Below are 252763 nucleotides of genomic sequence, written 5' to 3'. Positions count from 1 at the left end.
GCATGTGTTTGCAGGGAGAACCTTGTTTTGGTAGCAAGATGGCGGATCTGCACAAAGGGTGAATTGTTTAGCTATTCAATTTAATATAATGTAATGTAATACAGAGAAATAATCAAACATACCATATTTACTTCATTAAACGCCCGGGGCATTGCAGTTGTGAAAAGGGGGCGTTTATTAGAAGTGAATTATCAAGGAAAAAACTTGCAAAATATGACTTACGAAATTTGCGAAATACGACTTCCTGGTTGAAATGCAACATGGCGACGGCCATACAGGAACTGTACTATTATTCTCACAGTCGGGGTTGTTCCATCTATTGCACTTACCCATTTCTCATGTCTGTGAATGGGAACACCCTCGCAAAATCCCCAGTTGGTTTGCATCAGGCCTTTCAGTTCCAACCAATGACTTGGAATAATTTGAAGTGACCTCAACTTGAGATGAGTATTTATTCCTAGCAATTATTTAAAAACAGACACATGTAGCAGCTGACAAGTGCATCATTTTGATATGGATGTACACAATTGTGAAGAACTCCTGCCATAAAAGCCTATCCCACATTTAGAATAAAAACCATTGATAATTGAATGGATATATTAACTGGATAATAGCACCACATAGGGGTTAGCAAGCCAGTAGTGTTGATGATATCTCAAGTAATCTCGGTATAGATCATTCTGATAACTACCTCTCCTTTTTGGCAGGACATAGTGATAATCAGATATAAAGAAACCAATAACACTTGATCACAGCAGCTGAACGGAGTATCCCATTATGCATTGCAGTGTATCTGTTTGTTCAATAGCAAATACATTTGTACATACAAAAATAAGTAAGAGCTGCTAAATACTGAGTGCGATAGACAGTTTCACAATACTTTAAAGGTCATATGTGACCCAATGTGAGTAAATGAGGCACATTGCAGCAAACACCATTTTGAAATACATGTATAATTTTACTATAAACACTAATGTTAAACAAGGTAAAAATTGATGAAACATTGGCAGCAAAATGAAGTTTTTTAAAATGTTAAAATAATTCATTTTGATAGGAATTCTGTGTAGTATGTTGATTTTGGTATCAAGATGTTCATTAATTTAAAATGTAGATTACAAAAAATATGAATATCTTAATTTTCATATTTCCCACAGTGCACCTCATTTACTCAAGTTGGGTCACATATTTTCTCAGAAAAAAGCACCCCTGATTTAAGCGAGCAATTGAAAGTTGAAGGGATTGATTGTGTACACTTTTTATGGTGCAGACAGTTCTATAATGGTACTGCAAAGCATAATGGGATAGAGTTATCAGCTGCTGTGACTTTGATATGGTTATTGAGGTGATTTATGAGATGTTTAGAACTAAATGATTAGGTACTGGGTGTAGGTTTAGGTACTGTAGCTTTAATGTTTAAAACTACCTGCTGCTGGTTAGGGAATAAACCAAAAGATCGCTGATGACCTATAAACGTGATTAGGTTTGTTTTAGCGAAGCTGACCCGCCTCAAATCGAGTGTTATAAAACCGTAAGAGTCAAAATAGCTTAAACTTTTTTTAAAGAGCATACACGAAGATGAAACGTAATATCATTTATAAAACTTCATTGATAATTTGGTTTGTTCCCTCAAATGGGCTATTCCAGTTGAAATCCATACACCCCCTATAGAAGACATGACCTTAATCTCTGACACAGTGGGTGTAAATTTCAGATGAAGCCACCCAAAATGTAACACCATTTGAAATTCACACTCCCTGTGTGGGATATTAAGGTCATGTCTTCCATAGGGAGGGAGGGATTTCAAGTGGAATAGCCCAATGCTTCAGTGAGTCCGTCAGTCTGTAAAGCGCAATGTTCATATGTAATTGCGCTATATAAAAATGTGGTTTTTATATGCATCAAATGCTGGGATACAAAGATACAAATATTACGAAAACGTAGGCATATCTTCCAGCAAATACTTTTGAAACAACAGACAACAAAAGAATCTTTTATCTTGGATTTAAGACATCATTCGTTGAAATGGGTCAAGAAATAAAGACACAATGATCCACAATCCCAAGGAAGATGCAAATTCAAAAGTTCCCGATTGTGCTATTGCTAGAGGTCAAAATGCGTTTTCCGTTAAAGGTCAAATTATTAACGTACGCGACCTTTGCAAAAATGACCGTCGCACTCTTGGGTATGCTTTTTTTTTTTTTTTTCGGAAAATTTCGATTCGAAATGTACCGTATTATGTGAAGCCAATCATCTTGGGCAATTTACCAATAACTTGTATAAAAATATCTTCACAATTCTCTACTTGATTTCCATTTTGTCTATTTTTGTCGTTAGAATTCGTGATTTGTGCGTTTGCTTTACCTTCAAATTTATTTTCGTTGCTTAGGACTTCTAACCCGGATATTTTCTGTCTTAACGCTTTAATCATTCTAAATTTTAGACAGACAAGTAATTTCTACCTTTATCTATCGATTAGTCTTTGTTACAAATTTTGAACTTAAAATTCAAAGTTGTTATAATGGTTTAAATTGGTTACCCAGGTTAGGCCAATCGACGAAAATTAAGTAAACAACTTCATAACAATACCGCGTGACTTGACAGCATGAACGAGTACAGCAGCGACTTTTGTTATCGCCTAAGCGCGCCATTCATCTCATCTGCGTTCAGTGAAATACGCGCGCAGTTTAACACTGCTCGCATGAGCCTTCTCAATGTTGTTGTCGCATGGCCTACTGAATACTGGTATTTTTCCGTCTTGTAAAATACCCTTTTCATCCCGGCAGGTTTTTGTCTTAACCAACCAAAAATCTTGATTTTTTAATATGAGGATAATAAGCCATGTTTCTAATCATATGCAAATTCCTGATTTATGAACTCGCACCATTTTTAAAATAAAGTAGTTTTTGTAACTCTTTTATCTCAATTCATGACAAAAATTTGTGTTTATGTGCCCATATCATATTCCTTGCAAAGTTACGGTATTTTTTGTGAACATATATGGAATGTTGAAAGCCTTTCTTGTAGTTATATATAAAATATATAGCTATTAGGAGTTGTAGTGAGAATTTTGGAAGCTTTTAAAACTGCAACCCAAACCAAGCGAATTTAAATTTTCGCTGTGTGCGTATTCATAGCGTACAGTTTAATAATAGCGCGTCAAAGTTGAATGGCCCTCCAACTGTATAGCGTTGTGCTTTCCATATGATTAGCACATCAAAATGCAACTATTGATTTTGTTCCTTCCTTGGGTTTTTGATCACTGTTTCGTTAATTCTCATCCAATTTCAACAAATGATGTCTTAAATCAGAGCAAAAGGGTACATATTGACTGCTGGTTCTAATTGTGACATATTTGGGATACAGCTGGGTGAACATAACTGGTACCTTAATTCTTTTGCTGTCGGTATATCCATACACTCACATGCATAAAAAGGAAAGTCAACAGAAAAATCTTTTTAGGTTTTTTTTTTTAAATTGTTCTGCAAATTTCATTTATGTGCATGGGTTAAAAATATTTTGTGGGCTTTTAAAATTCACGGTTTTGAATTAACCACGACAAGCACAAAAATGGACACTTCATGAAAATTTCTTGGTATACAGTAATATGTAGAAAAATGCAGTGAAATTTGCATACCATTGCAGAGCTACACTATAAGATTCCTATTGGAGCCGCCTGCACAGGTACACCGTCGCCAAGGTACTTGGCTGGTACTGTGTAACACCAGGGGAGTATGAATGTTGTACCAATGCAGTACCACTGCTGGTGGGGCCTGTGCAGTAGCAGCACTGGTACTGTGTAGGTACTCTGTGTGTACCAGTGAGGTACCTTGGCGATGGGGTACCTGTGCAGGTGCAGGTGTAGTGTATTTATGTTTATTTTGATACAGCAAATTCTCTCTTTGATGAAACTTGTTTTGCATGTAGTAGCGTGTGCTAATGTGTATTGAGACACTTTTGAAATATTGGTTACAAGTTTAAAATGAACCTACAGAAAAAGGTTACCAAATGAACTAGTATAGAGATAGACTTTTTAGGAGAACCTTGACGGGAAACACCGATCATGCGCAACCATCAAAGCAAATTTTGGCATTTGAAGTTTCAAACCTGAGCAAATATGGTTCAAAATTACTACTGTTACTAATTTTGAATTCTCGGACAACAATGTATGTGCGAAGCGTCACGGTCATGTCAAATGCGTGTGCGTACTTCGCAGAGGCTGCCCTACTAACAACGTTGCGTAGCATGATTGGTTAAATTATTTTCAGAGCTATGCATAGTATACAATGTCATGTGGGTGCGAACTGCTTGTGGACGCACCTTTTTGCTTTCAAATTGTTCATGTCCTGTCCAAGAATTAAAGACAGCAACAGTAGGGGTGTTTTAAGTTTTCTTGGATGCAAAAATAGCCTTTGGATGCAATAGTGTTATGCATATTAAAAAATAAGAAAAATATTTTACTGGTCATTTCAAGATTCCCTGGGAACTGCATTCCCACATTCCTGCCCTATTTTGATATGCCCTGTGTACTATTATACTTGGTGGAGGCATCCCAATCGACGCCTTGCATCGAAAACCACAATGTTTCTTGTTTCTTTTTAAATACTTTCTCAATGGTAATTTTTATTAATTTTTGTCCAAGAATTGATTATCTATTTTCTTGGTATACAGGTTTATAATTATATACTGCGCCAAGAAAGTATCCTTACACTTGGAAAAATAATCACAATTTCAAAACTGACCCATATTGGGGTAAATTTGTTTTTGTAATAGATGCACTATATAATCCTGCACATTATGACACCATATTGAATCCAATGTGACCTCAAGAAGTAAAATTACAAGCAATTGAATAGACAAAGAGACTGCACAGTTTCTTCAATGAAACTTTATTTAAAGCAGTATTTATTTCAGTTTTTACTTCTCTGTACTTTTCATAACTTGCATTTTATTTGTCAGCTCTTTTGTTTCAGTTTTCTTTTGTTCCTTTTGTTTTAAATGAAAGGCACACACAAATTAACCATTTACCACTCTCAAACCAAATGTCTAGTCTGTGGAGTTTTGAATAGGCCAGCATGTCACTTTTAAAACTGGACCTTCGTCTAATCAAATGCTTGTAACTTTGCTTCTTGAAGTCACATTGGATTCAATGGGGTGTCAAAATGTGCCGGATTAGTGCATCTATTAAAAAAACAAAATGTACCCCAATATGGTTCAGTTTTGAAATTGTAATTATTTTTCCAAGTGTAAGGATACTTTCTTGGAGCAGTATATTAATAGATGGGAATACTGATTTGAATGAAATAATGTTCAAATGTAAATTGCATCTTGCCAAACATGTTTTGATTTCACCTGTGATATATTGGTTTTTTATTTGTTATTTTCTGGTTTTTTGTGAAAATTCATTTATTGAATTTGTCATTTATGTATTAGGAGAAGTTTTTAGGCATGAAAGTGTAAGAGTGTATTGTCTGCAATATATTGCAATATATTGGGATGATGGTGTTGAAGTCAAAGGATTAGATTTGAGCGATGGGTCCACCATATTTCCGCCAGGTTTCTGATGTATGGATGTATTATGTGCATAAATAGTGTACCTCCAGATATTTTTCGGCCATATTCTGGAAAACTGGTTTATTGTGAGTGTTTATTTTGGTATTTTACCATTAGTATGCCAATTGCTGTAAACAACAAAATATAAACATTGCTGTCACCTCATCTGTATATCTAGTCTCCTCACAAGCCATTTTGGTTCCGCTACCTTCACCCAAACAGCCTGCCATTGATAATGAATGAGTTCTTTTTTATTGGCCAAAACTTATCCCTTGATGTCATCCAGCACGACTTCAAACAAGGCTTTCATTTCAATTGGTTAATTAAATCAGCTGCTGCATATTCATGAGCAATTCTAACCCGGATTTAGCTTTCCTTTATAACTTTCATGGCTACATGTATCATCCAAATTTGCCAGACCCAATTTCTCATAAATACCGCTTGTGCGTGGTAAAAATATTCACATTGTGAAAATTGTTGTGCTGTACAACAACAACGATAAATGCTATACCGGTTGGTTTTCAGCGATTGATCATGCTAAGATGATGGTGCTCGTACAGCTGATTGAGGCTGGAAGTTCAACCAAGAGGTCAATCAAGTTCCTGGACGCAACTTTTTAATCTTTGTTCGATAGACTTTGTAAGCTGCCTTCATGGTGTATCCTTGGTGTAAGATATTCATGAGTTAGAGCAGCTTACAGAATAAAGCTGTATAATCCTTCAATGGAAGATTTGTGCGAGGGCTAATTCCATGCATTCTTACACGAAGGATAAACCACCTTCTTGCCAATCAGAAATGGTGTTATAAGTTGTCATTGACAGACTGTTTGTGTGAAGGGAGCCCAACTAAACTGGCTGCTGAAGAGACTACTATAATATATCCACCAGTTCTACTTAAGTGAGATGGGTGTTGCTCATGATATGTGTTAGCCAAACTCAACATCCCTTCATACAAGTGGAACTGGTGGGCGGCCATGTCAAATAAATAGATAATAATGACAACTCAAAATAGTCGATTTCAATAGGATAGATGCATGGGACTGCCTTCCTCTACTTAAATTCTTTGATTGCATCTTCCTACCACAGACCCTAGAAAGTCGGATAGGACAGAGGCTGTGAGCCTTTAAAGTGTGCTGAGGCTTGTAGATCAACGTCTAGGCATAGTGCCTGTGCGTAGCACACTATAAATCACTGCACTTTTTTTTTGCTCCTACGGTCTGTTCATGAAATTCATGTAATGATACATGTATACAAAATCATACCATACAAAAGCCCTACATGGGGACCATAATAGTGCCCATTAAGGCATCAGAAAGAGGCATTTTGTAAATAGCATATTTTGACAATAAAACTGAATATTTTTTATGCAAAACAATGTTTTAGATTGAGAAAATGGAAATAATAGGCAACAAATGTCTCCGCTATTGTAACTGTAACTGTATTTGTGACATGGTGATATGATTTTGTTGTGATTCAGTTCAGATTTTAAAAAACCCTTTTCATGCGAAAAGTGCATTGAAAGGGTTAAAAATGTTCACATTGGGCGCTAATTGGGGGAGGGCGCTAATTAATTCAAATGCAGTACTTGCTTCCCATCCCAGTGCTTCAGGACATTGGGTCCACTCATCCATAACATTAAACAAATTTCCAATTGAGTTGTGCCAATGGGCTAATCCACCCCCTATATAATTATACACATCCCCTATAGAAGACATGACCTTAATCTTACGCACAGAGGGTGTAGATTTCAAGTGAAGTCGCCCATGTAATTTCCATTTGAATTTTACACTCCGGTAGGGGGTGTATGAATTTCAACTGGAACAGCCCTATGTGAGTTTCCTACAGTATTTTTGCCTGCCACCTGCTGATTTGATGTATTGCATCGTTGGGGAGGAAAACCTCTTGTGTCATTGGCCCCTGAACATGTTTAAAGCAAAATCTCATAAGTAACTGGTTGGCAGTTTTGTTTTAAACATGTTCAGGGGCCACAAACACATAATATGTTTTACCTGCTTGATGATGTATCGTTTTTTAAACCAAAGATGTGTGTGCCATGTGAATATGGAGATATCATTAAATTGCTGCAAAATATGATCAGTAAGAAATTAGTGTTTGGTGTATCTTTGTTTGTCTATTTTATTTTACGAAAAAATTAATCGAACCTACTCGACGCAAACGTGTGCAAATCACTGCACGTAGTACACGGAGTGCATATTATACACAATCAATACACTCCGCATATTTTTCTAACCACTTAGAAAAGTGGCTGCATTGATATATGAGTGTATGAAGACACAATATTGGATTGGAAAAAGACAAAATCATATCTTTTATTCTCTAATTAATGACATTACTTTCAAGCCTGGTCTTGGTCTCGGATTACCTGGTCCCAAATAGGCTGGTCTTGAATACACCACAGGTTAATATACCATTTTTCACTTTGAGGTGGCAGTGCACATTTCATAGGGGGGAGCCTTGCCTCAAATCGCTAGCATTCATTCTAAGCATTGGGACGTTGAAAAGATGCGGAAGCATAACAGCTGCTTCAACGTATTGACGTCACTGCCACATCGGGGTGAATAATAGTATAGTATGTTTACGTAGATCAGCTGGTGGAAGCTGAATCTATTTTTGTTGCATTACATAGAATTGACCAATCAATTGGCACCATTAGCTCATGAATATGTAAGAGGTGAATAATCCCATCTGCTCCCTTGTAACAGACCACAGTTTAAATTTCAACAGTTCATCACTACCAAATTAAGCCACAAACACAACACAAGTTGATTCAAAATGACCAGAATTTATTTCTGTTCCTCCAATCTGAAACTGCATCATATATTTACAGACATGCATTGTCATGATTTGTATAATCACATATATATCTTCATTTTATACAAAAAAAAACAAGTATAGTTGTGACGTGCTATGTAAAACGGAGACACTGTTGGGCTGGTTATCAATTTTGAGGTTTTTACATATCTTAAATATAGAGATATTTTGCTCCACAACACTGTTTTCTCTAATGAAATCGGACATTCCTAAGTGATGATATTGAGTTTGTAAGTTATGGTATTATAAAATTGGAAATGTGAGATATCGGCCTTTAAAAATATTATTGACAATGTTGAGAGTAGGAATTACTTTGAAAATGTCTAAAAAAATACAAGATGCCAGTTATATTCCGATCTGAAACTATCAGACAATATTTTAAACATTAATAACATCACAAATTCAAGAAACAAACCCAAATTGTGAAAAAAATCGTCCCCAGGCAGATTTTTGGCTATTTCTCCTGCCCAAAAGTGTCTCCTTTTGACATGGGACGTCACAGTTTCGTTTTTTCCCTTCAAATTTTTACATCATCATAAAACAAATGGTCTACTTCAGTTGAAATCCATATACCCTGTATGAAACACATAACCTTAATCTCCCACACAGGAGGGTGAATTTCAAATGGGGCTACCTGAAAGAGCGACTCCATTTGAAATTCATACTCCCTGTGTGGGAGATTAAGGTCATGTTTTCCATAGGGCTGTATAGATTAAAACTGGATATATGTATGGGTTTGTTGTGAAATAGCTGAGTTGTACCTCATAAGATTCAAGTCAAATGGAGTAAAATGGGGGTAAATCCAATTGTGAACGAACTTTAATGATCAGATCAAACTTGACCGTTATCACAGTTGATCAACTCCATCACCTTTAAGAAAAAGTCTAACAGCTATCTACGGCGACCCCCTTCGTTCACCAGGTCACTTGTGCCTGACCAAAGTTACGTCAGCATTATCTCCTAAATTTCAGCTGTTAATACCTAAAAAACAGTCATTAAAAACAGGTCTTCAAATAATCTTTAGGGCTAAAAATTAGGGCATTTTAAAATAAAAGAGAAGGACAAGTATGGAGCTGACAAGGCAAGACAGGAAAATAGGAACATTCACAAGGCCATAAAAATTTCTTTTTGTCCACACCCGATGGACCCAAAATCAGGAACAAAGTTTTTACTGCACAAAATTTTAGAAATTGCAGTTCTGTTTCATTTAGAATTTCGATATCCTGAATTCCAACTCAAAAAAGGTTTTTTTAAACGGTCAAACCTGTGTAATCTTCCTTTTTTGAAGAAAAATTATTTTATAGAGCTCTTTTACCAAAATGCTGGAGCAATACAACTCAAAATTTGGAACCATAATGTCTTTGTACGCTTCTATATGCTGTAAACAGTTATAATAGTGGCATGTATCAGAACTGAAAAGTTAGAGATGGCCTTTATTTTCATCAAGACAAAATTAGACACCAATATCAGTATACACAATAAGGGACCAACTTATTCTTCTGGGCTAAAATCAAATTTAGTCCAATATTTATTTTATCATTGATATTCCACAAAATAACATATGAAATGGTGTTAAATCCAGTAATCTTAGTATGATAGTTTAACCTTTCCATACTCTTACCATTTCATGTAAGCCGAAAAAAAAGTAATTGGCTTAACTTAAATTTACAAGTGTACAGTGCTTTTGGTCAAATGCCATCAGTAATGTCAATGCATCCCGGGTTCTGGTGTGATAAAATGAGCTATTTGAAATCCATACACCCTATGGACAACCTGACCATAATCTTGCACACAGGGAGTATGACTTTCAAATGGAGTCGCCCTTTTAGGGTCGTCTACTCCAAAATGGGCTATTCCAGTTGAAAACCATACACCCCATATGGAAGACATAACCTTAAGATGTTCCACTGTCTTCCCCCTGCTCTCATCCACACCTCCCGACTGTGCCACTGGACGTCACTGACTGCCATTGGCCACAAGCACTCATATTACACCAGATCAACTCATATTCATCTAGGACTTAGTCACCTTTGATGCATACCAAACATTACCTTACCCCTGGGCTATACCATTGAACATCACCAACTGCCATTGGCCAAAAGCACCCATATTACACCAGTAGACAGTGCACAATCTGAGGTTACTGTTCCGAACCCAGCCTACTTTTTGTACATTACAATGCATACAGCACATAGTAAGGCCCTCTATAACATGTACTTTACAGAATAAAGTGTAGTATCAACATTTCCATCAATAGCCTCAGATTGAGCATGTGCACCAGATACCTTTAAGTTTTAAGAATACCAAACATTTACATTTTCAGATTTCTGCTATAACAGCTCATTTATAAACAGCAGATTCCAGTCAACACAAGTCATTTTATTAAGCATATAAAAATCACTCCCCATCCAACATTTGATGACTATACATAAGTCAAGCACACTTATAACAAACAAAACATTTCCAATCTGTATTTCATTTCATGTGTAACCTTCCACCTTTGCCTGGTACATTTATTTCTTACTTCAAAATATATATTGAGTATGAGATCTATTTTGAAAGTTTATTTTGGCACAAATATGGAAGTATTTACTAAAAACTGAAAACCTATCTTAAGAATTAGTTTTTAGTGGGTTTGCCGTCTGACAAGTATAGAACGATCAAGCTCTCGCCAGGAGGACATAGTTCTTGACTTCTTGAAAGTCCAGTAATTTCAAATAAAATGAAAAAATACCTGGCCAAATTAAAAAATATCCAATTTCTTTAAAGTTTACCAATGAGTTACACTTTGGTCAAGGGCAACCATGATTATAATAATTTTGGCATTTGTGGCTGGTTACCATGGCAACGACCAAATATGTTATTTTTAATGAATATGGCCAAATTCTTTTAAAAAAGTTGGTTGAAAAAGGCAAAAAGTCAAATGCATGGGTACAAAATTCCATACAACACCCAAACCCTATCTTTTGCCAGAGTGGAAGGCAAGGTTAGATCTATCATTTAAGTGTATCATCATTGTAATTGAAGCTCCCATTGTGGCAGATACCATTATTGCAAATAGGGGTGTTTTACTAAAATAAATTTATCTGAAAAGGGGCATACTATTAAGTTACCATTTACAATAAAGTAACACATCTTCAAAACTCATACCTGCTCCATGGATGCACTAAGCCTTTGGAAAGTCATATAGGACCAAATTACTTTGGGACCTTGGATACTTTTTACACAGTGTTAAAAAAAAAAAAACGTATTTTTTAAAACTAATTTTTGTGTGTGAACGCATTTTTTCTGAATTTTTAAAGCTATGTTTGATCCTTTCACTGAAGGCATACCTATTTTGAGCCTAAAGATTAATATTGAAATTTGGAAACACTAAAAAAGGTTTTTTTTAATCAAGTGTTTCTATATTATAGATAATTATATTTAAAAGTAGGCCTTGCCATAACCTCAATGTATACAATATGAAAAATCTAGATTTGTTCCTTGTGCATAAAATAGAAATATAAGCTTTGATTGTGTGCCTTAAGTCATGCTTTTTCCATACTTATAGTTTTTCTACCAGTGAAGTTATACTTAAAATTTCTGATAAATTTATGGTAAAATAATAATTTGTTATTGTAGCCTATTGTCATCACATTCATAGCTATTCCACAATTATGAATTCATTCTGTACACTGTAATACAAATGGTATGCAATATCCAAAGCATTCCATTTTTTAAATGTTCAAAACAAACACACAAGCAAACAGATGCATCTTGAATGATGGAAGCCCCACTATATCATGTAATCAGGTGATAAATTTATGCATGTGTTGGCCATCCATACTTCATAATGGCTATGGCTTTCTATAGCTCAATGAACACAGTCTTGGATCTGGTTTAGCGACTTTGGCTACAGGAACGTAACCCCGGGAATGTAACAAGAGGCTTCATTGGTCACAGTGATTGTGATATTGACGGAGGTCATCTCATTAAATAACATCACATGTATACATTTTGGGTTTATTCTATTTCGATCATTTGATAAGTTGTATTGAATTGAAATAGGCCTACTTTTACACACATTGCTGTCAGCCTAATGCGGGTTTGGATGATGTTATTATTGAAATCAGGAGCGCAGTTGAGACATGTAATATATCACGTGATGATAAATCTGAGATGGAATACGTCATTGCCAAGGCATTAGAATATATTCATCTGTGGAAGGCACATCAGCTACGAAGTGTGAACCAAGAAAAATGCAGGATGGATATTTTGAATGTATTAGATGAAACAAGCTTGTTGATAACACAGGACTGGGCAATGAAGTTTTTTCCTAGGAAATACCGGAAAAGCCAGTCAGATTGGTTTGGAAAGAGGGGGCTATCTTAGCACATTTCAGTGGCAATATGGCGTCGCTGCAATTAGCAGTTGGAGGGACTTACAGTAGTTCACATTGTGGAAAACTCTCAACAGGATAGTAATACTGACAGTCAATGCAATAATAAATGGTGTTGTTGAAAAAGCAAAAAAAAATACCTGGATTGGAATCCATCTATTAGAGGCAAGATAATGCCGGTTGTTATCATTATGCTGAAACAATTCTTGGCATGCAGAAGGTGGCAGAATCAGCGGGTGTACAAATAAGAAGGATGGACTTCTCCGATCCTCAAGGAGGCAAATGCCCCTGTGATCGCAGGGCAGCTTCCCTGAAAGCTCAATAAGGATTCACATAAATGAAGGCAACAATGTGGAAGCTTTAGAAATGAAGTCGGCGATTGAAGCAAGAGGTTACCGGAGTATGTAAGACAAACAAGATGAACCTAAGCCAAAGCTTCCCAATGAGAAGATAAGTCTTCTCAACAATTTTGCCTTCTGAAGTAGGGTTAAGAGTGTAGAGGGCTTACAACATCGGTCCAGGAAGGTTAATTCCATGGGAACAGAACACACCGAGCATAGGGAAACTTAAAATGTTTCAAATCCAGAAAACACTCCAGAATTCACCCCAAGGAAGGAACCAGCAAAATAAGCATCTGTAGGACAACAGGACAGTGATGAAGACCTATTTTGCTACCCTGAAGATGCTTGTATTAAGAGTTATTCAACTCGTCAGCAACTAGATACTCACCTGAAGATAGGCAAACATAGATATACAGCTGAGAATGAAACCTTAATGGACAAAGCATGTACAATGTATGCAACAAAGCTTACGTTACCACAAGAGTTGATACAGCAGAAAACCAGAAATCATTTCCACAGCTGAGCATAGAGTAACACTACCCATGGGTTGGGTATTGAAAGTTGTGAAAACATCAGGTTTACAGTTGGACAGACAAACTACTTGAGAGAAAAGTTTCAAACAGGGAGGAAACTGACAAAAGCTAGAAACAAAGGAAGTTGCTACGAGCATGAGAAAGGCACGGTGTGCAGCTGGTCAGAACCTTTTTTCTGTCCAAGAATACCTGACATGTCAACAGGTTAGCAGTTTCTACTCAAGAGAAGCCAGGAGAAGAGCGAAGTGTACAAGTGAAGCATCAGAGCTTATCAGACAATGATATAAACGCTGCAGAGGAAGAATTTCATATTGGTTCCCTTCAAAGTATGGTCACAACAACATTATGCCTGCAACACCCAGTGATGTTTCAAAACATAGACATTTGCCATTTTGCTAATGAGGGCACATTATCAAACCTATCTTTGCCAATATCTGCCAATCATTTCAAATTGATACCCCTGATGTTAAGACAAAGAGGAGACAGGCTCCATATATTGAGAAGGTTACCATTATTTTCAAAGCAGTGCCCATGCTTTAAATAAGGAAGAGTATGTCAATCTGTTTATGCTTCAGGAACATCTGTATAAATACTAACAACACATTATGAGAAGTAGACAGTGGTTTAACCAAAACTGATCATTCCCTCAAACATATTGATGCTAATACTATCTCCTTTGTTTAGACTTATGTAGAATGGAAATCCCTGAATGAAAGAATCTGAATTGGGTAATGGCAACACGTTTAACTGACATGTAACTTCAGTAGAACAGACAAAGGCATGTATTAGATCCAAATTGTGCCACAGAACTGCTGCATTGCCGGGTTATTTAGTCTGTATTATTTTCAATGCAAAAATCCAGGTGGTAAAATCAGGGGAACTGGCAACACTTGATCCCACAGATGAGATTTTTGTGTATGATTTGTTGCATTCTGACAATATTTACATAAAGATGTGTTGTTATTATGTTCAATTGTGATGATCGGTAAAAGTATTGTATCTTAATAGTGTATCTTATATATCATGAATTTTCAAAAAATATCAAAGTATCTGGCAACACCCTGTCAAAGAGGATGCAGGTCCCAAGCTGATTTCTTATTTCATTTAACTATCAAGGTCCCTTTTACCTGAATCTATAATTTTAGATCAATCAAAGCGTTACTTTATATATAATGAGCTGCTCAAGTTGGCACTTAATTCACAATCATGATAAATTGAAAAACACCCCTTTCTAAAATTAATGGTACATCCCAACTCTAGACACCTGGTTATTGTTTTTGATACTATCATGAAGCTGAGACATAATGCTAATACCCCCATGTAAAGATAAATATTCTAAAAATTTCGTTCATGTGCTGCAGATGTCTCAAAATCTTGATATTTTGACCTTTAAAATCTTGAAATGTGCCTAAAAGGGCCTAAATATTGAAATTTGGCTGTTGCCATGGAAACCAAGTGTGAATCAGAAAATTTTTATCACCTACTTTGTTGCTGGTCCATTGACTACTGTTGGGCAAAATATAAGAAAAAGTCATTTTCCACCGTTGGCCATTGTGTGTTTTATATTTACTGACTTTTGCTCTTAAGGACAAAGTACCTAAGAATAACACATGTAGGCCGCCCCTTGTTCACTGATGGCTCTGAAAAGAGCCGTTCACTGAAGACTGAACAGCTCTTTACATAAAGTGTCCCCCCCCCCCATTTTTGTACTTCTATTTCCTATCAATTGGATCATAAAATTGCATATAGCTCTACTTCTCCACTGCAAATGCTGAATCTCAACAATTATGATAAAAAATATACACATACATTTATGCTTATCATGTTAATGAAATACACAACAGACAAGATATTTCCATAGCGACATGTTTCATCAATGAAAAAATACATAATGTAATGATATAATTCATATTGGCAGTTTGTATCCGAATTTGCATTTAATTTGGACAATTTCTTACAGTTAGCAAAACAAGAACACCAATTTTACTAGCAACGGGGCTTTGATTTTCCCTGCACCAACTAGGAAGAATGATTCTACGTATCAAAATAATCAAAGGCACCACACCATTTTTGTCTCTGGTACCTCATGGCTTTAACTTGGAACCCTGCAGACTTATTGGTCCGATTTCTCGAAGCTTGGCTAGTGGTCGGGCTTCCTAAGCCAGCAGGCTAGCCCTACCAATGTGGATCCATTTTATTGATATATGTTTCTAGATGATTCGATGTGAAATTGTAAGCACTGATATATAAGGACTAATTGGGCTTAAGCATGATGGCTTAGGAAGGAAGCCCGACTACTAGCCATGCTCTGAGAAACCGGCCCATTAAGTCTTTGCCATATTGGTTCACAGCCTTCATTTAGGCTATAACACAAGAAAAATAAGAAACATTGAAAAGTCTGAATAGTTAGTCCTTGTCTGTACAGAAATGTTTAAAAAAACCTCCAAATCACCTAAAAGTTAAAAGAAAGTGGTAGTTAAGATATAATGCAACACGTAAATTGGCCTGTCATCCCTTAACCTCATCAAGTAATATACAGAATTAAACAGATCGCACAGGATTTATAGGAGCATCATAAAGCCAATGGGCTATTCCAGTTGAAATCCATATACCCCCTATGGAAGACACGACCTTGATCTTCTACACAAGGAGTGTGAACTTCTAATGGGATTACCTGAATGGGAGACTCTATTTGAAATCTACACCCCATGTGTGGGAGATTTAAGGTTATGTTTTCAATGAGGGTGTATGGATTTCAACTGGAATAGCCCAATGCATGGTCATTCACTAATGAATCATTCCATCAGTCCAACCTCCCTTATCAGGACCTCTTATCCAGATTTCACCGTTATTCAGCTGTCAAACCTGATTTTAATGCTCTGACACCTTGATTTAATGTTTAGAAGCATTCAGAAGGACATATCTATGTTGCATACAGTAATCAAATACCATATCTCAGTGTTATTATCCCACACTGAGTAATTGTGTGCTGTCCCAATTTTAGCACTTTGGGCATGCAATGTAGAAATACACATAATTCACTTAGCCGGCTAGTGCTTGGTCCCATCATGGTCGTATAAAAGAGGTTGGACTGTATACTGCATTTTACATAGTGCAATCAAGTAAAGTCAAGGCAGCAATTTCTGCCACACATCTACTGAACTGCACTATTGCCCCTTTGCATGGATACACCATCTTGCTCCCAAAACCAGCATTTATCATATTTTCTTGCAATGCGCCAGACGGCATTTGCAAAGCGTGCACTGTAATTAAGCATGTGTTATGAAAGCGTAACACATACAAGACACACTTTAAGGGTAGAACATCGTTTTGAGGCGACTATGCAAATGGCATGCAGTCTGTATTATTGATTCCATTTTTGTAAGATATTAAATTTTACTAGCGGGCTTTAGATTAGAACTGGAATGTTTGCCTGATTTCTGATTTTGAAGAAAGTTTCGATCAAAGCAATATACCTGCATAGCCACAGATGAAATCTACATATAATATCACTTGAGTGAAAAAACCAAGTACCTGTACAGTTTCAGCAATAATAAGCACACTAAAAGAAGAAAACTTTTACCATATGCATATGATCATGAATTCTTTTGTGTCCGCGTAATAGAACACAAGGTTTCATCAGCATCGGTAGTTTGAGTCCAACAAAAATCACAAAAACAGTGAAATAGTGGAAGAAACCAACACGGACGCATCACCTCAAAACCAAAGCGTCTCTTTGCAAGCCAACTGTTTGTTTTGTCCTATATCATTTTTATTCATTTTTCGTTTTTGGCACAGTACACATAGCATCATCGTAAACACAATCAGTCATATTGCCAGGTAAGTAAATAAATGGGATATTCCAGTTGAAATCCTTACACCCCCTATGGAAGACATGACCTCTTCCACACAGGAGTGTGAATTTCAAATGGGTTTACCTGAATGGTTTGACTCCATTTGAAATCTATACCTCCTGTGTGGAAGATTAAGGTAATGTCTACTGGGGTGTATGAATTTCAATCGGGATAGCCCAACATCCGTCCCCAACAGCCACCTTGGACTTCAACACTTTCATAGTCACTTAAAACCACTACTGAAAACACCAGATGAGAAAACTGTTAGATACACTGTTACTTGGATATGGAGCTCCACGCTAACACTTGTTGCAGTCACTCCATCTCCATGGGAAATGAAAATGTTCAAGAAGCGGCTCTAAATTCAGGAAAGTTTAAATTACACAGGTGACATTATCGTTATTCATATCTGATCAAAACTGCTTGTTATATGCACCATGGCTCCTGCGTTGGATAAGGACTATTATCCACATCATAACTTCCCAATTTTCTAATCAGCATCATCTTATACAACTGCACATGGTATTAGCACCCTATCAAAGTTGGACACAAAAGCTGGCTTGCACATGCAACATGAAATAAATATATAATATAATGAAATAAAACAAAATGATACAGAATATACGCTTGCCATATGAAATGGTTTACAAGTTTTAAAGCAAGACAACCCTTATTAAGCAGACAATCTATAGTCCTCTTAACCCCATAAGAACTACCTGCCTATTGGCCAAAAAGAAGTTTTCTTAATCAATTGGCCCAATCAGCAACATTGTTATAATAATTTCATCACACAAAGCAAAAAATTGGGGTGAATTATTTGCAAAGCTCCATTCTGATTGGTGATTCAAGTGAAAATATCATGTAATTGACCAATCACAGGCAATGTTAGATCGCCAGGTAGTGCTCAGGGGTCGCATTTTACACAATTATTGATTACGTTAATAGAAATGTACCAGCGAGTGTTGGTACTATTTGGTTTTAAAATGGGTTTGATGCAACTTCTTAAAAAATCAACATATCATCATACATTCTGCATACAACAAAGTGTGAATTCCAACTGTTTGTGAAAAATATGCTAGCAGTGATAAATTTGCTTCAGTGTATCCCAGAGGAGTACCATGGGGGAGGGGTGCAAAATGCCCCCTCTGGCTCAAAATACCAGGACAAAACTGACCAAAAGTTGCAATGTGCATCTTCCTTTGGCCTGGTTTTAGGCCGTAATTGTTATAATTTTGACCCATTTTAACTTTAAAAATTTATAGTTGGTCTGCGGAACATTTTGTCCCCTTTGGTTCAGAGACCCACTTAGAGAATAAGCGATAGGAATTTTTATTTTGCCTATCCTCTACCGTGTGATAGACGACAGGCAGGTCCAATATTTTGAGTAGTGGATGCCGGCGCAGCGGTATCCACTACGATAAAAATATTGGCCCTGCCTGTCGTCTATCATAGGTAGAGGATAGGCAAAATAAAAAATTCCTATCGTTATTCTCATTCTTAGTCAGTTAAATATTATTTTAATAACTGTAAACAATTTTTTAAAGCAAAACTAAGTTACCTTCATAAAAACTCCCTCATTATAAAATGAACGAAACTTGTTTACAACTTCACGGATTCTGTTGCGCGTTCTGCTAGCGCGTTCGCGTATTCCGCACTAGTCTACGCATCCAGCGCGATACATACGAGCACCTCTACACGCGTGTTACGCATTATCAAGACGCATGATGACGTGGGGTCCTCTACGGCCTGATAGACGGCACCCAAAATCATGCGATTGTCCAATCAGAAATGTGTCTACGAACTAGACCACTCCCACTGACTAAGAATTGAATTTGAACTACTTCAACACCTTTGAACCTGGTTAAAGGCAGATTTATTTTTGGACACCTAAGTTGAGCAAAAATGAAAAACCTCTTCAATATCAATAAATGCCATATACTGTCCTCAAGATGGACACAGGTAGTAAATTACACTACGGTTCTCAGCAAGATAGGTCCATACGCACATGCCAATGCACATCATCACATGCCCTGTGTATCATGTACAAATAACCATGTCATGCCAGCATCATGCGATGCTATGTAACTTGTTCAATGCATGAGGTGGCAATATTTTATGACATGTTTCAATTAGATTACGCAGAACTTCAATTCCGCATTTACAGTGTGCACACTACACCGCTGACCATCTTTCACAGACAACAGAATTCCATGTGTCCGTATGCAGAGCATGTTACTGCCTATACTGCCAAATGTCTCACACACATTACAATATATATTTATAACAAGCAGAAATTAATGATGTCAGAAGACTCTAAAAGCTACGAGCTGTTTCACTCCTTTGGTACTCCACCTGCTTCAGCTTGAACGGGCCATTACATTTAATAATCACACTCCTCTGTGGAAGATTTAGCTAAAGTGTCACAGAGGGAGAAGGCATTTTAAATAGAATAGACAACTAGGTATCTTCCATTTGAAACACTAAAGTTGTGGAAAATATAGGTAAAGCCAATTACAGGAGGATTATGGGTTCCAAACTAATTAACCACAGCCAATTCCATTTGCAAAACATACTCCCTCGGTGGAAGGCATTTCTTAAATCTTCCACAGAAGTATAACATATTTTAAATGGAACAGCCCAATCAAGGCATTGTACATCTTTATTCCATAAGCTCTACAATCTCTTAATGCATATTTTTAAATACTGGGTCAATTCTGTGCAGAATTAAATGAAAGATATCCAAGCAATTCACCCAAAATAAGAGCAGTGTGACTGTACTCAAACTGCAATTGAATGCGAGTATATAGTCAAGTCTCTCATATCTGTATATTTTATGTACATATATCACAGCTGTCGTAACACACAATATTTGTGCCCATCCACCACAAACTGGTCGTAAAGTTGGCATTTTCCATTTTGAGATACAATCAAAACAATATATGGATTTCTATGTAAAATATATTAGGAATTTGACCTTTGATGAACCATAACTTCACTTCCAGATGTCTGATGAAGCTGGTTGAGGTGTCATTTTGAAGTTGAAAGTACATTCTTTCAAAATCTGCAATAAACAGAAAATGATCTAGAGCCGACTTTACTACCACTTTGTGGTGGATAGTCACATTTAAGCTGGCATCAAAATGAACCAACCATGTCTTCAATATATATTTACGTATTAAGGCTTTGATAAGTATCTCATGAAGGCTGGGGTATCTGTATGAAAGCTTATAGGATATGTTGGCTTCGATGTGGTTATTTTTGTCAAACTTGAAGCAATGCGTATTTATGATGTGAGCAAAAACTGAAAGTGTGCGGAATTCAACAAAACTAAAATTTGATGACAAATACATTGTTATTTATTAACATAATGCTGTCAATGTTGTAAGAAAAGAGCAAATTGACATTGGATTGAATCACCGATGGGAATTTCTGTTATCAAAAGCAATAAAATCATAATGGAGACATATTTTTGGATTATAGCGTAGTGCCTTTCGGAAGATAACAGAAGAATAACCATAAATTAGGCAATGGACTTATCATTTTTTGGTTTTGTACATAACTGTATAAATAACTTTGGAGAGTCTTGATTTTGGATTGGATAGGGACATGCGGCTCGGAAGCATGCCCCAAAAATATACCAAATAAGAAGAAAAACAGACCCTACAATATACTAATTTTCAATTATTTCTGTTCAAATTGCAGTAAATTTGCCAGATCTAGACAAATTTGCTGCAAATTGTGCAAAATATGATACAGAATCAGCACTTTTTGAGCTTTTTGGAGAAGATTTAGCCACAGAAAAATCTGCCGCACATCCCTATACCAATCGTTCAATTAAGACCCCATATACTATGGTACGTTGATTTGTTGATATATTCTGCTGAGTAAATTTTGAAATTGGATTCCGATCGATATTTAGAGGAAGAAATAAAAATCTGAAGGAAAAAACACAAACTTATACAACTCAATAACCCCTCATGATGATCAAGGTAAAAATTAATATGATCACATTATCTAGAGCCCATTTATTTGCATGAAATATGTCAGAAATATCATTTTCACCATTTTTGCAAGACACCTACTGTATTCAACAAAATGAGTATTAATACGCGATATCAGCGTTACAAATTCCTATTGCATTGCGAGACAATTTTGGCGACTACTTTTTATGTGTGCTTACAAAATACTGTTTTAAATGATTTACAAATAATTATGAAAAAATATTGTTATCTCAATATTTAATTAAAATTGTTTTTTTAATGATAACAATTAACATTACTATAATTATATGTTAATGCATATCAGTTGTTGGGAGTGAAATTGTACAAAATAATGCACACATACTGAGATAAAAATTCCAGATTTTGATATTTTTACAACAAAATTGTCACTAAAAATGTTGGAAAATACAAGCAAATACAAATGCATCAACCTGCATGAAAATGAATGTGTCCGAAATTACTGAGCAAAATACACGCCTGTGCATTATACATAATCAATGCTTGGTTCTCATTTTTCAAACGTTTGCACTGATTGGTTCTCACTATCTAAGAGTGTATGAATAAATGAATAATTAATTGCTGAAGCAATTTCCGATAGGTCAAAGTTCAATTCTACCAAAACTGTCCCACAATGCATTGCCAATTTATAATGCTGATATATCGCTATTAGTTCAATCAATATTTACAATTGTACAAATCATCATATATTTTTTTTGCAAATAAAATACGCAAAAAAACAAAAGTCATAACATTTTTTTTTAAGGAATGCAAAATATAAATACCTCTGATACAAGGTATTCTTAAAAAATAGTTTTTGATTACAATTTTTTTTCTAACAATCAATCAGCTGACTGTTTATATCTTCTTATATCAAATAATTCATATTCTCAAAAACATTCAATATCATTGTGTTGCACACAGGGAGGGGTGAGTGCAAGATGCAACTGTCGCATATAAATACACAAATTAGGGGTTCATCCATCCAATCGATTTTTTTAAAATCCTGTGATCGTCACCCTAAGCAGCCAGGCATTGCCATTTATGACTGGCTCTCGACCAATCACAGGCACCGTTAGAAAACGAGTATCTATAAATTATTCTTGCATTCATCTATAGCCACTGCAGCATGACATCAGATAACAAAATATGGCCACATGCAAAAAATTGCAGTAATGTACTAGCATCAAAGATGTTATGTTTCATCTCACCGCAGTCAAATGCTGTCCATTTTAAAAGTACTAAAACATTGACAATTTTACAAAAAAAACTATGCATTCCTCCATTTTGAAGGACTCGCATAACTTGTGTATTGGAGTTGTTTGTTTGTTGCACTCACCCCCACATTGGTATATTCACATATCTACCTATCTATCTATTGTATGGCTATAAAATGTACTACATAAAGTACATCATTCAACACATTATACGTCGTTTCACCTCGATTTTGATAGCCACATTGATATATTTCGCTGGTCATAGTATCAAATTTCGCAGGGTCAACCTAATTCCGCAGTACATTTCTGCGCATGCTTGCGGCGCTAACTGTGTAAAAGCAGTGTAAAAGCACTGACATCACTACCAAACTCGCAGTGAAACTAAGTAAAGTTCCCCTAAGTGAAGTTCCCATGATCATGCCAAATGACAGACTCCCCATCCTGACCTCTGACCTCTATAGTTTGATACAAACTAAAATACCAGACAGGCATATTTTTTCGCTGCCAGGAGGCAGATATATGATATACTACTTGATGCAAGATAATTGGTATATACTTCATCTTAAAATATGTGATTATAATTTGATAAGACAAGTATGCTGCATAATTCTTCACACTAGTGTTCTGATCCTGGTGATGGGGTTGGAGAGACACTGCAACTATGGACTTTGAGCTCTAACGACACTTTGAAATTCATCATACCATTGGGCTACGCCATGTAAAATCCACACTACCCCTGTGGAAGATTTTGGAAATATCTTTCACAGGGGGGATTATGAATTTCAAATGGATTTAAACATTAGGCAGCTCCATTTGAAACTCACCCTCCCTCTTCAGGTTGAATCTTTCTCAGAAGGTGAATGAAATTCTAATGGAGCTGCCTAATGTGTTCATTCCATTTAAAATTCATACTCCCCCTGTGGAAGATATTTCCAAAATCATCCGCAGGGGTAGTGTGGATTTTAAATGGAATAGCCCATGAGCCCATATCCTCAATACAATTAAGTGAAGGCAACTTGCCACTGCTCAAAGTCTTCACCAGTGAATCCTGTACACAATTCAGCAGAATGCTCATCCTACAAAACTATCAACAAAATATCCCTTCATGTTTGGCCTTGCCACCGATTTGTTACAAGAATGAAATTAGTAAAAAGATCCTGTTTTGTAGATTTGAACTTGAAAATCTGGTATGCCTTCAACTTGACCTGTTGTTCAAAGGCACATGCGCATGTACCTGAAATATCTATCCTGCTCTTATCCTACAAAAGGTCACTAGTTCAAATCTGCCTCCAGAAGACAAGATGTGTGCATAAAGCACAAAAGAAATCCCCAGTTGAAGTGATATTGATTGACTCATTTGCTTTGTACTCGTTCCATGCATCATGTCTTTTGGAGGCAGATTTGAACGAATGACCTTTCGTGAAATCACCCTATACCTGGTATACATGTGGAAGCTTCCTAAATTACTTGTTGGTTGTGTGATGATGATGAATGATGGTACATGCCTTGCCATACAAAATATAAAACTTTCCAAATAGTTCATATGTAAAAATGACCTTATATCATCATAATGATCAGTGTATCAAGAGCCACTCGTTAAGTTGATAACACATTGCAATCTCATGTTGTACTTTTGCATCTCTCCTTTTAGCGAATTGTTGATGATGGCTATAATCACAAGTCTCACTGGGATCAACCACATTGCTCACTTCTGCTGCCAGAAAATACGAAGATGGTGCGGTACGGAATAACGTCAAGGAGATCCACAGCTTTGTAATGATTACGAGGCTGTAAGCTGCTGTCATACATTTCATTGATTGTATGAATGACGTCTGTCATGTGTTTAACACCAACCACCAAAATCGAAAGTAATCCATGTGTGGACAATAACCGAGTAGTCGAAAGTCTTCTTGCATGAAAACATAACCGAGTATTAATTTTACAGTTGTGTTATTTATCTGGAAAACCGATATCCTGTATCATTACTGTTGAAACACCCCGACACTACAAACATCCATCAAAAATAACATCATAGTCAAGACTCAATTCAATGACCCCTGAATGGAAGTGTACTGCAACAACTTGACCTATGCAAATATAGGTATGATAATGCGTAACAACAAAACCAAATTGGGTCAAAGAATGGGGACTCCGGCATTGTAATGCGGCATGTTTGCAGTGCGTTTGTTTTGTGTCTGTCTTTTCAATGCATAATGCAAGGGAAGACATAAGGGGGCGCTGTTCATCAGTCACCTATAATCGTGAGTTTCTTTTCAGAATATGTCCGGACAATCGGACCAGTCTTGATTATCTTTAGCAGTCCAATATTTGTTATTGAAGATGTACACCATAGTCTTTGTGAGAGGGTCCATTTTCCTCTCAAACCACATTGGCTTGTAGGGATCTACTGTTTTACCTGTAAAGAAATAGAAAAGGCAAACAAATGTAAATATGAAGTTGAATTTTTAACTTTTCAACATGTCAAAAAAATATTAACAAAATTATTAATAAATTATTTTTAAGTTTCATAATTTATGTCTTATGCTGGTTACATACTTTCTGCCGCTTGCTGCTGATGCTTCATCATGCCGCTTGTTTTTCTGCAAGCGGAGTGGCGTTGTGCAGCAGTATGACTATGAAAACCAATATTGCTGCTCAGCACCACCAAAAATGGTGTCCTGTTCTCATACGTCAGATTGGTGACGCTCCCGAGTTGACTTGAATTCACCTCCTAGCAATCTGCCGTTTTGGACAAAGCGGTGGACTAATCGATATATCGGCTTGCCGCTGGTCACAGCTAGCGTTTCTGGTGCAACTGCACAGTGAAGCAAATTGTCGTCAGAGCAGGAAGCGGCAAGAAAGTATGAAACCAGCTTAGTGTCTTGCTATTGCAAATCAATGATAATGCCTTCAGTTAGGATAAAAGCTTAAAGGGGGATCCAGTTGACCAGGCAAACTTTCAAGGACAACCCAATTAAGTAGGCTTAAAATATAATCAAGTCAATGTTCACCTCTATACCACCAAACTTTGTACAGCTCCCAACTTAATGTGTTTTCCAGATATTTATAGCGGCCTTTAAGTTTGATTTTACAACCAGCCTCTCTTCAGTCTCCTACATCCATTATCAACAACTCAACACCTAATCTCCATTCCAGCACTTATTTTTGAGATTATAAAATATTACCAACTTTTGCCAAATGAAAAAACTCAATCCTAATTATTCATTTAGTACTAACTGGCAATAACAGTTTAATTTCACTATTGGGACAAATTTATTTAGTACTAACTGGCAATAAAAAAGGTTTAATTTCACTATTGGGACAAATTTATGAATTCAAGGCCAAAAACATGCATTTTTAGGGTGTTTTTCACATCTAATTTCAACTTATGCATTGGAAAAAAACATGTTTCAGTCTTATAACCAATCATTTAATTCAAGTAACACAAAAAAGTGCAAATTAGAGCAAAATCTTGACCTATAATCAAGATTTTGAATGCATAGACTTATTCCAAATCTTTGATTTTTACAACTCGATTGTCAAAAACGTGTCGAAAAATGCATGTTTTCGGCTCTTTTTTCAAGAAATTAGTAAAATAGTGAACTTGTTCTTTTATCTCCAGTTAGTATTAACTGATTGATTAGGATTGAGGTAGTTTCATTCACAGACCTTAATAATATTTTAGGAGAAATCTTAAAACATGTGTATTACTTGGGATGTAGGTTGTTTGGGTGACCCAGCATTTCATTTCGAAGAAAAATTTCTCAATGCAAATTTAGCAACTGCATTTTGGACAAATCACAAGTTATGTAATCAGTATATGTGACACAATCTGGTCCATGGGGGCCAAAGGAGGCATTTTTGACAATTGAGTTACTGTAATTATTGCATTACACATACAATAGGCTATCATTTACTGAAACACCAAAGGTCTAGATATAACTTGGTTTTAAAGTTATGAAGTTTTTTGATATCTATTTTCTTATGTATTTTATTGTTTTTTACTCCATATTTTTACCTTTATCTCAGTTTCATATTTGCCGCCTTTGGTCCCCATGGACCAGATCGTGTCACATATTATAGTTGTTTTAGTAAATTAACAACACTATAATTCATGATACAGTTTACAGAAGAGCCCAATGGCTATTCTATTTAAAATCCACACTACCCCTGTGGAATATTTTGGAAATATCTTCCACAGGGGGAGTATGAATTTCAAATGGAATGAACACATTAAGCATCTTCATTTGAATTTCATACACCCTCTGAGTAAGACACAACCTGAATCTTCATCAGATGGAGGGCGAGTTTCAAATGAATCTGCCTAATGTGTAAATTCCATTTAAAATTCATACTCCCCCTGTGGAAGATATTTCCAACATCTTCCACAGGGGTAGTGTTGATTTCACCTGGAAGAGCCCAATCTTCTCACCTGTTTCAGCTGCAGTAGCAGCTTCAGCTTCCTTTTTCCTTCTCTTGGCTCTTTGTTTCTCCTCTAGTCTTAGCTTCTCTTGGTTAGCTTCATCCCAACTGCCCTCCTCCATCAACCTCTGGTCGGGTCGATTTCTGCTATCGGTTGGCGCTACTGCCTCGTCGGGCTCGTTCAGCGTTATGGCTAGCTCGGACAGATTGTACATCAGTTCAGCACCAGGTCTGCAATGTTTAAGTTTAAACAGTTACTACATGAAAAGGTTTTAAACTTGATTATGCTTATTACAGGGTTTCAACAGAACACAATTAAAAATTAAAAATTCATATTTGAAATTGGCCTCAAACCTGCCCTTATCGAGCCAACCTTGCTTTTAACTATTACATAAAAACAAAACATATATGCCTCCATCACTAATTTTTAATACTAATTTTCACAAGTTTGCATTCTCATCTTTTTGAAAAAAAATTCCAGTGGCAAGACACAGGCCGAAAGATCAAAGTGTGAGGGTGCACTGATTTTCACAGTGAACTGTGGACACACTCATCAATTAAAGCTCAGTACAGAGTACACACAAAAAATGGAGGATATCCTTGATTTTTAGACCCTGATCAAAAGAGGGCAACTAAGGGACCGTTCACAAACACTTGTAAGGGGGCCTGATGCAAAAGGGGGGCCTGAAATTTTTGACCCTCCTAAGGGGGGGGCCTGAAAAAATAACCACAAATTTTCCTGGGAAAATTAAGTTTATATGCTTTTCTATGGGGTTGACCCATAATTTTCATGTCAAAAAGGGGGCCCTGAAATGTTTGAGGTCTGTAAAGGGGGGGCCCCGAAATTTTTGTGATGAAATTTGTTTGCATCAGGCCCCCCCTTACAAATGTTTGTGAACGGTCCCTAATGTAAACATGCATATAAGAGCATGTTCTAAAAGAGCCGTGTTATGTGGATGTAATACCCGTCCTTGGTCTCTTGATAAATATCAAATCAGTGTAAAATTGGTGCAAAAAAGTTCATTTTGTCCTTGGTACATCATTTAAAAACCAATTCAGACATCCTTGTTTGGATAGCAATACACAAGGTTCACAACTGCGCTGCACAAAGGATGTGTGTGGGTGTGCAGATACTTGTGTACATACAAATGATCAATATGTACATACACATGTAGGTCAATTGTTAACTTACGGAAGAGGTTTCTGATGCCATAATAACTTTGGTGTTCCTGTTTGGTAGACTGGTTTGCCTTTGCCTGACTTATCATTGCTTATATGCTGTACCCTAGCGCACTCCATTTTCTTGTCCCACGTCCCTGATAAGATGAATCTGGCTTGGCCGGCTTTGTCTAAGATCACACCTGTAACCTATAGAGAAAAAAAAGACCAATTCAAGGAGTTAGTGACACAAAGACGTAACTCCATTTTCTTGTCCCACGTCCCTGATAAGATGAATCTGGCTTGGCCGGCTTTGTCTAAGATCACACCTGTAACCTATAGAGAGAAAAAACCAATTCAAGGAGTTAGTGACACAAAGGCGTAACTCCATTTTCTTATCCCACGTCCCTGATAAGATGAATCTGGCTTGGCCGGCTTTGTCTAAGATCACACCTGTAACCTATAGAGAGAAAAAAGACCAATTCAAGGAGTTAGTGACACAAAGGCGTAACTCCATTTTCTTGTCCCACGTCCCTGATAAGATGAATCTGGCTTGGCCGGCTTTGTCTAAGATCACACCTGTAACCTATAGAGAGAAAAAAAGACCAATTCAAGGAGTTAGTGACACAAAGACGTAACTCCATTTTCTTGTCCCATGTCCCTGATAAGATGAATCTGGCTTGGCCGGCTTTGTCTAAGATCACACCTGTAACCTATAGAGAGAAAAAAAAGACCAATTCAAGGAGTTAGTGACACAAAGGCGTAACTCCATTTTCTTATCCCATGTCCCTGATAAGATGAATCTGGCTTGGCCGGCTTTGTCTAAGATCACACCTGTAACCTATAGAGAGAAAAAAAGACCAATTCAAGGAGTTAGTGACACAAAGGCGTAACTCCATTTTCTTGTCCCACGTCCCTGATAAGATGAATCTAGCTTGGCCGGCTTTGTCTAAGATCACACCTGTAACCTATAGAGAAAAAACCAATTCAAGGAGTTAGTGACACAAAGACGTAACTCCATTTTCTTGTCCCACGTCCCTGATAAGATGAATCTGGCTTGGCCGGCTTTGTCCAAGATCACACCTGTAACCTATAGAGAGAAAAAAAAGACCAATTCAAGGAGTTAGTGACACAAAGACGTAACTCCATTTTCTTGTCCCACGTCCCTGATAAGATGAATCTGGCTTGGCCGGCTTTGTCTAAGATCACACCTGTAACCTATAGAGAGAAAAAAAAACAATTCAAGGAGTTAGTGACACAAAGACGTAACTCCATTTTCTTGTCCCACGTCCCTGATAAGATGAATCTAGCTTGGCTGGCTTTGTCTAAGATCACACCTGTAACCTTTAGAGAGAACAAAAGACCAATCTCATGTGTTCTTCTAGTGATATAGATGATCTACTGCTTAAAACAATTTTGATCCAGGAGTAAGAGTGCATTTTTTGGATTTTGAGAAAAAAAATTGGATTTGTCATGCGAAAATTTGAAATATTATTTAGTGATTTTTTAGCTCAAATTTAGTCAAATTCAAGTTTATTCAACTGTATGTAAACAAAGCCCCATCCTCTCTTGTCAAACTTTAAACAGCTCTTTAACATTTTCATGCAATTATAAAATAAAAAAAGCGCAGTGACTTATACTGCGCAAATGCACAGGCATAATGCCTAGACGTTGATCCACAAGCCTCAGCACACTTTACAGATTTTCGCTGACCACTACAGGCCCACATTATTCCATAAACCATTTAACAAAGGACTTTGCAGCTTCAAGAGCGCACACCCTAGACATTCCACAATTGACCTTTGCAACCAGGATCGGCTCCCCGAGGTTCGTACGGGTTACAACGAGACAATTAGCAGTAAGTTCCTTGTCCAGGGGAATTTTAAGCTATTTCAATTTTTCCATGAGAACATACTAAACCACCGCCGGGGTTCGAACCCGCAACCTCTCGCACCATAGTCAAATGCCTTATTGATTGAGCTAACTTGTCTGTTATAAATAACTTGAACCCATCAAAATTGCTCTGGTTTGTCTTTCCAAGTACTTCATGACTTTGGCTATTTTACACTACACTGAATGAATTACAACCTTTTAACATTATGCAGGCCTGTGAGTGGGGGAAAATTTACCTACCAAATTACAGTACAAATTCAATGCTATGTGAGCATCGCTCGACAAAATTACATTTTATGGTAGCCATGATGTATCTTCTCTTAATTCCATATGATTTTTATGAAATCAAATGTCAAACTTCCGATGGATGGTTAGGATAGAAAATCACTTACGGACAATCACGTATTTCCCCACAGGGACCACGGCACCATTTAACATCATTCCGATGGGCGCTGTTCTAAACAAGCGCATTATACAATGAGTACGGACGAGGAATCAAAGAATATTGCGATGATGTTATGACCTGCGTTTCTTGACCTTTCAAGCATCGTTAATCTCATTTCTCAGTTGTTTTATTGTGACATGTAATGCTATCTGAAGTACACAGACACTATTTTGAGTTTTGATGTTATAATTGTTTTTAAAAAAAAGGCGGAAATTGAAATCTGTAAGAAAAATGAAAAAAATCAGAATTGGCTTGATTGATTATGTTTGACTCTTCCCATTTCAAATGGTGCGTCCCACTTCACATGGTTTGGATATCACAATGGCAAATCTTTTAGAAAAATAACAATAAGTTACAAGACACTTACTTTTCTAGGCGTGTCCCCTGAGAAATAACTATATGGCTTGAAATTCATTCTACACTTCTCTCCCGTCGTGTGATTATAGATTTCACATTCTCCCGACTGAAATAGGAAATAATTGGTAGTGTATGATAAGTAAATAATGTTATAGAGTCCCTCTAGAACATTTGGCTATGCGAATGCCAACTTTTTGCTTTTGCTGTGTGCTTTCACGATATTCATATAATGCATCGTATGTGATGACACATGCTTGCGGGTCAGGGGTACATCGGCTTTGCCTTAAAATATTCAGATTGAGTCGGGTTCGGGGATAGATGGGACAGGAAACCTTGGGATCAGGGTGAAGAAGATCATATAATGCATTGTACTGACAACACATGTTTGCGGGTCGGGGTACATCGGCTTTGCCTTAAAATATTCTGATTGAGTCATGTTTGGGGATAGATGGGACAGGGAACTTCGGGATCAGGGTGAAGAAGATCTTGCACTGCAGGGCGTTCATTGAGATAATGAAATTGATTACATCTTACGAGAAGTCTTCAAATCTTTAAGCCAACTAAAAAACTGAAAATTTCAAGTTTGACAACGACAAAAAATGCTGATCACTCACCGTATCCACCCAAAGTTTGCCCACAATGATGTTGTGTACTGTTGACGTAACCTTGCGATATGTATAGTGACTACCAGACTTCTTGAATTGTATATGCGTGATTCCTTGCGGGAACACCTGGAGATACTTGCCGCGGAATTTACTGGTGATGGTGATGTCGCTCCATAGTGTCCAATCTTTGCTCTCCACATGGATGGCTGCAGCGGGTGGATGGTGACTCACCTGTGGTACGGATACAGATAGAGGACATTATAATGGGACATTCTATTTAAAATCCACACTACCCCTGTGGAAGATGTTAGAAATATCCTCCACAGGGGGAGTATGAATTTTAAATGGAATGAACGCATTTGGCTGCAGCAGGTGGATGGTGACTCACCTGTGGAATGGATACAGATAGAGGACATTATAACAGGCTATTCTATTTAAAATCCACACTACCCCTGTGGAAGATGTTAGAAATATATTCTACAGGGGGAGTATGAATTTCAAATGGAATGAACACATTTGGCAGCTTGCATACACCCTCTGAGATGATTCAACCTTAATCTGTTACAGAGAGAGGGCAAATTTCAGTTAAGAGGAATTAGTGTGCTAATTCCATTTGAAATTCATACTCCCTCTGTAGAAGATATTTTCCAAATCTTCCGCTTAGGGAATATGGACTTTAGAATGATAACCCCAATGGTAATAGGTTCAAATCTCTCTAATTCAGACCTGTGATTTGAACCAGTGACCTCAACCACTGATGAGTCTGCATATGGTATTCTAGGTTGTTTTACTGTAAATTAATATAATAAGACACACTGGGTATATCTGGTGATGTGATAACAAAGTATTAAAGGACTTAGTTGTACTTGCGTGATAATGAATGGTAATGTAGATTATAAAGGTTACAAACTTACAAACACTTAAAAAAACTTACAAGAATCAAAACCACCTGCAAATGAATGGCCAGTAAAATAATGTTGAACATGAAATGCTAAACATTGTCAGGAAACAAACCAAAGGTCGATAAAGTCCTATGAAAGAGGGAGGGTGAAAATGGCGATAACATTTCTTAACAAACGCTTGTGTTATTTTGATCCACATCCGGTATTCTATGAAACTAAACTTGTTATGTTTATAGGACTTTATTGATCTTTTGGTTTGTTCCTTAACCCCATGAGAACTACCTGCCGATTGGCCAAAAAGTATTTATAATTATCAATTGGACCAATCAGCAACATTGTTAGAATAATTTCACCACACAAAAAAATTCGGGTGAATTATTTGCAACGCTCCATTCTGATTGGTGATTAAAGTGAAGATATCATGTAATTGACCAATCAGAGGCAATGTTACATCGGCAGGTAGTGCTCAAGGATTTAAACAAAATGCATAATATCAACGAACAACTCTGTAACCATAATGATCTTCTACAAACACACTACATGAAATTACAATAAATGTCACCAATGGTGAATGATGTCTGTGCTTTTCCAAGGCAAAATGTAACTTTTCTAAGCTTTGTTGTTGACATTGTGCCTTCAAGGCCTAACTTTTGAGTTGGTTTGTATGTTTGAAAATCCAAAACTAACGATAGTGCACAATGTTATATCGCTGCATTCAGAAATTTCAATCATCACAGCAAATCATAAAGACTATTTCAGAATTTGATTGACAGGCGATGTCATGTGCAATATAGCATCTTTATCTCTAGGTCCGATTATATTTTGTAATTGGAACTTTCACAGCTTAATGTATCAAACGATAAAACCTCAACACTCACTAAATCTCATGTACTAATCAACACGCTTCAGGTGTGGCACCGGATGTAACTTTGCTTTAATCAATGAAAACGCTATAAATATTTCATGATTTGTTTCCGTCACCAATCTGCAGGATTTCATTTCCATATTCACACACTTGCATGGAAAATTAGCAACATGGTGTGAAACAGCAATTATACATTTCAATTCGCTCTTTTAAATCGTTTCATTAATATGTAAATGACTTGATTGCCAATGTTTCCTTAAGCTGAACAATTATGCAAACATGATGTATATGATCGAATACACTTGCTACTTGAATCTTACAGTGCTATCAAACCATGAAGTCACACTTACATTTTCACACAAAGTGTGTAAGTGTGAAATAATATGGTGAGGATCTTCTTTATGGGTTGATCAATTCAGTCAAATCACCTTTTTGGTAGATCCCATTTAGCATATGCATTTATACCTATGGTGTCATCACAGTGATGCGCACATCGCTACTGCGCACTTCACAGCTTTAAAATGTTCGCTAACGATGTGCACATCGGTGTGACGTTATATGATGCCATCAGGGGTCTACAAGCATATGCTTATGGGATTTACCAAAAAGGTGAAATGAACAAAAGGTATTTGCTATAGGGCTATTCCAGTTGAAATCCCTACACCCCTCTGGAAGACATGGCCTTAATGGCCCGGCCCACGCAGGGGGTGTAGATTACAAATGGTATCACCCATTCAAGTAACCCCATTTGAAACTCACACTCCCTATGGTTATGTCTTCCATAAGGGGTGTATGAATTTTAACTGGAATACCCCATATCACAGGTGCATTTCACTAACACTTACAAAGAATCTTAAACATCAAACTTGACTAAATATGGTACACAAATGTGCAGTTTGTCTGCATATCCCCTCTGCCCACCTGACTGTGTGCATCTGAAATTGCCCTGATGTCTGTCCACTAGCATTCCTTACTGGAGTTGGCACTGCCACATTTGACTTACATACACATCAATATGGCGTCTTCTGTAGTACACTGATATAACCAACTCAAGGATTGTTCCGACCAAAGTATGAAGTATGTCATCCATGTGAAATGCACCACAGAGCACAAATACCTGCCTTTGCTGTAAGGCCAAGGAGATTAAACTCAAAGAGTCCCGACTCAGAATACCACCATATACATACCACTATGGTTCATCCAGTATGTTAACATGTCACACATAGAGACCAATACAGTGTACCTCTGGCATTTATTGCCAAAAGCCCTATCGAATGCTTGCCTGTCACAAAGTTTTACACATGTAGTGTTGCAGCTTGTTATTGGCACAATGCAATACATGCAGAATGCAAAAAGCAAACTTTGCCAAACCCATAGCAAATAATCCAGAGGTACAATTTTTTGCCCTTCATGAGCGACACACAAACATGGCAGAGTTGGGACTCTTTCATTCTAATCTCTATGAGTAAGGCAGAACAACAATAAACTGCAAAATGGGCTATTCCAGTTGAAATCCACACTACCCCTGCCACAGGGGGAATATGGTTTTCATATGTAATTGGTCAGAGTTATTCATTTTGAAACCCATACTCCCCCCGTATTATGGCTTTACCTATATCTTCCACAACTGGAGTGAGTATTTCAAATGGAAGCTACCCAATTGTCTATTCTATTAAAACTTGTACTCCTTCTGGGGAAGACTTTAGCTAAATCTTCCACAGGGGTAGTGTGGATTTTAAATGGAATAGCCCAATAGGCCATTAAAAATAGTGATGCCTAAAAGCTGTTGACTCATTTTGCACTTTGTGTATAACATATGCTTATGTGTATTACATGTGCTTAAGTGTGTGATATAACACTTACAAGTGTTTAACAAATTATCACAAAATTCTACAAATGAATAATAACAAGAAGCAAACTAAAAATTGAAGACTTTAGCGGAAGAAGTACTGAAATTGTTGTGTATTAATCTAATGAAAATAAGAACAGATCTAATGAAAAATGGTTCAATCTTTTGGAAACTTTTGAAAGTGATTGAACACTGGTGTTTTCAAACAATTCAGGTTATATATAAATAAAAGAAAATGGCACATGAACCTGTATCATCTATGGTTTTGATCTGCGAGTTTTGTTTTAAAGAATGTTTCTTTTAATCTACAAATGTACACTTCAGTACCTTTTCCACTTACATGTACATCTTCAACTTATGTTTCGCTTCATGATTCTACAAAGATGTCTTTAATAATTAGGCTAAGGTTAATTCTAAGTGACTGCTGAAAGACTTTGTGCTAACTAAAGAGAGTTTTAGTAATCTGCTACCTTGGGTTAACATAGCCATTAAATTATTTTTTTGATGTTGATCAATCAGCTGCATTATCTGAATTAATCAATACTTCAAATACGCATAATCATAAGAATCTAATAATGCAGAGTCTGTGACACTAACCGAAGAGGGTAGACTAGGAATGTTTGGACTTTGCCATGGTTAGGTGACACTCATCTTGAAGAACAAAATAGTGTATCTCTGGATTGTTTCTCCACAAACTGGGCAAAATTAATTTTCTACACCTATTTGTAAAGACCTTTCCCAGTGCCCGATTTGTATGCCGTAACTATGAAGTCGGGTTCTGAATGGCTAATTGAACCATGGCATCATCACATCATTCGCCAATCAATCTGCATGACACAGACGCGACCTAGTTCTTTTTATGTGATCGGTCAGCAGCAGTGCGAAGGGTCTTTGCAAAAGCCTGTAGTGTGTGCATATTGCAATCTACATACAATGTAATGCGTTAACCACATGTGCTGCGTGCTGCACACACAAACATTTGTAACATTTAAGATTCCATGTCTCATTTGATTTCAGGCCTTCAAACAATTTCCAGTGATACACTATTTTTATGCATGACAGTCCAACGTATGTGTATATCCCACAGTACAACTCAAATCTAAACCACTTTGCATGCAGTATTAATCCCTAGAGTATTAGTGTATAAAACCTATTTGGATCATATTTTGCATCAAATCTAAACAAGATTCCCAATCAATTGAAATTGCATCAAAGTGCATTACTTTCATCAGTCACTTGGAATGTTACCTTATCCAGTTCATGAGATCTTTGTTTATAATGCAACACATCAAACAGAAGTGATTCAATAAAAACAGGGATGTACTTTAACACCTGCCTGGCAACCAATGATTGGCAACTTTTCTGCTGGGATGGTTAAAATTTGTTTTGATTTTCCATTACGTCAGACGCAGCGCTCATATTCTGCAGAGTTTTCAGCAGCGACATATGTTGCTGCATAAATACGTCCGGAAAAATATCGGATTGTTTACTTGTCAAAGGAGAAACTGTTGGGCTGGTAACTTTTGTGTGTTATTTGCTAGATTGGCTACTGAAAACCAAAGTTAATGCACATCCCAGAACAAGAACAAGAGATCAATGTTGAATATTGTGGGTACCCATACTGTCTTGGCATATATGATTGTAACATTTTCCTTATGCAACCCTCTTCGTGTGCTTCCTTGTGGAATGTTGGAGAATATTTCAGAAGAGGAGTGACTAAGAACTGGGTATTGCAGATATTCAACACTTTAGCTCAAGAAAAAAGTTAAACTAAGAGAAGACAATGTGATGATAGAATATTAGTTGTAACTGGTAATGGATGGCGCCTCTATAACAATAATAACTACTGAGCGAAAGAGTGGTGGGTGATCTTGATGTCTTGAACGCACCTACCTCCGCATGATTGATTTAAAACATACCTGCTCTGCAAAAGAGCGCCATCCTAGATCGTCGGTACGATCACATTCAAAGGTTTCCCCTAGCAGAGGGTTGAAAGGTTTAGTCGTTCGAAACGCAGTAGGGGTGTACGAGGTAACGGAAAATGCGGCAACGTGACACAATTCCTCCAGGGTGTCGCTGCAGTGGGCAGCATTGTCTAGCACGTGGCAATTGCCGCTAGTCTCCGTGAATCGTTGTATATATGAAAGCGGTTCGTTGAAGTTGACCTGTGAATAGTACGACAAAACACAGCAGACCATATTTATACATACCTGTTCAACAAAAGAGCGCCACCCCAGGTCATCAGACCTATCCAATTCAAAAGTTTCCCCGAGAAGCGGGTTGAAGGGTTTTGTGGTCCGCACCGCGGTGGCGGTGTACGCCGTCATGGAGAACGCCGCCACGTACGCCATCTCCTCGCTTGTGTCCTCGCACATGGCGGCGTTATCTAACAGATCGGAGAAACCGCTCTCTTCGGCGAACCTTTGGAGCATTGATAAAGGCTCGTTGAAATTCACCTGTAATGGGGAAGAGTGCAACACAGAACAGACACATGATGGCAAATGGTGGATGGAAATAAAAAGCGAGCGGTGGATCTCGATCATGGACAAACGCCGCATGTGTGAAATGTTGTTGTCCGTCGGGTCCTCTCACCATTTTGAACAATGACTACTGAGCATTGGCTAATCTTCATGGCCACATAGATAGTGCTGGGAAGATTGTGGGTCATGTGAAATCAATTTCTTGGGTAGATTTAAAATTAAACGCAACTTAAAAAAGCAACTTCTATCAAAATAAGTACTACACACCACGGTTAATATTGCAAGCAAAATAATCATTTCAAGCAGCACTGTGCTCTAATGAACAATTTCTTAATCTTAAAACAATCCAAAAAAGAGCAAAACACAGTTAACGATAAAAAGTAAAAAAACTTGCTCAAATTTAAACTTCCACATAATGGCATAGATTTAGAAAAGATTTAGATTTAGGATTTAGAAAAGAAGCACAAAGCAAAATATAAATTCACAATAACCAAATTATTAGAGTGGTGAGATAAAATGAAAGCTTTCAAGATTTCATATTTTTATAGACATACGGCACTCTCCATACATTTGCATAGGTCCAAAACTTTGTATCAACATATTGATATATTTCAATGACTTACAAATAAAGATATCATATAAAGTAACTCAGCTGTTGCAAATAGGCCTATAGCTTCAGAACTATTAATCATATTAACAATATTTTAACAAAGAAACCAATTTTGTTCAATATTAACAACACAGCAGTATTTTCTTTTTTAAAAACCAAAATTTAAAAGTTACCCTTCCAGCTATCATGAACTTTCAAATTCAGGATTTTTTTCAAAATACTGCTGTGTTGTTTATATTGAACAGAATTGGGGCGACTAGGGTATCACAATGCATATACATACATGTGTAAACCACCTTTCTTTCTATGTTAAAATATTGTGAATACAATTAATAGTACTGAAGCTATAGGCATATTTGTAATTGCCGAGTTTCATTATGTGAGGTCTGTATGCTGATAAAAAATAGTGTCGGTTCAGTCAGACCGAGAAATCTAAATAATCAAATAAAAAAATCATTGAATGTGATAAAAGTTGCAGTAAATTTCATAGTTGTGGACCTTCATTTTCTTCCCAGCACTATAATTAATAATTCTACATAAATGAATATGAAAACTAAAGCAGAGCAACAACAAAACTGCATGTTGCTAGGCCTGACTATGTTAATGTATGTTGGCGCATATGAATATGAAATACCAACTAAAGTATATCTGAATTCAAATCTACAACAACATCAATTTGAATATTGATGGTTATGTTAGTTGAAATCCTTACACCCCCTATGAAAGACATGATCTTAATCTCCCCCATAGAGGGTGTGGATTATAAATAGAGTCTCCCATTCCATTTGAAATTTACATTCCCATGTGTGGAAGATTAAGGCAATTCCTTCCATTGGGGTGTATGGATTTCAACTGGAATAGCCCCATGTTTAAAGGTTTACAGTCATTTTTATAGCCCCATGTTTAAAGGTGCACATTCAAATTTGGTGTCCTATCTTACAATGAGGCCTACCTTTAACCCCCTGGACACTACTGGTCATCTAACAGCATTTCTGATTGGTTGATAATTTGAAATGCTCATTTCAATTGCCAATTATGACTAGGCTTTAAACCATTATGGTCAAACTTGCATTTGAAGATGATCTTATTAATACCCTCCTTGATTGGTTCAAAATTGGACACAATATTCATTTTGGCCAATCAGCAGGTAGTTCTCATGGGGTTAAAACAATCTGCTTCCAAATTTTGATTTATATTGCTCCAGCGGTTTTGATAAGACAAACAAAAACATATACTAGTATAACAATGCCATGTAGGATTGTGTATGCTTCCCACATGGTTACCACTTATTACCCCTTTTTTGTTCACACCCTTATAAACAAAACATACATTGGATGTTAAATTGTACTGGGGTAATTACAAAAAATGAGATTTTTTCTGAAACCAAAATCTCAGTTTTGATTATACGTAATACTAAAAGTTCTTTAAATAAAACGGCATTGTTAATAATAATAGGTAAACAGCCTTGAACTAACTGATGTAATCATGTACATAATACCACCTGCAGAACTCGGGCATTTCTGACGCTCACTGACAAGCGAATCTAGTGTATTCTCAGTTGCCTAGCAATAGAGTCTGGGTTGCTTGACCTCTTATGGCTAGTTTATAATGTCATATTGCATACGGTCCATGATTACTTTATAAACACATCCGTGGTGATAATGTTTCCCGTCACCCATGCCTAAATCATAATCTACTGTAACATTTGATTTTATGTCTAATACAATACTACAATATGTGCAAATGAGTTGTTTCTAAAACATGGTAAAAAAGACCGTCAACTGCATGACCTATATTTGCTAGTCCTATAGTTACCCATTCCTGAAAGTCGCTGGTCCAAAAGGTCGCTAGTACCCTGCCCCTAATCCTTACCGTAAGCCCTGCTTTTGGGTTAGTAGACCTTAAGACTAACAAACCTTAGGTCTATAGCATCAGTCGCAAATTGCATATTTTGTTCAAACTGCAGACTTCAGAATAAATATTGCATGAGACTCTAAATACATGCACCTTTTTAATGTCACCTTTACCATGAATCTCATGCAAGAAAGGAAAGAAAAAAGAATTAAAAATAAGAGATAAAAGAAATAAAGAGAGGAAAGGTACAGAATGGGGAGTTAGTAAAAGGAAAATATAAAAAAAATCAGTACAAAGAAAAAAAGAAAGAACAAAAGGAAGAGAAGAGAAGAGAAGAGAAGAGAAGAGAAGAGAAGAGAAGAGAAGAGAAGAGAAGAGAAGAGAAGAGAAGGGAAGAGAAGAGAGGAGAGGAAAAAGAGGGAAAAATAACAAGAAAGAAAGAAGAAAAATAGAAAGAAAGAAAGAAAGAAAGAAAGAAAGAAAGAAACAAAAAAAGAAAGAAAGAAAGAAAGAAAGAAAGAAAGAAAGAAAGAAAGAAAGAAAGAAAGAAAGAAAGAAAAGAAAAGAAAGAAAGAAAAGAAAAGAAAAGAAAAGAAAAGAAAAGAAAAGAAAAGAAAAGAAAAGAAAAGAAAAGAAAAGAAAAGAAAAAGAAAAGAAAGAAGAAAGAAAGAAAGAAGAGAAAAGAGAAGAGAAGAAAGAGAAGAAAGAAAGAGAAGAGAAGAGAAGAAAGAAGAAGAGAAGAGAAGAAGAGAAGAGAAGAGAAGAGAAGAGAAGAGAAGAGAAGAGAAAAGAAGAGAGGAGAGAAGAGAAGAGAAGAGAAGAGAGAAAGGAAATGAGAGAAAGGAAAAGACAAAAAAGGAAAAGTAAGAAGAAACAAACAAAAAAGGATGAACATTAATGAAAATTAATGAAGAAATGAAACTATGCAAGCTGAATTTATATGAAAATGAAGCAGGCAATGCATACTTAGCTATACATGATACCATATAATGAAGCCCTGTACCATGCATACGAGTTGACATAATGAATTCTTCACAAGACACTGATGCCAAACATATGAGACACATAAACAAGCAAGTCAACAAACACAAAAATAGCAACTGGCTTGCAAGCAAGCAACGATACTAGCAGTGTGAAATGACCTGAAAATAGAAAACGTCATTATTATTCTCTGAAAATTAAAAAATGATGAAGCAGGTTATTACTGGGGCACTCCATTGGCCTGTTCCAGTTGATATCCACACTACGCCTGTGGACGATTTTGATAATACCTTCCACAGGGGGAGTAAGTTTTTCAAATGTAATCGGTCATAGTTAATCATTTTGAAACCCATACTCCCCCTGTATTATGGTTTACTTATATCTTCCACAACTGGAGTGAGTATTTCTAATGGAAGTTTATACCCAATTGTCTATTCTATTTGAAACTCATACTCCCTCTGTGGAAGACTTTAGCTAAATCTTCCACAGGGGTAGTGTGGATTTTAAATGGAATACCCCCATTACTGCAGGTAGTGATTATGATTACATATAGCATGCTCCCCATCATACATCCAAGCCTTTGTGTCATGCCAATGTTACTGAATAAAATGCAGGAAGCTGTGAAGATCAGGAACGCAATCACACAGTACATGTACATGATGTATTATAATGTGCAAATAAAATCCTGCAAATGATGTGTGCTTTGTTTGAAATCGTGGATGGCAGATTTTGCAAATATGTCGCTTTATTTACATCAGGTAGCTCAATTTGGTATGACATTGACCTTTGGGGAGGAGGAGGAGAAGAGAAAGAGATCTTAAGGAGGAAGGGAGGAGAAGGGAGAGGTGGATGTGGGCAAAATGAATGTGGCCATAGCGGAGGAGGACGAAGAGAAGAGACAGAAAACCTGGAGGAAGGGAGGAGGAGGAAGAGGAGGAGGAGGAGGAGGGGGTGGATGTGAGCAAAATGAATGTGGGCATAGGGGAGAGGACAAAGAGAAGAGACAGAAAACCTGGAGAAGGGGAAGGAGGTGACAGTGGATGTGGGCAAAACGGAAATGAATGTGTGCATAGGGGAGGAACAGGAAGAGAAGAGACAGAAAATCCGAAGAAGGGAGGAGGAGGAGGAGGAGGAGGCAGCAGATGTGGAGGAAATGAATGTGGGCATAAAGACAAAGAGAAGAGACAGAAAACCTGAAGGAAGAAGGCAGAAGAAGGAGAAGGAGCAGAAGGAAGACGTGGATATGGAGGAAATGAATGTGGGCATAAAGAAGACGACGTAAACAAGACTTGGGAATCAAAAATGATACAGAGATTATCAGTTCAATAATGGGATAGGTGAAGAAAGAGTTCATTTTGAATAAATGAACTGCTGCAAACAAGCAGCGAAATAAAGGTTCCATGTACAGTGTACATAATGGGTATAGATTTTCTTCTACAAAACACTCGATACATAAACAGAATAAGGATTTTGGTTATACAACACCATCAGCTGAGCACCAAAGAAGAATTCTAAGGAGGAATTACGGAATAATTCTCTAAGCCCCTATTCCCAAGACTATCCCAACTTACTACAGTCTTTGTACTAGTCTCATTATCAGATTAGGCATGCTTATCAAGTTCAAATGAGGTTACTACACAGATTTGCTACTAATCATCAGTCATAATGCTAAGAATGAGACTCAAGAGAATACACTAACTGTTGATACTACTATATTGGACTATTCCAGTTGAAATCAATACAACCCCTGATGGAAGACATGACCAACAATGCTCCACAAAGGGAGTGTAGACTTCAAATGGAATCACCCATTCAGGCATCCCCACTTGAAATTCACACTCCCTGTGTTGGAGATTAAGGTTATGTCTTCCACATGGGGGTGTATGGATTTCAGCTGGAATAGCTCATTTCCTACAGGAGTAGATGACCCATTTTAAGAATGGGCTATTCCAGTTGAAACACATACACCCCCTCTGGAAGACATTACCTTCATCTTCCACACCCCCTGTGTGGGAGATTTAGGGTATGTCTTCCATAGAGGGTGTACGGATTTCAACTGGAACAGGGGGTGTACGGATTTCAACTGGAACAGCCCAATGAATATGTGTAGGGTGGAATTAGCACCCAGAAGGATTATGATTATGATGGGATCAATGTCCCCTCCATACCCCTTTTCTGGGATTCCATCGTGGGTAACTTAATTTGACAAATTCGATGCGAATAAGAGAAGCTCATCGGTCTGCGGATCAAACAGCTGCCTCAAGAAATCTAGCTAGAAATACCATTAAAACGCCTTGCTCAAAGCCACAACACACACAGCTGTGCCTGGGCTCGAACCCACCATCTCATGATTTAAAGTCAATGCTCTACTGCTGGACAATGCCCTCAAACAAACAAAGGAGGATCTAAAAATATTAGTCAGAAGTATCACAAAGAAAATAATAACATAGTGAATAAAATCAGGTGAGCAGTTTATATGCCAAAAAGAGGGACGGAAATGACAGCAATAACTGGAACAGAAGATACAGGGAAAGACAGAATCTTAAGGGAATGCATGGGAAAAAATCAAAGCAGTGAAAATAGTGAGTTTTTAATATGCAAAACGCTAAAGATGTCTCTCTTCACTAAATTCAAGATGATTTTTTTGTAGCAGTAGGATGAGCCATTTTTACATGGTGATGTACGTATGAGACAAGAAAATAAAATAAAGTTAACAAATAGTAGGTAGTTGCGGGGGTAAGACATAAAATAATATCACACCAATTATATCATACTGTTTGGGTTAGTACACATTTATGATATGACGGAAGACAAACAAGTTATCATTATTTACAGCATATCATTGTGAATTACGATTAGTTCATTTCAGGCATTCAATCAGTCAGACACAAGCATCATACCTACATGCATTTCAAACCTGTGTATGCTACTGACAGTGGCTGCCCAAACCTTGAGTTTCCCACCCACTTGAACTCCCTAGTCATGACCATAATCAAAGAAAATCCTATTTGTGACAAAACATGCCAACTCTTCAGATTTTTTCCCCATTTAACTTACTACTCCACTTCCCCCTTCCCCGCTGGAAATCTATTCCATATGTCACCCACATGTTTGACCACCCTGTTGCAATTTACCCTCCACCATTCTCCCTCTGTTGCTACACATTCCCTTTTTAAAGGGATTTTTTTAATAACTTACTGGCATAGGTATCTTTGATAGTTCCTTGCCGATACAATTCTTGATTATACTCCATAAGTTGAGACTATGATTAGGCCTATGCTTGATATTGTTTTCCTTCTCTCTCTGCCTTGTTTCTTTGGACGTCTTTGGAGGGGTTTGGCGACCTGGATTTGACAATTAAGAACATAAACGGTTAAAGTGTTTGTAATTATACAGTGTGCATCAAAATATGAAATGTCACTAGATGATGTGTTTGGTCAAAATGTTCTAGTTGATAGCTGAATCAACATCTTATCCTCATACAACTGTAAAATCACTAGCATGTGACCATTAATAAGGGCTCAGTGGCTATTTCTGTGAGTCGAGTAAAAATGTAGTTGCGCAAAGTCAATTAAAACAACATGAAAATCACATGTTTCACAACTTTCTTTTCAGTAATTGACAGAACGTCTTGCTGAATTATTTGGCAATCAAGTGATTGTTTTAAATCACCAAGTGGAATGGCCCCAAGATCTCCTGATACACTGGATTTCTTCTTGTGGGGATATCTGAAATCAAAGGATTTCACAAGTTCTTTTTCAGACCTTGAGGAACTCAAATGATGCATAACTGCACAAGTTGACATCCTCAGAAAGGACACACCTCTCATTAGAGAGCTGAAATCTGCATACAGAGGAATGGTGGCTATGTGGAAAACTAAGACTTGTCAATTACTGTAAAAGAAAGTGGCGAATCATTGTATTTTCATGTTGTTTTGATTTTAATTTGCGAATATTTACGGACAAACACAATTTTTTTCAAAACCTGGCTTTTCAAATGAGAAACCTTGTTTATTAAATTTAAAATGCAACCCTGGTTTACTGAATTTGAAATGATACAAAGTTAGAAAAAAACCTGGAACCAAGTTCAACCAACCAACCTGACCGAGAAACCAAAGTTAGCAAAAACATATTTCTCAATTACAAAAAAATGTGTTGTTTCTTTCACTCAATTTGAAAACCATGTTTCTCAATAATGAAACATGGGTTGTTTTTTTCAGAGAAAACCAGGCATATTTTAACCATAAAGGCCTATATATTAAAAGAAATCTGATGTTTCTCATTGCAATTCATGCTTTGCCCGTACATCCCTTTTAAAGGGATTTTTTTCAACCTACCAACCAATAATACTTACATCTTCAGTTGATCCGTCGCCTTTGTTGACCAAAACTACTGCTTCCCGTTGTTCAGGCATCATCTCATCATCACTACTTAAATATTCTTGGTCTCGATCTGTCCCCTCGCTACTGGCCGCACTAGCCCCACTATCGTTACGTCTGCCAAATAAAAAACACACAAGTAAAATATATGTTTATTGATTTCATTCATTTGGAGTTTATTACAAGCAGTCAAGTTAGCACAGTTGGTAGGGCATCATACTTCAGTGCAAGAGGTCTCAAGTTCAAGCCCCTGTGTGTTTGGAAAATGTTCTCGTGAACAAAATTGCACTTACTTGAAATTCTCTTGGACAAGGAACTAGCTGCTTTATTGTTTCGGTTTATCCAAATGAAGACCACAACCCAATGTTAATCATATCTACTGAAGTGACTTGTGTTGTGTATACTAAAACCACTCTACCATATCAGTCACAAACTTTGCTAACAAAAGTTTAATGAAGCCATTAATCAATAATTGTCAAAACTTTTCATTTTGTTTGGTCAAAAAATGACCTTGCCATTTTAATAGATCTAGTTTAATAGATCCAAACATTATTGATATTTTCTCGGTTTCTTAGAAGTGCACATTGATTGCTTGAGATAATTTTTTTATGCAGGTCATCATCTTCAATCTTTTGTTGCATGCGCTAATTGTTTACATCAAAAATGGCTTGCATGTAAAAATAAGAGCAAGGATAGGAAATTACTCAAGGTTTCCAATGAATGGGCTGTTCTACCGTATTTGAAATTTCCCATACCCCTATAGAAGGTTTAAGAAAACCCTTCCACATATGTTTTTTAAATGGACTTGGCAAGGGTTTGTTAATTTTGAGGCCCACACTCCCCCTGCATTATACGTTTACCTACATCTAACACAACTGGATTGGAGTGAGTATTTCAAATGGAAGGTGCCCAGTTGTTTATTCTATTTGTAATCCATACTCCCTCTGTGGAAAACAATACCGCATAGGCCTAATCATAGTCTCAACTTATGGAGTATAATCAAGAATTGTATCGGCAAGGAACTCTCAAATCTTCCAGGGAGGGTGTAGATTTCAATGGAATAGCCCAATCTTAGCAATGGGAAGGAAAAATAAGTTCTCTTTGATTTAGATAATACAGCCTGTGTTAAAAGATCAACAAACACATGTTATCACACTTCCAGCAAACATCAATTTGAAGTGCATGTTTACAACTTGCATGTAATGTGAAGTGGCAATATATTTGTCTTGTCATGTTTTAGTATGCTGATCATTGTTCCCCTCTGAACCTTGGACAAAAACACCAGAGGTACATGTACATTATTTTGGTCCCCATGGTGACAATCCAATATGTGGGGATTTCCCATGGCATTACACACAGGGCTAACAACTTTACTGGTCTAACCTCTCTGCAATTTACATCGCCTCACTGTGATATATGCACATAAAATGATGTCAGGAACAAAGCAATGAAACAAAACTTCCAGTTGAAATCCATACATCCCCTATGGAAGACGTGACTTTGATATCTTCTACACAAGGAGTTTGAATTTCAAATGGGGTTACCTGAATGTGTGACTCCATTTGACATCTACACCCCCTGTGTGGGGCACTAATGCCATGTCTTCCACAGGGGATGCATGTAATTCAACTGGAATAGCATAACAAATTCATACAGCATCATCAGAGATTTCAGCTAATGCTGCTGATTAATTTCCCCTTGGTTTACTTAAATTTGCTTTACTCATCACCTAACAAGTGTGTGTGTATCCTGGGATGTCCCTGTCGGCAACTTTTGTGCTATAAAAGAGGTAATTTTCAAGTGAATAATTCTTCGCTCTTTTCCAATTTGATCTGGTTAAGTTGTTTTTAAATCCTTAAATTCTAAATTCTAAACTTCCTTCACTGAACTATACACAAAAGGAACGTATTCACACATTGTTGTTTTAATAGTTGAAACTTGGAATGCGAACAGCATGAAAATAAACGTAGCCGAAATTTACACTTTTACGGTATGATATGGGTCAATGTTTGAACTACATTCATGTCAGTTGATCAGGGTGGCCAAACCTGCGATTTGGTAGCCCAATTGGACAATTTCATGTCCCATAGAAACCAATGGTTAGGACAAAAATTGGGTGACTTTTCAACATTGGCTCCCGCGACTTCTGACAGTTTTCTGTGACAGAACCCAATGATGAAGAGAAAAATTGGGACTACTTTTTGATTATTTGACACATGATTTGGGCTGTAATTTGTTGGCAACCCTGCAATTGATGCACTGAGTGATTAAAGAAACACCTGAGGAGCGAGAGAGTGTGTGTCAATGTAACCATTTACATTTTCAATTTAATTGTGATTTCAGCAGTGAGCCTAGCGAGTGATAAATGACAATGTAATGCATACAACATGTCACAGGTTGGAGGATGTGGATGCAGAAAATGAAAACTTACTTTCTTCCTAAATTAGTCTGATTTTGTTACAAAATCTAGACATATTTTCCATGCAAGTATCTTCACATTGCTGCTTTAACATACTTTCTTTTCAACTTCATTTCAACTGCCCCATAACAAGAATTTAGCACGGTTTCGCAACACATTTTACCCCCAAACAAGATTGTGTCTGACAGGTACCGTATTCATTCCAATAAGTGCCCAGGGAGCTCAACAAAGTCATTTTGGGTGGGCGCTTATTTTTTACATAGTTTACCTAATTTTTTCGGAAGGGGCATTTATTAGAGATAAATATATGTACGTTATAAAAGGGTCCTGAGACGTTCTAGTAGCTTTTCTGATGCAGAAAATGTCACTGCATCGACGTTTATCCATCACTTCAACATTAATGGCACCCTTAAGCAAATTGAAAATACCCTGGATGGGCGCTTGTTGGGGCATGGGCGCTTATTGGAACGAATACGGTACATCTTTAAAAGCAGGATTTATCTGCAAGATGCCACCTTTATAGGTTTTGATCAAATACACCCCTCATTAGTCCTATGTTTTTTATTTTCTAATATTTATGTTTGGGTAATGCCTTTGATGCAGAGAACCCCACCCCCCCCCAACCCTTTTTCTAGAAAAAAGGCATTTTTGACCACCTTAATTCTCTGAAAAACTTGAGTAGCCCCCTGGGCCAAAACCATACCTCTACCTATCCTTTACCCTAAACCTCAATCTAACTGTAACTTTAACCTTTGAGGGGTACTACACCCTCGATAAATTTATTGCCTATTTTTGCGTTTTCTCAAAACTAATAACACAGTGGTAACAAAAGTTATGTATATTATAGGGGCAAGGAATCCAATTACTACACTGAAATTTCAGTGACCCAAGACAAGTGGTTTGTTATTTATGATAAGAAATAAGGTACAGCTAGCATGTACCTCGTTTCCTATCATATATACTAAACCGCTTGTCTTGAGTCACTGAAATTTCAGTGTAGTAATTGGATTCCTTGCCCCAATAATATACATAATTTTGATTACCAGTGTGTCATTATTTTTTGAGAAAAATGCAAAAATAGTCACAACTTTTACCACAGGGGTGTAGTACCCCCTTAATAAATCCACCTTTTAAAATATTTTATGTCATGAATTGGGACAGTGCAATTGTACTGCATATTCGTCATCCCTGGAATAAATAAATTGCTGCTGATATTGCAGCATCCTTTTAGTGTGCACGGATCCTCATTACGTAACGACAAACACACATCACCCAAGTGCTAGTAACCTAATCCTACTACTATTAAACAAAGTAAAAAATTTCACGCTATAAAATTTTCATTCCTGTACCGCGCACTTTCACGCTTACACGACACGCACAATTTAAAGCTCACTGTGTATGTCTACGGTGAAGATCTGAAATTTGTGAAATTAACAACAAGTGAAAAAATACTTGAAGCGGTTGAAGCACAAAATAATCGCCGGTGTGAAAATAAACAATTTGATTTGGTATATTTGGCGTACGTCTTTCCACTTACGTCATAGGCATGTGAGTGCAGGTATTACCATCATCTATTTGTATGGACCCCTGAGGGACACAGGCTTTCTCTAAACATCCCATCAATAACTATAACTACTTGTGGGACTCGGGTTATCTTGATGGTTATGTCCCATTCAAAGGCACAGTTTGGACAAATTTGCTTCGGTAAATCGCAATATTGTCGTAAGAAAGCGAAAAGGTCTTGCGACCAAGCTACCTCAGCTTCTTTTTTTCAAATATTTAACTATAATTGCTTGCGGGACTTGGCAATCTTGATCGTTATGTACAACTCACTGGCACAGTTTTGCTAAATTTACTTCAATAAACCACAATATTATCATAAACAGATAAAAAGGTCTTAAAGCTGTTTTTCCCCCAGAAATTTTGCTTCATTTTCATTTTCTACTTTTTATTGATTCGTTGGATGGACACTATATTCTTTAAACAAGAGCATGGACCTGGAATTGGGTCTGACATTTTGTTTCTCCATTTCAAATACCGTATTCATTCCAATGGCGCTTAACACCGTCATTTTGGGTGGGCGCTTATTTCTTACCTGGTTTACCTAATTTTTTCTTAAGGGGCATTTATTAGAGACAAATTTACGTACGTTATAAAAGGGTCCTGCAAGACGTTTTGTAGCTTTTATGCAGAAAAATGTATTGCTAGTTTACACAGCACTTCTACATGTACTCCTCCAGCTATTTCACTGTATCGACGCTGTCACTTCAACGTACCCTTCTTTAGCAAATTGAAAATACCCTGGATGGGTGCTTCTTGGGGCATGGGCGCTTATTGGAATGAATACGGTACTGACTTTGTATAAAATCTACTGACTTTTGACACCTGTAGACCAAAGTAAATTTATGCTGATATATTTCCTGTTAAGATCGGGATTGCAATTAAATATTGACTTCACACAAAACTGGGTCATTTTGGTAACCGCAAGTAAATTTAGACTACTTGCTAGTATATTTGCAGTTAAAGCCATAATGTATGATTTCCAGCAAATTTTAATTTTGCTATTCTTTACCAAAATGATAAAATAATATTAGTAACAGGACCTAACTGTCAGGAAGGTTTCTATCCATTTTTAGCGAAATAATGAGGTAAAAATGAAAGAAACCCCACTTGATATCTTGGCCATTTAACATGGAGCTGTATGGGGGATTTAATGTCATAATTATGATATTCAAACTAAATGCAAGCTTTATAAATAAAAATAGATTTATGCAAATGAGCTACCAAATTAGCATATTATATTTTGCAAACAAAAATATAGTGAAATTTGAAGACCATCAATTGCCACCCCTGCACCACATCGCATCACTATACAGTTATTGATATTGCTATCATTCAAGCAAAATTAGTCAAAATCCACTTTTCTGTTATCTTGGTCATTTAATAGGCTAAAACATGCACAATCCAATGTAAATGAGACCCAAGTTTCCTCAGACAGGAGTATTTCTTATCCAAAATTGAGAAATTGAGAAAATCTTATCAGAAATTGAACACTTCTTCAACCATTTTCTCAAAATCAATGTCACATATCACCTTTGCATCACACATATTGCGTACTGCAAATCACAAAATTCAGCTGCATTCCTTCAAATTTAAGCATGGATAGTTCATCACATTTCACACCACAGAAACCAATAATAGCTTGCGCTGAAATTGAATAGCGCAATAAATCCCATCAAACCAAGCAAGGCAGGAAATGCATCAGCTCAAATTCTTGACATTGATGGTGTTCCATTTCTCAGATTTCCCTCACTTTCTTGATTTTGACAAGTGATTCCTGCATTGAATAATGCACAGTGTCATCCCCTATGTTAGAGAAGGCCATCAAGGGCACGCAATTTGCATGGTTAAAAAGGGGGCGTATTGTGAGAGGAATATGAATCAGCTTTGTGGTATCGTTTGTAAAAATAGGATAACAAATTACGAAATCCTTATCCTATCATTCAAGTTTATTGAAAAAAGTTACATGTTGCGGATAAAATGGCATTGCAATTTAAAATTGTACATGAGATTTTAAAGACTGCATCCCTAACTTGAAATGATCAATTTACATTAATGCTGACAAAGGTCAACAAAGGTCAGGGACGTAGCTGGGGAGAGCCGGGGGTGGGGGAGGGGGCAAGTTGCTCCCCACAAATATGTTTCGGGGGTAAAATGGGGATGGCAAAGAGTAAAGTGTCCTTAAAATGACAAAATATGAGACAAAAGACTGACAAATGGGACAAAAATTTGGCTTTTCCCCCCTCACTAAAATTTTGCCTACGCGTCTGACAAAGGTCAAGTCATGCCAGAGCAATGCTTAAACGTTCAAAGTGCCTGTCTCTCTTTTCTTAGTGTTTGAGTAACACTCCCCCGAAATAACTTGTTGGGGTAACCACTCCTCCCACACAGCAAGTCTCCTTTACCTTCTTAGCACCATATTATGCCTGACAAAAGAAGTTAAGGGCCTTGTTTAATGCAAGCATCACTCTGCATCCTGGACCCACCCTCCTCAGAGATCACCAAATATAGACGTCTATTAGACGCCTAAGCCTGACCCTGACCTATTTGTTGTTGTAGTGAAGTCCTGACGTTTTTTGTTCTTCATTGGGTGAAGCTTTACCTATTACAAATCATGAAAGGTGTGAAGCTTTAACTAGTAATTTGTGTTTTCTGGTGATGTGACATCGAATCCACTACCTGTCGCCATGCTTCCTATAAATCCCCAATGATAGTTGTGGTTTTAAAGCTCAAAGTTTGCCGACTTTTAGTTACATTTATTTCCTTCCCCTTCTCCTTTGTGCCTGAGTTTCCAATGTACTTGCTTACTGTTTACATTTATTATTTTCTTTTGAAAAATTGCCTTGTTGCCCTTCTCAAATTTAAAACAGTTGCTGTGATGCCCTTTTGAAATATTACATATTGCTGTGCCGCCTTTTTCAATGGAAATCCAAAGCAATTATCAACTTGCCCTAAAAAAGTGCCCCCTGAGATCCTTAATTCGAGGGCTTGTCAGTACACACAGTAATAACCACCTATAGAGCATTTGTAGAGCATTTGCAACACTCCCGACTTCCGTTGCTTTATTTTGTCAATTGGTGTCAATTGTAAACATTGGTGAAGCTTGATTCTAAAATGTACAGCTTGAAATATAAAAATGGCCAATTTGAACTATGCAAATGGCCAGTATGGTGAAACAGTGGTGAAGCTTCAGACCTGCGGAGAACTGACAAAAGTGAAGCCTCACCTATGGAAATATTTCAAAGGGTGAAGCCTGGACTAACACATTTGCTCATAAGAGTGATGCTTTGACTTTGCTTTTTGTAAAGTATGTGAAGTGATGGTGAAATCCTGACGTTACAAATAATTGGCTCAGGTGAAGAAAGGTGATGACCTGAGGAGGGTGGGTCCAGGCTGCAGAGTGACGCCTGCATAAGGTAAACAGACTCGCTGTAGAGGAGGTGTAGCGATCCCCTATAGCAACATTACATGGAGGAGTCTGGCCCAATCGCCAATGAAAGAGAGATGGGCACTCCGATCACTGTTTATACAGGATCGTCTCCTTTACCTTTACTTTAAGGGCACAACACGATAGCATCACTAAGGGTGGCCCCCATGGCACGTTCCCCACCTGCCCCGTCGGTACGCCACTGAAGTTTAATAGTATACCTAAGGTAATTCCAGACTTATATCACTCTTTCCCATTCTCAATATATTTTTTTCTTCTCTTTCCCCTATTTTTGCATGCATAAAGACTTAACATGCATTGCAAATCACTGCTCAAAAACTCTAAACATATTTTCCCCATGCAATTCTTCCCTACTGAGGTTCTAAATATAGACGCGACCTGACAGGAATATTGCGCTATTCCAATTGAAATCCATACACCCCCTATGGAAGACATGGCCCTAATCTTTCACACAGGGGGTGTAGACTTCAAATGGAGTCACCCATTCAGATAACCCCATTTGAAATTCACATGTGGAATGTTAAGATCATATCTTCCATAGGGGGTGTAGATATTTCAAATGGAACAGCCCATTTCACAAATGGAATCTCCAAGCTTTCTGTGATGTACATCTTCGCTATGCCAAAACCAACCAAATAGTCCACATATGGAAATATTTACAATTTTCAAAAGTATTCAAAATTTTATTTTCTAATAGGCATACACATTTATATTTGAAATCTATGCGAGAAGCGCATTCAAATTAGTACAAATATGCCTAGTTTCGTTCAGTGGTTCTCGAGACACATATGATGAAAAATGTTCAGAACTGATTATCATGGATAGAAAACACACATAGCTGTGCAAAAGTACGTGCCCATTCAAAGATGGGAAGATGATGAGGGGGCACCCTTTGACTGTCAAGCATTTGGTCTTTGTGGATGATGAAACTGTCATCTTCATTTATTTCACACAGGTCTCCTTCAGAAAGTAGAGAGTCGTATGACATTGAAATCAGTTGAAAATTACATAGCTTCCCATAATGCATTGCCAAAATCATAGCTTCCCACAATGCATTGGTAAAATTGTGCTAAATCCACAGAATTAGAGAAGGAGAACCGGGACTCCCTATACCGCCACGTACTATCGCGCCGTCAGCTATGGGGAGAAAATTGGGGTATTCGGGTCCTTGCCGACGGTCTTGCCGGACACTGAACGAAAACAATTCTGCGTCTCATCTGTAGCGTCTTGGTACTCGCGTGCAGGTCGCATCAAGTGCATCTCTCAAGTGCGCCCATCATCTATGTCGCGCTTGCATGACAACGAATGCCTCGGCGAATTCGAGGAAACCGAATACCCCAATTTTTTGCTCCATGCCTGTATCAAGATGGCGGTCGAGTCCTGGTTCTCTGGTTTTAATTCTGTGGCTAAATCACACCCAACCTTGCTATACTTTGCTAACTAGGGTGGTAGTAACATTAACAAAAGTCAATTATGCAAATCAGTTCAGAAAATTGAAATGGAAGCAATGCATTATGGGAAGTGTAAGATATCTTCTATGCTCGTTTATTGCGGCTCTAGAATGATGCATGATGGGAAGGATTTGCCATGCCTTGAAATCAAAAGAGCATGTGATTTGCCTACAGGGAAAAATAGATGAAATCTTACATGCTAACTATAATATGAACTGTATGGGATTTAGAGGCAATTTGTGCTAATGAAAGATAGTGATAGTGATTTACACATCACAAATACTTCTGTAATTGTTTTCTTTCATTCCCTTTGTCTTAAATGTAAACATTGATGCAGCAACATTTATATTTAACAGCCCTCCGGGGCACCAATAAACCAACATGCTGAAAATGCATCCCACATACATCCCTGCACCCTCATTTCCAAAAAGACCCCCCCATGCAGCCCATCAAAAACAGGTGCACCATAATCATGATGAATAGAAATTATTAGCCTATCTATTATTCAGAGATCCACATCAAAAGATTGATAAAGCCCTACAACTGTAACAAAGCTGACCCCCTACACTCAAATCAGAAGTGAGCAAAAATAGCATCAATGTTTGGTATACCAGAAAAGTAATGGGCTATTCCAGTTGAAATCCATACACCCCACATATGGAAGACACGACCTTTATCTTCTACATGAGGAGTGTGAATTTCAAATGAGGCTACCTGAATAATGGGTGACTCCATTTGAAATCTACACCCCCTGTGTGGGAGATTAAGGTCATGTCTTCCATAGGGAGTGTATGGATTACTGTAATAGCCAAATTTAACCTTATCTTCCTTATGAAACTCATTCATAATTTTGTTGGCTCATTCCAAACAACTTTGTAACATACTTGCATCAGTTATTTGTTCCAACGATGGCAGCAAAGTTACAGCATATCAGCTGAATCCCCTTGAATCCAACACCTTGACATTTCAAAGGGGTCTTACATGAATAAACACTTAACTGTCTGCATCATTTTGTATGCATCCCTCAGCCATTAAAAGGCCACCTGCTGCAAATAGCATCCCTCTTATAACATAGGGTGAAATGGGCTATTCCAATTGAAATCCATACACCCCCTATGGAAGATTAAGGTCATGTCTTCCACAGGAGGTATATGGATTGCAACTGGAAGAGTCCAATACCACAGTTCTTACAGTATTTCAACAGTCAACATTAATGGGTATATTTTCACGGGAAAATTTTCTGGACATGTGACCACATGCGTATCAATGTGAGTGTGACCTAGAGCCTGATCTCTGACCCCCGGCAGTGACCTCGCTATTCAAGTCTTAGTAATTTTGAATTGGAATAGTATTCTTGGTGGCAATTTCGATAGAAATTCGTGTATTGCAAATTTATTGAATATCATGCAATCTTAATTTCTTCACAATATCATCAAAAAAAAAAAAAAAAAATATCTACCTACGGAAAAAAATATTTATCTACGGAAACTCTTACCATAATATTATTAACTTGCGACAAGTTACTTATTTTGCATCAAAGGAGGAATTCTTCCTATTCAAATACATTGGTAGACCACCCGCTGTGCTCGGGGTCACATTCCATAATGCTAATATGACTGCGCCCATGGGTGTCACATGTCCAGAAAATTTTCACGTGAAAATTTACCTATTAATTCTGACTGTTCAATGTGTTGTATCTCACTGCTGTCTACTGTCTATAGCAATGTGTATCACATAGACCTTTTCAGTTTTTCACAAAGATTGTTTGGAAAAGGATGGCAAATATTGAAAGTCTACTCTTCCCATGTAATATGCAATTTGCTCTGTAACTTTCTAGGTACTTTTGGGGATCCCACAATTTGTGTTTTTTAGTAGGAGCGGATGTACGGCACTTCCGCATATAAATTCTGTCCAGTCAGAAATTGTCCCGACCTCCTCACTATAACCAGCCGTATCGGGAATGTAAAGTTCCTTATGAACAGATGGATATTGGCACACTACTAAAGAGTCCAGGATAAATTCAGTATGGTATTGCCAGAAGTGGTACACATAACACAGAGCTTTTCACTCAGTTATGACCCTGGTACCCGACGTAGGTCATTCAACACTGGAGGGCATATCATGTGCGGTAAATTTGATTCACTATAAACAGCACCAGTTGAGGTATATATCCAAGAACTAATAAATGATGTGCTCAAAACTTGGTACCTTATACATAACCTTACTGATTCAAATATATGACTCCCAAATGAATACAGTATTATGTTATTTTCTTGTGGATGCTGTATTTTTACTACTAAGAAAAGTTTAAAATACACAAGCTTTCCAAGTCAAAACACAATGAGTGACTCCACATGGGCGGCAAGATTTGCATCAATGCACATGTGCGCATCAATGAGAACTTCTCTAGCATGTGGAGACAGCATTGCGACATGAGCAACTTACATGCAAACAACATCGCAGTACGCAGGCGGAATCAAAACTCGACCGGCGGTTCCGTCCGAACTGTCAGTTGCTATTGTTCTAATCAATGGTACCCGGATGGAACCGGTGGTCAACCGCCGGCCGAGTTTTGATTTCATCCATTACAAGAAACACAATCGCTATGCGATCATTTCCCAGATGCAGATCCGAGTGCCATGCAGATTTGCTGCTAACGATGCAGATCCCGGTAGTGCACATTGAATCACATTGACGTGGATCTCGCTCGCACATAGAGTTGCCCAGCTTCTGCAACCTCATTTGTTTCACTATGGACCACAATGGCCTCATCCCAATGGCATAGTTCAATAACCTCAATTAAACACTCATAGTGCAAAATTTGACCTCAAGTTGCAGAGTATGAGTTTTTGTACCCAAATTTTCTAAGGTCATTCAATGAATGTACAAATGTATTGGGGTTAAAGAACTGTGCCCTGATAGATGAACATGTTGTGAATCCTAGTGTTTACAGATATTGCCTTATTACTTGGGAGGTAAGAGATAGTCAAAGAGGTCGAGGGATTTCAAGGGAAATCCGCCATTGTACACACACAAAATCCTCCCTGATTGTCTCATGCACCAAAAATACCCCAAAAAGCTTGATCAAATAAGCATAAATCTTACAATCTTACCCTGCATTTTCCCCTGTGTTTTTACTTTCATCAAAGGTCTATAAATTTGAACTTTATTTTCACGTTCATATTTGGAACTCTGCACCATAAAAGCCTGTTCAAATAAGTATCAATCTTACAATTATCTAGCAGTCTTCCCAGATGATTTTACTTTCAAAGTTATATGAATATTACTTCCGCATAGATATTTATCTTAAAATGGCAAAAAATATTTGATGTTTTTAGAAACCTTCGTCTTGATGCATTTGTTCACCTACATATTCCTATATCTGTGCTAATTGGCTTAGCCATATAGATTTGTATGTTGATTTGTATGTATGCATGTGAGTGATGCCAATGCATTTCCACACAACTACAGAACGCTTTTGCGGTTTGAAAATTTCCCACCTTCAAATTTTACTTTCTCCCTGTCCCATAATCTTAGTGAAGGTCATTTCCACACACTCTGCCCAAACACTCTTAACACTATGGACCACAATGGCCTCATCCCAATGGCATAGTTCAATAACCTCAATTAAACACTCATAGTGCAAAATTTGACCTCAAGTTGCAGAGTATGAGTTTTTGTACCAAAATTTTCTAAGGTCATTCAATGAATGTACAAATGTATTGGGATTAAAGAACTGTGCCCTGATAGATGAACATGTTGTGGACCCTAGTGTAACTGTGGACCTTGAATGACATCAACGATGGTCGTCACAAGCAAAACAAGATATTTCGCTACTTCTTCTGCCGTAGCAGCTCAAGTTGTTTTCTAATTAGATTACACAGTGCTTTAATGCAGGGACGTAGAAACAGAATCAATGGGCTATTCCCACTTAAATCCACCCCCTATGGAAGACATGACCTTAATCTCCCACACAGAGGGAGTATAGATTTCAAATAGAATACCCCATTCAAGGTTGCCCCATTTACGATTCACACGCCCTGTGTGAGAGATTCAGGTCATATTTTCCACACAGGGTGTATGGATTTCAACAGGAATCGCCAAATTTGGACCGTGTCCTAAGTAAGCTAGTCAGCTCTGCACATACACAGCTACAAGGCCATATCTAATGCACTATCCACAGCAAATGAGCAAACATGTATCAACATGCACAACATTTCCAGCTCTTTTACGAGTACTTCCTTGCACCAAGAAATAAATGTTGGGTAATGTTAGGTGTTTCATTGGAATTTTACAGGGGGTATGTTTTAAGCCTGGTTGGGGTACTTTATGGGAATGTTACTGGGTGGCAAGTTTAGCTTACTTGGGGTGTTTTTCTGAAGGATGAAAGCTGTGTTGCCGGAGCTTTTTTGAAATTTTTTTGGTGACAGAGTCAGCAGAATTGGGATGTTTCTTGAATATTTAGGGATGGTATAATCAAATTATCAATTAGGTGATTCTCTATTTATATTTGTTTTACTTTCTATTTTACTGCTTCAGCTTTAGCTGATGGGTTTCCTGTGAACAGGCAACAGGGACGTATTTAAGACAGGCTGGGGTAAACACCCTACTCTTTACTGAACTGACTGCAATTACACGTACAAGTATCTCTCTCTGTACATAGTATCAATAGCTTAAAATTCCCCGTTAAAGAAGTCTCTTACCTTCCCAGCATTGAATAAAGCCGGTACCCATTTGTACACCTGGGTGGGGGTAGGCGATAGGGGAGAAGAGCTTTGCATAAGTGCACAACATGTTGATACTGCCGGGGCTTGAACCCAGGACCTCAAGCTAACTTGTGATTAAAAGTCAAGTCTTAGACACTGCACCACCATGGCCCTAAAGGACAGAGTACCAAAAAGGTACACCGTGGGGGAGTGCAGAAGTGTTTGTGCCTTTTTAAGTATGTTGGTAAACTGGTTTTGTTTGTTTAATTGTTTGTTTGTTTACCTGTGCGTCTTGATGGCTGGTAGTAATAGAGTTTGAGTAAAAGCGGATTCGTCTATAGCATCAAAGAATTCATTATCCTCATCCTCACTATGGTCTTGTGTAGTTGTGTCTGTTCCTATAATATACAAAAAACACACACAAAAAGAAAGAATTAGCAAATTGGCATATAACGTAAATGCACATACAAAATGATTTAAACGAAATGAACTATAGTGGATTTTGCACACAGACATATGTAGCCAGGTCTGCGGCAGTTTAAAAATCTCAACTTTAAAAAAAAAGTGGGAAGAGGCTAAGGGTCAATGTCAGGAAATTCCCCTTTAACCTCCATTTATAGATAGGATGGGCTATTCCAGTTGAAAACCAGACTACCCCTGTGGAAAATTTTGAAAATATCTTCCACAGGGGGAGTACGTTTTCCAAATGGAATTAGTCAGGGTTAATCAATTTGAAACCCATACTCCCTCTGTACTATTATGACTTTACCTATATCTTCCACAACTGGAGTGAGTATTTTAAATGGAAGTTATCCAATTGTCTATTCTATTCGAAACGCATACTCCCTCTGTTTAAGACTTTAGCTCAATCTTCCACAGGGGGAGGGTGGATTTTAAATGGAATAGCCATGCTGATCAGTAGAACCAACTTGTGGCAGACACAACACCTGTCTGATGGCAGTCAATTGACTACTGATTGAAAATGGATTAAGGCAACCAGTTTGAATCAGTTAATGTACTACTTATGTCAGGTCTAATACAGGCCACATTACTAGACATGTTAATGTACACACCCAAACAACCAGACATCTGTTTTTGTATGCAGTGTTCAAAATAAGCACTTATCCTCTTGTCCAAAAATCACTGGGGACAGCCATATTAAGCTATGTACTTGTCCCCTGGACAACCACTATATTTTACCTCCAAAATCATGATTTATAAATAAATAAAACTTGACATTAAGTTTTGACTTGTCATGTTTGATTGCAATTTGTATCATTGAGCATGTTAAGAGAGATCTATGGACCACTGCTAGCACACAGTATTATGCTGTGCTGTCCACTTGTTCAGCATGTCCACAAAGTTTCTGAATATTGTTAATCAACCATTTTACTGAATTAACCAATGGTGCCAGTGTTCAAGAACCGCATGAACAGAATGGTGAATTTTGAAGCTTGCACAGGTTTACCAATTTGTAGCTACAAATTTCCGAAGTAAAAAACAATAAACAAATTTGATTTTTTTGCACTTATAAATATGACACATTTTTAGGACAACTGAAATGTTTTGAGGACAAGCAAAGTTTATGCTTCAGGACAACTTCAATTTTTTCCTTATTTCGGGCACTGTTTGTATGAGTTTCTACGGACAAGCTTACATATCCATGTTTACTCAAGTTAGCTTAATTGTTGGGTATAATAGTTCTTGAGTTATTAGTCAAATTGAAATAATATCAAAATATCTTGATATTAAAATGAAATCCATTATATTGCAACTCGGAGGGGGTAAATTAGATTATGCAGAGAAAATCCTTGGCTTGGTGACCCATTTGCTCCGTACGCTGAAACCAGAGATAAAATAATTAGCATCTATGCAATCACCCACCCCGTGTAGTAATATACTTGTAATTACAGATCACTGTAAGTTCAGAGTAAAATGCAATAATACAGGGAAATGGGATGCTTTTAAATCATGGTTTACTATCGACCTATAAATAAGTTACTAGGTAAAATAGCTCAATTTACTATACAAGCAGGATGGGAAATTGCAATTGCAAATGTAAATCCACTCCTAATGGTTCTGAAATGTATATGCATTACTAATTTGTTTATCACATGCTAATCTCACAACTGTCTACTGATGATAGTAATATATTTCACATTCTAATCTTACTGCTGTCTACTGAAGATAGCAATGTGCGTCACATTCTAATCTTGCTGCTGTTTACTGAAGATAGCAATGTGTATCACATTCTAATCTCACTGCTGTCTACTGAAGATAGCAATGTGCGTCACATTCTAATCTTGCTGCTGTTTACTGAAGATAGCAATGTGCGTCACATTCTAATCTCACTGCTGTCTGCTGAAGATAGCAATGTGCGTCATTCTAATCTCACTGCTGTCTACTGAAGACAGCAATGTGCATCACATTTTTATCTCGCTGCTGTCTACTGAAGATAGCAATGTGCATCACATTTTAATCTCACTGCTGTCTACTGAAGAATGAAGATAGCAATGTGCATCACATTCTACTCTCACTGCTGTCTACTGAAGATAGCAATGTGCATCACATTCTAATCTCACTGCTGTCTACTGAAGAAAGAAGATAGCAATGTGCATCACATTCTACTCTCACTGCTGTCTACTGAAGATAGCAATGTGCATCACATTCTAATCTCACTGCTGTCTACTGAAGACAGCAATGTGCATCACATTCTAATCTCACTGCTGTCTACTGAAGATAGCAATGTGCATCACATTTTTATCTCGCTGCTGTCTACTGAAGATAGCAATGTGCATCACATTTTATCTCGCTGCTGTCTACTGAAGATAGCAATGTGCATCACATTCTAATCTCACTGCTGTCTACTGAAGATAGCAATGTGCATCACATTCTAATCTCACTGCTGTCTACTGAAGATAGCAATGTGCATCACATTTTATCTCGCTGCTGTCTACTGAAGATAGCAATGTGCATCACATTTTATCTCGCTGCTGTCTACTGAAGATAGCAATGTGCATCACATTCTAATCTCACTGCTGTCTACTGAAGATAGCAATGTGCATCACATTCTAATCTTACTGCTGTCTACTGAAGATAGCAATGTGCATCACATTCTAATCTCACTGCTGTCTACTGAAGATAGTAATGTGCATCACATTCTAATCTCACTGCTGTCTACTGAAGATAGTAATGTGCGTCACATTCTAATCTCAGAAGATAATGGCATGTATCATATAATGCAAAAAGCAGTATATAGACCACATCTGATATGGCATGTGCAGTTTTAAAATTAATCATTAATTTTTCATAATTCTTGAAATGAGCATTTATAGACCCGGGAACTATATGTCATCATTAATTTCTAATAAGTGGGAATCAAACTATAGCATGTACCAGGATGTTTGTAGCAGATATTAATCTTCAATTCTATCGTGTTTCCATGCCAAAGTACTGTATGTTAATTATCTTCCTCATGAACTTAAATCCAGAATATTCATGTATTAAACATTGATTACAATAGAATAATTTATTTTCCTATTTCACTTAGAATACAATTAGCAATGTGCTTCATAGACAATATAAGTTGTTTACTACAATCAACCGTTACCTGACATTTTCCCTTCTGAAAATGCCAATACCAATGAATATTGATTTGTTTGTTAGATTTCACCATAACAAAACGATGAGAAATGCAAAGGGCACCGACATCAAATGTCCAGCTTATATACCATTTCAAGAAAATTAATTGATGAACCAGTCAAGGTTGCCACCCCCATGATTTGGCAGCCCAATTGGGAGAATTTTAAAGATTTTCCCTGCAACTTTTGATGATTTCCTGTCCTATAGAAACCAATAGTTAAGAAAAAAATTGGTCTACTTTTCAACATTGGCTCCCGCGACTTCGAATAGTGTCCTGCTCCATAGAAACCAATGATTACGAGAAAAATTGGCCAACTTTTCGATTATTTGACCTGCGATTTGGGCTGAAATTTTTTGGCAATCCTGTGAAATTTCAATAGCCATGACACGTGTTGTAAGTACTGAATACTTGCTATATACCAAGTATATTTAATTACACTGGGTGAAAAACAAACAAACAAACAAGCAAGCAAGCAAACATGCTAAAACTTGCCTTCCTTTTCTACTGGAAAGGTGGTAATTTTCACATGTGTAATTTTTCATAATTTTCTGATGTGAACTAGCTTGCTTGTTCTTTCATTTGTGATTTTGTGTTTTCGTAACAGCCCAATGCATAGAAGAATATTGTGTGTATTTATTTTTGCTGTGTCAAACCAATGCAGAAATGTCGCCCAACTTTTTTCTTAACCATTGGTTTCTACGGGACATAAAATCGTCAAAGTCGCACAGAAAATCTTCAATAATTGTACAATTGGGTTACCAATTGCAGGTTTGGCAACCCTGACTGTTAGAAGTCAAACATAAGGATTTGTAACAATAAAAATCTCTGTATCGACGACTACATGTCTCTTGCCAAAATGTATGAAGATAATTAATACTGCAAAAACAGCTCCACCTAATTTGACTCGGTAAAATGAATACATTGCCTGGTAACCAATAAATCCAGTTCAAACTTGGAGGATGGATTGCCGCATAACCAGTTTAAGACCATCATATATCTTATATGATTGGAAGCATACAAACAAATCAATTAATGGAAGTCAACCTATAGTGTGTCTTGTCTCAAATTGAAAGTAACGCCATGTTGGATTTCGCAATGGGATTCAAATCAGTGCGTTTATGCATTTGCATCACCAGCATACACACAAATTGTCCTTTTAACGTGTGTATACGCCCTGCGGGATTAGGTTAACACACGCAATTCGATCCTTCCACTGTGAAATCCAACGTTAATACTCTCAACTTGGGACAAGACACACTATATACCAATGTCAACCTGTATAAGTCCAGCAGGGATGGTACATGCTCATCTATCAGGACACAGTTCTTAACCCCAATACATTTGTACATTCATTGAATGACCTTTTGAAGATTTGGGTACAAAAACTCATACTCTGCAACTTAAGGTCAAATTTTGCACTATGATTGTGTAATTGAGGTTATTGGACTATGTCATTGGGATGAGGCTATTGGGGTCCATAGTGATAAGGTCTCAATTCCAATCCTGTCACTTTGGATATCAATTCAAAAATCAAATACGACGGAGTGATATTACTGACCTGGCAGACCAGGGTACTAAGTTGTGCCCATCCAACAAAAAACATATGGTTGAGATCTGTTACAAATATTTGTAATCACAAATCTTAAATTGTTATCCACCTGCCATGGCCTCAGCATACTTTCCACATCCTCTCTGATTTTGGCTTTATTTTGGGAAGCTGTATTCGCTGTCAAAGTGACGTAATAATTGGATTAACTACCATAGCAATAGATGAATACAATTTTTGACTATATCGCCTTGAACTACAACGTTCACACGGTACCTATGCATTGAACCATATCATGCTGATCACTCGCACCTGTAAGATAAGTATCTTTGAAAATAGCGGTATTGCATTCAATCTATGATTGCAGACATACACAGGTGAATGGGTGTAACCTGCTTGCAGTGAAGGGGGATATAGTCAAAATTGTCACTTTGACAGCGAATAAAGATACAACTCTAGCATAATCAGGCTACAAAATATTTCATCCAAAGCAGAATCTCGACCCACTTTGCCTCTGGATGGAATATTGAGAATGAACATCCAAGATCAATACATTACTAAGCCAAGAAATTACTAAGTCAAGAAATTACTACATGGTGAATACAATTAAGGCATAATACCAATATATAAAGGAGATCATCAATTTCTACTCTTCTTCTAAGAGCTCTTCAAAAGGTATATGTAGCCATGTACATACCCATATATGGAGTGCAATTAAAGGAAAGTGCTGTACTCCATGCCTTTTACACAGGTGCGAATAGCATTTCAAATAGTACTCCATCATACATGCAGATAACGCAGCATGGCACAGGCGGCGGATGACATGATCGAGCCGGCAACTCGTGAAACCGCCCGGCCGTATGGCATTTTCCATATACTCGGTTAGTTTTGTGGGGTTCATTATCGAACCCCAACAGTTTTGGCATGTATTTATATTATTTATCAACATAGGCCTATTTGTTTGTGATATTTCAAGTGTCTTAAAATTTCAAAATAATCCCATTCAATTACACGGTTAACGATGAAAATTTACTGAATTTAGGGACTGCACGTCATACACCACCTGGCATGGCATTGGCTAATTGGCTTACTTTATGTTGGCCCATATGTAGTCAGCAAACAAGTAGGTGCATGCCTTTGTGATAGCCAACATCCTGACATCATTTGAAAGAATTCAGATGTAATATTTAAAAGCTGCCTTCTGTAGATTTTGGTAATTTTTATGTAATGACATATCTTTATAATTGATTATTTATAAGGGGCGCATTAAAAATACCACATGGCAGCATTACATGTGACATGTCAGTTTTTGATTTTGAACTCTTATTTATTTGTGGGAAAAGAATTGAACCTGCACAGCAAAGGAATTTAGCATTGCTTACTCAGCAACAAGGTAACAGTATTAATTGTCTTCACAAAAGAACTAATTGGGCTATTCTATTTAAAATCCACACTACCCCTGTGGAAGATTTGGAAACTATCTTCCACTTTGGGGAGTATGAATTTCAAATGGAATGAATGCATTAGGCAGCTCCATTTAAGAAATAAAGGATAATGCATGATCCTTTACGAAAATAATGTGTCCGAGGCAGTAAAAGCGTAAATAATGGGTGAGGCGGCCGAACCCATTATTTAAACGCTTTTACTGCCGAGGACACATTATTTGCTTGTAAAGGATAATGCTGCACCCTTTATTTCTATTCTATTACCACAAAATAGTGTGATTTAAAGAGAAAATATAAAAATTTTTGCCCAAATATTTCAAGTTGTTTACCTCAAGGTGGAGCGCATACGCGTAGCCAAAGCGTATGCACATTCCAATAACACAACCTAACATTCCATTCTCCCCTATAAGCAGGTATGCACATACAATAACACACCCCTGACATTCCATTCTCCCCTACATAAGCAGATGTGCTGTGCGCTCTGCTGTGCGCTGTGATGATAGAAGAACATAAAGTTTGTTGCCCTTGACACTTTATCGCTAATTAATGGTCTGTCACGTGACGCGTTTCAACAAATCACAGTGCGCGATTTTGAATAATGGGTCGTGGGGGTAATAGAATTGAATTTCATACACCCTCTTAGAAAGATTCAACCTGAATCTTCCACAGAGGAAGGATGAGTTTTAAATGGAGGTACCTAACATGTTCATTCCATTTGAAATCCATACTCCCCCTGTGGAAGACATTTTCCAAATCTTCCACATAGGTAGTGTTGATTTTAAATGGAATAGCCTATTTTCAGAAGTCATCAGCAATTACAGCATTTGACACACCCTGCACCACACCTACATTTGATCAATTTATATCAGGTCACAGTTATTTTAGTTGATGACAAGATATAAATGGTTAATACAACATTCAGGTCCTGTCTTACACTACAGCTGATATTCACTCAATAATTATCAAATAATCATGCACTTAATCATTGAATAAGTACCGGTATACAAGAAAAAACATTCCACCTGTTTTTCCAACTTACAATTTAGGAAAATAATATTAGCACACTCTGGCATACTAAATGTAAATCACCACTCCTCTCCCCCAATAATAATGCTGATGAAGCACTTTTAACATTGGGCTCTCCAGGTACTCCAACATTGATTGAGGAGGAATTGGGGAGAGTAGGGAGAAGGGGAAGGTCTGTACCTTTCATACATGGTAATACTAATCTCACTCAACTAGCAGAGCGGCAATTGATGAAGAGTTTCAATATATTGTAACAGTGTGCCAACTATTTTTCCCTTGACTGTAGGGCATGCACAATAACAAGATCTGGCTTGAACCTTTAAAGAAAATGCCAAACTTCATCTTGCATTATGATATAATTGATTCATATACTAGGACCGAGTCGGACGTAATCCACCCGATAAATTATTTATTGTGGGATTTTTGTTGCTATTATTCAGTTCACAGCATCATATAGAGAGTACTGATGTTTTGCAGTGAGCATTATAGACATCTTGAATGGAAGATTAAACTCTCATTTCAAATTTTCAAATAAAAAGGATACACCTGAATTTAGTACAGTCCATACCACCAATTCTTGGTCATGCACATAACTCATTTGAACGTGGTGGGTGTGAATCACTTAAAATTGTAGTAAGAGTGCACTTTCTCTCCCAAAAAGCATCCTGTGATGAGGTCATCTTGATTTCCTTTCCCAAGCAGTTAATCAGAAATGTTCATCACAAGCACACTAATTAGTGCTCAGGTTGACCTAAATTCATCTCGAGCACAATAACTATTGTCCTAAAATTCTAGCTCAGGAGTCAATTATGGAATAAATTCCCATTTGTACTCCCATAGTGAATCGAGCCTTGTTGTTGTAACTACAGATAAACAACTGGAAGCCCTTGTTCTATTGTGTACAACACATACAAGAAAACACCACAGACACACGCAATTGCTGATAACCATTTCAAGAAAACAAATTACGACATTTTGTAATCACACATTTTTGCTTCTTCTCTGCATATATATCTCATTCAACAGCCTTAAGGGCTGGGGTATGAACGTTTGGACAGTATTTATTTTGGGACATCTGAGCACATCAGACATATCGAATTGCATTCTGAATACGAAGAATGTCATTCTGATATCAAATAATTTTGATTTTTTTGAAATTCGCAATTTAATTACACATTTTACGGCAAATCATTAAAATTGATATTTTTGATATTTAACAGTACTTGAAGTAAACTTTATAAATCTGATGATTTATACTTAAAGTGTATGTAGGTGGGATGAAAAGCCGACGATCAATTGAAAATTTTGACCTTTCGTATTGAAGATATGGTTTTTTTTTTCCCAAAACACCCAAAAAATAGGTCTTTTGGGAAAAAAATCCATATCTTCAATATGAAAGGTCAAAATTTTCAATTGACTGTCGGCTTTTCCTCCCTGCTACATACACTTTAAGAATATATCATTAGATTTATATAATTTACTTGAGGACTGTTATATATCAAAATTTGAAAAATATCAAATTTTTATAATTTGTCATAAAATTTGTATTATATTGTGATTTTCAAAAATGAAAATTATTTGATATCAGAAAGACATGCTTCAGATTCAGAATGCAATTCGATAGGTCTGAGGTGCTCTCATGTCCTACAAAAATACTGTCGAAAGCATAATAAACACTCATTTTAGATCCCTTAACGGGCTATTCCATTTGAAATTCACACTCCCCCTGTGGAAGATTTAGCTAAAGTCTTCCACAGAGGGAGTATACGTTTGACTAGAATAGACAATTGGGTAACTTCCATTTGAAATACTCACTCCAGTTGTGGAAGATATAGGTAAAGCCATAATAAAAGGGGAATATGGGTTTCAAAATGATTAACTCTGACCAATTACAATTGAAAAACATACACCCCCTGTGGAAGATATTTCCAAAATCTTCCACAGGGGTAGTGTGGATTTCAACTAGAATAGCCCAATTGAGATCAATCTATCCAACAACAGCCATTTTATACACATATGTACGTACACAAATACCCTAGTTACCAGTGTTTGACCCAGAATATTGATTTCTCTTGCAAGGAAATTACTGCCTGAGCAGATTTGTCAAGAATTATTACAAGGTTTCCTACCAACTTATGGTACCTTTATAATAAATTGAGAAAAATGGCCTGAGAGGAGAGGAGAGGAGAGAGAGACATACAGACACAAAAGGAGACAGAATAGAGGACAATAAAAGAGAAAGAGGGAGGATAAAGAGAGGTAAGATAACGAGAGAGAGAGAGAGAGAAGCAGATGGAGATAAGAGGAAAAGACCAATTTAGGGGTACATTGTGCTATTCTATTCAAAATCCATACCCTTGTGGAAAAATTTAAATGGATTAGTACATTAACCAACTCTAATTGAAACTAAGGTTGAATCTTTCTCAGATGGTGTATGAAATTCAAATGGAGCTGCCAAATATGTTCATTCCATTTGAAATTCATATTCCACCTGTGGAAAATATTTCTAACATCTTCCACTGGGTTTTATGGAATAGCCTGTTGCTGTATCATTTTTAAACAAACTTTCTGATGATGATGTAGGATGAGAAGAGATGGAAGAGAGAGAGTTAGAGGAATGAGAGAAAAGAGCAGTTTAGGGCTACATTGCTGTCATTCTTTATTTTTGATAGAGAAATAGTACGAGAGAGAGACAGACAGACACCCCGACATCCAGACAAAGAGAACAGAGCAAGTGAGAGGTAAGAGAAAAGCGAGTAGTTTTCAGAGGGCAAGAGAAATAACTGCAATAAAAAAAATCAGAGCGACAACAGAGATTGCTTAACCAGATAGTGACGTCAATTCAGCGAGTACCTCCTATCTAAAAATAGCATTTTCTAGATGCAATTTACAAACTGGAGAACTAGGTATCCCTCAATTGAATTGTATTATCATTTCTATGATGATTTCGTAGCTCCGGGTTTTTCCACAGTAGAAAATTATTATACCTTCCTATGATGCATTGCATCGTTGGGCAGGAAAAACCTCCTTTGTCATTGGCCCCTGAACATGTGTAAAGCAAAACCTCCTATGTAACCTGTTGGCAGTTTTGTTTTAAAAATGTTCAGGGGCCACAAACACATAGTAGGTTTTTCCTGCCCAACGATGATTGGGGAAAGTGACCTAAACCACATATGGAACTTTGCTAAATTTGCATAGTGCAGAATGGTAACTACTCATGGAACATCAGCAAAGTAAGATATACATATAATACATGTATACTGCAACTGTTCATCTCAAACCTCAGTTCAGTGACCTGTATACTCTCAGAAATGCAATCTAGGCAAGTTTTCCATATTTTTTTCAATACTGGCTTTATGTTTTGAATTGTTGACTAAATTAAGGTCAAAAATATGACTTTTTACTATTTTTGCCTCAATTTTTTAGTCAAAAATTTGACCTAGGCCTATTTGGTAAATAATTCAAAAAATAAGGCCAACATCCAAATAATTTTTAAGAAATGTTATTTTCTCCCAAAATGTATTTGTACCAAATCTGTGCTTCTATAATTCAGATTGCTTGACTAATTTCCATTCCAAAAATATAATTATAATTTTATACATTTTGCATGAATAATTCTGAAGTACAGCACCTTGATTAATACCTTTCTGAAAGTGCACAGCCAGTTTAAAGCAATTGTCTTTAAAATTTTGAATCACATGATATGCATTGGGTATGGTTTATAGAGATTCAAGAATAGGGCATTCTGGGAAGACACATTTACTCTGCTGTATGATTTTGCATTGGCAAGAAGAGATAAATCCCCTGCTTGTGTAACACAGACTAATAAAAATATTGTACAAGTTCTTGTTAACCATCTAGATCAATTGAAACACTAGGTTTTATAACAATGTCATCAACATACTTTCATTTGTCAAGTTGTCAATTTCAGCAAGCATAGATATTGTCAACAAAAATGCTGACATGTTTAGTTTAATTATTGTAATGGGCTTACGGTATCCGAACAATCAATAACATGATGCGAGAAGGAAAAGATGAAAACATTTTAACTGTCAAGAGAATGAACAGGGAGTTGATTTTGCTGCATGTTTCGTTTTTGAAAAAAATGCTCGAAAGAAAAATAAATTATTTTTGTCAAAACAATCACCATAGTGTACCCAGAACATACATGGCATTTTTTACCAAGCAATAAGCTATTTAACTTTCAAGATTCATAATTATTACATGATTATTACATCAGACAGCAGCATGGTATATTATTCCATTCCCCGTGAAAATCCTTTAAATGAACTGTTAAATATTTCCAACAGACTGGTCAAAATTTCATCATTCTTAGTCAACAGCACATCCTCAAGTTATGAAAAAGCTATACTGGAAGACATGTCAACTCTGCAAATATCTTAACTTTGTGAACTTCTAAATATGTTGCAACAGTTAAGGCCTAAAACAAAATTTGAATGCACCAAGTTTTCTTTGTTTATTTGTAGTGTTTTTCAAAATTATGTTATGTCCGCCGTCCTACTGAATCCAGCAGACAGCGTGGAATCAAATATTCTTAGCCATTGGAAACATCCTTAAGTGCAACGGTATAAATAAGAAAACCTTAGGCAGTCACGGCTAGTTACGTTGACAGCCTACGTGCTCAATACTAGGGCAGTCATGGCAGCCAGTCTCAAGAGTGTATATGATAGCACCATATTTGGTCTGAAAAGTGCAAGGATGTTCTCAGAACTCAAAATAGCTGCCTTAAGTTTCAACTGTATTTTAACCCCTTAAGCACTACCTGCTGATCTAACATTGCCTCTGATTGGTCAATTACATGATATCTTCACTTTAATCACCAATCAGAATGGAGCTTTGCAAATAATTCACCCCAATATTTTTTGTGTGGTGAAATTATTCTAACAATGTTGCTGATTGGTCCAATTGATAACAAAAACTTCTCTTTGACCAATCGGCAGGTAGTTCTCATGGGGTTAAAATTATAGATTGTTGCTGTGTACGAAACACTTCATACATACATTCTACTTAATAATTACACACCAATGTTCATTCCAAATTCAAATCGATTTCAACCAAGCCATGGATTTTGTAGAGACTTTACTGAAGCCGGTACCCCTTCAGAATATCTAGCATGGATTGCTATTTCTAATTCAAGAGAGTTTTGATGCTAAATAAAATTTTGCCCATTAGACTGGTTTTGAAATTGGGCCAATTTTCACATCTGGGTTGGATTTCAAAGGTCACATGCAAATAGGAAGTTTTTCCTTCCTAGCAAAACCTGTTTATCATCCAATCCATACATCCGAATTGCTGCAGCCAACTGAGGAGACAGTTCAAAATTTACCAAGTCACAGTAAGTCATTTTGGAATCTTCATTTTATGTAGTTTGTAAATTCAGCACCCTAACGCAATACATTTGCTTTTTGGTGAGAAGGAAGAAAGAATGAAGAAGAGAAAATTTGTACTGACTTTCTTCAAGTATTGCAATAATCATACACAGCGCAGCTATAGTTGATCTATAACAAATGTCAGATGCCAGAACATATTTCTACAATACTACACTTCCCAGATATTCTGCAAAACTGTGAAAATGGGTTATTACAGTTGAAATCCAAACAACCACATAATTGGAAGACATGCCCTTAATCTTCCAAACAGGGAGTGTGAATTTCAAATGGGGTTACCTGAATGGGTGATTCCATTTGAAATCTACACCCCTTGTGTGTGAGATTAATGTCATGTCTTCCATAGGGGCAGGGGGTGTATGGATTTCAACTGGAATAACCCAATACATCTATTTCAAGAAACTTGTACCCTACACGTCACATTATGTATGTTACATAATATGCATACAGAAACCTCACAAATACAGTAGCGATAGAATTCACAGTTCCTTTGATTACATCATATCTTATACCCATAGTTATACATAGGTGCGCAAATCTCCCACAATGCAATATTTGTAATTGCTCGTCTCAATCTTGACAGAGCATATGAAAATGATAAATATTTGCATTAGCAGGCTGTATTGTTGGGCGAGCAGCTAACTCAATTTGAATAAATTCCCCCAGTGTATTACCCATCAGATATTTGATTATAACGCCTCGTCGTAGGCTCGCTATATGAGCACAGACTATTGTGATGTGTCGTTAAGTCGTACGTACAACCCATGGAATGTGCATTGATCATAACGGAAATTGAATATTGGCTCATTCAATTTTGAGGTCAAGTAGAGTCAAGTACTAAGAGAGAATTTAATAATTTTTGCATTTCATTCGTAATATTCTTGAACACATAGGTTTACGTAACTCAACGGATATCACTGTAGCGGAAATTAGTTAATTTTGCTAATTTGAAGAAATGTCAAACATAATACATTTGAAGAGACATCACTATGTGTTAAATTAACTTTGACATGAAGTGATTGTGTCTTTGAAAATGTGATCATGTTTAGAAGATACAGGCTGTATCAAAATGATCGGTACGCATCAGTTTTCAATAAATTACTAGAACATTGTGTTGAACATTTTGTCTATTAGTTATGTGAAGGCAGACTTAGAAATCCAACACCAATCCGTGAATCGATTCGCGCAAAGATTCTCCTAAAACATCAACCGGGCGAATCCATATGGATTCGCGTAGTGCATTGGCAGTTTACAGAAAGAAAAAAAATATGTACCAAGTTTGACTTCCGGTTTGACTATTTATACTTCATTTTTTAAGCAACCGAACCCCCAAAATGGCGAATTATGGTAAAAAAAATCTCACTCAAATAATTAATAATTTGTACAATAATAATAATATTGATTTGAGAGGGCATTTTAAAAGCAAAAACAGTCATCGGTTGTGGGCCATCTTTTGTTCACCAGAGTCGCCATCTTGGATGACTAAATCAGACTGTATGAGGGCAGTATTTTTTTCAATCATTGTGCTTTGCATTGGAGCTTTGCACAAATCAAGACTGCATGTGTAGATTTACACGTGTAGATTTGCAAGAATCAAGGATTCTCGCAAAATTCTCTTACGAGAATCCACATGGATTTGCTCGCACTGCCACAGATTTCTAGGCCTGGAAGTGAGGGCCTAAACATGTTTAATGCCAACAAAATCTTCTACTGAATAAATTGAAATATCATACTGTAAAAGTGGACATTTTTGTGTGCTTAAGGGATCTGGAATGAGCGTTTTGAGCGTTTCGACAGCATTTTTTGTGGGACATGAGAGCACATCAGACCTATTGAATTGCATTCTGAATACGAAGAAAGTCTTTCTGATATCAAATAATTTTCATTTTATGAAACTCACGATATAATACAAATTTTATGACAAATTATTAAAATTTGATATTTTTCACATTTTGGAGATATAACAGTCCCGATGTAAATTTTATAAATTTAATGATATAGTCTTAAAGTGTATGTAGCTGGGATGAAAAGTCGACGATCAATTGAAAATTTTGACCTTTCATATTGAAGATATGGATTTTTTTCCCCAAAAGACCTAATTACAAGCCGGCGTCAAACGTCGGCTTGTGCTATCTCTTCTCAATTCTTTCTTCTTACAAGCCCGATGACCTTAATGTCGGCTTGTTCTGTCTCTTCTCAATTCTTCTTTCTTTCTTACAAGCCGACTGACGAGCGCCGGCTTGTTCTGTCTCTTCCCAATTCTTCTTCTTCTGGCAACTCGTGACATTTTGCGTGACTTGCCACGTTTAGCCCCTAGCTCTCTTATGCTTTGACAGATTTCAACCATACTTGAGCCACATGACCACTGGGCTAGACCAAACCATCCATTTGAATTTGACCTGGCTTTGACCTTTGAACTTGACCTTATGGCCAAAAATGTTGATTTCACAAAAAATGCTACTCCTTCCACAAATTTCATGCGATGAGGACATGGTTATATCATGTGATTCGACTTAATTGTCCATGCCAGAGAGATCCAGGTGATATGACAAAATCTGGGAACATGAAGGTTGGCCAAATCGGTTCATACTTTGTAAGATTGATGTACTGGATGACATATTTTCACATGCCAGACTAGACCCACCTGACCCCCTGGGTAGGGAGATATGGGTACCCCTAATTTGGGGCTTTTGACACACGAAAATTGCTGTGACAACAGTTGAAAAATGGCAAAGTTTATGAAGTTATTTTTCTATCAGCAACTTCTCGATTGGATTTTATTTTGAAATATTTGTCAAGAGCATAGTTTATTTGTAATATAGAACTTGAAATTGCAATGATTGGGGTCTTGGGTTTTCAGGAGGGGGTCATCAATGTTACCCCTCTTTAGCATTTTTAAAAATGTAAAAAAGGGCAATTTTAAAGCCCTTTTATAAAAATATACATCTTAAATATTGATTTTTTTAATGTCAACATTTTGAGGCTATTTTGGTCTACTCCAAACAATAAATGGTAGATTTGGCCGGTGTAACAAATTTGCATAAAATTGGTGTTTCTAGACAGTATTTTCGCCTAATAAATTTCTTGAAAATGATATTGTGAGTATAAACATTGGAGGAAACTGAATGTGACAATTCTATTTTTAGTCTTAAAATGCCTAAAATGTTTTCATATGGTGACATTGTTTTAGAATTTTCTATACAGAATCAGGTCAAGTCTGCAGAAGTGTTTCTAAACACAAAATAATTCATATTTAGCTATCCGAGTAAAACGCAAAACAGAAATACTGAATACAAGACTACCTTGTAAAAGTGTGACACACCATGATGAACAAAATATCAATATAAATGTAGGTCCATTATGTAGGCCTATTGTGTCTGCATTTTTTAAATTATATCATATATATTGTTTTTATATATTAATAAAAATTATGCCTAAAAGCCCTCAATGTTATGAGTAAGAAATTGCACATTGAAAATGGAGGGGGAGGTTGTTCAGTTCCCCCGAATGAATTAGGAGTGTAAGGTGCGGTGAAATCAGTCATTTCGGGAAATGACTGATTTCCCCGAATGACCAACAAAAGTGGGAGACCGTGGCCCCTGCCCCACCCCCTTACGCACGCCACTGGAACTAGGATATTAGTTGGCTACTAGCTAATAACTAACATAAATCACAAGGAGTTTTATAAAGGAGTAAGTTAATCAGTACAAATAAATTGGATCACAGTTTACATTCACAAATAATTATTCTAGAAACACTATGCTGCAAGTGCCCAAGAATCTTAGCCATAAGATGTGGCTCCAGTATGCCTAGCTAAATTATGATCTTCAATTTCATGCTATACTGCATGCTTGAACTGCAACTGCCTTATAAATACTGAAGTATTCACTAAATCAAACCAGGATTTTTATTCAATTGTTGTTATTTTTAATTGATACCAATGAATGCGGACCCGGGAAGAAACATGGTACATCTCTTGTTAGTAAGCCCGTTATTCTCTGCATTTCTGCTAGCGCCTATCATACTATTGCCGGTACTTTTACATAGTCGGGTTCATTAAGGCCAAGTAAAATAAAAAACATGTTTCACGTCCGAATTTTTGAAAAAGTGACAGATTTCCATTTGAGATACCCAAATATTGCGAGTATCCTGCTTTATCCTGCTATATTATCTATAGGCTGATTGTGATATTTTAAAACAAAGTAAATAAGTGCACATCCAATCTACGTTGTGACAATTTGTAGATGGCTTAGAGGAATGTAACTTTACACTTTCAACTCCAAACAAGATCTTCAGATGTCAAGTCAACTTGAAAATAATGTTGACACTTGTTGCTGAAGCAAATGAACCTCACAATCTACATAAGAATATTTTTCTTATGATACTATTCTTGCATACATGCTCATTTGATTTTAGTATACGTGCAACATGGCATTATGCATGAAAGACACACGATATATTTCAGCTTTTTGATGGTTTAATCAAATGTTCTTTAATAGTCTTCAGTATTTGAATAGCTATAATACGATAATTTTGTTTTACTCATTTTGGAGGGAATAAGATATAGAAATATCTCCATTTTAAAGTTTAGTATTTTTCCATTTATTATCAGCTAGGTAAGTTTAGTCAACTTTATAATGAAGAAATGCCTTAAAAGACACATGCTTCTTTAACGGAGATTTTCAGTTTCGTGTATAGAAACACTGAATTAAACCAAGCAACACTGTCCAAAGATAATCTGCTTTGTTTCCCACAGTCTAGGCTTACAGCGTAAGGTTGGTTCATTTGGAGGAAGATGAAAACAAAACAAAATTTGGATGCATATTCTATATGCTTGTGAATTAAGGGCTGGGGTATGAGCGTTTGGACAGTATTTATTGTGGGACATTAGAGCACATCAGACATATCAATTGCATTCTGAATACTGAAGAATGTCATTCTGATATCAAATAATTTTGATTTTTGAAATTAGCAATTTAATACACATTTTATGGCAAATGATTAAAATTGATATTTTGATATTTAACAGTACTTGAAGTAAACTTTATAAATCTGATGATTTATACTTAAAGTGTATGTAGGTGGGATGAAAAGCCGACGATCAATTGAAAATTTTGACCTTTTCATTATTGAAGATATGGATTTTTTTCCCAAAACACCAAAAAAAATTAGGTCTTTTTGGAAAAAAATCCATATCTTCAATATGAAAGGTCAAAATTTTCAATTGACCGTCGGCTTTTCCTCCATGCTACATACACTTTCAGAATATGTCATTAGATTTATATAATTTACTTCGAGGACTGTTATATATCAAAAATTTGAAAAATATCAAATTTTTATAATTTGTCATAAAAATTTTATTATATTGTGATTTTCAAAAAATGAAAATTATTTGATATCAGAAAGACATGCTTCAGTATTCAGAATGCAATTCGATAGGTCTGAGGTGCTCTCATGTCCCACAAAAAATACTGTCGAAACGCAATAAACGCTCATTTTAGATCCCTTAATTTAATGAAAATTTTAAAGAAGTTCTGAGGAGGACAAATGATAGGGGTTGCTTGAACTATTATTTGTTAACTATAATGTTCACTAGAATGAGGTATAATGAGGTAATACTTTTTGTATTACAATTATATTGTATATTACAATCGTTCAAAACAAAGCAAATAAGGGCATGGTATACGTTGTGACAATTTGAGAAGGCTCTGATCGTTATGAAAATTTCCAAAAGCAGTGTGAAAAAAACATGGATCTTATTGTAGTGATTCCTCAAAGCAATGTAAACATTGCACTTTCAGTTCCATACAATTTCTTATGTGTAAGCTTGAATATCATTTTGACACTTGCCTGTCCTCAGCTGTAGTACAATTAGGCGTCGAAAAGAACGGTAAGATGCAAAGTGTTATCATGATTATGCACTAATAAACAACTGAATTGCTAGGTCTATAATAACTCATATTTATATGTTAATGCTAAATAATGTTGTATGATCATGATTTAAATCCCAAGGAGTGCTGCTTACCAAATAATTGTTGATTTATTACTTTTGTTTGAATCTGTTCATAAACGGTTTGTTCAATCAAACTGTTCTTTAAAACCTTAAAATTCCTGAGTGTTTGACCAAGTATTTTAGGTTTTTCTCATTTTAGGTCGAATAAAATCTAGAAACACTTAAATCTTAGTAACATTTTGCTTTTGTTATCTATGTTATTAAAGTTTAAAACCTTACTCAACTTAATAACCAGCTCTAAATAAAGTATGTAGTTGAAATAATCACGTATTGCATTAATATTACAATATTTTCAGCTTTGTAATATTGGTTAAATACCATATAGAAACACTGTATTTTCTGAAAAATGCAACACCGCCCCAAGATATTCTAATTTGTTTCCCACAGCCACATGTTGGGTCACTCTAATGACACAAAAAAAAATCCAAAATTTTGATGTATATTTTTTATATTTGCATTTGAATTCATCGACTAAAATTTCAATTTTTAAGACATTTTGAGGGGGGTATGTTTAGACACCCCCCAGAGCCAAATGATAGGGGTTGGTTGAATGTAAATTGTTCCCTGTAATGCCCGGGGTAGCTGTTTCCTACACATACTTAATTTACCTAAATAACTTCAACCACTTGTGAAAAAATGAGAATACAAAATTGTCCTCAATTCAGGAAAAATTCATCCATTTTTAAGGGGATAGATTGTATCAAAACAAATAAGGGCTATAAACCCTTAACAAGAGGGGTCAGAATCCTGAAAAAGTTTCAGTGAGAATGTTTCATCAAACACCCCTACTACACCAAATATGGGCAATTTCGGCCAACCTGGATGTTCCTGCCACTGCCTGCTTTTCTCCGGCACGATCAATTAAGTCGGTGTCTATAGGGTGTGCTCAGATAAGGGTCAAAGGTCATTAAGGGTCATTTCCGGTCAAAGTCTAAAAATATTCAAAAATCACTGTCTTTACAAATTACATAGCAGGGAGTCGCCATTAGCACACATGCATCTCTACTAGCCAGGGTCTTTAGGATGCCTACAGTTTTGGGGTCAAAGGTCATTAAGGGGTTACTTCGGTCAAAAACCAAAATGTTCAAAAGATTTTTATCTCAAAATGTAAACAGACCAGAGTAATATAACCATCATACATGAATCAGTGTTACTTGATGTATACATGGTATTTTTATTTTGGGGGTCAAAGGTCATTAAGGGGTCACTTCCTGTTTTTAGCTGAATAACTTCAAGAATTTTTATCTCAAGCACTGAACATGTTAGAATTTTTTTATTAAAATTGGAACAATGCATTTTGTCGGTGTACATCAGGTTTTTTTTTCATTGAGGTCAAAGGTCATTAAGGGGTCAAAAGGTCAATCAAAAATTTAAAAAATCAAAATCCATGTATAAGTTCGATTAAGCTGAAATTGACCAGGAATATTTCTTATGACATCCTAAGCACAATGCAAGAGCAGTTGACCCCATCCGTGACCCGGGGTCAAGTTATAGGGGTCAAATTGCGGCTTGTACTCAGCGTCTGTTGACTCTAGTTTTTACAAGCCGACGACGAACGTCGGCTTGTTCTGTCTCTTCCCAATTCTTCTTCTTCTGGCAACTCGTGACATTTTGCGTGACTTGCCACGTTTCGCCCTAGCTCTCTTATGCTTTGACAGATTTCAACCATACTTGAGCCACATGACCACTGGGCTAGACCAAACCATCCATTTGACTTTGACCTGGCTTTGACCTTTGAACTTGACCTTATGGCCAAAAATGTTGATTTCACAAAAAATGCTACTCCTTCCACAAATTTCATGCGATGAGGACATGGTTATATCATGTGATTTGACTTAAGTCGGTGTCTATAGGGTGTGCTCAGATAAGGGGTCAAAGGTCATTAAGGGGTCATTTCCGGTCAAAGTCTAAAAAATATTCAAAAAATCACTGTCTTTACAAATTACATAGCAGGGAGTCGCCATTAGCACACATGCATCTCTACTAGCCAGGGTCTTTAGGATGCCTACAGTTTTGGGGTCAAAGGTCATTAAGGGGTTACTTCCGGTCAAAAACCAAAATGTTCAAAAGATTTTTATCTCAAAATGTAAACAGACCAGAGTAATATAACCATCATACATGAATCAGTGTTACTTGATGTATACAGGGTATTTTTATTTTGGGGGTCAAAGGTCATTAAGGGGTCACTTCCTGTTTTTAGCTGAATAACTTCAAGAATTTTTATCTCAAGCACTGAACATGTTAGAATTTTTTAATTAAAATTGGAACAATGCATTTTGTCGGTGTACATCAGGGTTTTTTTTTTCATTGAGGTCAAAGGTCATTAAAATCAAAAGGTCAATCAAAATTTAAAAAATCAAAATCCATGTATAAGTTCGATTAAGCTGAAATTGACCAGGAATATTTCTTATGACATCCTAAGCACAATGCAAGAGCAGTTGACCCCATCCGTGACCCAGGGGTCAAGTTATAGGGGTCAAATTGCGGCTTGTACTCAGCGTCTGTTGACTCTAGTTACAAGCCGATGTCAAACGTCGGCTTGTGCTGTCTCTTCCCAATTCTTCTTCTTCTTCTTAAGTTAGGCGTGCAGCCTAACTTATTTTTTTCTTGCTGTTTATGTCAGGCGGATTTATCCGCCTGATATACTGTGAAGCTCCTAAATCTTCTTCTTTCTTTCTTCTTTAGTAGAACCAAAAAAATTGCTACTAGTGCCAGACGCTTGGACCAATGTTGACCAAACTTGGCCACAAGAAGCACTGACCCAAGCTTAATATAACTTCTACACAGATAGGGGCCAAAGGTCATGTAAGGGTTATTAGGGGTCATTTTGTGAAAATCTTAAAAATGCTACTGCTCCTTTAAATGACATGCTATGACCACCAAACATGGTCAGCAAGAACCGCTGGCCCAAGCTTCAAATAAGTTGTACCACAGATTGGGGTCAAAGTTCATGTAAGGCTTAATAGGGTCATTTTGTGAAAATATTTATGCGTGAAATGTAATGAAGCAGCTATCATTAGAGGCAGCAACCTTGTGCAGGGAAACAGCTATTTGATAACAAGAGATAAGCATATAGTTTCGTTGCATGCTTGGGCATGTCTACTGGTGTGGTTTTAAGTTTCCAGGAAAATTAACAGTAAATATTGTGCTGCTATTTTGATAATAAGAGGTAAGAGTTGTTAGGTTTGGAAATTATGCTATCCCATGATGCATTTATGAAAATACACACTAAAGGTTTGGAAATGATGCTATCCCATGATGCATTTATGAAAATACACACTAAAGGAATGTGATAAATGCTATATAGTTGCTTGTGCGGTGGGGATGGTGGTCAAATTATATTCCTTCCCATGATGCATTTATGAAAATCAATACATACACACTAAGGCTATATGGTAAATGCTATATAGCAATAATGGTGAATACCAGTACTCGGGTTTGTGGGGGGGCAAATTTTGAAATTTGTCCGATTGGGCTAAAACTTATATTTAATAATCATAAGTGGATCATGAAACATCAGCTATGGTCATCCAAGGTCAAATGTTACAGCTGCTCCGATGGGGCAGTAACTCTGGGGAAATGATCCCTGACACTTGGGGAGTATGTAACCGCAAAGGTCATGTGAGGTCAAAGGTCAGGTCAAATTTAAAGTTGCTCCAATAGTGCTGTAACTTCGGGAAAATGATCCCTGACAATTGGGGAGTATGAAACCACAAAGGTCATGCGAGGTCAAAGGTCAGGTCAAATTTAAAGTTGCTCGATCGGGCTGTAACTTGGAAAAAATGATCCCTGGCAATTGGGGAGTATGAAACCGCAAAGGTCATGTGAGGTCAAAGGTCAGGTCAAATTTAAAGTTGCTCTGATAGGGCTGTAACTTCGGGAAAATGATCCCTGACAATTGGGGAGTATGAAACCACAAAGGTCATGCGAGGTCAAAGGTCAGGTCAAATTTAAAGTTGCTCCGATCGGGCTGTAACTTAGAAAAAATGATCCCTGACACTTGGGGAGTATAAAACCGCAAAGGTCGTGTGAGGTCAAAGGTCAGGTCAAATTTTAAGTTGCTTCGATTGGGCTGTAACTCGAGGTACATGATCCCTGACACTTGAGGAGTATAAAACCGCAAAGGTCAACTGAGGTCAAAGGTCAGGTCAAATTTAAAGTTGCTCCGATAGTGCTGTAACTTCGGGAAAATGATCCCTGACAATTGGGGAGTATGAAACCATAAAGGTCATCTGAGGTCAAAGGTCAGGTCAAAATAAATATTGCTCCGATCAGGCTGTAACAACTTGCGGAAAGGATCCCTGACACTTGGGGAGTATAAAACCGTAAAGGTCATCCAAGGTTACAGGACAGGAAAGGTCAAATGAGGTCAAATGTTAAAATAGGCCCGATTGGGCTTAAATGTGATGCAAATTATCCTTGATTTGAGCATGAGTAGTCAACTCATGTTTACCCGAGGTCAAAGGTCAAATGAGGTCAATCAGAAGTCATCGCCTGACATTCGTGGCTCGTGAGCCACAGTAGCTCTAGTTGTTTCTTTCTTTCTTTCTTTCTTTCTCACAATTGACTACTAGTGCTACATCCGTGATCGATGTGGACCAAACGCATAGCCAAGCCGTATTGGGTAAGTGGCTACAAAAGTCTTAAAATGTTTTAATATCGGAGGTCATCCAGGGGTCACAGGGGTCAAAAAGGTCATTTTTGCCTCATATGTGCCGCACCCCCCATTATAATTAGGGGCAAAACATGGAGACATCTAGTCTAGTGTTTTGATAAACAAGAGATAACCACAGGCAATGGTTCTGCTGTCTGTGCTTCAAAACGTGTAAAATTTCGCCTGGATTCGCTCTATTGCCAGGTGGTGAGTGCCGTGCATTCTCTAAATTCAGTAAATTGCCATCGTCAACCGTGTGGAAAATGTCATACGGCCGGGCGGTTTCACAAGTTGCCGGCTCTATCATACCAGTCGCTGCCTGGCTATTGCAGCTGCAATCCATAGGGCCTACATCAAAACGTGTAAATTTTGGCTATTCCAACTGCAATCCATACACCCTTCATGCAAGACATGACTGGAATCATCCACACAGGGAGTGAATATTACAAACGGAGTCACCCATTGAGGTAGGCCCATTCGAAATCCACACGCCCTGTGTGGGAGATTAAGATAATGTCTTCCGGAGAGGTTGTATGAATTTCAACTGGAACAGCCCAGTTGGGGTGTATGAAACCCCAAGTGGGGGATTCACACGAAACAAACTGAGGTATGTTCAGATGCCAATTTTGTTACGTATCTTGAGTGTAACTTGTGATGTGATGCTAGATATAAACAGCTACATCATTTCCACTGATGGCTATAGGGTGTGGGGGGGTGTGTGTGTGTGTGTGTGGGGGGGGGGGGGGGGATATCTTGGCTAAAACTGCATCACGCCTTCCCATGATGCATTTATGAAAATCAATAATCCCACTATATAGTTTCTACAGATGACGAATAATGGTGAATAAGGGGTGAGGGGTAAGTAAAATGTTGAAATATGACCGCATTAAACCACAAAGGTCATGTGAGGTCAAAGGTCAGGTCAAATTTAAAGTTGCTCGATTGGGCTGTAACTCGGGAAAATGATCCCTGACACTTGGGGAGTATGAAACCGCAAAAGGTCATGTGAGGTCAAAGGTCAGGTCAAATTACAAGTTGCTCCGATTGGGCTGTAACTCGGGAAAATGATCCCTGACACTTAGGGAGTATAAAACAGCAAAGGTCAAGTGAGGTCAAAGGTCAGGTCAAATTTGAAGTTGCTCCAATTAGGCTGTAAGTCGGGGAAATGATCCCTGACACTTTGGGAGTATAAAACCACAAAGGTCATGTGAGGTCAAAGGTCAGGTCAAATTTGAAGTTGCTCCAATTGGGCTGTAAGTCGGGGAAATGATCCCTGACACCTGGGGAGTATAAAACCACAAAGGTCAAGTGAGGTCAAAGGTCAGGTCAAATTTGAAGTTGCTCCAATTAGGCTGTAAGTCGGGGAAAATGATCCCTGACACTTTGGGAGTACAAGGCGGTTCTCGAACCACGAGTCTCGCCTGCTTTTGTGACCGCCTGCTTTTGCGATAACTGTTGGTAGAGAGGTAAATGAATTTGGCGGTTATCGGCTGGGCACGATTATCTGGCCGATGGTAACTGTACCCACCAAGTTTCATGACCATACGACAGTTCTTACTAATTTGACCTCAGATGACCCCTGGTGACCCTGAAATGACCTTCCAAAATTTGGCTTTAAATGTTGACTGTACCCACCAAGTTTCATGTCCATCCAACAGTTTTTACTAATTTGACCTCAGATGACCCCGAAATGACCTTCCAAAAATTTGGCTTTAAATGATGTCTGTACCCACCAAGTTTCATGCCCATACGACAGTTTTACTAATTTGACCTCAGATGACCCCTGGTGACCCCAAAATGAACTTCCAAAATTTGCCTTGAAATGTTGACTGTACCCATCAAGTTTCATGCCCATACGAGTTTTTAATAACTTGACCTCAGATGACCCCTGAGTGACCTCGGATGACCCGTAATGACCTTCCAAAATTTGGCAAAACCAAAGAACTATTTCATCAAAGTAATAAATCAAAACAGAAAGATGCTTCCTTTACGAGTTATCACTCATTGAAAGTGCTACTTTGCTATACTTTACATGGAAAGCGACTATCTTAAAGTCGTCATATTTCCTTAATTACATGACCGATCAAGCTGTTATTGGGATATGTGATGCACAGTTGAAAATTAATTATTAAAAGATTTGGTGACCTCAGTTGACCTTTGACCTTGTATGTGACCTTTGACCTCACGAAATTGGATAAAGTATGTTGCGCTGAAAAATCAAATTTGGCAATACCAAAGAACTATTTCATCAAATAAATCAAAACAGAAAGATGCTTCCTTTACGAGTTATCACTCATTGAAAGTGCTACTTTGCTATACTTTACAAAGAAAGCGACTATCTTAAAGTCGTCATATTTCCTTAATTACATGACCGATCAAGCTGTTATTGGGATATGTGATGCACAGTTGAAAATTAATTATTAAAAGATTTGGTGACCTCAGTTGACCTTTGACCTTGTATGTGACCTTTGACCTCATGAAAATCTAATCAGGTCGAGTACCTCTGGCCACGCAACTCCCCACCAAGTTACGTCACTGTACCCCATACGGATCTCCAGATAATCTGTTCACAAGGTATTTTGCTTATTACGCATATATTATGCAAATTAGGTACTTAATTACCATATTTTACGCTCAAAATCTAATCAGGTCGAGAACCTCTGGCCCCGCTTCTCCTCACCAAGTTACGTCACTGTACCCCATACGGATCTCCAGATAAGCTGTTCACAAGGGTTTTTTGCTTGATACGCATCAAATACGCATAAATTATGCAAATTAGGTACTTAATTAGCATATTTTGCGCTGAAAATCTAATCAGGTAGAGAACATCTGGCCACGCTTACTCCCCACCAAGTTACGTCACTGTACCCCATACGGATCTCCAGATAAGCTGTTCACAAGGGTTTTTTTGCTTGATACGCATCAAATACGCATAAATTATGCAAATTAGGTACTTAATTAGCATATTTTGCGCTGAAAATCTAATCAGGTCGAGAACATCTGGCCACGCTACTCCCCACCAAGTTACGTCACTGTACCCCATACGGATCTCCAGATAATCTGTTCACAAGGTATTTTGCTTATTACGCATAAATTATGCAAATTAGGTACTTAATTACCATATTTTGCGCTCAAAATCTAATCAGGTCGACACCCTTTGGTCATGCTACCCCCTATAAAGTTTCATCATCATAGCACTTACGGTTCTCAAGATAACGCGTTCACAAGCTTTTTCCGAACACACACACGCACACACGCACACTCGCACACACACCCCCACACACACACACACACACGGACACACACACACCATAGTGATTACTAAGTCTCTCCCTGAACATTCAGGCGAGACAATAAAACCACAAAGGTCAAGTGAGGTCAAAGGTCAGGTCAATTTTGAAGTTGCTCCAATTAGGCTGTAAGTCGGGAAAATGATCCCTGACACTTTGGGAGTATAAAACCACAAAGGTCAAGTGAGGTCAAAGGTCAGGTCAAATTTGAAGTTGCTCCAATTAGGCTGTAAGTCGGGAAAATGATCCCTGACACTTTGGGAGTATAAAACCACAAAGGTCATGTGAGGTCAAAGGTCAGGTCAAATTACAAGTTGCTCCGATTGGGCTGTAACTCGGGGAAAATGATCCCCGACGCTTGGGGAGTATAAAACCACAAAGGTCAAGTGAGGTCAAAGGTCAGGTCAAATTTGAAGTTGCTCCAAATAGGCTGTAAGTCGGGGAAAATGATCCCTGACACTTGGGGAGTATAAAACCACAAAGGTCATGTGAGGTCAAAGGTCAGGTCAAATTTAAAGTTGCTCCAATTGGGCTGTAAGTCGGGGGAAATGATCCCCGACACTTGGGGAGCATAAAACCACAACGGTCATGTGAGGTCAAAGGTCAGGGCAAATTTGAAGTTGCTCCAATTGGGCTGTAAGTCGGGGAAATGATCCCTGGGAAGTATTAAACCGCAAAGGTCATTCGAGGTCAAAGGTCAGGTCAAATTTAAAGTTGCTCTGATTGGGCTGCAATTCAGGAAAATGATCCCTGACACTTGGGGAGTATGAAACCGCAAAGGTCATGTGAGGTCAAAGGTCAGGTCAAATTTGAAGTTGGTCCAATTGGGCTGTAAGTCGGGGAAATGATCCCTGACACTTGGGAAGTATTAAACCGCAAAGGTCATCCGAGGTCAAAGGTCAGGTAAAATTTAAAGTTGCTCTGATTGGGCTGCAATTCGGAGAAAATAATCCCTGACACTTGGGGAGTGTAAAACCGAAAAGGTCATCCGAGGTCAAATTTAACGTTGCTCAGAATATGAAACCGAAAAGGTCAACCAAGACAAAGGTCGGGTCAAATTTAACGTTGCACAGTATTGCTGCGTGATGATGTCATCACAGTCATACGCCTAACTTACCTCGTGCCCTTGCAAAGGGCACAGTTGCTCTAGTTCTTCTTTCTTTCCTCTGGCAACCGCAATCAACTGCATGTAGCTTCGCAAGGGATTGACAGATTTCAACCAAAGTTGACCCAAATGACCATTGGGCTAGGCCAAACCTTCCATTTGACTTTGACCTCGCTGTGACCTTTGACCTAGCTATAATGGTCAAAAATGTGATTTCACAAAAATGCTACTCCTTCCACAAATTTCATGCGATGAGGACATGGTTATATCATGTGACTCGACTTTAGTCGGTGTCTATAGGGTGTGCTCAGATAAGGGGTCAAGGTCATTAAGGGGTCATTTCTGGTCAAAGTCTAAAAATATTCAAAAATTCACTGTCTTTACAAATTACATAGCAGAGAGTCGCCATTAGCACACATGCATTGCTACTAGCCAGGGTCTTTAGGATGCCTACAGTTTCGGGGTCAAAGGTCATTAAGGGGTTACTTCGGTCAAAAACCAAAATTATCAAAATGTTCAAAACATTTTTATCTCAAAATGTAAACAGACCAGAATAATATAACCAACATACATGAATTAGTGTTCCCTGATGTATGCATGGTATTTTTATTTTGGGGGTCAAAGGTCATTAAGGGTCACTTCCTGTTTTTAGCTGAATAACTTCAAGAATTTTTATCTCAAGAACTGAACATGTTAGAATTTTTTAATTAAAATTGGAACAATGCATTTTGTCGGTGTACATAAGGGTTTTTTTTCATTGAGGTCAAAGGTCATTAAGGGGTCAAAGGTCAATCAAAATTTAAAAAATCAAAATCCATGTATAAGTTCCGATTAAGCTGAAATTGACCAGGAATATTTCTTATGACATCCTAAGCACAATGCAAGAGCAGTTGACCCCATCCGTGACCCAGGGGTCAAGTTATAGGGTCAAATTGCGGCTTGTATTCAGCGTCTGTTGACTCTAGTTTTTTTTTGTGTTTTGGGAAAAAAAATCCATATCTTCAATACGAAAGGTCAAAATTTTCAATTGATCGTCGGCTTTTCATCCCACCTACATACACTTTAGGTAGAAATCATCATATTTATAAAGTTTACCTCGAGTACTGTTAAATATCAAAAATATCAATTTTAATGATTTGCCATAAAATGTGTATTACATTGCAATTTCAAAAATCAAAATTATTTGATATCAGAATGACATTCTTCGTATTCAGAATGCAATTCGATATGTCTGATGTGCTCTAATGTCCCACAATAAATACTGTCCAAACGTTCATACCCCTTCCCTTAATTTTTTGTGCTTTGCCAATTTTGAACCGTTTCCATTTTTTTTTTTTTTTTTAAAGGAATATATTCACGCCTTGTTATTTTCACGATAGCAGCTTGGAACACGAAAAGCACAAAATAAATGTAACACGTAAAATGTCCACTTTTACAGTAGTTTACACAAATCATTAATGAATAAGCACTGGTACCTTTAAACTAAAACAGATCTCTTGTGCTGCATACTATACTATAACTATCAAGGTCTGATCAAGATGTAAGGCAGACACCTGTCTACCTGACTTGTATATGGAGAATTGTGAAAATGGATTGGACCCAAAGGATGCACTGTCTGTCCATAATGCTGATTGTCAATGAAGATGTTTTAGCCAATTTAAACAGGTGTACAAGGAAACAAAATTTACATAAATGTCCATGTAAAAAAACATTCTCGCAGTCAGTTATGAAAAAATGCTTGTTTAATGGGAAGACTATAACACACAAATATCAACTTCCTAAAATTACCACACATATTTGGAATTTAAAAATCCCAATAATCAACAAAAAAAACAGTCATATCATCTGTATCTGTAAGACATGACAAGATTTACTAGAAATTTATTATATTGCACCCATTATTCTTAACAAGTTGGTCAAACTTAGAATGGCACGACTAAGTCGACTTTATTTGTAGTATTAGCAAACACGACCTGGTGAAAGGCGACATCTAATGTGTCTTTACTACAAGTAAATAGGGAATATATAAAAAACAAAATCAGCTGAATTTACATTTAATTGTTGTACATCCATGTAAATGTTATTGCTTTATGTTGCTATGTACATTCAGGAGTAGAATGTAGTTTTTGCTCAATAATATTTGTTTTTTTGAATGTGATACTCACTTGCACCATCTGTTCTTTTTGACCAAACCTTATTTACAGTAGATAGCACTTTAAGTGCGCAACTGTCTTCAGTAGATAACACTTGCAGTATGGCTATCTTCAGAAGATAGCATTTGAAGAGTACTGCTGTCTTCGGTAGATAGCACTAGAAGTGTGCAATTGTCTTCTGCAGATAACACTTGCAGTACGGCTATCTTCAGAAGATAGCATTTGAAGAGTACTCCTGTCTTCAGTAGATAGCACTAGAAGTGTGCACCTGTCTTTGGTAAATAACATTTGCAGTATGGCCATTGTCAGTAGATAGTATTTGCAGTACTATCTTCAGTAGATAGCAGTGTAGCTATCTTCAGTAGATAGCATTTGAAGAGTCCTATCGTCTTCACTTACAGATAGAACTAGAAGTGTGCACCTGTCTTTGATAAATAACATTTGCACTATGGCCATTGTAGATATCACTTACAGTGCTATCTTCAGTAGATAGCAGAGCAGCTATCTTCAGTAGATAGTATTTGAATAGTCCTGTCATCTTCAGTAGACAGCACTATAAGTGCGCACCTGTCTTTGGTAAATAACATTTGCAGTATGGCCATCATCAGTAGATATAACTTGCAGTGTTATCTTCAGTAGACAGCAGTGCAGCTATCTTCAGTAGATAGCATTTGAAAATTGCTAATGTCTTCAATAGACAGTATTGATTGGAATCCACTACTCAAAATGAACACTGGACCTACTTTCTATGCCGATTACATTTGTTTGTTGCTTATACTATCCCTTAATGGGTTTCTTTGCGCATTTTGGACACTATGTTGCCATGAACTTTTTTGTTGACCTACAAATACTGGTCAGTGAATGTCCACTACAAAGAAAACTAAAGCTGTGCAACCCTAGTCAAAATCATCACTAGAAAAGTAGTTCATACCATACCACCCATGTAAATAACACCACATTGTGAGCTAATATAAAACCATATTTGGAGTGTAACATAACATCTAGGGTAATAAATATTTGTAAACCTCATCTCTGGAGCATCTAAGTTTACTACTCCTCCTTTCTCATCCACTTTACTGCATCTGTTAGCATGTAACCGATCATATAAAACTCTGAAATGACCAATTAAGTTTGTTGAGTGCACAGCGTTAAAAGTATACCATAATTTGTAGTACGATCCTGTTTGTGTTGCTATGCACTGCATGTATTATCTTACCATGCTGGTTATATAATTTTCGACGCAAATTGCAAGGATGCCGTTTGTTTGCCTCCGTCCATCAGGCTCTGGCCTGGCGATGTTGAAATGACCGGTCAATACTGGAGCACTATATAAAAATTCACATGCTATCCATGCTAGTTTATTCCTATCAAATAAAATGTTATTTCAGAACTTAATTTATGTGATCTCTTATTCTCAATTACTAGTGAAAGTTAAGGTTTAAATTAATATTAATTACTAACATTCCAACACTCTGTCGTAAACAGATCCGTATGATAATTCAATCCGATCATGTTAATCTAAACTGAGGGTGTTGAGATACGAATGGGATAACACGAGTACGATTTCTGTCGCGATGTAGCTGCAGGCTCCTCACCGTCAAACTCGTATGCATGTAGCCTAGCTAGCAAAGCCAAGCTACAGAGGTCTTACACAGGGTATATGCACTATTGGGAGGCCTGTGTGGGAAGTAAACAAGGTGCATGTACTATTCCGTTGTGGGATGTGCGGCTTGATTTGAACTTGTTGTTCAAACCGTCTCTGATGTAATGATTTCCCTTATGTAATAACGGGCTATTCCATTTAAAATCCACACTACCCCTGTGGAAGATTTAGCTAAAGTCTTAAACATAGGGAGTATTAGTTTTGAATAGAATATACAATTGGGTAACTTCCATTTGAAATACTCACTTCAGTTGTGGAAGATATTGGTAAAGCTATTATTACTGGATTGTAAGTGAAATGCATTAACCCCCTGAGCACTACCTGTCGATCTAACATTGCCTCTGATTAGTCAATCACATGATATCTTCATTTTAATCACCAATCAGAATGGAGCTTACAAATAATTCACTTCAATTTTTTGTGTGGTGAAATTATTCTAACTATGTTGCTGATTGGTGCAATTGATAATGAAAACTTCTTTTTGCCCAATTGGCGGGTAGTTCTCACGGGGTTAAGACTATTTATTATGGATTGCAAGTAAAAATACAATAAGAATGCTTCAAAAACATTACTGCACTGATCAGCTTTACCTATACAGATGCACACACAGGTCAGCTCTTGCAATAGAAATACTAAACAACAGAGCCGAGATGTCTGCATTTAATAAAACAAAATAATCAAATTTATGACAGTTTATAATACTGATGCCTAGAAGTGATACAAATAATCTATATCTGCCCATGCGCTTCCGATAAGTCGATGTACAATGGTTGGTGGAAGTTATGCAATATTCTTGATGGAAAAACAATTGTCCGCATACATTGCGTCCATCCTCTAGGGATAACCTAGTTAACAGTGGGGCCTATTCACATAGTGCTCTAGATCCAGTTTCATCCGCATTGCCTATGTGTAGATCTGTAAAGTGTACCGAGGCCTGGGGGTTGGAATCGTACACTATAAATCACCAAATTTATAATGATTTTTTATTATCTGGATCAAGTATGCACAAACACATATGTGATGTGATCAAGCAAAATCAGTCGGAACTCGCAGATATTGATTTTGAGATATAGCCAAACAAAGGTAATATTTCCTTTTCTTTCCTATTGTTTTGGAAACTCTGTAATTGCTCATATCTTTGGAACTGGTTCTTCAAATTCAAATGGAGTTTCCTGCAAAATGTAGCTTTGTAAATGCTTTTTACTATTTTGTAAGAAACTGAAAATTTAATATTTCCGAGTTCCGACTGATTTTGCTTGATCGCATCACATATTTTAAAATTTGACGCATGCATATGACCCATAAAATTTTGATCAGTTCTCATAATTCCCAGTGAATACATTGGGCATTTTCAAGTTCATGGTTTTCCACCCTGATTAAATCTATTATCCTGGTTGTACATCACAATTCTAATTCGTACTGATTTTGGTGTCCATGCATTGCACCGCAACTAACCAATCATATCAAAGAATTTGCCTTACGACCACCAACAAAAAAATATAGCTATTTTAGTTTCTCATCAACACAACAGGGGTTTTCATGCCTTTTCCAGCCCATTAATTAAAAATGGCAATCAACTCTGGGACTTGACAATAGATAAACTACAAGACACCAAAAGCACTGTTATGCAGAACGAAAAACTTGAAAGGGCCCATTGCACAGCAACATAAATCCAGACTCATCTGCCCCATGCAGATCCCATCAATAGTTAATCCAAGCAGCAGAAAAACTAACCGAGTGTGCACTTGATCAAAATTTAAATTTAACACTTTAAATTTTGTGCAAATGATTTTTCACATAACTTGGTTAAAAGTTAAACATGGTTAAAATGATTTCACTCACTCAGAATTTTGTGTTCACTGTTCAAGTTTTGCGAACTACACGACACCTTGTTAAATTCCAGCTTGATAGGAAGTGTATGTGTGGGAAACACAAAAATTATCCCAACACAAAAATATGTCCTTTTATAGCAATGGCAAGGATGACTTTGTTTATCCCACATATTCCACTCATACACAAGAGATCTGCTTGTGCTCCCCTAACAAGCTCACTAAGATTGATTATTACTCTTGAAACTTGATCAGGTTTGTGCAAATATTTTCACTTCAAGTACTACATAATTAATAACGCTTGGACTAGCGCAAGGAATGTAGTTTACCTTCACCTTCCAAAGGCTTGCATAAGGACTTAGAAATAATGCTCGCACAACGACATGCAAGGCAAAACGCTTACACAGTGACATAGCATTAAAGCTCATAATGCTAAACACTGCATGGGTAGAACTAAGGTTTCACAGCAAAAAGACTATTAAATAACTGGTATTAATTATGCAAGTCTGTTGCAGTGTGTGTGTGTATGGGAGCTTAAGCAGCTCATCTTCAGTAGATACCACATGAACAGTGCAATGTTTTTTGTAGATAGTACTTGCAGCCATCTTCAGTAGAGAGCATCTACAGTGTATAGTATTAAAAGAGTACTGTTGTCTTCAGTAACACTTGGAATAGCAGAATGCAGCTTATCTTCAACAGATTGCGCTAAAAGAGTACTGCTGTAGATAGCACTTATAGTGAAGCTATAGCAATCTACAGCATTAAAGAGTACTGCTGTCTTTAGTAGATAGCACTTATAGTGAATCTATAGCAATCTTCAGTAGATAGCATTAAAGAGTACTGCTGTCTTCAGTAGATAGTACTTGTAGGGAAGCTATAGCAATATTCAGTAGATATCATTAAAGAGTGCTGCTGTCTTCAGTAGACATCACTTATAGTGAAGCTATAGCAATCTTCAGTAGATAGCATTAAAGAGTAAGTACTACTGTCTTCAGAAAATAGCACTAGAATAGCAATTGTAATGCAGCTAATTGTCCAGCTGGCTTCAGTAGATAGTACTGGACTGGAATCTACTTCTCAAAAATACTTAACCTGCATATCATTTACGACATGATGGTACATACTAAAAACCCACACAATTCCCATCTTTAGTTTTATCTGTAATTAATAATTGAGGGAAATTACATATCTGATCAAACATTATTGTAAATAAGTACAAGACGTTTCAGTCGACAACCACTGCTAAAGTATTCAATATTACATACCAGAGCCGATGAGCATTCACATCAGCGAACACAAATCAGCCAAAACCGCAAATATGTTAGCCGATAAAATGCTACCGGCACCGTAGCACGGAAGCTTTCAAATGACTCTGTAATGAGGACATTTACCTAGAATGCGAACACACAATGACTAGTACTGTGCATAGAGATGACAACAATGATCAATAATTGGCGCTCGTTGCTATGTTTTCTCTGCGTGAAAAGTAGGTGAATTCTACGATTTGAGCTCCGCAAGAACTACTACATGTAAGCTAATAGTAGGCATGATTGTACTCAATATTGGAGTTAGTGTTCAACATCAGTTGTTATATCAATTCTGTAGAGTTCTTGACATCATCACAGAATTCTGCGTTCGCTTACTACCCCCAACCTGTACAAGAAAAGGTTTTAAAAGTGCTCTAATTACTTAAACGATGTGAATTGAGACAGATGGTGCGTGGCATCACAATACAGATAGTTTAAGTTTTCAATTGATTCTGTTCATCAGCATCAGCAGGTCATGAACTCAATAAGCGCTGTTGATGAGATGGGCTATTCCAGTTGAAATCCATACACCCCCTGTGGAAGACTTGACCTTAATCTTCTACACACGGGAGTATGAATTTCAAATGAGGTTACCTGAATGGGTGACTCCATTTGAAATCTACACTCCCTGTATGGGAGGCTCAGATCATAGGGGATGTATGGGAGGCTAAGATCATAGGGGATGTATGGATTTCAACTGGAATAGCCCTATTGTTAATAACTGAATGAAGATGAGGGTAAAGCATGTATCTTACATTTGCACTCTTTGGTATTGTTAGCTCCTCCTTTATTAGGCGGTTTGAAAAAAATGCGAAATGCGATTTTTTTTTTTTTTTTTTTAATTCCGACTAGGTATTTTCATGGTATTTTGAGAAAAAAATCTGATTTTTGCCGAATTTTTTCGAAAAAAACTAATAAAAAAAATTTCCGCATTTCTTTTTCTTCAAATTGCGCGATTTTACAAACGCGCGCGTGAGCTTTGAGACAAACCTTTTTTTTTTGGCCTTACCTGACGTCTTTTAAAGACTGTACCATGAAATTCAAGAAAATACCATCGCATTATGTTGCCTCTTTTAAAAATAAATCCTCTGCAAATATTAACCCACATCTAGCAAAGAGGAATTGGTATAAAACCTGTAAGGATTTTTGAGCCGGTGTATACAAATGCTCAATTAAACTACCAAATTACTTGGATTAAATGCTGGACCATTTTTGGACTTAGTATAGAAAGAAACTCAGAGGGGAGAGTTGTAGAACCCTTCCTAAATCAAAATGTATCACAAAACAATTCCTATATAAAGCTAACAATATCCTATGCAACAACTATCAGAAGTTATGCAATCTCATGACATAATCTAGAACTAAGAAACAGTGATGGAGTACCTAGAAGTATCAACTTTCAAATAAACGACACTCAACAGTCCATTGATTCATGTTCATTGCTCACCTCTTCTAACATAAATAGTTGATGAAGTATAATATTTGTCACTCGCATGATGAGACCAAACTCCTCATTTCTGTCACAATACTGTTGACCCAATAGATGCATTCAGTGCACATTCAGTTGATTCAAATAAGAGTATTATATAAATAAATAGACAAGTAAAAGTACATTTTGTATTTTGCCAATGAATTACCTGGACTTCGAATCTATTAGTCCCACTGTCCGTCACTGTAGTGTTAAGTCAAGTTACAGTTGAATGAATCTAGAATCACTAACGCAAACTTTTCGTCAAAATATTTGCTAATGTACCTGTCCATATTACCAGCCCAAAGGTCACTTGGGTCAAACTTTGACTTGGTGTGCAAATTTACATATCTGCCAATCAGTTGTTCATCTAACCTGATTCAATCACTTCGTTATCACACACCATTAGCAAAAAATTTCTACGAAAAAAAATATGCTAGTCCTCTTTAAATTATTCAAATTATGTTTCGCAAGAAGTTTAGTCTAAATATATTTCTTCACGTTTATAAATAATGACAGAAAAAACAGCAAAAACACACCCCAAGACAAGGAATTGAGTTGAGTGAACTATATACAGCACATAGAAGGAGTTTTTTGTCCGCACTTATGCCTATCTCCAGAGTCATTGACTCAACCACTAGTGCCGATTGCTGGATCAAGTATCTCTATATTGCCAACAATAACTTTGAATATTTTATCACGGCAAATCCGATTCTCTCGCTATTTTATGGTAAACGTATTCGCTAGCATATCGAACAAGCTACTTAGTCAACCTACATGTATCACATGGTGAATTATCAGCTTAACATACAATGATTTAAAACCAAGAATGTCACATCCTGACAGGTATCGTTCTGACAACTTAGTGCCTTTCAAAATACAAAATGTCTGACTTCATGTAATTCTCAGAAAGGTAGACAATGTTCACACCAATGATGACACTATAATAGCCAAAAGAATCGTGTCTTTTCCTTGACACTTGCAATATTTCCAACCAGAGGCTTCAGGCATAGATTGTGAATAAAGACTACACAACAAGATTCCTATTGCTGCCGACCATAGCGGTACACTGCTGCCCAGCTACAATGTACTTAGTGGTTACTCTAGAGAGCCAATGCAGTGCCAATCCAGTACACATATGATTCATCTTCTTCTTCTTCCATATTAGTGCCTCCCTCATATGTATGAGTATTGTTGCACTGCGTACAGACAAGCTGTACTTATTTTTACTCTGGAACCTCGAGTAGATGAGTGTATTTTTGAAGTACAGTCAACAGTACCGGGATGATCCCCTGCTCTTTTCGAATAGCCTGCGAAGTTCTTTAATGTGCACACTGCATTAATGTGAAAAAATACATGTACATGGGACCGACGGCTTAAAGTGCCCTCCGAAGCAAGTAGAGTAAAGTGCCTTGCTCAAGGGCACAAAGAGACAGTCGAGCTCAAGTGGACCCACTCAGATTCGAACCCGGGACCCTTGGATTCACAGTCCAACGCCTTAACCGCTCGGCCAGGCTCCCCTCTTCTGATTCTGATGTGTGTACTCTATAGAGTACCCACACAGGTACCCTAGAGTACCAATGTAGTAGCTGGGCAGCATTGAACCTCTAGGGGCAGCAACAATAGGAATATGGTAGTGTAGTAATGCTGGATGCTTCAAACATGAGGACCAGACAGTGTTTAGCAGATAGAATGACTGTGAACAATTCTTTCCCATAATTCGCCCTTATTGTCCTTTCATAAGTACTTAAAGTTTAAGAACTCAACAAATTTGGCCATCCAATTCACATATCAAACTGAAATAGTCTACCGTCGCCTTGTCTTTCGGTGTTATCAACCTCATTATATAACGTAAAAATGAGCTCATAGTCAACTCTCCTGTGTTACAACTATGGATGTGTTACCAGGTAAATCCCATTGGTGTGTGAGGAATAATTAAGATGCTTTTATGTCCATAGTGTCACTGACCTAATCATCGTCCATTGTGGTTTTATCACTGATCATTTAGTTATAGGGACTGGGGCAGGAGGGGGAAACATTGTGTCAACAGGAGCATAATGGGATGATTTTATTACATAATGAGCCACTATGGTCCAATACTAAGTGAGACAGTTCATTGACTGCCATTCAACAATTCTAGCTCAAAAAGTGTCCTGATGTTTTGGAAGTATGAGGTTATTGTACCCATGTACACTCAAAGGTCATTCTATGAATGTATACAAGATTGACCGTTTCGGTAAATCCCATAAGCCTTTGCGAGTACACCTGAGAACTCGTCTTTTGACATCACACCGACATGCAATGCGCAGTAACGATATTCGATAACCGATATGCGCATTGGCGCAGATTGCATGGCATGATGTCAAATAACAAGTTTTCAGGTGTAGGCTACTCGCAAAGGCTTATGGGATTTACCGAAAAGGTCAATTGGGGTTAAAGAACTGTGTCTTGACAGATGAGTTTGTATGATATCCTAGTACTATAGTTTGTTCGGTTTATAATTGGCGAAAATGATTCGGTTTTTGTTACTGTGTGAGTCAATGAAGTCCCAACTAGCGTAAAATTCACATCAGATGTGTGCCAGTCACGCATTATGCAACCAAAACTAGCAGTATATAGTGGTCTAAGTGCTGCGCCCAACTGCGTGCACGCAATTCTACATCAATACACAATGTTATAAGTCTCATTTATTTCGCCAAATATAACCCGAACAAACTTTAGACCCTCTATCGTATGACCTGTAATAAAAGTCCCCCAAGTAAGTACAAGGGTGATCAAATTTTATGTACCTTTACTACCCCTACCTAGATCCCACTTCCAGCTCTACTCTATATTGTTCCACCAGGGTTTAGCTGTATACTCATTTTCCAAGAACCAACTTTGTTATTCATCACCATCTCGGAATTGTTACCCCACCAGCTATCTTTCTATTGCACACACGACACTGAAGCATGAGCTGGCATAGATCCTTACGGGATGAAATGACATCCATACGAATACAACGCCACGCAATGGGCAATTTAATTTGACAATAAAATACACCTTCAGGTAAAAATAGCATCTTATTTCCATTCCCAAGCATCTTACAGGGTATGCAATGTATCTGGCTACCAAAGTCACATACAATGTGCTATATTGTATGTGCTGAACCCCACGAGAACTACCTGCCTATTGGTCAAAAAGGAGTTTTCATTATCAATTGGACCAATCAGCAACATTGTTAGAATAATTTCACCATGCAAAAATATTGGGGTGAATTATTTGCAAAAACTCCATTCTAATTGGTGATTAAAATGAAGATATCACGTAATTGACCAATCAGAGGCAATTTTAGATCAGCAGGTAGTGCTTAGGGGTTAATCATCCTATGAGGATGCAGAGTTCAAATGATACATTTGCTGACCTATAATAAGTTTAGCTTTACATGGACGTGTCAAAGTTCAAAGAACTGAGCTTCTGGAGATTGCAATAAGAAATCTATCTTGCCTATCAGTTAGTGTTCGTTCAACATACAATGTGAAATTCAAAACTCATCCCTCCAGGATTCAGAGTTCAGATCGTGTTTACTGCTTGTCAACTAGTTTTCGCTGACTGGTGAATGAACTGATTCTTGGAAATTAAACTAATGAAATTGTTTTGCCTGCTCAATATATGCAATTTATTAAGATTGTTCCCGGGTCCAACTGCCTGAATAGAAATCACACAACAAACGAAGCTGGAAATTTATTTAAAAAGCATATTAATTTAAAGTACAATGAACTTCTCTTTGGAGATTGAAAGGGTACAATGTTTTGATGGTTGAAAATGGATGCATTGTTTTGCTGGGTATCAATCCTACGTGTAGTAATTCAACAAAATAAACAAACAAACACATCCTAGTACTCTACTTCAAGTTCAATTTGGTTTGAGCTTCCATGTAAATTGTGTGTCAACTGAGTTCATTGGACTTTGTCTTACGGATTCGTAATTGACAATTATAAGGACCGTAATTGTAGGTACTGTAATTGAAATGTATTACACTTCTCCCTGTTGGTCATGACAACAGTTACATCTAAATTAAATTCTGTCACATTATTGATTAATTCCCTTTGAAAAGATATTAAACTGCAGTGAAGCATTAAAAGGAGAAATAACCCTAGTGAGTTGTGTTCATCGTATGAAATAGACCAATCTATTTAAAGACCGCACTCCCCATGTGGAAGATTTTGGAAATATCATCCACAGGGGGAGTATGAATTTCAAATGGAATTGGCACATTAAACAAACTATTTGAAACTCATCCTCCCTATATGGAAGATTTGAGTTGACTCTTTCTCAGAGGGTGTATGAAATTCATATGGAGCAACTTTTATGTGTTCATTTCATTCGAAATTCAAACTCCCCTATGGAGTCTAACATCTTCCACTAGGTGTAACAGTGTACATCATTAGAGGGTCAATATTAATAATGATAATTGTATTAATTAGTGTCCCTTCATTTAATTAATTGAAATAATGATTTCACACAATTTGTACTGTAATTCTTTGCACTGTGAGCAACTTGTCAACTTTGGCAAAATGCATGGTTGGGAAGGAATGCTGTCACGTTCATTCTCTTAATTATGCCGCACTGTACTATATATTATTCGGCCACAAGGAATGATTCTGAATGACTCCGTAATACACATTGGCTGAACACTATCAGATTCGCAATATCATACCAATAATGCATCTTCTGCAGAGTCAATTCCCACAACATTTTATATTTTCTAAACCTGCATCTCGCCAATGTAGCTCTAAACATACTATACACTCCACATGTCAAAGCTACTGTAGCATTCCCACAGCATTTTGAAAATAAATTAATTTTGTATTTATGTGTAAGATGCCATTTTTCTCAAGTTTCTAAAACTGCATCTTGCCAATGTAGCTCTAGACATACTATACACTCCACCTGACAAAGCTAATGTAGCATCCCACAGCATTTTGAAAATAAATCCATTTTGTGTAAAATGTTATATTTCTCAAGTTTCTAAAACTGCATCTTGCCAATGTTGCTCTAGACATACTATACAATCCACCTGTCAAAACTACGATCTATATAAGTCCCATGACAATAAATTCAATCAAGTCTTGATGAGTTCGTTTTAAGTCATTATAGTAACTAACTAAGTTGTCTATAGTTTGGTTTAGCATCTTACAAATTGTCAGCTGCCATCTTATCTCGCTTTTTTTTACAGAATCACAAAATGCTAAATGGGTCAACTTCTACTTTTTTACAGCCTTATGTTTTCCTTCACTTTGTTCCTTCAATGCATCAATCACAAGGCAAGGATATTACAAGTGTAAGACATACAATGGGTGGGTTCAAATCTCTCTTTTTGGATAACAAATAGAATAGTTTTTTGCCACATATTTTGTAACTCATATTGTTACGGCAGCTACAGACTTTTTAGTGAATGTAGAATATTCGATGCAACATGTCTTTGTTATTCTCATTCTATTTCCAGTAATGTTTAACTTCTAACGAATGTTCGACGTAAAATCGATAATATATTTCCACCAGACATTCAACATGACATATAATTTTCAAAAGCTTCGTTATTTTGAATAAGCAATCAAAACAATTTACACTCGACCAATGTACCAGGTTTCATTTGTTCTTTTCACTGAATCAAGTGACGAAACAAGCTGAAGCAGTGTGCATGATATAATGATATCGAGGGTTTAGAGCCAGAAAGCCTAAACTCACAATCACCTGCTCCCACAAAATGAGCATAAAGTCACCAGGGTGCTATAGAAGATACAGTCCATTAATCATGATAAAATTCAATAGAAATCAGAAGACATTGTGGAGGAAATATTGATTTTTGAAGACCAAAGCAAGGAGCCAACTTAATGCTCATTTTGTGAGAGCTGGTCATAGTGAGTTACAGCTTTCTGGTTCTGAACCCTCGATATTTATGTCAATACATGACACCCCCGAACAGTCCATGCTGAACTCATCAAATATAGCCCTGCTTACACTTTCACCACCCAAACTGTCATAAATGAGCATTTCCAATTCTATAGGTGTATTTTATTCAACTGCGAATTAAGCATGGTGTCAATGACCGTATGTCTACAGTCAGCCCGTAACTAAAATGGCGATAGTTTCCTCGTTCAGTTATCTGTAATCGAGAGATGGTTGAAGAGCATTTATACGATCATCTGCAAACATTTGAAATATTTTACCTGTTACTAAATTGGAAGAGGAATACATTTAGTCAGTAACTAAAATAGCCGACATTTTCCTTGTTCAGTTATCTGTTATCAGAGATGGTTGAAGAGCATTTATACGATCATCTGCAAACATTTGAATTATATTTTACCCGTTACTAAATTGGAAGAGGAATACATTTAGTCAGTAACTAAAATAGCCGACATTTTCCTTGTTCAGTTATCTGTTTTCAGAGATGGTTGAAGAGCATTTATACGATCATCTGCAAACATTTGAATTATATTTCACCCACTATATAAAATGGAAGAGGTATACAGTTAGCCCGTAACTAAAATAGCGATAGTTTCCTCGTTCAATTATCTGTTATCAGAAATGGTTGAAGAGCATTTATACGATCATCTGCAAACATTTGAATTATATTTTACCCGTTACTAAATTGGAAGAGGTATACTTTTTCAGTTATATGTAATCAGAGACACTTGTATTCATCTGCAAATATTTGAGCTTTCTACATCCTCATTGTATCTAGTGTTATTTTGAGAACTATATTTGATACAGTGTCAATGACCGCATCATGTCTATAGTATTTTCAGTGATGCGATGGAAAGATCAAAATTATGCAATACTGTAAAAGAGAAATTTTTCGCGGAACATTCATTTTCGCTGTTTCGCTCTCAACACAGCTCTCGAGAAAATAAAAAACGCACAAATGTGTTCTTTTACCTACATGTATACATCAAATTTAAAATTGCCACATTAGAGATGAGCAAAGTAGTCTAAAATCGACTAAGCTCAAAAAAATTACACTCGCGAAAATTATCACTTCTTCGATCAGTAACCTGGATCTGTATATTTCCTCTATAATTCATCATTTAGTCCATATTGATTATCTTAGAGTATGTAAGGGGAGCAGCAACGATTCAAGCTGCTACATGTACATATGCACATTTTTGTAATATGGAAATTTACTCATTGCAAGAAATTTGCAATTCACTGAAAGTACTGTAAAACTAAAAGTTCTCTGTTTCATATGTGTAATTATTTGAGCATTGCCGATTGTTAGCTATTTTTTTTTAATTCACAATTTTGGGTTATCTATACCTAGAAGTACATAAAAGAACACAATCACACATTTCTATTTTGCCGTAAAGCGTTGAGGCCGTTGAAAATTAATGTTCCACAACAATTTCCACTTTTACAGTAGTTGTGTTCAAATATTTTTTAACACATATTTTGTCGTTGGGCTGTGTTTGTGGCCCCTGAACATGTTTAAAACAAAACTGCCAACTGGTTAAGGTTTTGCTTGAAACATGTTCAGGGGCCAATGACACATAAAGGTTTTTCCTACCCAACGATGATTTGTTCTGTAAATCAAAAATTAAGTCTCAAATTTGAACCACACTTTTAATGTAATAAAACATCAATTTGTTCAATTTCTTTTCATGTTTACTGTTTACAGATTTTCAACCTTTGAAATACAGGCTGAAAGACATGAGAGTTCTCAGTTTTCTTTGCATGATGGTTTCACTAAAGTTCTTTCCAGCCACCTAGAAATCAGGACAAGCTAAGGGCTGAAAAGTGGGAGGAGTGGGACTGAAATCTCAAAGTCCATATTTTTGTTTGCAAATGAAATACTGGTATCCAATGACTACTCATATTCATCCTTGATGTATAACTCTTTATTACAACAAGTTTCATCATTAATCAAAAACCATCTCAATGAATAGATTCATCCACCACACCCATGCGAACATCAATCAAAATATATGATGCGATCCACCAAAATCAGTCTCATGTCGCAGAAAAATCAGGTGTTAAAAAAATTTTTGTTTGTTTTTTAATATGCTGAAAATCCCATCAAAGTTGCAAAAATTGCATTATTTGATAGCATTAAAAATTTACATAGAAATTGTACACATCTTTCAACCTTATCAATCAAAATCCTTTTTACCTACAGCCACTTAGGACAACAATGGCCTCATCCCAATGCCATAGTTAATAACCTCAATTGAACAATCATAAAGCAAAATTTGACCTCAAGTTGCGGAGTGTGAGTTTATGTACCCAAATTTTCAAAGGTCATTCAATGAATGTACAACTGTATTGGGGTTAAAGAAATGTGCCCTGATAGATGAGCATGTTGTGGATCCTAGTGTGTCAGCTCCATCTACGGGATCAAAACACATAATTAGATACTCCTGTTGCTAGGAGTACGCTAACAGGGCAATTCACATTAATTATATACACGTTATAAAGTCCAATTTTGCAGCGAGTATCTGCACAGGTCAACACAAAAAGCTTTTGGCCATTTCCTAAAACACAAAATGGACACAGTTTCTCAAAGTGAACTTAGGTGCGCTGGTTGCAGTATCAAATTGAGCAGAACGTATACATTGTACCTACAAGTAGGGATGACCATCATAATTTCATGTTGCCCCTTTTGCTACAAAAGATTGTTTTCTGGAAAGAACTCATCAACAGAAGTATTTTGGTGGTTAAATGGTCAAATCGGTCAAAAACTTTTCAATTATGAATTTTCAAAGTTTCCCATTCTGACCGGTCATTGAACGAAATAAATTGACAAAGTCTAAATATAGCAATGTGAGCAAAATTGGTATAAGCATATATTTACCTTTTTATATTTCTTTATTTTAATATATATGCAAACATGAAACAAGCATATTGTGAAAGTATCAAAGGGTTTCTTATGAAATGGCACTTTACTAGTCAATAGCATTAAGTATTTCTTCAAACCGAGGCACTGAAATCATGCTTTTAGAAAACATTTGCCAAAAATCATCCATAATGGCCAAAGTGGCACAAAATCAAAAGTCCAGGTGAACTTTTTTTCCACAACAATATACACTACACATAAGAAAATACTAATGTACTACAAGGGATTTTCAACATAGGAATCCAAACAATCAAGTACCAACATGCACAGCTTTGTCCTGATATCACTTCTGGGGTTTTAACAAAATGTTTAACCTCTATTGTGATTGGCAGCAGCATAAGGTATCTCTTTGATAGCTGATAATGCCCAGCCATTCAGCAAGTGGCTAATAACAGACCTTGATAGGCTTGAATGAATACTGTCATGTGCTACAAAACCATCACACTCCAGGGACTGGTCACTCCATATGCTACAGGGAGCACAGTACTTTAACAATGGAGTGAAAGACTCATTATTGATTAGGCGCGATTTTAAAAGTACAGCTCCTGTGCGTATAGCAGCAAGTCAGTGCAGATGGTATAAATATAAGAAAATGTTTAGGGTTGAGATCAGGTGAATAATACAACAAATGAGCATGAAACTTCACATTTATGTTCAGAAAGGTGTCTATTTAACATGATTCGAAAGGTGTTTGGAAATTCCAAAGGGAAGCTGGTGATTTAATTTTTAACTCGAGATCTACTTGTCCGGTTTTTTTTCCTTTTTACAGAGGGTATTATAGAGGTAGTAACAACAACTCTGCCAAATTACAGCTCAGTAGGTCAAGGTGTTCACCTGATCTTTTTCATCTGAATATTTTGTGCCATTCTGAGCAGTGCTGCACTGGGCCACTGGCAATTAAGCGCACTGTGGCGATGGACCAATTTTGACTCACACTTACAGAAAAACCAAATAAGTTATGATGCTGTAATTTGCAGGATAGTTACAAAACATAATTGGCATCAACATCTCCAATTTTTACAGAAAAATTATGAAAAATAAAAGAATGAGCTCAATTTAGAAATGTCTGTGCAAGCAGTGCACAGTTGAGCTCCCTGCATGTCTATGGGAGTGTTCTAATCAAGTTGATGGTTCATTGGTCATCCCTACTACAAGTGTGGTTTGTCAGCATGTTTGTGATACAATCATTTCAAAGCAACATAATCACTACCAAACTTGATGTGAAACAAAGTATAAAATAAAATGAGTAAAGTGTACAATACATTTTTAAAGGTATGGCAGTTTTAAAAGCAGGCGGAAAGATATCATAGCATCCTAATTATTTTTATCCTAACACAGTGACACATGAAAATTGGATTCACATGTGTAATGCCTACAAAAGTATCTCACGAAATTACAAAAATATTGCACAAAAGGTTTTTAATACTTGTTACCTACTTCCATGGCTAAGAGATGGGGCATGTTAATTGTAATTATTCAAGAATTCTTCTTGTCAACACCAGTTTTGGCCATCTTGGTCAAAGACTATCATTGAAGTGATATGGTACTTGATCCTTCCTTATAGTTGAATGGTCACCAACATAGGCTGCACTAGCACCCACAAGAGGATCATATGCGTGACTGAGAAAATGTGCCCCTCATCTCTGTTCATGGTGTTCAAGGTCAGTAAATATTTTTGGTTTTGACAAGAAGAACTCTCAAGTATTTGTATCATACTGATTCACACAAACAAACCTAATGAATTTCTTCACGAATATGTTAATCGTACTACTTCATGAAATTAATGTCCTTAAAATGTTTTAACATTCTCTAATCTACCGGTTGCATAGATCTTCTCTCTATATATAAAGCCCTGAAGCTGATAATGTCATGCTATTATCATATCGTAAGATTCTATATCTGTAGCAACTTATACTGCCTGGAGTCAGCAGATGTACAGGGCACAGCTCGGCAAGTCGCTACATTTTGTACTTGACATATAAACAAGGGGCACACACCAGGTTCAGGACTTGTTGATGATGAGTGTGTTTGTGACTTGTTTGCATGTACATGAGCCCAGACATTAGCTACATCGTTGTAGTAAAGATTTCAAATGGAAGGGCCCAATGTCTTGGAATATTACTTTCTCAATAAATGCTAAACACTCCTGACTTGATCAAAGTATCTGGGAAATTAAGTCTCACAACATTTAAAATTTCGACGAAAAGAAGCTCCATCAGTTCATCACACTAATAACTATCTTTGTAAATTATGCTTAGCAGACTACAATTTTAATTATGCAAGAACAGACTCCCACCCTTTCTCAGAGCTCTCTACTTGGGGAGCAACACACAGCAGAGCACCCCCACAAGCACAAAACGTGTTCAAAACAAACTGGCAACATGCTCATTTTTCGCAGAATTAATTTTTCGGGCTACACGTGTACAACATTTTCAACTAGTTTTGCTCATTTTAAATTTGGCTTTCAACTAGTTTTGCTCATTTTAAATTTGTTTTTAAATTGGGCTTGTTTCAAGTTTTCTGCACAGATCTTTAACAATAAAAAAAATAGTTGTAACATTCTATTTCATGCAAGCTGAGAAGAGCTAAGAAAGAGTGCTATGTGTGAAATTAACATAGTTACATAGCACATAAATTTCCATTATACAGTACATCTCTGCTGTGTTTTTCTCCTGATATTTTGAAAGCAACTTCCTTTTTTGGAATAACAGGATGCCAAGTCTCTAAATAAATATTTATTGTTTACATCAATCAATTCCTTTAAATTTGTCACTAAGTGCTGAATGAAAGTAATACAGATAGATTTTTGACACAATAGTTTTCAACCCTATGAGAACTACCTGCCTATTGGTCAAAAAGAAGTGTTCATTATCAATTGGACCAATCACCAACATTGTTAGAATAATTTCATCACCCCAAAAAATTGTGGTGAGGTATTTGCAAAGCTCCATTCTGATTGGTGATTAAAGTGAAGATATCACATAATTGACCAATCAGAGGCAATGTTAGATCGGCAGGCAGTGCTCAGGAGGTTAAAAAACAACAGTGTGATATAAAATCAGCAAGGGAGGGGCTTGAAGTTGAAAACAATCATTGTATTTTAATAAAAATATATTCTAACATATAAATACTAATTCTTTGGAATTTGCTTGTTTTATGATCAGAATACAAAGAAAAACAAAAATGAATTGGAAACTAAAACTTTTTCATGATGATATTTGTCAGCAATATTTTCCGCACTTATAAGCGCGAGTGATATTACTGCCCGCAGCATATAATTAATTCTTCCCAACCGTATCGATTTTGAGAGTTGATTATGGAACAATAGTTCTGTTTTTAATCAATTATAATCATTTTTGTAAACTCAACTGCAATCTTGGCCACACTGCGATGTCTAACGGCAGCATAATTAATTCTATCCACCCGTGGCAATGACATTCCCGAGTGGTGGTAAATCTAGTTATATAACAAACAAAATGAATTAGACTGTAGATTTGATCATAGTTGATTATATAACAATAGTTTGTTTATTTCTACAGTTCATGGTTTTAATCACTTTCCTACTATACACAGCACAAGAAAAGCCAAAAGAAAAAATATTTTTCTAAAATTCTTTAACTCAGCTCTGCAATCTCGCTACACTGCAATGGCTAGCGGCAGCATAATTAATTCCAACCATCCGTGGCAATGACATTCCGAGTGGCAGTTATATAACAAACAAATGAATTAGACGCCAAGTTCCATCAGTCAAATCACCCATCAATCTAGTCATGTTATACACACTCTATAAAGCATTTATTTTTCATTTTCACCTTCAACAGATTTTTTTATTTTTACCAAATCTGCATTATTGCAATTTTCGTACATAAAAACACACCCTGTAGAAATAATTCATGATTTTGTTATTTTGTGCTATTTAGGAAGTAATAGAACGATGCAAAAATTAATGTATCGCAAATATTTGTTGTTTACAGTAAACACCAAATAAACAGCGAGTCTCCGACCTACGCTTCCATGTCACATCACATTAGGGTCATTAGTCCATTTGTTATCTGCTATACCAAGGTTATAAAAGGCATTTTATCATTTTGTTTTATAGGGATGATTAGACCATTTGCACTTGTATGTGTGACATAAACTTGATGACATGCTTACTTGCTTACTTGCTTAATTCGAGTGGTGTCCTCGAACTGTGATGGCTTTCCACAACTTCCTGTCCTCCATTGCTGTCTTGAAGTCTGTTGCCTCCAGTCCAGTGTCATTTTCCAGAATGTCAATGTAGGTCAGAGCAGGTCTTCCAGGTTTCCGCCTCCCATGCTTGGGTATCCAATGAACCATTTTTGATGCGGGCTCCTCGCTTCTGGAACAGTGGCCAGCAAACCGGTTCTTCTTTCCCTGATCTTGTGGCTTATTTTGGGAATATCTCCATATAGGTTTGCATTTGACATATGTTCCTTCCAATGTACATTCAGAACAGTTCTTAGCATGCGGGTGTAACAGCCATCCAGACCCTTTGCAAGTTTAGGGGTGATGGTCCATGCTTCAAGAACCATAAAGCAGCACCGACTCCACTGTTGCAGCAAAGATTCGGAGTTTGAAACTCCTGGCAAGAGTTGACCTCCAGATTTTCTTAAGTTTACTGCACGCCCTCCATGCTGCTGCTTTACGTAACTTTACATCCCTTTCAGTGCTTTTCATCCAAGCGCCTAGGTACTTGAAGTCATCTACCTCCTCTAGTACTACACCCTCATTCGTTGTGATGTTTTCTCCTGTTATTGTAGGACATATACTTTGTTTTGCTTCCATTCATCTTCAGGCCCACTTTAGCAGCTGAAGTCTCCACTCTATGAAGGAGTTCTTGTGCTTGGTGTATTTCCTCAGACAACAGTGCGATATCGTCAGCAAAATCAAAGTCTGTCACCACGACTGGGCCAACTCTCCTACTTCGCTCTTTTCCAGATGGAATCCTAGCTCCTCTTCGCTTCCTTCAATAGCTATTCTCAATGCAAAGTCGAGGACAATCACGAACAGGTATGGGGCGAGGTATCCCCTGAAGTACTCCTGCTAAGATTTCAAACAATTCTGTCTCGCCATCTGGTGATATTACTTTGGCTTTTGTGTTTTGGTACATGTTGCCAATAGCTTCAACAATGAGTTCGAATACCGTGAGGCACGGAGTATCTTTAACATCTTGCCTCTATGGATGGTGTCGAAAGCTTTCTTGAAGTCGATGAATGTTATTATCGCTGGCAGGTTATGCGCCTTTACCTCTTCAATCAGCCTCACGCAGTGCAAGGATGTGTCCAACAGTTGTTCTACCAACTCTACATCCATTCTGATTTGTTCTCAGATGCTGGTCAATTTCAGGTCTGATCCTGTTAAGTATCATTCTGTTGTAGGTTTTGGCTACGATGGAGGTTAGACTGATACCGCGGTAGTTGTTTCCGAACTAAGATCTCCTGTTTTAGGGATAGGAATAATATTAAGTATGGACCATTGATCCGGTTTCTTCCCTTTGAGAAGTGCGTCATTGCAGAACCCTAACACAATGTCATCTAGGTTGCATCTCTTCAGCACTTCTGGAGGTATGTTGTCCTCTCCACAGCTCTTTCCCTCAACCAAAGATGCTTTAGCTTCTTCATATTCTTCTTTGTCAAATGGCCCCACTTTAATATCAAGCTCGTCTAAAACTGGTGTTATTTCTTCTTCCTCATCATCGATGTCAGGAGGGCTTCCAAGAAGGCCTTTGAAGTGGTTGTACCAATTGGTGACCCTTTCACTTTGCGTATTTCCCTTCAACTGACCTGTACTGCATGCCTTTCTACCAGTGATGTCGTTGATCAATTTCCAACTTTCACCATGTTTGGAGTTGACATGCGCTCTTTCAACCTCTTGCAACTTGCCATTTAGGTCTGCCTCGATGACTTCGTTGTATGCATCATCAAGGTTTTTCTTCGCCTTCTTGTACTCCTCTCTTTTACAATCAGTAGTGTCCAGTTGATATTCCTCATACGTCTCCCTGATATGGTCCCTTGCATTTATGACTCTTGGATCACGAGAAAAGTTTGCCCTTCGAGATCGCTTCTTTGCAGGGATAATCTTCTCAGCTGCTTCTTTGTTGGCAGCGATAAATCGGCTGTACTTATCCGTGGCTGTTTCCTCCATGTCATCAAGGATTTCAAACCTGTTGTGCACTTCTTTGATGACATACATGTACAAAGAAGCTTATTGGTAATTAAAAAGGATGCAAAATTGTCAATTTGAGTTTCTCTGATAACCAGTCTAGTACATGTAGCAAGTTGAATGTGATCTCGGGGAGAGGGGGTACTCATGTTTGAAATTTGGACGCATCGATATACCAAAAGTCAAAATTGTCCACCAAATTTAACCCAAATTGTCTTAGTTTTTATAAATTTTCCCAATTTTTTTAGGATATTTCGAAATTTTGGCTAGATTGAGGCAAAATTGGGCTATTTTTCGAATAAATTGAAAAAATGACCCATTCATATACCCAAATTGACTTAGAAAAAGGGGTCATTGATATACCAAAAGGCCGAAAATGCTACCCATATTATTAGTGGCACGTCCTCGTATGGTTATTTGTAAAGTACCCCCCTGGGGTGATCTCATTATAAAAGTAAAAATCCTGTGCTATAATAATTAGTCTGTCTCGTCTCAAGTTGAGAATTGCACCATGTGGGATTCGAACTGGCCGATTCAATTCAAATCACACATGCTAACCTAATTCCACCGGGTGTACTCACTCATAGAAGCGTAATTTGTCCATACGCTGGCGACACAACCACGTAAACGCATTGATTCGAATCTGCCACTGCAAAATCCAACATAGCGTTACTCTCAACTTGAGACGAAACAGACTATATAGCGAGCTATGATGCAATTACAGGAAGTACATGCACATCAGTCTTGTTACCATGACCTTAACACACAATAGAATAGCCTTCCAGCTCTTCCTGTTTACAAGCTTGTGCTAAGCTAAGAATCATTAAAATGATCGAATAAGCAACGAGCACATTTAAGACTCATACATGTATTAAAACATATACAATGTATAAATAGCAAGCTTAAGGCTGTCATCAAGTTCTGTATTATTGAATCAAAAATATAGCAAAATTCATTTTCCCTATCAAGGAAATTACCATAAACAGTTAAACATTTTGCATAATAATCATCCATTCAGAGAAAAATACTGAATATTAAAACTTGTTATGTTCGCAGGTTGTTGTTTTCATATCTAGAGTACATCACAGCTATTTATGGAATAGAGACATCTCTACAAGTACGGTAATCTATGCAATTTACAAATATAACTTATCTTTTACCAGTTTATCTAGGGATAGTCAGCTTTTAAAAGATGAAAGAGTTTTGTATATCTTCTCTCTATACCTGTGTGTGTGTTTGTGTTGCCTTGCATTACTTCTGAGGACTCCAACATAACGACACACCGAGGACCTTGTTCATACCGAGGACCTAAATACGTGTACTCGCTGCGGAAACCTAATTAAACAGTGAAAAATGAGGTCTTATACCCTACTACCCCCTCTATAGCTTACGTCCTCGCAGCGTTAACAGGTTTGACACTTGTTCGGTTTTACCAACTTTATGAGGGCTTGACATAACAACACTGAGGACATTTGGACTTGTAAAAATTTCGTAATTTTTCAGGTCCTCGGCAATATTGTAAGGCAAGTAGGGGTGTGTGTGGGTGGGGGGGGGGGGGTGGGATGGATGTATGTGGGGTGGTGTGTGTGTGTACTTTATAACCACCACCATACAAGGAGACACACATGAGCCATCTATATGGATCACATCGGAACGTGCAGGTAAGGACACCTCCCTTCAAAAATCCAAGGAGACCCCTTGCCCAACTGTGGACGTCCACGGTTGTCTACCTTACCAGGTTATTGCAAATGACATACAAATGCATATAAGACTATGTCTCACCTGCCGGTGCAGGATCAGGTCTCATTTCATTTGCAAAAAATCAAATGGGTCCACTTAGCTTTAAGGAATGGAGGTCCTCGGTTCGATAGGAGCAAGTCATAAAGCAGGGTCCTCGGTTACAAATAGGTGTGTATGCCTGCCTGTTAATGTGTTGATTATTCACCAAACCCTACCAAACTATTTAATAAGAGCTGCTAAACATTCAGATTTTTTAATGATGGGAGTTTAGTTCAAACAGGTAGTTGAACACCAAATTGTGCAAACAAGGTTAGAGTTGAACGTAGCCATGGACTCATCCATCCTGTTATGGTTCAATCATGTGACGTTGCATCCTTGGTGATGTTATCTGTGAATTGTGGTTTGCTGTATGGTAAAGTCCAGTTCATGAACTTGGATACACATACACTTGTGATGAGCTTTAATTGCTGCAATCCTAGCCCTATCTTATCTTTTCACATCTATGATCAATTTGCAGCTCAAAATCAATAGCCCAATTTACACAATTGAATCACAAAAATGTGTTTACTGCAGATGTATGAATTATTCTGTGAAATGCCTATGATGTGTCCTGGTTTTTAAAAGGTGAACGTGCAACTAGTGCCATCATCGCGGTCTACGCTTTTGCTGATATGTTGTTGGTAAAGAAAGTTGATCCGATGTCGACATATCATTGTTGGGCAGAAATAACCTCATGTGTCATTAGCCCCTGAATATGTTTAAAGCAAAACCTCCAATGTAACTGGTTGGCAGTTTTGTTTTAAACATGTTCAAGGGCCACAAACACACATGATGTTTTTCCCAACAATGATATATAATTGTGTATCTTGTCCGTATATATTCAGGAATCTGGATGGAGGTCACAGAATTAGAGAAGGAGAACCCCGACTCCACATACCACCATGTACAATAAGTGCCGTCAGATATGGGGAGAAAATTGGGGATATTCGGGTCCTTGCCGACGGTGCATTGAGACAAACGAAAACAACACTGCTTCTCACCTGAAGCATCTTGGTACCGCGTGCAGGTTACATCAAGTGCGTCTATCCATGTCGCACTTGCATGACAACAATTGCCTCAAGTGCCTGCCGATGGAAACCAAATACCCCAATGTTTGCTCCATATCATGCATGTATATATCAAGATGGCGGTCAAGTCCTGGTTCTCCTTCTCTAATTCTGTGATGGAAGTACACTATTTTGCCCTGCATAAGTGACAAACAAACATGGCCGAGTCCGAGCTCTCCCATCTAACCTCCTTGGGTTATGCATACCATGACAGCTGCAACTCCCATTCCATTGTAGAAATCATCATTGTATCATTAAAAAAACAAACTTACCTTTGCTTGATTTCTTTTTAACTTCCTTACAAGCTTTCTCTAATGTATTATGCTGCTTGGCTAAGGTTTCGATAGTTTCCTCAAGACGTAACCGTTGGTCTCTCTCATACTGCAGCGACTTCTGCCACTTTCGGCCTTGTGTTTGGGCTAGTTCCAGATAATCTGCGCATGCCTGTGGTATGAGAGACAACAGAGTAAAACAATAGATACGTTCAATGATCAAAGATTGACAAATTTTCTAATCAAACCAGTTACCTCATCGTCTGGAATAGGATTAGCGACCTTTGACCATCATGACTATTAATCAGTTCAACTCTGTGCATATTGAACTGATACTGATAGTAGTTACTGCCAAGTGGAAATATTTGCGCTACATCCTTTTTACAGGATTTTTTTGTGCTCTACGCAACTTGTACAAAAACCTTTATTTAATGTTTAAGTCAATGTAGAAAATTTGTAATTCATAAGCGAAATTAAAAACAAGCAAAAATGATGAATAATTATTGTGGTGTAAAAAATTAAACTCATGAAAATTTCCATTATTGCCGTACTTAGTTCCTGGACTTAGTTCGACCCAATTTCGGGTGCAATGTATGATTTGGTCACAACAGAACACATCATGAGATCTGTTAATCACTGGGTTGACTTGATAATCATCAATTGGTTATGTAAGCTATCTCTAGGTGGCCTAGAAGTTTCAGTTCAAAAATTACGAGAGAATTTCAGGATATTTACAAACATTTGTAGGGAATACGCCATACATTCTCACCCTCTACTTGCCTTACTAATATTGATCGGCGAATGAGGTGCAGATACGATGACGACGTAATTCAATTAGCCAATCAGAACCCGTCTTCATATTGATGCCGTAAACTGTGCCAAAATCGGGCATTGCAAAAAATGCAAAGGGTCTTTGCAAATTGGTGTACGCTAAGTTTAGGGTCTCTCAAACATAAGTGGGATCAAGACAAACCAAAACTGTTCCCAAGTAATGATGAGCACCCAACACAAACCCCCGGTGGGTTCAGTTTGTATTTAAAGGTAGGACGTATGACCGTTCCAGGATTTGAAAATGACCCTATTTCACGGGGAATCGAGGACATTTGCAGCAATTTTACCCCTATTTTGCGCTGAAATCAAGGAAAATTTGCCCCAAATACCTCCCCTATTTTTATCATTTTGAGGACGATTTTCATTTCACCCCTTATCACGAGGAATCAAGGACATTTTTTTCAAATAAATACCCTATTTTTACCATTTAAGGACGCTTTTGAATTTGTACCCCTATTTCACGGGGTAATGAGGACATTAACGAAAACTGTAGCGGTAAAACACGGACGAAAGTCCTAGAAATATACCCTATTTTTTTTTTTTTTTACAATTTTGCTCCAAAACACCCCTAATTTGGACAATCGTGAGCAATTTTGTCCTCGAAAATTCCGCGGACATTTCTTGAAAAGTACCCCTAATTGGAACCATCATGCGTACACATTGTCAGTGAAGACTGAACCCACCGGGCACAAACCTGCATGTGTTATAATATTAATAATGCATGTACCATACTTCTCATGTACATTTAAGTGTACAACTTGTGTTGGCTTTATATACATCTCAAAAATTGGCATAGCTCGTAATTATGCGGTACCGTTGATTGGTTGCTTACTACATGATCTGCTGATAGTCAGCAATATATATGTGACGTGTCATGTCAAAAGGAGACACTTTTGGGCAGGTTATCAATTCTGAGGTTTTTACATATCTTAAATATAGAGATATTTTGCTCCACAATCCTGTTTTCCCCAATGAAATCGGACATTCCTAAGTGAAGATATTGAGTTTGGAAGAAATGGTATTATAAAACTGGAAATTGAGATATCGGCCTTTGAAAATATCATTGACAATATTGAGAGCAGGTATTACCTTGAAAAATATCTCAAAAAGTACAAGATGGCAGTTATATTCCGGTCTGGAACTGTCAGACAATATTTGAAACATCATTAACATCACAAATTCGCAACAAACCCAAATTGTGAAAAAATCACCTCAGGCAGATTTTTTGCTATTTCTCCATTTATGATCCTGCCCAAAAGTGTCTCCTTTTGACATGACACGTCACATATTATTAAGCCCTTCCAGTTTGGAAAAGCCGTTGCCTGCACATGCATACTCGGCCTAAAAGGAATCCTGATTCCTAGTTTCCGAAAAGGAATCCCGATTCCTAGTTTCCAAAAAGGAATCCTGGTTCCTAAAAGGAATCCCGGTTCCTAGTTTCCTAATAGGAATCCCGATTCCAAGTTTCCTAAAAGGAATCCCGGTTCCTAGTTTTCTAAAAGGAATCCTGGTTCCTAGCTTATAGTTTGACAAGCAATACCAGAAGTACTTGGAATCAACAATCAACAAGCAAACACAAATTGCCCATCTATGTTACATGAAATACATACTTCCATTGACAAGACTAGACTCTTGTCAAGTCAACCACGTCCCGAAACCAACTGCAACTATATACTATATCCTAAGTCCATGTGGTGGACATCTGGCGAATTAGGCCTAAAATGTATAACACATCCAAATCCAATCATAAACTGCAGTCAAGTTTATAGCCTATATGTCATCAACTCTACATGTACATGTACAATACAATTTTGAGTCGCTGTAAGAGAACAAAACACCTTCCTCTATAAAAATGCCTTTTTAGGAAGCAATGCATTCACATGACAAGACAACTTCCACTATATGGACCACAATGGCCTCATCCCAATGCCATAGTTCAATAACCTAAATTAAACAATCAATAGTGCCAAATTTGACCTCAAGTTGCAGAGTATGAGTTTTTGTACCCAAATTTTCAAAGTTCATTCAAAGACTGTACAAATGTATTGGGGTTAAAGAAATGTGCCCTGATAGATGAGCATGTCGTGGATCCTACGTTCAGTCAACTTGGAATGACACAAAGTTGCTGTCTAAGTATCCAAGTCTGTAAATGTGATAATTTTCGCGCTACATTTTATTTTCACGCTCAAAGAAGCTGCCGCGAAAATGTAAACACATGAGGGGTCACGAATATGTACCTTTTGTGCATAGATCTATGTATGAAAAGTTAAAACATGAAATGGGAAATAAACAAAATAGCTGGAAATTGGCTAATCGCAAAAAAATACTCGCGCGAAAAATGATTACTTTTACAGTACTTAATAGTTTGTTCAACCAAAGTATGGTTAAACCAGTTTCCTTTTGTATTCCTGTACTTGTTTTGTTCAGGATATGTAAAGATTGCTAAACTTTCAAAGGGTCATATTCTCAAAACCAAGTTTAATTATACGCCTATTCTAATTTTCACAAATTTATTACAAAATTCCAATTTACACAAATTAAACTATGCTGAACCTGAGACGATATAAAGTTATATTCGTCTCAGGTTTAACCTCATTTTGACTTGAATATATATCGAAGTAGCTATTAATACTTGATAGAATGCACATAAATATCATAAAACCTGTAAATTTATTTGTGAGACAAAAAATTGTAATTTGATGGTATGTGCAAGATTTTTGTTTACCATATCTATATCTTAAAAAGCCTATATACTATATTAAATAAAACTTCACTATACAAAACAACGAGAATATGAGTTGAACAAACTTGTTGGAAGCTGTGACCTTGGGTGGCAATTTCAATGTCAATGTCACAGTCAGTAAGGCCAAAAAACAAGTTGTTTGATTGTCCTAATCCCACTTTACCCTAATCTGGAAAAACAAGAGGAAATATTTATTTTGTTTGGCTATATCTCAAAATCAATATTCCTGACCTACATGTACGACTGATTTTGCTTGATCACATCACATTTGAGGTGTTGCACTCCTCCCTAATATTGAACTGCTATATTTTTGCCATGTAGCAAAAAAATTGTAGCTCCGTAGTATCAGAAAAACGTATGCAAATCATTTAATATACACTGGTCCGACTAACTGTACTGAAATACTATTAAAAGCCAGGGTTAAAAGCCCTGTCACCATCAAATACATCAAGTTAAACCCTGGGCAATTTAAACAGCAAAATCGTACGGTCAAAATACTTCTGTAAATAATTTACCAGTAATGTGCCACACCTTTGTTAAATTGTAACAGCTCCCATTTAGGAATTAAGTGAAAGTCAAAAGCATTTTATAACTGACGCTTTTACATGTCAACCGTGATTTGATCAAATTGATTCCCCTTATCCACGATGTAATTCCTAACCGTAACATCGAGACGTCACCATCGGTTACATGACTTCCAAATGCTAAATCGTGCATGCATACAAGTATTAAATTAATGAGAGGGGATTTTTAAGAATAAAAAAATATAAGCCGCTTTTTTCTCATCTCTACCCTCTCTCTGTTCCAAGCAATATCGTCAATCTTCGTTGCCATGGCAACTCTTATACCTGTCACCGCATACTAATTGACTTTATCTATTGAAAGTAATAGAAACAATCTCATCACAAGCATGAATGACTTCAGTCGTCGCCGCACTCGACCAACAACATAGTTGAAGGGCTTCATAATCAACCAACTTACTTGACAGTTTTTTTAATTTTTACAAAATTATTGTGGATCCGTCAAAATCATGCCAAAATTTTACAAAATGTATTCTTAAACTTTAAAATGGATCACTGTTTCTTCTTTCACCAAATGACCCTCTCTCTTTCGTCACACTTGCAAACAAGTGAATTAAATGTTTGAAGTATGCAATATCCTTAAAATGATATTTTGAATCATGTAGGTTTGTAGCTAAAGAATTTTTAGTGTGGGTGGTATTTGTGGGAATTTTCGGTGAAATTGACAATTTTATTGAAAATTGCCTAAATTTAGCCAAATTCTGTGTGATTTTGCCATTTTTGACACATGAGTGCTGGGTGCTAGAGCTTAAATTGTTTATCAGTGGTGGGCTCTAAATCTGAGTGCCGGGCTCCGCCGCCCGCCATATAGCTACATCTCTGGCATCACAAGATATTTCAGTTGAAATCCACACATCTCCTACTGGAAGACATCTTAATCTCCCAATTTCAAATGTGGTTACCTGAATGGGTGACTCCATTTGAAATCTGCACTCCCTGTGTGGGAGATTCAGGTCATGTTTTTCATAGGGGGTGCATGAATTTCAACTTGAATAGACCAATTTGTGCCCTGCATTGCATTTTGTACCTAAAATCAGTTCTAAGCAGACTACAAAATTCATATTACTATCGTCTCACACCCGGGGTCCAACATGTATTAATTTGAACAAGGTCTGATCCCGGGGGAGCTGTGAGGGGTCTTTAGGAGCTAAAAACGGTCAATATCCTTCTTGGCTTTCTGGTTGGAAATCTCCTGAATTTTAAACAGAAATGTGAGAAATATAAGCAATTTTGGGGTCTTTTAGAGCTGAAATGGTCAAAATCATGGGTCTTTCAAGCGCCCTAGTTTGGTAAAATTCTGATTTCTTTCGGAGCTGTGCGATCCAAAAACTTGGGTCTTTCCCGTCAGCATTCCCATATGGTCATTTGCGTTAAGTGACCCCTCTGAGTCCAACAGCATACATGTATGCTTGATATCGTGTGTGTACTGTTCAAGGACTATACGTAAAAGGAATTGTGTATTTTAGTTTATCTGTGTCCTGTCTTCCTATTGTTTGTCTCGTCTCAAGTTTAGCGTAACACCATGTTGGATTCTGTGGCAGATTTGAATTGCGCACGCTAACCTATAATACACACAAGTAGAAGGCCAACTTGTCTGTATACTGGCGACTCAACAGCATAAACGCCTTGATTAGAAACTGCCACCGCAAAATCCAACATGGCATTACTCTCAACTTGAGACAAGACACACTATATACATGTACTTTGCAGATTGTTCAGCTCACAATAGGTGATACTCATAACATTGTAGATTGAATGGCGCAGTTAGATGCAGTACCTTTGCAAAGTGCAGAGTGCGTTTTGCATGAATTTACACAAGTATAAGCTGGGCCTTTATTGCCGTATGTAGTAACAAAAACTGAATATTTTTTCGCATAATAGGAGTTGAACACAATAATCCTAAGCCCGGGTCCTAGACAAACTTGTGCTTATTTTCTTCTGGCTGCTGTTTCTTACTTCTTTTTTATATATTTTACAAGAAGTGGAGTTGAAGGTTCATCTAAGGGAAAAAACAGTTTAGTGCACTTTAATTCTATACATGACAAACACATCAAAGTTGAGTGCTTTCAATATGACATTGATCTACTTGAAAATGGTTGATATTTATATAGATATATAGATAATGGCAAAAGATGAGTGAACCTTGGAACAGATATTCTGACAGACATAAACGCTGATCAATGTTTTACAAAGAATGTAATGCATAGCTACTCAAAACAAGCAGTCAAAACCAATCAACATTATATTCTATGCACTAGGAAACTTGATTGAATACCCGACAGAGAATGACATTGATGCAGGCAGCTACATGTTTTCAAGTCAATTTTCTATTTTTTTATTTGTTGGTATTACCGTATTTACTCTATTAAACGCCTTAGGGGGCGTTGCATTTTTGAAAGAGAATTTTCAATGAAAAACTCGCGAAATACAACTTCTGGAATTCACGAAATATAAAACTTTTGTTGGAAATTCAGGGAGCGTATGTTATACAAATACAAATACTATACAAAATGTTTCCACCTTTGCTCCCATTCATCATCAGTCATTACAAGTGAGGAAAATATAGTGCCCTTGCAGAGTCCTCATGTATTTCCAGATTATTATGTACAGATAGATCGCATGGTCACATGGCACTACAGGAAGGGGAACCCCCAGTGGTGCTGCGGGATGAGACATCCTATTGGGGGGAAACCGAACATGATTGGGGGAGGGGGAAACCGAACATGATTGGGGGGGGGCAACAGGTCAGATGGGGGGGGGCTCACAAGCCATTTTTGGCAATTTTCCTATGGGAATTTCTAAACTTTGAAATCCACCCTCCCTGTGCCTCTATGATGCTACACCACTGGGACCCCTCAGCTCCCAGCTTTGATTTGCCACTGGTTAGCTATCTGGCCTGGTACTGAAGTAAATTTCATCATAATACATAGAGATGTGTTGTAATTATGCTTGTAAAAGTGCATCATTAAGAGCACCCTACACACTGAAAATGATGACATTTCCCGATTATAGCATAGATATATGCCAAATGAGAGACAATTGTGGCACTGCCAAGAGGGGGATCTCAGCTCCCAGCTTAGACCCTCCCTCGGGTCCATGGAGAACGACTGGTAATGTAGATTACATAGCATTAAAAATCAACCCAATACATGGACCCTCCCAGTCTGTAAGCAATTTGACTTCCAGTTCCCACAAAATGCTGGGAGTTCACTTTTACGGATTTGGAGTCACGCAATCTTTCTATATACCACGTCCATGTTTTCACTACATTAACGTTTGTGTAAGCGACTAAAACAACGAAATTGTATCCGACCAATCAACGCAGCTTGGCAGCGGGGATATTTGAAAAGGCTTCCTAGCTAAATAATGTGCAAACATTTGCAAACCGCCGCGATAATATACGCAATATGGACAATAGGCCTAAGTCCGAGTCGAGTGGTTGCCTTTTATTATTGCGCGTACCATGGGTCTATCAGATGCGTGCCACTTGAGCTCAATACCTCTCAGTTGTTGACAAGCAATGACAAGTGTCCCATCCGATCTTGCGTCACATCCCGCGCATAGCTTTGTGCTACCATATTTGAATTGAAACTGGGCGGGGCTTTTCGTAATTGACATCAGAATCACCGGGCTTCGTTGAGCGAATATTTGGAAGTGAAATCTCTAACACTTGGAACAGTCTCGGCGTGGGGAGCGGTCACTGAATTTTAGCATTCAATATAGGAGGTGTGATCAGTGGAGTGGCATCAATTTGAGCTAATTCGTGTAGAGAGAGGAATTGGTTTTGGGCTGTGTATTTAGAATCGGGGGTGAAGGACTATGGCATATTTTGGTAGGCTATTAGGCCTATGTAATTATGTATCGTTCCATTATCCAGGCCGGACCGAACCGAGACTGTGGGACAGTCTACTCCCAGCTTTGACTACGCCATTGGTCAGCTACATGTATTTGGCCTGATGCATGAAATACTGAAGTCATACAAGTACAATTTCTATCAGATATGTTATGCTAAAAAAAACATGCATCTTTAGCTCTATTCTGCAAATTTCTATCAGATATGTTATACTAAAAAAAACATGCATCTTTAGCTCTATTCTGCAAATGCCAAAAGTGTTTCCATTCGTACATGCATGCCAAATGAAAGAACACGCACATGTTGCACTATGTGAATGCATGCTGCATGATCGGACCTCTCCTTACATCATACATGCAGCATAGGAGTATACTTTTTTTCAGATCGTCAGTCTGAGCTGAGCGTTCAACTTTTTGGGCAGGCCATTCAGCAGAACGGAAACAGGACTATATCAACCCTAGAAGGTACACATATTTTAAATAATGCACTTTGAAAGCTCTAATTGCATTTGTTAACTGCTATTTAAAGAAATGCAGTTAATTTAAAAGTAAACATTCAACCATAACAAACAAACAAACACACAAAAACAAAACATGTAAATCAATTTATCCGGGCCATGAAGCAGCACACTCAACTCAATTACAGCAATATCAATAGGACTAGATCTCACCTCTGCAAATATTTCCCTCTCAGGGTATGATCCAAAACAACATAATATTCCACTGGTGATCAATCGTCAATAATAAAATTCCCTACCTATAGACACGAGAGAGCAGGTACTTCCACATAGACTTGTTTTTATGTGGCGGGAAATATCCTCTGCATACATCTCGACGCTTAAAGAGTGGGACATCCCATTGTAACATGAGGGGGGATGGGTATAGTACGAGCAGGGTTTAGCAGTCAATAAGATGGCATTTAAACATCAAGACATCATACTTTTGCTTATCATAAGGCTGGTCGATATAAAATGTGAATTTGTATATAATGTTGATTCATGCGCCAATGAATTAAACAATTATTGATTTTGGCCACTTTAAAATTGAGAAAGCATTCCCAGGTGTGCAAATAATGTCTACCATCTGCTATTATTGTGAATTCAAAATACAAGAAATGGCGAGGGTGAAAAAAGGTCTTTACGTACCTGCATCAAGAAACAGGTAGCAATAGCCACGGTCATAAACAATCATTCCACAAATAATCATTAGTTATTGACAGGTTCTTTGGTACGGTACTAAAAAAAATGGAAATTTTTGTGTGATTTTAATTTTTTGCACTTTACCAATTCTGAACTATTTCACTAATTTTTTAAAATTTGCAATTGTATACTTTATTACATTAACAGATATAAAAGAAATATATTTGTGGTTGTTATTTCCGAGGTAACTTGCTTTGAATATGCATGGTGTGAATATATATGTAGTGTGAAAATTTCCACTTTTGTCGTATGCCTGCATACTGGATGTTGAACGAGAGGAAGGAGTCTGCCTTCATGGATTACCAATATACATCAATACGAGAACCTGGCTGTGTTGAACTCACAGTCCAGGACATGGATCTAGATACACCAAGCGAGGTCTCACTTCAACTCTGGGAGCCACAGGAGAATTATTCATCTTGATTGGAAATATACTCCAGAGGGCAGTATTGCAGTAGCCAGTATTAGCAGATTGCACTGAACAGTTAATTAGCCATATCAGGCTAAAAAAAATGGCTTGATGGGAGTAATCCGGCCTGTCGCCAAATAATTTTTAATATTACCCAAATCAAGCAATGCATCTTTTGTGGCTTATCATGTACCAAATTTAGAGATGCACTTTCATCTCAAATACAGGGTGTTCCACTAGTACCATTTTGCATTGTGAATGCTCGTAACTCTTTGTGAACATCAAATTATTTTGACACCAAACATGATATATTTCCTTCCATATTATGAATTGAAGATCACAATGACCATTAAATGTTAAAGGGGCGTTGTCAAATTTTTTCTTGTGTTTTCTCTATTCAAAATACCTTAATTTTTCGCTGTTAGTTTCAAAGTTTATTTAAATGTTCAAAGTAGTAGCACAACCTTTGGGACACTCTGTACATCTACAATTCAGTTTGATTTCGCATATTATTATACTTCAATTCCAAAATCATAAAAAATTTAGCAGGCACTTTCCTCTCAAATACATTGTACAAGCCCAATTTGCCACACTTTCCACCATATTCCATCAAAAATCTTGAAACAAACTTTACTTGAAAAGTCTTCTTCAGCCTCGGGAAATGTGTCAATTTAATTTGTCACGTTACCATGGTTACTTATCCTAACCTCCAACAAGATTTCTGATTCGGTTACAATTTATCAATTCTTCACAAATCATGAAATGTTTGAAGAATACGAGCAAATCCACAGGAACTCTTTAAATAGACAATTCCATTTAAAATCATCCTTCCCCTGAGGTTTTCACTGCCATAGTAATTCCAGTTGCAGGGATGCCAGTGGCCTGAAGTGACTTTGTAAAAAAGCCTGACAAAGCATGCAAATTTGAGCTATAATGCCTCAAAACGGGCTGAAAATAAATAAAAGTGCGGAAATTTGGAGTAGCAATTGTCTGAAAACTGATATCCCTGCAGTTGCACCCTATGTTCCAGTCAGAATATTGTTTTTGCTAGTTTAATGTTAAATTCCAGTTGATATAAAATTTGCACAATTTAGCCAAACATCTTCCACATCTTCTCCACTTTTTAGGGATAACTGAAATTATGCTGATTTGGCCGCACAACAAAGGTTTGTTAAGAACTTAAGGGCAGTGTAATGGGAGCGAACATGGACCTTTTAGAACATCATTATTTCTGAATTGTATGTCAAAAGTATATAAAACTATACATTTTTGAAAGGAAATGAGTCAAGGAATCCCATGGTGACGTCAGATTTGCTCAAAAATCTCGAGTTTTTGAAAAAATCACAAAAATTCACTTTTTACCCCAATTTTTTGTGACAACTTAGAAAAAATCTGTTCGAGTAAAAAAATTCAGTTAGCTTTTCATAAAGAAGAGACATTAACTTAGGGAAGGTTTTTATATTTTTTTTTTAATTTGTCTCTTTTTTCGAAATATTAAAAAAAACATGTGAAAAAAGCAATTTTGTCACTCTATTAAGCTAAAATTGCACATAATAGTGTATATTTTTGTTTAAAACAAATATTTTGAAAAAATGAGAAAACCTTCCCTAGGCTTTAATGTACTCTAAATGATAGTGCAAAAAGTTTACCTTTTGCTTACATATTTTTCGAGTTATCTTGTCACAAAAATCGTGCAATATTGTCAAAAGTGAACTCTGAGAAATCGACGTTTTAGTAAAAAAATGTCAAAATTATGCACAAAACGTCCTTATAATTTAAAACGGTAAGACTTTCACGCTTGTAAAAGCTGTATCTGGTGCATGGTCTAAATATGTATCTTTTTGCACCAATAAATCTATAATGTCTGCTTTCAGTGCGCCAAAATTCAAAATAATTAAAAAATCTAAGTGGCATTTTGACTGCAAATTTTTGTTTTGTTTACACCACATTTGCTGGCGTGAACAACATACCTAGTGCGCCTTGACTGCGTTGGACATACGCGCAGAGTTGCGCCACGTCACGCTTCGCCGAATCGCAGCGTAATCACAATATTTCGCATTCAGCGCATTTCTGACTCATTATTTTCCCGCCAATTTACTAAGCTGTCTTGAGCCATGTGACTTTTTAGAGTTGAAAAGAGTGAAACAAATCAAGCAAAAATACGAGTAAATATTAGCAAGTTGTATTTTATCAGTTTCAAGTGAAAGAATACATCTTAGTGTTGATAAATATCAAGAAATCTCAAATTCGGGCTTGAACGAATGTGTCTTCCATTACTCTGGCCTTAAGATTTGTAAAAACAAGAGTGTGCAAATAAGGAATAAAAAATTGTTTGATTGGTGTAACATAAAAAAAAATCAGGGTACTAAGGTTGGTCAGCAATTTTGTTTTTCATACATCAAGCAGTAAACTGTGTATGATAAATGCCTTGGAACATTTGTTTTGTTTTTTAAATTTTTTTTTTTAATTTTTAATTTTGTTAATTTTTGTGCAAAAAAATAAGAAAATAGTCTGGGGTCAGGCCTATTTTTAGGGTCGGTCAGGTTACGCCAATCAAACGATTTTTTAGGCCTAATGTCATCAATATTCATAAATGTGCAAATTACATGACAAAAACTATGAGGCCAAAAATGATTGCATCTGGAATATTAAATCTAACTGTTGAATTTGGTCGTAATTCCAGAATTTTCCTCAGAAGGGGTACGGACAAGGGGTTGACAGTGATTCGCCGATTCTCCAAATTTGGCCAAATTTGCACGCTTCGGTATGCTATACAGAAGTTGCCGGAATCACAAATTTGGTACCAGCATGGGCGCCGCCATCTTGGGAAAAGGGGTGCTGGCGACCGTCGACTCGACGGTCGCCAGCACCCCCCTAACGCTGGCCCAGCAGCTCCCAGCACCATGACTACGGCGTAACAGCACGCGTTCCCGACTGTCAATCATCAAGGGTCAATCACCTCGAGCTTGACAACGATATCTGAATAGACTATTGCCAAGTCTTACGTGTAGGCGCGAAATTAAGGTTAATTTTTGTGATTGAAACAGTATTTTTCTTGTATAAATCTTGGTCTGGAGAGTGGGATTGTTGGTCGATTTGATGTATGTAATAAATTAAGTTAATGGATGCGCTAAAAATATTATTAAAAGTGTTAAAAACAGCTATTCAACATTTGAAAAAATACGCTGTTGCAGGCTTGAAGAGGTCTAACCTTGGTTGCAGCAAGCCGTGATTTTCACGGGTAATTTTATTTCTTGAACGCGGAGCACGGGCGCGATGCAGCCGGTAGAAATCGCGGTAGTGTTCCAGGCCTACGCGATGGCAAGGTAATGGCGGCTTCCCTAGTTGTATTACTTTTTATCTCAAGTGTCACTTCCCAATCTTATTTATTTCCTGGTACGGATTTCAAATGTATTAGCCCATTTGAGCTAAATATAGATTTCCCATTTGTTGCACTTTTGACAATTCTGCCTTAATCAATGTTTTATATTTAAGCCAAGAATATTTGGGCAAGTACTACCAATAAGTACACCACTTTGTTTCAAGAACCATCTATATGCAGATTGGGTTACGTGCTAGAGGAATCTAAAATTGACAGAATTGATCGAAATTTAAAAGGCTAACTCAGGTGCAAATAGTTCATTTGATAAATGATTGCATGCAGTAATATTTTGTACAATACTAGTATATATGATCATTCAAGAAAATTTGGTTTCAAAATCATAAAACAAGCTCATACAAACTTAATGTATTTAAGGTTATCAACTATTTTAAACTGTTGCGATTTGGTAGTTCACAGCATCTTGCGAATGGTAGTGAGCTTTGGCAAAAATTGCATTGATCATTTCATAGCGAGTGTGTAGAAGAATTCAAATATCATAGAAATACTTTTGTAGATCCTGTGGTTCTTAAGTTATGTTGTAAAGAGTGCTGAAACAACAACACTTTTGTTAAATGTACATAACTCATTAACAACAATAAATCACACAACTTTACAACGTACATGTGATTTGTAGAATGAACTTTTGCAAAACATCAAATTGTTATTTTTCAATAATATAAATTTCCAGTGCCCAAAATGTCTAAGTGCAATGATGTAATGGTTATTTATGCTCAATTGTCGTCAGCCTTCACTGTATTACTGGGACATCACTGCACTCGGACAATTTCGGTGCCCGGGAATTTTGAATATCGCGTGTTGAGAGACGGGTGTTTTTATTCATTGTAATGGTCACTATGAGTTTGTTTTAAATAAAACCATGTGATTCGTGCTTGATAATTATTTATCTTACATATAAGGCATCATGTTATGAATGCCGGAGACTCCCTTTAAGCTTTTCAGAGTTTTGAAAATAAAAATAAACCAGAAAAGGTCAAAAGATAAAAGGGTACCTAATCAAGGCAGAAAAGATTCTGCATGAATGCACTCCTCAAATAGCACCATGCTATGAAAGTATCAAGCAAGCGACAGTTCCCTACCGCTATACCAAATAACTGATGAACCAGGCACTGACTAATTGCATCTCTATGTGCTGTGTTTGTTTTATGCCCAGAATTTAGTTAGTGGTTTATATGCGATGGAGAGAATCAAATTTAATTCAGCCACAGATTATCGTATTTAAAAAAACCAAAAAAAAACCACAATAGCAGCAGGCACCAATTTCAATTCTTCCCTACTGTATCTATGCACATTTATTCATTCATTCGTTCATTCATTCATTTATTATTCATTCATTCATTATTTATCTATAACATTCAGTAGAAAAGCCAGGTAAATCCCAATAGTGGCATATAAAGTAACAAAATGAAACCCTAAAAAAACATAATGTACAAGAAACGCATCATTATCCCCTCTTGTGCCGTATTGGGGACCCACACTTGCCTAAAACAACCAAATGGGGACATACAATTCTAGCCTAAAACCCAACAATTGGGGACATTTGTGTGTCAAGTTTGGGGAGATTGTGTGTGTGTCAACTGGGGACATTTCTGTACAAAAACACCCAAAACTTATCTAAAACCTACAATCGCATGTGTCCTACACCCCCTGACAACCGGTGGACATTCAAATTAATGCCATTTTTGGCACTTCAAGGGGGTACTACACCCCTGGCCAATTTTGTGCCTATTTTTGCATTTTTCTCAAAAATTATAGCGCATTGGTGACAAGTAATATACCGTATTTCGTTGAATAGTCGCCCCCCCTCAAATAAACGCCCCCACCACTTTTTTCAACCAAGATTTCAAAAATTCCGATATTTCCATGCTATCTTGTGTAGTAAGCTTACCAAGTTGCTCACATGGTCGCGAGTAGCAGCAATAAATGGCGAAAATCTGCATTCGAACCCGGAAGTGAACCAAAAGTCAGTGTCAAAAGGTCATAGTTCGTCATTTTAGCGTGACTTTTAAGCTTACCTAATGATTTTAATGGGAATTTTCATGCTAAAAATGACCTCTAATAAACGCCCCCCCTTGGGAAAATGTAACGCCCAGGCGTTTATTCGACAAATACGGTATGTATATTATAGGGCAAGGACTACAACTACTGCACTGGAAATTTTATTTCAGCACAGACAACAGTTGTGGAGTTACAGTCAAAAATGAGGGAAAACCAATATTTGATCAATAAATCAATAAATACTTGCCTTGAGTTGCTGAATTTTCAGTACAGTAGTTGTAGTCCTTGCCCCAATAATATACATATCTTACTTGTCACCAATGCACTATAATTTTGGAGAAAAATGCAAAAATAGGCCCAAAATTGGCCAGGGGTGTACATATAGTACCCCCTTAATTAAGCTAAAATTAGCTGTATATAAATTGAGCAAAACCACTCCAAAACGGCCAAAAATAAATAAAAATGCAAATTTTGGCAACAGAAAATCATGAAAATTCTCATGCCTGCTAAGGACACCAGTCAATAAAACATACAGTGACTGTATACACATCACTTGGATCATTAATACATCATTTGGATTTGATCATACCATGTACATTGTACATGAGAATGGCACATACTTTAATATTAATGACAAACTGTCTGCTGCACATTGTTAAAACATTTCCCGACAGGTCATTGTCATGTAAAATAATATCATGGTTGTATGGTCCTTTCTCACTGCAATTACAAAATTTATTCAGTTTAATTTGTCCTGCACATGACTGTCATTACGAAGTCACTTCAGTGATTCCCTCAATCTAAAGAGAATCCAGTATGATATTACATGTTTCTAATAAGGATGAGTTTAATAGCTAACATTATCTGCAAGTGATTATAAGATGTTAAGACCAAAAGAAACCTAAGGCCTAAAAATATAATGTCATGTCCATATGGACAAAACAAGTTACACCAGGTCTAACTTTAGACCTGATATAACTATGGAGATTAGTTCTACAGAGAAGGAACTTCTTGGCAGTGTTCGAAATAAGCGCTTATCCTCTTGTCCAAAAATCACTGGGGACAACCATATTGAGATGTGCACTTATCCTCTGGACAACCACTATATTCTACTTCTTAAATATGACACATTTTGGGGACAACCAAAATGTTTTGAGGACAAGCAGAATTGATAATTTAGTTGTCCTGAGGACAACCTTCATATTTTCCTTATTTCGGACACTGCTTCTTGGTATTTACATACCTTATTCTATATTATTATAGATCCTGTTAAAGGCAAATGCATGTAGTAAAATATAGATAGCTGCAGTTTCATTTTTGGCCTTTACTAAGAAAAGAAAAGAGTAAAGGGATCCCTCCCTAAGTCTAACCTCCGTAGTTAGACCAGATCTAAAGTTAGACCTGGTCTAACTTGTTTTGTGCATACATGTACTGACCATAAAAGATTTGTATTGCCCTTTTTGACCCACCCTAAAATCAGAAACAATAGGTCATGTTTTTTGGGGTTTTTTTCATAATTGAATTTTCACATTTGGAATAAAATACACAAAAATGTTGTGAAAATGTTTTGCCTGTTTTTAATTCACTGCACAACTCTGATATAAACAAGCCTAAGAAACCCTATAAATCATTGTTTACCAGGTATTGAGTGCTGAACTTGCATTTTCTTGACATTGTATGTGGCAAAAAATAAAAAACAAATAAATAAACCAACCCTGAACTTTGGAGCTCTAATACAAATATTTTTGTAGGCCTATAAATAAGGACAATATAAAGTTGAAATCTATACACCATAGATGGAAAACATGATCTTAATGATCTGCATGCCATCCAATAGGCTTCAACATAAGTTTATGGGGTTTTTCAACATATCAAGAGCTACCTCAAGCACCACCCAACCAATACTAGACTTGTTTACATTTTAATGCATTTTTCACGCCGATTCCAAATATGGTCATGAAAATTTACAATTCTGAAATTTTGAATTTTTTTAAAAACTTGTCGTCTACAGTTGATGTCATGGTGGAGAAAGTTAATCTTCCACAGGGAGTGTGAATAATGGGTGACTCCATTTGAAATCAACACTCCCTGTGTGGGAGATTAAGGTCATATCTTCAATAGAACTTTCCATAGGGGTGTATGGATTTCAACTGGAATAGCCCATTTTCATCAATATTGGAATGGAGGTCTCTTGTCTACTTTCATCAAATATTAGCCGTCTCTGGTCTATACAGATGCATAACTTGAATGGCGCTTTGCATCTGTTAGCACAGCGCTCACCTTCCTTTTATAAATCTCACATAAAAGAAACTGCAAGCTGAAGGGAATTTTATACACATGTCTTATTCTTAACCTTTGAAGCTTTTCACCAAAAAAGTCAAATATTTATATATGCTTTCAAGAGCATCTTTATAGTAATACCTTTTAATAGAAATGTGCAGCTTCTGGAAGTTTCAAACCATCAGAGCATAAATCTCACTTTCTACCGGTTTTATTCACTGTGCAGGCACTAGGATCCACAACATGCTCATCTATCAGGGCTCAGTTCTATAACCTCAATACATTTGCACATTCATCGAATGACCTTTGAAAATTTGAGTACAAAAACTCATACTCTGCAACATGAGGTCAAATTTTGCACCCTGATTGTTTAATTGAGGTTAAGGAACTATGCCACTGGGGTGAGGCTATTGTGAACCATAGTGAGGGGAATGGAGCAATAGATGTTGCATATGAATGCATGTCGCCCGTGTATGGCATACATAGCCAAGATGATCACATTGTATCTCATACTGTTACATGTCTGCTCGTGTTAATAATTAAGTTACAATTATGCAGTCAACAGACAAATTAATCAATTAATAATCCCTAGTAGTATGCCCATGCTGTCACTGTTAAGGCTAGAAGAGGTATTGTTGGTCGAAGCAACCTAAAAATCAATTTTCATTATCTAGATCAATACATTATTGAAAAATAACACCTTGATGTTTTGCAAAAGTTCATTCTACAAATCATATACTTTGCAAACTTGCTTAATTTATTGTTGTTAATGAGTTATGTACGTTTTACAAAAGTGTTGTTGTTTCAGCCCTCTTTACAACGTAACTCAAGAACCGCAGCACCTATAAAAGTATATCTGTGATATTTAATTCTTCTACACACTCGCTATGAATTGAGCAATGCAGTTTTGCCAAAGCTCACTACCATTCGTAAGATGCTGTGAACTACCAAATCACAACAGTTTAAAATAATTAATAACCTTAAGGGCGTACTACACCCATATATTGGTTTGATTGGTCTAAAAAAATATTTTTTCATTTATAACTAGGCGATATATGCACGGATCATGTGAAATAAAAAAAATATGAAAGAACGTTGTTAAAGTGTCATTTTTCACCTATTTGTCTTAAAGTTGACTGGTTGGTAAGGACGCTTATACGATCCACGTAGTCTTCTTCACAACCGGTTTCTGCCGTTTCTAACATTCATCGATATTCACAAACAGTATTAGACTTGCTACCATTACAAAATACGACATGCCTATGTATATTTAGGGCTGACACGTCAATTTGTATTACCAATAGGAAATACACAGGTCAGAAATTTGAGAATAATTCTTTAAGATTTGGGAAAAAAGTTGGTAGCCGCCTCATTATGCTACCTAATCAAAAATGTTGTTGAAATAAAATTAAGGATCGAATGCGTTTTAGTGTCAAAAAAGGCAAAATTACCGTCCAACTTTCGCCGAATTCTGCACCCTTGCGAAGCCCTCGGGGGTGCACAGTTAAATCGAATAAAAATATCCGACCTTTGCGATCAAAAACAACAAATTACAACATTAGACCATGTTTGGACATACTATAGGCAAAAAAAAACACTATTGCCAAATAATATAGAATAGAACATTTGACATCAACTTGACAAACTAATGAAGAAAATGTGCTCCATAAACATTAAGTAAGTGAGCAAAACAATTCATATTCAAATGCGTGTATAAAACTGAACAGGGCCGGACGGCTACAAGACTACCGCAGAAGTTCAAAGTTCTCGTGTTGCCAGATTCAAACATGAGCATGTATGCCTAGCACCTTCTCTTGGTAAAATCCCTGATAAAATCAAGAAATGTATGTTGTGCCTCTTCCCTCCCGTGAAGTGGCGTCATGGGGGATCATGGGCGTAGCTAGGAATTTTTAAGGGGGGCAAAGGAGTGAAAGGGGAACCCTCATTCAAGGGGAATTTGTGACAAAACAAAATAGGCTCAAAAGTACAAAAAGACTCTAGTAAAATTCTTCAGGGCAACCGCATCCAAGGGGGGGGGGCGGACTTAGCCTGAGTCCCTGGCCTCTCACTCGCAAAATGGCGGACAAACATGGCGGCGGCTCGTATACAGCACAGTGCAACGGCCGTGCGTATATTCGAGACTGGAGGATTTAGTCTAGGGGCGGACTTCCCACGGGGTGGGTAGCTTCCCCATTGTCCCCTTATGTAGGGGCCTCACGGCACTGGACGTATATGAGAAATTTGCTCAATTCCGCAATTTAAGACATTTTAACAATTCCAATTTTAGACATTTTAAATGGTAGGCCCTAATAAAGTGAGTAGAAAAAAGTGAACATATTAAATAATAGTAGACCTATTAGGGCCTATACCCGGGGTATATTAATACTTGGCTTTTGCAATAATATAGGCCCACGTGCCAAAACTTGCATGGCTTGCCCCTTCTCGCCTGCCTAAAACTGAATACCGGCTGCCATGTAGGCCTAGGTGTAGGGGGATAATGTTTTGGTATGTCGATAGAGGGGTTGGCATGTTAAAGTGGGGAGGGCAAAGATTTGTTGGCATGGGGAAAGCAATTCACCGCCCCAGATGGCGAGTTGCGATAATATAAACTGAATCAGCGGTGTAAAGCACGATAGGCCTACAATTCCGCAATTTAATGATAGGCGACATTTTAAAGGTAACACGGAAAAATAAAAGTAGCCCGGGGTCATAACACTACTAAAATATTCAATAAGCATGATAAGGGGCTCACTAGGGGATTTCCAAATGGTGTAGGCCTACCAACTGAAATTTCTTACCTCTTGCATTCCCCTTCCCTTCCCCGGCCATAATCGCCTTTGTTGTCCCTGTTTGTTGTTATAGTATTAGTGGTTTAGCCAAACGCCGAGTACTAAAGACAAAATCTCATCCCGAGAAAAAAAATCATCAGACATTTTACACGAATCTGATTACTAGCTAAGCCTATGATAGGCCACCTACATCAATTGGCCTACTGCTGATAGGATCCTATGCCAAATTTATACATTTCAAAAATACCAAATGACAATTTAAATGACTTAGGCCTACCGGGGTATCCTTCACTTTTAGACATTATAAACAATTTTAATTTTTCACACTTTGCTGGGATTACTGGAAAGGCCTTTAAAATTGTATAGATGGGAATGTCTAAATGCGAGCGTAGGGCCTACGTAGCGTGCCGGATAACGTGTAGGAAAATTTTCATGATTTTGACTGCGTAATACTGTAGCCTACCCGTGACGTGACTTCCAAAAGTGCGTGTTATTCAAAAATCAGTCGTGTCCCATTTAATATATGTGCACCAAATATCGCTTTCCCCCCGTCGATCTGCTCAATTTCCCCAAATTCCTTTCCCCCGGCCCGTCTTGGCTTGTCCATTTTTTCTCCTACTCCATGGCTCCCTACGCCAGAATTTGAGCTGAAAATACCTAAATATATACATGCATAAAACACGGCAACTGGTTATGACGCAATAGATTGTAGTCAAAATTTGCGTGTCAAAATTCGGATACCGTGGCGAGTGCAGAATTCTATGGAATATATTTGCTTTTTTTTTGCCTTGGATAGCGACAATGATAGGTAAGACTCAAAAATATTAATCCACTTAAAATATTATATCACTGTTACAATTTTGGAGTTCCTAGTTGAAATGGATTAGAAAATAACGACAAAATAGTTACCAAAATCGGCAAATCTTAAGCTTACGAGTCTTATTGAATATGGTGGGTATAGGTGACGAGAAATGCAATTTTTTTCAACATTGCTGTAGTATGGTTGTGGTAACCTGTTACCTATATGGCTTAATTAAGTTTCAGTGAAATAATGTCGCTAGTTACAAATACAAAATATAGCTCAACATTGAAAATAGAAGCATTTTAACCAGTTCGTTTTTGATAGACGTGGAGCACTGAAAATCACCAAGTTCATGAAGCCATCAGGAACCACTTATTCCCATTTTACATATCAACATTATTTCTCTAATGCGTTGGCAACACGTATCCAAAATTTTAACGAAATCCGTTGATCGCAAGCTTTCCAAAATGAAGTGAATTTAAAGCATGAGTGATGTACCTCCTTTTGGCTTCTATCTTCAAAAGCATGTAAGCTACATTCATACCGATGCCACCAATATAACGAGAAGATTTGCCCTTCATTTTGCATACCACTTTGTCCAATTTTTTTCTCATTTCTTCACAAAATGCAAAAACCATAAAAAATGTGATGGGTGTAGTACCCCCTTAAATTAAAGCATGCAATTATTGTTTCTGAAAGTGTTTTAAATATTTTACGAATGGAATAAAATTTTATTATTTCAGTTTGTACATTTAATGTAAATTGGATGTTCAGTAACTCGCCAGCAAGATGGTTACCTAATTTCTTTGTAACGGGATCACACACTTTTTGGGGATGATGGTACATGCGGTAGACTTTCTGTGTGTTTACACAGAGCACTCTGTATTTATACCCAATACCTGGTAACCTACAATCTGATTCACCAACAACCAGCACGTTTCTCAGCTGATATGTTTATGATAAGGGTTGTGGTGTGTACCGGAAGTACTGGAAAATAAGTGGAAATGTTTTCCTGACCCCAAGCTGCTTTTAAGGTTATGACGGGACATGAATTTAAGTTCACAAAAGAAGAGCAACACCCGGCAAACTTTAACTGTTGTGACTGACAGAAATACCAGGTGTCACACCGCATGATCTACCTCATGAGGTGGAACACAGTTGCCGAGTGTCCACAACGCATCATTCCAAACTGATCTGTTTCCACTGAGCACATTAACCGGTAACATGTACTCTAAACTACATTGGGTTTCAGAGAAGAACGGCAGTCCCTTGCACAGATTGACGCGAGCGTCCTGTTCAATAAGCGACATACGCGGAGCTTTGTGTTCACTTCAAGGGCGCCGACCAGCGATTTGATGCACAATTGGCCAATCAGATTATCGGTCTGTTACTATGATTGTCAGACGATTGATTCAGCCAATCAGAACCACACTTCAGTGTTTACGCTCTGCACACTCTCAAAATGTAAACAAGTACAGTTCTTCTCTGACAAAAACTTTAAACCGCATCACCCGCCAACCTTTCCCCAGAAGAAACATGCAGTTTGTGTGGGATTCATTTTGATTGTGGTTCACAACTCAAAAACCAGATCATAGTGATACTTGGATTACATGTCACACTTCGCTGACGAATAATGAACCAAGATTTGACTGCATACTCACATGTCTAGATCACAAAACTGACAAATCACACTCCTGGGGTCACACTCCAGCAAAACCTTACAATATGAGGCTCCATCCAGCATGGATTCAGGGATATGATTAGCTTTATCTTTAATTTATGCTTGGATTCGGATTCAGGATGTGTTAACACAAGGATAAGCCTCGGATAATCTAATTCACTATGGACCACAATGGCCGCATCCCAATGGCATAGTTCAATAACCTCAATTAAACAATCACTGTGCAAAATTTGACCTCAAGTTGCAGAGTACAAGTTTTTGTACCCAAATTGTCAAAGGTCATTCAATGAATGTACAAATGTATTGGGGTTTTAGAACTGCACCCTGATAGATGAGCATGTTGTGGATCCTAGTGATTTTGGTTCCACACACATACACAGAGAGCCTTTGTATCTGCACCATAATAGATTGCATTCAGAGCACATTCAGAGCAAATTTACTTTCTCCAGGCAGGCTACCTTACAACATATCAGTGCGCATCATGCTCTCATATGTGCCCATCCACCACAAACTGGTCGTAAAGTCGGCATTTTCCATTTTGAGATACAATCAAAAACAGTATATGGATTTCTATGTAAAATATATAAGAAAGTTGACCTTTGATGAACCATAACTTCACTTCCAGATGTCCGATGAAGCTGGTTGAGGTGTCATTTTAAAGCTGAAAGTGCATTCTTTCCAAATCTGCAATAAACAGACAATGATCTGGAGCCGACTTTACTACCACTTTGTGGTGGATGGTCACATATTATACACACAGCCAAAGTCCATCTTCTGGGTCAATTGACCACACTATTTCAAATAACCTACTTGCCGATGACATTTCCAGGGTAAAAAAAATGACAAATGTAAACAGAGCAACCTACTCTTGACAGATAGTAAATCCTTCATCTTATTGATGGCACTAATGCTGCTGCATACAAATGATGAAAACAACCTCTGTCCGGCATGATGATGGATTAAACCATCATACATTATGTATATTATATGCTGGCTTAAACACAAGTCTGGAAAAAGTGGAAGCCAAATTTCCCACCCAGAAAACAAAATTTCCCATTATTCCTTTTGAAAATGTATATAATTTGCATGTGGCCAGCAGGAAAATACATGAAAAAAAAAGCACATGAGAACTTGGGAGATTAAGCCTGAAAACGGGCTGAAAAAGTGAGAAGGAGGAAATGCCTGAAATCAGTCAAATGTTTAAAACTTACATCCCTGATATGTAGCCTACATTATGGGAAGGCAAAATTTGGGTCGGGCGAGCAAAACCCCCGTGGCTACCAGTCATTGCTCTTCTGCTTTGCATGCATGCAAGGGGTCAGAGGTTTGATTTCCGGGGGTACCAAGTGATGTTTTTGTTCATCTTCATTCCATTTGTGTTTATTCTTTCCCCTCAATAGCTGAAAAACATAGGTTCTGTTGGGGTTAAGGATCATGTATGTAATTTTAGAACTTACCTTTTTGAAGATTGATCCCGATTTTATGAAGAAAGCTCCCCTTGGATGTCCCATTCCTTTTTTAAAGCAATTTTTATTGAAGATTAATCCTGATTTTATGAAGAAATGATTTGTGGAAAAATATCTGGTATAATTTTAACTAACAAAATCACTTACATTTATCATGGCATTAGATGTTATTCTAAACAATGTGGTCCTTTCATTGATTCCTTTGAGTTTAGCCGACGCCTCTGACGGGTCCTTAATCGCCTCCAGTTCACCGAGCGCCCTCTGTAGTGCTGCACCATGTTTGGCGATGAGATCATTGCACGTGTTCAGGTCATCTAGTTTGCTGGTTAGAATGCGCAGGGTACTCTGGAATTCATTGCGGTCTACCTCTGTTGGAATATCATTCTCCTCATCTGTAGAGAAACAAGAAATGTCAAAAGCTAGTGTCAAACTGAGGTGCATCATCAATACAAACCAATTTTCCAGACCAACACTATGAACTGAATAGTGGTTTCCAAACCTCACTCAGTCCACTTCAGGTTCAAATCAAAACAAACATTAGCAATTAGCAATCATGATTATAGTAAAAACTCACTCAGTCCATAAGGTAATTTTCTTATTATGGATCAAAGAGGGCTGAGTGAGTTTTTGGAATTTGGAAACCACTTATCAATGGTTTTTCACTTTATACGTCTAGGGTAATTTCATTCTCGGCCTTTATTTCTATCTCACTAAAAATTGTTAAACACAAGTAAATGTTCACTTTTCCCGTCTATGTAAGTCAAATCACTAGACCTACTTATGAAAGTAGTGCATGTATACAACAATATATTTTTTAAGTCATTGCAAACATCTGACAAAAAATGTAAAATGTAATTTGATCAGTCTTTTGTGACATGTTGAGGTAACCATGGAAACAACATTGTAACCTCAAGAGGTAAATCAAATTTCCAACACCTGATTAATGTTGTTGGCGCATACACTAGGATCCACAACATGCTCATCTATCAGGGGTACAGTTCTTAACCCCCAGTACATTTGTACATTCATTGAATGACCTTTCAAAGTTCAAAGTTCAAATTTATTTTATCAATCAATATCATACATAGCATAGCATATATAATAATAACATTGAGTACAATAGATATAGTTTAATAAATATAATAGCAATTAATAATAAGAGTAAATTGCAATAATATTAACAAAAAGATATATTGATAATAATTTGTGATGGTTAATATAACTTGAATACATAATCTATGTAATATATAATATTACTGTTCATGACGTTAATATACAATATATAATAATATGTTTATATATGTGGATATAGGCAATTTACAAATCAGATAATTTATCTTAGTTAATATAATAATTAATGTGGCTAAAATAATATTGACTGACGAGGACCCTGCTAAACGCATAGCGTGGAGCTGCAGGGACCTCAATAATTAATCAAATATAATTTATCATGTGTATAAACTGGTGACGGTATAGGGGACAAAACAAAACAATACAATACAAGTTATCCGACTAGATTATAGAAAGCAAAGAAGGGAAGAAGAAGAAAGAAGAAAGAATAAGGATAATTGAGCGTAACTGTAATAGGGTCAGAATAGGGACAGCTGAATGATTATGAGCACACATTACGGGGTAGTAGCATGGCTATAACAACCGATGAGGGTTTTTTTAAAACAATATTTAAATGAGGCTAAAGAACGGAATTTTTATGTTTGAAGTAAGACTGTTCCAAACCAACGGACCTTGTGAACAGGATGTATTGCTTGCCAGAACAGTATTGGACGGTTCAATAAATGGGTCGTGGCGTGTCTAGTGTCATAATGGTGGGACAGTGTTTGAACTTTAAAAAATTGTTTTCAATGAGGTCAGTAGGTAAAAGGTCATGGTGAAATTGAAACATAAATGAAGAAAGTTGGATTTTATAAATATCATGAATTTTAAGGGTTTTAAGGATGCGAAGAGTGGGTCTGTGTGGGCTAGCCAAATATGATTAGTACATGTGCGAATTACCTTTTCTGCAATCGAAAGAGTGGTTCAATATTGGAATTATTGGGATCAGCCCAAATCATTGCACCATATGACAAATATGGCAATACAAGGGAATTGTACAGAGTTAGAAGAGACTCTTGAGGCAAGAAGGGTCTGACCTTTCTAATAACTCCATTGTATTTAGAAATAATTTTAGAAACATGTTTAGTGTGAGAGGTCCATGACAAATTATGATCAATGAGTATTCCAAGGAATTTGGTGGTCTGAACTTTTTGGATGGGTGTATTATTAATTTTAATATCAATTTCAATATCAGGTTTGTTATTATGTTTATTTTTGAAAATAATATAATTAGTTTTTTTAATGTTTAATGATAATTTATTTAGTTTAAACCAATTTGAAATATGATTAAGTTCATTATTAACTATTATTTCTAGTGTCTTAGGGTTTTGATGTGAGAAAAGGATATTCGTGTCATCGGCAAACAAAATAAAATGGGGTTCTTTAGAACAAAGTGGGAGATCATTAATATATAAAAGAAATAATAACGGTACAAGGGACAATGCGTTGTTTAGACCTTTGATATTGTTAGGTTTCATATGCCGTGTTTTCTTTATTACAGGTGTGCGTGGTACTGCGTTAGGCCTACATGTTTTTTGTTGGGTGAGGAAAATAGGAAATGGTCTGAAAGGTCGGTGACAATAATACCGGAGTTGATTTGGGATAAAATGTCATTGGTGAAAATGTTGTCAATCAAGGTCGCGCTGGTATGTCCATGGATGTTGGTTTTAATGCGGGTTGGTCGATCAATTGATGGGATAAAATCATGGGAATAAAGTATGTTAAGAAAGTCACTAACTTTGGGATCGGTATCATGTACGAGCAAATCTAAGTTGAAGTCACCCATCAGGTAACAGGGTTTTTTTCATTGGAAATGGTGTTCAGGGTATTGATCAGTTGATCTAAAAATCACTGTGAATAACGTACTCGGGTTTGTAAAGGATACCGATGATGGTTTTTGTAGAATTTTGGGACACCTCAATGAAGAGAGAATCGCAATCTGCACAGTCAAGGGAAAGGTCGGGTCTAAGGCAATAATTTATATCATTGTTGATAAAAAAAGAAACACCACCTCCACGACGGTTTGGACGAACACAGTTCTCCCTTGAGTAATTATCAATGTCAATCAATGCAGCCTCATCTTCAGAATTAAACCAGGTTTCAGAAAAACCATATATGTTAAAGTGATGGTCCAAGGAGGCCAAATAGTTAACAATGTCGTTGGAATGTTTGTTGAGACTGCATGCGTTATGGTGAAACAAGGACAGGGTACATGTATTGATAGGGGGATCGTGAGTATTTATATTTATGAAGACTGGGGTACAAAAACTCATACTCTGCAACTTGAGGTCAAATTTTGCACTATGATTATGTGATTGAGGTTATTGGACTATGCCATTGGGATGAGGCTATTGTGGTCCATATTCAGAACATGACAATAGTGAGCTACAGCCACTCACAACAATGGACCACTTACTAGACTGTCACCCATTAAAATCACCATTGTAAAATGTCATGTTTATTTACCTAGCTGGGGGGTTTACACCCCCCAGCTAGGTATTGTAATCGTTCGGGTTCTTCCGCTGGCAACAAACCACTGTAATCTTCCCGCTTTCTTCCGCTGGCAACTAAGTGAAATTGCACATGTTTTTGTACTTTATGCACCAAACCCTCTATCTTTTTAACCAAATATCCCACAGAGTTGTGCGATATGTCAAACTTTTCCTCTGGTCATAAGGAACAAAAAGTCAGTGGTCACATCTCTGTAGGATCATTGGTTAATGAGATATAGTCACTTTTTTGTACTTTATGCACCAAACCCTCTATCTTTTAACCAAATATCCCACAGAGTTGTGCGATATGTCAAACTTTTCCTCTGGTCATAAAGAACGAAAAAGTCAGTGGTCACATCGCTGTAGGATCATTGGTTAATGAGATATAGTCACTTTTTTGTACTTTGTGTACTTACCCCTCTATCTTTTTAACCAAATATCCCACAGAGTCGCATGCGATATGTCAAACTTTTCCTCTGGTCATAAAGAACTAAAAAGTCAGTGGTCACATCTCTGTAGGATCATTGGTTAATGAGATATAGTGACTTTTTGTACTTTGTGTACTTAACCCACTATCTTTTTAACCAAATATCCCACAGAGTTGTGCGATATGTCAAACTTTTCCTCTGGTCATAAGGAACAAAAAAGTCAGTGGTCACATCTCTGTAGGATCATTGGTTAATGAGATATTAGTCACTTTTTTGTACTTTATGCACCAAACCCTCTATCTTTTTATCCAAATATCCCACAGAGTCGTGCGATATGTCAAACTTTTCCTCTGGTCATAAAGAACGAAAAAGTCAGTGGTCACATCTCTGTAGGATCATTGGTTAATAAGATATAGTCACTTTTTTGTACTTTGTGTACTTAACCCTCTATCTTTTTAACCAAATATCCCACAGAGTTGTGCGATATGTCAAACTTTTCCTCTGGTCATAAAGAACAAAAAAGTCAGTGCTCACATCTCTGTAGGATCATTGGTTAATGAGATATAGCACTTTGTGCATTTAACCCTCTATCTTGTTAACCAAATATACCACAGAGTCGTGCGATATCTGATATGTCAAACTTTACCTCTAGTACGTGAAGACGGCCTGATTGGCGCTAGGTTCATATCGGTGCGTATGCACCAAATATGTATCTTGTAAACCTTAATAAGTTTTGCCTTGCCTTGCTTCGTAATCCTGTTTGGGCTGGACAAAATTTTTTCCACTTTTCCCCAGTTTCCCTAGGTATTTCGTCTTTAAGCTTACTGATATACAGGGATTGAATACGAGTGTCACGGCCCTGGTTAGTGTGCATTCAAATCAGAGATCCCTGTTCAAGGCCATCTTACTTAGCAATCGGAAATGATTGCAAATTACACATTTGTAATCATTTTGACCACAAAATATGATGTGAAAACACAGGTAAGCAATGAGAACAAGTCCTCAAACATTTGAAATTTGTAGCTTACTACAACCTGATGATGTACTCATCCCAGGCAAACCTTAGTTAACACATTTGGTAGGCAGCCAAATTCGCCGACAAAATGCAAATCAAGGGGGTGACACTAAATTCACGGTTGTTCTATTAGCAACGCAAAATCTATGAAAAATTCAGCTGGTTTACTAGCTCGTTATGAATAATTCATGTTCGACCCCTTGGATCATGTTAATTGAGTTTCGCAAATAACAACGTTGTTAGTTTTGCGAACTTTGCCTGTTCAATGAGAGTATAGCGCCCCCAATATATCTGGGCACAAACCAGGCGAAAACGATCCAGTTTAATGAAATGGCGGACGGGTATTCCCATCAGGCACCAGTGATATGTTTTTTTTCAAAGAAAGTCTACTAATTTGATATGAAATGACATTTTGCAATTTGCAAAGTCAAAATTAGGACTTGCTGGCAATAATATGAAGGAAATATGCGACAGAGGCAATGTGGGAAATACAAGTAGTATTTAAGTTATAATAACCTTTGATACCCGACCTGACCTTCCATCATGGCGCCTTTATTCGCCTTATGTATTTCTATTATGCTCTCAAGTAAAATAAAATACCAATCTGCACTGAGTAGACAATGTTACTTGGCTCCCAGCATGAATTATTGATTTTATAAGGAGGTAAAGAAATGCACAGTGTATGTGCATGATGTGCAAGCATACTCCAAATATTTACGGTAAATCTGAATAGTGGTCACATGTTGAAATATCATGTGTTCGGAAATCACGTGGCAACATTTTAAGATTTCAGGCTTGTTTACTAGTTAATTGCCATTTGTACTCTTTATTATTTATCTTTGTTAATTAACATATATTTTAAATGCTGATAAATCGTGGTTGGCTGCCCATGATATCTGTTAAATTCAATGTTTTATGAATATAATTCTACCACGCAGAGGGGGTCACGCAGCAGAATTTCACATCACCTGACTTAGCTAGATTTCAAGCTCTGCTTTTCAAATTCATGTAAATTTCAAAGTTTATACATTTAATATATTTAATATGATACTAATTTTTTGTTATAACCAACTGGTACACGAAATATACTAGCTTATTACCTATACAGAAAGGTGATTATCAGCCTTCACTCAGCAAATTGACATGCCTGGCATATGCAGCCATTCTCCGTCTGGGTAACATGACTGTCGCCCTCAATACGTCTGGGCACAAATTTAAATAACAATACGCTATTTACATATCAATGTGGCCTAAGCTGCCCCATCCAGGAGTTCATCTATGTGCATATTTACATAGAAATTTAAAACAACTGGCAAGAAGGAAACCTACATAAATATGTTTTCTATACTTCACTTGACCCAAATATATGATTTTTATGGTGATAAGACAATCGCACAAGGAATTTTAGAGGATTTTGATAGCAGTTCCATTAAAAAAAGCTGCTATCATAATGAGACTAAGATCTAGAAACACCCCGAAATGCCGTTTTGGGGAATTTTGCTAGCTGAATCTTTTTGATGAAAGTCAATCTTTGACAAGATGTAACTTTGCTACGGAAAGTGCTATGAAAAAAAGGTTTTCAGTTTTGGCTTTGTTTACTCAAGTCAAGAGCTTTAATTTGATATATAAAATGATGCAGTTTGATGGCAAATTTGAATTCACCTAGCATACCTAATATACCATGTACATGTCAGATGTACGGTATATTGTATTGGCAAATATCCATAAAAGCGTTCATTATAAAATTATTTTGATAAATTGTCACATTTTATGCCATGTATTAATATCCTTAAAAGTAACCGGTAGATTTGCGAACAATTTGTCGACATAAATGACCTTCCCGGAGAAACGGTAGCCCAAAATGGGTTATATTTCATAATATGCAGACGAATGGTCAAATTAATAGAAAAATACCTGTGATAAATTTATCTGTACACATTGTCGCACTCCGAGTGACGTATAGTATATTTGCAACCCTGTGGTGGATTTGCGAACAATTTGTCGACATAATGATGTTCATGGAGAAAAGGTGGCCCAAAATGCGTTATTTTTGGTAATATGCAGACGAATGGCCAAATTAATAGAAAAATAGCTGTGATAAATTTATCTGTACAAATTGTCACACTCACGAGTGACATATGGTATATTTGCAACCCTACTGTGGATTGGCAAACAATTTGTCGACATAAATGACCTTCGCGGAAAAACGGTAGCCCAAAATGGGTTATATTTGGTAATATGCAGACGAATGGTCAAATTAATAGAAAATACCTGTGATAAATTTATCTGTACACATTGTCGCACTCTGAGTGACGTATGGTATATTTGCAACCCTGTGGTGGATTTATGAACAATTTGTCGACATAATGATGTTCGCGGAGAAACGGTGGCCCAAAATGTGTTATTTTTGGTAATATGCAGACGAATGGCCAAATTAATAGAAAAATACCTGTGATAAATTTATCTGTACAAATTGTCGCACTCACGAAAGTGACATATGGTATATTTGCAACCCTACTGTGGATTTGTGAACAATTTGTCGACATAAATGACCTTCGCGAAAAAAAACGGTAGCCCAAAATGGGTTATATTTGGTAATATGCAGACGAATGGTCAAATTAATAAAAAATGCCTGTGATAAATTTATCTGTACAAATTGTCGCACTCCGAGTGACATATGGTATATTTGCAACCCTACTGTGGATTTGCAATTGACCTGGGGAACATATTGGAACATTTTACACGGGTCAGCTCAAAAGACATCACTAAGTTCTGGGGCCAAATCTTAGAATTGCGTTATCTGGACATCTGTAAGAGGTACAGGGCTCAAACTCCGTGACAACTCATGACCAGGGGTGAATTATGGAACATCTTGCAGGGGTCTGGTCAAAGGTCATCTGGGTCAAATCTTAGAATTGCATTTTCTGGACATCTGTGAGGAGTACAGGACTCAAAACTCGTGACAACAAACCTCATGACAGGGGAACATTTTTGGAACATTTTGCAGGGGTCAGATACCTCCACAACACCAACATGCCCCAGCTAGGTTTGTGGTCTATGACCACCATTTGCCTCTAGTTTTCATTTTAGTTTGACACCAAATTTCTTTTCTGTAACTGAAGATCAAAATAACCAGATAATGTCAATTCTGATGATCTTTATTACGCCAAAAAAAAAAAGGTGTCTCAAAGGTTGCACGCGAGTTTGTAAAATCGCACAATTTGACACCAAAAAAATGCGGAAATTTTTTAATTTCAAATTTTTTTTTTTTTTTAGTTTTTTACAGAAAAAAATCGGCGAAAATCAGACTATTTTCTCAAAATACCATGAAAAAAGTCGGGAATAAAAAAAAATAAATAAAAAAAAATAAATTGCATCTCACATTTGTTTTTAAATTTCTCGTGAGCTTTGAGACAAACCTTTTTTTTTTGGCCTTAAGTAAAAATTTCATTTGAGAAACACAGCTGTATGGGATCTGACCATGATCGTATTTTTAAATAATGTGAACTCACAACTTGCCTATTTTGTGAAAATACTAACCAATCACGAGTGAGTTGGATTCACTTCCGCATTATAGGCACTACGCAGTTTTGTACGCACACTTGGGTGTTCATCACACAGTGCGGGCAATCATCATGCTGTTGGCAGCTGTGTTCATACCAATGCAATTTGTACTACAGATACTAGAAAGCTGCTACTAGTTGACACAACTTGGGTATTTTTAGCATCATATCACCTCAGGCAATTCAGTGGTCAAAATTTACACAACTCTTCTGTGTATTTGAAGCACACTGCTGCCCCCCCCCCCCAAATGTTACATGCACGCCCCCAGGCGTTGCTCAACATTGCATTTGGGGGCAGGGAAGAGTAAAGCAGGTGAACATGTTGAATTAAACATTATTCTACACTAAGCACATAAGCATGTAGGCTATAACCCCCACCCCCCCCCCCCCCCACTCATACATGTACACAGCTCAACCCACCCCTACGTGCGCGGGCATTCAAAGCGAGGACATTTTTAGGTACAACAAATTGAAAGTGAGGTCTTCTCCCTTTGTCGGTAGACACACATACAAAGTGAGGAAATAGCCTATACCCCCTATAGGAAGAGTGTTATTCAATGAACATAGTCACAAAGCAAGGACTGGGATTTTGACCTCACTTTGTCAAAATGTCCTCACTTTGAATGCAAATAATAATATCTTGTCCTCGCTTTGAATGCTTTGGCGAACACATCTCGACCATCACACAATACACTCCTTTAACCCTCCCACTCCAACATGCACATAAAAGCAATCTTCTCAATGTATGCAATATGCTAAACATGTACATTTTGTACATGTAGGACATCCATGGTCCATTGTAAATCACATGGAATCCTACACCATGATACAATATTGAGTATCTAAATGCCAATATTGTCATTTCAACCTCTGATATTGACAAACCACTTGAATTTCACAATCATCACCTCAAAGGTTCGTCATTGACATAGGTTTAACAATTGGAAAAATATCTCAGATTTATCAGTGCGTCATTTATAAAATGCCAAAGAAATGTCCAGATGCATACACCAAAAATTGGTTAAAAATTGAAATTACCATGTTTTCCATAAAACCGCCTGTGCCTCTGTAAGTGCCTAACCAGCGACTTTACTACACATGATCTGCTATTGTTATGTGCAGGATCCTCGATCCATCAAATATGAAACCATCTGCACATAAAATCCATACTTTGTGCCATTTTTATAATATGCAATTATGTAAACAATAACAAGTAAGCACCAACCCAAAATGAATTTGTTAAGTGCCCTGGGCAGTCAACTGAACAATTTTGGTAACTTGTGCTTTCACCCTCCTGGTGAGAACAACAACAAATTTAAAAACAACAGGTTGACAATATAGCATGCAATTATTGTAAAAATTAATCTAGATAATAAATATATTGCACAATTTATCTGTGATAATTTGTGTAACTATTTCTTGCACATGTACCTATCTATTTGCCATAATTACATTCAGCTGAGATCTACCCGAATGATTGTGAAAATATCGATTCAGGATTTTGGGGCTGTCATTTTCTTCGGCAGAGGGGTCATGAATATATCAGTGACTGGAATCAAATTTTACTACCTCCCAATCGCAGATTTTTATGACCCCCCCATCTTGGTTTGAAATTTTGTATGATTCCCCTTCAGCACACACAGACCCAAAACGAATGATTCCAAAAAGGTTAGGAAATGTGTCCCCTTTTGGAAAGAAGGTGCACTTGACATATGTTGCATGTTTAGGTTTAAATTTTGATTATAGTGAGTGCAAAGAAAATTTTTGATTGTCTGTAAAATTTGAAACCTGTAGTAATTTTGAGTCGGCACAATGTGTGTATTTCTCTGTTTCAGTCAGAAGTTTACTTCTCAAACCAAAAAATCCCTCATCAATGGCTACCAATTTGCACAATTTTACACACTGCTGCCTTTTTCGTTCTCTGTCCCATTATCTAAATTGTGTCTTGACGCACCTCCGCATGAAATTTGATTAGGACTCTAGTTTCACATCACGAGGCAAGTCCAACAGTAAATAAATCAATCAATACACCAGAGTACTAAAATACAAATTGTCCCTTCCAGTGAACAGGCAGCCTCATCATGGTCACACTCAATATCATCCCATCAACCAGCTCTCCACCCAAGCCAATCATACACCATCAAGCTGTCCCCTGATGGCTAAAATCATCCTGTTACCTTTACTCATTTTATTCTTGCGTCTGGCACGCTTAAAAGTGAAAACATCCCAGAAGCCAGTGTCCTCCGGGAAGAAGAGGAAGAAGCCACCGTTCACACCTGAAATTTAAGTAGCATTTCCCAGCGACCTGCATGTGTTAGCAATACTATGTTCCTTAGTGCTCCATATACATGTGCATACTACTTCCATCCGGCTGTTAAGCATTCACTCCACACATACGCCATGTATTAACACTGCTCTATATACAGAAAGCCTATTACACCAATACACTTTCTCCGTCTGAGAATTTTAAATTGCCTACACATCTGTATAGGCCAACAAACTATGACACAACTAGGCTGACGTTATTTTAATTTTTAGGCGAGTATCAAATTTCCTTGAACATGATCCGTCAGATGGCACATCATAGAGTATGCATGCCAACATGTGACTACACTCGACAATATTATGATTTGCTTTCGAAACGGGAGGCGCATAAACATTCATCACATGCCTAGTTTCGACATAAAATGGTACTAAATGTCTACACCATGAAAATTTATATCATAAATATAGTAATAATTTACTATCCTATAATTAGCAACTCATGCAAGATAAAGGCAAAGTAACTTTCCATACTTTGCACAGCTGATATCATATGAAATGAGTTCTTTGATAAACCATGTCTATAACAAAATTGTATATCAATAAATGCAAATTTATATTACAGGAAATACAGCCAAGATAATGAATCGATCCCCAGAGTTTTATTTCCTGAAACTGAATACATTCTATGTATCAGTTTGCGCATACGATATAAAGGACCAGTCATGCATTACAACCATGAAATTTGAATTTTTTTTCGTGCATTAATTTTTCAATTGTTTGAAAACCAATACCACAAAAGACATCAAAAATACAGATGTTTGAAAAATGCTATTGTAAAGGTCAACGAAATGGGTATCAAATTTAAAATCGCATGAAAATTGATTTTATATCATCGATGCATGAAAATAATCAATCATAAAATTAGCACAGACTATACACAGCAAGGAGTTCAATAATGCATCAAATCCCGGATAAAATGAAAGATGACAAACCATGCATGAGCCAATTATGCCTGATTTATATTCAAATATCTAGCTCACTTTAAAGGGTCATCATCCGTTGGTTGGAGTCCGCTATTTCAATTAAAATGCACTGGTTCCTAATGATTTATTGGTTTTCATTGGAGGTTGTTTGTATTAAAGTGGCACCAAGAATGGCGGTGTAAATGGATATGTCATTCCCATCCCGGATTCCCACTTATCTTCGGATAACTACAAATGTATGGGTCGATTTTTCATACAATACTTTGTGTAAGAAAGCCTAAGCTAAACCTAACCCTAATCCTGACCCTAATCATGCCCCTAACCCTAAATTTTGTGTATAATTAAAGATGAAGTAACCAATATTTGCAGCAAGTTTGAAGAAACTTACATTAAATTTACTACAAACTGTACTTCTAGCTGCAGTTCAAAAATATAACATACACCTGAACGGATGGGTGACTAAATATATGTGACATGATCAAGGGGAATGAGTTGGATATTGTTTTTGAGATTTTGGCAAAAACAGTGACCAAATTCTTTTGTTTTATAGCTTGTTTTCAGCCGTGCTCATAACTCGTTAGCCAGATGTCCTATTTTGATGGGGTTTGCATTAAACTGCAGCATTCGTAAACTACCAGAAAATGATGTAAAAAAATTCTAATTGAAAATTGCCGACATGTGATTCATTCCAATTGATCATGTCACATATGGGCAAAATAACCATCAAAACTCATCTTGCTAAATTAACGACCACAAGATTAATTAATTAAACGTATTGACTACATACTTCAGTCTGGGTACATTTCTCAGAAGCACTTATCAATCAGTTTGTACACTTTTTTTATAAAAACTTATTTTAAAACATATAAATATGTCATGTAACAAGCCATACCATGGCTGCCCAATGCTTAGCTGGACTGTACATGTATGAATGCTATACAGCCTTGAGTACAGTAGCCTACATTAGCTGCACAGATATGTGCCCAAGTAGACAGAAGTACTTGGCTTAAATAAGAGAGGGCTATCGGCATTCATAGATGATGATGCTGAGTGCTATTCAGCAATTCAGCAGTAGAAAGTTGAAGTACCATGTATTGACCTTTCAGCAATATAGATCAAGGCAAAAAGCCAAAGTAGAAGATAACTGAGAGGGAGATGATAAGCTCAGTACATAATTGGAACTTGTGAACTATCATATGCAGATAGTTGATGTACTAGCTATCAGCAGTAGATAGTTGAAGTTGTGAACTATCAACAGTAGGTAGTTAATCCAGACCTATCAGCAGTAGATAGTTGCAGTTGGGAACTATCAGCAGTAGATAGTTGCAGTTGGGAACTATCAGCAGTGGATATTTCAGGCAAAATGCTATCAGCAGTAGATAGTTGAAGTTGTGAACTATCAGCAGTATATATTTCAGGCAAAATGCAATCAGCAGTAGATAGCTGAAGTTGTGAACTATCAGCATTAGATATTTTAGGCAATATGCTATCAGCCATAGACAGCTGAAGTTGTGAACTATTAGCAGTAGATATTTTAGGCAAAACGCGATCAACATTAGAAAGTTGAAGTTGTGAACTATCAACAGTACATATTTCAAGCAAAATGCTATCAGCAGTAGATAGCTGAAGTTGTGATGAACAATCCGCAGTAATAATTATTTTAAGTAAAATGCTATCAGCAGTAGATAGCTGAAGTTGTGCACTATCAGCAGTAGATATTTTAGGCATTATGCTATCAGCAGTAGATAGCTGAAGTTGTGAACTATTAGCAGTAGATATTTCAGGCAAAATGCTATCAGCAGTAGATAGCTAAATTTGTGTGAACTATCAGCAGCAGATAATTAGCCAAAACACTACATGTATGAAGTTGTGAACTATCAGCAATAGATAATTTAGGCAATATATGCTATCAGCATTAGATAGTTGAAGGTGTAAACTATAGATATTTCAGGCAAAATGCTATCAGCAGTAGATAGATGAATTTGTGTGAACTATCAGCAGCAGATAGTAGAGACAAAACACTACATGTATCAGCAGTAGATAGTTGGAAGTTGGGAACTATTAGCTGAAAACAAAATATCAGCAGTAGACAGGGGAAATGCTACTAGTTGCTAATAGATGGTCAAGGTAATTGCTAAGTAGGCAGCTGAAGTAATTAATTAGATATGGACAAGATGAAGTAATTATTAGAAATACTGATAATGCAAAATGTTCATGTAGTGAAGGAATATCAACAGCAAAAGGTGATAAAGCAGTGGGCCATCTACATGTACAAGCCACACAGAAACATTACGCTATCTTCAGAAGACAGTTGATGAAGTAGTGGATATCATCAGCAGATATTTTTAAGTGTGTGGGTATTTTTTTTAGCCCTATCATCTATCATATTTGATCATTCGGCTAACATTGCTTCAATTGTTGCATTCAGGTGAAAGAGTGGGTTAAGGGGACTCGATCTTTTGTGCGTAATTATAGAGGGCCAGGGGATTCACTCTATCATTAAAAAAATCATTTGAAGAAGTCAAAGAGCCCTAAGAATAAAAACTGTAGTGTAATTCACGCCAGACACAATTTCTTTATATGACAAAAGTTAATTTTTGTAATCGATTAAAAAACAAACGTTTTATATCAATTTTAAATTTAGCCTGAATCCGAAAATATGGTACCTCTCGCCCTTTTTTAGGTCAAGGCTGTTTTTACCATTATGCAGCGAACCATTGTTGAAGCTATTTCACATACATGTATAAAACATTCTAGAGAAATAATGATGCCATATACTGTTGATATATCTTTTGTTGATTTCGAATGATAATGTCATGAAGTCGTAAATTTTAAGGTCAAATTCCTAAAACCAAAACAAACCATTGCGACGTAGATAATTCCCGACTTACGCAATTTCATCATCACATCAGTGTCTTTATTATTTGTTTGAAACCTTTCCCAAGCGTTAGTGCTCTTTATGCATAAAACGGCTAATCTATCTTTACAAAACGCGTCTTTTTTAGTAAACAAAAGGCTAAAGATGGCATTATGAGATTTATCATTTATCATTACACTCCTCCACTCAACTGCCACCGTGGCCAAGCGGTAAAGCGCTAGACGCGTAATCGAAGGAAGTTTCAATCGCTGGTTCGAATCCCAACGAAGCCTGTGGAAACTTTTTTTTAATTCAAAATTCATGATCGCATTCCGAAATGAGTCACTTGTCTGTAAATCATGTATCGTATCCTTAATCAAATGATATTTCATCCACCTGCATATAACCAACATAAATCTGCACACATGATAACATGATCCTCTACATTTATACATGAACTTATGGAAGTAAACTAAAATTACTTCCACAGTTTGCAAATTGCTTTATACAGGAAGAGCAGAACAGGTCAAATTTGACAACATCTGTTTCTGTATCTAGTATTTATAAACAATTACAACATGTTTAGACCAGGATTTGTACCGGCAACCTTGTACTTGCGTAAAACATTGATGTCAGATTTTTACACTAGTCTGGACCTTTAATATGTCTGTACTTTTAAAGCATGACTACGTTTTACCAATAAAATGTCTATAAAAGCATAAACACTTCATGAATACATCCAGACGTGGTGGTAGCCCTTCAGTTAAACAGGTTAAAATAATAGGGCACGTTAGGCGCGGCGATGCGGGCTCTGCCTTGTATGTCGGTGGATTATGAGTTCGAGCCCGTGGTGCCATCGTGTTGTGCTCTTGGGCAAGACGCTTTACCTTACTTGCCTCTCTCTACCCAGGGGTGAAATGGGGAGCTGTTATGAATATTGTCCATTGAGCGCCGCCCAAAGGTATGAGCATGCCTTGGGCATTGTATGGCAGCTGACATGTTCTAACGACAGCGGAATGTGTAAAGCGCTTTGGTACATGTACACATGTGAAAGAAAGGCGCTGTATAAATACCAACATTTAACATTTATTCAAATAAGCATGACAAAATATCTTCATCCCTACCTGCATCTTGTGATATTTGACATGACTCTTAAATTGCCCTTTAGTCTCAAGCTTTTTGACACTCGCTGGATTCAAATTCACATCCTGGGGCAGGTCTCTTGACAACGCTGCTTGCTGCATCTTAAACTTATTATTGTCAGCGTTAACCACATTAATTTCACCCTATGCATGTAGGTCGATTATCGGAATTACTGGAGTCGGATATGGGCTGTCAAGATCTTTTTATTTTGTTGTTACAGGTGGTAAAATGAGAGGAGGCAACATTAGAGAGATAGTTATGACTTAATGTAATCCATAAGTAAAACAACAAAATATTGCAGACTATTGCTACAACCACGCTGTCTCTGCACAACTTACTTTGCACTGTTTATTGGGCTCAAATTTCTACTATGCTAAAAATGTGTGTTCTCATATTATATACGGAAAATGGCAATAGACATGAAAGGAAGAATTACGTAATTTTACATGATATTATAATACAACTGACTCAATTCCCATTCATGTATGCTGCCACATTGAGGCTCTATTCGCATATATGGCGAAACTGTGCAATGGGCGAACAAACTATATATTTCTGTCTACATGTGCATGCCATGTGGATGTGAATTTTACTTACAAATTTCCATGTGATTTCTGATACAACACCACATGTGTAGTGCATGACAAAAGTGAGCCACATTAGCCCACATATACAAGCACATCAGTCACAAATCCAGGATGGTTAAAATAACAGGGGTGGAAGAGCTGTTAGGACCAAAAAATTGTCAAAAAGTGGGCTGATTTTGCACACAAAAAAGGGGGTAGGGAGCATGGCACCCCTTATAACATAGACTGCATCTGGTAATGCACATATTCATCACTAGGAGCAATTATATGGTATGATTTTAAAAGCCTCTGCATAGAACTGCTGGCGTGCAAGAGTGCATGCTTATTTGTTGCACTTTCTTAACTGAATTGAAAAATTAGTTTGCAATTATATGTAGGCCAAGTGAATTTTTAAGAGCAAAAACTTTGTGTTGTTTTTTAAAGTCAAATCAAATTATCAGCAAAATAAAAAAAGAACTGGACAAACTTTTTTAGCCTTTTTATTGTGTCATGATCCTTGCATCTCAAAAAAATCTAATTATATGATGATGCTGGATTTGCAGTAGAGTTGATGAATTAAGAACTAGAAGTTCTGCATGCAGATTTGGATGAAGTCAACTCCTTCAGAAAATACAACCATTGCACTACAGTACAAAAACAATTTTGACTTCTACTTATACTTTGCCTACTTAAACACTGTCCTTTATTGAAGATGCCAGGTCAAGTACGCACATATCAGAACAAGGTACATGTATGATCCTGCTTCTCTTTATGACCAGCTTTGCCACTTGAACGTGTACAGGGATAACTCTTCTGTACATGGGCCCATTAACTTTACGTGACTTCTATACCACGAGATGCCGCAACTCATACTACTTGTATTGGCACATGCTAAGCAGAGTGTTGGAGTGAGAAGAAATTCTACCATTATATTCTGTACTGCTTCACAATTGATCTTTTCGGTAAATCCCATAAGCCTCTGCGAGTACACCTGAGATGTCGTCATTTGACATCAGTATGCGTCAGGCCAATGTACACATCATTTAGCGAACATCATTACTGCGCATTGCAAATGACGACATCTCAGGTGTACTTGCAAATGCTTATGGGATTTGCTGAAAAGGTAAATCCGAGAAGAAAAAAAAACCAATGAACTGACCTTGCTAGCAACTGAATATAAATTGTAGCATTTCTGACCTCACATTTTGGGAGAGGCAAACAAATTCCTGAGCCTAGGACTTATCACTATAAAGATGGCGACACAAGGAATCCGCTGTCTGGCAAAGGCAGTCTGCTTCTTGCATCTGCTCTGCAACAGTGAGCCAAGCTACAAGTACATATTGGTAAGCGCTGTCTTCCAACCACCGGAGGCGGAACCCTAACCCTAACCCTAACCATTCCCTAACCCTAACCCTTACCCTAACCCTAACCCTAATCCTAACCCTAAACTACCCTAACCCTAAATTCTGCCTCCGGTGGTTGTAAGACATCACTAACCGTACATATTTTGGTGGAAATCTTGCATGGATATCTTACCCGAGTCTGCTTCCAACATCTGGATGGCCTTTGCTTTGGCAAGTTCCAGTGCTGTCACCCATCGCTGTCTCTCCACTTCTGAGCTGGCCTTCAAATGGAATGTCTGTGCTCCACTTGATATCACAAAGTTGCATGAGTCTTCTGTGTCTATGTAGGCACCGGCAAGATTAATGGTACCGCGGCATGTGTGAGCCATCTCCGCTTGATTCCTGTAAACGACAAGAATGGGTGTAAGTTTTAAAGCAAGCTACTACGATACATTGTTTAAATATCAGATTATCAGTGTATGTTCATTGCCCTTAATTTGGAGGATGTTAACCCTCTGAGCACTACCTGCTGATCTAACATTGGCTCTGATTGGTCAATTACATGATATCTTTACTTCATCTCTCCTGCAATTTCCAAAAGACAGTCCCTGCCATTTATATAAAACACAATACTTGGGTAGGCCCGGTCCATAAAACAGGATTTTCTGTTGCCTTATGATCATTTTAGTTTTATGCAACCACTGGGATCCACAACATGCTCATCTATCATGGCACAGTTCTTTAACCCCAATACATTTGCACATTCATTGAATGACCTTTGAAAATTTGAGTACAAAAACTCATACTCTGCAACATGAGGTCAAATGTTGCTATGATTGTTTAATTGAGGTTATTGAACTATGCCACTGGGATGAGGCTATTGTGGTCCATAGTGAACTCATACATGTATGTTCCCTTGAAATTTCACACTATAACTAACTGAAATCAATCAAAATCAAACCGCTGTTATTCAATCCTATCAAATCAAGATGTTGTATCAAGTTGCGGTGTCATCATGCAAATTTATACTTCGGTTAAATCAATGCCCAAAAGAGGAATTTGTTTTAAAATCACATTACAAAATGAAGTACCGGTAATAGTTATGCCTCCCTGCACATTGACTAGTCTTCATATCCTCCCTCCCACCCACACAAGGCTATATTACTATGCAAGATGCTGAAAAATGAGCTACACTTTTAAAAAGTATTATTACTCTAGAGCACAACATTTGAAGTGCACTAAAACTGCACTTTTATTTGAAACATTTTAAACTGATTTGTTAAAATTTTTTTGATGTAACAAATCACAGGTTTGTCACAAAATTCTATCTAGGTTACATACACTGCATGTGTGTATTATAAAGTCTGCACAAAAAGAAACTCAGCTGTTATAAACACGACTATAGCTTCAGAACTAATAATTGTTTTCACAATATTTTAACATAGAGGGAAGGATGCATTATTTACACGTATTTTGATACCACATTTGTCAAATGTTGTTCAATATTAACAACACAGTAGTGTTTTTAAAGAAAAATACCCGATTTTAAAAGTTGCAGTTTACAGCGATCAATGGTTATTATGCCAGCACGGTAGCATGTAAAGCCCGCCATAATCTTCACGCTCACTTCAAAATCAATACAAATAGCTGCAACTTTTAAATTCGGCTATTTTTCTTGCAAAACACTGCTACATTGTTAATATTGAACAAAATTGGACAAATTAGGTATCAAAGTGCGCGTAAATAAACCATCCGTCTTTTTATGTTGAAATAACATGAAAACATTTATTAGTTCCGAAGCTATAGTCGTGTTTATAACAGCTGAGTTTCTTTTTGTGCAGACTTTACATTAGACTGTACAATGTACATAATCAAAACCAAAGGATCAGACTTATTTATTGGCTTTTTTTCTTCAAAAACAGCATTCACTTTGTAAATCAGATGAGTGTCATTTCATTCAGTAATGCTCAGTCATTGAAAAACACTTTGGTCAGCATTATTTGAATAGAAAAGAAAAAAGCAAATAAGGATAGCCAGATTATGATTCTTCATAGTTTGTTTTATGCATATAATTAGCCAACTATTATTTTCTCACTTTCCAGTCTTCTTGCACTTTCACTTACATATCATACAATATATATATACATAAAACTGGCAAATAAAATGATTTTATCAAAAGTGTCTTTATTTAACTCTAGTAAAGAGCCTTTGGCCTCTAAGTCGGTACAGCGGCGCTACGTGACTCTTCTCAGACATTATGATCTGAGAGAACTGATCAAGTTCTATGTGTTTTGAGAGGCAATGAAGTGATTACATTTTTAAGGAAGATGGACCAGGTTCCTGTGATCAGACGAAAATGCAACCAAGGCTTATAATTGCACACACCTTCATGATCACAATTTCAGAAAGCTTCTTCAACAGCTAGGCTACCGTACTATTGTGTCTAAATTGAGATTTTCAACTAAAAGTATATAAATACTGCTTGAACTATATTTAAAACCACTTTTGATGCAAGAAATTCTAACTTTTAATGAATACTGAAAAGATCAAGCCCATCTGGTGTTTCTGATCTGGTACTGGATGTAACATGTCACACACAGGATTTCAAAATCAATATTGTTTGTCAACAACCCTACCCTCTCTTCTTGGCACAAGATACCACAATGTTATGAATAAGGACACCTCCAAATATCACTGTGTTGCCAAACAAGGCAAAGTTCATGACCAACAGGATCAATACACTTTATAGGAGCCATTAAACTTTCTGAATTTATTCAAAACTGTTCAGAGCCATAAACTTTCTGAACTTATTCAAAACTGTTCGGAGCCATTAAACTTTATGAACTTGTTCAAAACTGTTAGTAGACCTATGCACTTAACAGTGTTGTAGTCAGTCATCAACATCCGAAGTCCAAGTGCGAGTATGACTTCATCAATCTTTTGGCAGCTCTTCCATACACTTTATACAATATTAAATGTATCTGACGGACAATCACTTTTTCCCCATGCCTTTTTCCTATGCCCATTGTTAAAGTTGTAGTTTTGCAATATACTTTTAAGTATAATATTGCAATATACTGTTAAAACAGAACCTTGTCAAAAATATTCATTTGATGATCATTTTTAAGTTAATTGAGTTAATTAATGTTAATCTTGCAATCAAGTTTCACGTTGGTTGACAATTTGATAAATTAAAGTTGTAATTTCATACCAAGTAAACAACTGCAATTTGATGTTGTTAAAGTTGCATGCTCAAATTAGAATATATATAATGACAATGCAAAGTTAATCAAATTGACAATTGATGAAATTGCAATTTACATTTTTAAATGTTATGTACTTGATAATTAATGTTTTTAAAATGAAAACATGCCATAAGTTGCAATAATTTGACAATGAATTGAAATTACACTTGTGATAGCAGTTGTAACTGAGACAAAAATAGCTGATAATTGATCTCTTGCAAATATTTGACAAATTGGCCAATGTTTGCAAATAATTTGACAATGAAAAATGTGATATTACAGGATCAAACTAAAACAAAGTATGAAGCCACACATGGGCTATGCAACATATTATTTGACCCACAACACTTTCTTTCCATACTATTTAGAGTAGGGAGGGTCAGCTTCAAAACAGTACATTTACTGTTTATTTATTTCTTATTTTTAAAACCTGGGGAAGGTTTACATGTAGAAGGCTTCATACATCTTTGGTTTGTCCCTACAAATATATGCAAATTAACAGCGATGAAGTTACAATTTGCACTGTGACAAGTTTGGAAATATCAAATGAAATTATCTGATAAACTGTTCAACCACCCCACCCCACCCCTACAGACACACATGCTAGCATGTTTATAAACACTAGCTTTCATTTGTCATATAATAAATAAATCAACATATATATAAATAGTACTAGTATGAATTGAAGTAGCAATATAAACAAAACACGGCAGGAAAGTCAAAACTCTCAAAATTATTAGTTAAAATTTGTTTGTAAAATGGATAATTTAGATGAATTTTGCATTTTTAATACAGGATTCCAATTTTTAAAATTTGAAAAAAAATTCAATGGTTAATAATGAATTCTAGTTTTATAAGTTAACAGTGAAAACTATGACCAGTCTGAAGTGTGAACTTTTCCTGTGGTGTTTATAGAAAAAGCAAGCATGGTATGGAAAACCTGAGAGCTGGTTCTTTTAAACTTTTCAGTTTGGTGCACCTGGCATTGATAGGAATTTCCTGATCAGTACCATGCAACTGCCTTTTCATCAATAAACTTGGGAACCTGAAAAGCTCTTCTTGAATGAGATGAACTGGTAATTATAGCCAAAATATTAAATTCTCGATCATGAGAGCCAACTTGGGTACGCACAGTTATTTGCGCCGAGCGTACTATGCAAATACTGTCGCTTACGGCGCAAACACAGCTTTTGAGAATTGGCCAATCACACGGTCGTTGCTTGGCAAGGTCAAGGTTCGGTCATGCAGGTCACATGATCGTGTTATTCTATGAAAAGTACGCCGACACAGAAGGTACATCCACTCATGATCGAGAAATTGTTATTTTGGCTATAGAAAGGGTTTTAAACATGCTCACCCTTTATGGACTCATGGAATGGACCCTGGTGTCCATTTCATAAAACATTTCTGACCCTTCACAAGTCACAAAATCAACACATAGTAAAATCCATTTCACTAAAATGATAAATTTATGGTCAGTAACCTTTGTAGAGTAATTTACTACAGAGCCCTTCGCAAAGTTTATGGGTTTCGTAACTTGCACACGGTTGCAACTTGAGTTACAGTTTGGTTAAGAGTTTAGTGAAATCACCCATGGATCAATTATCTTCCTTTTTACATGACATCCATGTTCAATCTGTTCTTACATGCACACTAAAGCTAACATGGAACCAGCAAACATTATTCCATACTTGGTGTGAGTGATGCGATTGGTTATATCATTAGCATATTTATGCAGTTAGTTTGCAAGCCTCTCTCTTACCTATCAACCTCATCACGTTTTTTACTTTTACTGGAAAACCTTTGCAAAATGAGCACAATAAAACGTACTGTTAATAATAAGTACCTTTAAAAATTACAAAAGCTATAGGGGGCGCACCATCAAATGCTGGCCCGGTTCAACTCTCATATTTTGCATATATTAGTTTTTGTAATAATCTTGTTCGGTTCCAGGCTAGCTCCAAATGTAGGCAGGGAACATTACATATATATATTGTTTGGATGCACAAAACATTGTGAAAAATTCGAAGAAATTATGTGTATCATTACGAGTAGGATAACATATTTTACACTGTAGCTCATTATTACCCTTTAATGAGACAAAGACTTGTATGGAGGGCGCTTGGCATATATATACATGTACAGTACATGCCTGCTTAAATACTTTCAAGCCAGTGAGAACATTGAACTGGAATTATGTTTTGTCCATCATAAAAATGTGCCCTAAAATTGGTGGAAACTGGAAACCTGAAAACATTTTTAAGCGCAATACTTGTTTTAGGTCTGGACAGGTTCTCAATTTTGGTTTGGGTAGGGATGTGCGGCTGGGGTTTCAAAACCGTACCCAAAAAATTATTTCTGTTCAAAAATTTTCTGAATTTTTTTGCTGAAGAATCAGCACTTTTTCCAGATTGTTTGAGAAAACTTTGAAAAACATGCCAATGCCATCTCTAACCAGTTTTTCTGAAAATGCCTATGGCAACCCAAAGTTGTACCAAAAACCATGAAAATGCACCCCAAATCTGCCGCACATCCCATATGCATCTTTCCACTACCCCAGTTTAGGTAATTAAAAAACTAAGTCATGCATACCTCAGTACAATATTCTGGCATATTAGAAACTGACATAGTGTTGTCACTGACTGTTGGGTATTTGCTGGTTCCTTGTCATGCTTTACTGTATCATGCATAGCAGACACCATAAATATAATGCTACAGGGGATTCTCCTCCTCTTTGGAGAAGAAAGACACTGGGCTTTATGCCCGGCGATTTATGATGTTTAAAAATTCATTGATAAACATAAGGTGCACATAGCTAATGTAAATTCTGTAATATGAGTATGTGATGGTTTATAACTTACATATTTCCCCTTGGCATCCTCAAGACACTTGCGATCAAAGACAGTGTATCTGCAGGATCAAGGCACTTTGTGCCGCATCGCGCTCTACAAATGCAATGCCTTTCATGACATGTGTATCACTTAGATCATGTAGATGCTATAGTCTTTATCAAGCCAAATGGACTATATAGCTTAGAATTTTTAACGAATCACAGTATCACGTGTAAATGATGTAATGAGATGCAATAATTCATATGACCATAGTAGGCCCATGAAACAGTGATCAACTTTGCAGATTTGCAGGCATTCTAAAGCCTTTTCGAAGTATGGCGTACGTGCAAAAGGAGGGCAGTCTTCAATCTGGGTAAAACAAATTCAAAAGACTTTACCCACTTTGTGCAGCGCCATCCTATTGTGTCCACCATATCTCGAAAAGGATAATTGATTCCGGGGGGGGGGGGGGAACCCAAGTTGGGTTTTGGTGGGGCGTGCCCCGTGAGAATTTGAAAGGGGCCCCAAAAATAAACCAATTTTTCAAGGAATTTGGACCCATTGATATACCAAAAGTCAAAATTTTCGGCCAAATTTAACCCAAATTGTCCTAGTTTTTACAAATTTTCCCAAAATTTTGGGAAAATTTTGAAAATTTTGGCTAAATTAACAAAAAATTGGGCTATTTTCCAAAAAAATTGAGAAAATTTTGAAAAAAGGACCCATTCATATACCAAAATAGGCTTTGAAAAAGGGGTCATTGATATACCAAGAGGCTGAAAATGCTACCCATATTTGCGGCACGTCCCGTATGGTCATTTGTACTGAGAACCCCGGGGAATTGATTACAAAACAAACAGAGCATGTGTCATCTGACAAGGCCGCCCAGCAATAATTAAGCAGTGCTTTGCTTCCATTTGTAATAAATTCATGATAATAGTCATGTTCAGTTGGTCATATCTTGAGGGGTGCTTGAGAATGGTGATTCCTTAGTCAATTCCCCAGTGTCCCAAGGACTCCATTGAAACCTATTGCCTGATGTTGACAGCTTTGGAATTTCAACAGGAAGCTTACTGTGATCTACCTAGTGTTGCTCCAAGTTCAACCAGGTGGTGCATGACGTGCAGTCCCTAAATTCAGTAAATTTTCATCGTCAACCGTGTAATTGAATGGGATTATTTTGAAATTTTAAAACGCTTGAAATATCACAAACAAATAGGCCTATGTTGATAAATAATATAAATACAAGCTAAAACCGTTGGGGTTCGATAATGAACCCCACAAAACTAACCGGTATGGAAAATGCCATACGGCCGGGCGGTTTCACGAGTTGCCGGCTCGATCATGTCATCCGCCGCCTGAGTTCAACTATATTTATAATTAAGCCAAGGTCATAGGTTAAGCTCAGCACTTAGATTGAATTGCAAAATGTGTCTTTCACACAGCAGCAGTACATGAGGATCACTCGGGGGGAAATCATGAAATCCCCTCAAATCCTTGGGGATAAATTTGAAATAAATTTGAGGGGGTGGCAAACTTATGCCAGATTTCCTTTTTTAAGCATTTTTTGTTTTTAAAAATAAGAACCGTGTTGCTTACAAACAAATAGTCCTCCATGTGGAATATGCCTAATTAATGTAAACTTATACCGACAGATGTAAACTTAGACATCTGTTTTCTGATGATTCAAGCCATCAAGATAATTAATCACCAATGACACACTCAAACCTGTTTGTAAGCTGGGTTACCGTTTAACGCAGGATTCTTGAAATCAAGATTTGACCAAAAGAGAACAGGTCTGTCATAATTACCCACTGTGTTTAACGCTATGGTAACTCGACTATCTTGGTTTGACAGGCGTGGAGAGCAAAATAGTTTATTTGTTGCATGATTACATGCAGAGCACAGACAAGTAAGCGCTTTAAATCGAAGTTTGCTGGGCGCAAGGTGAAATAATCAGGAGGTACCCTATTTTGCCCTCTATGACCGACATGCAAACATGGCAGAGTTAGTACTCTAGATGGGTCTCATCTCTTTGGGCAGGAACTGCCTTTAGAGGAGAGCGAGAGCAATCACTCTCTACTGCTCTCCTTAAATATGGAGAGTGATTTTTAGCTCTCCTTAGTTGACCATTCTCTCCTTACATTCTATTGTAAATACTCTAAACAGCTCTCCTTGAAGGCTCCAGAAGAGCTACTTAATGCTCTCCTGCAAATTCCAAAAGACAGTCCCTGTTTAGGCATACGGTACCATACAGGTTACTGACACTTTTTTTTAAATAATCTGATTTTGTCATTGAAGTCAGACCTCTCACCACATGTCAACATTATTTTCAGGCTCCAGCACTGTCATTAATGCACATCTTGTGACTATACAGGCTGTATCAAAATGATTAGTACCCACTACCCAACAGTTTCACTAATTATCAAACAATACTGCCGTATCAAAATACAACATAAGATGTAGACATCATTGCATGTAAATTTGTAGGTAAATGTTACATGTAATATAAATGGTCATAAAACTATGAGAAAATTTCAAGAGGATACAATGTTACATTTGAGAGAAGCAGGCTTTTCAATAAACTAATGTGTACCGGTACCAATCATTTTGATACAGTCAGTATTACATACATTGCCATTAAAATGGCAAAGATAGTATGGGGGTACAAAGATCAGTTTGCTACTCAATATTGGCATAGCTTCAACACACACAATCCTGACCCCGGGATCCTGACTCAGTCCTAACTTCATTGTGTACAGCCCCGGGGGGGGGCCACTCAAATATGACAGTGTACGCATGCGTGACCAAATTTTATACAAACACCCCCTAAACGAGATTCACCCTACCAGCAAATTTAGCCCCTTAATAAGGTAATTTAGTGTAGAATTGACCCCCTAATGAGTTTTTGGCTGGTGAAAATGCAACAAATGTACCCTTTTCGGACTCATAATTGACCAAAAATTTGAAAAGGTACCCTAAACAAGTTGTCCAGTTTCAGAAAACTACCCTTATTCTTGAAAATCACTGTTTTTAGACCCTAAACGCACGCCGCAGAACTTGCCTTGCCTAAAAAACACCCCTTTTACTTGTTTTTTGGTCACGCATGCGCATACAGACCATTTATGTGAGTGATCCCCGGTGTACAGCAGACATTTACTCTGATATATCTCATAATGATGACAGTGACCTTATAAATGCACCAACACCACTTGTTTGCTTTTCATATTTTTCTCATCGGTGAAAAATTACCATCTGTTTCACACTGATACAATTGTGTCTGAATAACCAGATAATACATGCAGTATACAGTCGAGTGTTGGACTATAACATAATAGTAATACATATTGTAATGTCTTTGATAAGGGTGTGAGTGAGTCCCGGAATTGAGTCCCGCCTGATAATCTATTACCCGGCAGGAAATTCCCTGCCCGGTACCAAATTTATTTTTATTTTTTTTTTTTTTTTTTTTTTTTTTTTTTTTTTCGTTTTGTAGTGTCTCTGGACCTAGACCTAAATGCTAGGATCATTCATGGTTGACCTAAAAAAAATAAATTTTGCACATTGTTTTGTGTTTTTAATATGAAAATTGATACATAGTTTTCATGCCATACTCTATTAATGATATCAAAATGCATTGCATTTTGATATCATTAATAGAGTATGACATGAACACTATGTATCACTGTTTTTAGACCCTAAACGCTGCGTCACGCAGCGTAACTTGCCTTGCCTAAAAAAACACCCCCTTTTACTTGTTTTTTTGGTCACGCATGCGTACAGACCATTTATGTGAGTGATCCCCCGGGTGTACAGCAGACATTTACTCTGATATATCTCATAATGATGACAGTGACCTTATAAATGCACCAACACCACTTGTTTGCTTTTCATATTTTTCTCATCGGTGAAAAATTACCATCTGTTTCACACTGATACAATTGTGTCTGAATAACCAGATAATACATGCAGTATAGTGAGTATACAGTCGAGTGTTGGACTATAACATAATAGTAATACATATTGTAATGTCTTTGATAAGGGTGTGAGTGAGTCCCGGGAATTCGAGTCCCGCCCGATAATCCTATTACCCGGGCAGGAAATTCCCTGCCCGGTACCGAAATTTATTTTTTTTTTTTTTTTTTTTTTTTTTTTTTTTTTTTTTTTGGTTTTGTAGTGTCTCTGGACCTAGACCTAAATGCTAGGATCATTCATGGTTGACCTAAAAAAAATGAATTTTGCACATTGTTTTGTGTTTTATATGAAAATTGATACATAGTATTTCATGCCATACTCTATTAATGATATCAAAATGCATTGCATTTTGATATCAATTTTCATTTAAAAAACACAAAACAATGTGCAAAATTTTTTTTTAAGGTCAAGCATGAATGATCCTAGCATTTAGGTCTAGGTCCAGAGACACTACAAAACCGAAAAAAATATTTTTTTTAAAAATTTAAAAAAAAAAATTTTATTTATTTATTTTATTTTCTTGTTCTTTTTAAATTTCGGGTACCCGGTTACCCGCCCGAAAAATGTGCAGGGTACCCGGGCACAAAATTACCCGAAAATCACACCCCTAGTCTTTGAACAGGATACGGGTGGGGTAGGGAGATGTTGCTGATAATTTGAAAGTGGACCAATTCATAATACGGTACCAATTTTCAAAGAAATTTGGACCTATCACTGTTACCTCCCAAAGTAAAAAATTTGTGGCTAAATGTAATTCAAATTGTCAGAATTTTAATCATTTTTGCCCCATATTTTGAGCAAATTTTAAAAAATCGAGCTTAAGTGACACAAAATTGGACTATCTTCTAAAAACAAATCAGAAAAAAGGACAAAAATTGGCCTGGAAAAAGGCTCATTATAATGTTATACCAAATGGGCGAAATGAAAATGCAACCCCTGTTTGCGACACATCCAAGGCATTAGCCAGAGGGGCGTCTTTAGGGTGTTCTAGATGGTCAAAATAGTCCCAAACAAAATGTTTGGTAGACTCATAACCGGTGCGATCTTACCTTTCCGATGTTGATTAAGATACTTCTTGCATCGATCCCGAGATGCGGAAAAACCAATAGTCATTTTGTCCCACATAAATGAATAAATAACAAAACCCCCGATCCCCGAGTGGACTCACCCATTCGGTGACGTCACACACGATAATCACCCCTTATCCGACTTGGGCAGCCCCTACTCGGCCAAACGTGTAGGGGGCGGCTGGGGGTCCGGGATAATCAACATCGGAAAGGTAAGATCGCACGGTTATGAGTCTACCAAACATTTTTGTTTGGGACTAGACTCAGTACACCGGTCGATCTTACCGCTTCCGATGTTGATTAAGATACTTCTTGCATCAACATCTGAAAGATCGATCTAGCAAGTAACCGACGGATGGAGGTACAAGATTGGCCAGCATCTGATAAGGATCGGGAGAGTGGGTAGCATGGTAATCGCGAGGTCAAACTATTTCCCCCCCCTCACGGCCGGAAACAGAAAGACTACGTGAACAGACAAAAGCCCCTGAACTGAATGTTCAGTGGTTAAGAATAGAAACACTGGTTCTTACCATGTTGGAATTCTGATTGTCCGCAAAACACCTGATACCCAACCACCATGTTATCTCCCCAGAACAGCCCTGGTGAACTTATCGCCTGGTCGTTGGTTTACGCTTTTGTAGTAAACCGTGGAAAAGGACGACGGGTTCTTCCAGGACACAGCCTGACAAATCTCTTCAATGGGGACCCCCCTATGGTAGGCCCACGAAGATGAGATAGATCTGGTTGAGTGGGCCTTGGGGCGGCGTCTTTGCCGCCCCGAGTCCACTCAACACCTGGACCAGCCACCGTGCCAGAGTCTGTTTAGCGGCTGGACCGTGCGGTTCTGCGTGGGTGATAAATAAGCGGTCATGAGCCCCTCTTAAGGTTTGTGTTCGCCAAGGTAGTGCTGTAGCGCCCTCACCGGGCACCACAACCTGTCTTCGGCTATTGATGAACCCTGCCCAATACTGGGTAGGAAGAGGGGCGAGTGTCGGAATGTACTTCGCTCATTTTTGCAAGGAAATCCGGGCGAAGAAACAGCGTCGCTCCGTTGTTAGTAAAAGCGGAGGCTGACTTCGAGACTGCGTGCAACTCTGAGCAGCGCCGTCCCGAAGCCAACGCCAGAAGAAAGGCCGCCTTAAGAGTGACGTATTTAAGGGTCGCTTTTGACAGGGGCTCAAAAGGGGACCCTTAATATACTCCAAGACTGTGTTGAGGTCCCATGGAGGGACCACCTTCCTTTCGGCGAGCGCTGTTGAACATACCGTCGAGAAGAAGACTTAGGGACCCATCTGAATTGATAGTCGACCCGTCTTCAAATCCCGATGAATCGAGAGAATGGCTGACTTGTAGTTGGCTATCGTTGCCTGCTGAAGTCCTGACCTGAACTTTTCTGTCAGAAAATCTGCCACTAGAGGCACAGGGGCTCTAGTGGGAGATGTATTTCTCTCATCGCACCATGCGTAGTAGGGAGCCAAACGCTGACTATACGTGCGGAGGGTAGACTCTCGTCTACCCCGGCGATGAGAAAGCAGCTTCTGATGAAAAGCCTCCCTCCGCCGCACGTTCCTGATAAGGGCCATGCAGCTAACTGCAGGTGCTCTAGTGGTAGACTTGGTACCTCTCCTCCGGGCATCCGGAGTAGATTTGGTAACTCGGGGAGTACTCGCGGCTGTGCCGCTAGTAGATCCACCATCGGTCGAAACCACAGGTGTTTCGGCCAGCACGGTGCTATCAGAATGACGTTGCAATCCTCCCTCCCGATCTTGGTCACTACCCTTGCGAGCAGTGAGATCGGGGGGAAAGCGTAAGCAGTCATTCCTCCCCAGTCTACGGACAGAGCGTCCACGGCGAATGCCTGTGGGTCTGCGACCCTTGAGCAGTACACCGGCAGCTGATGATTTCGATGAGATGCGAACAAATCTATCGAGGGGTGGTACATCACCTCGAAGATCGTCCTGGGCGACCTGCGGAGCAAGGGACCATTCTGTAGGTCCCGACACCTTTCCTCGTGACAGATCGTCCGCGAGGATGTTGGTGACTCCGCTATGTGCATCGCTCTCAACGTAATCTGCCTGGCCTTGCACCACCCTATCAGGCGTGGTGCGTGCAGGCATAACCGTGGTGACCTGGTGCCCCCTTGTCTGTTGAGGTAGGCCACCACGGTTGTGTTGTCTGTTTGGACAACGATATGAGATCCCACGATCACCTTCTCGAAATGCTGGAGAGTTCTCTCCACTGCCCAAAGTTCGAGAAGGTTGATATGGAACTCCGTCTCCGTGGCCGACCATAGGCCCGAGACTGAGTCCCCGCGGATGTGGCCCCCCCCAGCCCAGCTTTGACCCGTCCGCCGTCACTACGTGACGCACCGCTGGTGCAGGGAACCTGACACCTTGAGTCAAATTGGGCTGATGGGTCCACCACCAGAGTTCCTCTCGCGCAATCTCCGACATCGGAACCGCGAGGGATATTGGGTGACGACTGGGCCTGTAAAAGGCTAGAAGGTGTAGTTGTATAGGCCTCATGTGAAAGCGGCAGTACGGCACGAGGTCTACCATACTGGCCATAAGGCCCAAAACCTTCATCCATGCCACAGCGGGTGCCCCTCTGACTCGGCCAAGAGTCGGGCACACCTCGCCATGTTCGTCACCCTCTCGGGTGAGGGCACCGCGATCCCCTCCTTGAGGTTGATCTGGGCCCCTAAGAATAGTGGTGTCTGCGTCGGGACCAAAGTGGATTTCTTGACGTTGATCAGAAATCCCAGGTCCCGCACCGTACGGACTACTAACTCCACGAGACACTGTGTCTCCAGTGGGGTGCGTCCGTAAATGAACCAATCGTCCAGGTAGCAACACATGTTGACTCCCCTGCGCTTCAGGTACGCTGCCACCGCCCTGACCAGGAGTGTAAACACTCTGGGGGAGGGGGACAAGCCGAATGGCAGGCATCGAAACTGGTAAGTTTGACCCTGTACCTTGAAGCGTAGAAACCTCTGATCTTGAGGTGCGATCGAACATGCAGATATCGTCCGAGAGATCTAGCGATGCCGCCCACATACCCTTGATGGGGCAGGCTAGCACCGGCGAGAGTCTCCATTCTGAACCTCTTGGGCCTGATGAACTCGCTCAACGGCTTGAGGTTCAGAATGGCCTCAATCGCCGGTCTTCTTTGGAGCCAGAAAAAGCGTGCTCCAAAACCCCTTGGTGAAAGGGGGTAGACCGGGACAATCGCTTGCTTCGTGAGAAGCTGAGTGACCTCTGACAGTAGTGCCCGACGCTGGGGGCCGTCTGGCGGCACTACCGTGGACCTCTGAATCGCAGCAGGCGCCACGAGGGGTGGCTGGTAAATTCCAGCCTGTAACCCCCACTGACCACTGACAATACCCAGGCGCCCGGTGAGATGGCATGCCATCTCTGGGCGTAATGCACAGCGGCCGCCCACAGGGGAATCCCTGTGGAAGTCCAAGGCCTGCCGGCATGGACTGTCGACCGCCCGTGCCCTCAGGACCGATCTGGTTTGCCACCCTTAGAAGAACGGCTCTTCTTAGGGGGCTTGCCATACTGATCCAGCACTACTCTTGCGCTTCCCAGTTTTCTTGGGAGGTGCTGGAGTAGCCTCGGCTCGGGTGTAGTCTGTGGTGCTGGCCCTGCTGAAGCCGGAGCTGGCGCTGAAGAACGCTTAGAAGACTTCTTCTTCTTGTGCTTCTTCTTCGCCTTACTGCCCTTCCCTTGGTCAGGGCAGCCTCTGACTTCTTCAGAGTGCTCTCATTGGTGGCCTTCTTTGCCCGGTCCTCTACCGTGGCGCAAAAGGCCTGTCCAAAGAGTAGCCCCTGTCCCACCGAGTCTGACTTCTGCATTGCATCAGCAAAGTCGGAGCCGTAAGTTGACTGGAGGGACAGACAGGCATTCTCCGGCGGCGAGATGACATCCTATGGGCTAGGCCCATAGAACTCTCGTTGAGGTTAGCTGCTAGCACCGCTAACAGATTAACCTCGCGGAAGAGGTCCGACGGCGCCCCGTGGTCGTTCGCTACCTTCCTACCGAGGTGCTCGGCAAGCGTGGTAGCGGCGCTAGAGACTCTGATAAGCGGCGTGCTTTCGCTTATCGATGAGCTTTAGCTCCTCCTCCCACTGGGGGGAGAACGACCCGTGCGCCTTGGCCGCTAGCGGCAGGCGCTTGGCAACGTCTGGATCCATGTCAGGGACCCTGAGGTAGGTTTCGTAGTCCTCCTGCGAAACACGCAGTGGAAGCGTGCAAGCACGCGGCGCCGAAGCTCCAGCGAGCCTGACAGCCCCACTGAAACCTACCCTTGAGGTCCGCCGGGGAATGCAAGTGCGGGCGACCCTTGTGTGGACGCCGCTAGCTGGGCATCCTACTGAAAGATGCCCTGGTCCTCCTGAACGGACTCCTCCTGAGAGAAAGCCAGGCCCAAACCTTGGGCCACACGGCTCATCACCTCAGCGGTGTCCGCAGGCAGACCATTGCTAGCGAGTTCCTCACGGGCAGCGGGGAAGGATACCTGAAGCTACCTGCACAGCCTCATCAGACTGTGAGTCGCTACTGGTTTCATCTTCCGACTCCTTTCCCTCGCCTTCAGACTCTGACTCACTCTCTGATGAGGAAGAGATCTGACGACGGGCATCTGAAGGTGGACAGGGAGGTGTCGCCACCGTGTGGCTAGCCAACTGAACACCAGCAGAAGAGGGAGTACTCCGCCAGACCCGAGATGCTAGCCATAGCACCCCGGGATCCGCACGCTCTCGCTGCTGTCGCCCTAGCCATAGCAGCGTGCGGCCTACCCTGAGCTGTATCAGGGTTAGCCACTCGCCGCCCAGCCTGGGTAACAGCTGGTGGTACTGCTTGCCCATCGCTAGGCGGCACTTGCCACGGTGCTAGACCGTGGAAGAAACCACCCTGCGGCGGATACCACGGGGTATACCCTGTCGGTAGCTGACCCTGAAAGGATCCGCCACCAGGGAAACCCCATGGAACGGCAGTACCAGTACCGCCTCCCCCCCCCTGTTGCCACAGAGACTGTGGTAACCAGGGCAGTACTGCGGTACCTGCGTGGTTGTAGCGTAGGTGCCCGGTAGGGCTCCCGGCTGCGTACCACTGTACCCATGCCTCACAGCGTTCCCCGCTAGAGGATCAAGCCGTGTGTATGGGTACCCCGCTATACTGGCTGTCCCTTGGCTAAAAGGAGCTTGCCTAGTATCACGGGTAGCTGAGCGTGTATACCCCCGATCAGTCACCTCGCTACCTGAATAGGTAGTATCAATCAATGGAGCCATGCTCCGCTGAATAGATAGTGATCGATCATAAGAGGGTAATCGACCCATTGACTGTAATGGATCACCCACGCTCTGCTGGCTCTCGAGGACATAAGTGGGTTGTTGATCAGCCAGGCTGTTCAAACTACCTACCCTAACCTCTTGAGCCTCGCCCAAGGTCGCTGTGTGTGGCGGACCACTCACGGCAGCTATGGGCGCGTGCATAGTGGCTACCACTGAAGTCGCGCCGTAGCTCGTCTCGGTAGCTGCCACCGTTTGCACTTGGGTCGCTGTCCCGTGAGAGACTGCGAGCCCAACCCCCGATATAGCCGCTAGCCAGTCCCGGAGGACAGCCGGCAGCCATACCAAGGCCCAGGGCGTCACTCGGCGGTCCCGCCATGGAACGCTGCCGTGTGACAACCCCAGTTGGTTCTGCAAAGACTACCCCCGAAGCGTTAGCCCCGGTATCGTCTCTGCTAAACCCATGCACGTTTTCATTCGACCCTTGCGGGGAACGAAAGGCGTGCTGCGTGCCGTGGATCAACCCAGGCAAGCCGGGTTCCACTGGCACGCTGCGTGCTACAGACCGGCCGAGGCAAGCCGGAGGTCCGTTCGCCGCACGCTGTATGCTAGATTCAACCCAGGCAAGCCCGGGTACCCTTGGCATACTGTCCGTCGCCGGCTACTTCCGCGGGTGCTAGACCCGCTCGTGCGCCAGCAATAGACGGGTGTCCACCTGCAAGAAGCGCGCTAGAGATCTCACTGGTAGACTGGTACTGCGCCTGTTAGGGCAAGTACCGCCCTGCTGCCTGCTACTAGCTTAGACGTTAAGTCAGTGCTTTCGCTGGCTGCTAGGCCTTCGGGCTCGCTAGCAGTCCCGGAGGGTCCGCCTGCTTGCCCGGGCCCGGAGCCCCAGAGGTTACCGTAGCGTGGCCCTTGCCGGCCGCGCTAGTACCTACCATATCAATCTTACCTGTAGGCTTCTGTTTCTTAGTCTTCGCCTTCTGTCTGTGTCGAAGACCCAAACGAGCGCTACTTTCTAAATCCTCAAGTGGATGTCCGATAAGCCTATGCAAAAGGAAGCACACTTATTTGATTTAGAGCAATCCCTGTGGGTGTAGCAGAGTGGATGCGGGTCCCACTCTGCCACAAGGGAAGGGCATGATTGACAAGGCCTGGACATTGTAGTAATCGGGAGCGTATAGCACTACCCCCGAACACAAGCTCAAGCCCAATAAACAGACCCACACGCACAGTGGCTGGCGCTGATGTAGTGGTATGATATAAAAATATATATACAAAGGGATGAAAAACTGAAAACCTTTTGGTTATAGATTTGTCAGGCTGGTCCTTCGAAACCCACGAACTCTTAGCAGTAACTCGTCATCAGGCGCGTACTGAAAGATATAACGATAGAGCACACCATAAACATAGCGATAATCACTCACCATACATGTATACACAGTACTGTACAAACATCTATTGTAACTTACTAGTCTGCTATAGTTGTTTACGTGAGAACAAAAATAAAATGGCGTCCTAAGGGCGGCCATTTTGAAAACGTGTGTTCCGTGATCTGAACGGAAACACTCATACAAGCTAAGTTTTTGGATCGTTTTGTCACTTTTCTAGCGAAAAATGTCGTCAAAACTATCTCCCTAGCGTACTATACTGGTTGGTTTTTACCTCAGGTGTAACAAACAAACTGTATATCTCGATCCTTTGGTTCGTAATGATACTTAGCGTTGGTAAAGAAAAATCCACACGCTATCTCATCTAGAAACCAAGGAGGATAAGGATGATTATCGTGTGTGACGTCACCGAATGGGTGAGTCCACTCGGGGATCGGGGGTTTTGTTATTTATTCATTTATGTGGGACAAAATGACTATTGGTTTTTTCCGCATCTCGGGATCGATGCAAGAAGTATCTTAATCAACATCGGAAACGGTAAGATCGACCGGTGTACTGAGTCTACCTTATTCTACAAAATCAGGGTAACCACTTCCTATTCACTCCATAATAATTAGAATTTTAGGGTGTCCAAATTGAAAACAGGGTGTCCAAATGACACCTGGACACCCCTCTGGCTAATGCCTTGGCCACATCCCCGTATGGTCATTTGTTCCGAGATCCCAGCTTACACGGACAGTGCGAATTAAATGCGGTACCCTCGATTTTGTTGAGCTCCCAACCGTCCTTGGTCTACCCCGGTTAAAATTCAAGTTACGGGTTACCCGAATTCCACTTTAAAAAATAATGAACTGACGAACCTTAAGCTTTATCCTTATGAAGTAAATATCCATAATTTTATCAGATACAAAATGTACATTGTATGATCACATTTTGGTACCACCTGTTGTACCTCATACAACATTGAATACCGGGTACGTTTATATCTGTAACCATCAAGCTCAGTCACATACATGAATTGAAGGGGAAAACACGGGCTCGCATGAACAGGTAAATGAATAGCTGGAAACAATCGCTACCTAGGTGTGTACCAGACCCATATTCTTGTCTCAATCGGATTCAAACTGTGTCATTGGGGATGAGACAAAACGCACATGTGAGCAGGAAATTTTGTAGCATGTGCAGGGGTTGGTTGCCATTTTGTTTACTAAGCACTGACCAAGATTTTTACAATGCTTGTGGGAATTTTTTTACAGTATGCACTGGGCAATTTCAGGCTTCCGGTGGCCTAGATCTGGAGTTAGATTTTTGTAATGTTTTTGCATGCACGTTTACAGTTTACTCCGCAATAAAACTGTTCAGCAAGAAATATTGATGTGTAAATAAGTCATTTCTTCATTTTGTTGACCACAGTAAGTTGGAAAAACTTTAACATTGACTATTATTTATTCTGATTTTTTACTGAATTACAGTGCTGAATTCTACAACCGTAAAAGACGGGTACCCGGGTTCACGCCCGCAAATTTAATCGGGTACCCGAGTACATAATTACCCACTAGTTGAGGTCCTTACTTTTCAGTGATATTTGGTATGCAGTCATGCATGGTTACCAGTTTTTGTGTTGAGTTGGGGGGGCAGAGGGCACAAGGTAATGGCAGATCCCTGGAGGATGATCGATGCCACCTATATTGGCCATTGTTGTACAACCCTGATTTGATAGTCAGGCTCATATCATACACTATAGGTGGCGCTATTCGTCCATAGGGAAGTGGAATGTGCCTGTACAGTCCAAAAATGGCTTTACTGTGGGGCTCAATGGAAAAAATTACTAAAAATTAATTTTGACAACCAAAACCTAAGTGATGTTGACTTATGTTGGTACTGGCATGATACTGGATTCATAAACTATCACATAGTGCAATCCATGTTCCACCAAGTTGACACTCGATTTAGCTCAAAAGCAATTTGTGTGTAAATCAAGACCATCCAAAACAGCTTTCTTACAGTAAAGAATAGGAGGTCATCTGGGGTCACATACAGTAGTGTACATTGTACATGTGCCTGCTGTCACAATTTCACACACAAAATTTTGGTCAATTTGGTGACACTATTTTTGTCTGTAACTTCAAAAGTATATGCACTAGAAACATGATTGACCCCTTAGGGAACAACCCAAAAGTTCGATGAAGCCCTATAAACGAAAGTCCTTTCGTTAGTGGGTGAGGGGGTCAGAAAGTCCGATTACGTTTGTAAAAAAGTAGTTAAAACATCGGTCAAAGTTGGTCTTTTTTCAAGGATTTAATATATCATTTTCAAATTTGAGTATTTTCCGAAGTACGATATTGACATTTTGTAGTGGTTTCTTCAAAATGATTTCAAATCAATGGAGTGCAGTACTCGCAACCTGCTACGTCAGGTAAGTTCATTTTTAAAGCAGCTGTCTCAGCAAACACAAAAAAATGTTATATTTTGGGGTTTTGGTTCTGGTAAAAATGTTTTAATAACATTAAAATGTCGGGTTATATCAGGGAACTTCGATATCTGGGAATTTCGATTGAAAAAGGTCACGATTCATACAAGTGGTATATCATCTCTACGAACTGAATTGACATAGGTCAGTTTATTTCCAGGCATTTGGTCACATTTAATTAATATGATATAATAGTAACTGATGAGGCATTATATACATGATACTGGATATTATTCATCTTGCTATATATCACAAGGCGTGGCTTTTTACTAGTGTATATGGCCGTAGTGGTATATCATCTCTTTTCAAATTGTGAGGTCCCGACATTTAACCTGACTCGAGCAGTCTCATCCCCATGGTTATATAAAGGTCATGAAAACGTTTAAAACGTTATGTAGGCCTATTTCACCACACTACAAAACTATACTGCGCCAATAAAGTATCCTTACACTTGGAAAAATAATCACAATTTCCAAACTGAACAATATTGGGGTAAATTTGTTTTTGTAATAGATGCAGTATCTAATCCTGCACATTATGACACCACATTGAATCCAATGTGACTTCAAGAAGCAAAGTTACAAGCATTTGATTAGACGAAGGTCCCGTTTTAAAAGTGACAAACTGGCCTATTCAAAAATGCCACAGATTAGAAATCTGGGTTGAGAGTGGTGAATGGCTAATTTATGCGTTTGGCTTTAATTTAAAACAAAAGGAACAAACGAAAATTGAAACAAAAGAACTGACAAATAAAATGAAAATTATGAAAAGTGCAGAGAAGCAAAAACTGAAATAAAAACTGCTTTAAATAACGCTTCATTGAAGAAACTGTGTTGTCTCTTTGTTTCGCTTGTTGGAATCTTTTTAGCCTTTGTATAGGCCAGTTTGTCACTTTTAAAACTGGACCTTCGCTCTATTCAATTGCTTGTAACTTTACTTCTTGAAGTCACATTGGATTCAATGTGGTGTCATAATGTGCAGGGTTAGATAGTGCATCTATTAAAAAACAAATTTACCCCAATATTGTTCAGTTTTGAAATTATGATTATTTTTCCGAGTGTAAGGATACTTTATTGGCGCAGTATATTTCTAAAATGTTTTCAAAATGTTATTGTAAAATATTTTTTATAGAACATTATGTTAGAATATTTGGAGGTTATCAAAAATGTTTTTAAATGGTTAATATGAAAACGTTTTTTTTTTACCCTTTAGATACCCTTTCTATAACCCGACATTTAACGTTTTCTGGCAACCTATTCTAACCTTTGGCGAATGATGTCGAAAACGTTTTGTGTTTGATACTACATTCTTTTTTATTTGAAAATCAAGCAAGTCCCTTTTATTATTCATTAGGCATTCATTCCGTGCCAAAAAAGATAATGAAGAAACATATTTTAAAATAGAATGCAATATTCGTTTCTTCCATAAACGTGATCAATATCCTAGCATTGTCATACCCCCTCCACAACCCCAAGCACCATAGCGACGACCCCTGTATCCTATATGAATATGGGTTGGAATTTTCGATATTTGTCACTTACGTTAGAGGGGAGGGGGAGGGGTTAGCCTCCCAACGAAAGGACTTTCGCTTATAGGGCTTCATCGAACTTTTGGGCAGGCCTCCAGAAAATTTTCTGCTGTCTGGGAACTTAATGACAAGTGCTGGAAATTTTCTGTGAAATAACTGAAATAGGCCTATGTGCGCGTAGCAGACATCACGAGCGCGAAGTCCTAACAGCCGGGGTCCAGGGCCCGCTTAAGGGCCCTGGAAGCTCTCAGAGTTTAGATGCTCTCTCGTGCAATCTGACCCTTATTTTGGAACAGTTTTCTATAAAAATTTACATCCTTTTTCACAAAAAAACACAACTTAAAATTTCAAAGTATTAGTATTACTGTCAAAACTCACAAATTTCCAACAATGTTGTCATTTTTTTTGTCGTAAGTCATAGTACATATACATAGTATATGATTGATACCGGGTATAATCACATCTAGGGCTCAACCGATTATTGGATGTCGGATGTCGGTAAAAAAAATTCAAAAAACAATTTTTTATTTATTTTTTAACATTTTTTTAGAAGTATTCTGCAACTTTGAAGAACCACTGGACCTATTCTGAAGGGCTAGGATTATTCACAGATAATTTGAAAAAAAAATGGAAAAAAATTACGAAAAAATTACAGTTTGTTATCCTTAATATGCAAACCATTGTGTTTACCTCTTCATCTATCACATATTATAAATGCATGGAAAACCAATGCATCTATAATATGTGATAGATGAAGAAATAAACATTAGTTAAATGGTTTGCATTATACAGGATAACAAACTGTAATTTTTTGTAATTTTTTCTGATTTTTTTCCTTTTTTTAAATTAACTGTGAATGATCCTGAAATTTCATAATAGGTCCAGTGGTTCTCCAAGGTCGCCGAAAACTTTGGAACAAAAATTTTTAAAATATACCTTTTTTTTTGCAATTTTTTTTTTTTCTGTGACCTCTGTGACCTTTCTGGGAACGCTGTTCCCGCGTTCCCGCGTTTTTGGAGGCCTGCTTTTGGGTTGTTCCCTTATTGTTTAGGTAATTTGATTTTCTTTCAAATGAAAGAACTTTCAGCTAAAAATATTGAACTTCAAAATTTTATGAACATACCTAGATTTGATAAAATAAATGATACCCCCCGAAGCTAAACCAAACTCTCCCGAGGCCAAACCAAACTCTCTCATCCTATCAACCAGTAACCATGGTAACAAACAGAGTTCAAATGGGCTATTTCATTTAAAATCCACACTACCCCTGTTGAAGATTTTGGAAATATCTTCCACAGAGGGGGTATGAATTTCAAATGGAATTAGCACATTAGGCAGTCCCATTGGAGTTTCACACACCCTCTGATAAAGATTCAACCTGAATCTTCCACAGAGGGAGGGTGGGTTTCAATGGAGCTGCCTAATGTGTTCATTCCATTTAAAATTCATACTCCCCTGTGGAAGATATTTCCAAAATCTTCCACAGGGGTAGTGTGGATTTTAAACGGAATAGCCCAATGCCAAAACTGTTGTCATTTCACCTAAAAGAACACCAGCAAGCAATAACACAAAACAGCATGGTCATGACAGAAAGCTTCTTCAACAATTTTATGACGGCTTAAAATCATGTCTGGCAGCAAAATATGAATGAATGAATGAATGAATGAATGAATGAATGTTGTAAGGGTATAAAAACTGCAGAAGAAAGCATAAAAAAACAAAATATTTGGTATCAATGATTGTTTTATTTGCTTCAGTTCATGAATTCTTCTTTCAGTCTTGCAAATAACATTGGACCCCAAAATTTTGGTTATGGACCCCAATTTTTGGATTTCGGCTCACAAACCCTCATCAAAACTGGCAAATGGTGATGGCAAAGCTCTATATTTTTGTTTACAGTGACCTACATTTACATAGACCCTCCCTCGGGTCCATGGAGAACGACTGGTAATTTAGATTACATAGCATTAAAAATCAACCCAATACATGGACCCTAGCAGTCTGTAGGCAATTTGACTTCCAGCTCCCAGTACTTTGTGGGAATTCACTTTTACGGATTTGGAGTCACGCAATCTTTCTATATACCACGTCCATGTTTTCACTACATTAACGCTTTGTGTAGCGACTAAAACAACGATATTGTATCCGACCAATCAACGCAGCTTGGCAGCGGGGATATTTGAAAAGGCTTCCCTAGCTATAATGTGCAAACATTTGCAAACCGCACGCGATAATATACGCAATATGGACAATAGGCCTAAGTCCGAGTCGAGTGGTTGCCTTTTATTATTGCGCGTACCATAGGTCTATCAGACGCGTTCCACTTGAGCTCAATACCTCTCAGTTGTTGACAAGTGTCCCATCCGATCTTAAGTCACATCCCGCGCATAGCTTTGTGCTACCATATTTGAATTGAAACTGGGGCGGGCTTTCGTAATTGACATCGGAATCACCGTGCTTCGTTGAACGATTATTTGGAAGTGAGATCTCTAACAGATTGGACCAGTCGAGGAATCAGCGCTCAATGGACTTTCGCGTTCACTTATAATACGAGTATATTTCTATATTGCTGCATAGTTGACTGTGGTGGGTGTAATTAGTGGCGTCGATTTGTGGATGAAGAGGAATGGGTTTTTGGCATTGAAGAAAATAAGGGGGGGGGGGGACTTTGGCATTTTTTCATAGGGCATTATGTAATTATTTATTGTTACATTATCCAGAGATGGAACCAACCGAGACTGGGGGCCAGTCTAACATTTACATGACCTTCAAGTAGATGTCAGAGTTTTGACACAATCATCCTCTTCCTCCTTTTTTTAAAAACCCGGACATTAAAAACTGACATTCCTCATGAAATAATCATGTGAATTATACAATCTTTAGCTTGTTTCGTTCATGCCCGGCTACTTCAGCGTGACAATTTTGGTATAAAAAAAATGCAGGAAAATCTTACACATTATTTTTTGTTACTATTTGATGAAAAACAATCACTGCATGTTTGGGAATGTATGAACAGGGTTCATTCATAAAATTGAGGGCATGATCGTTGACGTTGTTTATCATTGCCCGAGGCAATCGATCATGCCCTCAATTCTATGAGTGAACCCCTAATTACATTTTGTACATGTACACCATGTACACGTAAAGTGTAATGTCATGTGTAAATATCTATAATAAATTCTAATCTACTAAAATATTTTACCATCCAAACCTCACCTGTAATACGACAACAAGCCATTTGACAGCACAAACCATCGCCTCTGATAACCTTTGATGTAATTTGTCCATTTGTACAACCAGCCCTTAAAATTCTCCGGGCTTGCGTTCTTTGCATCTGCCATTTTCCCGGCAGAAGAAGGATCTTTTTTCCTTTTGCGAAGAATTTTAGATAAAACAGTGAAAATTACAGGATTAAATCATGTACTACGTAAATACATGCTACATGCACACCGATGATACGGATGGTTAATGATGACAGTGTTGCCAGTCTGTTAATTTTCAGGGTGCGTCAAAATCAAAATATTGATATAAAATTGGATGGTTCGCAGAGGGAGAGGGTGGATGCAAAAAAGGGGGCCTAAAATAAGGATGGGGGCTCTGAAAAAATTGACCACAAATTTACCCGGGAAAATTGAGTTTATATGCTTTTCTATGGGGTTGACCTATAATTTTCATGTCAAAAAAAAAGGGGGGGGGGCAACAGTTTTTGAGATCTGAAAGGGGTGTTCGCAATAATTGTTTTTTGCATCAGGCCCCCCCCCCTAACAAGTGTTAGTGAACGGTTCCTTAATTTTCAAGCATCCCTTGATTCAGGGGTCTTTCCCATGGACTGGAAAATGGTACTGCATCTCACCAATTTTCAAAAAGGGCGAGAGAACTAGGGAAAGTAATTACAGGCCTGTTTCTCTCACCTCTGTTTCATGCAAGATATTAGAACACATTATTATTTTTTTTTTTTTTTTTTGTCAGGGTTTACATTTTTTTTTTTATTATTCACCCCCACCACGGGGGGGGGGGGGGCACTTCAATTTGAATTGGATATAGGTGTAGGGCTGGCACTTTCGCACTAAGGGCATTCGGTGAGAGCAAAATGTAAAAAATATGGGGTCATTGGGTGAGAGCATGATTTTGGCATTCGGTGAGAGCAAAATGTAAAAAATATGGGGTCATTGGGTGAGAACACTTACCTTTTTTTTAAATGGAATCTTTGGGTGAGAGCCGAAACAGCGCCACAGAAACCTCGAATCAAATTTCTAGTTCTAACTTCAAATTTCTTTGTTTTTTCTAAATAAGTGACAAAATTAGTGATAAATGAAAGTTGCTGTTAAAATTGAACTTGTAAGGGTCTTTGGGTGACAGATCAAATGAAAAAATAGGGGGTCTTCGGTGACAGAACATGTGTTTGTAAAAAAAATATGGGGTCTTTGGGTGACAGCGACGCTGAACAGCCCTACATACGCGTCACCCTCCAAAGTTGGAGTGCCCCCTCCCGGACTCCCACATCATGAGCTTCTTTAAGATAAACATAACATTCTTACAACAATGATAGGAAGTTAGCAACACGGTGTCAGAAAGGGCCACTCCTGTGAGATACAGTTGACTATCCACGACTCCTACTCTGGTTCTGGTTCTGGTTCTGGTTCTTTACAGTTCAACACCCCAAGTGGGGAAAAGTGAACCGGTTGCGGTGTGTGTGCTTTTTGTTGCTTATTTACTTGAACAGCTGCTGTAGTTGAGCTTTGAATGCGATTGGGTCAGATATGGTTATTGTGTCTTCTGGTAGTGAGTTCCACTCCGTAACGGATCGTGGTATGAAGGAATATTTGTAGCAGTCCTTCGATGGTTGTGGTTGAATAAATGATTTGCTCGCTCAGCAAAACTCAAACTCACATCATATAGTATGGATTTTTCAATTGTTCTGTAACAGTGTCAATTAGTAGGCCTAAGTTTAATCGTAAAGTGAGAAAAATTGCCATTTTTGGAAGCCATTTTTTTATTTTAAAATTAATCATACTTTACTTTTTAGCCGGGCTTTTAAGTTAAAAATTACTAATTAACAAAAAATAAATGCTATTAAATGGCAAGTCGATAAGCAAAACCTACTTGACAGTTGTAATATTATGTAATATTTTTGTCAAAGAACATCCAAATTAAAATTTGACCGAAATCAAAAGAAGGGGTATAGGCCTATTTAATTTACACAAATCTGGAAAAAAATTGGAAATTTTCCCGAATTGGACAAATTTTACCGTTTCGTAAACTAGGCCTAATTTCAAAGTCCAGAAATGATGCGTATAATTTTCGCCAAATTTCAATGAGTGGTATCATCTCCCCCCACCTCCCTCCCCCAGAATGTCACGATCCCTCCAAACAAATTTCATGCCACCAAAGAATTGCTCATTTCAGAATGATATATTTTTTACACAAATCTGGAAAGAATTGCACATTTTCCCGAAATGGACAAACTTTACTTTTCCTAAGTCCAGAAAATAATCTCTATAATTTTTCGCCAAATTTGGTATCACCCCCACCCCCCAATGCCTCGATCCAAGGAATTGCTCATTTCAGAATGATATTTTTTCTTTTTAGTTTTAGGAAGCAACACACATAGTCCTACACCAATTTGCGTAAAAAATAAGATAAACCAGAAGATGTGTACACGCCCTTCAATTTAGAACGTCGCGAATATTTTTCAACTTAGCAACGGGAAAAAATCGGCAAGATCATCGGAAATTTTAGACTAGAAACTTTTATAAAATGAAGTAGGCTAAATTGGTAAAAACAAACACTTAGAGAAGAAAGTGGCTCAAATAGCGCAAAGTGCACAGGAATTTTTGTTTGATTGCAGTTTACATAAGCTATTGAAATAAAACTGACTCCTTTAAATAGAATACAAATTTGAAAAATAAAAAGTTAATTTATACAATGTATTTATAAAACACCACTATCTAGGGTTGGGCAATACAGAGTTAATATCGTTAAAGGTGTATGTTCCCCGATGTTAGCAACAATCCCGTATGGCCGTATTAAAGGGACAATCACAGTCTATTAAAAAACAAGGCACGTGGCCAATGCATGAACCTGGTATTCCACCATACAGTGATTCCTCCATTACAAATTTTAAGTTGTAGTCATGGACATACCTGTGTGGCATGCACTAAATACCCTTAGGGGTTGTGCAATAATTATGTGTACCCCCGGGGTGGTGAATTCTCAAACTGGTCTGCCAAAAATCGCTTGCCCCCCCTTTGGTAATCTTTGCCCCCCTTTTGATGTACCCAAAACCTTTGCCCCCCCTTTCGCGAAGTGCCAAAAATCTTCCCCCTTTACACACAATAAGATTTTGGGGAACCCGAATTTAAAACCTTAAATTGTCGAGTATCATATAGGCCTAATGCTAGCGCAGCGAGCAGGAAATTTTGCATATTTGAACGTGTTCGTTTTGATGTTTTCCTACACCTTTTTAGGGCGTAATATAGAAACGGTGCCCAAAATGATCTGTGCCAAAAAATGCTTCCCCCTTTTAACCTGCCAAAAATCGCTTGACCCCCCTTTCGACCTGCCAAAAATGATTGCCCCCCCTTTTGGCCTGCCAAAAATCTTTGCCCCCTATAATTCACCACCCCGGTACACATAATTATTGCACCACCCCTTAGCGCAGTGGCGAAGCGCGCAATATTTTTTGCCATATTGAAGCTAAACTGGTGGAATATGGTATAAAAGTAGAATAAATTCGTGCGAAGCGTGCAAAAATTGGCACTTTTTAGGTTAAGATGGCAAAATATAAGGTTAATTTGGAAAATTATGAAACATGAAAAGAATCTTACATATCGGGGCGGCACAGGGGGGTAAACGAGACTTTTCACAGGGGCAGCTGGCTACGCCACTGTTTAAGCGTGTCCATACTGTTAGCGTTTTATTCAAATGAGGCCCCATGAATTTGTGTTAAAAATTGCTTTCCCCCACCCCCTTCGGCTAGCTCTCCAAAAATTCTTGCACCACCAATTTACCACCCCCTCCACTGCTCATAATTATTGCACTGCAGACATAAGGGGTGGTGCAATAATTATGTGTACCCCGGGGTGGTGACATGGGGGGGGGGGGCAATGTTTTTGGCAAGTCAAAAGGGGGGGGGGCGAGCATTTTTTGGCAGATTGAATGGGGGGTCAAGTGCTTTTTGGCAGGTCAAAAGGATGGGGGCGATTTTGGCACAGATGTTTTTGGCACCGTTAAAGTTTCTATATTACTAAAGGTACGTTCACAAACACTTGTTAGGGGGGCCTGATGCAAAAAAATTTCATCACGAACATTTTTTGCCCCCCCCCCCCCTTTTGAGATCTCAAAATTTAAAGACCCCCTTTTGAAATGAAAATTATGGGTCAACCCATTTTTTTTCAGCCCCCCCTTAGGAGGAACAAAAATTTTAAGGCCCCTTTTTTGCATCAGCCCCCCCACCCCTAAACAAGTGTCCCTAATTAACTTTAATTTACTATACTTGTAGGAAAGTGTTATGAACAAGTTCAAATATGCAAACTGCGCTCGCATTATATGATAAGACAATATAAAGTGTTAAATTTGGGTTCCCCAAAATCTTGCATGCATGATTGTGACTTGTGTAAACAATCAATCAATCAATCAATCAATCAATCAATCAATCTTTATTTCATTCAAAATACAACAATACAATAACAGCAAAACAACACATTTGAATGAGGAGATGCTCAGAAAAAAAAAAAGGCCTGAACAAGCACCCCTTAACCTTAGCCTAAGTTTCTTAATTTGTCTAATAAAATACAATTTCATACATACAAACACCCCCCCACCCTCTTTCATACATTCATGTAGAACGAACTAAGCAGGAAAAAAATGATGAATAAAGAACATGCAGAATATAAATTAGGATTTCATAACATTTGCTCACGTACATATATCGCATAAGAAAGCTGACATTTTGTGAATATAGTATAAATGCTAAGAGATCAGTTAATTTTAATCGATTTTTTGTTTTAAAAGGGAGAAAAATAAAAATAAGTAAATCCAAACTAAGAGGTATTAAGTGTACATTTCTATAAGGTTTGTTTTAATTTGGGATCTAAAGAGTTTTACTGATGTAGCCGTTTTGGCGCATCTGTCAATCGAATGCCATTTTCTTGGCCCGGCGGTTCTTATTGTTTTGTTAGCAAACTCTGTTTTTGTAAGACAGATCTTGTAATCTTCAGCGTTTCTTGTGTGATACCTGAGGTGATTCCTCTGCTCAACAAAATAACTATTGAAGGCCTTAGGTAACTGATTGGTATTATACTTGTACATAAAAGTGCTTAGTTCGAGATCATAACTATCATAAACATTAAGCAAATTGTAATTCTTGAAAATAGGGGCTGAGTGACTTAAAAGTGACTATTCGATATCATTCTAAGGGCTTTTTTTGAAGTTTGAAAATCTTTTCCAAATATTTTTGACAAGTATTTCCCCATGCTAAGATACCATAGTTTATGTAAGGAAGTATTAAAGTACAATATAGTGAATACATTATTCGCTCGGGGACAAAATGTTTCAGTTGGTTTATTACACCAACACCTCTAGATATATTCTTTGAGATGTTGGTAATATGAAATTCCAAGTTAAATTCTCATCAATTGTCACTCCAAGAAATTTGGTCTTATTCAACCTTTCCAGGATTACATTATCTAATATAATATTTTTAGTAACATTGGTAAAGGAGGGGCAAAAAATGTGTTAGGGGCTGTGCAATAATTAGGTGATGAATTTTCAAAATGGTCTGCCAAAAATCGCTTGCCCCCTCCCCTTTGGCCGTGCCAAAAAAATATTTGCCCCCCCTTTTGATCGATGTGCCAACAAACCTTTGCCCCCCCCCCGCTTTTGACGTTCCAAAAATTCTTTGCCCTCCCCCCTTACACATGCAACATTTTGGGGAACCCAAATTTAAAACCTTAAATTATCTCATCATATAAAGGGGTGGTGCAATAATTATGTGTACCCAGGGTGGTGAATTATAGGGGGGGCAAAGATTTTTGCAGGCCAAAAGGGGGGGGGCAAGCATTTTTTGGCAGGTCGAAAGGGGGGGTCAAGCGATTTTTGGCAAGTCAAAAGGGGGGCAATCGATTTTTGGCACAGATATTTTAGGCACCGTTTCTATATTATGCCCTAAAAAGCTGTAGGAAAACGTTAGGAACATGTTCAAATGTGCAAAATTTCCTTCTCGCTGCGCTCGCATTATATGGTAAGACAATTTAAGGTTGTAAATTCAGGTTCCCCAAAATCTTGCATTGGTAAGGGGGGGGCAAAGGTTTTTTTGGCACATCAAAGGGGGGGCAAAGATTTTTTTTTTTTTTGGCAGACCATTTTGAGAATTCACCACCCCGGGGGTACACATAATTATTGCACCACCCCTAATGCGAGCGCAGCGAGCAGGAAATTTTGCGTAGGTCCTAGTTGAATGTATTCCTAACGTTTTCCTACACCTTTTTAGGGCGTAATATAGAAATGGTGGTGCCCCAAATATCTGTGCCAAAAATCGCTTGCCCCCCCCCCCCACCCTTTTGGCCTGCCAAAAAATCTTTCACCAGACCGGGGGGGTACACATAATTATTGCACCACCCCATAGCACATCATCAAAGGAGGGGGAAAAGGTTTTTTGGCACATCAAGTGGGGTGGGGATTTTTTGGCACGGCCAAAGGGGGAAAGCGATTTTTGGCCGACCATTTTGAGAATTCACCACCCCGGGGGTAAACATAATTATAGCACAGCCCAGGGAATAATAATTAATAATAATAATAATAATTCAAGGAAATCCCGCCTATTTTTCAGGCGCACCACTGCAACGGCAGTGTATTTCGACAATTCACGTGTCACTGCAACGGCAGTGTAATTTTCGAATTGTGTTGATTTTTACATGTATAATCTATATCACCATTTCACAAACACAACTAATCTATTACTATCACTGTACAGACAACTACTACTGCCCTGGAACCTAGGGGAAGGCCAGGGGGTACAGATACCAGAACCGGGGGTGATCCCCTACTCTTTCCGAATAGCTCTGACACTTTTACGTGCACAGGGATGATCGAGAGCCCTCCTGTACACGGGACCAACGGCTTTACGTGACTTCCGAACCACGGACGAAGCACATACACTACCTATATCTGCACATGATAAGCAGTGTATGGGGGCGAGAAGAAATTCTTCAATTAAATTCTGAGATTAAATTTCTGAACTGAATTGAAGGATTCCTGACCATATAGGAACTTTTTGGGAGGGAAGAGAATTTTCACCTAAGGCAAGCCCAAGGCTCGAACCCTCGTCGATCGTATCTCCCGGCCGGCAGCGCAATGCCTTAACCACTCGGCCATCTCGCCCTCAATTCGATTTCCAAATATATTGGATCACCTACCTTTAATATAGGGTGGCACAGTAAACATCGATATTGCCCAACCCTAACTTGATTTAATTTTTTTTGTGTGCTCAAATTTGTGCATTGACTCTGAGAGTGAAGAGAGAAGCTTGAACAAGAAAAAAACAAACGAGGAAAACAAACTTTAACATGCTTAAATACGTAGTATGTAAGTGTTTAAACTATATCCACAGTCCTATTTCTATTAATAAATTATAAAACATGCATGAGCACTCACTGAGCAGCACGATCATGTTCAGGATTGAAAGATAGGTCGGACAGAGATACGGTAAGCTTAAATTTGCTCGAGAAATATCTACGTCTACCAGTACCATGTCTACGAACATGACCAATTTGCTCACCGATTAGCTTCACATCTAGACTGTGGAACTCGGTCTTCAATGATAGTCAGTCATTTATCTATTGGTCGTGGCTATCATTTGAAGACTGAGTTCTTAATGATACATCCTCCGAGGCGAGGAGCAGTTTCAGACAATCCGGGAGAGGGGGGGGGGGGGGCCCTCAAATATCATGATGTAAGCATGTGTGACCAAAAAAACGTGTGAAAAGGGGTGTTTTTTCATGGTTGAGCACGTTACGCATGTGACGCGTAACTTCTTCTTCTTCTTCTTCCTTAGTTGTACCAACTTCAGAATCCTGAATAATATCGTACTCATTTTGTACTGCGGATGGGTGCACGCGCTAGTAGCTCAATCAAAGAGTAGTCAGCAAAATCAGGTGCAATTCAATATGTACAGTGATGTGCGATAAAAATAATTGGATGCTGGCTACTTGGTGGAGTCCCTTAATGCCAACTTGAAGGCATCAAGAGATCTGAAGTCTGCTGGATCCTTTTCTAGTTTATTCCAGTCTCGGCTTGAGCGTTGGAAGAAGGATGAGGCAAACTGTTGCGTGCTACAGTAAGGCAACCAGAACCTGGAGTTGTGACCTCTGGTGCGTGATTTCGCTTCTTGGAGGTAGTCTTTCCAGTCGATGTCTACCAAGTTGAACCTGATGCGATATAACATGGATAATCTGTACTGAAGTCGCCTGTTTTCAAGTGACGGCCACTGAAGGTCCTTGAGCAGGGATGTTACACTTGTGTGGCGATCGTAGCTGCCAGTGACATAGCGGGCGCTGCTGCGCTGGACCTGCTCTATCTTTTTGATGTTACGCTGGGTGTGGGGGTCCCAGGCTGCAGCAGCGTACTCCACAATCGGTCGAACATATGTCATATAGGTGGCTTCTTTAATCCTCCTGCTGCAGTGGTGAAAATTGCGGCTCAAGAAGGCCCTGGTTGAATTGGCCTTCTTGCAGGTAACATCAGCGTGTTCGTTGAAAGAGAGCTTGGAGTCAATGGTCAGTCCCAGGTACTTTGAAGACGGCACGACCTCCAAGCTCTCACCACGGATGGAGTATGTGGCACAGGTTGGTTTGCGCTTGTTGGTGACCCTAACAACCTTACACTTAGAAGGGTGGAATTTCATAAGCCAGGTTGATTCCCACCTCTGCAGAGCATCCAGGTCTTCTTGGAGGAGAGTGGCATCTCTGGCAGATTTTATTTGCTTGTAGAGAGCACAGTCATCTGCGAAGAGGCGGGTTGTTGAGTTCTTGACGCAGGCTGGGAGGTCATTAATATAGACCAGGAAGAGCAAAGGCCCTAGTACACTGCCTTGGGGCACGCCTGAGGTGACTTTGGTAGGACTGCTAGTTTTGCCGTCGACTACTACTTGTTGGGTGCGTCCACTGAGGAAATCCTGGATCCAGAGTAAAGTGCTGCCACGAATCCCATAGTGGTTGGCCTTATGGACAAGTAGACGGTGTGATACCTTGTCAAAGGCCTTCGCAAAGTCCAGCAGGATGAGGTCAGTTTGTGTTTTCTCCTCTAATCCCTTGGCCAGGTCCTGGATTGTGACAATAAGTTGAGAGTCGCATGATCGTCGCTTGCGGAAGCCGTGCTGTGAGTCAGTTAAGATGTTGTTGATGTTGAGATGTTTGATCACAGCACAGTGAACTATGTGTTCGCATAACTTGCATAGTATGGCTGTTAGCGAGATCGGTCTATAGTTGGACGCTAATGACCTACAGCCCTTCTTGAACACTGGAACAACAAGTGCCTTCTTCCATGCAGGTGGGACAGAACCCTGGTCCAGTGAAGCTTGGAAGAGAAGCGTGATGGCTGGTGCAATTTCTTCAGCTATCTGTTTCAGCAGCATGGCTGGGACACCATCCGGACCAGTTGCCTTATGGGCCTTCAGATTCCTTAAGAGCTTAATGACACCAGAGCAGTTCACTTCTATGTCACTCATTGGAGGATGGAGACCAGGTGGTAGGTCAGGAAGCACAGTGGTTACATCATTGGTGAAGACTGATGAGAACTGGCGGTTCAAGATGCCGGCTTTGGTTAGCGGGTCGCTGTGCAGAAGGTTGCCTTCTTTGAGAGGTGCCACACCAGCCTGATCACAGCGCCTGGCTTTGATCAGGGCTCCCAGTCTCTTGTTGTTTCCTGGGTCACTGCATATAATGTTGGTAAGGTAGTTGCTGTAAGTCTGACGGCACACTGTCTGTGACTCCTTCTTCAAACGTCTGTACCTGAGCCAGTCTCTCTGCTTGTTGGTTTTGCGAGCTTTCTTGAAGGCACGAGCTTTTCGACGGCAGGCTCTTTTGGTGGCAGTACTAAACCATGGTTGGTTGAATCTAGAGCTGGAGAGTTTAGATGGTATACTTTCCTCCAGTGTCTTCTCCAGGAAGCCTTGGATCTTCTCAGCTAAGATAATAATAATAATAATAATAACGCATTTATGGGGCGCCTTATGCCAGAACTGACCTCAAGGCGCCTTACAATGATATACTAAACTACAAATATAAAATATCTTAAAAGTACTATCTTAAGCTACAACAATGATAACAATATTGGCAAGCATATAAAATATATATACAAAAGTAAAAGACATAATGGCAATCATATAAAAGACACAGGCCTACCACAAAGGCAAGCATATTATACATAAGCAAGATAAGTAAATTACACAATAAATCAAAATAGAACATATCAGAGAACAGCGTGAGTCCAGCAAACAAGACACTGACAGGAGTATCAGTGGAGTGGGTAGATATGAAGTCTTCGGCCCAGAGCTTAGTTTCAGATCTTATAGCATCAAAGTCTGCACGCTTCCATAAGAATATCTTATGTTTCACAGGTTTCTGGCGTGCCGCTTGAACATTCATATCCAAGTATACAATGTCATGATCGCTGACACCTGGTAGTCCCTCACACCGATTGACTAATGATGGCCTATTAGTCACAACAATATCAAGAATGCTATCTAGGCGAGTCGGGAAATCCACCAGTTGTTCCAGTCCTACACGAGCAATTAACTGTATACGTAGAAAGGACTCATTTAAGGCTTTCGGATATTGATGGCCGATGACTTGGTCAGTAGGCCAGTCTATGTCTGGCAAGTTAGCATCACCAGCAATCCACACAGCTGTATTAGGGTTGGAGAGGCAAATATCCTCAATTGCTTTGTTAAGAGCTTCCATGTAGTCTTGTTTGGTACTTGGTGGACGATACAGGGCTCCAAGGATGATGCTTTGTTTGCCATTGATAATTTTGGCTGCTACAATCTCAGCATCAGGTTTAATGTCAAGCTGGTGACTGACAAGGCTAGTATGAATAGCAAGGAGCACACCACCCCAGCCATCATTCCTGTCTTTCCTGAAGACGTTATAGTCTGGCGGGAAAATCTCACCATTGTGTTTGTCGGGCTTCAGCCATGTCTCACTACCAAAAACTATGTCAGGTTTGGTAGCGTCAAGTAACTCCCAGAAAACCTCCTTCTTTTTGAAGATGCTTTGAAAGTTGATGTTTAAAGTGCGAAGGTTTGAAGCACATCTCGTGGAATGGTGTGGTAACTTGTATGGAGACGACTGAGCATTGGGCGAGCTGGGATCAAATGAGCTACAGCTGGATGTAGAGCTACGCTTGCTGCTGTGGGAGATTTCCAAATCTGACGAGCTATCCACAATGATGGAGTCAAATAGGCTGGCAGATATGTTTGGAAAGCCACATTTGGTGCATTCCCATGGAATGTCTGATCTTAATAGAGATGAGAACACATCATCACTCATGCTAATACAATCAACGTGGAACCACATATTACACTCTTCGCACAGGATGCTGGCTTTAGCACCTAAAGTTGTAGTCAGTGCAGGCTTTACCACATTCACCACAGGGGAATCTTGGAAGGCGCCTTGGTCCTGGGTTTGGTTCCACATGGCCAATTGCATGGATAACCAGCAGAAAAGCCAGTATGATTGAAAGGGTAGCTCGAAACATGAAGGATGGTATGTATCCATGCCGCTTCCTGTCGTAATAATGTTGCAAAGGCCGTAACATGGTTTACTTACTACTACATGTACTTCTTAGTACGGTACTAGCCCATGGATGATAGATATCAGAATTCATCTTAGTCTCTACAAATCATGGTTTACTTCAAATGTTGTAATACTGTTCAAGTTCTTGTATATACCACTATCGCTAATTACTACAACATAACATGGCATGCAAAGTAATACAGCTATGATTGGTAACCACGGTAATTAACTCAACAACAACATCAACAGCGGGTATGTGCGTAGGAATGAAGTTGAGGAAAGGAAGGTAAACATTGAAGGATGGAGGGTGGATGGATGAGGATTGGTAACTCAGGATACATCTCACATAACATAGATATCAGAATTCATCTTAGTCTAGAGGTAAGGTCTTAGTCTACAGCTACAAACTAATTACTATAACAGTTCACTTCAAGTTCATCGTCAGTACTATATGATATAACATGGCATGCATTCAGTCAACAACAAGAGGTATGAGTTGAGAAGGATGGAGGATGTGAGGATCGGTAACCACGGCAACTCAACAACAACAACAGCGGGTACAAACGTAGTACATGTAGGAATGGAGTCAAGGAAGGAAGGTAAACATTGAAGGATGGAGGATGGATGGATGAGGGTTGGTAACTCGGGATACATCTCACATAACAACAAAATGGTTTAGTCCTACCTGTTGACTCCAGGCTAGTAGATCTTACGTAAGTAGTACATATACACAGTAGTTGAATGCTGGACAAAGCCAACATGCACGCCAGGGTTGTCAAATTCGGCAGGCTGTGAAACTTGCTTTGGCAACAGTGTCGGGAATGAAGTGATCTAATGTGAATTTTGTCACACAAGTAGGTTCAATCCAGAGGATAATAGTCACTTAGTCAAGACACGGTTGGTGGCAATTGAGACGGTGGACAAACTCAGTAGCACAATAAAAGACACATTTATTGCAAGAGAGATCGAAAACTACGCCATATTGGGTACATGCGCGCACCCAGGGGGTAAAACGTAAAAACACTTGATTTTCATGAAAAGGGGTAAAATTGTTTGTAACGCATTTACCATTTTAATCCGCTTTTCAAATCTGCTGACACTCCGATTCCGGAAAGTTTATTCACTCGCCGGAATTCCCCGTTCGTAGAAATGTTTACAGTATACTCCAAACCTAGAGTGTCACGGTGTTAATGTTAAATGCAAATATTTCATGACGTGTTACTTGTTGTATGTGATAATTGTGATTTAATCATGGATAGGGGAATCCAATCAGATTCACGTAACAAGCTATGAATCTGAAGGCCTCATACACTCTGAATTCATTGTGTCATTATTTATATGATATGTCACTGTTGGCAGGGCACCCTTTTTAAAGGGTGCCACTTGGAAATTTGGAAAATCCTTAAAAGGGTGGGGGTTTAAACTTTGTTGGTAAAAAGGGTGGATTGATATAAAGGGTGGGAGTAAAATAAAAAAGGGTGGGAGTGCCAGCTTAAAATATATTTTCATTGAATGATAAAATCATCCTAGTTTCCAAGAATAAGTGCCAAACCACAAGAATAAGTGCCAAACCACTGCCAGCAAACCATATCACAAGATAAAATTCCATTTGATGCATGTTTACATCCACTAGATTATCGTGTGATGATAGGTGCAGAATTCGGCATACTTAATTTACTTCGAACCAAATTGCATGTGACTTCATCAATGTATACAAATAGGGGAAAAAGCAAAAAGTGGTGGGGGTCAGGAATTTTCAGTATAAAGGGTGCCTCAGTAAAAAGCGTGTGGGTCAGGAATTTTCAATATTAAGGGTGCCTCAATAAAAAGGGTGGGGGTAAAATAAAAAGGGTGGGGGTCAAACCCCACTGCCAAGTATGATGTATAAAGTGGTACGTATGGTATACCCCCTGGGGTCATATCCGAGAGAGACTTGTTCAATTTCATGTTAGTCCAAAAAAAATCCATCAAAACTTGTATAGTGGGTCAAATTTATACAAAAACTTGTTCAGGGGGTCAAAATTAGACAAAAACTTGTTTAGGCGGTCAAAATTAGACAAAAACTTGTTTAGGGGGTCAAATTTTGGGGGAAAGCGCGCTAAAACTTGATTAGGGGGTCATTTTGCTCACAGAGGAAAACTTGTAAAGGGTACCGTACTACATGTACACCCCTGCCCAATTTTGTGCCTATTTTTGCATTTTTCTCAAAAATGATAGCGCATTGGTGACAAGTAAGATATGTATATTATCAGGGCAAGGACTACAATTACTGCACTGGAAATTTTATTTCAGCACAGACAACAGTTGTGGAGTTACAGTCAAAAATGAGGGAAAACCAATATTTGATCAATAAATCAATAACTACCGTACTTGCCTTGAGTTGCTGAAATTTCAGTGCAATAGTTGTAGTCCTTGCCCCATATACATATGTGACGTGTCATGTCAAAAGGAGACACTTTTGGGCAGGTTATCAATTTTGAGATTTTTACATATCTTAAATATAGAGATATTTTGCTCCACAACACTGTGTTCTCCAATGAAATCGGACATTCCTAAGCGAAGATATTGAGTTCGTAAGTTATGGTATTATAAAATTGGAAATTGAGATATCGGCCTTTAAAAATATTATTGACAATGTTGAGAATAGGAATTACCTTGAAATATATCTAAAAAAATACAAAATGCCAGTTATATTCCGGTCTGAAACTATCAGAAAATATTGTAAACATTAATAACATCACAAATTCGCAACAAACCCAAATTGTGAAAAAATCACCCCGGGGCAGATTTTTGGCTATTTCTCCGTTCTGATCCTGCCCAAAAGTGTCTCCTTTTGACATGACACGTCACATATCTTACTTGTCACCAATGCGCTATAATTTTTGAGAAAAATGCAAAAATAGGCACAAAATTGGCCAGGGGTGTAGTTACCCCCTTAAAAAAATGTGGTCATGCATGCATACACTGTCATATTTGAGTGGCCCCCGGGCAGACAATTCGCTACTTGCACGTTCCGCCATTATGCACTATAAATGCGGGAGAGCCTCGAACTGGCAGCATACATGAATGGGAATTGAACTAGTCATAACGTTCTGTGTAAGGTTACATAATTCTTCCTTTCATGTATGCTGCCAGTTCGAGGCTCTCCCCGCACATAGTGCATAATGCAGACATGCCAACTAGTACGGTTTCACCGTATTTTGTACGGTAAAACGTGATAAATACGGTAGTACGGTCACCCCCCAAAAAATACGGTATTCCAGAATTTTGACCAAAATAATAAAATGTTGTGTCTTAAAAAGATAAACAGCTGCAAGATTAGACTACCGACTGAATTACTGGTATCATTTGACCACTTTCTTGGTCTGTTAAAGTGGTTGCCTACATCGTTTTTCTCTCGACTTTCGGTGATGCATGCACATTAACAAATTATTATTTAATAGGCCAACAAGATGCTTTCCGAAATAATTTTCTTCCGACTTGCAGATTTTTCATGCACATTAATGTTTTTTATTATCCACCTAATGCTAGGTCTTCTGAAGGTATTTAGTTAACTATTTAGCTCTTTTGGTGCAAAAGAATAAGCATAAAAGAAGGTTTCCGACCTCCTTTTACTTCCGACTCTCGCACCATGCATGCACATTAAAGAAATATTTAATAGGCCTACAAGATGCTTTCCGAAATAATTTTCTTCCCACTTGCAGATTTTTCATGCACATTAATGTTTTTTATTAACCACCTAATGCTATGTCTTCTGAAGGTATTTAGTTAACTATTTAGCTCTATTGGTGCAAAGAATAAGCATAAAAGAAGGTTTCCGACCTCCTTTTACTTCCGACTTTCGCACCATGCATGCACATTAAAGAAATATTTAATAGGCCTACAAGATGCTTTCCGAAAAATAATTTTCTTCCCACTTGCAGATTTTTCATGCACATTAATGTTTTTTATTAACCACCTAATGCTATGTCTTCTGAAGGTATTTAGTTAACTATTTAGCTCTATTGGTGCAAAAGAATAGGCATAAAAGAAGGTTTCCAACCTCCTTTTACTTCCGACTTTCGCACCATGCATGCACATTAAAGAAATATTTAATAGGCCTACAAGATGCTTTCCGAAAAATAATTTTCTTCCCACTTGCAGATTTTTCATGCACATTAATATTTTTTATTAACCACCTAATGCTATGTCTTCTGAAGGTATTTAGTTAACTATTTAGCTCTATTGGTGCAAAAGAATAAACCTACAAGAAGGTTTCGGACCTCCTTTTACTTCCGACTTTCGCACCATGCATGCACATTAAAGAAATATGTATAGGCCTACAAGATGCTTTCCCACTTTGTTTATTCAGATTCAGATGATGATGATCAATGATTTTCTGAACTTGAAAGTTTTAACAAAGCATGCTTCTAACAACATTAGAAGTAACAAAACCCAATTTGTTTGGTCTACATACTTTATCCAATTTTGTAAGGTCAAAGGTCACATACAAGGTCAAAGGTCGACTGAGGTCACCAAATCTTTTAAAATTAATTTTAACTGTGCATCATATATCCGAATTCAGCTTGATCAGTTATGTAATTAAGGAAATATGACGACTTTAAGATGGCCGCTTTCCATGTAAAGTATAGCAAAGTAGCACTTTCAATGAGTGATAACTCGTAAAGGAAGCATCTTTCTGTATTGATTTATTACTTTGATGGAATGGTTCTTTGGTATTGCCAAATTTGATTGCAAATTTGTAAAGTGGGCCCCTGGACCCGGGCCGTTATGTGCTCGGTCGCACAAGTGCTCCCTCTCAATTATGTGTTCTACTTTTGGAGTTTATGGAGTTGGCAGGTATGCAAAAGGTACATATTTAAAAAAATACGGTTTTAGGGTGCAAAATATGGATTTTTGTTCTTCTGAGTACGGAAATCTGGATTTCAAAGTTGGCATGTCTGATAATGGCGGAACCGTGCAAGTAGCGAATAGCTTGGGATTTTGGGGGCAGAGAGGTTATCTTTTTAATTCTTTCATAACCACTGAAGCACCATTTCATAGTCAAGCTTGTCAAGGACACTCGGCGTGAATTGATAGACCATGTCACTCACCACAAAAGAATGTCAAAGCTCATAAAACACCAATTTGGTGTCTTTCCGCTCCCAAGAATATGATACTTAAAGGCCTATGGCTGCTTCACATCCGAGATCAAACAAATTGGAATATGACAGCTAGGCAAATAATATGTGGCTGTCCACCACAATATAATCGGTCGTAAAGTCGGCCCCGGTGAATTTAGTTTTATTTCATTATTTAGAAAGTATATCATAAGATTTAAAATGATTATATCATTTGACTTCAGAGTCATTCCATGTCAAATCAACCAATTTTCTGAAAAGTTCCCAGGTGACCCGCTCAGATTTTGATGAAATTCCATCAGAATAATCTTTAGTGGGCACAGTGAACACACACAAAATTTGGTTTTGTAGTCCATGTCGTTTTCAAGAAATGGTCCCTTGAAGTTTGGCTTGGACCCCTTTTCAGAATCTGGCTCTAAATTTCAGATATCTGGTTTCCTTTTTAAGTTACAAATGTATGAGCACTCAAAGTTGGTAATTTATTCAACCACAAGTGTGATTTTGTCATTTTGGAGGTCCCCTGGTGCCAAAAATATGTGATCATATGACTTTTAAAATGTCACAGATGCATTGTCTATTGGTACATGTGAGTCCACAAGCAAGTTTGAGCTAATCAAACCATTGATGGAGGAATAGGCGGCATCCAAAGTTGAGTAAGTTTGGGTGAAAATTTGCCGGAGACCCCCCCCCCCCCTCTTTCTAACCAATGGTTGACCTTGTGGACAGTTAAAACATGAATTGAAATTTACAGGGCAACATACTTAATGAGGCCTACCCAGAAACAAAAATTCAGCTTTGATACTCAACTCCATCATAGTTATAGATGGCAGCTTGAAAATAGGGTGGAAAACCTGCTATTTCTTGTCTAAGGGTGTTGAATCCCACTGACATTTATTTAATCCCACTGAAATGGATTTAATCACACTGAAATGAGCTGGCCAGTTCTATTGTTATGGAAATTAGTGCCCTGGATCATTGCTCATTATACAGTAGCAGACAATAGCCACTTGATATAATACCACTGAAAAATACACTGAAATACACACTGAAATACCACTGAAAACAATTTCTGTATAACAATTTCTTTTGTTCTGATGATTTTCAGTGTTACCCTGTCATTTTCAGTGTCATGTCTTAATTAGCAAGCCAGGGACATCGATATTTAACCAAAGTTCTCTCGTGTAAACACATGGTTAAATTTCCGCGCCAATAGTGTTTATATCCGGTTAAGTTTGTCGCAACACTTCAGAATACGTCATACATCATAAATGCATTCTTGAAGATTTGATCCGATGGTTGGAATTGGAATACATCGCATACATTGTTTTTTGTTTTTTTGTTTTTTGTAGATTTGTATGGCGCTTTCAACTACTGTGGTTATTTGCGCCCAGTACTCAGTCCTTTGTAAAATTGCACCTGTATATCTTCATTCAGTCACAAAACGTTGTATGGTTCACTGCATCTTAGTTATTTCCTATCTTCTTTATGCCACGTTGTATGTCTCTCGCTCTATGTGCAGCCCTCGAATTAACCCATGGCATTTTGCCGTGGGTGCCCAACCCCACTGCCGCAATGCCCTCAAAATATGTCCTTTACCCAAGGCAGTCACTTGCCGTGCCCTCTAACTAATGAAGTTGCCGTCGGTGCCCCAGCCCTGCCCCTTCATTATAAAATCATCTATCTATGTTTGTGTGTGTTTTCTTCACTTTTGAGAAATTGCCTTGGTGCCCTTCTCAAATTTTCAACAGTTGCCATGATGCCCTCTTGAAATATTACAAACTGCTGTGCTGCCTTGCCTTTTCAGTGAAAATCCAAGGCAATTATCAACTTGCCCTAAAAAAGTTGCCGTGCCCCTTCAGATCCTTAATTCTAGGGCTGGTCTATGTGTATACTCGTTCGATGAATCCAAATTTATTTCTTTGCAGGCGTGGTAAAAAGCCAAACGGTATCTCTTCAGAGCCACACCAGGCTGAGTCAGCCGAGGAAGGGCTAGAACGGGGTCAAAACTTTACATGATCCTCCGCTAGCTTGACTTCCTCGCATCCAAGCCTGTTCCCCAGAGCCCAAGTTTGCGTTACCCATCCGACACCACTTGGAGGTTTGGGTTGAGTTACCTGTGAGCAAATACTATGCCAGCTCTGCAGGCCTTGCCGGACTAAATACATCGCTTACCAGACTCTACTAATAATACAATCACTTTAACAGGATTTAGCAAAAGCAAACAAAGATTAGGGCTATTTTTAGAATTCCATAGAAATGGGTAGAAGCTTATTATCCTCTTCAACAATAGGATTAATGATTGGCTCAAAAGGTGACTGGCACTAGCAAAATGAGATACTTGAGGTACCGTACCTATGAATACAACCTTAAATGCACATTTTGCACTGTAACTCAAAATACAATCCCCCCGGTGTCGTCACTTAACATTCAAAGGCGTAACACATGATCGTTCCCTAAGTCAAAAACACCCCCCTATTTTGCGCGGTTTCAAGAACATTTTCGTCATTTTTTACCCCTATTGTACACGAAAACGGGTACAAATTAGCCTTAAAAATACCCCTATTTTTTGCATTTCAAGTACACTTTTACAAAAGTACCCCTTTTTTAACATTTCAAGAACACACACAAAAACACTTGTTCTGATTCATTGTCTTTTCTGAGGAGAACTCTGTTGTCCTTTTAATATATAAATGAGGAAAATAACAGAAAAATATATACAAATACATCCAATAGGATGCATCATGTGATTTCAACATTATCATGGTTCACAAAAATATACCCTATTTTTTAATTTCGAGTGCACCGTGGTCAAAAACAACCCTATTTTTTAAACATCGCGAACATAAAATTAAAATTTTCGCGAACATAGTTTAAAAATAACCCCTTTTTTCGCGAAATTGGGAACGATCATGCGTACACATGGTCAATGTTAAGTGACGACACCGGGACAATCCCCCTGAATCCCATACAATTTGCCGACTTAAATTTTATTGTTTAAAAGAAGCATGTCGCGGTATTGACCTGGGTATATATAGGCCTAAACTATTTTATAGTAGGCCTTGATAGTATGTAAAATAAAAGCCTAGCTACTCTTGTACATGTGATGCGTGCACATATGGGTATTTTTGTTAAAATCTGCCTTTTCATTTTTAATCATTGCTTCCAACAGAATTGAGTAATAAATGAAATAGCACACAGCCACACACTGAAGATGAATGCTACAAAAGTGACACATACTGGGCTTCACAAGTACTCTATACCAGGGAAGAGGGCGTCTGATGCATTGACTGATGACGAGAAGGATCTCTATGAACTCGCACAACACTCAGGCATACAACTGAGTCCAGCAGTGTTTAGGTATGTTCAGTGGCATGCGCAGCACATTGAAAGTGGGGGACCAGGTTGCGCCGGCACTGCGAGCAGCTTGCCGCGAAGCCCCTCACGGATGGGGTCCAGGGGCCCACCTTAGGGCCCCTGGTGGGGTAGAGGGTCAAAGCCCCTGGGGGCAGCGGCCCCGGAAGCTCTGGGGTTTTAACGTTTTAAAAGGCCAAGGAATCCTATTTTGAGGGGCCAATTTTGATGTTTTTCCCCCGAATCCCCCAAATTACCAACGAAAGTGGGGGGCCTGTGCCCCCTGCCCCCCCCCCTTTGTGCACACACCACTGGGTATGTTTGTATGGTGCCATTGGCATAGACAAGACTTTTTCAATTATTTTTTATTTTTTATTTTTTATTTTTAATGACAATTTGGTGCATCAGTGTCATTTGGTGCTTCAGGGAAGTGAGTTTTTGATGCAATGTGTATTAATGTGTATTAATGCTTTAAATCCATGCCCAAAATAGCTCTCCTTGAGCCTTCAAATAGGAGCTTCAGGGGTGCTGCCCCTCGACCCCCACCGGGGTGTTGCCCCTGCACCTGGGACCAGTGTTCGAAATAAGCACTTATCCTCTTGTCCTCTTGTCCAAAAATCACTGGGGACAACCATATTGAGCTATGTACTTATCCCCTGGACAACCACTATATTTCACCTCCAAAAGTATGGCACATTTTGGGGACAACCAAAATGTATTGAGGACAAGCAGAAATCATGCTTTAGTTATCCTCAGGACAACCTCCATATTTTCCTTATTTCGGACACTGCCTGGGACCACAGTGAGTTGTAATGCTCCAGTCGCTCTGCCTCCTAAGCTCACAATTTGCCATTGTTTTGATAGTACCAACCTAGTAGTTTCAGGGTTTTTTTCATATATTGATCCTCAATCACACCCCTTGGCAACTTTCAAGTGGGAGGCGGGACAGTGGCGTAGCGTCATAGGGGGCATGTGCCCCCCAAATTTAGAAAATCCCAATTTAGACAAATGGCTTGTGCCCCCAATCAGGCCCCGGTGTCCCCCCCCCCCCAATTATGGTTGGTGCCCCCTAATATGATGACCCACGTTACACTGCTGATGGGGGACATTTGAAATTATTATGTTCTGATGAATTCAAGTGTGTGAAAATTTTGGATCCAAAATATAATGATAAAATTGGATGCTTTATGCCCAATATTTATTGGTCTCGCTATGAGTTGTAAAATGTTGGACTCAACAATATTATCTCATAGCTCGGCCAATTAATATGAACCATTCCATTTTAAAGGACTTTTTCTTTTCCCATCACAGGATACTTCATGATCTGCTGAAGCACAATGTATCACCAGTCGCTATCGCACAGGTCCTAAAGAGTATGGTCAGAACTAAATCCCCCAATAGCACTACATTCACATTGATCCCAGATTCCAGTAGGAGCACCGTTGGATCATCATCCAGAGGACCTATGAACTCTACATCTGGACTGACTACTTCTGCGTCTTCAAGGAAAGGTACTACCGGTAATAGCAGCAGTGGCATGTCGTCATATGGAAGTGGTTCATCTAGTGCGAGGTCAATGTCTTCTGTGCCTGATAGCGCAAGGAAGGGGTCAAGGGTAGGAAGCGGGTCATCTCGATCGGGGAGATCGGGAAGTGCACGCGACCCTGCTGCTGGACAGAGACAACCAAAGAGTTGATTGAGGATGGACAAGTGGCATAAATTTTTATGACAAAGTTGTAAAGGGCTCAAAAGTACATGAAGGCTAAGAGTGAATCGACCTCCAAAGTTCACAAAATAGCCATGTAACTACTTTACTAGAGGGCTAGTTTTCATAGAATCTGCTCAGATGGCCCTCCCTTCACAATCCGGATACCATAAAAACTCAATAGTTAGCATATGTGCTTACTATTGAGTGCTTTTAAAAACATTAAGTGCCCATCCACAAAAGTGTAAAGGGTTTTGAGCAAATCATCGATACACATAGTTATATACGGACAAGTAAACCTACAAATTTGTGTCTCAACCCCATTAGCTCAGTTGGTAAAGCGCCAAACTATGGTACAATTTTATGTTTTCAAAAGCGCTCGATAGTAAGCTAACTATCGAGTTTTTACGGTAGTACTTTGACCCCTGCAATTGTCAGTATTTGAAAGAATGCAAGTAACAAATTTGCACAAACAGTCAGCACAATTACCGGTAAAACTGCTTACATGTATGATAAGTACAAACCAATAGGGTTACAACTTTTGAAATTGTACCGTCTATGGTTTTACTTTCATATCTTCAATTATTTCTGCATCGTTTGCTGATACCTGTAAAAGTAGACATTTTCGCGAGGTTTTTATTTTCGTGAATTTCGCGAGTGGACATAAAATCTCGCGAAAATAAAAACTCGCGAAAATAACCTTTTGCTAATAGTAGGTTTCTATTGTATCAATATCAAAACCGCGAAATTTAATTGTCTTAGCTTTTACGAATTTTTGGAAAATTTTGTGTGCCGCTGAGAATTTGACAGTGGACCCAACAATTTACCAATTTTTCAAGAAATTTGGACCCACTAAAAGTCACAATTTTCGGCCAACATTTTAACCCAAATTGTCTTAGTTTTTACACATTTTTTACAAATGAGTCGGAACTCTGAAATATTAAATTTTCAGTTTCTTACAGGATAGTAAGAAGGATTTACAAAGCTGCATTTTGCAGAAAACCCCATTGAAATTGAACAACCGGTACCAAAGATATGAGCAGTTAAAGAGTTTCCAAAACAACAGAAAACATAACGAAATATTTCCTTTGTTTGGCTATATCTCAAAATCAATATTTCCGAGTTCCGACTGATTTAGCTTGATCGCATCACATATCGTTGTGGTTTCTCATAGTGAGGAATCAAGAATACTTTGAACAGCCACCTTGTATTATTTGGGCTGACAAGGGCAGCATAACCAGCATTATAAATATTTTTGCAGTGGAAAACTTGTTTCTGCTGTGTACTGTTTTGCTAAAACAACACAACAATGTGTATTATAAGTCACCCCCATATGGACTAAGGAGAGGAACATATATATTCTGGGGAATTGAAAGTGTTGAAACTGGAAATTATGGACTTCTTTGTACTGAATTAAAGAGACTAATATTCCTGCAGATAACTTCAAAAGTGAACAAGACAATTATATTTATAAAATGTTTTATTGTTGTACACAACAAGTACTTGTCTGCATGAAAAGGACATGCATTTAATGTTTCTGTTTCAAGAATGAAAAATACATAATTTTAATTAAATTTTGCTTCCAAACCATGGACTTTGTGTTCCGTACCATGACTTTCCTGTAAAATTTCAAACTATCACGGTAAGCCAAGTAGATGGTTCAGCAGCAGAAAGTTGTATCTCCGTTAAGCTGCTGTTCATACACTCTTAGATGGTGACTGAGAACTAATCAGTGCAAATGTGAAATGTCAGAAAAATGCCAGAGTGTATAAATTGTGTATAATTACACTGACGTGCACACACCCCGCAATATGTGCAGTGCTTTTGTTTTTGTCGCGTAGGATTGATTCATTTTAATTGCAGGTTGATGCACTTATATTTGCTCATACTTTCCAAAATTTTTAGTAAAAATTTGTCATAAAAATAGCCAAAACCACCAGATTTTTATGTATTATATGAAATAAGCTGTGTATTGTTGCTTGAGAAATTGTACAAAGTAGTGCACTTGTACTGAGATGTTGATGCGTCCAATGCATTTGCTCTGCGGGACTTGTTTAGATGCCTCAACATCACGGTAGCGTGCATTATTTTGCACAATTCCACTCTCAACAAATGCTTAAGCCTATTAGCATTATGATTACCTGAGATATGTAGGAGTTCACTCAATGCACTGTATGAGTCATGCAAAGGGACAGGCGATTTGCGCGGAACTTTTTTTCCACGCAATTGGCTATTTTTTTCCCTATGGGCAGGGATACATGATTTGCACTGAAAAAAAAGTTCCGCGCAATTTGCTATTTTTTTCCACGCAAATCACTGTCCCTGGTCATGCACCACACGACATGCAATCATACACACACATACCATGAATGAATGCCATTGAGTCACCAAAGTGTGTTTTTGACCTGCACTGAGAATGATGAAGTTTCATCTGGGAGGGGGGACACCCATCAGTCCGAAACACCGTCAATCCAAACCCCTGTCAGTCTGAAAACCTATTAGGGTTAACCCTAACCCATACCCTAACCCTAACAGGTTTTCGGACTGACGAGGGTTCGGATTGACGGTGTTTCGGACTGACGGGGAGAGCCCTGGGATGTACATTGTAGGTATAACATGTTTGATTACATGTATCTCATATATGTGACTTGCTACATGAGCATAAAGTCGCAAGTTGGTAGTTTTGAGACCTTCTTGTTGTTAAGTTGATGTTCTTTGTTTGACCCACACCTGTACAAGTATGTCATTTGTGAATGCCCATTTGCACCATTCACATACTACTGGTTTGCAAAGTGTGTGCCCCATTCAGAGAGGGGCTTGTTCAGGGGTGCGTCAAAGAACAGCAGCTAGGTCTCAACTTGGGACTTTACGCTCATTCTGTGGGAGCAGGTCACATATATTGCCATTAAACATTGATGTTACTTTTGCTCCTCTTCAGGTTTCATTACAGCTGGGAAGGGAAGTGTCAGCCTTTTCAATCACAAAACTATCTTTGAAACAAGGTTTTGTTATAATATAAATGGAAAACTGATGTACAGGCCAAAAATGTCTCATGAAAAAGAAATATTTTCTATTCAATTTCTCCCTGCTTATTAGCTTGAAAACAGTTAGAAATGTGACTCGTTGACCTTTTAATTCATAGCAATCTGTGCCTGACAATTGTGGAGCTCATTTTGAAAATTTGCCAAAATTGAATTGCCAGAAAATATGTTGAATAGGACTAGCAATATAAGCAAACCTTTTTTTCATGATATCTTAAAAACATGATGTTTGAATAAATAGTACATTTGTATTACATTTATAGGGCTTTGTTGATCTGTTGGTCACAAGGAAATTTACATAAGTGTTACTTTTTCAGAGTCTTTATTGAGCAGCAAAATAGCTTGCTACAAAGACAAAGACTTGGTAAGGTAACGGTTATACTCAGATCAGCTAGTAATAGGTAGGACTCATAACATTGTAAATGGTGTACACACAGCTGGGTGTAGCACCTACATAATCTGAGATTTTCATATTGCATGACTGATGCGCACTTTTGTGAATCTATTGACTTGGCACAGTAACAAAAAACAAATAATTCTCATCTATTTCAATCTGATCATAGTATAAGCAATATTCCAATAGAGATTGTGCATAATATGACGTATCATACCGTAAATATGGCGGACTACTCAAATGCATTCAACAAAAGCATGATTGCAATCTACCGTGACAGTTCGCCCACACACATAACAAATGCACTACGATCAAATAGCTTGGTGACAACATTTGATTGAATGGGCTGCACTGCGCCATGATTACGGTGAAGGACACCGGTTCAAATCCTTTGTTTGGAGTCAATCAATAATTTCACACACAACCTCTATATCAGTCTACACTCCAATAAACACAAGGAAACATACGTTTAATTGTAGCATATTTATTGTAAATTTAGCACACTTCTTCAACTATACAGTACTTGTAAATAAATAACATTATTTTGAAAAACAGTGACACTTTTGTAATGTGTGATTACTTTGTAGCACTATAATTTTCTCAGAAATATTGATTAAAATGAAAACTCATCTTTGGTGAATTTCATCTTTTCTTTTCTTTTTCACATTGCACAAAATGGTAAGGCACAACAATGTGTATGTATCAAGGTTGATAATATTAATGCACTATTTTCATTGAGATAGAGTTTGTATTGAGGCCTGGTTCCACAACTGGCCACATCCAAATTTTATGTTTTATGTTTTGATAAGTTGAAAAGTGAAAAAAAAAATCTAACAAAACATACGTTCTGGTGCGAAGCCCTTGAATTAAAATTGTTTTCCAATATGACAACATACTGCTATTGAACATTGAAAAGTCATGAATATGGACACCACACACAGTTCCATTGACAGGGTTGTAGCTACAGTGGGCGGTAGAGCCCACCACTCAACTACAATTTTGGCATTGAAGCCCATCACTCAAGAGCCAAAAATTGCACAATTTGTTTGACTTAGTCAAGAATTTGATCAATTTTGACAACAAATGGCACTCTTTGGTTCTGACCTCCTCAATGACAACACATTGATTTCCACAGTTGAAATGATACCAAATGCATTTTAGGCAAATTTAGTTGAGTTATAAAGCGAATTTTCTATGTAGGCCAATTAAATTTACTTTAGGTTTTAACCATTTACAATATAATGTTTATTTTAAAAATACTGATTTTCATAATTTTGATTTTATTTTCAATTCAAAATCATTTGTATTCCAACAAATATATACTTTTCAGTTCAGCAATTTCCATCATATATATCTCGCGAGATTTTGATTTTCTGACGTAAATTTGCTCACAATGAATGTAAACTGATCATTGCACATATTTAAAATAAAACAACATATACTACAAAATATATAACACATATTTCTTTCAAATTCTGAGATTATGTCACAGTGCTGACAATAATATCATTTTCACATTACACTACAAGTTACAACCCTTTTATAACAAAGTCAAACTCCTTCATCACCTTTCAAAAGCATCCATTTTTCAGTTTTTTATCAAAACCTTGAGTGAAATTGGACATTTCCTTCATCAAATTCATTTGCTATCAATAAAATATTGATCTATTTTGTTTTTAATATTAAAGGAGTATTTCGTGATCCTAGCATCCTCTTTTTATGACATTTTCCATTAGATATCCACGAAAAAAGCTTGTTCCCAAAATTTCAGTTGATTCCGATTTTGCGTTTGCAAGTTATGCATGCCGCTCCATAGACAATGTGTTGTAATTTCGTTCTGGTATGCCAGAACGTAATTCAAATGTGATGCGATCAAGCAAAATCAGTCGGAAGTTGGAAATATTAAATTTGATTAAGTTTCTTATAGGATACTGTAAAAGTCAATATTTTCGCGAGAAGATATTTTCACGATTTTGAAGATTTTGTCAATTGCGCAAGAATTAAATTTCACGGTTTTGATATTGATACAATAGAAACCTAATGCAAAAGGTTATTTTCGCGAGTTTTTATTTTCGCGATTTTATGTCCACTCGTGAAATTCGCGAAAATAAAAACCTCGTGAAAATTTCTACTTTTACTGTAGTAAAAAGCATTTAGGGCTCATATTGAAATTCCCTTACACAGGAAGGTGTGCGCCATCCTGCAGCTTTCCTGTGCTAGCCTTCTTTAAAATCCTGGGCAGGGTGTATCACTGATGCATATAATCCATCCGTTTTATGACCGAGCTTTCCTGAGGCGTGCGCTTAGCGAGGGGAATCCTGCCTTCTTTCTGTGTGAAAACGTGGTAGGGTTGAATAAGTTCCAAAGATATGTGCAATTAAAGAGTTTCCAAAACAAGAGAAAACAAAAGGAAATACTTTCTTTATTTGGCTATATCTCAAAATCAATATTTCCAAATTCCGACTAATTTTGCTTGATCGCATCACAAATTTCACGACATTTTTGCTAAACAAATAAATCTGCAAGAAATTTTTTGCACATAAACATTATGTAGCCAGAGGTTTCCAGTGGTATAAAAATCTCAACTATTTAAAGAAAAGTGGGGGGATGATGCTGTGGATCATGAAATGTCCTTTTAATATCATCCTTTTTTGAGGGAAAAAAAGGTCCACTTTTGAGCCTGCTGCACCCCAAATAAATCCTGGCTACAGGCCTGTGTGTAGGTAAGTTTAACAAAACTTTTGCAGTGGATGATTAAAAGTATCCAATTCTAAAAATTGAAAATCTGTGGGTGGGAGCGCCTATTGGGGCATGGGCATTTAATGGAACGATACAGTACATCTTGATATTTTTAAAGCACACATGATACATCTTCAATAAATATATTAATCTACTATTAACATGACTTGTAATATATATTCTGATTCACACTAAACAACAATTGCACTTTGAAATGTTTCAATAAAAGGCCTCATCTCGTTGGGCAGGGAAAACCTCCATGTCTATTTGGCTCCTGAACAAAAAGCAAAACCACTTATGTAACCTGTTGGCAGTTTTGCATTAAACATGTTCAGGGGCCAAAGACACATAAGAGGTTATTCTTGCCCAATGATGATATACTACTGCTGTTATTTTCATGGGTAGAATTGTTCATGTTTTGAGCGAAATGTAACCTGTTGGCAGCTTTGCATTAAACATGTTCAGGGGCCAAAGACACATAAGAGGTTTTTCCTGCCCAACGATGATATATTCTACCGCTACCACTGTTATTTTCATGGGCAGAATTTTTCATGTTTTGAGAGAAATGATGCAAGTAGTTTCAGACATGCCAACTAGTATGGTTTCCCCATATTTTGTATTGAAAATACATGTACAGCAAAATATGGGCGTATGATTTTTCTTTCACAAAATAGGGTTCTTGCGTCTGGATGCTGCTGCATTTAAAATATGTGAACCTGAGCACTGCTTCACTGTCTGATAGCTTGACCAGAAATGTCTATACAGTCAAGTGGCTGGTGAACCATGAAACCAAGTGTCATTTTCAAAATCTCTCTTGCAAAAGTATAAATCTGCCTTTGTCAACTCACAGAATCCGCAGTAATCACTAGGTGAAGTTGCTAGCTTACTTTTAAAAAATGTGTTGTTTTTTTCTGTGAAAATATGGTTTTTGAGATTTGAGGATATGATTTTGTTTTTTTCAAAGTTGGCATGTCTGTAGTTTATTGCACAGGATAAGTATAATCTACCAAAAAAAACGTTGACAACGTAAAGAAATCAGCAAGTTTAAAAAACCCCACCTCGGCTCACTTTTTGAAACTTGGTCCCATTTGTAAAAGGTACTGATTTAAACTTTATCATATTTACATCAATTTAAAACATTTCCAGAAGTGTTATGTATCTTTAATGTGCAGATGCGATATTAATTTGTAAGCTTTCTGGAACGACCTGAACGGTTATTATCTTGTTCTTGCATGATAAGCCAATATCTTTTTGTGTTTTGTTTTATAATATCATGATTAATGATTGAATTAAACGAATAACAAGTAGGCTTGTTTGTAATCTTGTTGGAAACGCTGTATTCTGTTGAAATAAAATAAAAACACTGATTTGCTAGTTGGTGTTCAAATGGGACCAAGTTTCAAAAAGTGAGCCGAGGTGGGTTTTTTTAAACTTGCTGATTTCTTTACGTTGTCAACGTTTTTTGGTAGATTTCTTTTCTTTTTATGAATGTAGCCAAGCAGCTCCAAGCTTGGAAAGTCAGGATATGAAGTGCACCATAAAACGAATAAAACGAAAAATGGATGTTTGAAGTTGCCATTCTTGATTCATGACAATAAATAATTAAACAAAACTTTATCAGTCGTTTATTTTTAAAACTTGCTCGTCACGCGTGACTGTAATGTTCAGAGGCGTACACAATGATCAATAAACATTTTAATATACTTTAATTATTCAAGGCTACGTAAATATGTAAATAAAATGTAAACATGAACAACACACACCCAATGTTGACAATGCCAGAGAGACACACATAGAGTAAATCCGATTTAGGCCTACTTCATGTCGGAACTGGTAAATGCGCATATATTTAAGCCTATACTACGGAAGCGTCTAAATGCCCCAGATAATCGTGTTTTAATGTTGGTGGTTCTTTGTAGCCCTGTAGCAATCTACTTGGCTATCCGAATTTCGCGGTTTGTGGTTCTTTGTAGCCCTTCGGGCAACCTAGTTGAATATTCCTATTAAGCGGCGGTTGTCGGCGATCTTTCGTGGTTTGTGGTTTTCATCAATCCCTGCACTCTATCGGGAGCTAATTTATAGTTTAAGCTTGTTGAATATCCACATTTCGTGGTTTGTGGATCTTTGTAGCCCTGTGGGGCAATCTAGTTGCATATCCAAATTTCGCGGTTTGTGATTCTTTATAGCCCTCTTGGGCAATCTAGTTGGTATCAATATTAAGCGGCAGTTGTTGTTGATCTTTCGCGGTTTGTGGTTCTTTATAATCGAATAATCGATAGGCCTGCGGGCAATCTAATTGAATATCCCAATTTTGGGGTTTGTGGCTCTTTGTAGCCCAGCGGGCAATAGAGTTGAATATCATGGTTTTAATTTCCTCATCAAGCCCTGCCCTCTATCGGGAGCTAGTTTATAGTCTAAGCTTGTTGGATATCCGTATTTCGTGGTTTGTGATTCTTTATAATCGATAGGCCTCGCGGGCAATCTAGTCTTTCGCGGTTTGTGGTTCTTTGTAATCTTTAGTGTGTTTTGTGGTTTTAATTTCCCTCATCAAGTCCTGCTCTCTATCGGGAGCTAATTTGTAGTTTAAGCTTGTTGGGTATCCATATTTCGTGGTTTGTGGTTCTTTGAAGCCCTGTGGGGGGGCAATAGTTCCATATCCAAATTTCGCGGTTTGTGGTTCTTTATAGCCCTCGGGCAATCTACTTGGATATCAATATTGAGCGGCAGTTGTTGGCGATCTTTCGCGGTTTGTGGTCTTAATTTGTTGGATATCCATATAATCGATATGCCTGCGGGCAATCTGGTTGGATATCCAAATTTCGCGGTTTGTAGTTCTTTGTAGCCCTGCTGTTGGATACCCCTATTAAGCGGCGGTTGTCGGCGATCTTTCGCGGTTTGTGATTTTAATTCCCCTAATTAAGTCCTGCCCTTTAGCCCTGTGGGGAAATCTATATAGTTGGATGTCAATATTCAGCGGCAGTTGTTGGCGATCTTTCGCCGTTTGTGATTTTCATTTATAATATTTATATCAAATATAATTTCAGTCTGAGCGGTGAAGAGAGCCACTGATAAATAAATAATAAATAATAAATAAATTTCGGTGTTTTAAATGACGAAGATGCCATGATAGTCAGGCATGGTGATAGCATCTGGATGGTGAAAGTAGGCCCAAGGCCTAGGCCTAAATGTAAATAAAAAATCAAACATGTTTGTTTGATGAAAAAATAATAATATCACAATAGCAATGGATGTTCGAAATGGTGTTATTCTTGATTTACGACAATAAATTGATTAATAAAACATAGATAAAAAAAGTGGTGGGAAGTTTCGAACTTGAGCAAAAATTCATGAATGGATTAGAAGTCCATGGCCTTAACCACTTCGCCACGGTGACGTCCCGTTATTACGATGTGTGAAAGTGGAGTATTTATTAATATGAATATATGCTGTGGTCCGGAAAGAATAAAAGAATTGTGAAAAACTTGATTTTTTTTTTTTTTTGGGTCCAGAATTTTGTATGTAGGGTATCCAGGAAAATGCCTGGGTATATTTGAAAGTGAATCTGAAAAATTAGTGCGACAGTGACAGCCATGTATGGCTGTAGCAGTGTCGAAAGATTGTGGATATCAGTATGATTAGCTATGATTTGCCACTAATTTTGGCTATGAAATACCGCGTGAAATAAAGCAAGAATGTTTGTTTATTATCAAACAATCGGATTGACAGTAAGATTCGTGTAACTTTTTGAAATAAAGAGTTATTAAAATATGACACTTTGGACAGTAAATACGATTTAGCATGGTTTTAGATATATTTTGTACCCAGCGAAAAATATCATAGAACAATAGCGTTTTGTTCCGTGTAAATATAGTCTCGCGGTGCATCTGTTTATTCTTCTTTATCAGTCGTTTTTTTTAAAACTTGCTGGTCAAGCTACCGCGTGACTCTAATGTAATGTTTCCATGTCCATTCACATAATTTAATTTGCGAAAAATACAACCCTTATGAAAATAACAGCATATATAATATTCTATAACTTAAACAAATTCAAAAACATATGTCACTTTCTGAAAACCGGCACCTAAATTATTGTATATAAAAATCTATATCACCAGGCATCAAATATACATACATGTGTCAATTAAACCGGCACCTAAAATGTCATGTGTATAAAAATGTACACTTACATAAAATACATCAAAAATAGACATTCAGTGCTGTACAAAACATTTGTGAAAAACATTAACATGTCATCAAATAACATTAGGCACAATGGGCAACAAGGTGATTTTATACATTGTATATGGTCAGGGACTGCCGTTTGAGAGGAGCTAGAGCAATCACTCCTCTACAGCTCTTCTTAAGTTGCATTTGCAAGAGCGATTTATAGCTCCCCTACATGTAAATGATAGTCAAATTCTTTATGATTTAATGGCCACAGATGCAAACATCTCTTCTATAGCTCTTCTTGAAGAGACCAGCAGAGCATTCTACAGCTCTTTTCTAATTTTCAAAAGGCAGTCCCTGTAGGGTCATCATGAGTGCACAAAATGGTATCTATAAATAATTGTAGTCTTTTGTGGCTTTATTTTTGATATCAGGAGCGCATTTAATTAAATTTATGACTCTGACGATTCGTTATAAATCTCAAAATCTGCAAGTTACTTGATTTTATTAAAGAAGATTTATGATTGGTACACATAAACCATCATTAACTTAGGCAAAAAAAAAAAAGGTTTGTCTCAAAGCTCACGAGTGGTTTGAAAACAAATGCGAAATGCGATTTTTTTATTTATTATTTATTCCCGACTTTTTTCATGGTATTTGGAGAAAAAAAACTGATTTTCGCCGAATTTTTCTGCAAAAATTAAAAAAAAATTTAAAATAAAAAAAAATTCCGCATTTCTTTTTTTCCAAACAAATGCGCCTTTGAGACAAACCTTTTTTTTTTTGCCTTATAATAGTAAAATGAATGCATAACTTTACGTCAAGTTACTTACATTATGATGGGTTAAATGTTTAGTGATGCTGCAGCACCCCGGGTACAATGCTGACATTTAACGTGCAAACAAATAAGTTGTGCAAAATGTTTCCACTGTTTTCAAAATCTTATGAAAGTAATATACAATAACTTTTACAGATACAATACAATTTTGTGGCACTCATACAATTTTGTTAAAATATATTCAACAATTTTCCTGCAAAATTTGGTATCACCACCGATAAAATATGGAATGTGATACCTAACTAATATACAAATATGTAACATTCAATTGCACGGTATGTACTAATAAAAAGCACACAATGGAAAAGAATATTTCGACTCAATACTCAATGCCAGAAGTGGGTAAGTGCAATAGCTGCCATGTTTACATGAGTACAATTTACTGTGTGTAAATTGCCAAATGTCCACATGGCAGCAATATTGCACTTACCCACTTCTGGCACTGAGCTGTCGATTTCTAAGGAATGTTTGTCATAGCACACTGAATGAGATCTGTACTATCACAGATCGAAATAAGAATGTCACCACCATCAACCTGGAAAAGTGATGTTGCTCTTTGTTGTTGGGCAGGAAAAAGCTCCCATGTACTTGTGGCCCTTGAACAAGACTGCCAAGAGGTTACATAAGTTTTGCTTTAAACATGTTCAGGGGCCAATGACATGCTTTTCCTGCCCAACGATATCTAGCAAAATCGATTGGTATTGCTCTATTATCAGCTCAACATTCCTGAATACAACCTTGGGAGAAATAGAGCATGCACCAAAAAGTGATTAAAATTCTCCTTACTCTCTTGAAAAGATCCTCATATGTTGAAATATTTTTTATCATACTACAAAATTAGCTCTTGGTAACCAGAGCATGGGCTCTAATTAATTGCGGCATAAAAGCCTACATGCAACAACTAGGTCTGGATCAACACTTTTATTATTTATAAAACAATGAATAGCAAATACTATGCAATTCTTGACCAAGAAGGAATTCATGACACGCTTGTAGCTCCACGATAAACACACATGCATATTACTTGGTCCAGAAGATTGCATGTACGCGCCTATAGTGCGTACACGCTTAGTATGCTACGTGGGAGCAGCAGGTACGTTCGCGCTTGGCCAAGAACTGCCTAATTTACTTCATGGAATACAGAAGTACTTATGTCACAACCAGCACAACACAGACCATGGCCATACCATCAGGGGCGTAGCCAGCTTTCTTGGTCAGGGGGGGCAAAATAAAATTTTTGGGGCACAGGCGAAAAAAATTGCAGTTGCATCATACAATACATAGAGACTGTACGTCTTCGAGCTTCCCGAAAAGGGCCTTATTGGGATGATGTGCGCGCGTAGCGCGAAAAAAAAAAGGTATTTTACACTATTTTCACCCATTATCCGGCTAAAAAGGACTTTACCGTTACAATGTGAGCGCCAGAGCACGGAAATTTTTGTATTTTACACTATTTTGGCCCTGAATTTTGCTAGAAAAGGGCTCCTTGCCCTTTTTCTTTTCCTTTGTCAGTCCTGATTTTCTCTTTCATTTTTTTTGTCAGAGGGGCACTTTTCTTTCATTTTTTTTTTTTGTCAGGGGGCACTCTGCCCCCTGCCCCCCACTGGCTACGCTACTGCATACCATAAAGATTCGCCTAATGGCGCACTTGGGCTCTTTTTCCTGGGGTAAATATCATGTTCAAATAGAGAGCTCCCTCCTCTGAAATCCCAACTAGAATTAAAGCCATATTATAACATTTTCATACAAAATAGATTAGTATTTCTTTGCCATAAAATGTTAGCTTTTACTGTCAGATATATCCCTTTTTAATTTTAAGCCGAAGAACTGGCAAAGCGAAGAAAATTGGAATTTACTACCACCGCCAATATGTAGCACTCCTTCGGTTGTATTACGGTATGATCCTTTGTTGTGTAGATCACCGTCCCGCACGCCATGTACATACTGTATACATGTATAAACATCACGTATGCGTTCTACTAATATTTCCATCGTAATAATAAAACAATGGTTCCTGCGTTTTATTCAAAATCTCTGACTTTTACAAAACTACTGTCCCAGCATCTATGTTCTTGATTTTTGGAGGGTATGTTGTTTTATTAAAGTACAATATAATCGTGTAAAAAACAGAATTTTGAAAAATATTGAGGGCATCCTCCTCGGCAAATGTTATAATATGGCTTAAAGGTTCCGTTCCCAGATTTGCTGGTGGGAATTTTATGGGAGGGCATTTTAGGTTGTGCCTACAATTCCACTTATATCAAGGGAGTCCATAGCACCATTAGGCGAACCTTTACGGTATGTCACTAGTTTTAGGCAATATCCTGAGTATGCAAGTTGGCCATTTGTATTTGACATAGTGCAATATAAATAACATTTTTATATAAACTAATGTCAATTCAGGATATATATAGACAAGCTATTCCAATATTTGTCATCATATACACGGTTCTGGAATTTATGAGAATATAATCTTTCTGTGAACAACTTAATTTATCATCCTATATAATTAATTACATTCGTCATTTTACATCGGGCAAGAATACTGACAATTACAAACCCAAAGGATTGAAAGAAAGCACTTGATTGGTCATCTTATAGCACTGTGAGTACAAGAACATCATAATTATGTGAAATGGACATGATTAAAGCTGCTATGTGTAAAATACATTCTTTGTGCAACACAACCAGCTATTGCATTTCTCATTTACATGCTGTGGCAACACTGGTCTTCAATGTAGCCCAATCGTATGGTTTAAGGAGCTTCATGGCAACACTGAAAATGCTACTCATCTTGTGTCCACTTTATGTGATTTAAGTGCTATGGCAACACTTTGAACACCTCTGTGCCTACTTGCCTTAAATATAGCCCAATTGTATGGTTAAGCTGCATCATGGCAACACTGAAAATGCTACTCGTCCTGTGTTCACTTTATGCAATTTAAGTGCTATGACAACACTTTGAATACCTCATGGCTACTTGCCTTAAATGTAGCCCAATTGTATGGTTAAGGTGCATCATGGCAACACTGAACACGCTACTCATCATGTGTTCACTTGATGTGAATTACGTGCTGTGGCAACACTGTGAACGTCTCTATGGCTGCTAGTCTTAAACATAGCCCAATTGTATGGTTTATCGTGCTTATGGCAACCCAGAACACGCTACACATGTGTTCACTTGATGTGATTTACGTGCTGTGACAACACTGTGAACACCTCTATGGCTACTACTAGTCTTAAACATAGCCCAATTGTATGGTTTATCATGCTCCATGGCAACACTGAACACGCTACTCATCATGTGTTCACTTGATGTGAATTACGTGCTGTGGCAACACTGTGAACGTCTCTATGGCTACTAGTCTTAAACATAGCCCAATTGTATGGTTTATCATGCTTCATGGCAACCCTGAACATGCTACTCATGTGTTCACTTGATGTGATTTATGTGCAGTGGCAACACTGTGAACACTTCTATGGCTACTTGTCTTAACATAGCCCAAATGTGTGGTTTAGGTGCTGTGAAGCAACACTGGCTACTTGTCTGGTGTCAACTTCAGATTCAGAAAGGGGAACTTCTTCTGCAGAGCTGCTAATTTTGTCTTGCTGGACTTTGTTGATGCTCCTGCAGCTCTAGCCTTCCGCCTTTCCAATTCCTGCTTCCGAAGTTGTTGTTTCAGTCGATCATCAAGGAGCTCATGGATATCCACCTAAGACCATTGAAAACAAACAAACAAGACAACAAACAGACAATACAAGAAACACACAAGTGCACCAAAACAGAAAAAGAAGAGAAATATTTACCATACCATGCATTTTGTGAAAGTTAAACATATCTTTGTGAGTAATTTGACTAAATTGCTCTTATAGACCTCTTTAGTTGTTTTACATCAAGTGATTTCTTGTTTATATTGACCAATGAAGGCGCTACTTCATTTGCACAATTGAATACCTGAGTGGAAGAAGGGCCCAACTCCATCAAAACTGTTTTTGAGATATCAAGAAAAAACTTAATATTTGGAAAAGTTTTATAGACAGAATGTTTTCATCTTCAGGGGATCTTCAATACATGAACATACAATATTACATACATTCAAAATTATATATGATGTTTCCATGGCAATGGTACAGGTCTTAATACGAGCTGGAGTTGGGCCCTTCTTCCACTAATATATTGCATGTGCAAGTTCTGTAAGCAGATGGGTTATAAATAGCTACAGAAAGTTGGTAATTATCCATTTATTACACAAGTAGAAGCATGTAATATGTTAGCAAGAAAGTTTATTGTAGTGAAAAGCAGATTTCCATGGATGAAAAAAATTCCTCTTTAACCCAATATTTGTGGAAGAAGGGCCCAACTCCATGGAGTTGGGCCTTTCTTCCATGAAAACTCATGATTAAGAGTGCGTGAAAGACTATTTGGAGAGTGGATTTTGGCTCATCTTTCGCACACAAGGAAGAACAGTCTGCTGGCAATAATATGCTGATGAGTCTAACTCATTTTTGTAAAAAATTGGAGTTGGGCCCTTCTTCCACTCAGGTATTCAATTTTATCATTACTATTGGGCTCTTCTATTTAAAATCCACATTTGAAATTCATACTCCCTATGGAAGATATTTCCAAAATTTTCCACAGCTGTACTGTGGATTTTAAATGGAATGGCCCATTGTTGTTGAACACATTGGAAGGAAAAGTGTTCAAATAACACATAGTAAAAAGTATTTATTTTGTTGCCCTGTGTAACTGAATTGGATAGAGAAGTTTCCATTCAAAATCAGTCACTTGCAAAGGCAAGAATTTGTAAACAAACTCTTTTACCTCTCTGGCAAGGAATAAAAAAATCAAAAACACTGGATCTTTAAACAGTGGTGATCAGGGTTCACAGTTTATCGCGTTTGCGCATCCAGGACGCTTTTTGAACTCACTGGACCCGGAAAAAGTAAGATTATGTAACCTGAATGGGTCCAGCAGGTTGTGCTTGGACCCGGAAAAAATCCCATCCAAAAAATAGAAAATATCATCATAGATCGTCATTGCACAATAACCCAGCTCAATCGGCTCACAGCACATTTTTTAAACAACTTTTCATCCCGGCTTTTCATTCATAAATTACATACAATTACAAAAATCCCTGCAACATGATACACACCTCATCGCTATTTCATGCACAGATATTTGATCAGCGATACGAGGGGAACTGTAGAAGAGGTTGACTTGCGATTTTTTTTCGGATCGTGCAAATATTATGTTACAATAATGTAAATGTCAACAAAACACGGTCAATTCCTGGTGACATATCGCAAAAACATGTTTTTGCGGTAGTTGTATTTGAACCGAGCAAATATTACAAAATAACCAAATAATTAGATGATTAAAGTAGAGCATGTTATTAGGACCGCTGTACTACAATTAGGACCCACAAAAATCGATTTGGGACCCGCAAATTTCAACTTAATGGGATCTGAATGGGTCCAGCATAAAAAGTGGACCCGGTTATTTGAGAGCAAACTGTGAACCCTGATGGTGATGCTCAAAGTGTAATATCTTAAATCCTAACACTATGCTATATATCATAATGTTAAACATTTATCTGAAAAACCCTAATCTTTTGGTATAGACACATTCATTGTAAAGTCATGAAAAATTCTACAATCTTCTCAGTAGACTATACAGAAAATTCTGTGTATTTTCAGTGATTTATAGTGTGCTACGCACAGGCACAACACCTACACATTGATCCACAAGCCTCAGCACACTTTACAGGTTGTCGCTGATCACTACGGCCCCACAACTAACCCTAGTTAGTTCTGCAGTCAAATTAGCTCAATCGATAAGGCGTTCGACTATGATGCGAGAGGTTGCGGGTTAGAACACTGGCGGTACCTAGTATGCTCTCGTGGAAAAATTGAGTTAGCTTGAAATTCTCCCGGACAAGGAACTTATTGCTAATTTGTCTCCTTGTTACCCGTACGAAACTCGGGGAGCTGATCCTGGTTGCGATGGTTATTTGTGGTATGTCTAGGGTGTGCGCTCTTGAAGCAGCAAAGTCCCTGAATTGTTGTTTCATGGTTTATAGAATGATGTAGGCCGTAGTGGTCAGCGACAACCTGTAAAGTGTGCTGAGGCTTGTGGATCAAGGTCTAGGCGTTGTGCCTGTGCCTGTGCGTAGCGCACTATAAATCACTGCGCTTTTTTTCTGTGCTCTTACCTGCCACTGATCAAGTTCCTGAGATAACTCAAGTTTCTGATTAATAGCCTCCAGTAGCTGGCCATCTAAATTCATCATGTCTAGTCGGGCCTGAGTCAGTTCCATCTCCGCTGAATTCCGTCTGCAATATGATAGGTAAATATAGTTAACCCAAGTAGTAAATATAATCTATCACAGTTGAGCTGTAACACTTCTTTCAAAAAGGTAATGCAAATGCATGTGTTTAAACAATTGCTTCAAAACAAAATTTGAAGAATTTTCCAAATTTCATAACAAATTTGAAGCATTTTTCAAATTTTATTTCTAATCTTTGTCACTTCATCATGGTTATCTTTTTGACAGAACTATTCTCTCATGATGACTAAAATCAGTGAGCACTTGTCTGAAAGTCACATGTGAACTACCAAATTAGGAACTGACTGTGAAACCTTTGTCATGCATCATGCTAATCAATGGAAAATGAAGAATGAATGATAGGGAATCATGTGTGTAGAGATTGAACATGCAACCATGGATCTCTTGCACCAGAGTGACTATGCCATGTTGTTCTCTTAGTGCTCATGCTGAAATTCCTTGCACAAGACAAGAGTCAGAACAGTTCATTTTGGTGCATGCCATGAGGATTGAGGAAAGCATAAAGATTCACAGCAAATCACCTAGGAACAAATGAATTCCTCACTCAAGAAGGATTGGGTATATTAACTGTCACCTTGTTGGGCATTGCCATTTCAGTACAAACCCTACACATCTTTAGCTTGGGACCACAAGTGGCATGAGCACATGATTTTGGCATATTTCCAGCATGCTGTTTTTTTGTACCTTCACCACATGCATGCATACAGAGTCCTGCCACTTAGCACATGCCCCAAGAAAAGTACAGGGATTCAGGGAAATCACCTAGTATATGATTTACAAATGCCATAAACAAAAGAATTCTTAACCAAAACGGAAGTTGGGTCTAGTCTTCCTGGTACTTTCTTGGGTATTAGCATTTCAGTAAAGGCCCTCAAGTGGCCTGGGCACATTTGTACTTCCTTATATTTCCAGCATGCTGTTTTGTTTACTTCTACCACATTTATACCAGTACACAGACTCTCCAAAATTCTTATGTTGAATTTATACTCAGTCGCTGACCGACAAGCCACTGATTATTCACAAAGCAGCACCAAAATCTGCTATACCTAGCTAGAAATTGAGACGTGCCTGTCATTTGAATTGCCTACAATTTAAAAATATTAACCAGGATTCAGCCCATGGCTTCAATTTTAAACATTTTGGGCTATGGCCTTCATTCGAAAATTTGATCTACATTTGAGACAATTGTTTTCAATGGCTGCAAAGAATGCCTGTTAAAAATGATAGGTGGTGATAATGGATAGCTAGCTAAGAGACAGTTCATACTCTTAGTCGAGTGTAAATTCAACTTACCATCTTGTTAAGTGTGGAAGACCTGAGAAGATGTGCAGTGGCGTAGTGGCAGGGGGCAGGTGGTGGCACATGCCTGAGTGCTGGGGGTGTGGGGACATGGGGGGCTGAATTGACTAATTCAGCATCGATTCTGCGCCCCATCAAAGCGATGAAAGTCAAAATTGTTTGCTTGCTTTGTGCATTTTATTTGAAAGATCAATTTAAGACCAAAATTCAACTTCATTATATAACCAAAATTATTTAGTTCTATTTATGCAAATTCTCTCCTTGCGCAATTGTTTCAAGAATGGGGGGGGTCACCATTATGTATCCTGAGACCTGGGTGCCACAACCCCTAGATACGCCACTGAAGATGTGATGATACTTGTTGCACAGTTGCATCTTCCTAAAGAATTTATTTTTTATATCATGTGTAGCATGCATGGGAAAGTGAAACAAAATTGATATTTGCATGCCAAATTGATGCAGAATTTAAACCCTTTATAAGTGTACTAAAAGATGTAATTCATGCATACCTTGGTGTCATTGTGAAAAAGAAAATAATAATGTAAAAAACAAATATAATTTACTCACACAAGAAAACAATGAAAGGAAAGTAAAACATTGAAATCACATAAGTGTTAACTTTGTTGGAAGCTTGTTGCTTGCATGCTCACATAATTATACCATTTTTTGGTTTCTTACTTTTCTTGAGTACTTTGAAAATTATACAATACAGCCAGCATATTTAATATTACATGTTATCTGAATTTTTTCAAAGACTTGTATTATGAGGATGTGTGTGAGGGTGTGTGGGGTGTCTGTGTGGGAGGAGGGGGAATGTCTGTAAATGTATCCAACTGAGGATGCAAACATTGCACTATTCGTGTTGAAATCCATACAGCCCCTATGGAAGACATCACACAGGGGTGTAGATTTCAATTGGAGTCACCCATTCAGGTTACCCTATCTGAAAGCCACACTCCCTTAGGTCATGTCCTCCATAGGGGGTGTATGGATTTTGAATTAATACAAATTTAAATGACACCGCTTTTGCACACTGACCATGTGTACGATTTGCAAAAAGCAAGAGTATAAATTCAGCTTAAGAGTGTGCAAACAGTGTAAAAATGCTATTTACAGAGGGCGATATCTGCTATATACAGACAAGCTTTTACGTCCTTGTTTGGTGGTGCTTACTTGTGTATGCATGTCAGTGTTACAATTTTGGCACAAATATGTGAGCAAATCCTCCTTAATATACTTGTAACAAGATTTGCGAGGATCAAAAGTAAAATCTAAACAGAAGATATTTTGCAAGAATCAAATAATTCCAGCAGAATTCCTTTGCAAGAATCAACATTGCCTTTCTTACTGTATGAGGAAATTCTAGCCTGGTGTGTGTATGGGTGTACACAAGTAACTACTAGGGTTGCATGACTTCATCTTTTTAAGTAGTCAACACCAAATAGATATGACTAGTCGACAATTGAGGACATTTTGGAGGTCAATAACTTAAGTAAAAACTCTAACTTTCATGCCCAAAATGTACAAATCAAATACACATAAGGTATGTTTAACATGTTTAAGAATGAATGATGCAGGTAATATATTATACAAAGACACAATTGAAACTGAAATTATAAAATCTGCTTTTACTTTTTTCAGGTACTTAAATTATTGACTCAATACAAACAGTGAATGCGAGTACACAAACGTTTTAAATCTGAACCCTAACAATCTTCTTTGTCAATTGTAATCAAGCTTCCATTTTCAATTTCTGCAACATTTATATGGCTGTCAATTGAACCGTTCATTTAAAATTAGCCAAACTTAATGCATTGGCTCTTTTAGAAAGGCTGAGGATGCTTCATTTTCCATAGGTGCTCCCAAACTATGAGCTCCCTACTGAGGTCAAGTTTGAACTCCCTACTGAGGTCAGAGAGGTGGAGTCGGTGTCTGGGTTCAAGCGCATCATCAAAACTCATCTTTATCCAGCTTAGTATTGTTGCTTGGTTTTTGTATTTTTTTGCTTTATATTGTTATAGATTTTGTTGCTTTGTATATTTGCTTGATTGATTTGGTATTCATATTTTCTTGTAAGGTGCTCTGTGCTTTGTAGGGCGCCATAGAAATGCTTTCATAATAAAAATAATTTATAGGCCTAATAGTTGTCTTATTTATGTACATATCTTGAGGACACACGGATAGTCGTCATAGTCGACTATTACCCAGTCATAGTCGAGACTTTTGCTAACAGTCGCGACTACGACTATTTGGGATTTAGTTGTGCAACCCTAATAAATACATTGGGCAATTCCAATTGAAATCCATACACCCCCTATGGAATACATAACCATAAACTCCCACACAAGGAGTGTGAATTTCAAATGAAGTCACCTGAATGAGTGACCCCATTTGAAGTCCACACTCCCTGTGTGGGAGATTAAGCCCATGTCTTCCATAGGGGGTGTATGGATTTCAACTGCAATAGCATGTTATAGGACTTACTTTGATATAGCTTCATCCCTTTCATTTTGTAACCTCTTGATGATTTCATCTCTTGGTGATGCTTCATGGTTGCTGTTAGTTACCGCAGATCTTGGTAGCGATGCCTCTTGTCTTACAGGCTCAACCCGGGCAATTTGTGATCTTGGCTCATCCTTCTGTCAAATTCAAATGGGTATGTTGTGTAATGAACAATATAGGCTATATGTCCTGGCAATTTTTTAACAAATCTTCTGGGCTGGTTCATATTTTAACAGATGTGATCTCAAAAAATTAAAATTTACCTTAAATTCCATGAACGTTTGTTTTAAATCCTATATTAATTATTTATACATACACAGGTACATGTACAAGGAATCCCTATGCTTTCTTCAAGCACATGCTAAGTAAGGGGATTCCTGCCCTTATTATGCCTCTGTCCTGTGTCAGGAATTTGAGAAAAAGCCATGCATCCAATAGAGGCCGTCAGCGTGACGTCATATGCCGCCATCTTGTGGGTACACGCTGTAATGGTCGTTCGATCTCCATGCGTGAACAGCAAAATCACCGCGTTGATGCGCGATAACACCTGCGTGACAAGCTGCGCCCTGCGCGTAGTGTCCGACGCATGAACACACAGATCATTTGTACCCACAAGATGGCGAAAGGCTGACGGCCTCTATTGATTTTGTTCGACCACATACATCCAATAATAAACATTGCTATATCTAATGATGTGCCTTGATACTTTATTGTTTAAAGCCATATTGTAATATTTCCATAAAAAATAAATTAATATTTCTTTTCCATTAAATGTTAGCTTTTATTTTCAGATATGTCCAGTTTTAATTTTAGGCCAAACAGGGTTCGAATTCGTTTAAAAATTTTGCATAGGAATTTTTGGCTAATTCATCATAATCAGGATACTTCCATACTAAAGCACTATAAAAAGTGCTATACAAATGCAAAATTGGGTAGCAGTTACTTCAAAATAAGGAGCAAACTGCTATGCGATACAGCCGAATTCGAACCCTGAGGCCGAACAACTGAGGTAAAGCAAAGAAAATTGGAATTTACTACCAGTGCCGATGTTGCCAATGCATGACACTCTGTTGTGCTACAGCACGATCCTTTGATGTGTGTATCCCACACAACATGTACGCACTGTGACTCTGTGTTATGAATATTGTGTACGCGTTTGACTAATGTTTCCATCTTAATAATTAAACGATGGTCCTGCGTTTTATTCAAAATCTTGGATTTTGACAAAACTACAGCACCCAAAATCTTGGAGGGTAAAATAAAGTACATAAACATTACAATCGTGTAAAAAAACCAGAAATTTGAAAAATACTGAGGGCGTCCTCCTCTGCAAATGTTACAATATGGCTTTAAGTGTATAAGATCGGCTTGTTCTCTGCTGACTTGGATCAGTCTTCAGTGAACGGCTCTTTTCAGAGCCACCACTACAAAAAGCTAACAAGTGATCATATATGCTTACCTGTTTGAATTCCAGTTCTCTTCCACTGTCTGATAATAATTCATCTTGCAAGGAATGTAACTGTGGACATGAAAGAAACCATCCAGATTAACAGATATATATGTATATACTTTTAGTCCTATATAATTTGGTGGGTACACCCCGTCAGTCTGAAACCCTGTCAGTCCAAACCACCGCTAGTCCGAATTTTAAGCTTACTTAATGCTAACCCTAAACCTAACCCTAAACATTACCCTAAACCTAAATCTAACCCTAACCCTAAAAATAATTCGGACTGACGGTGTTTCGAGCTGAGGGTGTTTCGGACTGACTGGGAGACCCCAATTTGGTTCACCTCAAGTTAGGTAGTGCCATACATGCATTTTTACTTGCTGCAGCATAAATGCAGAGGTATATTTAGTCATCAAAATGCAGGAAAGAACTATGGTTCATTTTTTACATGCTTTTGATTAGGGATTTAGGTTAGGGTTAGAGTTTAGGGTTTACTTTAGAGTTTAGGGTTAGGGTTTACTGCAATGTAGTACTTTAAAGTTTAGGGTTAGGGTTTAGGTTAGGTTTTTGGGTTTAGGGTTAGTTTAGGGTTAGGTCTAGGATTTTGGGTAAGGGTTATGGTTAAATTTGGAGTTTTCAAACTCTTAAAATAACTGTAAACATCTAGAAACAAGCTAGAATCTTACAAGTGCAAACACTATTGCATTTCTACTTCTATACATTTTTGCATTGGAAAGAACTTCAGTTCTTCCCTGTAAAAAACTTAACTGCATGCAAAAAGAACATGAAAAACAAAAATGCAGTATTGTGCATGTGTTTGCACATGGGGAGAACCTGGTTGAGTTGAAAAATGGCAGTCTGTGCAATGGGTCAAGAGTAATTCTGGATACATGCTCTATGCGGGGGGGACTCTGTATTGACAAGGGGTATCATATGTGAACATGGACTTTCAAAAGCATTCTAAAACACCCTCCTGCGTGAAGGCTCTTGAAATACATACATTTTACCCTAAAATTATGAATAATGAAAAAAGACCTTAATTATGTGCTTTTTTTGTTCAAAGATGATACCCCCTTGTCAATACAGAGCCCCCCCCCCCCCACCGTGAAGGTACATAAAATATCATGACACTTTAGCAGTGTCTATTGAACATGAACCAAAGCAATTTATACCTACTACATTATTAGAGCCATGATTTTTTAGTTTTAGTTTAGTTTCTACCAGAAAATTAAATTATTTGCTGGTTTATGAAATACATGTTAAAGCCAAATTGTTAGTAACATATATTGTTTTTGACAATACATGCTGTTAGCATTTATGAAATATATGCAGTGGCGTACGTGGCCGCCCCAACCCCGGGGGGCTGAAGAAGAAACAATTTTGCCGCCCCTTCTTAAAAGCCAGAAAAGGTTGACCCAATTTTTTTCACGGTCGTTTGAAAAAGTGAAGAGCAAAAAAAAAAAAAGGATTTTAGGCGCTAGCGTCCCAAACGCAACCTTTTTTCAAATTTTTTTATGCTTTTTCAATATTTGGCGCCCTTTTTTCTTTGCTACTTTGTTTTGCCACCCCTGTTTTTGCCGCCTCTTCTTCTTCCGCGCCCTTCTTTTTGCCGCCCCTACTTTGACCCGAGGCTGGCGCTAAAGCCCCCCCCCAAAATACGCCAAGCATGATATGATATGACGCCTGTTTAGACCCAGGTGAACATTCAGTTTCAAAACCAAAGAAATTATGGCTCTATACTACATGCTTTTGAATTGAACAAACACAGAGGAATAAGATAATTACATGCGGGTTTAGCAGTTATTGTTAACTAGTCAAAACAAGGTGTTAGCTAGCAACCCATCCATGCACCCGCCATTTTGGACAGACAGATTGCTCATGGGACAGACAAGATCAATGCCTTTGGCAGATGCCAAATTCTAAAAATAATCCTTGAAGGAGTTCTGTACCAGGCTAATAAATTAAGGCTATAGCAATAGCTATTTGAACTGATTGAACCACCCAGAAGGTGCCTAGGTTTGGTTTATGTTTTTTGGGTCAAAGAAAATGACAGCCACTTGCCAAAGTGGTGGGCAAGACCCTGTAATCAAACCTGTCATTTTTTTATACATCAGTTTTGTCGGATTAGGCATTCAAATTTTCTACTGAGTAGGATCAAAAGGAATTGTACTCCTGATCACAAAAATACATTGTGTCTTGAAACACTTGATTAGTTCAGAAAGTACCAGATATGTTGATTTCGAAGCAACCCAAGTTTCATAGCCACACAATCATTTGATGCAAGTTTAGTTTCTAATTAAAAATTTCTTTAAAAATTGTGATCAAACCATTTTCTAACTACTGGGTGTGAAAAGGGAGGTAGGGTTTAAATTCATGCAGAAAACCTCTATCTATTTAATTTTATTTAGGTGAGGAACCAGTCAAAAGAAAACAAATAAATGGATAAAGAAAAAATAATGGATAAAGATTGACCGGTCCCTTATAATTACCTGTCTCTGTACAGATCCTACAAAAGGATGACCAGCCTGCAGTACAGAATGATCACACAGATGAAACATAACAAACATAGAGTTATGAGAACACTCAACAGATTACAAAGTTAACCCCATGAGAACTACCTGCCGATTGGCCAAAAAGAAGTTTTCATTATCAATTGGCCCAATCAGCAACATTGTTAGAATAATTTTACCACACAAAAAATTGGGGTGAATTATTTGCAAAGCTCCATTCTGATTGGTGATTAAAGTGTAGGTATCATGTAATTGACCAATCAGAGGCAATGTTAGATCAGCAGGTAGTGCTCAGTGGGTTAACTAAAATTAGACATTTTACAGTAAAGAATATTTTCGGTATTCACAAAAGTTTGAAAATTAGGCTAAAATCATTAAGGGCCATTTTGGGTCTTTGGGTGTGAAATCTACAAGCCATGTACTACGTCTACAAATGCTCCGTTATAAGATATGGTATTAATAACAGACAGAAATTATTGGCAGGTGCACAAAATACTGCACTCACTGATACATATTAGCAACAATAATAATCATACATTTTATATAAATGAAGCAATATAAGAGTGTAAAGAACACCATCAAAAATTTACACTTTACACAATAATATGTGACCATCCAGCACAACTGAGCCCTGAAATCGCCAATCATCATTTTTGAGATATTCAACCAAAATATTCTGCTTGAAATTAGCTTTAAAATGATGTATATCATGTCTATAGTACTTGACATTTAAGTAGTGAAAAATCAATAAAACAGTCAATAAATCCTTTGTTTCCTATTGTTTATTGTTAAGTTCAATGGAGCATATCTTAACAGTGGCACTGGAGACATCCGGGCTCAGTTGTGGTGGATGGTCACATATGCAGAAAATAATAAGTAAAGGGGCTGTTCGATTTGAAATCCATACACAAATATAGCAGACATGACCTAGATCTCCCACAAAGGAGGTGAAGATTTCAAATACAGTCATCTATTCAGGTTACCACCCCGGTGGAAGTTCAGTTTGTATTTAAAGGTAGGACATATGACCCCTTATTTCACGGTGAGTAAAGGACATTTACAGCAGATTTACACCCTATTTTGCGCCAAATCATGGTAAATTTCCCCCAAATACCCCCCTATTTTTATCATTTTGACGTATTTTTATTTCCCTTATAACGCGGAATCGAGGAAAAAAATACCCCTATTTTTACCATTTCAAGGACGCTTTTGAATTTTACCCCCTATTTTACAGGGAAATGACCCGGGAAATGATGACAATTTTTTCGGAAAATATACCCTATCAATTTTTCCATAACTCCAATTAAAACTGCATTGTTACTAAATAAACCGACAGAAAAAATACAAAAAACAAAAACTGTAGTCTGTAGCGGTAAAATGCGGACAAAAGTCCCAGAAATACACCCTATTTTTCATTTCGCAGACAATTTTGCTCCAAAACGCCTAATTTGGACAATAGCAGACAATTTTGTCTAAGAAAATTCCACGGATATTTCTTGAAAAGTACCCCTAATTGGAACCATCATGCGTACCCATTGTCAGTGAAGACTGAACCCACCTGGGTCACCCCATTTGACTCCCTGTGCAGAAGATTAAGATCATGTCTTCCATAAGGGGTTATATGGATTTCAACTGAATATCCCAATACAATTGATCAAAAGCTTACAAGATTTCCACAATAGATCAAATCTTTTTTTTTAATTGACTAAAAAATATTTTGATTTTACATTTAAATCTTTATTCATATCCTGTTTGTCCTAACTCTTATTTTACGCGACCGGAATCCACTCAACAGATTTTATTTCTGAGAAAATTCCACGCATTACTCATTTCAGTACACCACCCATGCTTCCGTTTAATTGTTACGTAGTTTCACAGGAGCATGTTATGCATCATTCCAACTATACTCGCCAGCTTTGTAAAGCCTGCATAATTCTTAAGTTGGAGTTTGTATTGTTTAAATAAATGTATACAGAATTGTTTTGATAACATTTGTACAAATGTACATATGGTATTATACCTCACACACAGTTTGTGCTTATTATCAAATCTAATTTGTTAATTCTTTATCTATCAGTCATACTAGATAAATAGGCCCCACCCCAGAAATATATAACAAAAATGGCAAGATTTTATCTGAATTTTATCAAGTACTATCTCTCGAAACCCTGCACTAGTCTTATATTAGCTATGCTAGTCACTCCAAAGTATTTGTCAAATTGACTTGTAAGATGTGAAATTGTTCATTTTGGTGGAAAATTAAATTAAAATGACCAAAATGCTTAATTGTGTATAGGTAGAGAAAGGGCAAATAATTAACTGGTATTTATTCTATATTATCATACAGTCACCACGGAAACGGTACTTTAGCGAGCAGCTGTTGCCAGCTATTTTTAGTAACATTTTGCATGCTGGTTTTTGGCTTTGAAAATCTTACTCGGTACAAAAATTGAGAAAACTGTAATACATGTAATTTTATACTAATTAACTAATTTATTTATTCCTTATGTAAAATCAATTGGACGTGTGGACAAGATTTATTATATTAAAAAAAACACCAGATGATTAAGGGATATTAACATTTTTATAAGGGCCCTTACAGCTTCCGTAGATTAAATATTACATTCAACAATAGTAAACTCCCTAATGTGTGGAGTATACATACATGTACATAAGTAATTGCACAAACATATGAGATCACATGTGCTATGATATCATTGTTTACATTATCGTTTGTAACATGCACTGTATATTTTAAAACTTATAGGCCTATTGTATTACAAAATATATTGCAATGTTAATTTAATATTGTACTTTTAATCAAAGTTGGATATTTTCTGTGCTGTGCATGTAATTTTGATGTATACTTTAGGAATCTATACTAATATGTCACCAATCTTTATTAATTTTGCTTTTTATTATACATACATGTTTGTCTGTATATCTCTCAAATTATTCATTAATTTCTGTAAATATTAGTGTCTTCAAGGGGCATTTTTTTTATTTGAGGTACAATGATTCAATTTTTCACACAGTTTAAACTATATTTTTGTTAGAAAAAAATGTTTATTTTGTAGATTTTGTGAATCATTACATAATTTAGAAATCTCCTAATATCCCTGCTACAAGATAATAATGGGCATGTAATTATACTAATTATTGCAATTTAGTCATCATGTGATTTGAAATTAGTTATTCCAGTTGAAATCCATATACCCCCTATAAAAGACAGGATCTTAATCTTCCACACAAGGAGAACATGTATAAATTTCTAATGGGGTTACCTGAATGGGTGAATCCATTTGAATCTACACCCTCTGTATAGGAGAGTAAGGTCATGTCTTTCATCAGAGGTTTATAGATTTCAACTAGAATAGCCCATTTGAAATCTAGTATCAGAATAACCTAGAAAAAATGCAAGTCACAAAAAAACAGACAAACATCCTGTCACAGACCGCTATTGCAACAATTATGATTGACATGAAAAAGTGATAAAGTACCATTTCTAGTGAAATTACTTTAAAAAATGTGACCTATCAAATCAAAAGAATTACACAAAAGGTTTTAATGAAAGAAAATTCACAAACACAAACATTCAATTGGACAAGGATAATCACAAAATTCTTAGTTTCTAGCAAGTTTTATCACTTTGAATGTACCGCATGAATAAAACATTGATACGGGATTTTCTACCTTTAAGTCACAAAAACAGAAGTTTGCAGTCATCAATAGATGTTCACAATTTTCATTTTTATGTTAATTTGATCCCTGATTTTTCTGCAATTCTGAAGAATTTTTAGGAGCAGCACTCCCACATCCCCTTTCTTATGCCATCAAAAGCCAAACATTGTAAGGGTGCCTGCCTGCGTGAGGGCCAAATACACTGCATTTCTTATGATTTCCTTATATTTTAGGGTAATTCAAGGGCCAAAAACAATTGTCAGCAGGCTGGATTTGGCCCTTTTGCCACCCATTGAGACCACCAACTCTAGATAAGTTCTATTTTCCCCCAAACTGAACCAAACTGGCATGATTGGAACACTTGTAACACTGCACTTCTTGGTCAAAATATTTCCTACGGTATCAAAATCTTTACTATTGTGAGCCAAATGTCAGGGGTGATAAGCTTCATAGTTTAAGAAAATCACTTCTCCTACCTTTGCATGTAATTTTCCAAGTTCATCATCTTTTCTCCTCATCTGCTCATCTTGATTATCTAACTCGGCTTGTAAGAGTTCAATGTGAGTTTGTGTGCCAACGAGTTCACCTCGTAATGTCTCGATATGACTCTCCAAGCTGTAGATGTGAGTGTGGTCATCTAACGACAGCTTTCTCCTTGAAGAATCTGACCCTGGTGATGCCTGGTCATATAAAAAAAACCAGATTTACATATAGCGAAATTACTAAAGATTATTGCACTTTACACAAATATGCTGATGACCACTTTGGCTCAAGACACACCTTATAAACTATTTAGCATCATTCAGAGATTCATCTATATACAGCTGCAGAACCCAAGGGGTCTCCCCGTCAGTCCAAAACACTGTCAGTCCGAACCACCGCTAGTCCGAAATTGTTAGGATTACGGTTAGGGTAAGGGTTAGGTTTAGGGTTTGGGTTAGTGTTAGGTGGGGGTTAGGGTTAGGGTTAGCATAGGTAAGCTAAAAATTCGGACTAGCAGTGGTTCGGACTGACAGGGTTTCGGACTGACGAACCCTAAATCCAAATCTAAAATCAAATAACTATCCAGGCCAGGATCAGCTCCCCAAGTTTCTTCAGACTATTTGAGTCTGCTGTCCTTTATTCAAAGATCACTCCCTCATTTGCAACATTTGCTACCAAGCAACAAGTTGCCACTACCCACAGACCCCAAACTTCCATGTGTAAATGTAATAAATACAGCAAAATTTATTGTCCTATACCTGTGCTTGTGGTGATGTCAATATCCCTTGTAATAAAACCTTCACCTCCTTAAGCTGTGTGCGGACTTCCTCTGTCCTACTAGAAGGTCGAGGACTGTCCTCTGACGGTCTCTTACTCTTCTGACTGTTGCTCCCAGTGCTGCTGGATCTTCTACGACGTCTTGAACCATGAGAGTTGGCACCAGATGACTTCTTGTTGAAGGCTCTCAGTTCCCACAGAATTTCTGACAGTACAATGTATACTTCCTCTAGCACCTGATGGATAAGATAATAATAGAAAAAATTGCATATTTTCAGAATTTACAACTGGGCAGTGACAACTTACAGGCTGCCCTGATAGGCCTGTTTAAGATTTCATGCCTTTTTGTACTTTTGCAGCCCATTTTTGATAATTTCCCAGTGAAAGTTGCCAAAAGTAGTATTTTGTTTGTTACAAAAAATTGCAAAAATTCTTTATATTATAAAAAAATAGATTAATAAATGCAGATCCCTTCTTGTTGCTTGAGAGATTGAACGCAATAATTCACTTGTGATGAATGTTGATATGTCCAAAGCCGTCCAATGCATGAGCCCTTCACCGGATGGATGCCTTATTGAGTCCAATTTCTCTATCAATAAGTGATACGCATTAAAATGTATAAACAAACAACTCTTCTCATGCCTACCTTTTTGTATTTGTTCTCTTTCATTGCATCCGAATTACCACCACCTCTACCACCACCATCTCCCATCAACAACTTATCAGTTTCTTTATCCTCTTCAAAGACATCATCTTCCTCCGGTATCATCAAGATGGTTGCTTCTCTTCCTCGTTGATGCCTCTCCACCTGCCCATCACCTTCCTCCTCAAAGTCCATTGATAATGCACCTGGAGATGACAAGGATTTCATCGGTGTATCGCCTGCACCACCCAACTCAAAGAACAGGGAGTTGTTGTTGTTGTGGTTGCCAGAGTTGTTTAGAGTGGATTGGAAGTTGATTTCTTCTAGTTCCTCCAGTGCTGCGTTGTGCATATGACGGACTTTGGCTAGTTCTCCATCTCGAACTTCAAGCTGTATGGTGAGACAATGAATCCATTGATTTACTAAAACAGGTGTCCCTAGTGCCATTTTATTATATCTGAGACGAATATATATGGCCATGCGTTTTAAACTAGGTACACCTATAGGGTGGAGCAGTACTTTTGTGCGAGATTTTTTCGGTTAATTCCTAGTATTTTTAAGTCAAGGGTGTCACCTACCTAGACAAATTACCTACCAATTTAAAGCTTTTGATGAGACCTTTGTATTGATACATAACAATTTATGTAGCATAAACCATTCTGAAGTTATTTTGATTTTAGTGAAAACATGGCAGGGTGGAGCCGAGGATTGATATGGAGGATTGATATGTAAATTTAACTTAAAATTTCAAAAAAATAGGGGTATATTGATATATTTACTTCCTTTAATTGGTTTTATGTTGTAAAGACTTAAGACCAATCATTTAGAAACTAAAAAAGGTAACTCTGTCTTTAAATTTAGTGAATTTCTAGTGCAAATCACTTGATTACAGAAAATACCTTAACTTGCACTGTTTGTGTGTAAATCCCTATTCGGAATGCCTCAAATGTGTGTTTAAAATAAGTTTGCACACAGCGAAACCTGTAGCAGGTATCACAATAAAAGTATACATTTTTTTAAAGCTCTTGAGCCAAGGAACTCAAATATGTTGTTCTTTTCAGCATAGGGTATAACATGTAAAAAATATATCTCACTGAAGATCGAACATTTTTTATGGAAAATGTTGCTATTGAAAGTCCACTACCTCCCTAACCAATCTTCCTACTGGAAAACTAATATCATTTTTGGATTCCCTGTTTAATTTCCTGTCAGGAAATGTATACTTTTCTTGTACTTATGGGTTTAGTAAACAAACAATTATATTTCTATCAAAAAGCGTGCATTTTCAAGGAGGAAAAAAATTGGAAATTTTGGGTACCGAAAAATCTACCAACTCAAAACACATGGCCATATACGTAAAAACAGTACACAAATGAATACTAAACCATTAATGGGTAAAATGCGCGCACAAAATTTGGCATGTCCATACCTTGTCATACATTTTACCCCCGACTTCTTCAAATAATTCTTTTGATCCCCCATCCCATAATCATGTTTCTTGTAAATCAAATTTTTATTGTGCTGGCTGCATGGACTAATGGCACCCTCTAAAGAAGACATGTGGATTTTGACCATAAATTTTTGGGAATTCCCAATGACCCTAAAGAAGACAGGCAAATTTTCACCAAAACTTTTGGGAATTCCCAAACCAAAATGTTATCCAAATAAGTTGGGAATTCCCATTTTGAAACAAAAATGCTTAAAAAAATTGGAATTTCCCAGAAACCCTAAAGAAGACAGGCAAAATTTTGCCAAAATTTTTGGGAATTCCCAAGCCTAAAAAGGTGATTTTTTTTTGGGAATCCCCAGAGCAAAAATGGGTGAAAATTTTTGGGAATCCCATGTCTTCTTTAGGGGGAGTGCCTTTAGTTTCTGAAATAGCCCATTACAGACTAATTTTGAAAATCCCCTTTATAGGACCCAACTTTTTTTTATCCCCCATCCCAAGTTAATACTGTCCAGTCCCTAAATCATTATAAGAACCATACACACACCTATTGTTGCATATCAATGGAGTACCCATCTAGGTTAATGTTGTCCAGTCCCTAAATCATTATAAGAACCATACACATACCTATTGTTTGTTGCATTTCAATGGAGTACCCATCTAGGTTAATGTTGTCCAGTCCCTAAATCCCTAAATCATTATAATAACCATACACATACCTGTTGTTGCATTTTAATGGAGTGCTCCCATCTCAAGTTAATATTGACCAGTCCCTAATCATTGTAATTCCCACGCACCTGTCATTGCATTTCAATGATGTGCTCCCATCCAAGTTAATATTGACCAGTCCCTAATCATTGTAATTCCCACGCACCTGTCATTGCATTTCAATGGTGTGCTCCCATCCAAGTTAATATTGTCCAGTCCCTAATCATTGTAATTCCTACACACCTGTCATTGCATTTCAATGGAGTGCAACCATCCAAGTTAATATTGTCCAGTCCCTAATCATTGTAATTCCTACGCACCTGTCATTGCATTTCAATGGAGTGCTCCCATCCAAGTTAATATTGTCCAGTCCCTAATCATTGTAATTCCTACACACCTGTCATTGCATTTCAATGGAGTGCAACCATCCAAGTTAATATTGTCCAGTCCCTAATCATTGTAATTCCTACGCACCTGTCATTGCATTTCAATGGAGTGCTCCCATCCAAGTTAATATTGTCCAGTCCCTAATCATTGTAATTCCCACGCACCTGTCATTGCATTTCAATGGAGTGCTCCCATCCAAGTTAATATTGTCCAGTCCCTAATCATTGTAATTCCTACACACCTGTCATTGCATTTCAATGGAGTGCTCCCATCCAAGTTAATATTGTCCAGTCCCTAATCATTATAATTACCCCACCCACCTGTTGCTGCATTTCAATGGAGTGCTTTTCATACATCAAGACTCTATCACTGCTTTCTTTCAGACTACACAGCAATGCTTCTCTCTCTTCCGTCAAGGAATAGATTCGTCTCTCCAGCTCTCTGGTCTTGCTGTTCATTAGTTTCACCTCGTCGTGTAGCTCGTCTATGGTTCTTTTATCACTAGTGGTAGACGATGTCTTCCGTCTCACCCGAGGTGGGTGTTTTTGTAAGTGATGCAGTTTGCTGGTTAAGTCATCTGTAGTGTCTGAAGCCTAAGAGATTGAAAATATAATGTTTTAGTAATTGGTGTTATAGGGCCAGTTTCCCAAAGCATGGCTAGTGGTCAGGTTCTTTATCATGTTATCTTGGTAAAAAACAAACCAAAATATTGCAAACAGGTCCACTTTTGGGGAAAAAAGGGTCCACTGTTTAAAAATCCGCCCACCCAAAAAAATCCTGGCTATTCAAATATCAAAGTTCCTTCTGAATCCCAAAATTTCCCTGGAAGGAGATTCAGATTGTATTCCATATTTTTTCCAGGCATGCAGTGAGACTTCTAATTCCCTGATGAGATTTCTTCAAGATTACAGCAAATTTGATACCTTTCTGTTTTTCTCTCTCTGTAGTCCAACACTAGCATGGTGTAAAAAAAACAATTAAACATTAATCCAAAGAAATTGTGCCCATTTTCTACATGTCAAAGTCATTTGCAATTTACACTGGCTGCTGAGATGTTACGTAATTAACTGCACAGGGCCCTTAACAAAGTCATTTTGGGTGGGCACTTATTTTTTATATTGTTTACATAATTACATATAAAAAATGGCCCAGAATATGGACTTTGTGTGTAGAGGCCCTGTGTTTGATACACGAGTAGTTGCATGCATGGATTCTGCGTACAAATGACAGAGGATCATGTGTAGTAAAGTCGCTGGGTGGGCGCTTATAGGGGCATATGGGCGGTTAATGGAACGAATACGGTACTTAGCTATTTCCATCTCCAGTGACACCCCATTAATTTCTCTGGATCTTTGGATGCTTTGTAATAGGTATTAGCATTTTACTTTGAAAAATCAATATTATGGCTAATTGGCTATAGAGTGCCAGTTTTCAAGCCCCTCCAGTGAACATAGGTCTAATCCTACCCAGGAAAATATGCAATGCATGAGATGTCACTGGATTTGAAACCGATAATAAATACATTGTTTTGATCATATAATACCCAAAAACATATATTAAAAAGTGCAATAGTAGGGTCAAGGTACTTTCATACAGTACAAACATCATTGTCATTTAAGGGATCTAAAATGAGCGTTTATTGCGTTTCGACAGTATTTTTTGTGGGACATGACAGCACCTCAGACCTATCGAATTGCATTCTGAATACGAAGCATGTCTTTCTGATATCAAATAATTTTCATTTTTTGAAAATCACAATATAATACAAATTTTATGACAAATTTGATATTTTGCAAATTTTTGATATATAACAGTCCTCGAAGTAAATTATATAAATCTAATGATATATTCTTAAAGTGTATGTAGCAGGGAGGAAAAGCAGGCGGTCAATTGAAAATTTTGACCTTTCATATTGAAGATATGGATTTTTTCCCAAAAGACCTAATTTTTTTTTGGTGTTTTGGGAAAAAAATCCATATCTTCAATACTGAAAAGGTCAAAATTTTCAATTGATCGTCGGGCTTTTCATCCCACCTACATACACTTTAAAATTAACCGAGTTTTTCATGCGCTTGATTTCAGAGGGCGTAAGTTCATAACAGAAACAGCCATGCAGAAAATGAACAAGCGTGCGGGACGTAGGCCTACTTACAATAGAATATCGATCCACGGTCAAGACATGAAAAGGCTATGAAACTTGGCTTAGCTCGTGCCCGGAGCTCGGATGCCAGGGGGCACAAGCCGTTTTGCAATTTTCACAAGGATTTTATAAATTTTAAAATTGATTGGGGGCACTTCGTCAAGCTACGCCCTGGAAATTGTGTTGATTTTGAATTTATAGCCTTGATATCTTTGATGAAATCAATGCTGCTATTCCCCTGATTACAATGTAAGGGTAGGCAACAACAACAATATCAAAAAGCAATTATTTGTAGGCCTAAATCGAATTTGGGATGAAAATCAACAAGACAGACTTAGCAGGCCTACAAATTTCTGAATTATATAAAGTGAAAACAATCAATCACGATTCACTGCACTCAGCGAATCAATCAAATAAAACTAAAAAGAAAGGAGCAAGAAAGAATAAAGAAATAGTGAAAAAGAAAGAAAGAGAGAAAGAAAATGAGCGAAAAGAAAGAAAGAAAGAAAGAAAGAAATGAAAAAAAAAAAAATGAAATGAAAAAAGAAAGGGAGAAAGAAAAGAGGAAAGAAAGGAAGTAAAAATGAGAAAAGAGAAAAAGAAAGAAAATTCAGCCACACGGAGACTCGAACCCACAAAAATAGTTCACATTAGATTCCCAGTCCAACGCTCTATCCACTTGGCCATAGATCAGCTTACGCAATTGACTGTTCTCAAAGCGGATGATATAACTATAATTGGATGCAATTACATGATTACAATCGCGTCCGCATTATGGCTCTTAGAATAAACACGCATGTCGGCGCTGAAATTTTGAACGAACTGATGGAGGAAAACCTTGTTTTTTGTATTTTTAGCTTCAATTTGGAGTGAAAATCAAATGGAATAGCAATTGGCAGAATGTTGAGAAATAATGTAGGTATTCAGATGTCTAAATTAACGTCTCGTAATCAAGATATCGATAATTTCACAAACCAGCTTTTTCTCAAGCAAATTCTCCAAAATTTTCCCCCAAAGCGGGCTTTTAAAATTTAATCGGTACTGTATTTGGTTCTTCCCCATGGCAACATTATTTCTTTGATCGATTTGTAATACAATACGAAAAAGAAGAAAACAATCGCTCGGTGTGGATTTATACAGAGCGCACATTTGAAAAAAACCTCATGGAACGTGTTTTTGATCTTGTGAACATGGTGGGTAAAAAGAAGGATTTTCAAATTTATTCTAATAATTTGTATATAACACACACAAAAATGTTAAGCTACATCCAATGCACCAACATTTCACTCGCTGCGATATTTGATTACTGAGAAAACTCTGTTTTAGAGAACAACTTTATACGTCTTTTATACGTTTTTTATACGTCTCTTTGTGTAACCTTAAGTATAAATCGTCAGATTTATAAAGTTTACTTCAAGTACTGTTAAATATCAAAATATCAATTTTTAATGATTTGCCATAAAATGTGTATTAAATTGCGAATTTCAAAAAATCAAAATTATTTGATATCAGAATGACATTCTTCGTATTCAGAATGCAATTCGATATGTCTGATGTGCTCTAATGTCCCAAAATAAATACTGTCCAAACGTTCATACCCCAACCCTTAAATAATTTATGGAAATTTTTCATGAATGAAATCAGCCATGAGTGTAGTATTTATACGAGTATGGGCCAACTGTAAAGTCATTATCTGTTTTGCTATTAAATGCCACCAGATACATGTACTTTGTTTACTGCCGTAATTTGGAATGATAAAAAAAAAGTCTCAGGGGGAACCAGGTACTCACTCAGTACAAATGACCATATGTGACTGGACACCACAAATCAGCCGTAAAGTCGGCCCCTGGTCAATTTTGTTTTATTTCGTGTTTAGAAAATATATATCATAAGCTTTAAAATGGTATATCATTTGACTTCAAACGATATCCAGAAGCGGAGTTATGGTTTGTTGAACTCTGTTCCTTCAACAAAATTGTACCTTTTTTCGGTTCTACATGTGTCTCTCTTTCCACATTTCTGGTAATAAATATATCAAAGAGTCATTTCAAATCATCATCAAGTCAACGAGGTTCAGGAATGTCCTCTCATTGTTAATTGTTGGTTATACATACCTAGACAAAATACAATGCTTATCCACCACTTGAACAGGATATAGCCAAAGCAAACAAATACACAAACTTGTCGCACCCAATTGAGGTACCTATGAATACGACCTTCACGCACAGTCGCACATTTTACACTGTAACTCAGTATACAATATGCCGACTTTACGGCTCATTCGTGGTGTCCAGTCACATAAGGATGTGCTGCAAACATGGGTCGCATTTTCAGCCATTCCATGTATATTTAGTTATATCAATGACAATGACCCCTTTTATTTTCTATGACAATTTGGAAAATGGATCATGGATGGGTAATTTTTGCCTCCTTGCTGCCAAAATTGTCCAAATTTGTCCAAATTTTTGAGAAAAAATTGAAAACTATACCAATTTGTGTTAAATTTGGCCAAAACTTTTGACTAATATTGGTAAAAAGATGGGTCCAAATTTCTTGGGAAATTGGTATATGGATGGGTCCACTTTTACATTCTCAGCGGCACATCCCTACCAAAAGCAAATTTGAGCATCCCTCAGGCTATAGTTTATGTAAATAAAAGTACTTTTACCCGACTCATTCTAGTAATGATCATAATTTTACTATGGGAAGATGGCTTGCTACTAACATCTGCTAATTCAGTATATTATAATAAAAACAAATCATGATAATTTGTCACATACACTGTTGCCAAAATATAAGACAAAATTACTGTACACACAGCATTTTAAGTAATAAGACCGTAAAATATTATAATATATACGTAGCATTTTAGCTGAAATTCTATAATTAACCAATGTGCAGCACATTTGCAATTAATTAGGGAGATAAAGACTTTGCCATGGGAAAGCATTTAGTAGGACAAGATTTCTATTATACATAAATTGCATTTTATTGTCCATCAAAAATGGGTTGCAATGTCGGCATTCTAACTTTTTGTGGGATGTTGTAACGTTTACAGAAACACTTCTGCTGAAGAATTCCTTAACCTTAACGCAACTAAAAGCCACAAAAAGCTATAGCACTAAGCAACTACGAGTGCAAGTATCCCATGTGATGCGATTGCGGAAGTACATAATGGGCACAGAAAGCTTGGATGCCCAATGTACTCCCCCCCCCCCTCCCATGGCGTGCTATCACTGTTCATGTGTTCAGCACCCAGCAGAAGTTCAAAACTGGACCAGAGAAAAAGTATTTTCTTTTCCCTAATGCATGATATAGGTGCCCTTTCTTACCAGGTCAAAAAAGAATTTGTAGTGATTTATAGTGCCCTGCACACAGGCATAAATCCAGAAGCCTAGCCTCACCACAAGTTACAGGAATTCACTGGCCACTGGGGCCCAAGAAATAAATAAAATCAAAGAAACACCATATAAACCATAAAAACTATTAACAACTATCAGGGATTTGCAGCTAAGAAGCCGTGCACAACCTATGTGTACCACAAATAAACCATCGCAGCCATGATAGCCTACTCACTAGTACTCAGGATCAGCTCCCCAAGTTCTCGTACAAATGTATGGGTAACTGAGCAGTTCCTTGCACAGGAAAATTTCAATTATTTCACGAAAAACAAGCATGACCTGGGCTTTGGCTCGGACTCGCATCGCCAAACATCAATGCACCAAAGTCTAACCCCTTATCGATAGAGCTAACTTTACTGCTAAATCAAACAAAACACCTGTTCATCTGAGATTTTAAGGCGGCCTAGAGCCCACCTCAAAACTAAACCTACCTGAGCAAGCTGTGTGTTGAGCCTTTGGTTTTGTTCAATTAACTCGGCAATCATATCCTGCTTGTCCTTATCAGCCAACCTCGATGTCGTCATCTGATGAGTAAGCTCCTTACGGACTGCTGTCAACTCAGTTTGCAGATCAACAACTTTGTTTTCATATGTGCCCTCGGTGATCTCAAGTCGTCTGCGTAATTCATGCTTTTCTTGTTCCAAGGCCTTTAATGGGAGAAATAAATAATTTACTTTTATACAATCATTTTTTTTCCTTCAAGAAAATACAAAATTTCACAAATTCTGTTTGGGCCGAAATAAATTTTATTTCTTTATAGGTCAATAGATGAATTTTGAATTTGCAATGAGGTGATAATTTTGTGTGATAAATAACTAATTTGAAAACAAAGAAAATAAATATATGACTAACCTCAATGTGTTCAGCATGCTCTTTTGCAATTAGTGTCTGTTTTCTTTCCAGTTCCTCATTTTCTTCCAGCAACGCCTTACCAAGTTCAGCAGCAAGAATCAAATCCTTCTCCCTCTGAGCTAACATGGAATGTACATCTCCTCCAGTCGCCGTCTCTCCCCCTCCTGCCTCTAGCACAAACCCGGATGCTGCTGCATCATCTATGCCATGTGCAAAATCGCGACCATCAGCATCTATGCCTTGTGCAAACTCTCGGAAGAGCTCAGCGGCATCTCCGCTCATGCCATGTTCGCTTAAATCTGCATTTTCATTGTCTGTTAACTCGTCGCTGTTATTGGTGAACACTGTTTCGGAGAGTGATAGTTCTTCTTCGCCATTATTGGTTTCCATGGCTACGCATATAATACGCTGGTACCATTTTTGTTAATCCAGTGGCAATATCTTTTTAGGAATTGTCCAGAAATCAGCAGAACATCAATTTAGCGAAAATGTGTTTTACTTTTTGGGACTCTATCTTCCACAATTGGTATGAAACAAATCAAATTTCTTTAAAAACCATTTTGCATGTTCATGTAACTATATGAACTTGGACATTGTCATAAGTGTGCTGCAGCCTCATACATGGGTTTCCTATGATACAACATTGTATATCATCATGGTTGGTTCTTTTTTCCTTTTCCGAATTGATGAACAGTTGCCAACTTCGTAAACTTTCTTTCTTCAATTCCGACTATTATAGATTTCATATCTGAAGAAAAGGAAAAATGAGAAACAAACATTCAATTATCAATATCATAATAAACAAATTATTGTGACTGGGTAGAAGTGACTGCATAATTTGTGTAACCAATTACTAACCATTTTTGCTACTTTTTTTTCTTTTCTTTTTTTTATGTGTGATTTGTTGTTAATTGTCTTAATTCCGTCTTGTTTCTGAATAAAAATCAATAAATATTGAAAGATAAAAAATAATAAACAAAGCAATGATGTCCTGTGTTAATGGTCATGTTTTATCAGATCTGTGTCTCTGACTTCATCAAGACTAAATTATAAATAAATGATTCATGAATGATAGAATAATAAATAAAATCAAAATTCACAGCAATATAAAAAACAATTGCTAAACATATCTTACTGTGACGATGTAGGGCAGTCCGAGCGGTAAATCTGATCAAAATACAAGTGTGTGTTGTAGAACAAACAAGGCACTGGAAACGTGTTGCTTGGTGGCAATACTTTATTAGTAAATCATTTTGATAGCTTTTTCTTCATCTGGACTGGTTCATAACATTTTCCAGACTAAGGGATTGTTTAAAACCACATAGGACTAATGTTAATAATAGGTCACCCCAAAACAAGCTTTTAGCCAATGAGAATTATCCACAGTAAGGGGCGTCCTCTTTATAAGCCAATCATATTAATAATTAATATTCATCAGATTCAATTTTCAAGATGAGCAAGTGGTCGAGACCCGGGGGTCGAGTAGGACTAATTGTATGTGTCTGCTGCCATCCATTTTTTTTAGGAAATCTTCATTACTAAGAAATTTGGTAGGAACATGACATTAATGTTTGTTATCATAAAGCCATCTCCTTCTTCCATGCACAAACCCATCATCAGTTTGAGCTCTTTTTAATACTCTTGCATTATTTCTGGGAATTAGTTTCTTTATTGTTTTCTATTGACATGATTTATTAACTTTTTTCTTAAAGACTTAGCCAATCTGCCAATCATCTGGCTCATTAGTTTTACCCAACTTCCAATCTAATGGATCATTAGTTTTATGTGCCTTTGAAGAGAAGTAATCTCTAAAATATTTTGATGAATCAAGATCATCCCATAAGCTCTTTGGATCAACATTCTCTTGTACAGGCAAAAAAAACCCCAACTTGTTGTTTGATTGTCCTCATCCGACCAACCCTAATCTGCAAAGATTTTTGTTTGGTTTTACTATAAACGAATACCGACCCTAATTTAGGAAATTCTGGGGGTTTTGTTTTTCAAATTTTTGACCGGGGCTTGATTCAGAGGGGAAGATGCGTGCATGTAGGTTATTAGTTGTGCATGTAATTTTGCTGCTGTGCATGTACTTTTTTTAGTCTCAATGTTTTTAGGGAAAATAGCTCATTTGTGCATGCATGCAAAATATACTGGGGAATTCAACCCTATTTAGGCTATTTGTTAAAGTTAATTAGGCAAACATGTTTTGGCTATGACTGACCAACCCTACCTCTTGGAAAAGATCTATGGACGATAAAACAAACAAAAAATTAAATGCAATGATGCCAAAATCTTATGTTTTTGCTGAACCATGAAAATAATATTATGAAGTTATTTACTTGGCCAGTTTCCAATCTTCTGGATCGTTATAGTTGTATGTGCCTTTGAAAAGAATCTCTATTGTGTGAATCGAGATCAACCCAGATCTTCGGGTCAACATCCTCTCATTAATTTAAGGCAAAAAAAAAGTTGTTTGAATGTCCTCATCCGACCGACTCTAATCTGGAAAATCTGAAAAAAAGTTTGTTTGTTTGTTTGTTTTGCTGTATAAAAAAAAGAATACCAACCCTAATTTTGACAATTCCAGAAAAAGGGTTTTTTCCTAAAAATTTTGGACATCCTAAAAAGTGATTGAGGCCATCTTAATTTAATATACCGAATATAGTTTGTCTCAACTCCCCCGTATGCAGTAGTATAGTCGCCCGCTTTTTGTGCAGTATTCTCGCTGGATTGAATTTAAATTTCATATTTTCTACGCTTTTATAATGTGACGTCTGGACGTGTCCATGATCAAGTTAGCTTAGGCAAAAAAAAAAAAAAAAAAAGGTTCGTCTCAAAGCTTGCGCGCGCATTTGTAAAATCCCACGATTTGACAAAAAACAAATGCGGAAATTTTTTTTATTTAAAAAAAAAAAAATTTTTTAGTTTTTCCAGAAAAATCGGCAAAAATCAGACTTTTTTCAAAATACCATGAAAAAAAGTCGGGAATAAAAAAAAAAAAAAAAAAAAAATTGCATTTCGCATTTGTTTTAAATTTCTTGTGAGCTTGAGACAAACGTGAGACAAACCTTTTTTTTTTTTGCCTTATAACTCTAAGAATGCTATAGAAAGGACATTGCAACTTTCCCTTGACTTTGAACAGACCAATCCTCGACTTTTTATTATTTTTATTATTGTTTTTATTACTTGACAAATTGATTCTAGGCCTATTGATGATACTCCACTAAATACATATCATGTAGCCATTAATTGTTATTTATGTATAGGCTTGGAAAGGGGTATTAATTCCTGATATATGAATTATACCTTTTTTCTCAGAATAGATTAATTCCAACAAAATAATATTATAAATCCCTAAACATGCTAAAAGTAAAACCATAATCTGATCATGGAGAGCAGCTTTCTTCCATGATCTGACATTTATGGCTTGTGGCATGCTGAGCCTTTACGTGCACACTTCTTTTATCCGAAATGCCAAAAACTGTTACCCTGGGCCTGAATGTGTCCACCCAGAGCAAAATTGTGTGAATTCTTCACAGCTTTTTACAGAAAACTTGGGAAGTCCGGAAAGCAAAGCATTATGGGCAGGTAAACAAAGTGAGCTCATGCCAATATGGCACAAGTTGCAAAGGGATTGACAATCGAAAGGAAATCTTATTGCATTTTTGATGGTCTTCTTGCAATTTTCTGACAAATAATTCGAAGGAAAAAAATTCTGAGATTGGTCAGACAAATTAGGCCAAATTAGGTCGGATTTTTTTTTTTTTTTTTTTTAATTTGAAGACTGGTAAATAAGTCAAAACACACAGCACTTTACTGGTTTAACTCTTGAGATGGTTCTGCATGTTATACATGTACTGTTCATTTTCTTTACATTTTGTTTCTTTAAATTTATACTAACCACTGTTTTATACGATGTCCCATCGATGCCAAAAAAAAAAATCAAAAATCAAAAAAAAAAAAAATAATAAAAAAAAAAAAAATTAAAAAAAAAAAAAAAAAAAAAAAAAAAAAAAAAAAAAAAATTAAAAAAAAAAAAAAAAAAAAAAAAAAATTAAAAAAAAAAAAAAAAAAAGACACGGTCGGGACCAGGGTACACGGTCGGTCGGACGTGGACAAACAAACAATTTTTTGGGGGCCTTATGCAACAACAGGCATGCTAGTGTCGTTTGGTGAAAATATCTATATAGTTATGACATCTGCTATTATGTAAGCCTACAGTTCATCTCGGTTGGCAGAAGTGACATTTGCGTCCTTCCGGTTAATTGTTAAAATTTGTAAAAAGCTTGTGTCCACAGAGAACATCAATGAACACTTGAGGCATGGATCATGCCGGGTATTCGGGTAACGTAACAGAATAACAGAAAAGCAACAGCAACACATGAACAGCATCACCCGGCACATCGCACGGCATGGTATGCTATGATTCGGAAAATGGCGTTCTGTGGAAATACGCAGTTTGAGCATCATGCTCATGTCATGTGCTTGCTAAGTCTTATTAAGGGGTGGGCAATAATTACGCATGTGCACCCCGGTGGTTAATTCTAAAATGGTCTGCCAAAATTGCTTGCCCCCTCCCCTTTGGCCATAGCAAAATAATTTTGGCCCCCCCCCCTCCGCTTTCGATGTGCCAAAACACCTCTCCCTTTGACATGCCAAAATATCTTTTCCCCCCTCCCACTTTCCCACATGCAACTGCAAGATTTTTGGGAACCTAGAATGATTTTAAACCTTCAATTATAAATCATATACATTTTTGTAATGCGAGCATTACTCGAGAACTCTAGCTTCGAATTTGCACACAATATTTACGCATTCAATGCTAGTGCATTGCTATCGTTTTCCAGTCAGACAGCGGTCATCTTTTGAGCAAGATTTGCCTATTTTGAACAATTTAAAATTCCGGGGGGGCACTTGTATTTCAAGGTGGACACCATGCTTGTGTAAAAAAAAAGTAAAAAGGGTTGTTTTTCAGTATTGGGCAAGTACAGCGCTGTACCTGTTTAGGGTGTCAAAAATGCCAAAAATCAGGAAAAAGGGTATACTTTTCCAAGCAAAATATTTGCTCTAAGGGTACCAAAGTTTAATGGCAAAATAAAAAAGGGTGAAATAGGCTATATGTTTGGCTTCTCTCAGAACACATTGTAGGGAAAATATTAAGAAACAACAAACTACTAAATATTAAACAAGAACCTGAACAGGAATTTTTACTTTCTTACAGCGTTCGAATTAAGAATTTTTTTGAGGTTGTCCGCCGGACAACCTCAAAAAGATGTTTGGTTGTCCGAAAATATTTTTGGTTGTCCGAAATTTATGTGAACTTTTTGTGCCGTAAAAATGAAGTTGCAAGTTTAAAAAAAAACATACACTGCCGGCGCCACCAGTATTCACATGTCACACACCTTTCCCAAACTCACCTTGTTGATAATAAAATATCAAATATATCCAAGAAAATACAGGTTTTATGTTCATCATTTATTTATCATCAATAAATTCATATTTGTGTCGGATTTTATGCTTGAAAGCCATCAGAATTCATTCTTTTCAAGAAGTCAAAAGACGTAAACAATTGATAAAGTATCTCATTAATTATTCATGAGCTCATTGGGTTTTTCCCGGATTTCAAAATGGGTATTTTGGAAACTAATTATTTTCTATGCACATTGTGGTTGTCCCGGACAACCGGACAACCACTTATTTCGAACGCTGATTTCTTTAATAGTGTTAAAAAAATGGCAAAATACTCGTTTAGGGTATGTTTTGCACACGCTGAGAAATACTCGTTTAGGGTACGTTTCAAGAGTCCATACATGAGCATGGTGTCCATCACGTAATGAGAGTGCCACCCCCGGCTAAAATTTTGCTAAAGTGTAATTTTTGCAACTTTTTGATGCAATCGCCAGTCGTGATCGGCTGTGTAAACTAACTTACTTCTGAACTTCCATTGCTTTACACAGTGTCATGCTTCAGCAAATCCGACTAGATTTTAAATGCAGTGGTCTCTAGCTTGTAGAATGTGAAGCTATCGGCGAGCAAATTCTTCAATGGCTAGATTTCTCGAACAGCTCAGCGAGCAGGAAATTTTGCATAATATTTGAACATATTCCTAACATTTTCCTAAGGATAGACCTTAATTTTAGGGCCTAAAATATAGAAACGATGTCCCAATAATATATCATGTGCCCAAAATCACCCCCCCAGTGGGCACAATCGGGAAAAACTACGTTGTATGGACGTTGTAATAAGATCGGACGTCGGGCAACCAAATTCCAACGTTAACACAAGTAATAATCTAGGACGTCAGTACACCTATTAGTGACGACGTCGCACAAACGTTAGTGGTAATGTCGGTCGTAAGACGATCGTCGCATTTACTTCAATACAATGTTGAGGCAACACTTCATTGCCGACATCAGTACAACTGACAATAAAGATGTTACATTAACGTCACCTGTTGACTACCCTGCGACAGTTGTCGTACGACTTCAATACAACGTTGAGGTAACACTTCATTAACGACATCGGTACACCAATGATTGAAGATGTTGTATCAACGTCTGTCGTACGATGGTTGTCGTATGACCTCAATACTAACGTTGAAGCAACACTTTATTGACGACATCGGTACAACTGCGATAAAGACGTTGTATTAAGGTCACATAATGACTGCCGTGCAATGGTTGTTGTACGATCTCAATATAACGTTGAGGTATCACTTCATTGACGACATCGTCTGCCATACGCTGGTTGTCGTATGACCTCAATACTAACGTTGAAGTAACACTTCATTGACGAAATCGGTACGACCGACGATAAATATGTTGCATTTGGCTTATATATTGTCTTAAAATGACAGTTTCTTACGCCGAGATTGGGGAAACGCTCGTCGCACAAACCTTAATATGACGGTCAGAATGCCGTCATTCCGCGATATCGGACCAACGTTGGTAAACAGCATGACAGTTGACAGGCCTACTGTTTCCAAGTCATCGGAATGGTCAAGTTGGTCCAAAATTTTCTATTTACTAGGCGCATTAAAGTGTAACATTAAATAAAGACTATAAAAGCCCACTAGATAAACTAATAATAATAATAATAATAATGATGAGGATGATGATGATGATGTTGCAACTCATGATGATGATGATGATGATGATGATGATGATGATGATGATGATGGTGATGAATATAATGCTTAGTGATAATGTAATATATAAACCTAATGAATATATATATTATATTTATACTAACAATAAAATTTTGGAATTCAATCGTCAGTAAGATTTTTATTAAAAAAAAAAGGAAAAAATCAACAAATTTAGTAAATGTTATCAATATTTACAGTAAATTTGATCAATATCCTTTAAATAATGCACTTTAGCAGGTTTAGCCATCAAAATATTGCTTATATTAACTTAAAACACTTCATAGAATATGTAAACCCCGTTAGCTCAGTCAGTAGGGCATCAGTCTCATAATCCAAAGGTCATGGGTTCGAATCCCGGCAGGTACATTAAGGTAAGTGGTATGTATAAAATTAAGCTAGGAAATTTGCTTCCGTTGTAATATAGACAGTATTAAGTGTAAGACTCTGTGTAAGCAGAGTGTATGCTACTATATAATATTCTTCTTTCTTTTTTTCATGATTTTTCGCCTCTTTGGGGTTAATCGCCAATGGTTGGATCAACGTTGGATTAATGGTTGGTTTAACGTTGGTCAATGGATGGATTAATAACATTGGCCCAACATCAACGATATTAATTATTATGTTAGCCCAACGTCACAAATTACATCTTTATTAGGGTTGGGTCAATGTTGGGTCAATGTTGGATCGACGTTGGCTAACGCTCTGCACAACGCTGAATGTGGACGCGCACCAACGTTCTATTTTGGCGTCAAAAAAAACTTTCATATCCATCCTCCAGGCAACCGTCGTCCAACGTTAGATATTGACGTTGACACAACATAGTAGCAACCAATTGTGCCCACTGGGCCCCCTTCCCTTTTGGCTTGCCAACCCCCCCCCCCTTTTTTTCGACGTGCCAAAAATCGCTTGTCACCCTTTTGACCTGTCAAAACATGATTGCCCCACCCCCTTCCCCACCCCCTATTATTCACCGCCCCAGGGTTATATATATAATATTATTGCACCACCCCTAAATTAATTTAAAGCTTAAAGATACTCGACTCGAGTCGTCAATTCGCATGATTCGGCAAATGATAAACCGGCAGTTTTGAGAAAATCAGAGGAACAGTAAATGTACACCAGCATACTTACATAAAAGGCACTTCGTGTTGTCGATAAAATCGTTGTAAATATCAGTCAGTTCCAATATTATTTTTTGTTTACCTTTTTTCTTTTCATCACCGACGATGTTTTCATACTTTTATTTCATCACAGCATCTTATCTTGCGGGTTCCTTGCGTGCAATTCGCTTCAATGTACCAAACATCATCATGTTGCCAAACTGGTTCGCGGTAAATTTAGGAATTTGCGAAAAAATGAATTTGGAGTAAAATTAAGGGATGGGGTATGAACGTTTGGACAGTATACAAATATTACATGCCTATGAGTGTGATAGTATACAAATATTGACTGCTATGAGGGGCATGGTTAATTATAGGCCCAAGGTGATCTCAAAACCATGTTATGACCCGAGGCGCAGCCGAGGGTCATAGCATGGTTTTGAGATCACAGCGGGCCTATTAACCATGTCCCGAATAAAGCAGTCAATATTTGTTTTATATACCGAATTAATATAGATTTTTGTCATCTGATTGGTTAAAAGGCCTATTTTATTGTTCCCAGCCATGGTAAAATTTACAAAGAAAGTTTTCCGTTATGAATCGATCGCGTCACCGCAACTGGCAGGCATCGCGTTGGCACCGCGTGCGTAATGTGAACACGCCTATCGCGCGCGTAATGCGAACACGTCATCGCGCGCGCCGATGATGTGAAAATGACTATTCCCGGGGAATAGTCTTTTTAAAAGACTATTGCCCGGGGAATAGTTTAGTTTTTATGTAATTCTTAAAAAGGAGGGCATAGCTAATTCAATGACTGCACTTTTAACCAATCAGATGACAGGAATCTATATATGAGGTATATAATAAAAACTAGTCTATCACACGGCTAAAGTCACTGTAATCATGATATAATATTTATTGTGGGACATTAGAGCACATCAGAGTATCGAATTGCATTCTGAATACGAAGAATGTCCTTCTGATATCAAATAATTTTGATTTTTGAAATTCGCAATGTAATACACATTTTATGGCAAATCATTAAAATTGATATTTTTGATATTTAACAGTACTCGAAGTAAACTTTATAAATCTGATGATTTATACTGGAGGTGTATGCAGGTGGGGTGAAAAGCCGACGATCAATTGAAAATTTTGACCTTTCGTATTAAAGATATGGATTTTTTTTCCCAAAACACCTAAAAAATTTAGGTCTTTTTGGGAAAAAAATCCATATCTTCAATATGAAAGGTCAAAATTTTTAATTGATCGTCGGCTTTTCCTCCCAGCTACATACACTTTAAGAATATATCATTAGCTTTATAAAATTTACTTCGAGGACTGTTATATATCAAAAATGTAAAAATATCAAATTTCAATAATTTGTCATAAAATTTGTATTATATCGTGAATTTCAAAAAATGAAAATTAATTGATATCAGAAAGACATTCTGCGTATTCAGAATGCAATTCGATACGTCTGGTGTGCTCTCATGTCCCACAAAAAATACTGTCAAAACGCTTAAAACGCTCATTCCAGATCCCTTAATATTGATATAAATGTTGCACAAAGAATTACTACATACAGAATTCCAGCTGGCTTAAAAAATTCTCACACACATTAATGTTTTCGGAATATTTCCAAGAAATTGTAATACAAAGTTTAAATCTTTTAAAACTTCAACATTAATGTTGTGTGGTATCAAAAATCACACGTAAAGCTGTAAGCACTTGATCATTGTCATTCTTGGCTCAAATGTTCTTTGTAAAGTATATTTGCAAAACCTAAATAATTAAAGTTGGAGAGCTTCTAATTGCAGAAATCAAAGTTTTCTCAGACAAACTGTTATTCATCTTCAGTGAAAGCATGAATGACATAACACCGTCAGATTTTAATAGATAATGTGGACTAAATTTAATGAGATACACAAACTTTAGGAAGCGGTGAGCGAGTATGAAAAAAGCGCCTGTTGATTAAACTTGAATGAACTGCATTGATGCACGCATTATGCAATCGTGCATTTCTTCGAACCAGTCAAACAATTTTCGTATGTGATGCACAACAAAACAGGCTATGCGCTACATTTTGAATTTTTTTCATTCTGATGTCTATTTCTCGACTTAAACGTTCAATGTTATGCACTCGGTAATTTTTTCTGGGACACCCTGTATACTGAAGATAGAAAATACAATGTGCATCACATTCTAATCTCGCTGCTGTCTACTGAAGATAGCAATGTGCATCACATTATAATCTCGCTGCTGTCTACTGAAGATAGCAATGGGCATCACATTCTAATCTCACTGCTGTCTACTGAAGATAGCAATGTGCATCACATTC

General features: G+C 37.8%; 4 protein-coding genes across 8 annotated transcripts; 1 reads left to right on the top strand and 3 right to left on the bottom strand.

Moving 5' to 3' along the window:
• Positions 1–31942: 31942 nt before the first annotated feature.
• LOC140164680 (oxysterol-binding protein 1-like) lies at positions 31943–180853 on the bottom strand. 2 transcript variants are annotated; one of them, XR_011860558.1, is made up of 9 exons: positions 180618–180853; positions 155798–156006; positions 137987–138231; positions 113809–113980; positions 59369–59483; positions 45477–45618; positions 44322–44467; positions 37409–37654; positions 31943–31970 (listed from the first exon to the last, which is right to left on the bottom strand). XR_011860558.1 is itself a non-coding variant. In XM_072188032.1 (8 exons), exons 1-7 carry the CDS (start codon positions 180740–180742, stop codon positions 44366–44368), a joined length of 1110 nt encoding a protein of 369 aa, XP_072044133.1. In that variant the 5' UTR covers positions 180743–180853; the 3' UTR covers positions 37227–37363; positions 44322–44365. The 2 variants fall into 2 exon arrangements, 1 of the variants encoding a protein (XP_072044133.1); XM_072188032.1 differs by lacking the exons at positions 31943–31970; positions 37409–37654 and adding an exon at positions 37227–37363.
• Positions 180854–187905: 7052 nt separating this feature from the next.
• Positions 187906–203043, top strand: LOC140163974 (uncharacterized). Its single transcript, XM_072187264.1, has 3 exons — positions 187906–187985; positions 200483–200670; positions 201976–203043. Exons 2-3 carry the CDS (start codon positions 200525–200527, stop codon positions 202358–202360), a joined length of 531 nt encoding a protein of 176 aa, XP_072043365.1. The 5' UTR covers positions 187906–187985; positions 200483–200524; the 3' UTR covers positions 202361–203043.
• LOC140164125 (uncharacterized) lies at positions 188503–192094 on the bottom strand. Its single transcript, XM_072187369.1, has 2 exons — positions 190846–192094; positions 188503–190583 (listed from the first exon to the last, which is right to left on the bottom strand). The coding sequence occupies exons 1-2, from the start codon at positions 192092–192094 to the stop codon at positions 188605–188607; spliced, it is 3228 nt and encodes a 1075-aa protein (XP_072043470.1). The 3' UTR covers positions 188503–188604.
• A 12129-nt stretch (positions 203044–215172) lies between the features above and the next one.
• LOC140164679 (bicaudal D-related protein homolog) lies at positions 215173–250561 on the bottom strand. 4 transcript variants are annotated; one of them, XM_072188028.1, is made up of 12 exons: positions 250454–250561; positions 242176–242923; positions 241755–241970; positions 236103–236375; positions 233244–233630; positions 232579–232833; positions 231814–232017; positions 227636–227671; positions 225156–225215; positions 223679–223833; positions 219761–219881; positions 215173–217261 (listed from the first exon to the last, which is right to left on the bottom strand). In XM_072188028.1, the coding sequence occupies exons 2-12, from the start codon at positions 242563–242565 to the stop codon at positions 217088–217090; spliced, it is 2271 nt and encodes a 756-aa protein (XP_072044129.1). In that variant the 5' UTR covers positions 242566–242923; positions 250454–250561; the 3' UTR covers positions 215173–217087. The 4 variants fall into 4 exon arrangements, with proteins under 4 accessions (XP_072044129.1, XP_072044130.1, XP_072044131.1 ...); XM_072188029.1 differs by having other exon boundaries at positions 223679–223830; XM_072188030.1 differs by lacking the exon at positions 227636–227671.
• Between the last annotated feature and the right edge of the window lie 2202 nt (positions 250562–252763).

The sequence above is a fragment of the Amphiura filiformis genome, chromosome 11 (assembly GCF_039555335.1).
Source record: "Amphiura filiformis chromosome 11, Afil_fr2py, whole genome shotgun sequence".
Classification (NCBI taxonomy): domain Eukaryota; kingdom Metazoa; phylum Echinodermata; class Ophiuroidea; order Amphilepidida; family Amphiuridae; genus Amphiura; species Amphiura filiformis.
This window is presented reverse-complemented; position numbering and strand designations above follow the sequence as displayed.

Bases quoted from the DNA above. Each gene is read 5' to 3' on its own strand.
- LOC140164125 (XM_072187369.1), bottom strand. From the start codon at position 192,094: ATGTGGAACCAAACCCAGGACCAAGGCGCCTTCCAAGATTCCCCTGTG. The intron at 190,584-190,845 runs GTAATTTACTTA...TTATTATCTTAG, and splicing joins GTTCTATTTTGATTTATTGT to CTGAGAAGATCCAAGGCTTC.
- LOC140163974 (XM_072187264.1), top strand. From the start codon at position 200,525: ATGAATGCTACAAAAGTGACACATACTGGGCTTCACAAGTACTCTATA. The intron at 200,671-201,975 runs GTATGTTCAGTG...TTCCCATCACAG, and splicing joins CTGAGTCCAGCAGTGTTTAG to GATACTTCATGATCTGCTGA.
- LOC140164679 (XM_072188028.1), bottom strand. From the start codon at position 242,565: ATGGAAACCAATAATGGCGAAGAAGAACTATCACTCTCCGAAACAGTG. The intron at 232,018-232,578 runs GTATAGGACAAT...TTATATGACCAG, and splicing joins TGACATCACCACAAGCACAG to GCATCACCAGGGTCAGATTC. The intron at 223,834-225,155 runs GTAAGCATATAT...TGAATTTGACAG, and splicing joins GAGAACTGGAATTCAAACAG to AAGGATGAGCCAAGATCACA.
- LOC140164680 (XM_072188032.1), bottom strand. From the start codon at position 180,742: ATGGCAGATGCAAAGAACGCAAGCCCGGAGAATTTTAAGGGCTGGTTG. The intron at 156,007-180,617 runs GTGAGGTTTGGA...TGTCGTTTACAG, and splicing joins GGCTTGTTGTCGTATTACAG to GAATCAAGCGGAGATGGCTC. The intron at 138,232-155,797 runs GTAAGATATCCA...GTTTCTCTACAG, and splicing joins GATGTTGGAAGCAGACTCGG to ATGAGGAGAATGATATTCCA.